Source organism: Cimex lectularius, unplaced genomic scaffold (assembly GCF_000648675.2).
Source record: "Cimex lectularius strain Harlan isolate CLEC.00 unplaced genomic scaffold, Clec_2.1 scaffold8, whole genome shotgun sequence".
NCBI lineage: Eukaryota > Metazoa > Arthropoda > Insecta > Hemiptera > Cimicidae > Cimex > Cimex lectularius.
The window spans coordinates 420,655-709,012 of NW_019392656.1; the positions used below are offsets into that span (position 1 = coordinate 420,655).

The following is a 288,358-nucleotide window of genomic DNA, read 5'->3' on the forward strand; positions in this document are numbered from 1 at the left end:
TGTATAAATTTTCTTTAAAGGGGAGAGGGTCAACCAATTGTCAGATTCTTTTTCCTAATCATTCCGTTCTTCCTTTAGATCCTTTAGAGAATAACTAATAGTCCAATGACACAATTGGTCTCATTTTATTTATGGCTTTCTTGTGAACATTTTCATTAAGTTTAAGGCATATAATTAGAATCTGTACAGAGCTAATAAACTGTATGAAAATTCACTCAAAAAATTGCTTGAATTGATGTTCCATTTTCTTAAGAAAGATGACAACTTATTCACTAGGTTTTTGTTTGTTTTAACGGTTCTCCAACCATATATATATTTTTTTTTTACATTATATTGAACATTTTGTAAAAATCTGCCCCTAATTATCATTATTCAGAATTTGTTTTGAATATGAAAGTGATATGAAAAGTGTAATTCAAAATACTGAGCTGAAGCCTAGAAAAAAGGAACATGAAGGTCAAAAATGTGTCTTTTCACCAGAGGATTTTTTTAAAACTTTGTTTGATTTTTGCCCACACTTTTTGTGACATATCACTTTGTTGAAGCCGCACCGTACTGCAGACATTGTGACATTTCCACTGTACGTTTCAGGGTTCCAGTTTTATTGGGATTTATCTATTCATAGAGCCATTCTGATCTGTGTAGAATTTTTAATTTTTAAACTGAGCAAAATTAGTTTAATAAAAACATTTGGTGGTAGAGGTCTGGGTACCTGGTCAGGTAGGGTCAAGCACAAATGTGAAGGCAAAGCAGTTAAAGCTGGGACGTCTCGTCCTCCAGACCGAGCTACCATGATCCAGCCTGGTGACACTGTGCGAGCACTTACTCATTTGAACGCTGTGAGAGTGTTGACAGTGTCAGTGGGCTGGTTGTCCAAAAAGCTCTTGTGAATTAAGAGCGCAACAAAAAGACCCCCCCCCCCCCCGAGAGTTTGAAGTGAAAGGAAAGGATTGTGTAAACCCGATTGAGGATTGGCCCCGCCTGATATGGACACCTGCTTATGGGTCAAAATCTATACAGATAGCCTGTACGTAGAGAAAGGTTGCTCAGTGTGTGACATCTGATAGAAAAGTGCCAAGCCTTGGCCCCTTACAGGAAGTGAGTAGGCATGTGCCCTGATTTGTTGGTTCTCAGGCGGGCGAGTCAAATGAAGGCTCCCCTATTCTCTTAAGAAATGGGGGTGTTCCTCACATATAAATATTGTGTGTATTTATTTGTAGATCATTTATTATATTAAGTGATGTATATATTTATTTTTATTAAATTTATAAATAATTAGTTTATTGCGAGTGTGCGATTTACATATGGCATAATAGCGTAAGACCAATGGCGGAATATCAAGAACCATTTGTCATAACAGTGAGTGGGGGCTGAAATGATTTCACTATTGGTAGCCCCATATATCTATAATGACTTTTTTAGTGCCAAAATTGGTTGCCCCCCCCTTAACAGATTTGAACATTACCTTGTTGTGGGGACATTTGAGGGTGAGAGGGAGTCCCGGGCGTCGGTCCCCGTGCTGGGAAAGCGCCTGAACTTTGCGATTCTTGAGATTCATCTGTTAAAACCCCTTTGAATATTTCCTCGACGTCTTTGGAGTCCATGTTCGGTAATCCTGGAAAATCTGGGTGTTCTTTATAAGTTCATTAAATTATAATAGAATGAATTGAGAAATGATACCAACCAGTTTCCCTGACCATCGACTCTATACTAAAGTGTGGGCCAAGTATTTCTGACAACTCGTCTTTTTGGTTTTGAGAGTCATGCTGATTTGAGGATCCTAGGATATTTTACAAGTGAATAATTATTTTAATTTGTCTAAGCTTCAACACTTATATATTCAACACCTACCTCCTATTAAATTCTCTGTTTTAATTCCATCCCTTTCATTCATTATAGTATTGACTAGATCATTAGGGAGTAAATTATCAGATAAATGGAGTATGTCTTTCAATCCTTCGCTATCACTCACGTCCTCCTCCTGAAATGAAAACTTTCTCCATTTAGCAATAAAATTAATGTTAAAACTGACACTTTTTGATATTTACTATTGTTATTACAAAGATCGCTCATGCAAAATAAACAACTGAAATTTTTATTTTGAAATAGAATTTTTCCAAACCATAACCTATCCAAACGTAGCCAAAAGTTAAACATTCCTTTAAAGAGGCTCAAGAAATCTAAATTGGTTCAAGCGGAACCTCGTCTATATTATTTCACAAGGAAGAAAGCTAACTTTTGAATTTAAATACATGGATGCAAAGTTTAAAAATATGACTGTACCTTTACTGATATTTTAGATGAGTTTGAAGGGTCAAAATCTTCGTTTTTATCAGAAATTTTCTCTTGCTTGGCTTTGACTTCGGCCATTACCTTTAATTCATCCTGTGTTAGAAAACATTAAAATGCACATCCAATGGAAAACTACTCAGTTAACCAATGGCAATCCCGAAGAAGGTATTTTGAACAAATTTTTCCAAACGGAACTAACTTTGCCTTTTTGATTTTCATTTCCTTATTTTATTACTTTTTTTTCATGGGCAAATTCAATGAATATGGAAATAAATAAAACTTGTAAAATCATAAAAATTATTCACCTGTGATAATGTGATAGTCTTGTCATGGCTAACTTTATTAGATTTTCCTTCGTCAGAATCGTCACTACTGCTTTCTAATTCTTGAGTTGACTCCTTGGTTATATCCAACAACTCGCGTCCAAAAAATGCCTCCTTCATGGACGAAAATAACAACATTAAATACAGGTGTACATAAAAAATAAATAAAAACAAAGTACCTGTAAATATGATGGATAGGTTTCAGCCAATTTACTTCGTTTTTTATTGCAGCGTGGTTTCCTTCTTGGCTTATCTTCTGCAAAAGGGTGTGTTGAGCCTTCTTCATCATCTTTAAACCTTGAGCTTCGCATTTTAACAGCTGAGAACCCTCCAATTCCTTAAAAAGAAATAATAAAAAAAAGTTAATAATGGATGAGAAATGTCTCTTTTTAATTTGATTATAAATTTCTTACCTAGCTTTTGCAAGTTTCTTTGTTTCTTGCGTTTTAAAACAACAACTCCACTCTCCTTTGTGTAGAGGGAAAATCCTTCAGGAGGACTCAAAACTGGCCCACTGTCTTTTGAGCCCCATATCATTCCATCTTTATAAACAGTATTTGAGTTATTTTCATTGTCAGGATCTATAATATAAAAATGAAAAAAAAAAAAAAAAAAAAAAAAAAACATTTTAATTTTACCATTTATAGAATCAAGGCCCCCCAGAATATCATTATCCTGGGGTCTTTTAAAGCCAGGCCTTTTCCGCCGCACCGGTTGATTGTTATTTTCCAGGGAAAGGTTTTTAATATGTTGCAGACCACATTCCGATAAACAAATACCATCAACATAATAATCATTTGATGATTTTCCATCTGAAAAAGTAAATTTTAAAAAAGTGTCAAAAGAAAAGTAAGAATAACATTACTGAGTTGTCTTACCAGGTGTGTATTCGGGTGAAGGCACTCGCACAGGTGTTGCAGGGAGAACGAGAGCGACATTGCTCGGCCTGCATAAAACGCAGGTATAACCCTGAGCGCAACACGCTTCCGCCTCTTGTTCAGTATTAATAGTATCACAGAAGCAATGCAACCACCTTCAAAACAATTATATTAGCACACAGAGCAAATACCTAGTTTGATTGAGTTCGCCGCTACCTTTCACAGGTGATGCATTTAATAATGAGATCTCCATCCGTATATAATTCCAGGCATGCAGGGCACGTTGTTCGTGATGCGCAAGCTCCACATTGTGAAAAATTTGACTGCCAGTCCGAATTCACACCAGGAGAACTAGCACCACACGTTTGACAATGTGCACACCTACATCAATTTAAATGAAATATCACTTTTTTTTTATTAATTGTATTAAATAAATTGCACATAATATACATACAATTAATAAAAACTACAATTCATTACTCAAATATCTCATTATTTCTCAGAAAGGGAACTTTATGCCAAATAATTTCTATCTAATCATAATTGAATTACGGATTTATCTTATATTATTTTATTTTTTTAAACTGATATCACTAATAACATACCATCTGCACTTCCATCCTCCTGTTGGCACAGACCCAAGAGGTGGGTCCATGCAATAAATATGATAGGAAATATCACAATCGTCACATAGGATCAATCTCGCCTCGTCGTTCCTTTGGCCACACCCTTCACAAATAGTGCAATCCAGACACCGCCAACCCCTTTGTAACATCACTTTGGTAACCTGCAAAGAAAAGAGGTTGATATTCCAAAACAAATCTGATTAATAACTGATAAGACAAACCTTAACAGAAACACAATATGGATGATAACACTGGCCACACTGTGAACACGCGATCAGACAGGCCTCCTGTTCTATGCCCAAAGAACCGCACATGACGCATATATCCTGCCCTAAAACAAACCTATCCTTGGACGAGCACAGGACAAGCTTGTTTTCGACACCAGGCTCTTCCTCGCTTTTAACGGAAGAATCAGGCAGTGGTCGCTGTAAATTTGTTTTTTATTTTAAAATGTCAATGCGATAAATAAATGTTTGATGTGACAGTAACCTGAAGACCAAGCCCGGGATAGCCAAAGAGTCCCCTCATTTTTGATTTTGCTCCTCTTTTCCTGCCGAAGTCTGCAAACCGAAGCCTTTTCTGGTAGTGGCTCAATGACGATGTGAGGGATGACATTTTCCCACTACCTTTTGGCCTACCTGGGCCCACTCCCAAGCCTAGCCGTTTTTTCGCCAGTTTTGACGCACAAAACGGCTTGCCTTTCCCCAGGCCTATTGTTACTCGCAGAGGACCATCATCAGACTAGAAGTAAAGTGCAAGTCTTAAACCTGAGCTTTTTAATTAAATTTGCTACACATGCTTTTTTAAGACTTAATAGTAAAGGCTTAATATTCATACTGGCTTTAAAAAAAATCTGTATGAATTTTATTTTTAAAATTCTAGTGTACAATATTTTTCTCTAAGATATTTTCTACAACACGCACACAAAAACAAAAGAACAAATTCTACATAATTGCTCATAAACTAAGCTGCTTCCCTTTTATAAAAATAAATAAATAAAAATAAAAAATAGCATTGGGTAAGCATATGACAATTCTTCTGTCATTTTCATGCAGTTTCTAAGCATTGGCCATTTTAAGTAAACTTCATGCAACAAGGTGACATGATTTAATTTTTTACATGAAGCTTTCTTTATCTTTATTTATATATGATGAAACTTGTGAAGTAGAAAAAAATTATTGCCAAATTTCAGCGATGGTTGTGATTCTTCATTTCTCTGACCTAGAAAGGCTTATTTCAATTTGGCTGAAATGTAACCAGTTGCTTGAGGTAAATTAAAAACAATTATTTAAATAAATAAATAATATTGAAAATCAAATTTAATAATTCATTAAACTAAATTCTTGATTTTTTTTAAATCCATAACACTGTTACAAAATATACATAAAAGTAAGGTAGGAATAGATGTTATTTAGTCTAAACGATAAGTTCAAAACTTTATCATTAAATTATTTTGAACTGTTGGCTAAATGAATTTCTAAATGTCAAAGACTCATCTGTATATTTATTAATATACACCAAATTATTATTTTTGGTTCTGAAATAATGTCGGGCGGGAAAACATGCATGACCCTGAAGTGCAATTTATTTCTTAAAACGTGTCAGAAATGTAAAGTAATACCATTTTGAGTAAAAGGTCCAGTCATTATTCTGTATGCGTTGTTTGTATGTTTATCTACTTTTAATTCCCAATGCGTTATTGTGCTTGGATGTGAAACCAAATCAATTTTAAAATACGTTTGTTTTTGTTTACAAGTCTACTACTCAAATGTAATCCATCTTTTCATCTTCTGTTTTCATAAAAGATAATCTTATCCCTTTTTTTGAATCGGTTCTGCAGGTTAAAATCAGAAAACGCTTCAAAACCAGTTTGTTTCAATATTTAGTTAGTGTGAATAATTTTAACTCAGTAAATAAATTAAATTCAAGATGGATACACAGAAAGGTAATTAATTAACTTTTTAAAATTTTCAATAATGTTTCAATGTTATTATTACTACCGACTACAATACTTTCAGAATAATTTTAAGCTCTATAGCATTCCTTAATAAAATGAAGATATTTTAAATTCAATTTTATTAATGTTATTCTTGAAGCGTACTTTTAACCACTTGAAATTAGGTAATTTTCTAAATCCTTACTATCACAAGTTCCATTGTAGATTAGTTGAATAGATGTCTTATTTAATTTTATTTGTCGAAAACTTTCTACAGTGCAGTATTATAATTATTAATTTTAGAATTAGTAATGATAATGATTATAAATACTTTTTAAAATTGAAAATAGCAAAAAAGTCACCTTTTCAGAATCTAAATCAATATCTTCATTTACCATAAGAGATTCTTGAGATGCACTGAGTGATGAGTCCATAACTGCTTCTTCAGTACCTAAGTTGAAAGAAAAAAAAATTACGTTTTTGAAATAATTTAATCCTGAATTAACTAATTGTTAACTGTCAATTTCACTTACTGTCTTTCCTTTTCATGTAATGTACAGTGCTATTGTTTTTACAGGACAGACAGATATATTCATAATCAGGATGCGCTTCTTTTTTCCTTTGGTAACTAACAAAATCTGCCTCTTTATCACACGTCCCATGTACAAACCTGTGAACAAAAAGCAGGTGAAAAAAAAAGTATAAAAAATAATTGGAGGGTTTCGAAGTCCTGCCTACTACAGCTTTTTCCTTCTATGAATTCGATAATTTTATTCCACATCTTGCACACTTTTACGGCATGTACCACTCAATTTGAACACCTTTACATCCACTGTCTTCACCACTACCAGCACCAAATGCATTTCTCAATGTTGCTTAATGCTTATTCTTTGCCAAATGAAGATCTTGTTAGAGCCAAATCATGTCATAGATGTGTCAAATGCTAAACCAAATTCAATGTCAAGGAAAACTTTATGAAAAATTTATCTACAGCAAAGTACGATCCCATGTCGTTGACAAGCCACAAACTTTTTAGTAACCCATATTGCCTCTCCTGTTTATATTAATATATAATATATTTATTTTTTTCTGACTCCTTTTGATCATGTACATTTATGAGATTTTGTAAGTGCTGATCAATTTGGTCAAGCTGGTTCAAGAGGGTTATATTTTCTTTTTCTTCTTTGATCAATTGAAGTGATCTCTGAAAATGCCTTTGGTCCAGTCGTAAATTGGATTTCCACTATTAGTTACTTAATACTCTAAGCTGCTAAATAAATTTTATTTCATCCAAATCCCTTGACTGGTTCAGACGGTATCTCACTCAAGAATAAATGGTGGCTAGGTGGCATGGTGATAATCGAACCTCGATGAAGTGAAAGGTGGAAGTACAAGTTATTTTTAGATTGTCGCCAAATAGATCTACATGACAGTATCACTTTTATATCCATAACTTTTAAACTTTAGCAAGCCTCTCAAAAGTACATATATGATCCCCCATACCAAAGTAGAACGTTTTCATCGAATTCACATCAAAACAACCATTTTTACAATGATTTTCCTATTGAATTTTGTTTAACAAACCTGTGGCATTGAGAACATCTGACCATCTCCCTCAAAGCAGCTGCTCTATATGCTTTATGACAAACGGGGCAAGAAAACCCTTTGTTCCTCTGCTGATAGCACGAATCGCAAACTGTGTAGTTTGAGTGCCACCTAGACGACAGACCGCCCCCTGGAGTACGGGCACCACAGTCACTACACAATCTGCACCTCTGAGAAACAAAAAGGACAATATGAAATATGTTCTGTATTTTTAATTTTATCAAGCGAATTACCTTGCACTTCCAACCAACTTTAGGTACGGAAGACATAGCTGGTCGCACACAGGATGGGTGGTACGCTTTGTCACAAGAATCGCATACCAACATCCTATTCGTGTCTTCAGACTGTCGACAGAGTTGACAAATTCGGCATTCTGCACATTGCCAGCCTGCTCTAAGTCCTGTAGTAAGATATTTAAAAAAATATATATATTGACAATATTATTATAGATAATTTGATATGTTAAACAACAGAATACAAAATTATTTTGCACCTGGCTGTAAAGCATTTCCTATACATATTCCATGATGATGACTTCCGCACATTGAACACATCACTAGATTATTTACATTTCCTAAAGAATGACATGACTGACACTCAACATCTGACAAAGAAGCTACAAAAAAGAAATCATGACAATACAGTAAAATTAGATTTCATATAAGAAATTAAATTTGGATAAAAAGTACGTACGTGTTTTTGAAATGTGATCAATATGTTGACTACAGATCAAAGTGAGGGTCTTGGGATGTTGGAATGTGGCAGCGGCTGCGGCACACGGAGTGTGGAAATGCTTATTGCAGGATGGGATGATGCAAGGACTACCTGCGCCATATCGACTACAATGGTAACACCTTCTGCTCACTGCTGCCATCACACCGGCTGGGAGGTTGTTAAAAGAAGAAATGCCCTTTCTTGTTACCCCAGTGCACCACATCGCACACCATTCATGGACGTATATGTAACCTAAAAATAATTATTTCAATATGAGTTTTCATTTTTTTTCTTCTGAAGTACAGTTTAAAAAAAGTTTTAAAATTACCCGAATCGACTATTGCTGTTGGCTCAGGTATATCTATATGTCCAACTAGGCTCAATTCATCAACCGGCTCTTGGCCTCCACCACCAGCATTTCTAAAAAAATAATATTTTAATTAAAACATTTTACTGAAAAAAAAGTAAAATTACAATTTGCGATTCTAACCTAAATTTGGATGCGCCTTTTTGCCTTCGGTTTTGAAAAGGTTGCCTTGGGCTTGTAGAGTCCAAAGGCGGTGTTTCTGGAGGGCTCATTAGCAGTTCTTTGGGCAATTCTTTAGGGAGTTCTTCTACTGTACATTCTACTCGGCACATCTTGCCTTGCCCCAACTGACTATGCTCTGTCAAATTGCACAACACACATACTTTTCCGGGCCTGGAAAAAAACATTAACATTTAATCTACCTGGACCTTTCAGAATAGAGAAACTTGGGAAGTTGTGACATTATTAAACTCTTTTTGAAATATTCCGCATTGAAATTTTTGCAGTCTTAAAACGGAAATCTGGCTAATGCTGACCTTTATGATATTCAAAACTTATTAAAAAGAGTTTTGGAACAATTGTTTAAGATATTGATTTGAAACTGTTAAACTTAGTTTTCTAAACGAGAAAAAAGTAATCTTTCCGTTATGCACATTATTTTATTACATTTGGTGTGATACATACCATGTTTCATCAAAAAGAGGCTCATCAACAAAGATGGGCGTCTTAACTGGATCAACAGGTGTTGATGGGTGTACAGGTGAAGAGCTTTCATCTTCACCTTCCCCAGGTTGCTTTCCATTATTAATGCCATATACACCGGAAACAAGCAATCTGCAAACATGACTACTTAACTTACTTCCATAATAACAATATCAGTATCACCTTAATTAGAATAAACCTCACCCTTTCCATCTTTTCAACTTAGGTCCGACCACCTTCTTCGTGCGGACAACAGGAGTAGCACCGCCTCCTCTGCTTCTCGGCCTGCCAGGCCCTCGTTTTATCCCTACAACCGGTTTCCCTCCTGTTAGTGCTGCCCCTGACACTACACGCAGTGGTGACGCTAAACCTTCATAAGCAGTGGGAGCTGTGTGAGCGAACACTAAATTATTATTTATTAAAATAAGTTCTTTTGTTATTTTAATTCTCACCAGGGGATGTCATGCTCATCATCACTGTGGACTGGTCAGTGATGGGCGACGATCCTAAGTCAATGTCTTCCTCCTCGTCCTCCTCTTCCTCTGAGCACTCACCCACCTCCATATCTTCTTCGATTCCCCCTCCCCCTCCTGCTTTTCCTTCAGCATCACCACATGTTTCATCCATCGTTACTCTGTAAAAACATTAATTTATTAAAAACTAAAAATCTACAGACTAAATAATAAACAAGAGAGAGACTCAATAACTATAGAAATTAACATAGTAAGAATATACATCCTTAAGTAAATTTTTAAACTGAAACAACAGTTGTTTTTTTTTCGTTTTTACTAAACATGCCTGGCTCTATACCTAAGCTACAACACAACTTTGTACAACTGTGTCAAAAACTTTTCTTCTTTATTATTCTTAAAATAACAAGCTTTAATTGACAAAAGTTTACAATCATAATAATGCCAGAATGTATATATATCCCCCTCCCCAATAATTCATGATCATTGATCCTTGTCAAGAGTGCCTAACAATAAGTCTTAGAATTGTTTCTTGTCATGCCCATTGCCATTAAAGCTGTTATATTAACCCTAATAAATAAATAAAATATATTTACTGAAAATAACAAGACTTAGTTGTGTAGGTTTGTCTAAACTTATTTTGTATACCACCAAATTTCAAAAATTTGCGAATTAATTGATTGCGTTTACTACAAAATATTTATTGTAAGTGACCATTGAAACCATTCAGGTTTAGTCACCATTACAATTTCTTTCTCTCCTTCCCAAACCCTCATAAGCCTAAGATTATGATAGCCTAGCTATAGCTATTATGATAGTTATAGCGATCAGTGATGATAGCCGATAAGTAATGATCAATATTTTTTGTCATCAGAAGCAATGATCAATATTTTTTGTTGATTATTTGGAGGTCATGAGATGCAGTCTGGTATATTTTTTATGTTATCAAAATCTGATGATATAATGTTACTTTTGCATATTAGCAAATGATAAGTACAAAAAATAAAATAATAATAAAATTAAATTAAAATAACAGAGGGGAAAATTTAATTGTGGCTGGTCTTGGTTTTAAATTGAAATGATTAAGCCTATTTACTGAAGGTAAAAATCAAACCTAATTTATTAACGTGAAGTTTTTTAAAATGATTTTTTTTTTCTTCAAATTAAAGCGCTACATATTTTGTCGTATGTAACATTTTCGTTTTCTAATTAACATATATAGAATTGCACTTTTTTCTAATGAAAGTTTTTATATTTCAGGCTTTGTAGCCAAAGTTAAAATATGAATAAATAAGAATGCAAAAGTCCACATTTCAGATAATTCCTCCATAAAAATTAGCAATGATAACAGTGAGATTTCTTGAGGTTTTCCAGACGATAAATCTGTAATTTGGTTGTTCCAATCATTTAAGTCTGTCGACAAGAAACGGCTGAAGATGGTGAAATGTCTCTGATTGTCAAGCAAATATAAGCCATGACCAAATTACATATTAATACAATTGTATAACTAATAATCTTAAATAAAATATTCAGGAAAGAAAATAAAAGCCTCCACTCGAATTTTATAGACATACAAGAAGGTACAAAGGGAAAACTTTTTTATTTTATTTTTTTAACTTAAGTTTAAATTTTGTTAGGATCTTTTATATAAAAAAACTACGGCTTATACAGCTTAAGTGACAAATTTAACAATAAAAAATAATAAAACAGTAAATTAACTATACATTTGCATTAAACATTGTGTTCTTATGTGATGGAATTGTTTTTAATTCTTGAACATCACAAGTATTGATAAATTATTTTTACTTGAAATAAATTAAGAACTTCAAAAAATATTTGTACTATTGTAAAATATTTTAGTTCTTTTACCAACAATTATAATTTAAACAATTTCAAGTAAAATGTATGTTTTACTTAATTCACACATTTAAACTTAATAATCCGATTATGTACAAGAAATCAAAGCTCTATTGTTACAATTAGTGAAGTAGACAATTATAAATAATAATTTTGCAGTGCAGGGCGGTTTGTGTGAAATCACAAATATTGCACAAGGTGGAATATTGGAAAAACAAGTTTTTTTTCTCTCCCACATGAAAACAAAATGTTAAAAAGGTTAACCAGAACATAAGAAAAAAAAAGAAGGTTATTTATGTCAAATAATTTTAAATCACAGGGTAATAAAATTTCATATGAGCTATTAATTATAGATTAATTGTTCTTATATACTAAAATATCCTGTAAATTAGCAATTTTTACAGTACAATCAGATTGCCTTTTGCAAATATGTTTCTAGATTTGTTGAAAATGGCTTGGAGAGAGAAAAAAAACTAATTAAAGGTTAAAAGAATTATCAAAAGAAATTTTTAAAGAATTGTCTGTAAATTTAATAAAATAAATCACGAGTCAGGACAGACAGCGCAATGATTATGACTGACCAGCCTACAACCATTTGGCTAACCAACTGCATAAACATCTTTGTAACAATAAGCAATCCAATACTTTAACATTTTAAAATATATTAAGATTTAATAATAATAAAATTGCAGCAAGGGCCAAAGATCTACGACCAATACTAAGTTAAGAAATATTTTCATAAAGGTCTTTAAAAAAAGTATATATCTAAATAAGAAATCATTTATGACCAACACAATTGTAAAATGTGTATAAACATTGTTTGTAACAAGCCAAGAGACATGAAATTTGCTAATGGATTTAGCAAATAATTAAAAATATATTTGAAATAGTATGATTTGTTTTTAACAGTGGTTATCAAAGAAATACAAAAGCTGGGAATGAGACAGCAGATGGCTTTTTTTAAATTGTTTTCTGGCTTAAATAACAATATAATATTTCAAATTAATAAGTTAAAAAGTTCAATATAATATAAAAATATTGGATTCGTCAATTATCAATATAAAAACATTAATTACCGATTCTTTTCAGACTTTTCTCATGTATTATTTGAAAATTATGACCCCTCAAGTAAATGGGTAAATTAAAATTGCGAATTTAAAGAATTTGTTAAACTATTAATAAATATTGATTTGAAAGATTTAATCATAAATACAAATTTGCATGATGCCTGGCATAAATAATGCATAATATTTTAATTTTGTATGTTTAATAAATAAAGAGAATAGCAATTGTTATAAATATATTATTTTTCAAATTCATTATAGCTTTAATGTATTAATTTTGTAGTTAACGGCAACTTAACTTATGCAACTGTGAAGTCAAAAGGGTTTTCAACCTAATTTTTATTGAAACAACTATCTATAAACAAAATATTTTAAATTACTATTGCAAAAAATGAAATACAATACCAAATTTGTCTATTATCAATTCAAAACAGAAATGACCGATGTTTTTCAGATTTTTCTCAATTAATATATGAAAATTATGATGTTGCACTGAAAATAATTATAAATGGGAGATTTCAAGTATTTAAGTAATAAACAACTATTTATTGGGAAAATTTAATCTAAAATTTTAGATTGTTAGTGTGATTGATTTGAATATTGCCTTGCTGACAGGTTGAACATATTTTTCATGACAAGCCATATCTTCCGTTGTAACAACAAACGATACTACATTTTTAATCAATAAGTAAAAAAGTTCATTATAATAAAAAAATAATTGGATTTGTTGATAATCAACAAAAAAAAAAAACATAAATTATTGACGCTTTTCTTATAGTTTTCATGCGCTATTTGACAATTCTCAAGTTGACGATTTTTAATATTTTTTCTAGTTAGATGTACTAATTATTTAGTTAACAACGAATTAACATATACAACGAATTGCACGATATGCAACTTCAAAGTCGAAAGCTATTATTATTATTATTATTATAATATTATTTTTCAAATTCATTATAGTTTTAATGTATTAATTATGTAGTTAACGGCAACTTAACTTATGCAACTGTAAAGTCAAAAGGGTTTTCAAACCAATTTTTATTGTAACAACAATCCAGAAACATAATATTTTAAATTATCGAAGGCAAAAAATGAAATATAATATTTTCAACAAGTAATCAACTTTTTATTTGGAAAATTTAATTGTAAATGCATCACTGATAGGGTTATAATATTGAATATCACACGGCAGAAAGGTGAATATCTTATTGACAACTAGCCAAGCATCGAAAATTTAGGTTTTTCAATGGACAGCATTGACAAATCAAATTATTTCATGAACATAATAATATAAACAAAAAATGAAATATAATGCAAAAATAAACTGGTTTGTCAGTACTGCCCATTGAAAAACTTAAATGGCGAAAGGTTTTTCAGACTTTTCTCATCCACTTTTTGGAATAATAATGTTGTATTGAAAATGATGATGGAAAAATATAAATGACATTTAAGATATTTATATAATAAACAACTATTTATTTAGACGATTTAATCGTAATTGCATGATTGATATGGTAATACTTTTGAAGTTAATTTTGAAGATCACATGGCTGTCAGGTTGAACATCTTTTTTATGACAAACCATATAAATTTCATAAACAACAAACCATAAATATATTATTTTAAATTAATAATATTACTAAGTTTTAATAATAGACAAATAAATAATATTCCAACTGATAAAAAACATTTTTATTTTGAAAATTCGTTCTGCCTCCCTTGAACAAAGTGTGTACATGACAGTAAAAATAAATAAATAACGCGATTGAAATTTTAACAGTTTTAAAGGCTGGTTTGAAAAAAAGAAGAAAAAATCAAGTGTTGTAAATGTATTAATTATGTAGTTAAGGCGACTTAACACATACAACAATACTGGATTGCGCGATTATGCAACTGGGAGGGCGAAAGAGGTTTTTCCCGTTAGTTTAAGGGAAATTAAATAAAAAATCCGAGCGGATCGAGTATTTAAAAATAAATCCAGAAGAAATCCGATACAGGGAAGGGGCTCGTAAAGTCGAAAATCCTCTGGCCATCCACAAGAACATTATGCTGGGAGACGAAAATGGCCGTTCTTGATTACGAGGAGGAATGACGACTCCCGACGACGGGCCTGCTTTCGACGTCGGTCCGGGCGGAAAAACCGGCTCAGGAGAAAAGCCGGAGGCGAGGAAATATCGAGAAAAGCCCCGGTGACTTTTCCCAGTTTCCGCCGAGCCGGGATTAACGTCAGAGTGGAAAATCGTTAAACGGCCGCTTCGGGACTGAGAACGTTTCCGGCGGATTTTCTCGAGGCCGAAAGTCAAAGCGGAGGCTGAAAAGGGGTCCGGCTGTCCGGAAAAGCTCAGAAAAAGCCGAGATGGCAGGGAAATCAAACGGCCCGGAGGCAAAGCCGTGCAAGGCGAATCAATTAGCGTTTTCAAATCTAATAGGTTATAATCCACAAGAGATCCGTCTCTTGTGGGACAACAGTCGAAAACCGTCCGAAATCAGTCGGAAAACGCCAGGAAAACAATACAAAGTTCTGCAGAGGAAAAAGTCCGCCCGCCAGGAGAACAGTGGCGATAACCGTTTTGACAGGACATATTTTGAAAAATGGTGGATTTTCAAAATTTTGAAAATAAAAGATAAGGGCTGATATTGGTCGGCGGAGTTTCCCGTGGGGCGGAGGACGAGACGAACCGTGAGAACGGAGGCCGGGGGCTGTCGAATATCCTGGGCCGAACGGTAAATCGCGACTGGGCCGATAGTCCCTGCCGAGAAAAATGTTTGGACTCGGCTTTTCCCCGGGAAGGGGCTTCGTATCGTTTAGAGCCCGGGGCAGGGAAAAAGTCGTCCTCCGGCCCTCTCGAGGTCGGCGTTTCCGTCTCCGGGTCTAAAAGGCTGGTCTGAGCGGTAAATAATCCGTCCTGAGAGAACGCCCTCGGCAGGCACGGGCCGAGGGATTTTTCGAAAAGGGGCCACTTACCTTTTCGACTAACTTTTTTTCCCCATCCGTGATTAGCTGATGGACCCTGAGAACGGCCGGGTCGGATAAACGGTTTCCACGCACACCATGAGTTCTTCCATTGATTATAGTAAACAAGATTAACGAGAAGCTAGAAACTTAAAAGCTTGGCATCGATGGCCATGAAAATTAAAACAATATGAGCCACGGCCTCCGAACTCGGGCTCGTTACAAACACACACTGTTCTTACTCGCAAACTACAAAATTCTTATCAATTTTCATACATACAATAATTATTTTACATTAAATTTTCTATATTACAATTATGATTGAATATAAAGTTGAAATTCACAGGCAAAAACTAGACCGTTCTATCCGGACCCCCCTAGAGTCTACGCTTCTTTCACTCTTATTAAATTTCAACTGGTTTATTATTTTAAATCGACTTTGTTAAACTAGCTTCAACGATTAGTTTACTTTTTCCAGAAAAACTTATTAAAATTACTTATAATCTTTTAATTTGATCTCGCCATTTTCGTCCTTCGAGCTTCATCTACTAGCCTAATTACAACGAGCGGAAATCCCGCCAATTTTCGAACGCCTCAACACAAAGCACTTTTATACAGGGTGATACCGTCACTTTTTGGAGAAAAGTAGTTCTACTCACAGAAGTTTTAGAGTACGTTTATGTTGGAGTTAACGACATAAACGATACGAACGGTGATGTAAACGAAGCAAAGAAAACGATCGTTATTTTATATGCAGGTGTTTGTTTTGGAGCGTCGCGTTAAGAAACCACGCTTGCCATCCGAACAACGATTAGAGCGGCGCTTATTGTTCTATTTTCTTTACTTTTATCAGGTCAGCATGGATATGGACAGCTTCATTAGTGAAGTAGTTGCTAGATCCCTCTTGTAGGGTCAAAAACTAAAAATCAATAGATTTGTTCATGACAAATTATGGGATGCAGTAGCTGTAAAATTGAACACAAAACGTAAGTAGAAATTTTAATTATTATTAAACATTAGTAATTTCTTTAAGTAGTGTAAATAACAATAAGGAATTTAAACAGAAAAATGTATAATAATAGTAACACTCTGGTTTCTGGATCCCCTGTTCCATTTTTTAGAGGAGGGGGTATTTTATTGTATATAGCTATTTTCTATGTGTTTTATCATTATTGTTTTGTTTGAATGCTTGTAGTTATTAGTGTGAGTGGTAAATAAGTAATGGGAAAACGCAACTTCACCATTGCACCTCCAGTAGTGTGAGTGTTTAAGGTCCAATGCAAGATGAACCCAAAGACCGAAATGACGGTAACTTAGGTAAATGTGATACAGTTTTCCAGTCTGAAATTATAGCAATTGAACACTCCAGTCAGGTAGAACTAAACCCTAGCCTCATGCGAGGTGAAGGCAAAGAGCGTTTGAAACTGCTGGAGGCCTTGACTGTCAGCGACACTAATGACCTGGCCCTAGCATGGATCCCAGGGCATTTGGGGTATAGAGGGAACGAAAGGTTGACAATTGCAAAGTGGGTGCCAACATGGACTCTCTAAGTCCTGAACCCTACTGTGGCTTAGCATCTTGCCACAAAAGAGGATACAAGCCCAAGGTCGTGGGTTCCAATCCCGCTACTGTACTAAGTTTTCATCTCGACCAAAAACCTTAGGTAAAAATAATAATAAATTGGAATATTAACATAGTTGAATATGAATGAAGGAAAGGAAATTTTATACACGATAGTATAAAATAGAGAAGAAAAAGAGAACGGTAACATCATATTAGTTTGATCGAATTAAGGATTGTTTGGAAAAAAGTTTAAAGCTTTACATCTGAAAGCTTGAAGGGGTGGGCCGACCTAATATGCCGCGGAAGGGAATTCCACAAGCCCCAGCAACCCTAAATGAATCATTCATAGATTTGGATCTATGATGCAAGCTTTTTATAGTATTTAAACTACGTGAAGAATAAACATAGAATATAATGAATAAGTATGATGGGCAGAGCTTATTTTAAATTTTAAATAAGTAAATAAGATATCAGAGTTTAAGGTAATCAAATGAATTAATACCCAGAATGAACTTCTCATGTGTTGAGATGTGCTCTCTTCTTCATAAATGTTCATTTAATACAAATCTTGTGCAATTATTAAAAAGCATTCTAAATTTTTTTAGGAGAAGTGTGCTTAAGTGAAAAAGAGTAGATAATATTGCAATTAAAAAAAAGTTTGACTTGTTTTAATTTCATTTAATTAAGGTTTTTAGTTGAGATAAAAAAGTCAGTGCCACGAGCGGGATTCGAACCCACGATCCTCGGCTAGATACGCCACTGCTCTACCACTTGAGCTATCGTGACCTCTGAGAGCAGCGGCGTATTGAGCCAAAGATTGTGGGTTTCAATCCCGCTCGTGACACTTTTTTATCTCAACTAAAAACCTTAATTAATTGAAATATTTCAATTGGTCAAGTGGACTACAAAAACTAGTGAATTTAACTAGTTTTAATTTTAAGTTTTAGTGTCATAGAGATAAATTTATGATATTTCCAAAGTGAAATTAGAGTTTCATTCATCTTTCTAGCAACAAAGCCTAAATGATCATCCCAAGATAATCTGGTATTAAAAATCACACCAAGGTTTTTTTACCTGGTTAGAGAATGGTATTAAATAGCTATTAAGATTAATGCAAGGAGAATCCAAAGTCAGTAGATGTGTTTTGTAAATAATTATTGATTGGGATTGGAGTGGGTTAAGAGAGAGGGTTGAGACCATTTTTTGAAGCTCAATTAACCAAGCTGGAAATTCTAACAAATAGTTTATTCCTGTTTATAAACAATTCATATTGAGAGACGTGTTTGTACCTTCTGCTTGATGATGAGTATTTAATACTTGATATCCAGATAGCTGCCTAAGCCATAAGAACTATCTTTTCCAAAAAGTGAATAGCCATACTCACTGCACCTCAAACCATTTCTAAGGGTGATACCGTTTTAGCGGTCCACCCAAGAATATTATATATAATGACAAATAGGATAGTTGTATATGCCAAATTTTGGAACTCAACTATTAATGGTATTCTGAAACTACGGGAGCAAAAAGTCTTGGACCATGAATATAACAAAAAAAAAAAAAATTGACAGTGTAACATCTTATAAATATTTGGGGATCATCTTTTATTTATTCATTTATTTTACGGACAAAGCCTATTAAATTATACAATAGTTACAAATAGTTTAGGAGAGCTAATATAGAGATTTATTACAAAACATAAATAATTAATTTAAAAAAGACTGAATTAGAAATACAATACATTTGAAATTATGAATTATTAAATAAAACATAGCAGTAAATATATGCAGTTAAGATAATTGCTAGAATACAAACAAAACAACTGAAAATTTCATATATTTGGTTCTGTTATGGGTTCCATCATGTGCTATGTGGCACAAGTATGGGGTTACATTAGGGTTGATAAATTGGAAATGTTGAATAATTTTTTCATTAAAAAGTTGTTTTTTGGGAATTTTGGGTTTGGTGGCTTAAAAAAATTAAATAATTATGAAATTATAGAATATCAGAATAAGGACTGTATAAGTTTATATAAATTCTATGTAGAAGCCTGGAGATATTGAAAATTACTTGTGCATGAGTTTAACTTCTAAACGTTATTTTGTACTTGTCGATGCAAGATGGTCATATCTTTTAAAATATAATATGGATAATAATAAATTATAAATTCATTACAATTTACATTGTTGATGTGTGTGTAAATTCCTGAATGGTCCAAATAAATGATAAATGTATTTAGTTGTTTATTATTATTTAAAAGAAAAAAATGTAAATGTTCACTTTTTGTAAATAATGGTCCTACTCATAGATTTGTTGTTTACAACAATCATGTTTCAAACATTGTACACTCTTCATTAGGTCGAAAGAGTTACAAACATGTCTCTCGATAGGAATTGTAAGAGTGGAACCGCCAAATCTATATTCCAATGAGAAGCTGGTTTTTGACGCCGCAATTTTCAATGATTGTGAAAAACATGAATTACAACACCACTAAATATTACCCTAATAAATACTGTAAGGAAATAATTTGTAAATTAGTGATTAATTTGTGTATCAAATATTATGGTACACGCTTAAAATAGGAGTTAGATCATGATCTATGATATTATTTATGCATGTATCTGCATGTATCTGCATGTATCTGCATGTTTAATTTTACATTTTGTTGTTTCAAATTTTTCAAATCAATCTACTTCCCTCCCTTTGTTGAAGCTGTGTAACAACGTTGTATTTAAATTGAAATTGAAATTGAGTTTTGCTTCATTTAGGTAGTCCTTACATTCAGAAAATTTGTTCAATTTAGGTTGTACAAATTTAACTTAAAAATTCTATATTAAATAAAACACCTTTATAAGAAAATTATTATTTATATTATTAAAGGGTGATACATTTTTGATACACTGTAGGAAGGTTTAATACATCTTTAGTATAATTTGCTTAATTTTATAATTAAAACAAATTCCTCAGTAAACTCTATACAAATTTTGCTATGTTAATAAATTACTTTATTCGTTGAAAATAGTCCTAACTAATACATTTTTACTGAGATTAAAATATTCTGCTCTTGTAATATGTATTATAATATTGTTTTAAATGTCAATTACATTAAAGAGTTAGGAGTCATGTTTCAGCCCAAATGTCCTTTTCAGTTCATGTTTCATCGATAGTAAATAATTTTTTAAGTTGCTAGGCTTCATATCTGCAGTTCTAATAATTTGAATAATGTCATTAAACAACTCTATTGCTCCTTTTTCATTTTAATTAAAATTCTCTTGGTCAGAAACATTTTTTAGAATAAGTACAAAATAAATTCTATAAATTCATCTCCTTCAAATTAAAGATTCCTTATAGTTCATATAATATTCCTTATCTCCAATCTACTATTCACTTGTTACACTACAAAAGTAAATAAAGGAAGTAAACAAAGAATTGTTTACTGTTTATTTTGACTAAAATAGCTCCTAATTACAAGTAACTAATGGATTTATGGATAATGTATTTAATTTTAAACTAAATAAATTAAGTGGTAGGTTAAATTTAACTGATTTAATAAAACTCCCGAATAGATACTAAAGAGTAGTACAAACGTTTTAGGCAATTTACACTGAAAAATTAAAAAATTCACAGGTATTGCATTTTTGAAAACCTGTTCTTTTAAACCCTTATTTACGATATAATTTATGTGATTTTTAACAGTAAGATCTTACCTAAAGAACAGTAAGACACCTAAATCTTTAACATATTGTAGCAAGCTTAATTATAGATATCTAGATAAGAATAATAGATAAAAAGTAGTTATAAACAATAGTTTTTTGGTTCTTCAAAAAACGAACAACATGACATTTATCAACATTTAGATCACACCATATGACTAGACTGTATAATTCAATCAGTAATAACGCACATTCTTTGATACTTTTAACAGTTATATATGGTATTAGGAAATTTTTTATTAATTAAATATAAATTATTTTGTAAAACATTGTGATACATTGATAAATGTTTTTCTAAACCTACTTCACACCAGACCGCATCTCACGATCTTCAACTAATCAGGGATAAATATCCATTATATTTCGTTGTCCGATTGACCAAATAACTTCTTTTAATTAATTAATATGTATGTAAGGTATTGGTTGAAATGAAAAAGTTAGTGTCACCAGCGGGATTTGAACCACGACCTTCAGCTCAATACGCACACTGCTCTAACCACTTGAGCTATCGCGACTTCAAAGTCCGGATAGCTCAAGTAGTTAGAACAGCAGTGTATTGCGCCGAAGATTGTGGGTTTGAATTAATTGATAAATATGTTGAACAAGAGTGGAGAAAGAAGTAATGTTAATTGGTTGGGAATATGTATTATTTATTACAACTATTTGGGTTCTTCCCTTTAAGTTGCTACTAAACCATTTTAATTAATTGCCCTCGAAACCAATAGCTTCCAGTTTGCAAATTAAAAGATTATGATTAACTCGGACAAAACTTTAATTAAATATCATTTAAACGATAGTAAATTTGTTGACTTATTTTTTACAAACCCATGTTGGTCATCAATAAGATATTTGGATTTGGATTTATACAGGCTCAAATCTGCACATGGACATACATACACACAAACATGTGCCAAGTTGAACCTATTGGCTTCTCGTAGTTTACTGGCAATTCCAGCTTTTGCTATACACAGTAGACTGCCAACAGACTCGAGAATTATCCGCCCCGGGTGTTGACCTCAGTCTTATCCATCCAGCCACTGAGATTGGGCTCTGGGGGGGGGCTGCCAACAGCTAGGTCAATTCAGCTCCTAACGCATGCAGTTTCAAACCATTTGTACTCACGACCATTCTTAAATACATTCACTCCTATTTACATTCAATTCATTCAATTAGGGTGATGGAGCACTCGATATTCCTCCATCACCCTTTACACATTATACAACAAACCTAACTGAGGGTTGATGGGTACTCAATATTCTGCCATCGACCCTCTCACATCACACATTCATGCTAATTAATACAATTACTATCAACAGAACCTTAAACATATTATACAACTAAACTAATTAATATTCCACCATCGACCTTCTCACATCACCATTCACGCCTATAAATTATTCACTCTGAACACAAATTATGTATACACAACTATTATTACTATATACAATAGAACAACCCCGTTTCCTCCAAGAATCTGAACAGGGAACTCAAATACTCACTGCCATGCTCAAGCACAATTCTCAAATCGGGTGGAAAGGAATTGCACTGTCATCAATAAGAATATGTTTAAAAAGGCAGACATTTTTTTAGTGACTAATTTGTCAAACATTTTTGGTATAAGGGAGATTTTATATATTGGACTGTAGTTAGATATATTTGATTTATCGCCACTTTTAAAAGTAGTACAATATAACTAGTTTCCCAAAGACTTGGAAATTCCCAGGAATCTAGGGATTTCATAAACTGTAATTGGAGTGATTTTGCTAAAACAAATCTACATTCTTTTAAAACTATTATTTTTTTAACTGATTACAGGAAATCATGATATAGAACAGATTAATTGCAATTGATGATATTTCTATTGTATCTTAACCTGATAAATTATTGTACTTTGGGAAGCATTTATATGTGAATAAACATTTCCAAAGTGAGTTGCAAATCACTACAAAATTAATTAATTGAATTTGAAGTATTCAGAGAAAAAAATTATATATAAAAAATAAAACAATAACAGGATCAATAATATTTAATAAACAATTTATAGATTTTATCCTACATGCTTTATACAAAATATTACATGTAATACAATAACCATGAATATAAAATATATTCCCCATGCAGGGATATCAGATTCATATTATGGCAAAAAGACAATTACTAAAAACTAATTAACTAAGCTAAGTATTAATAATAACATTAATAAATATAAATTAATTAAAAACTAAATGACCAAATAAGATAACATTGAACTAAATCACAATAAAATCTATTGTTTTGATGAATGAATCAAAATGTTCATAGTTGAAAGATGAATGCGCTTGTTTGGGCCGTGTTCAGTTAAGATGTGGGTTAGTGGTGTGGATAGTTTGATGTGCTGCTGAATCTATCAGCAACTTAGGGAAAGAACCTGTTTTGTCCGCCTTCCATTATTTGTATTTGACCAAATATTTTCCCATTCTTCTAGATTCTCTTCGAACAGGTTATTTATAATTAATGACTTTGGAAGTGTATGCCCAATTTAGTCAATAGATGCTAATTTGGACAGTCTGTCTGCTTCTTTCCCTCTATTCCACAATGAGACTTAACCCAGCCAAGTTGTACATTAACATTCTGTTACACTAGAGTTTGACTAATTTTCCTTATTAGCTCAGGCAAAAAAACATGATTATCATAATTAATAATTGATTCTAAAGACACTTGACTTTAAGTGACTTAAATTAATAAATTTGGCAATATTTCTTCTGCATTTTTATTCATAACCCATTCCAGCTTGATTATTAGAACATGCCTGATGTAGTCTGTACTCTGCTTCATAAATTTTCGAACCATCCTGACAACACAAAAGCACTACCTACACCACTCTCTGACTTGCTTCCATCTGTATACATAGACATATAATCACTGGATGTCAATAGAATCTGCCGGGAATTTCCACTCTTTGGTGATCTATCATATGTTGTGTCTTGAAGTTCATTATTACCATTATTCACTATATCGTGTAATTTTTTAGGTTGAGCTATCTTTATCCCTATAGGCATTATATTTGCAACAACACAAGCCGCTTCATATGAAATAGTATGATATTCTTTAATTATCGAACAACGACAATAATTGTACACGGTGTTCGGCTCCTCGTGTTAGAAACTTTGCTAGTTCATTCCACATTTAAAATGGAACCAAAAAGTCCTAATTAACATGGTCCGAATCTCAACTGTTTAGGAATTAATTCCTTTTTTCTGATTTTTTTAAGATTTCACGACCTTGCTTCAAATAAACAATGATAACAACAAAACTAAAAGGTTTTGAACAAATCCATTGATACCATTGAAAACTACGTTAATTTCCAATAAGATGTGAAAAATACTAAACTTCTAAACGTTTGGAAATAAGCGTTTTAATAGCCAGAACTTTGAAAAAAAAAATTTTCAGAGTTGAAAAACTTACTATGGTGATTCTAAACGTTAATGTCCTTTTTAGTGGTGTAATTGCTTTTTTTATTTCTGTTTTTAAAGTTGAAGAAATTGATAAAGGAAAGAAAAAACCGTGGGTGCCGGATTTGTGATGAGGTGGAAAGATTTAAAAAAAAAAAAAAAAAAAAAACAGTACCAGTGTTAACAAGATATCACTTAGATAACTAAAAACGTTTTGAATCTTAAAACTCTTTTATTCTCGGGAAAGTAATACAATAATCCTTTAATCAAAAATTATTCAGAAATGGTGAGATGCGGTCTGGTGTGACGTAGGTTTTAGAAAAACATTTTCTTTAGCGTGCCAACGTTTAGATCTTTATTGAGATCATCTTCAGGGCTCAAAGTGTTTGTCTTCTGTGTAATTGTGCCATTCTTGCGTGTCGTGTTGAGAGTGCCACACGACACGCAAGAATGGCACAATTACACAGAAGACAAACACTTTGAGCCCTGAAGTTGATCTCAATAAAGATCGAAACGTTGGCATGTTAATGAAAATGTTTTTCTGAAACCTACATCACACCAGACCGCATCTCACGATTTCTGAATAATTCTCGATTAACGATCACTATTCACCACACACCTTTAATCAAAGTTGGAGTCGTGTTGGTAAATAAGTAAACTTTTGCCCTATTTCGGTTTCGAACCCAAATTAAAAAGTTTAATAAATTCATTCGTTTATTATTTATTTTTTTAATCTTTCCACCTTACCAATCCGTCAATCAGGGTTTTTTCCTTCATCATTTTCTTCGCCTTTGAAAAAAGTAATTAAAAAAACAATTACACCACTAAAAAGGATATTAAATGTAGTACGTTTTCTGAAATTTGCTAGTCTCTAGGTTTGGAAATAGTAGTCTAGAATCACCATAGTAAGTTTTTCACTTTAAATCCCCCCCCCCCAAAGTTCTGGCCATTAAAACGCTTATTTTCCCAACTTTTACAAGTTTAGTATTTATTACATCTTTTTGGAAATTTAACGTAGTTTCAATTGTATCAACGGATTGTCCAAAACATTTTAGTTTTGGAGTAATCATAGTTTATTAGAAGCCAGGTCGTGAAATCTTAAAAAATCAGAAAAAAATAACTCCGAAACTGTAGAGATTCGGACCTTAGTTAATTAGGATGTTTTGGTTCCATTTTGAATATAGAATCTACTGAAAAATTTTGTAACACGAGTAGCCGAACGCCCTGTATATTATTGCTAGAGATTGTAGATCAATAGTATTTATATATCAAATATATATTACGTGTAAGTTATACATATAAGTGTTGGGGGTCCATCGTGGGCTATTTTAATATATAAAAGATTAACCTAGCGTGTAATTCATTTGAAATTTATAAGATTAAAGTCCAGGATGTACATAGAGTTAGTCGTGAAAGTGAGGGAGGGAGATGGAGTCGGAGCGAGAAAGAGGCGTAGGTCGATCAATGGGGTGGAGAGCGGAGCCGCTTGGAGCGCCGGCGATGGAACTGGGACGGGGAGCAGCAACTCGGGAGCCGACGAGCAGACCAGTCAGAGCGGTGCAGAGCTGCTCGTCGCACGTTTGGGAACGCGTTCGTTTGTGTTCAGATCAACAGCCAATGAGGCGTTTCCAGCTCCTTGACAGGCGATTCCTGCTGCAAGACGAGATGGAACCTGCCAGGAGACTGGCGATTTTCGCTTTTCTCGCAATTTTCCTTATTTTCACGCCAACAGAGGCGAACCATAGCCACATTACACTCGACCTCAAGATCAGAGACGTGCTGGACTTATCTGAGGTAAGAGTAATTTAATTTTCACGAAAGGTTCTATATATAAACCCCCCAAAAAAATCGTTCAAGAAAAACTTTCGATAAAGGACCAAGAGGACACGAACTTTTCAATATATTTTCATACTACTACCTATGCAAAATCATATACACGTACTCAATGTAAAACACATATAAATACATTTACACAAAAATGTAATTGAATATTTTCACTGCTGAAGACAGAAAGAATTTTGCATTAATACGTCATAGGAAAAAGTTTTTCCTATATTATATCGAATACACATTATAATAATTAATAAAAAAATATAAGAACTAGCTTAAAAAAAATCCATTTTTAATTTGAGAAAAATTCCATCTTGTAAACAAAGCCGGATTAATTGACGTTCTGAAGAAAGTAGGCGTGGCGGTCAACGGTTGTCATGGCCTCGAGAAACTTAATCCACTTGCCGTATTTGCCTTAATCATTCGTCGTGGTTGTTCATCCTCAGGTTTCACACTTAGATGGACGGTCAGGGTGGGTAAAAGAAAACGAAAACTTTAAACAAAAGAGGCCGAAAAACAAAGACTTTAACGCGCTCCGAATCCTTTGTTTGGTCGATTACCCCTGGTTACCGGGTTCCCTCTCCTGTTCGGCCGGCTTCTAATAATTAATTAATTTCCGCGCCGAGAGCTTAAACGGGTCCGGATGAAGACTTTGTTATATAATGGTTAACATTTAAGCCTGCTCAAGTACTTTTTCTAAGTTTTTCACAAAGACCAATGGAAATCGAACCGAACCTACCGAAGACTGACAGATTTTGTTTTAAAATGCGCAAGAGTCACCAATTTAATTTCTAGTATTTTGTCATAAAACAATAACATTTCATGACAGGATCATGCCTCTGACCTCATATATCTACCTTAATCTGCAGGTTTATCACTCAGTTTTGGCTTTGAAAGAAAAATATTAACAGTCGTACTTCGTGCATCCTTTGTTCAATGTTTTCATATATTCATTCTGGTTTAGCAATAGCAGGCAGTTCTTGTACAATAAAGCTGACGAATTTTTATTATTTTTTATTGTGGAAAAATAAACATTATATTTATCATACTGATAAACTATTTATCGTACAATAATTATATAATATAATAATGTATATCCTTACATGCCATTTTTTTCCACATAATTGTACTTCAAATAATGTGTCAGTAGGACAGAATGTTGCTGGCTCATTGAAAATTTATAACGTTGAAGTCTTGTAATTCTGGATTTTTTTATTTTTTTTATTTTCTTTCTTTTGCCACATATTTGCCATGAATAACCTTTATGGGGTTGTTTTTATGCCAAGGTCTAGACTGTTTTATAATAAGACATCATACTTTTATGATACATTTCGGCATCCTTTACCTATTCCCACAAAAAAGAGAGAAATAGAAGCATGGAAATATTTAATTAAATTATTGTTTGTTAGAGAAAAATAATTTAATCGGTTTTTTAAAAATATCAGCTCAGTAGACTAGTTAAACTTAAACACCATTGGTTTCATAAAACCTTTTATTTATTTCAATCTATACCTTATTTACATTATGTAATGAGATGGATTTACAAATGTCACAGATCATGTTTCGTGAGGGGTGTTAGAAATATTGTTGTTTTCAGAACTATACGCGAGGAATATCCTTTGTGTAGTAGGTCGCGAGGCCATCTCTTCAATTGTCTGGTGGAATTATAAGGGTGGTTTCTGTTGGATAACGATTGGGCAACTGGATTGGGATGCCCCACAGTTCTAGAGCAAGTCCCGATTGATGTTAGTATTGTCTTGTAGATTGTAGATAGTTTGTTTTTTGTTGAAACGTTAGTTTTGCATGCCACTAATCTGTAGAGTAGTCCGTTCAACGTTTGTTTAATTATTGTAATTTTAGTAGTGTCTGCTGGTCTTAGGTTTGTCTTGATCCTAGATGGAACCCAAGGTAGCGGGCGCAGTCTGTTTTTGGGATGGGAGTATTTTTGAGGAATATTGTGTGAGGGGTTTTCTTTCGAAGAGTGAATGATAATAAATGGGCCCTTTTGTTTCATTGAGCTTTATTGCCAGTATTTGTTCCAATCGGCTATTTGCAGGACATCCCTGAGTTCCTCCGAAGGAATTGTTGGATCGGCATCAAAATGTAGCAAGGTACTCGGCAAAGGATGCAAGGATGGTGAAATTAGTATATCTGCTATATAGACAAGGTGCAGGATCATTCCAAATACGCTGCCCTGAGGTACCCCCTGTTGGCGATCCTTGGCGGACGGCGGAATTCAAAAATTTATCGTTAGATTTATTTTAACAACCTCTTGTGTTTTGATTTTTCAAAAAAGTGGCAAATATGTTGTTTTTACTTTTTTTAAACTTTTATTTTTACTTTCTCTCGTTTTAACTGTATTTTCACCTGACGTTCACCCGAGATTGAAAACCGCTGCTTTCCAGGAGTTAATTAATTTAAACAACTTTTTGGCATCTTCGTTGAACCGAACACGGGTAACTTTTTGATTGATGCTTCGTTTGAGTTTATTAACTAGTGCAATTTGATTGTTTTTTGACGACCACATTAACTTTAATATTAACGCTTTGAGGCTTTTTGTTTTGTTCCTTAAATATTTGTAGGCGGAAAAAGTGAGCAATGGGCAGGAATTCAGTACTCCGAAGGAGGAAGGATCGAGGATTTTTAAACAAAGGAAAAAGTTCGATCCAATACTTTATTAATTTTTAAGCTTGTAGGATGGAAGTGCGGCGTTTCTTTGTCATGCTACAGGAAGGACTTAATATTGACCAAAGCCGGGCATTTTTCAAACAATATTTTTGAACAAAGTTTAAATGACTTTTTGCAAAATCTTTTCTGTAAACCTCCCTTGCAAGGTTGTTCACACAAAGTGAGAAGAAACCAATTACTTTACAAAGAGTTTTTTGAGAAAAAATCTACTTTTCATAGGCAATGACATGGACAATGATGTGATTCGTTCTGAAGCTTCTGCAGTTCTAAGCATCCCGATGATGACGTTAATTATTACGGGATACTCCTACTTACTAGTTTCCTGCTGCTTTTGAAACATCGTGGGCTTCCTGTTCTAAATTTAATTTCAAGGTTTATCTCTCTATTTAGGATTTTTAGACCATTTCGCAGCAGTTTGGGGTTGACTTCCCTCTGTACTTCACGTATGAGGATACGTGGTACGTCAGTTGTTTCATTAAGGTTTAAAGTGTCGTACAATTACAATTTTTTAAAAAAATCATATGCTTAGATTGGCTAAAAAGTAGAAATATAATTAAACTGTATATAATTGAGTTTGATCCATTTTTGGTATTGATTTCTGAAATATGATAAAAATGAATGATGACTTTTCCAGACAAATTTTATTCTTTTTCCCATAAAGATTTGACGTATTTACTTACAACTGGACAGGAAGTCCAATATTTTACGTGCCATGTATAATATTTATCAAAACACAGACAACATTTATTATTCGTGAATCTAAATTTGCAATTATCGTAAGATGCTGGGAGGTATAAAAACTAGAAGAAATATTTGTACATATTCTCTGTTAAGTCCTATTAACTGTAATAATCAATAAAGCCCCGTAATTAATTAGTCAGATGAGATGTTTTTCTCCGGTAATAAGCCTATAATTTACATGTCCGGGCCAGATCCGCCTGATAGTTAATTGCATTTTGAAATATCTTCTTCACTTGTTCCATTTTTCAGTGATAACTCAGTGACTAATATTGTTGTAAGATATTGGTTTGGTTTTGCTTTAAACTTTTAAAATGGACTTAAACCAGGATTCGTTCGGCTGCCGTTTGTCTTAAGGATCATTAACTTCTTTAAACATGGCTCGGATGATGCTGATAAATAGACCACGTTTCCTCCATTAACACCGCTAATCCACCGTTTCCATTGTCGTTCTTCCTCTTTTCTCCTGTGTTGGAAGACGAGTTAAAAAAATATTGCGCTATATATAAAAGGAATACTTATCAAAGGCCCCATTTGTTCAATATTAAAACCAGACGACATGGTGAAAAAATAATTATTTGTTAATAATAAAAATGATGTACGCTGTTTCAGTAAAAATGAGACTTTTTGCGTTTGTAAATAGCTTTTGAATTAATAACAAATGGACGGCAGAGGTCGGTATAGGGTCGATTTAAAATTTAAAACTCAAGGGACATGGAGTTTGCGACGTGTTCCTCGAAGTTTCCGACTTTACGAGGCACTTGCCCTCTCTTTTGTACTTACCATTTTTTTAAAATTAAATATTTATAATATACCACTCTCTTCTGATCGTTTAAACGAACCTTTCCTCTTTTTTTTTCATTTTGTTTTTATAACGTGAATAAAACGTGGCGTGGCGTAAAGGACTGGAAGTAATGGAAAAACATTTCTAAAAGGAGGAAATGTTTAATATTTTCTTGGTCATTAGAACGCCTTCGTTTTCGTGAAATCTTTCCTCGTAATTTCATTGATGATCACTTTACATATTCATAAATAAATGTGAATCTGTTGTTTGATAGTTACCTGTTATCCTGGTCCGCCTATCCTCGCTGATATCTGTTCGTTCAGAAGCGTTTCGGCATTCCGCCATCTTCAGTGGTTGGGCGATTTTTTGGAGTCTTGACAAACGCTGAAGATGGTGGAATGCCGAAACGCGTCTGAACCAACAGAAATCTGCGAGGATAGGCGGACCAGGACAGCAGGTCAACTGTTAAGGAATAGGTTCATCACTCAGCAGACCATAAAATGGAATTTCACAATTTCAATATGAATCGGTTTACATTTTTTTGTTTCATTTGTAGGTTACAAAACGACTGCAATTACCCATGCCTGCCACATCTAGCCTTTTATTAGTAAAATAGGTTATGATTTAATGTCTGTGTAAGATAAAAAAAAAAGGTTTACGACAAGAAAACTCAGGTTTTAATAGGTTGAATAGGTTTTGGCATGATTGTGAAAATAGACACAGCCGACTGGAGGACATAGCTGATTGATCCGAGAAAGTTTGCAATAGTATTCTCTTTTTTATTATTCAATGAGGTTTTGGTATAATTTTGAAAGTAGGCTCATGACCGAAGGGAGGACATATCCCTGATTAACCAATGATCTTCAGTTTTAACATTTCGTTTGATCTACTTTTCAATTTAAGGCTTCAGTGTTCGCATATTTTGGAAGGGTCCTACGTTGGTACCAAGTAATGAAAAAAAATATGGATCTCGTTCTAAATTCACCCATTAGCTCCATCGTCAGAATTTTATTACCATATTCATAATGTGCTCTGAAGTTGTTCTCTTAAAAAAAAAAAAATGCTGGTTAGAACCCTAAGGAAAAAACAAGCCCTTTGAGTTTTGCTCATCAACATTCGTTACGGAAACAAGTCCAGCGTGTTAATTACGCTAATGGGTTGGGCGAGGAGGTGAATTCTAACCCTGTTATAAAAACGGCCGAAGGGTTGTTCACAATGTTGTTTTCCAGGATGAATGGAAAGCCGCAGGGGGCGTGATTACAGTAGCAGCTGACAGTCGTGTTTGCATCGTACATAGTCATTACTGTGGTTTGCTAGCGCAATTGTAACACGAGTGAGCTACTGAGGGGGTCTTGGCTCCTTTATGCACGCGTAAAAAAAGTTTTATCAACGCACATTTATAAATGCTAATGGTATATGTTCCCTTTCAATTAAATGTACTCAACAGCAGGAGGTTTGGTTAGGGCGATGTTGTAAGATTTCTCCTTGAGGTCTGCGGCATTGACCGTTTCCGATATCTTGTTGTTGTTTTCGAAAGCTACACTTAAAACATATGAATTGGAAAGATTGGAATTTCTATTATTGTAAGAAAATACGCTGAGGTATGTCAGATAAACCTGAAGTTCAGTCATTTCAGTTCACCTCGGTCTGCCTATCCTCTCTTACTACATATGAATTGGAGAGATTGGAATTTCCATTATTGTGAGAAAATATGCTGAGGTAAGCGAGATGAATCTCCAGTTCAGCCGTCTCGGTCCGCCTATCTCCGCTTGTTTGGTCAGATACTCTAAGGTATTTAAGTCATTAATATATATTCTTCATCCTCTCATATTCACCGCTTAAATATAAGAAACAAATGGTTGTACATATGTGCAATACATATCATCAACCCTAATTTGATAATATTTCAAATATAATATGGAAGCTTGGACAATAATTTTATAAAGTGAGATTTATTTTTGAGGTCTGCCAGAGCTGGTGGTTGCAGAAGTTTATAAGCAGGGTGAGGCAAGACACATTTTCTTTTTTTTCCCCTAATAGGACACTTAGTCACACGGAAGATGGTGAAATGCCGAAACGCTCTAAAAAGCGATTAACTTACATTAGAATAGCCTGATCAGTCTTTATTTAAATCTGTACACAAATCCACCTTTGAAGATGTCGAGAAGCCGGTACACATCTGACAAACCGAAACGCTTTTGATAGGTAGATCAAAGTGATTTATAACGAGCAAAGTAGGGCTGTATGAATCTATTCTGGTCCTCTTGTTTTCGCTTTTAGCTGAATATAATGCCTATTTTCACCCTATATTTCAACAAATATTGTATAATAGTAAATATTGTATAATAGGTTTTTGAAACTCTCGACTAACTTAAAACTTTCAATTTGCAATATCTTGGATTGCTTTTCTCGCCGGTGGACAGGAAGGATATAAGTAGGGTGAGGTGACACGCTCACCTTCGTCCATATTAAATATTGCACAAACCCAGCGCGACCATGTCTAGAAGATGAAACGCGCCTGACAGATAAAACAGCTAAGATAAGACCAAAATGATTTGAAACGACCAAACTCGTCCGTCAACCCTTCAGCCCCCTTGAGGGAAATCTCACAATTTTGCTCATTTTTCAAAAAGACACATGTTATATTACCCCTCTGCAAAATCAAGTAAAATATACAGAAATAATTATCATCATCATCAACACATACCCGATATTTTTTTTTATCGTGGTGGCAACCCTTGAAAAGAAGGGCTTATCCGGGCGATCTGGTTACCCTGTCGTAAATTAAATTTTTTCTGGAGAGCTTCAGGCAAGATGAAATAACACACTGGGATGTTTTGACCTCGCAAAACATTCTCTCATGAAAGCCACTGCTTTGTTTGACACTTTCTGTTTATGATTTTCTGACATTTTGTACAATATTAAAAAAATGATTACGTGGAGATCGTGAGATTCGGTCTGGTGTGACGTAGGTTTTAGAAAAACAGTTTCTTTATCGTGCCAACGTTTCGAACTTTATTCTTCAGGGTTCAAAGTTTTCTGTGCACATTAAAAAATTTATGCGTCTCTAATGACAGTATGTCGACTGAAAACTAAATAATTACTAATTTTTATTCTATTTATTTAGATAAATGTTTATCAAAAATTGGAATTTTTTAAAATATTTTATTTTTAGTATCGTCAAGTATTGTAAGTTGTCTTATATAAAAATAGACGAGCTGTAGTTGTTAGTGTTCATTTTATGTTGCTGAGTCATCGCCATGTTGAAGGTCTTTTTCTCCCTCGGAGGGCTTCTCGAGGGCTTTAACTTGATTTCAAGATTGACTTCGTTTGCAAGGGCCAATGACATCGGCTCACGGATTCGGTTGCCATTTTGTTGGCACCATGGCAATTTTACGAGAAGTTTTGAATCACGGTTGAAATTTTAAAAGGCGTTTTCCGTTGATACATTGTTAACGAAACTGGTTTAAAAAAACAATTGTAGTAATGACCTCAAACTAGTATTAATGAGTGATGAAGATATCTTAGATTAATTTTAAACCACTCCTTTCTCTAATCCGAGTCTTTCTTCCGAAGTGGAAATCCGGTGTACATCACAATGATAAATATGGCTGGCTGACTCCATCAAAACTGACACGTGGCAAAGGCCAAACACTGAAAACGGGCCCTGATAATAATATTGTCTTTATCTATAAAATATCCGGATTTTTTTTTCTTAAGCATAAAGACATTCAAACCTGAAATCTTTCTGTGACGTGTATTTTTCCATAAAGCTTGAGAAGGGCCGAGTTATATACCTACGTTCAATCTACACCTAGACTTTTTACAGTTTTGGTTTTGAAAATATTCTCCCATAACGATCTGTGTTATGAGTAAAAAAAAACTTATACTTTATTGATTTAAAGCTTAGGTCGCAAATATTGGTGCCGCTAATAGTTTTACAGTTGACACAATGTTATTAATTTCACTTCTGATAAATGTTACACAAAGGAATTAATTATTTCGCCCGTGGCTATGTCCCCTGGCGTTCATTAACTTCGGCCACCCTTCCCGTTTTCAGCACACCCTTCCCTAATTAAGCGCAATTCTGTTGGGGCTGCGGACGCGGGTTTTGTTTTATTGTCCTGGATTCACCCCCCCCCCTCAAACGACGGTCTGATTTAACTGGACTGCGAAATCCACAGATGATTGATTCAAGTCGCCAAAATTGAAAGGGGGGTAGATATTTAAAGTACAGACGTTTCAGTGTTTACTGTGATAACAGTTTTTATTTTGATAAATTGACAATTGTTTAATTGTATTATGGTTTGAGGAAGATACAGGGTTTTCCAACCATACGAACCCAATTCAAATAACGTTAATTGGAAAAATCATCGAAGTTGTCATTTGTTGATTTTATCGTCAAATTGAAAACCATCTGAATAAAATGGGTAACACATTTTCAGTAAACTTCAATTCCGGCCATTCGTGAAACGGAACAAAACATAAAATCTCTTTCTTTATTAGGTGTTATTATTATTATTAATTTTTATGGGCGTTTTTTATTAGTTGTTATTAACATTATAATTTGTTGCAATCGTGAGGAGCAATCAAGAATGTGGTAGTTTAGAAAAGCACCTTTTTAATTTTTTTACCGTCCTTTCGACCTTTTTTCGGGTCATCTTCAGGGCATAAAGTGTGCTATTCTTGTGGTGTCATATTGGTTTTGTGTAAAAGTGTGGTGAAAAGTGCATTTGTAATCAGAATAAGTCGGCAAAAAAATGAAAACGGTGCTTTTTTAAAAACCTCATTCATGACCACTCCTCACGAATTAAACAAATTATAAAACAACAGGTCAATAAGAAACACACATTAATATTGTATAAGAATATGGGGCCACCGAGCACAAGTCGTTTTTTCAGTCAGACGCGTTTATACTGAAATTCTCCAACTATAAAATTGTCGACACTGTTTATTAAAAAAAATTCCTAAAATGGATTTCATATTAAGATTTAATAATGGTTATTAGCAGCAGGAAAATTGAACTATATCAAGCTTTCAGTATGTTTATGCTATTAGTTCCTAACATTTATAATATCTCTAACAAGAGAATTGTTCACAACGGTTTACTCAAACATAAAACGTTCAGGAATGAATGATGATTCAAGTAGTGTAATGTGACAGTATTAATTTTTCAGTATTTAACCTTATCAGTCCCAAAACTATTTAAAATTTACTGAGACAGACAATGACAGTGTTAGGACAAACTGACAGACAGATTGGTAGAGAAAGATAGATAGATATTGAGATAAATAGATACATAAACAAATAATAGACAGATAGGACGTAGATAGAAACATAGATAAAGAGGAGGGAGAGGGCGAGAGAGAGAGAGAGAGAGAGAGAGAGAGAGAGAGAGAGAGACATAATATAGAAGGATAGAATAAGAAAGATTGAGAGATGCAAAGAGAAAGAATGAGTAACAAAAAGAGATTAAAAGCCTTAAGATGACGGGTTGAGAAAAGAGATAAGTAGAGAGAGAGAGAGCGAGAGAGAGAGAGAGAGAGAGAGAGAGAGAGAGAGAGAGAGAGAGAGAGACATAGCAGATTACATAGTGAATATTAGTCAGATGAAAAATTTATTTAAAAAAAAACACTTAATATTGAGCGTATTTGATTCTCGTTGATATACTTTTGATAAAATTGAAACTTATGCCACAATGAGATTGATATTTTGAGGGTATAAAAACATGCCATCTCATCCCGAAACCACCACATTCATTTGCAGACGATACAGCAATTCTCTCTAGCAACTCCGACCTTGTCATTTCCACTCGAAACTTCCAACAACACCTCATACTACTAGAGTCTTGGTGGAAAAAGAAAAGGATGAAATTTAACACAGACAAATCCACCCACATTACCTTCACTCTTCGTAAAAGATCTCCCCCCTGTTTTCTTAAATAATATTCCCCTCCCAACTGCGGACCTCGGATTGTACATCGACAAACGTCTGACGTGGAATCCTCACACAAGACTGAAACGTCAGGAGGTTATGACACGATTTAGAGTTCTTGCACGACTTCTTGATAAACGCTCTAATTTACCTCTCAAAAATAAAAAGCTGCTTTACAACACCATAGTTAAGCCGATTTGGACTTACGGCCAAACATTCCAATATCCACCGCATTCAAACTGCATAATACTACGAAAAATACTAGATGCTCCATTTTATGTATCGAACCAAACTACACATACAGATTTACATATTCCTTTCGTACAAAATGNAAAGATTGAGAGATGCAAAGAGAAAGAATGAGTAACAAAAAGAGATTAAAAGCCTTAAGATGACGGGTTGAGAAAAGAGATAAGTAGAGAGAGAGAGAGCGAGAGAGAGAGAGAGAGAGAGAGAGAGAGAGAGAGAGAGAGAGAGAGAGACATAGCAGATTACATAGTGAATATTAGTCAGATGAAAAATTTATTTAAAAAAAAACACTTAATATTGAGCGTATTTGATTCTCGTTGATATACTTTTGATAAAATTGAAACTTATGCCACAATGAGATTGATATTTTGAGGGTATAAAAACATGCCATCTCATCCCGAAACCACCACATTCATTTGCAGACGATACAGCAATTCTCTCTAGCAACTCCGACCTTGTCATTTCCACTCGAAACTTCCAACAACACCTCATACTACTAGAGTCTTGGTGGAAAAAGAAAAGGATGAAATTTAACACAGACAAATCCACCCACATTACCTTCACTCTTCGTAAAAGATCTCCCCCCTGTTTTCTTAAATAATATTCCCCTCCCAACTGCGGACCTCGGATTGTACATCGACAAACGTCTGACGTGGAATCCTCACACAAGACTGAAACGTCAGGAGGTTATGACACGATTTAGAGTTCTTGCACGACTTCTTGACAAACGCTCTAATTTACCTCTCAAAAATAAAAGGCTGCTTTACAACACCATAGTTAAGCCGATTTGGACTTACGGCCAAACATTCCAATATCCACCGCATTCAAACTGCATAATACTACGAAAAATACTAGATGCTCCATTTTATGTATCGAACCAAACTACACATACAGATTTACATATTCCTTTCGTACAAAATGAAATACGTTTCCGTTACCGTATATTTCATAAAAACCTCCCAACTAACGTAAACCAACACATCAGAAACCTCGCATCCCGATGAATCCCCTCAAAACCTCCCCGCCGACTGAAGACACAATGACCGCGAGATCTCCTAGGATGTGATGGTGATTATAGTGAAAGTGATAATGACACACGTATCAATTGAACAAACAATATTATTGTTACATTGGAGTAATACCAATGGATGTTTTCTCCACTCTTGGTTTTAATTTTGTTTTGCTTCAATTACCTTGCTCACTGTTACTTATTACCCACTTTAAGGTAGTTGAAATGTACTACAAATTATATTTAAAAAAAAGAAGAAGGTATAAAGTTTTATTAAACCTTTTGCGTAATTTTCAATCATTCCAGTTCAGTGTTGTTTACCAATTGATATTGCAAGCTGAGTACACGTAAATTAAAATCCTATGTTGCATAACATGCAAAAACAAGAATGGAAGAACTTGCTTTAAATATCGATAACATTTGAATTGATCGCGTTTGGAATACCTTAAAGAAGGCCGAATCACTTTTTTTTTCTTCTGTGGTACTACACTTGTAAATCAATACTGTACGACTTTATTGTACAAAAGAGTGTTTTATAAATTAAATTTTGAAATATTAAACACATACTGGCTTTTTTCTTCAGGTTTTTCAGATTTTCTTTTTTAAATTTCTAAAACTAACTTTGTTCATTTGTAATGTCATTTTTAATCCGTATCTAGTTGGGGATATTCGTATTGTGAATTGGCAGATATAAAGCGATCCGTTAATTAACTACCAAATTATTCAACGAACAATGTCAGCCTGGAGTCTTTCCCCTTCGAACCATAGAATGCGATATCCCTTTATCGGTTCGGCTCGGTAGGAAATTGGATTTTACACCCCAATCAACTTGCCTTATTTATTTTTTTGTGTCCCTTGAAGACCAACCATTGTGCTTTTTCACGGTTGATTCACAATTATCGGGATTACTGTGTTTAAATGATTGCGCAAAGTGTAAAATGAATTCAATCGTGAAAAGATGACGGTATTTGGACAATTGTATGGTTGTGGTTTAGCACGTGAGTTCTTCCCGAATAACGGACCTAGGTTGCTGCCAAAAGATTTCAAAAGTTATGTAGGCAATTAAATGATTTATTACTTATCGGGTATGAAAATGTGGTAAAAATGACAATTATAGTTAAACTAATGTTTATGGAAATAAATCAATTTTATGGTATTATTGAAAACAGTAACACTGGGGGAGTGAATGTGACCAGACTTCTATGTTTCTATCGAGTGATGTGTTTGTGTTAATTCATTGGAATGAATGTAATTTATTAGCGTGAAAGGAAGGGGTTGTTTATAACCCAGCTCCGAGGAATATAGAGTACTCTGGGGTGAGTGTGTGACGTCTGGAGAATAAAAGTAAGTTATTAGCGTGAATGGAGTGGGTTCAACCCCGCNATGTATTGTATGTTTTGTTTCTATGCTGCATTTGACCATCCAGAGGCTAGCATTTTTAGTACATCAACGTGGTACACATTTAAAAGCAGAGAGTCAGAAACCAGTTCGAGACGCTCAAAAGGCTGCTGTTTAAAACAAATGCGAAAGAGGAGAAAAAGAAGGCTAAGAAGCAAACACGCAGAGGGACGGCGATGACCTCAGCTGTTTGTCAGCCCATACTTTATTATTATTATTATTATTATTGAAAGAATGTTCTGAATTAAATAGAAGATTTTAAATTGTCATCAAATTTTTGTCAATATTATATTGGATGTTAGAATTGTTTTACGTATATATACGGAGGGAAATATTGACAAAACTGATTACTCTTTTTGTTTTTAAATAATCTCTGGTTTGTTCTTTGTATTCGTATTGATGCAGAAAAGGACAAAACAATCCCCTCTGGCGTGTCATTTGGGCATAAAACGACCCTCCCTTAAAATAGTGCGTGCCCGTTGTCATTAAACAACTTCGTAGGGTTGGTTTCTGCATTCCGGAGAGAGTTTCCAAGTGCATTTATTGCATTTGATGGGGAGTCCGTCGCATTCTGAAACTAAATGTGAGACCCGGACCCGGGGAATGACACCCGTTTTATTATCCTCCCCCGCTGTGTTTTAAAAAGAGAAAAATCCTTATTGTCCTTGAGGAAAAGGGAAAATCGGAAGATGCGGAAGAAGCGGCGGAGAGTCAATAGACCCCTAAGCCTCTTGGCGCCCCCATACATTAAGTACAGTCAGAAACAAGAAACAGAATCAAGTCCCAGCGCTAATTTTTTTTTCCAACCCAGCTGGATTACATTTCAAGATTGACTATTCTTTACCAAACGTCGATCTGTCAGTCAAGATTAAACATGGCCGAATGAGACGAATCAAACGAAGCCATACGGACCCAAAAAATATCGTTCATCCTAGCTATACAAATTTCTCATTAACTTGGAGGTTTTTGAACACTTACCTTAGGTGAGATATCATCTGGTCTACGGGGTGTAAATGTGATAGGTCTGTCTGTCCTCGCTGAATTCGCCTGTCAGACGAGTTTCTGCATTTCGCCAAACACTGAAGATGATGAGTAATTTCTAGGGTTTTATTAACCACTGCGAGCGATAATCGGTCAGAAAAAGTATACATTTTAGACGATCTTGGGAACTGAATTAAATACTGAAAAATTAATCGATTCTATTAATTTTTCCTGGGTTGAATCATTAAATGACCCGGACGTTCTTTTGGTTTCTTAAATGTACTAAATATGCACTGTATTGAAAATAAAATATTCCGTCTCTCTCTCTCTCTCTCTCTCTCTCTCTCTCTCTCTCTTTCACTCTNACTCACTCACGCACTCGCCACACTCAGGCCGAGTCCCTTTCTCTTCTCCCTCTCGCCCTTTATTTTCTACTTCTTTTTACTTCTTCATCCCTACTTACCGGTTTCTTCTCTCTCTCTCTCTCTCTCTCTTTCCTCTCTCTGTCTCTTAACTTTCTTTCTTTTTTATTCTGTCTGTCTCTCTCCCCCTCTCTCGCTCTTTTCACTCGCTCACTTTCACACACTCTCTCGATCCCTCTGCTCTCTCTCTTTTTCTTTGTTCTCTCTCTCTCCCTCTCCCTCTTTTCCACCTTTCTGCTTTTGTTTTTTATCTTTCATTCTTTCGCCAATTCTGCCGTTATCTTTTTCTTTTGTTTTAAAACAACGACCTTGCAATATTTTTGCCATCAGCTAAGACCCAAGTACGGAACTGGCATCTACTATCAGGTTGGTTAAGTGTAACATGGGATTTGAGAACGAGGCCAAGTTTCCATCCTCTGTTTTAAACGTGAACTCTCACACTTTCTTTTGTTCAATCCTTAGGGTCAAACAACTTTAAATCACAATATGGAATTATACGATCGGTATAATATTTTTTGAAAGAATTCTTCTTGATGTCTGCGGTGTAATGAACGTCCCTGATGACAGGGTTATAAATGAGCAGGGTGAGACAAAATGATTGTAAACGATAACAAGCTAATATTTTTGTTATAAAGAATGCATACAATCTACAAAAGATGAAATAAGATGATATAAGTCAATTGATTCTTATAACTCTTTATTTACCTGAATGTTCTGGTTTCAAAGTCTGCTGAATATGCCCTAAAGGCGAGTAAAAAAGGGAAAAAATTGTAACATGTTCATTATTATTCATGGTGTTGCATTCAATACTTTACGGAAACGACATTTTCAAGTAAAACGGCTGTAGGAATTATAGCACATTGGCAGTTCTTAATTAACATTACAAGTGAACCCTTCCGACCCCTCCTGATCCCTTTTGGGGTGCACTCTCTCTGTTTGATTAGTCAGTAAATATTCGTTTAATTAATGAAACGAGGAAAACAAACGCTGAAAGGCAATTCTTCCATCTGGAGTTATAAGGGTTCAAGATTTATGTCTTGGTGCATTCACGGGGGGGTGCGTTGAAGGGGTTTCGAAATCCCGACCAATTTGACCCACCCCTTCGAAGCGAAGAGTGCTTTCCTTTTGTTGATTTTTCATCATAACATTGATGCCAACAAGGGGAAGGTCGAGGTTTTTAATTTAAACATTTTCCCTTTTTAAAGAAAACAGTAAAAATCATATCTTGTGGTTGTTGTTTGACTTTAAGCATAGTTGTTCTGCTCATTTTTGTTTCTTTTAGTTTGTCACGCGCGCAAAGAATCAAAACTTAATTGCAAAACTTTGTAGGGGAACTGAATTGAGATTTGTATTTGTCAAACTAACTTCATACGCAAACACAATCCCTCCCACAATTCCAAGCGCGTAAACGAACATAGTGTCTGTTCGTTTCATGGAGATACACGCACACGAAAACACCTCGCACTCTTTCTCACTCTATTTTTCTTTCTTTATAATTTCCTCCATCCAATCCTCTCCCTCTCTCTCTCTCATTTTTCTTTCTTCGATTTTCTGTCTAATTTCTCTCTCTCTTTCTTTATTTTGTCGTTATCTCTGTCTTTCTCTCTGACGTTTTTACTCTCTCTCTCTCTCTCTCTCTCTCTAACTTTTTCCTTGGTTTTATGTCTCTTTTAATGTATTTTCATATCATGCTTTCTTTACGTGTTTATGTTCTATTTTACTTTTTTTTTTTCTCTCTCTATCCCTTCCTCTCTCCTTCCGTCTGTTTCTTTTGCTCTTTATTTACGTCTCTTTATGACTACCTGTCTGCTTCCTCTTAATCACTCTTTCTTTTTCTTTTGTTATTCTGTCAGTCTGTCCTTTATTTTCTACTTCTTTGACTACTTATCGGTTTCTTTTCTCTTTCTCTCTCTCTCTTTCTCTCTCTCCCTCTTCCTCCCCTCCTCTCTCTCGGTTTGTCCCTCGCTTTTTCTTTTATAGGTTTTTGTTTTATTCTTTTCATTTATTTATTTTATTAATTCTTTTTTGACTTTCTGCTTAATTTCTCTCTCTCTCTCTCTCTCTCTCTCTTCTCTCTCTCTTCTCTCTCTCTCCTCTCTCTCTTCTCTCTCTCTTTTGATGGTCTTTCCGTCTCTCACTTTTTTCTCTGTCTTTCTTTAATTTTATCTCAATCTTACTTTTTGTTTTGACTTTATGTTTGTTTTTTAATGTCTCTTCTTATAATTGTTTCTTTATGTGTTTCTCTTCCATTTTCATTTGTGTGGTGATTAGTGACCGTTAATCGATATTTATTTAGAAATGTGTAAAGTATAAATATTAAATTACCATGATCAATTCTAACATGACAATTTTTTTTCAGGTAAGTTGCATTAACTAATACCTTAGAGATATGCATTTCCTAATTAGTAAGTAAAACCCTACATCTTTATTAAGAATACCTTATTACATTATATTTTCCAAATGTTGTCGTTTCTTGATGGCAGATTTGTGGTGATTTATTGCTACTTCTTCCATTTCCGTTTAATTGGGATAATCCTAACGATGTTTAAATTTAAACTATTCAAAAGATACACTCTTGATATTGCTTATATCTTTCAATTCAAGGCGGAAAAGTTGGACAGTCATCTATGATCCGACCATGGATCCTCTTTTTCAAAATTGTATTTTGTTCACCTTCCTTTCATTTGGTTCCGACACTTCTACCTCAATTTGCCGACCACTATTTCTCGCGGCTGCAATAATACATTCAGAAATAACGGTTCTTGAAGATTCCCCGTTGTCGAAAACTGTAGACGACCCCACGTCTTGGAATAGAATTAGCTCTGTTTCACGAAAAACAGTTTCGTTCCTTGGAATAAGATGGACTTTTCGACCCAAGGTTATTGGAATCATCAGAGCGTATTTTCTTCGACGATGAAGGAAAACAACCGTAAGCTCATTTTACATCAAAATGTAATCAGGCTCCTCGTTCAGATCTTCATCTCCCGTTTTAGTAAACCCTCTTTCCAGATTTACTGTTATTTTCAAACTTTGACGTTTAAGGGATATCTTATCTGCATGCTTCCATTATATGCCGGCTCTCAATTCATGATTGTAATTGATAAAAAATATTTTCCTTAGAAATATACTTGGTTAACGACCTTTTAAATTATATATTTTACCACGCTTTTGAGACAACATTTTAAACATTAATAAAAAAAATGTTTAAAAGTCAATAATTTTACATAAATATTTAGCAGAAGATAAACCTCACCACACCTACTGATGATATGATATTTTGTTATGTATATGATATTTTGTAATATCATCGCTCAACAATAATAAATTGTCATGTTATCACCACATATAATTTTATAGTGGGCATTATTTTAGGACAAAATTTCATCTAAACTATGTTAAAATAGTGCAAAATTTGACCTGGCGATCTAGTATCTATCAAACTCGATATTTGCGGGATGATTATCATGTCTTTCTTCCCTCGCGGTTTTGGCCTGTCAGATAGATAAGCTAATAAGCTGCTTATAACTCGTAAGATCCTGGTTATTTCAATCGACCTGGGAGAGGCCCGTAGGAAAGAAGAAATCTTACAATTTAGTATTACGACTTTAACCATTTGATAATGTTATAAACATTATTCTTTGTCAATTCTGTAAGACGATTTTATGGAAGTCGGGCCATATGCAAACGGGGCAAGTCTGGAATTTCGTTTTGTTTGGCAGATTGTTTCATTTCATCTTGATGTCTGGGAGGGAAGTGATGCACCTTGCTCTACTCGGTTGTTACATTTCATCTTGAAGTCTGGAAAGTCATGTACCTATTGCTCGAGTGTTACATTTCATCTTGAAAGTCTGTAAATTAATGTACTTATAGCTCGATTGTTACATTTCATCTTGAAGTCTGGAAAGTGATGCACGTGTACGCAAATGCAGCTCAGACGTTTCGTGTCTTTTTCGTATGTCATCTATATTTTAGCATTTTGCCGTTCTCACTGGTAGACAAAGCGAACTAAAATGACACCAAAACCATCGAACATTTTACAAATTTAAACATCTAAACATTTAAACAAATTTCATAATAGGGTTGATTCTTGGGGAAAATGTATATAAATAAAATAAAAAAATGAGCGTAAAATTTCTGCCCTTCCGAGTAAGATTGTTTTAAATTGTTTGATTTCTTTTTGAGATATGCGAGATGTTCTTTCAATCGGTGGTTTCCAATTATCCAGGTCCTCCTACTCTTGCTTGTTTCATCAGCTAGAAACGTTTCGGGATTTTCAAATTGCCTATTGCCACACCCTGCTTATAACCTTAACCAGCCATCAGATAGAACATACAGACCAGGTTTATCGGATGAAGTACAAAGTTTTAGTTTACCAATTCTTCAGTTCTCGTTTGGATTATTTTACTAAAGAATGTTTAGTAGACGTAGGATGTTCTAAGTTAGTAGTTCATTTATTTCTGATTATTGTTGTCTTCCTATATATCCTGATTTTAGACGGTTTCGACTTTCTAAGTTCACCAAAATAGATTGAATTAATAAGGTAACAATCATTACTGTTTTATCAATTTTTTAAATAAAATTTCCCTCCTTCAGAAGTGGATTGATTAGAATGATGACAGGCGCGCTTTTTGTGTGTGTTCAATATTGAACGAGGAGAAATCCAGTGAATTCTCATACCGTCTTTTTCCTGGCACGGCGCTTGATGAAAACAAATATTTTCGAGCAAACAGGGGGCAAGGTGGATCCATCCGGGGGTGGTGAAATGGTTGCCGGCAGATGGGCGAGCCTTCGAATGCCACGCTAGGCTAAGTCCACATGCCATGGCTCCAGGCCGGTAAACCAACCGTGAAATGCCCTTTCCTAATTGTACGGATCGAGTCATGTCACTTGCCCGTCAGGAAATATCAAGTGGAGAAATAATGGCCCTGTCGACAGCACACTCTTCCAGGGGGACCTGGAATAGCGTCGAGTTGTTATGGAGAAAACGCTTTGAAACAATTCTGGTTTGTTTTGAAACTGGAGCGTGACTGCTGATAACATCGCCTTGATGGAAACGAATCTAGTCTCCTCTGATTAGAACCTCTTAGAAGTAAAATTGCCTCATTTAAACCCCAATTTTTGGGACCCCTTGCAATTTCATTACTTCTTCAAACTTTTAGAGTTTTTTATTTTAATTATTATTTCAGGGCTTGTTTTATTAGTCTAATATTTATTCAATAACGTCAACATGCGCTGTGATTTAATAAGTACTACAAATTAAATTTGATTGTTTTGACGTTAATTTATTTCACGTATAGATTTATACAGTATAGCGACGTGAAAAGGATCATTACTCATAAAGTTTGGTCAGTCGTGATCAGGGTCTGCCCATTGTCTTCGTTTGTCCTTTGTCATTACTCATTAGCAATCTGCAATCTTGTCGCTATAAAGTTCATTTAGTTCAGGACTGTCTGTCCTAGTATAACGCAAAACTTTAAAACATATTGGCAATTTTGTACTGAAAGTTTGTAGGCTAAGTACAAGTAACGATTAAACATTGAAGTCCCGTTAGTAATTAAATATTTAAGGCCATTTCTACTTCTCTATGATTTACAAACATCACCATAATAATAACCAATAGAGCAATATTTAAATAAATAATGAAAAGGTGTTAGTGATAAAAAATAATGAAGGAGGTGTGGTTTTCTCGTTTCCGATCATCCTTGTCTGACTGCCAATGTTGTTGTTGACTAAGGTTAATTCTTATTTTATTCCTACAAACTATCATCAATACTTATAAAACGCAAATCAAAATGGTGCTATTTCAGGCCGTTTAGCATTATCTATGGTCTAAAAACTATTTTAATAATAAATAGAGCAATATTTAAGTAAATCGTCAAATTTGTTTGTTATACCATAAAAAAGATGTAGAAGGAAAGGACGTTCTTGCTGGGCTGGTCTGTGGAGAGGCAAGACCTTTATAATTACCATCGTCAGTGGCTGGTCAGGGTTGGAAAGTAGGATAAGACAAAACTCCCATCACGTTTATTTCATTCCTACAAAGTAAACAGCAATAATCACAAGACAAAATGGTCATTTATCTTTTTTGTATGGCTTACAAACGCTATTTTAATAGCCCATAAGGCAATATTTATATAATTATTAAAAATTTAATTAATTAATTTGATTATTTTGTACGTCTAGTATTATTTATGTACATATTTAAAATAGGAGGCAGATCAAAATACACCATATTATCATTATTAATGCGTTCATCTCCAAGTTCAATTTTTCATTTTTTCATTTCAAAATGCTCAAACCAATCTGGTTCCCTCCGTTTGTTGAAATTATATAACACTATTGTATTTAAATTGAAATTGAAATTGTGTTTTGTTTCTTTTAGATAGTCCTTAAATTCCGAAAATTTGGTCGTTTTAGGCAAGAGTTCTTGAACTCTCGTATTTATTTCTCTACCGCCTGTCTTATATTTTTAATGTCGCAATCATTATAATTAAGTTGGTAAACACCGCTTTTTACCAAGTTGTCTACTTATCTTTAGGTTTTGAGAGGATCTAAGTGAAACCGGACTTGTAAAAGCTATTTTAAAACCTTCTTGTTTAAGAATTTTACCTACTTTTTCTGATAGTTCACCAATATATGGCAAACAAGGGAAACCTAATGATTCATTTATGGTGGGGTGGTTGAGTCTTGTTGCTTCTTTTATTTGGTCTGCCTAGCTTAGCTGGTTTAGTTGCTCAGACTCTTCAGTGGTTTGATAGGGTTTCAGAGTTATAAGCAGGGTGAGACAAGAAATCAATACATCTCATTTCTTATTTGATCTGTTATTTTTAAAACCAATAGAGTAATGTTTCAAGAAATAATAAATTATGATATTTATAAAGAAGGGTGTGTACGTACGAACACGTGGTTCGGCTGTTTCAGGTCATATGCCTGCTATGTCGATATGTCAGACGTTTTTTTGTATTTCGCTTCTTCAGTTGGTCAGGGATATAGGCACTGCAACGAAAGCTTTTAATTAGAATTTCCTTGCTTACTAATTTTAATCCGGCAGTTATGAATTCTTACGGCTAAACGGGCCGGCCGGTTTGGACGCAATTGCAGGCGATGTGTCGACTTCCTCAATAGACACCGAGGATGCCAATAAATAACCGTCACCCACTTATCTGAATAGCTGAGAGAGGCTCATGTTAAAAGCTCGTCTTCTAATGTTCGTATAACCCACTCAAGAACTATACAAAGAATCATTTTTTTAAATTGGCCCTTCCGGACCTGCCGCTCCTGAGGCCCCTATGACCCTTTTTCCCCCCAATTTCACTCTTTCACACTTTTTAAGTTGGATTTACAAGGGTGGCGGAGGGAAGTTCTGAAAGTGAAACGACAAAGAAAGAAGATTCGTAAACCGTTAAACCGCTGACTTTCTTTTGAAGTGAAAAATATAAATTGGTAAATCGACTTGAAAACATAAAGCCTTATCATGAAAGATCTCCATTTTTCCACAAATATATACTCATTTTATTACGCCAAAGTTAAAACTTTAAAAAAAATTGAAAAATAATGAAAATACATTAAAAATTGATAGCAATCCTACTCTCTCTTGTTATCTTTTTAACATACAAAGTCTAAACATCCTTATACATTTTTTTATATATTTGCAATTCAAATCATTACGCAGGAACTCACTAAACAGGTTTATGACACCGGACCAAACAAAGCTGAACAATGTTTGCCTCCCATGTAAATATTTTGTTTAGTTAATTAATCTTTTTATGTAAGGTATTGGTTGAAATGAAAAAGTTAGTGTCACGAGCGGGATTCAAATCCACGACCTTCGGCTCAACCGGTTTTAGCCGAAGGTCGTGGGTTCGAATCCCGCTCGTGACACTAACTTTTTCATTTCAACCAATACCTTACATAAAAAGATTAATTAATTGAAAGAAGTTATTTGGTCAATCGGACTACGAAATATAGTGGATTTTGTTTAGAGTTGGGCCGAACGGATTTTCTGTAGTGGAAAATCAAGGTGTTCGGTTTTCGTTCAATTACCTTCTTCTCCCCCTGGGCAAGTCCAGTTTACAATAAGCTAATTTTAAACGCGTATTAACTCCAGGCCCGTTCAACCGCCGGCCGGGGATAATCTCCTGGAAGAACGGAGGACAAAGGGCGGTCCCAGCCATTGACATCGATCCTAGGGTCGTTCGGGACGCCGGTCTACCGGTACGACTTTCATTGTATTCACCTATTTGTGTATAAAAAATGGAAGGGGTTCGAAGATGGGGAGGATTGAACGGCGACGGGCAGGCCAGGATCAACGAGGTCGACATCCTTCTCGGGACGTGATTAATTGTCTTTTTCTCAAGATTCAGACAGGGCTGAAAGTGTAAACAAAAGCCGATGAAACCATTCTATTAAAAAAGGTAAATATTTGAAGGGGGTTCATAAATAAAATAAAAAAGAACTAGGGTGTACAAAGACACATAATTGCACTTCATCACAATAATTGAGACACTTGTTATATATCAAATTTGAGAATATTTTTTCTTTTATAAGGCAGTACTATCCGTACGTAAAAAAGTCTACAAATTTAGAAGGATCAAGTCCGACTACCTTCGGCTATTTTCTTCTATCTATTATCGATGGTTTGGTCTGATATATTTGACCGGGATAGTCTGCTTGTCCTTGCTGTTCAGTTTTTGCAAACGCTGTCCTCTTTATTTTAAGCAAGGTTTGGTGTTAACAAAAGATGCTTTGTGAGAATCTTGTTGAGATCTGCGTTGCGATCAACCTGTAGTTTCCGATCATCAGTCTTCCTGTCCTTGCTATGTCAAGGTTATAAGCACGGTTAGGCAACACACCAACTAACCCCTCTTTACTGTAATCGTACTCAGTATAGAAGGACAGTGAGTAGAGGTGTACCACTAATGATATTAAAGATCTGTAATTAGACCGTTTCTAGTCATCATGGACATCATGTACTCGCTGTTTTGTTCTGACCGACGCATTTAAACATTTCCTCTTATTTTAATCACGAAGATTCAGGTTCTATGAAAGTTAAATTATTAAATTTGAACTAATTTCTTTTTCCAACACGGTAGGCTTTGTGAAAAATCTTGTTGAGGCCTGCGTTGTGTAGAAGTTTATTCGTTTCCGATTAATGTTTAAAGCTCAAAACAAGAATATAAGAAGGGCGAAGCAAGACACCTGTCCTTTCCTGGTGTAGGACAACGCCGTTAGAATAGGCCATTTTTGGATTAGAGATATAAAATATTAGCAATTTGATCCTTTGAGTTGATGCTGGGTGTTGACCTGCGAGTCGTGAACTCATGTTTTACCTGGGTCATTTTTGCGTTCCTCACTGAGATTGCGCAATGCCGAAGCTTTTGAGTAGTTCAACAAACCAATAAGTGGCCCAGTGCCGGTTTAGCATGAATTTGGCCTTTACTAATTTTTCTCGTTCTTTTGGTCCTGAAGTAGCTTTCCTCAGCTTGACCAACCACTGATTGAAAACGACAAAGCTGCAGGTTATCACCTCCCAGAAATCCCCAAAATTTTCTTGTCTTACAATTAGTGTATCTTTCCGAAATGAAGAAAATTGTTGTGAAAATACTAAACAAAAATAAAATTGCAGAGGGATAGAAAAATCGAATCATTGGAACTTAACCATTTTGTAAAGCATATAGTGTGATTGAGCGTCTACATCTTCGGTTTTCTTGTTGTACATAAAAAGGCCGCTCAAACAGTTTTAATTTATATTAAATTGTCGCCAGATGTACATTTAGTGCCCTCTGAGTCAACATTAAGCAATTACATCCATTTGACCCGCTGCATAAGCACCAGCCCCCATCCGCGTTAGATGCCCGGCGACATCCACCACTAGTCTAATTACCCTAAGTGTCCATTTGAGAATTAAAGATGCTAAGATTAAAAAAAAATCGCCCTTTTTCTCCTCTCTGATAGATGAAATTGATCGTTTAGCTTTAAAATTACCGATGGCATGCCCCGCTAGATCCTATTACTACTAATAAGGGTAACGTTTTTTATAAAATTAACCGCCGATGAATTGGACAGTCAAACAACACGCGTAATTCGATCATAAGCTAAATAAAAATTTTCCAATCCCATTAAACTTTTATATTCTCCGATTGTTTATGTCTTTAGTGTTTGGCTTTTGGGTAATAGCGCCGTCAAAACAGTATTTACTCTGGCAAATTGATGTCATTTGTGAAATTAAGCTGGTGGAGGCGACGAAATGTTGACGGTAACACGATCATAATTGATCATATCTGGCCCGCTCATTCTCTCTGTAGACGCGGAATTCAACTGCTGAATTGAAACACAAAATAACAATCATTATCGCGTAACAATTTCATTTTTGCACACATTAATTTTATTTATCCGTTAATTTAAACTTTTAGGAATGTATCACGACGACTTGAGTTGCGATACCAATTTCTTTGCTTCATTTAATTAATCCATATTTCTTTACAACCCAATTAATAATCGAGGTCTTATATTTTGTAGACGATGCAGTAAAAATTATGTAACCTTTGGGGAATAAAAACAAATCAAACTGCACCGTAGGCTTATTTTTATCATTAATTTGATGGCGTACGGAAATTGTTTCAAAGATAAATTAATGGATTATTATGATGATAAATCTACATAATCTTAATTTTTAAACATGCGATCATTTTTACCTTGAACCTAAATGTCATTGGATATTAGGCGTAATTCTTCCTGTGTACCGATGCGATCGGTACCTTGGACTACTATAATCCGGGTAGAATTCTTCCTCCCTCGTGTGCACTGATTTCCTGAGTGCGTTGTAGGCCCTAAGGGACAGATTTTCGGTGGATCCTCTCGTCGAGTTTTCGTACGAAAGATACTTTGAATTGTAGCCTCTCGGAAAAGCGGTTATAGTTGACTAAGACAATCGCGATCTTACCTGCTGACGAAAAAACCAGCAGTAAAGAATATGCTAAAAAAAAAGGTGGCAGCGTCACTGAGAAGCTTTTGAGCGTCAAAAACCTCGGAAAATCTAAACCACATAGGGGAGATCACCCTAAGCCCACTCTGAATCGGCCATACGCGGTTGACACTCGGACACTTACTTTTACGCTACAGCTCGCGTGCCCGGCAAGCAGAGAAAGGTTGCTCAATGTATCCCACATAATTGAAGAATGTCATTTCTTGGCTCCATATAGGGAGCGTGTAGGAATGCCACCCGATATAAAAATTGTGCTCGACCACGAGAGCGAATCTTTGTGTACCCTGTTCTGATTTCTGGGGAAAGCTGGGTAATGCTGTATTATTTTAGAGCTTTTATTTATAGCAGGTTAACCTATTGTTGAATGTATACTAAATTTGTTGATAGATTTTTTAACTGAATTGTGTAAATGTATTTATATGCGTGTAGATGTGTATAGTACAAATGTCGATGGAGGAATATGAAGTAGTACAATATTGAAAAAAAAGTGAGTGTGTTCGGGTAAAACTGTATTCATCGGGGGCTGAAATGATAGTCGATAACCCCTTGGGCCTAACTTCGACGATGGTCTGACTCGAGGCACCCAAAATACCTTAGGAACACACACAAGTGCATATTTGAGCAGAATTGAGCTATAAATGTAATAGCTATCTACGATATAAATTAAAAAATTAATGGTACAATAATTTAATTAATAAAAACTATATTATCTTATCGTGATAATATTGTAGTTGTTATTCTATTCTATAGGTTGTGATTAAAATTTATTCTTTATCTTGAACCACTCTATTTTACAGACGGAGACAACCAAAAACCCAATTTTCTATAAATGGGGGGGCGTCTGTTTTTCGTGTTTTTCACATAGCGATCCTGAGTTTGATTCCCTGCTTGATTGTGGTATTTTCTTTGATGATTCGAATATATAATAATTTGAAAAAATGTATGTCAATGTGACCAGTGATAGTTGACTGGCAATTTAATGCAATACTCTTCAATACGACAGAAATTATGTTGTAGGCTAGAGTACAATCCTCAGTTCATTGGAGTGTGTCCTTCTTGTCTCTCCATTAGTCATATCCTCGAAAGGAACCTGTTTTCATTCCTGAGTGAACAGTCATCACCTACGCGACGGGTGATAATGACGGTAATACGTTTTAAAATGTACATTTTCATCTTTTTAACATTTCCTTCTCTTAACTCCTTTTGGTTCAATCCTACCTATTTGCTAATTGAAGAAAAGAATCCTTTTTCACTTCTTCTAGTGTTAATTATTATGATTTTCCTGAGTAATAACGTTCAATTGGAGTGACTAGAGTTTGGAAAGTTATAAAAACAGATTTTTGCACTTTTGTCTGTCAGCTTATACAGGGAACATAGCGCGCAATGGAGGACCTATTATAATTTCATCTTATAATGGGTTTTTTTGCAATGTCAAGAGGTAAATGGAAAAATTCCATGTCGTATTTTATTTTAATATCTAGAGAAAATATTGTTTTCCTGTTTTGTTTACATTCACGCCGGCTATTTTCATCTTGATGTGCCCAGCATGTAAAAGTAGACGAGATTTGATCGATCGCTGACCTCTCGGTTTTTATTTTGTTTGTGCCGACGTAAAACAGCGTTAAATACTTTACTCAGCGTTCCAAATACCCGGCCCCTTGATTAAGGAGAACGCGCGATTGCAATTTCTCCGACGGCAAACAGCTTTCCGAGCTACCATACCCCGATGGAAGGTGGAAGTTCAAAATGTACTTAGTTGGCGTGAAGTTGCCCGTTTTCAGCATGTAAATATACGGGGAACTTTTCCCTGCCTCTGTCATCGCTCCTGAACTTAGACCTGAAAGTTGGCTCTTTAAGCCGGACTTTTTCTTCTTATAAACATCCAATGAACAAATAACATTAGGACATTTTTTGCCAGCGAGTCACTCAAACTGTCCGAATTGCATTTTCGGTAACTACTGTTTTTTAAATTATAATATTGCTTAACATAATTTCTATTGTCTAACAATAAGTCTCTGCTTCGTTGTATTTTAAGTAAGTTGAAGAGAAAAACCCTCCACTTTTCCTATACCCTCTCTCAAGTCACAAGGCTTTCTCGCGGCTTAGGTTTTATTTAAGAGCGAGGAAATCTTGTTAAAAGCGTTTTTCTGCAGGACTATTTAAATTTCCGGCCAACAGCTACCTAACAGTTTTAAGAAAAGCCCTCAAACTTAAGAGATCATGAATAAGGAAATTATTTTCAAAGAGTTGAGCCGGATGAGCCGCAATGAAGTCTTTCCTCCCCAAAAAACAGCAACCCTCTTTCATCTCAATTTTGATCTCGTAGGGTCGAAATAATTCACACCTCCTTGGGGACACAAGTTGGTTTTTATTTTCCTCCAAAGGGAAAGAATAAAAATTCCTCAAACTTTTATTTGTCTAAGAAGAAATTGTCAGTACGACAATAACAATAAATAATATTAAAAAAAGATCTGTAGGTTGATGGTTAAGCTGTATTTAGGGAGGTTTCGATCATCATAATCTGCCTAGTCTCGGTTGTTTTGATCTGTCAGACTAGTTTCAACAATTTGGTACCAAAACCAATTGGTCAGGGATGTAAGCAGGGTGAGTCAATACATCACAACTGGAAAATGATCAGGACGATACGAAAAGGCCATGCTACAAGTATCAGATTTCTCTAGTAAACACAACTGGCTATTCCCACTCCTATCTTCCGCAGCTAAGGACTACTTCGCAAAGTCAAAAGTTAGTCTTTAAGTTAACATGTGAATGATAAGATTTGACATTTGTCTTGTAATTCAAGTCCAATTTTAAAACTTTGTAGTACATGAATATATAGTTTGGTCGTTTCAGATTATTTTTCTTTATAAAATTGTTGGTCAGGGATAAAAGCAGGGTGAGATAAAACACAAACTACCATTGAACCTGGCGAAATAACGATTAATGCTTAAAAAACGCGTTTGGCAGACCAAAACTAGATGAAAGTCAGGTCAAAATAATTGCAAACGACCAAACTACAAATGTACACACACACCCTTGGTCAACTGATCCACCTATTCTAGAGGACTATTTTCTTCAGCAGTTCTGTTAATAAATATGCAACGCACTGCACCGAAACTATAGTTTGATAATTACCTATCATACTAGTCAGCCTTTACTCTCTGATTTTTGTCAAAGGCAGACCAAGATGATAGGTCACTCTCAAACTAAAGTTTTATCACCCCACAGAACACAGGATGAAATCTCACTCTAAAACATTCGTTGTTATAAATCTTTGAAGGTTGAGAATTTTCCAATGGGATGTCCATTCTAAGCCAATTGAGCCTTTTTAATAAGGCATGAAAAGGCGTTTTCTACCCACCGAGCAGGAGGAAACCCCTCCCTGCTTTTACAATTGGTACAAGCTTTCGGACGAAAGCTATTTATTAGCCAATTAAGTCTTAGAAGGCCCGGGGTAAGCAGTGAAACTCCAGGGAGATACAAAAGACAACCGTAAATTGGAGAACGTTCACACAGTTTATGAAATTTTTTTAGCCAACCCCTTTGAGGGAACAAATGATAAAAATATTTTGTTTTATAATAATTATCTTTAATATTTGATTATTCAATGTAGCCTGTTATTTTTACTCTTTTCAGTTTGTTAAGTAATTAAGCAATACAGTTTGAAATGTTAGAAAAGAAGATTTTGACAGACCTGATAGCATCTTTTAGATATTTGTATCATCTTAGTATTTTGTCTTAGGAAAAGGACTCATATTCTTATCTTTTCAGTATCATTGATAAAATGTTTAAATGGTAGTTCAGACGGTTTTCTCTCTTTATTGCGAACCTTCCCGCCCCCATTTTTTTTTTTTTTTATTGTGGGAAAAAGTGCTATTTGTCCTCTTTGAACCCGTCGCTTTTCCCCCGTCCCTTTCACCCGTATCGAAAGGAAATCAACACCGTAAAAACGTTCAGAGCAAAGGCCGTTTGAATGGAGGCAGTCAACGGAGGAACGACAATTGTAATTTATGTCGTGAGTATAATTCGGGATAGACGATTGACGCCTGCCATTACCGGCTAATGACTCTGTTCCTTCCTGCATTTTTCGGCTGATGCTCGCTCCCTCGGACGTCTCAATCCACAACATCCAGTCTGACCTTAATATATCTTAAACACGACGGAAGAAAACTGCATGTCTCTGACCTCTTATTAGGAAAAATCATTGATAAATGTATTTGAAACTCATTGTTTTAGTAGAAAGACTGATGGTGGTTGTGTAACGTTTCGAGTGTCATTCCTCTTCGGCTGATGCTTCGTGTAAGTCCATATCACCAATCTCTAAGGCTAATTTATAACGCAAATCAAACCCAACTTTAACTTAATAAAAAAAGCCCAAAAAAAGAAGAAAAATTCATCGTAACTTTTCTGCTTTACTCGTTCACTATGTTTATTGTCTATTTTTATGTGTTTTTCGTGATTTTTACATGGAATTTTTCTTTTATTTTTGCGCATTTTTATGAGGTTAAAGTTGGGATTTACAACTTATGTATTGTCTCTTTTGGTTTTGTCAATGTTTAGTGTAGATTTTCGTCCAATTTTTCTGTGGTTGTTCGCCATGTTTATTTACCCTTTTTTTAAGTTTAGTTTCATTTTTCTTTCTTTTTGTGCGTTTTTTATTAAGTTAAAGTTGTAAAATAAATTTTGCCTAGGACAAAAAGTTTAATGACTAGTTTAACCCCTGCCTTCCTTTTTCACCATATTTTGCCCATTTAGCATAAAATTTCTGCATTTTGAAGATGAGATAATGTATCGACCTGCTGTTGAACAACTTGGAAAAAGGTGAGGCCACAACAGAACTACAATTTTTTAAGTTTTTGCCGAGCTTTCCACTATTATATCGCCATCATAAGGGCCTATTTATTTTAGGAAAATATCACAGTTAGAACATTGTTATATCATTTAAAAACAAAATTAAAAAACAATTATTTTTCTTACTTTAACTCGATGAGTGTTGAAATTATTTTTTCCTAAAATAAATAGGCCCTGATGATATAATAGTAGAAAGCTCGGTAATAATTTAAAGAATCGTTGTTCTGTTGTGACTTCACCGAAGATCCTTTTTTTCTATGTTTCTGCATTTTGATTCGATGTAATTACAGAAAAGGGTTTAACTCTGAAAGCTTATTAAACGAAGAAGTTGTTAGCAATTCTCCAACTTCTACCTTAAAATTTTTCTCGAGGCTGGAAATTTAGTTTTCTGTACAAATTTTAAATAGGCATAGAAGTTTTTGAAAGATTTTGTGTGTTTTTTTAATCAAAAATCAATATCAAGTATGATGTATCAGAAGGATGCATTCTGAAGGAAAATTTACCGCTATTTTCAAGGGTTTTTTTGGATTTCCCACAAATGTACAGTTCAATAGCTGCTAGAAGGTTTAAGGCGAAAACCGTAGATAGTTGAAAAAACAAATAAAATGTTAAATATCTGCGAAAGGGTTGAGAATCGGACCATGGTTCATACAAACTTTTTTGTTGCATTTGAAGTTTAGAAGGACCTGACAAACTTTGTCGTACGAGTAGTGAATCACCCTGCATAACAATCTGCTTATGCGCTTATCTTAGGACGGATGAGGTCGTTTCAATCGCACCCAGTCTGACGTTTATATTATATTAACAGAACTGAAGAAAATCTCTGACTTTTGATTAGTATAAAGTCGTGATAAATATATTTAAAATCATATATTTCACGATATAAAGTTAATGGTGCTTGAAGTTAAGGTTACAGTTTCAAGTGTTTCCCCCGCATTATCTGATGCTTCGTTTAATCCCACCTCTTGTCCTTTCAACACCCGACCCGTGTCTGCATTTCTAAAAAAGTTAATTTTGCAATATATGCAAGTGGAACTACAATGTGAATTACAAAAAAACAACCTTGAGTTTTTATGTGTGACGTTTCATGCCTCGTTCATTTATGTAGAAGTCAGTGTATGAGAGAAGTAAAAAGACTGGAATTTAATTGCACCATTATTTCGAATGGGGCACTTTCAAGGTTCTGAGCTGGTGATAAAGTCGCCGCCTGTAAAATATTATCGTTTTTTTCGTAATTCATTTTTTAAAGCTGACAGCACAAAATATACTGATATTTTACATTACGTTTGTCGTGGCATTGTTCCAGTATCGTTTGGGTATTATCGTGAGATTTATGAAAAAATTGCTTGTCCGTGAAATACTTTCAGAATCTATTTGTGAAAATATATATTATTCTTAACACGAGGTTCAATGTGAAAAGAGGATTATGTATTGATTATCGATGTAATCCGAAACTCTATTTTCCCTTAAACCCCAATACCCACGGCTGTCGTTTCTTCTTCTTTAGATTTTCATGACCTGTATCGCTAAAGGAAATTGGAAGACAATACCGCAGGTTACTGGGGGGTGGCGAGATCGGGTCGTCATTACCGCAACGCCTTTGTCCTTTCTCCTCCCAGGAAGTTATTGTTTTTCAGTTTCCTTCCTCTGGTCGTAGGGGAACGGAAACATTTTAACTAGGGCGACGACATTCGAACTTTGTCGGTTTTTGAATTAAACCTGCCGACATTTTTCCCCACCGAGTTAATGATCCGTGACAGAACTACGATGGCTATTTTATATGGGCTTAAACTAGTAAAAGTCTTTCATGAGCCGTTAACCGTTGTAATTTATTTACCGACGCTTGTTTAATACGGTTAAAATTCAGTCAACCGTGTAAACTATTGTACCATGACGTGAATGAGTCAGGCAATTTACATATAACTTCCTTCAGAGTTTCTGTTGTCACGGCAATAAAACAATGTAAGTCGGGGCAAGATGAAAATTTCAGGGCCGAACCATCTCCGGCAGATTGTCACGAATAGACTTTGACTAGTGGACCGGAGTGCTCTCTATTTAAAAGGGGTTATTTACATAGGGATTAAACCCACAGGAAAAAAATTGAGAGGGCTTAGGATGGTAATGCGTTATTTTGGGTTCCCCACTTTGGTACGACCAAAAATAACTGCTCTTTTGGGATAAAAACATAATTACTGCCTTAAAAGCGATTTTCATAAATACAGTAAACGTTTAAAAAAAAACATGGTAAATTGTCTTTCAGCAGACTTACAAAACTCCTTCATCAAAATAGATGTGTTTTGGGCTAAACAAATGATATCAAAATAATTTACTTTGCGCTAAAAAATGAACGCCTTATAGGCATTTTTATCGCCCAGTATAGAACGAAAATATTCGCAAATGTTCTTTCAGCACACTTCGTCAAAATAATTCCTTATGGTCTAAACATCCAACACACTTTGAGCCCTGAAGATGATCTCAATAAAGATCGAAACGTTGGCACGATAAACAAAATGTTTTTCTAAAACCTATGTCACACCAGACCGCATCTCTCTATCACCATATCCTAAACATATAATTGCACTTTATTTTGTTGACTGTTTTTTCTATCATCAGCCCAGCAATCTCATTCATAAATGATCCTTAAGCATTAAAACAAAATAAACAATAAGAAGAATCTGTTTTTTATTGAAAATAATCGGTCCCGTAGACTTAACTAGTGCTGAGTATAATGGGCCTTGTATAGTCCAATAAACTGAAAACATTTTCTAATTAAATAGTTGTTTCTTTCCCACATAGGATGAAAACCCATTCCTTGATAAAACAGTAGATAAATGTAATTTTATCAGATGATTTGAACTCTATAATCCGTATTCTGGTTAAGATAACCCTATCCAACTCAAAGTCACATGCCATTTGTTATTCTGGTTTTCCTCCTTATAGATGTACAGAATTCGAATAGAGTTTTATATAAAACGACCGTCTGACTCAACTACAAATCGAATAATTCTACTGTTTCCTTGAAATCTATCGAGCTCCTATTGTTGATTCCATATCCAAGCAGTTTAGTTGTATCGTTATAAATTTTTATTATTGTTTTATTCGTTTTTATAATGTTTTACTGTATCGGTTTTTAAAGTTTTAAAAAAAATAATTTTTGAATTAAAAGATATCAAATATTTTTTATCAACACAGGAAAACTTGTGATTTAATAAAAAGTAAATTTTAATACCAACCAGTTCAAATTAAATATAAAAAAATCCTTTCTGAATTTTAATCCTTTCAAACGTGAACAAAAACAAGTAATTTTCCCAGGTTATTAAATGATCAATAACTTGTAAGAATTTTTATTATTTTAAACTTCATACAACAATAATTGCTTTTGAATTAATTAAAAATTGAATCTTTCGAGCTGAAAAAGTATAGCTTAACAAAGTCACAAGACGAACTTTTCAGACAGAACTGGATTGAGCTAAAATTTTAACATCACCTAGCGTTCTTAATAAATCGTTTCGTTGAGTTATGCTAAGGTTTCTATTATATTTTTTTTTGAATAATGGTAATTAGCACCTTATTTATTATAAAATACATTACTAGTTTCGACGCTCGATTGGTGACATCCTTTTCCTAGGGTTCTTATATTTTTATTATTTTAAACTTAATACAAATACAAATGCTTTTTAATTTAAAAAATATAGCTTTCGAGTGGATGAAGTACGACTTAATAAGAACCAGGTGAACTTCAAGACTCCACAATTGTTACATTTTTAATATTGTACAATTAGCACAGCAAAATATAAATACACTAAAACAAAATATAAAAAAACAAATATATAAATGTATATACAAATACATAATTGACAGTTTAAAACAAAACTTTAGAGCGAATGAAGTACAAATTAACTAAGCCGCAATTCCAAACATCTGGCCACAGATAAATTTTGCAACTTCGTTATATTTTTATTAGTTTAAAGTTGAACTGAGCACTGGCATAACTATTTTAGCGTTATTGTCGATGAAGTATTACTTAACAAAGCTCAGATGGATTTCAGATTCCGAAACTGGTCAAAGCTAAATTTCAACCATCCCATTGAAATTCACATGGATATTTTTGAATTTTGAACTACCTTTAAAATATATAAATTTAAAAGTACTTACAAAGGTGTGAAAATAACCGTAAACTTGTACATAATTGACAAATATCCATGTAAATCGATAAATTTGTATGGCCTTAAAAGACTTGATCCAAGTTAAGTTGAAATTCTATTACGGTAAAAAATAGGATCTACGAATGGTTTGTTTAGTTACTTTTCAATGCCGTTTTAAAGAATTAAACATTAATTAAAAGTAAGCAATGAAAAGAAACATTTATTTTGGCAAATTAGCACGTAAAAATAAAAGGTTAAAACTTGCAGACCATGGGATATTGTTAAAATTACATGTTTATATAAGATATTTTTGCATGATTGGATATGATGAAATTACGTAGCAATTTGACTGATTTTCACGCCCCCAAGTTTTCTCAAACATTAGAAAGGTATTTGTTGAAAATCACCCTAATCCTGAATAAAATTAGATAGCCTAATTAGCAAGCCGGCCTTCGTCAGCTATTCCAGCAGGAAGTGTCCCCAGCATTTCCCCGTTGTATGAAGCATAGTGATGGAAGCCGAAGAATTCGTTGGGGGTGAGGCGGCAAAACGGCTTCCGTCGGATATCTCGGCAGTTTCGGCAGGCACCCGACAGTGTAATGGTATGCCGAAGGACGTGGACCCGGGGGCGGACCTCTCCAGCTATTCAAGGCATCTTTGAAGGCAAAACGCGATTTAGACTAAAATTCCATCAGTTTAACTGTCCCTGGACTTTTTTCCTTTACTCCGATCCTCTATTCTGCGTGCCTGAAGTGTTTTTTTTATGCAAGAAACAAATTACAACCTGGGGAATTTTTATAATTAATTTAGTCGGTAAAACTTCCCTAATATCGTTGTATAGAATAGGTAAAGGGTAGTGTTGTATAATCGTATTGTTGAACATTTTTCTGGATTGTAACAGCGTACTTGTGAGATTTTCTCTTGAAGTCTGCATGCAATTAGGTACACTTATTACTTTTGTATTCACTTTGATCTGCCAAAAATAATAACCGTCTTGTAAATGCCAATGTTTGAACTTATAATGCGTTTATTCAGCTTTCAATATTTTTGATTTAAACTTTTTTTTATAATAAAGTTAAGACCCTGTGCATTGTAATTTTACGGCAGAAGGGTCTTATTGTTAGTTCTTCTTGTTTATGGGGGTCCATTTCCAATAAAACCGTGGGAATTGAACCCGCGGCAGTGACGAGAGGATAATGTCAGTGAGAATTTAAAAGCATACCGTAATATTATAAATTACCTTCTCTTTACGGATGTTAACTCCTCGGTTGTTGTTGAGAGACCTTGTTGGATGTCTTGTCCGTTTATTTTCGATGTTTATTCTTTCGGGTTTATTATGTTGCAACATATTGTCAAACTATCTGTATAATCAAAGTTTAGGATATATCCTTTCTGTGAGAGAAGCTAACGTTGTTTGAATTATTTGTACAAGTTTTTTTAAACCACAGCCTACTGTGTCTTGTAGCAGATGCGCTTGCCCCGGAGGGTCGTATAAGTTAATGTTTAGCAAATACTGGAGGGATCCACTGGGCCGATCACACGGACAGATGGGCCGATTGTTGGTAATGGAGCTGTCAGTGGATCCAGGAAAAATAATGGACTCTCTGTCCCATTGGAAACCGCCGTGTGGAAAATATTCGCCGATGAATACAATAAATCCGTACGGGCCGGAGGTACTGCATACTGGGATAATTGTTACTTTCAGCATGGAAGCATTGAAAAACATTCTCAACAACCATAAAAACTTTATATGTAACAACTCTATTTCTATTATGCTTTGAATATAGGGGCATAATCCCTTCTTACATTCCCTTCTGTAAGGAAGCAATGTAATCCTGCCACCTTTTGACATAGAAATTCACAGGATGGCGTGAAGAAAGTGCTATGTTAAGAGATAACGAAGTTAACAGAAGCATTACAAAATTCCTAAATTAATAAAGGATCTTTCGTTGAACAAGGAATAGGAAAAGGGCAAAAGAGTTAAATTTCTCTTTAGAAAAAACGAAAAGCATTTGGCAACTATAAGAAGAAAATATTATAATTAACACCTATACTTAATATAAAATCCATAAAAATAAAGCTCAAGTTAGTCTAAGAGTATCAAGAAACACTCCAATAAACAATGTCACCCTAATTTTGAGTACCATTTCCATGACGGATTGGAATCAATCAGGAGAAAAGAAATGGCTTATGAACCTGGCAGAAATGGAAGTAGACAAATAAACTGATATTAGTCTGGAATGACTAAATACACTATTTCTGAGAAAAGGCCAGAAAACCCAGATTTTTGACTCTTTTTATTGTGTGGAAAAAGAAAGGATGTCTCTGATTTTCTCACCAAGGCATAAGAGTTTTTTGGGATATGAAATAAATTAGTAATAAATGACTATAGAGCAGATAGCCATCTAGCAATAGTAGTAATAAATTATTTATTTTTTATATAAATTATTTCTAAGTGAGCTCCAGTTTAGTCTGGGATTGTCTGAAAACCCTCCAGTGTCTATAAAAGTCAAGTCGACCATGGTTTTCGATACTTGTCATGAATAGTTTAAAAGAAATGACGATAGCTAAAAACTGATAGTGAAGTTTTGGAGGTTTAGGAGTGAGAATAGTGAGGTTTTGTTGTTCTGTTCGCAATAATAACATAAATATCTTATAAAACAAGCTTTAAGTAGAGTGTGCTTAAAAACGTCTAAACAGTCTCTGATTTTGTGAGAATGGCTTGTGATATTTTACTGGATTATACTAGATGGTAAAGTACAATCGTACAATCGAGACAATCAGCAGTAATAGCATTAAAACTCTATAAAAAATAAGCCTATGTTAGACTCTAGTAGGTATCTAAAAACCCTCCAATGTTTCGGAAAAGACTAGGCGACCCTGATTTTGGTTACAATGGCATGAAGGGTTTAAGAAAAGATTTGATAAAATCGCAAGGAGCATGTACTATAGGCGCAGCATGATTTGAGAATTAAGCGCATTTAAGCCTCAAAGAATGCCGAACTTCGGAACGAATAAAACAACTTTGTAGAATAGTAGCAAGGGGCGTCTATAATTATTTAGATACGTTTGCAAAGAAGCAAAATGTTTTTTGACTTTGGTTTTGGCGACGCAGCAGTAGATTGTGTTGAACCCATTCAGCATATTATTAATTAATCAACTGCATAGATCAAAGGAAAAACATTCTTTTTAAAGTTTAGGGTATTTTGAAACGCCATCATAAGTTTATTCATCACATCGATAAAGTCAGACCAGTTCATCAAAATCCCTCCTGTTCCAATTAGTAACTGTATGGTTCATTTTTTAAAAGCATATAGGATCTAAAAAAAGTCAGATTGTGGAGATGCGCCTGTTAGGATATCAGTGGCTAATGCAATTGTGAATACAGTTAGTAGAACGGGAGGAGCCCGTGCAAAATAACCGTTAATAATGGCAGGGCAAGAGTATCGTGCCCCCCTTCGTTTATAATCGCCGGGGAATTCAGATATAAATATAATGAAGCTATACAGAGTAGCAGATGCCTGACTGTTTTGTGGGCCTGAAGGGCGTGTACACGGGTGTTAACTTCACCACTGGGTATAAATCAAACACGAAACGACTGTCAGTAGGGACGAAGCCTTTGTCAAAGAAATTCGTGCAGTGCGGCTGCCCTCAATGGCAGTACCCTTGTCTCAAAGCCGTTTCATCACGGTCTTTCATCTCGACCGCAACAGGACTCCCTAATCCATCCTTTCTGGCGAAAAAATTGGCCTTAAAACTTTCTAAATTAGGTACGATTTAGATTGGGTAGAAGTTACACGACCCAATTGACAACAACGTTTTTCATTGGTAAATTCATACAAGAGACTTACCTAGAATACATAAAATCTTAGTTTTTATAAAAATAGGTCACCGTGCACCATGGGCACTTATTACACTAATCATGGGTTACTTTATTTTTTATGTTGTTGCTTTGTGAAATTTATAATCTTGGTACAAAGTAAAGTGAAAATTTGTATGATGTAAACAATAACATAAGTGTTTTATTAAAGGTGATAGAAATCCTTGCCTAGTAGGATTTTGAGCTAATTCTGTTAAACAACAGAAAGAAAATAAAATTTTGTAGCAGCTTTTTAGCTTTTTTGGTACAGCTTAGTGAAAGATTTTTGTTACATCAATTTAATAGTTTGATCTAATCTTGTTAGAAAACAGAACGAAAATAAGTTTTATTGCAGCTTTAAAACCTTTTTTTTTTGGTAGAGTGTCTAAGCTTAGTGAACGTTTTGTTATATTACATTGATTGTCAGCTTTGCCGCATTTTTAAACGTTGGTAGTGTTTAAGGGAAATAAAAGTTTTTTAAGACATTGATCAATAACTTAGCATTTTTTTAAATCTTGCTAGAGTATATAAGTTTTCTGAAATTTTTTTAATGATAATTTTGCAGAATTTATCTTGCTAGTGTTTAAACGTTGTGAATTTTTTATGACTTTTCTTTTACAGCTTTTTATGTTGGGAGTGTCTAAGTGAAAGTTTTTTTATTACATTGATTGACACCTTTGTGGCATATCTTATCTTGATAAAGATAAGTGACAATTTTATATGGCATTTTTCGACGATTTTGCATACATTGATCTGCGCATCATAAAGCAACACATAGTTAAACACTACCAGGATTGTAGTGTTTAAGTGTTGTGAATTTTTTCTTATGATCTTCTTTTACTACTTTGTGGAATTGTGATTTTTGCTAGTGTCCAAGATTAGAGAACGTCAGTTTTTGACACAATGATTGACAGCTTTGTGGCGTTTGCTATGTTGGCCTAGTGTGTAAGTTAATGTGAGCTCTTTTTATTTCATTTTTTACAACTTTTTCAAATTTCTAATTTTGTTAAACGGTCTAAGTTAAGAGAACATTTTTTTATTACATTGATTGACATTTCGTGGCATTGCTAGTAAGTGAATATTTCTTGATTATATTCATCGATAGCTTTATGGCATTTTTCTTGGCCTGAATGTCTCAGCTAAAGGAAAAAGTTGAAATGACTTGTGTAAATCATTTTGTGGCATTGTTGGTAGAACGTCTAAATTACGTGACAATTTTTTATGACATTTTTTAAACAGCTTTGTCGAATTTATTTCTTGGTAGAGTGACTACTTAAGTGAACGTTCCTTTATCATATAGATTGAGGGCTTTATGGCACTTTTTGTCTTGGCAGAGTGTCTGAGCTTAGTGAACGTTTTTATTATATTATATGGCATTATTGGTTGAATGTCTAAGTTACGTAACAAATGTTTTCATGACATTTTTTAAACAGCTTTGTGGAATTTATTTCTTGGTAGAGTGTCTACTTAAGTGTACGTTTCTTTATCATATAGATTGAGGGCTTTATGGCACTTTTTGTCTTGGCAGAGTGTCTGAGCTTAGTGAACGTTTTTATTATATTTTGTGGCATTATTATGGAATTTATAATCTTGATAGAGAGTCTAAGCTAAGTGAACATTTTTTTTATTACATTGATTGACATTTCTTCTTTTATCTTGGTAGATCTTGGTAGTTACGTGACAATTTTTAAATGATATTTCTAAAACAGCTTTGTGGAATTTATATCGTGGTACAGTGTTTACGTTAAGTGAAAATTTCTTTATTATATTCACTGATAGTTTTATGGCATTTTTATCTTGGTAGAATGTCTTAAGCTAAGGGCAATGTTTTCATGGCTTGTTTTAAACAGATTAGTGAAATTTGTTTTTTGGTAGTCTACTTAAGTAAACGTTTGTTGAATACATTGAATGACAATTTCATGGAATTAAATGTAATTTGAAGTTTCTAGGCTTTTTTAATGTCTTCAGCATGAAGAATTTTTAATTCTTTCTATTTATGTAAATATCACTTAAACATGTAAATGCAATTACATAATATGCAGCAGTTTTAGGCTGATCAATACTGAAATCCTTTTCCATATTGTACGCTGGATAATCAAATTTCAGTAATTGAGAATTAAAGATATTGTTTCATTACGTTTAGAGTAATGAAATTGCAATTACCAATCAATTTCCCAAAGCGTTGTGTGCATTTTATCCCAGGGCAAAGCCGTTTTTCAATTAGCAAAATATTTATCATTGAATAAATTCAGAATGCATTCTCGATGGGGGCTTAATGGATTTTCCTTCTTTATCAACTTTGTTTTCAGTTTAATTTTTAAATCCGTGATACAAACTCATCAGTAAAGTTCCGATCTTATGTCTTCATAAGATAAGCCCATTTGATGCATAATAAGTAGATTAAAATCATTTTTTCCGTTTAAAATATCCACACCTGGTGGGTTGAATTAATCTTCTCACATGCCACACCTTGGTGAATATTGATATCGGACGTCGTTACGACGGTAATTGAAGTCAGCTGCCCCTCGCGTCTGCATGTAGGATGGTAAACATGGCCTAGTAGTGTAATTTACTAAACTGTTTAAGTGACTAGTACAAATGATCGAATCTGACTAATTTGTCTTTTTTTGCCTTTGTGCCATGTATCTGTTTTATCACTCCTGGAGTAAATGGAGCGTGCGAACTGGGGAAATCCGTGGTAACAGATGAAACCTGATTGTCTGAACTGGATGAATGTGTTTGCGACTAGAAATAAATGATAATAGAAACAAGAACGCAATAAACTACTGAGAAAATTTCGAACATTACAAAGACAATAGTAGCTTTAAAAAAATCATTTCGGCTCCTAGTCTTCAGTACGAAATAACACAGCAGAACACAAACTGGGACATGAAATTCTAAGTTTGACAAAATTTGGTTTTGAAGGTGAAATCTCTATCGTGGAGATATATGTCGAAATAGAGGAATTAATTATTCCAGAGTATAAATTAATGCGATTTGATTTCGTGGTCCGATTGACCAAATCAATTCTTTTCAATTAATTAATCTTCATGTAAGGTATTGGTTAAGATAAAAAAGTCAGTGTCACGAGCGGGATACTGACCTTTGTACTTCAACCAATATCTTACTTAAAGATTAATTAATTGAAATTTATAATTATCAATTTTTTATCAATATTGATCATAAACTATGATTTGTTAACGCTGGGTTTTCATGTGTATATAATGACTTATAAACATTACCAGACGGAGGGAATGATTGATTCAATTAGGCAGATTATAAGGGTTGATATTTCTCCAAATTAGGATAAAGTGTTTTATTTTTTAGTGAGCAACAATAAAAGCAAGACGTGCCGAATTTTATAAGGTCAGCATCTCCGAAATATACGGGAAGTGATATTGAATTGAAACGTGTACATGACATCATGTGAATTTATTGCCTCCTCCGTTATAGCCGCTCAGTAGGTAGGGGCAAGGGAGTGGAAAGGCCTAGTGAAGATAAGATTGTTTTTCCGCAATGTAATTTCTTAGAAACGGGACAGCGTTGCGATTAAATGGGCCCTAAAATGTAGGGAGTTGGGTTTTCTAAGAGGGTTGATTCTAATGCCACTATTTTTTATATGTTTAATAGCCGCGTTTTCTTTTTTTGTCTATAGATAACGCTCGTGATTAACTAATTTCTCCTTGTCAATAAAAATTGTAACATTCCTAGATAACCGAACCTTCATAATATCGAAAAATATGCATGATCTACTATCATAATTGGAACGATTCCTTTAACAAGTTTTTTGCCCTATTTTTTAAATAAAATTAATATTTAAAAAGTCTCGTATCATATCTATTTATTACTAAAGTAGGGAACTATTTAAACAAATACAACACTATAGTGAATAGTCTAGAGTAGTTAATCTCGCTATTCCCTCTTGACAGACGATTTTCAACGTTCATGTGCAAAACTATATCACAATTAGTAGACAACCTTTGTAGAAATTCTATGTAAAGCTAATTAATATTACTGGTTATATTCTACAGAGAATATGGTGTGAAAGATGAACAATAATCTGCCTTCTACAATTAATTATACCTCATGAAAGTTTATTTTAGCACAAAACATACGTAATTTGAAAGTGGGCTTAACGTTTAATTATTTAAAAAATAACTATACAGAAAATTGAAATAGCTTTTTAATCAAAAATACATTTTTATATTATCGCATTCCATCCTTTTAATGCGTTAGTATCGATTAGAAAAATAAATTGTATAATATATATACGTTTTTACCGGAGGTAGCAGTAAGAAAAGAAAGTGAATCTTTGTGATTCTGTGACTGAAAATCCAAGACTGACATATAAATAAAAAGGAGAAGACATGAATTTTTGAAGTCACGTTAGATCAAGTGGTACTTGATGTCTTATAACAAGTTTGAACTGCAGCTGGGACAATGCAATAGAAGATCGTGCTTCCTCAGCATGCCGAGCAGAGAGGATCAAAGGCAAAAACAATGTGTATTGTCTTGTTTTGTTTTTCATCTCGGCAGAACTGGTAAAAAAACCCTGATGAGTAAGCGCTAAATCAGTAATGGATGCCTTAGAATGTAAGTTTTGACTGCTGCTGTGCGCGCTTATGATTGTTAGCAAGTACAGTTTACCAGAACGGTTGATGTTTAAACATATGAACCAGCACAGGTTGCTAGGAACTGCAGAAGCACTTAGCCCAACCAAGCCCATGGATCACATATAAAATCACTGGAGTTGTATCTTGATAATACACCATAAGATGAAGTAAAACCTGGTTAATTTCGTTTTCTCAGAATTGATAAACAAATTGTGGTTATAAGCACTAAAAGAAAAATTAAATCAAGTCAACCTAGGTCTTGATAGCAGATGTTTGACTACAGCTGGTTTTGTTGTACCGGAGGTAGGAGTAAGAAAAGAAAGCGAATCTTTATGATTCTGTGACTGTAAACCAGGACAGATCAGAATCTCCAGAAATATCTTCCTAAGAGGCCTTGAGAAGTTAAAGAACAAATATAACGAATTGCAGTTCAAGAAAAAATCTTGATAAGGAGGTGCTGCGTGTAAAGTTATATCAAGAGTAATGGACGTAACCAGTGAAATATTGATTTTAGCTGATACTTTGATTCTAGAACAAGCAGAAGAATAAACAGCTGGATCATTGATAGTAAATCATGACAGGTTGTCAGGAAGAAGCATCCCTTGTCATACTTTTATGATTTAAGAAAAAGTAATACTGGTTGCTTTTTTCCCAAGTTTGTGCTGTTAAAAAAATCGGAATATAGAAGGGATGAGAGTAAAGTTGAGCCAATTGGTAATTATTGACTTAATAGCAAACTTTAAGCTGTAGTTGTACCTGTTGGTACAATCCTGGAACAAGCAATAGAAAGCTAGCCGGTTAGCCATACAATATCGTACACCATCCGTCACTAACAGACCGCCAACAATTTTATCAACGTTTATCACAAAACAAAATGTGTTATGGGAAGTTTTTTGGTTCTGAAAGTGCAGTTATATCAAGCAATACACGATGCCATGATTTGCAAATTATTCCTAGATTTTTAATTTATCAACGAAAAGACTTAATGTTTTTGTGTGGTGAACAAAATTACAGATGTAGCAGTGCAGAAAGTTAATAGCAGAAACTTTTAGAAGACTAGATTTTTTTGCGGCCGTAACTTGATCTGTAGAAGGATCCCTCACAATTAGCAAGTTAAAGTGTCTCTTACTTACAATGAAAAGTGGATCTAATTCAACACCGAGGGGCTGCAACTCTTGCAAGATTGCCTTCCATTTCCCTAAAGTACCTCGTCACTTTGATTTGAGGGGTGATAAATTGGTAACCTGAGAAGGTGCCATTCTGGTCGAAATGTATTCTGTATGTATATAAAACGGAATATATTCTTATACAACCTGAACATTAAGTCTTCAAAAAGTTAAACTCAGTATTGCTTCGCAAGATGAGAACTTCTTTTGGCAAACGCTTACCTGAGAAATAACAAATTCTGCTAAGATTCAGGTGATCGATAATGATTGATTTATTACCAAATAGAAATGAGAGAGTTCTAACTAAAGTAAGTCCGTTTGAAATGTATACAGAGATTGACGAAAGAAACTTAATGGAAAACACGGATTAAAGGGGGGAATTTACCAGCGAGAAGAGGCGGACCAAGACGATCAATGACTGTCGAAATTTAGTCCGTGAATGTCCCACTAGTACTTCGAAGTCCAAATCGAGAAATCTCATTATAATAATCGGACTATAAATAGAGCCGAGAACGTTTCGTGAGCGCTGAAGTATTCTCGGTCTAAAAATAAATCTATTTCAATTATAATAAACCCTGATTCCTGTTTCAATATCCATCCTATTCATGTGTTAATCGTTAACAGACTTCCATGCATGGCACGTTGGACTTAGAACACTTGTTGTTGTTAAAACGTCAGAACTAAATTAGAAATTGTACAGTATAGAACTTTAGGCTTTGAGCAATATATATAAAACAAAATTAAATGCTGTAAGTTTTGTAAATTTCCATATATTGTTGATGAATTTACTCCATTTTATTGGCTATTGTAATTTAAATTCCAGGTACATTGCCTAATAACGATATTGGAATTAAGCTAGTATAAAAAACAATGCATTAAACATTACATTAATGTTCGGCTTAATGTATTCGCATAAAACGGAGATTCTTTGTTATATTTACAATAATGTTTTATATACAGGTTGATAATGCCAAAAACATTCTAGTAAAAATGACCCGATATCTCATAAGGGAAGCACTGGTGGGGACGAGCCCTCCAATATTCCAAGCAATTGACCTACGAAATAGTTGAGAAAGTGACGAGGGATCAACATTCACACAATGGACCGGGGCCACAACTACCTCAGAGTATGCTTGTGGAGCTGAACAAACTGAATTCCATGCGATTGACCTTTGCGTACAAAAGATTAGATGATATAAAGATTGAAAACAACAAATTAAAATCTTATGGAATAACCGCAGAAATAGATATAGGAAAAACCATGGTGATCCTGGTGTTGGGGTTGGAAATAAATGGATTAGCTGATTAACTACCTTATTTGTAAAGGCATTGGTTGAAATGAAAAAGAGAAGGATTCGAACCCACGACCTTCGGTCAAATACGCCGCTGCTCTACCACTTGAGCTATCGTGACTTCGATCCACCCGGACACCAACTTCCCACTACAACCTACTTTTCGAATTTTCCCTCCTTTTTGTCATTTTTCAAATGTGTAATCACGATTTGATTCTCGGCGACAAATGAAATGGCCACGGAGAGCTTTAGTGAAGATATACTTCGTTTTACTTATTAAATCCATTATATTTCTTGGTCCGATTGACCAGATAACTTCTTTCAATTAATTAATCTTTATATAAGGCATTGGTTGAAATGAAAAAGTTAGTGACACGAGCAGGATTCGAACCCACGACCTTCGGCCGCTGCTCTACCTCTTGAGCTATCGTGACTTCGATCCACTCGAACACCAACTTCCCACTTCAACCTACCTTTCCAATTTTCCCTCCTCATCATTTCAACCAATGCCTTACATTATTATTAGAAGTTATTTGGTCAATGGCACCACGAGATAGAATGGACTTATAAAATAAACTCAACACTTGTCTGGGAGCCTGTAAAAGCTGTGAGGTTTTATGATTTAATATATATTGTAGCAAGGATGAATGATTCGCATCTCAGGTAGCATTGGGATCTTTTACAATCAACTAAAGTTCTTTTATTGCCTTGTAACGTTTAGGATTGTGATTGGACATTATGCATATAAAAAAAAGAAAAAATAACTGAAATATATTATGCCTAGAATTATTAAATCTTTCATGCATATTCAAACATACGTATGCCTTAACTAAAATACCCATAAAAGGGAGACCCTTTGCATATGTATTTATAAAACTTTTCCAATATTTCTTAGGAAGAGATGTGGTTGGATAATAATTCTTTTCGACAATCTTTATCAACAGTCCAGCAGAGGCGGGGGAAGGATTTCGAATCAACAGAAACAAGATCAATACTAGGAAAGTTAAGGCGTACAAACAGAATAATACAGCATTCCTCCGAGTATCATTAAATCGGAGGAGCCTGTCGTCCGATTCGTCCTATTTCAACGCAGTTGCTCGTCGAACTTTTTCAACGGGACGTCCCCCCAGCACGCTTTTCTTCAGAGGCGACACACCGGCGGCTTTCGTGACTGGCCGTCATTGAAATTATCACGGTTGTTGGTGCATCAGAGAGCAAACAACCCATTAATTATTTCTTTTCACCTTGTAAGAAAAAGATCCTGCAACAAGGAGATTTCACCCTGCCGTGAAACAGGCTAGAAAAACTATTTAATATTGCTAAAAAAGAAATGCTTAGAATAGCCCGTAATAGATTTTTTTTCTATGGAGGAGGGTAACGTTATAAAAGACTACCTGACAGGATTACAGAAAAAAAATTTACAAGCTAAAATTAACGATTTACTTCATATAATCGTGGATTTCTTAGTGTTTTCTTAGTTGGGTAGATTGTTTTTGATTAAAAACCTTATTTTATAATAATTTGTCTGAGGATGTCTAAGAATCCACCGGAACTCTTACTTTCTGGAAGCAACTTGGCCTCTTATGGGGGTTTGAGAGTAACGAAATAACTGATAAATTAGCCAAGGAAGGACTCACTCACTGGACCAGAAACATAACTAAGAACAATTCAAAGTATGCTCAAAGTGGATCCGTACAAATAGAATTACAAGCAATTGATATAAGATATCTGTGATAATTTAAAGGAAATAGCACAGATGATGTACATGTTCTTTCTGACGGGCAGAAAGCACTAATAGAATCATATTTCAATAAAATGAGTTCGTTAGTCTGGGAGTGTCTAAAAACCTTCAAGTGTATTCTACCCTGATTTTACTTATCAAGGAAGGCAATAGTTTGACAAAAATGAAACGAGTTTTTTTGTTAGCTATAATTTAGGGCTATGGCTTTGGAGGCTATGGCTATGAACGCTATGGCGTCATATTTGCGTGCGTGAGGAAGTGTTTTGGGAAGTTCAACGTAACCGTAGAAGGCAGTCAACCATTGAAACCAGGCCCGCTAATCAAGTGCTTTGATAAACTGGAACTCACCGGTGTGCTATAAGCACAGATCAGAGGATACTAGAGCTCTTAAAGGGTACAGTATATACACAACCAGAGTGGATACATCTACATCTCAAGGTGACTCTGATTAACCAGTAAGATAAGACAGGTTTGATCGTAATGAAATATCTGATTAACCAGTAAATAGCAGTCTGTCCGGCAGTAATGCAGACTGGTAGCAGACAAATCAAACAAAATGACCTAGAACGTAATCTGAAAATGCTTAAAAACACTCTAGTTGCTGGGAGAAAACAAGGTGGTCCTCTCTTTCTAGAATGCTTGAACCCTTTCAGAAAAGACTATGCGACCTCGTTTTACAGTGGTGCCATGGGGGTAGTAAATATCTGGTTAATTAGCATGGAGCAGTCATCTATAAATCCTATAAACTAAGCTTGGTCTTTGTGTGAGAAAGCGTAAAATCCTCCGGTTGGAAAAGATAACTAGGTGACCTTTCTGTCTGCATAAGGGCATTTTGGGTTTTTAGGGAAAACCAATAGCCGATAAAATAGCTGATCAGGCAGTCTGAAAGTAGTAAATAGCATACATTTCCTATAAAGTATGATCTACTTTGGAAGAAAAGGCAAGTGGCCCTTTTTTAGTACCAAGGAATGAGGAGGTTAAAGGAAACAAATTAACCAATGACCTACTTAGTTACATGCAGAACTGCACTGATCGGACTGCCACAACTAAGCAAACATGCTGCAAGTTAATATCGGGTCTAAGATGATCAAAATAGTGTATAACTGTAAATTAAGCCAAAAGCCTGCCTCACCATCTTCAGTTATGAGGTTGAGGTCTGTTCAATTGCAATACAATAATTCAGTTACAATCCAAAGAAAATTAGTATTGCCGTGACAAAAAACTTGAAAAATTCTGTGAAGCTTGTGTTTCATTGAGGTTTCAAGCTGATTTCGGTGCTGAAGTGTTTTTGGCCCAAAATGCTAAGGTAGTTTCATTTCTAAAGGACAGTTGGTGTTTTTCCTGGCTTGGTTTGGACATGGAGTGGGGTGTTTTCACAATAGCTCTCGGTCGTGGTGTACTGAGAGAGAAATCTCTAAGGAGGTCCCCTCTGTAATTTAACAAAAAAAAATTAGATTCATTGGTTCATTAAATTCACGAGTGGAGATAATTGATACCATTGCGAACGAAATCCTGTGTAAAAACTTTGAATAGAACTGTTGGAAAGTTCATTTTTGTATAATTGCGATTTCAAAAGTTGATCGCTTTTGTTCAACATGAAAAATCTATTAACCGCAAAAGAACCAAAGTTTCTTTTTGTGAAATTCATTGCGCCAACTAACAAAAAACAATCTCCGAAGTGAAAGCAAGCCGGGACAATGGACTTATGCGTCTGTAAAGTACAAAAAAGGTCGTGATTTAGTTTCTAAGCGATTCGTCTTTTTGTTTGGAAGAACGTGCTGTCACATGAGGAAACACATCGATCTACATCACTAGAGACGCAGAACGACACCGGGGCAAGAGTGCGAAGGCTAATGAAAAAGGAAAACGTCTTATTTTCCCGGGACGTTGTAATTTTACTTCTTGTCTTCTGATTCTTGTTTTCTTTGTTTTCCTTTTCTGCTATATGCGATGATAACGAAAAGAGGCAAGAGGCTAGTTTTAATTTAGTTTCTTCACTTAGAATCAACTGCACGACCAAGCGATTGATACAGTTTACATTGATTTTTAAAATTTAATTGGTGCTCTAAAATGATTGTGATGTTTATCTTGATTCTCCTTCATAAGTAACTCAATTTTATTTAAGCACGATCCTTACGATTAATACAGTTGATTCAAATTCCTTTTCTCTTATATTCCAATAAAATCCGGTGCCTCAAAGAAGTAGCCTTGGCCCGATCCTTTTTGCAATATACATTGGTGACATTACTACTTCCGCAAACTCAGCCATCTTCATGTTTGTCGATGCCACGGCTATTCTCTCTGCTCTACTCCGACCTATCCAATGGAAATGAATTTAAAATTTAATTGGTACTTTAAATGTGATTGTGATTTCCTTTAAAGTTGAAGGAAAGACTCAAAGTCCAAACGTGCTCAAATCACTTTCGCACTAAGAACTTTGCCCTCCATTAGACTGAATGAAGTACTGTTTCTGAAATTTACAAACCCCAAGTTATTTTGGCTAAGAATCACTTGGTCAGATTTAACATCTAGCTGGGAAAATGAGAATTCAATTTTTTTATTGTACAATTCGATTCTAGAGCTTATTTTATGTCACTTTTACTGAAAGGAAAATTTTTATAGGATCGACGACCAATTTTGAGTTATGCCCGAATGAAGACGCGTGAAGGGGTATGCTTTTTTTAACAAGAGTTATTTCGAAAACGATTAGCATGAGCAAGTTAATTTCGGATACGAATTGTCTCAAAATAGAGTAGGGATCGTGGGGTTGCTTTTACGCTTAACTTATATTATTTTTTGGAAAAAAAGGAAATCTTTTTACAAAAGTGGATTTTTTAATCATCATCGAGTCCTTTTTATTTTTTAAAATGACTCAGCTGTTATTATGTATTGTTGCAGATTTGACCATTTTTTCAAATTTGTGTTCATAATAAATGCTCAAACCTGTGCTCGTTTCAGAAATTCATCATTTGTGGCTTTTTCTATTATTTCTGTATTCTGCTCTAGAATCGAATTGTACAATAAAAATATGGGATTCTCATTTAAAATAACAAAGTTAGTGTCATTTCCCAATTAGATGAGAAATTTATGTTAAATCTGTTACCACCACGCGATTCCTAACCAAAATTAATTTGGGGTTTGTATAAGAACATTTTTCGTTAAAGTTTTATCGTTTCCGAATTATATGGGTGGAAAATAGAAGTTGATACACCCAGTATTCCATTCTTTCACTACTTTGTAAGACCGCGTTATCAGAAATCCACAATACCCTTTCTGTACACCCAAATCCCCTCGCCCACACTAACTCTACCTGGAAATCCGCAGCTAAAAGCTATGGCTTAGGGATTTGCGTCTGGTGTGTGCGTGCGTGCGTGCGCGCGCACTATGAGGATATGTTACCAGCAAGTGACTTCTCCCAGCATGCTTAATTTTATCATGTTGTTCTATGAATTACCAAACTTAGTTATTGTAACTGAAGTTGCAGGTGTAAATAATAATAAAAACTAACTTTTCTAGTCACTTCCTCTTCCCAGTTTTTGCCCCAAAAGTGCTAAAGTTCTTAAATCTTTTACTTTTTCTTATCTTTGTATTATACAGATCCTATTATTGGACCAGATTTGTTTTTTAGTGTGATAAAAGCCTGGATTTAATTAGTTTCGTATTGATAGGGGCACGGGGTGCATAGACGCACGAGGAAATTAAAGCAGTAAACTGACATAATTACTTCCTCTAATTGAACAGGGGAGATGGGTTAATATATTATTTAGAAGAAGAAAAAAAAACCTGCCAACTTATTTATGGAAGCAATATCTCTTAGTCTTCAAGGATCGAATGGCAACATTAACTTTCCCTTTGTGGTTATGAAAACTTGTTCAATAAGTTGATAAACCCTTGGCTCAAGGCATTATAAACCGAACTTGTCTGGATAAATTAACGATTTTTTTAAAATTTTTGATTGACTTACTCTAACCTGAACTGTTTAATAAACGATGTTTAGTATTAACAAATCCTATATCTAATATAACAGGTCTACTGAAGCCATTAGATAGAAACCAATAAATATTGATAAAATAATCAACATATTTTATAATTAGCCTTTATTATTTTACCTTTTTATCCACTTAATAATAATCATGGATACGTACGTAGTATAGTTTCCACACTGTAGAGCTTAGGAGCTTAGGTAGCCTTCTACTTGTTTATTGATTGATGATTTCTAGTTCATTTTTTCGCAGTGATGATTTGGTTTTGTCAGTCTGGTTGTAGGGCTATCGATAGAACCTCGTGAATGTCGCTGGCATAAAAGATAAAGACATGAGAAGAGAGAGAGGAATGACCCTTGTAATGTACATGGTGTTTCCTCTAAACCTGCTGTTGTTTAATCGCGCATAGAAAGTCCTATCAGTCATATACGATCTAAGAATATCTAGGGATTTTGGACTTTACTGTGAATTTTAATCTGGAAGACTTAAAAGGACTTTATCCCAACCTACATCAAGGTGAGAAAGTTAAGTGTGAAAGGAGCAACGAGAACAACGGTGTTTTGTGTGGATAATGGCTCTGTTTCAATTTGTAAGGCACATTTCAATGGCTTTAATTAAAATTCGGTGAAGTGGATTTTCAACCTTTGAGTCAATATTTCAATAGTCATTCTCTTATTTGGCGTTCACCCATGTCTTTAAGACCGAACTGTTAACAATTTATTAGGCCGTCGGTCTTTATTATTATTTTTTAATCCGAATTCTTGGGTGGAAGGTTCACGGATGGGAGATTTTTTTTTCAATGGTAATAGTTGTACATTTTGATTTTTATCAGTTATATTAACGACGTCTCATATGTGCAGAACGTAAACTCACGTAGTGTAAATATAGCCAGTGCCATTTCAGGTATTGAACGCTGTGTCTACACAATTCCGACTAAGAAGTTTTCTATTGCCTTTTAACCTTTTTCACACTCTCTCACCAAAGCTTATCGTACTTTATCCTTAAGGAAAATAACCGGACGAAAAATAAATTCCACCGGGGTTATGCAATATTCCCTAGGCGAGTGGATTGCAAATTCATCACTCTCGCTCGATTCAGAAGGGAGACGGCCTACTCCCCTGTGTAATTACACTACCCTTTAAAAATGCATTAAGAATATAGGAGGGAAAAAGGTCCGGGCGTGTGAAATGCAAACTAATCCATTATCCGGCCTCTACTCCCCCATTTGATAGATTATTACAAAAAAGTCTCTTTCTGGTACATTTTATGAGGCACCTAATTGATTTATTAAGCAACAATTTTTTATGGCTACAACGGCTTTTACTTAATTCACTAAAAATGTCTCAAAAGAGATTCTTCATGCTACAAGGTAGCGGAAAGTCTGCTGAAATTATTCAACCACGCGTTTTCAACATAGACAAATTCATCCATTTATTAAATATACAATCTTTACAAATTATTAATAATCCATTATGATCCTAGTTGCTAACTACGTACTCCATGAAGGACCGTTACATGTTTATTTACTTGGCTGCTGCATTTCGGGCTTCTGTTAAGCTCAGGGATTCATTTCCTCAGATGCGACGACTATTTTTGTACACAGCCGTACAGGGTGTTCCATCTTCACTTGATTCAAGGATACCAATTGAGATTCCAAACAATATTCTTGCTCCTATTATATTTCGATCGATTTTATAAAACTTCTTATATATAGGTTTGAGTGAAACGAACTACCAGAACAAATAGTAAGGTGCAGACAGTCAGGCAGCAATAAAACTAAGCTCCAAATTAGTCTGATAGTACGGGAAGACCTTGTAGTATCTTGAAAAACGCAAGGTTTTCAATAGTTGAAAAACAGGCCACAGTGGTAATACTAAAATTGTAGAAAAGAAACAGAAGAACGCGGTCTAAAGTATACATTATCTACCAACATATTCACTGAATTGTGTGTGAAGAAGATAATTATACAAAAACCGAAAGATCGAAAACTGGGCATCCTGATAAAAGGCAGAAATGACCACAGTTGTAAATCCACGTTAGACCTATCAAGGAAAGGCTTTAAGGAATGGTTACATTGTACATAACTTAAATACAAGAAAGAAAGAATAATAAAGAGAGAGGTAGATTGAAAGACAGACATAAAACCAAAGAAAAAATTAAGAGGGTATAAAGTTAAGTAAAGACAGACCAGGTAGACAGAATTTGAATATGGTTTATTTAAAAAATCTCGCAAATTAAATAGAGCTTTAGATAGATAGATAGATAGATAGATAGATAGAGAGAGAGATAGATAGAGAGAGAGAGAGAGACGTAAATAAAGAGCTAGAGAAACAGACGGAAGGAGGGAGGGAGGGATGGATAGAGATAGATAGATAGGTAGATAGAGAGATAGAGAATAAAAGTAAAATAGAAAATAAACAAGTACAGAAAGCATGATAAGAAAATACATTAAAAGAGACATAAAACCAACGAAAATGTTACACAGACAGAGAGAGAGAGAGAGAGAGAGAGAGAGAGAGAGAGAGAGAGAGAGAGAGAGAGAGAGAGAGAGAGAGAGAGAGAGAGAGAGAGAGAGAGAGAGAGAGAGAGAGAGAGAGAGNAGAGAGAGAGAGAGAGAGAGAGAGAGAGAGAGAGAGAGAGAACGAGGGTGAGATATTACGGACATAATCTTGAATATGTAAGGTATGGGTTGAGATAAAAAAGTCAGTGTCACGAGCGGGATTCGAACCCACGACCTTCGGCTAAATACGGCGCTGCTCTACTACTTGAGCTATCGTGAATTCGATCCATTCGGACACTAACTTACAATCTCAACTCAACCTTTCGCATTTTCCCTCCTTTTTGCCATTTTGTCTCAACCAATACCTTACATTACATAAAGATTAATTAATTGAAAGATGTTATTTGGTCAATCGGACCACGAAATCTAATGAATAATCTTGAATATGTATATATGTATCTTACAAGAAAATGATGTAAACATTTTTAAGCGACAAGAAATTACTAGTACTAAAAGGTAAAGGTAATTTCGATCATACTTGCTGACCGAGATTTATGAAAAAAATTTCCCATTTCCCAAAATCATAACAAAAAACGAATCATATGTCAGAACGAGAAAATAATTTTCAAATGGGTTTTCCGCAATCCGCAGGGAATTCATAACTTCGTTATACGTTAATACTCGTGGCTTAAATTTCGAATGATTTATCCTAATTTCCGAATGATATGAATCAGCCGGTTCGAGCTACATTTACTGGTTAGAGCGGAACCCGATGTCCATAAATTTGTAATTGGAAATAAATATAGGATCGTTATCGCACTCAGGTAAAGTACAAGTTGTCATATTCGCGTTTAAATACGACACCATAAGTTTAACTTTGTTCTATCTAGAATTATTTTATTAAGTTTGTGGGAAATTCGGGAAAAACTGAGCAAGTTGGCGGCATTCCAATTATGTGGCCTCTAATGCTTCAACTTACAAACTTTTATGTAAGTGGGAAGATTTTTCAAGAAAATTATTACTGTTGTTATGATGGTCAAATCCAAAATCGACAATTTCAACGTTGAGATATATCGGCGGAAGAAAAAGTTCTGAGTAGGCCGTTATAGCACAGACCTCGTTCGAAAAGTATGCTGTTCCCCTTGCCGACATAATTCTTGCCTTTGACAACTTCTTATTGATCCCTTGTTTGGGGCACTTTTATGTTTGCTCGCAGCATAATTGGTCCTAGGAGAAAATTGTATTACAGTGATATTTGCGAAAAAATGTAGATTTGGAGGCGTTCCAGTTTTTACAACCTTTTTAATGTCAACCTGTATCCTTAAAGTACAACTATGAAGAACATAAGGGTAGATGATAGCTAATAGAACAAATGTGCAATTTATTTAGTGGATTTTCGAAAGCCAATAATCCCCTGTTCGCTGATTTAATCTGATACAAGTTCAGTCGTGTAGGATTTAGCCCTTTATTGATTTTCTCAAGAGAAAACCTTGTATCTCGGCAGTTTTGGAAGAAGGGCATCCGGACGGAACCTGCCATTGCAGATAACGTCCCTGCTGGGACTTCGGGCTTTGGGCTGACTTCGATACGACACACTACCTACTTCCTCTTTTCGAAAACGTCCGTTTACATATTAAAGAGGTCCGGCAGAATGACTCGGGTTATCGTTTACCAGATACGATACTCACAAGCTATAATTACCTTCTTGTACTATTTAAGTACATTGAATGAGGTACTTAGCGGTGGTACATTTGGGGTTGGGGTCATTAAGAAGAGTAATAGAAAGGCGAAGCCCAGGGTTAAGGAGCCAACACGCCCTAGAAACAAGGGGGTTTATCCATCGATTCCCTTCATGGCAGCTGAAATTGCTTTCTTTTTAGACTGAAGTCAGCGATTTCAAAGCCATCGTCCTCACGTTAAATAAAATCTCAGAAGAAAACGAAGAAAGATACAGTTTGTCCATATAATCACGTACAATAATCTTTTTATTTATAGCTTTAATAACTTATTTACTTATATAACTTATCAAATGAAGTCATCGAAACAAAGAAAGTTTTTTCTAAACTAATATCCATCCCTAACAGTAACACAACGCGATTGTGATTTATTACAATTTAATGTTTAGTATCATATTTAAGTCTAACCTGCCGTGGCAGATGTATTTGATCCGAAGATGGTCAGAATTTTGGCCAGAAAAGACAGAATGATCAAACACCAGACAAAATTAATTCGAAAAGAGAGAGACAACCCATTTAATTATCAATTAGATCATTTGAATTTACTTGACAATTAACCCTTCTCTGTTTAAAAATTCGTTTCGTCATTTCCCGCCCTTTTTCGCTGTTTTTGTCTTTCCAGTCTTCAGTGTCTGGTTTGTTTAAGTATTAAAATAGGTCGAAGGTTAGATTGTTGACCTTGTTATATCCCTAGTCATTAATGACTTGGTAGGGAAACATGTTTTGATCTAAGAAATTATAATTTTCGTTTCCGATCATTTTCGGTTGCCTATCGCCGATGTTTTGGTTTGTTAGGACCACCAACTTTAGTTGTTCTTGTATAATTATAATTAAGAAGTATTTGTTACACTCTGCTTATATCCCTGACGAGCGACTGATTCTTTGTTATTAAACAAATAATTTGGATCCAGCTAATAATCATCTTTTGTCATCAAGTTTTGTCGTTTTCGATCACTGTGGTTTCTCAATCCTTGCTGTTTCGGTTTTGTCTGAAGTGTTTCGTTTTTTCGGTGGTCTGGCAGGACATGAACAGGTTGAGGCTAGGCAAAACTGTAATTACGAAGACGGTCTGACAAAAACAACCTAAAACTGAAAGTACACCATCCGAACACCTCAAGAAGACTTAGCATAGGTTTTGATTGCCCTGTAAACAGAAAATAAATTAAATTTTCATTCATGGATTTTGAACTACAAACTTTTTCTTTCATCAAATGCTCAAACATCTGTTAAAAACTTTGCCGACTAAAAGTCTGTATGCCGATGGTCGACTTAATGGGATAGAGGTCCCCCTAAGATAGGCGGATATCGCGTGTCTCGGCCCGATCCGTAAGTTATAAAACCGCAAAATTTCATATAATTACTGTTCTCAAAACACAAATACCTTTTCGTTTTCCATCATTGGTTTTTGTAACGTCAGATTGAATGACTTGTTTTCTTTAATTTTTCGGACGAAAGCCGTTTTAATGTCTTCTCTTAAGAATATTGTATACAATAAAGTTTTAGATTGTAAATTGCAAAACACTTGTTTTAATTTTATTAAACAACCGTTTTAATATATCAAATTAAACAAATTTGACACTAGGAATGACGAACTTCATTCTTTGCTTTGGCACCCGATCTATCCATCTATAGGTCAGAGTGTTCCTCGTAAACCAAATCGTTGACATAAAGAAAAAAGGTCATGGCCTCTGTTCGCAAAACGCCGGTGCTCAAGTGAATCAAACCGGCTCTCGTGACTCTTAACGGATCCCCTTCGGGAACTAGGCCATGGGTAGTGGAGTAATTAAGTTTAAACAATGCTCCCCATATTCCACCAACGATCATAGCCCCCGCGGGTTAATATTAGAGGAGGTAGTTTATTTCTTCTTCTCCCGACTGCTTTTGAATTTATCTATTACAACTGCACGGAAGAATTGCTGCGTCTTGGCGTATAAAAAGACTATTTTTGAGGATACGGACCGAAACAGAAAATTGCAATTTATATTCGGTGAGCCATTTGCTAGATAACTCAAGTCAGTTTATTTAATGACACCGTAACAATATAAATGATTACGTTTATCAAATTTAAATGATACCATCTTTCTTCGGCTTTTATGAAGGAAGCTTCTTCTTGAAAATAGGAAACATAATATTATATATTTTTTATCATTATTAAAAGTTAACTTAAGTATTTTTCAAAAAATACATATTATTTTGTAAATTTAAGAACCTCTTTCTAAAAAATTGTACTGAAGCTTTGATAAGTTTTATGTATCGTACATTTAATGGGAGGTAGGTTAAACTTATTGAACTTCATGAAACAGATGAAGATGTTGATGGAGACAGATTTGATACGGTCTGGCCTAAAGATATTGCATACAGTCTTATAAAATACGTTGTCCAAGCTATGTCAAAGCTATTTACAAAATAGAACATTTATGGTTATGTACGAAATTGACGTAGGGGTCTCACAAGGTTCAGTTCTAGGGTCAACCTTGTTCTACATTATCAAGTGATTTTTCATTATAAATGCGCTCCCTAGACTTGCCTGTCAAATTGCAATGAGTGTTGATAGCACTACGGCTCCGAGGAGGATGAATGCTATCACTTGCAATCTGAAACGTAACCTCTACAGGAGTACAAAATGTTGTTTATTGCAAAAACAAAGGCGATACTATTTACAGAAATGTCCTGAGAGATAATATAAGAATGTTACTTGGCTGATAGTGTTTCTTGGTGTACACCTAAACTTTGGTGTTAACACCCACTGATAGGGTAAAAGAGGAAAGTGTGTTATAAATACAATATTTCTTTTTTCTGTACGAAGTCAAGGATGATCTTGGATCCAATAAGTTGGTAATTAAAAAAAAAAAAAAAAAAAAAAAAAAAAAANAATTATTTTGATTAAAGAACATTGCTTTAAAGTAACTAGTTTCTTTTTTTTTGTTTAATACCAAAATCCTGCATTATTTTCCGGACAACCCAATAGTTAGGACCCATGCTCTTACATACCTGATCGCCCGCCAGTTTGTAGCTATGCTACTAAATCAATCGTACAGTGCATTCAAATCATAAAACACATGTTTTTTTGAGACTAATAATGCCAACTTCAAAATTTCAATTTTTAATCTGTTATAATGAAGGAGTTCAGTGACAAGCTCCATTTTCCACGAGAATTAAAAAGTAGTCACTTATTTTAAAAAATCTGAAAAATTGCATATATTTTTTGAAAAAATAAAAGGCCTTTAGCTTTTAAAGGAATTGATTTTTACAGTGATCGAGTGAATGAGTACCATAAATCGTGAGATTTCTTCCTGTGGTTTTTCGTGATGAACCTTTAAATCAATCCATGCCATCAGTCGTTGGTCGATGATATAAGCAGGATGAGGAAAGTCACTAATCCACCAGTAAAGGACCATGATCAAATTACAAACTAAGCATTTCGCCGTAAATAAAATGCTCAAATCACAACCGTGGCTTTGAAGGGCAGCAGAGATACAGATGGATCTTTGGAAAAGTCGGGTCATATGTCAGGATTGGCTTTTCTTCCGAATCCGACATTGGGTCGTTAAAAAAGTAATCCAGGTCTTCAAATTTACGACGTGTATTAACTTCTTAAATCTACAAAGGGGCCAGACACTCCCACTCCAGAGCTCGCCCATTCCATAAAAATGTAATAAAAGTCTAGCTCACACGTCTCCATTTTGCACCCAAAAACTGTCGCATTCAAAATCCAACTTCTCATTTTTCTAATGTCTTTTAGCTCTAAACTGTATTTGACTCGTGTCCAGTATCGACTAAACTACCAAGTACTTCGTTCTCGTGTCAATCTCGCACTGCCCAGTACTTATTATTCTTTTTGTGTGCCGGCTATTAGGAAACCTCCCCAGATGGTTCCCGTGGCTTCAGCATGTAGCATTCCTTGAGCTTTTTTATTGAGGAAATGCTCCAGCGTCCAAAGAAAAGAGTTGCTTCGACTTTTACATATCCTCATCTGAAAATGTACAAAAAAAATATATCAAATATATCAATGGGAAGCCTTACAATAAAAAATTATCAGTAATTTTGGCCATGGAATTTTTCTAAATCGACTAAACTTTTTGCAAGTAGCTTGATAGCAAATAATAAACCAATCCTATTAAAATACAAAACAAAATTCGGTGAAACACTGTGTTTTCATATTCAAAAACGTTTCCGAGTCAAAAAGTGAAACGAAAGGTAAACTTTGAGCTACGCTGAATACGGAAGGTGTACATAAATAAAACGCTGTGGAAAAATAGATCTATCAGACAGGTGGTAAAAAAAGGTGGTGGAATTTTAATGTTTAATTGCTCTCAAAATATACTAAGCATTCATAATATCCTAGGTCTGTAAAACAGTTAAAAATCTCCGTTTTATTATGAGTATAACAGAGAATATAATATTAATGAACGTCTTTATTACCCATGATTAACTTAGCTTTTAAAGGTAGAATTAAGCTTTGAAGGTATAACTCAGAATGTAAAATATTTAATTTGGTGTAAAAATGTTAAATTGAAACTTTACTTTAAATGTTTGGATTTGGAGAAATTATCCCTGAAATTTTCAACTTAAGATATCATAGCTTTAAGGTCGAAATACACAGTTGTATACTACTTAACTTTATAGTCTGGTAATAGAGTTACATATATCTTTTTTATATGTAACATTCCAATAATGCACAAAATGATAAAATTACAAATTTAAAATTTTGTCATTATTATTGTGATTATTTTTAAATAATTTTCAGATTTTTCTTGTTAATAAGTTAAGACAAAATACATTTTTTACATGTTGCCATTGTGCTTTGAGCAGGCCTAATAGGGCATGGAAATTATTTTTACGTGCTTTATCTTTGTTTCTATTCTGAAAAATGCTCTCGTAACATGGATGCTCGATGAAAGGGGAAATGAGATGAACAGTGGATAAGAAAAATTAGCCACGCACGTTTTTGGCATTTTTGATACAATATAACGAATTTTTTTGTAATACATTAAGAGTAAAAAAAAAAGTGTCTACCCCTAATATTTTTTATTATCTCTTAGACTGAGAATACAATTTGTTTTAGAACTCCATTGATTATCTTACGACAATAGTTGGTCCGTTTTAAAGGATTAGAGGAAAATAAAATATCTCGCTTGTGTTTACAATTGGAGATTTTGTAAATAAATCTTTAAATAGACAATCTTTTTTCCGTTGGATTTTCTGTAAATCTTCATTCTAATGTTCCGGTGGTTTGATTTTTTTTTAAGTTGTACCATTTTTGTTTAAAATTTGTTTGAGTGATGGTTTTAAGTGATACATATTCGGAGATGATTGGAAGAAGTCAAACGTATGTGGCCAGAGTTATTAACATACCCAGCATAACTGTCTTCCATCGCTACCAAGATGTTACATGGAGGTGGTGGTGTTATAATTGGGCAGGCATTTCTATGGAAAGTCGCACAACCTTGATCTTCGCCTGGAGTTTCCTAACAGCTGCGCGATACATTGAAGATGTGTTATCAGAAGAAAATTTTCCTTACAGGCCACTAAATGGCGAGGGGTTTATTTTTATGCATGACAATGCAAGGCCCCACACGGATAGGATCGTTGATGACTACTTGAAACGGGCTACAATTCAATTTTTGGAGTGGCCAGCCTATAGAGCCGACTATAGAACAATTTTGGGACGAGTTGTCAAAGAGGGTAGTAAAAGTCGCCCAGTGATGCCAGAGGATTTACATGAATTAAGAATGGCGATGTTGGAGGAGCATGAAAATTTTCCACACACGAAACCTCATAAACTTGATGCCACATCGAATGCAAGCGGTGGTCAACGCAAGAGGAGGAAATACTCAGTACTTAATGTAATATTTTCTTCATTGTATCCATAGCAACATTTTTGGTAAAATTGTTTTACCCGGTCTAATTTTGTACTTAGCTATATCTTATATTTAAAAACAATATCCGATAAACAACTAAAAATATAAATAACAACGATTGCAACTATTTACTAAAAAAACGCGAGGGTGGCCACTTTTTTGCATCTCGGTGTAGTTAAGTACACAAACAAAAGCACCGGTGCAAATATAAATCCTGAAACTTACCTAAGCGAAATATACATTCGACTTAAAACAAGTACATATTCTCCAGCCTGGAATTTAATGTTTCCAAAGCTTCTTATATTCGCGTGGGTGAATGCGACACATTTACATTTAAGCCTACCAGTTTTCCCTTGTTTTCCAATATTTTTCCCGCACCGGGAAATACTGGTCCGTCCGGCGTAGCGATTTTTTTTCCCGGCTAGGATTATTAGGATTAAAAATAAAATAAAGCTTTCTCCCTCTGATTTTAAAATCCCTCTAGTTATCCCATACATTTACAAATTCTATCCAATCCGCAAATTTTCTTCCACTCTTTTTGATCGGCGTTTATCCTCCGGCTCCTACAACGGAACTGGGAAGAAAATTAGCGTAAACAGGAAATTGTGCAAACTTGGATATGCTTGCCTTTTCAAGAAAGGAAAAGGAAGGCCAAGGATAATCTCGCATATTTCAATATCCATCCAATACCAATAACCTGCAAAACCTGATTGTTCTTAAATCAATATTATTAATATGAAAATCATGCTTAAAATATTAACTCAAGAAAACAACAAATAATATACGAAACGACTACTCACACAAATATAAAACAACAGATATATAAATACAATTAGTGTGTATAAAGCTTTAAACAATAGCACTGGACATTGTACAAATAGTGTTCTTAGTAGTAATTAATTAATTACTAATTCATTACTGAACCTGAAAATTAAGCTCAACATATTCAATGAGCTACAAATATTACAAGAAAATCTAATCGAAGGGTGTTGTGTTAAGCGCTATTTAAGTATGGGTCTGACTATAAGTTAGGGAGTTTTTTGTGGTTAAGACCCAAACCACCTGGCGTACAAGACGGCAGGTGGTTTCCTGCTTTAGAATCTACGGTACAAACAGTTTTCCTGTTCCTTCAAGAAGATATTCACTACTCTGATTGGCAAAATTTGACTGAAACGCTAGACAATCTTTTTGAAAAATAAAAAAAATTAAAATGTAATTTTTAAGCTTAACATCGAAAAAAGATCATAATCTCTTCGATACGATTATCAAAGAAAGAATGTTTATATTAAAACCGCCATATTATGCCTATAGTATTAAATAGTCTTAATTTATTTTTAAAGAAATTACAATTTCTCTAGAGATTTTATTTTTAATTATTTTTTTTAAATGTGCTCGCACTCACAGTCCTTCTACTTTAGATTTTCTCTAATATGGGATGATGAATATGTTATCAGAAAGGAACTTAGACCAGACTTAACAAACGCGCAAGCCCATGCGTGAGAGACACTGAGTGAAATCGTGTACATCGATTTGGACAGTCGAACCCTAGCAAAAACATATAAACTTGTGTGCATATTCATGTTGTAGGATTGTAGGAAAACACGGTTCGCTTAGCTCGAAAATTTTGTCCACAAAAACCGCACGATTGACTAATTGGAAATAGGAATTCGTTCTTATCAGGTGCGGTAGATGTTAATAAGTATAAAATTGATGGTTCTGGGCTTAAGTTTGTTTTAATAGCTCGAGAAATGTGTTGGAAGTTTTTATTTTTCCCTTGTGTAGAGTAGATAAGGAAAAAACTTCTTAGAGTAATATAAAGATTTCAATTGAGTAGGCACTCTATACCTGAGTTATATTTTTTCCAAAGAGAAACTTAGGGAAGGAAAAAATCGGGAGAAATGCTTAGTTAAAAATGTTTAATTTATATCTAAACATAAGCTGCTTTTTCCGCTGTGTCATATGTCAAACACCTAAGTTGATTCTATTCAAGATCGTTTTTCTGCCTTCGGCCTCGGAGGACGGGACGAAAAAAAAGTTTTGACGTATTGGGGTAAAATTTCTCGTCGGAGGGTTGTCGACGACGGCTAGGATGTATATGAGAGGGTTGAATGGGAGTTTATGAAGGGTAGGTTTTTGTCGGCAGAGCCCACCCCGGATCGATAAGTAGGCGCCACGAGGTCCAGAGTACCCCTTTGGTTATCTCCCATCACCCTTTTCCTACCTGTATTTATTATTAGACTGCTTGGCCGGGATACTAAAAGACTTTTGACGGATGGCCGCCTGCCGATTGGCGCAATGCGACAGAGATTCACTTCTGAGGACGATGTCGACCTCGATCGGTTTTCAATTGCCGCACCGGTCCTTCTCAGGATATAGCGTGGAATGGCCGTGTCCAACGTTGTAATGGTCTAGTTTTGGCCAATTTTCTCCCATTGAATTCTATTAGAACCATTCAGTTCTGTTGAAACGGAACGGGTGTACATCTCAATTTTAAACAGCCATTTAAAAACAATTATGGACAGGGATGATCAACTCCACGCAGGTCAGGAAGATCGGAGATGACCAACCTACAGGTTCATGACCTCAAAGACCTCCGAAAAAAGCACAGATTTAAAAATAATTACTTTACTTCAATGTGAAATACAATTACATACTAAAATATGTTTAAAAACGAAAAACCTAATCTTGGGTACAAGTATATATTTTTTCATATAGATCGTTAAAACCATATAAATAAAGTCTTTATTAAAGCAAAGCAAAACTCTTAATTTTTTAAGCAAATTTTACTAGTGGCCTTTTAGGGCCTTAAGAATATTAAGGCTAAGTTCATTTTGAAAGCTGACAACTATTATGTAGTAGTTAGATGATATGATTTGTATGCTCGTCAGTTCGTCTTCTAAATTTTTTTGAGATTGAAATGTCAATATTGCACCTTAATTTGTAAATGATACAATTTGTGCAGTTTTTAAATGTTAATGTTAAATAGTTGAAATTGTAAAACACAGTTTATTTAATAATGTTTTGTTTGATTCAATTTATTTAGTTTGGATCTGATAAAATGGTGTTATAAATATCCATTTTGTACTTTAATAACACTGAAACGAGATAGAGGAGAGCTAGGAGGACGGAATAGGTGACAATTGCTCCATCCTGCTTCCAGAATAGGACTCAGAAACTATTTTTAAAGAACCCGACCCGTTTTATATATCGATCTTGAATGGTTTATTCGGCCGGACTGATTTATGTTGCTAGAAATCCCATGAATTAAAACGAATCTGGTCGGTTGGAGCCCTATATGGTACACCTTGCATCTTTGTCGACCTTCGAGAAAATAGGTTGCCCTTTTGAGTTGTTTGATTAATTCTGGAATGAGAGGATCGAGGTAATTCTCGGGATGAGGGTGGACGCTCAAGTGCCGAGGACGCCGTCGGACTACAAATCGGCGTAAATTGTCCTCCGTCTGTACGTGATGACCACAATAAGGCTAATCAAGTGTCCTCCAGATCTGGACTTGCGTTTATATCGTCAATCCGGAGAAAGCGAATTCGTTTCGGGCGAGTTTTTTTAAAAATATTTCATTTAGACGTGTCAAAATATCATTTGTAAATTGGAAAACTCCCCCTCCTTTGTTACTACGATATTTGTAGGCCTAAAACATGAGCAATCAAACTCATTAGAGAAGTACATCTCGGTCTTTCAATCAGAAATACATGCCATCAATGGTTGTGACGTAGAAAATCTTAAAAGAGGTTACCTGGCAAAGAATTCCTCATAAAATCGGATAGTCGAGCAGCTATTGAAGCATTAGCATTAAAAACAAATGACAGAAAAATTAGCTAGTGCATGCAACCGAAATCTCCAAAACCTGGGTAAAAGCCTGATGGTATCTTGGGCGCCAGAACACAAAAGAAATTAGGTTAGTAAATTGGTTTAGGAAAAAGCAGAAACACAGGCCAATGTAGGGTCAGCAGAACCATAATATACCCTGAACCTATTCTTAGGTAACAAAAACAAACGCAGAATCCTCCATCACAGAGTAACCGCCCGTTTATAGATAATGCAATGAGGAGGAAGAAACATCCATGTCACCTTCGAATGCGAAGCAACTGCTCAATTGACACAACCTAGGGACTAGAATTGCAGCAACGACAGACAATGACCTGATTCTTAGGATTCAAGATTCTTGATGATTCTTTGGTCAGTCTCAGGTCGATTGCACTGAACTAAGGAACTGGAAAGTACAATAAACTTGAAGAGTGCAGTGCTTGGGGACAAAAACTTCCACTTCGTAGTATCCATCATTATCACCATCATCCTACGATGTTTCATCACAGTCAAATGGATTAACTACCAACTGGCTCAATGTCCTGATTCTTAGGATTCAAGATTCCTGACGATTCTTAGGAGAAAGATCGAGTCGATTGCACTGAACTAAGGAACTGGAAAGTACAATAAACTTGAAGGGTGCAGAGCTTGGGGACAAAAACTTCCACTTCCTAGTGTCCATCATCATCACCATCATCCTACGATGTTTCATCACAGTCAAATGGATTAATTACCAACTGGCTGTTTATTTGCCAAATATTGACAATAATACATTAAGATCTACCAAATACCACTCTTTTCCCCTCTATTATCCTTCTGTTTGACATTAGAAGGGGATGTATAATGTCTATTTCAGAAAGGCCCGAGATACCGGGGGGACGGTTAAATCCAGACACGGGAAAAAGTGTTTACTTTTGTTTAATAAATAAATAACGTTTTTGTCCCTAAACAGAAACCTTTTAACGACGAACAGTTGAGGTTTTCTTCAACTTTCCAGTCCAATATTACAACATATCAACGTAAATTATTCATTCGTATACTTGTTTTTACTTGATGTTTTTGCATTGCCGGTTTGTTTTTGTTCCGACGAAAACAGATAGGAGTACGAATGATGAAGGAGCCATGATTGATGGCCAGATGATGAATACACTCCCTGGAAGCTTTTGTTTTACAAGATAAGAACTAAACGAGTGATGGCCTCGAGGAAGCTAATAGTTTAAAGAATGGTTATAAAAATTGAAACGACAAAGGAGTTGTGAGAAAATTGTGAATAAACATGTCATTGGGCGATGTAGGTCTCAAATTAGAACTTTTCTCGAGTAAACGTTTTGAAAATTCAAAAATAAAAAATGTAAGTAAATTAATTTTCTTTATAATTAAGAAGTGTTGGCTCTTACATAAAATACTCGACCAATAAAAACTTATGGCTTGTCATAAAGAGTTGGTTTTAAGGGTGACAAAATTAATAATCCACGTGCTTATTGAATAAGGAGTCAAAGCAAGTTATAGGCAGTCCGGGCATTTATATTATCTGTACTTAAAAGAGGGTATACCGAAAAAAGGTGCACGTTAAAGAAATAATAAATAGATTTTATAGTGTTTTTTTAACGACTTTTCGGGGTTCGAATCCCGCTCGTGCCATTGACTTTTTTATCTCAACTAAAAACCTTAATTAATTGTAATATAATGTTTATTTTATGTTAGGATTTCTGATGAACTCTTGATTTTTACACCTTTTTGAAGTTAATAAAAGCGGGATCGTTATAAAGAAAACTAGGAAATCGTATTGGAAAAAAAACTGTTTTGAAGAAAATATTATTCGATATTGTTTTTTTAATGATTTATTTTTAAATCATCGCTTTATTTATTAAAACTGATCTAAAAAAATTTGTCCAACTATTAACTTTACCCATATTACTCCATATATGTTTAGCGGTCATAATTGACCACATTAATTATTTCAATTAATTATTCTTTTTATCTAAGATCTTGATTGGGATGAAAACGTTAGTGTCACGAGCTAAGTAACGATAGCTCCACTGGTTAGAGAGGCGGCTTATTGAATCGAAGGTCGTGGGTTCGTATCCCGCTCATGACACTAGCTTTTCATCTCAACCAACACATTAGGTAAAAAGAATAATTAATTGAATTTATTAACTTTACATTGATTTTTTATTTAAAACTAGTTAAATTTAGTTTTTTGTTTGTAAATGTTCAAACTGTCGTCTACTAACCAAACAAGGTCGTAGTGCTTGTCCTGTTCAGTCACCTCGTAGATTGTAGGTTTTCTTCGATATTATGATAACCTTTCGTTTCTGATTTTTTTGGTCTGCGCATCCTCGTTGTTTTGGTTTTTGGCTATTCAACATTTCGCTAACTACAGTTAGTGGTGAGGGTTACGACCAACAAACCTTGAAGATGACTAAAACGTGAAATTCATAAAAATCAGAAATACAATGGAAATCTCAATACACCAATAATCACCTTTATTTATAAATAAAATAAAACATTGCGCAGTGTTTCAGTAGTTAATTTTGAGTAGTTAAAATTGTAAAATTGGCACTTTTGCTAGTTAGTTGATAGTTAGTTAGTTTGATAGTTCCGGCTTCATTTGTATTCTTGAGGGGTTGGTCAAGGTTATAACCTACTTGAGGCTTATTCCTGAAGATGGCTAAAGCACCTGATTTTAACTGCTGGAAAGCTTCATCAAACCTTAATGGTTGGTTTCTTATATGTTACAACCTTGTTCTTAGGATTTAAGATATGACACAAATTTTTGATCACTACCTTAATTTGTGATTTTTCTGGTGTAAATGAAGTCCTGGCGCTCGAAACAGGTCTGGCAGCTTGAAAAGGCAGAAAAAAATTATCGGAAACGGCCAGACTACGAATTTATGCAAGGCGCATTCAAAGAACAACTTTTTTTAAATTAAAAATTTTAGTTATTAGCTAGCCAATTAAATTTCAATTTTCGATAAACTTCGACTTCATTCAACGGCTTAAAAGTCCAGTTATACTATATTGAAGTCAAAGTTCAGAATTCATGTGACACGAGTACAAATTAAATATTTCTCATCGTGTACAGGACTGTTCATCGCAGACTTTCATATTCTGGCTTTTATTATGCAATGTTAACATTTTGACCGACTGCTCGAGCGTTTAAAGTCAACAAAAATAGAAACCCTAGAGTTGACTGTTGAATAAGTGACCGTTACAGGTGAAACTGGGTGGCAGCGAGAACAGGCGAACCCAGAGGTAATCAGTAACTCGGGGTAATTCAACACAACTAGATTTAAGATTTTATCAAACATACTTGCTTGACTTAAGATAAAATATTAATTAAGTTAATTAATGTATTTGGTTTTGTTTTCAGGTAATGTATGCAGATTCTGTTATGGAAAATAAGACGATAATATCCAGGAAAATATGGTAAATAAACAATGCAGTAGAAGTAAAACCTAATGGGTTTTTGAATATTTAGGCAGAAATTGTCACCTTTATGGTAAAAAATAATGCGAGGTTTTAAAAAAAATCCTATTATAATTGAAAATGCGCATGTATAATACTAAAAAGCGGGTTCGTTATTGTTGTACGCGTTGCATCCGCGCCTGATATATTATACATTTCAGTCACAAGGGCTGAACAGGCTGAAAACGATCCCGGGGGGTTTTGTAGAAGGCCGAATCGATGGGATAACGCAATCACAGTCACATTTGAAAGAGAATTTCATTCACAAAGACCCAGACTCTCAGCCGCTCAATGGCTTTTCGCGGTTGAAATAACAATTCTGACTTCGTGATTCGTAAAAGGATCCCATTTTTCCAACGATATTCCCTATGGTCGACAAATCCATGGGTTTTTACAGAAACATATTTAAAAATTGAAAGGATAGGTTTCCAAATTTGGTAGGATAAGGTAAGCATAAATAGTACAAGATAATAAAAAACCTAAAAATTTATTTCTGATTAGCTAATTTTTATTTTCTCAAGAGATACTTTTGTTTTTTAACTTAGTACTAACGATTTTCAAAAAGTTTAATTAATTTGTATTTTCCGCTATGATCACTTTTATTGTGTAATTTTTCTAGAATAGTCTTTTACCCCGAAGAGTTGTCAATCCCTGACGTGCTGATCCAAGGGTCGATACCTCGCGGGAGTTCACCTATCTCGTTATGCGGCTGGGCCACTAGGAATAGGGAGTTGAACTCCCAGGGGCTTTCTACAGGTCATTCCAGCCCCAGACGCATGCAAAATATAAACTAGTTTAAACAAACACATAAGTAAATACGTTCACTATGTACATTGCACTCATTCTGGTCGTGGAGTACTAGAAATTCCTCCACCGACCTATACACTGTAACGTGTAATAAGTTAGTGTGACTATTTTAATAAATATTCCAACATCGACCCTAAGGTAACTCTATATTTCACCATCAGCCACTCAATAAATACACGCAACAAACTAAACACAGAACCACAAAACAAAAACGAACTATGTATATACAAAAAATAAAACCACTTCCTCTAAAAACCGGAACAGGGGACCCAGAAACCCGTCACTTTGCCCGAGAGTACTCTCTGTAGGTATGCGCTTCTATTATGAGGGACACATGGAGCAACCTTTCTCTGCAGGATACACTGTAAAAGGGCGCTTACATAGGCTTTAGACCAAAGCTGGTGTTCGTGTGAGCGCGTATGACATATTCTTATTCGCGTGAAGACGATACTTCTCCTCCGGCTCAGGTTCTTGAAGGACCATCAACAATCGTGCTCTTGACCCGCGTAAGCCACTCGGACGACCCTACTGACGCCATATTTCTTTCATATTATTTATCGCTAGTTTAGCGGTAGAGGGCCTGATAGCTATGGTCCGGTCGGGATGGTGGGACGCCATGGTTTTCTCCAAACGTTCGTCGGAAACCAAAAAAATAACGTCGTAATAAATAATACGTCGGAAAAATAACCAACCATCGTTTTTCCAAGGCCCTCAAGTTCGGAGAAAACTAAACAAGAGCACAAGAGGGTCTACTTCTGGACTGTTTAACTGTTTTGGCTGTGTAGGTTGTTTTTAGAAATACAATCCATAAATTTTGCATATGTATTTTAAATTAACCTAAACCTTCCAAGCAGGTATGACTCGTAAAAAATCACCAAATAAAAATAATCCATAATGGAAAATACGAAGGAAAAAATCATTTGTTATTTCAAATTCTTGAAATTTAAGTTTCAATAATAACACTTGATCCTTTTACAAATGTTTTATAATGTCACTTTACCAACCTTCCATCATTCTCAGGAAATATATTCTGAAAAGTCATTTCCTATAAAAAGACGAAACGATAAATAATGAAGGGGAAAGGGTTGGGTAATGGAATCGTTAGGCATTCTTCTTGTCCGGAGGAAAATTTCCGCCCGACCTGTTAATTAAATAATTAAATTAAATCGGATGACGGAAGTTCACCTTTATGGGAGAATCGTCTTGTTAATATAAAATTGAAACTGTTCAGAAGATTTTATATTGGAACTTGTAACAAAACCGCTGGGTGTTATAAAAGTTTCATTTAAATGAGGTCCTCCAATTTTATTTTCTCTAAAAATGTACGGAGTATTTCTCCGAATTAATGAAATATTAAAGTTAAAATGATAGTATTCAATAATGAAGCGTGCCAAGAAGAAAATTTTTATTTTTCAAGAGTTGTTAGTTTGCATGATAGAATGTGACAGTAAAATGTTTTTAATTACTTATACAGTCCTCTGTTAAAGAAGGATATATCTTAAATTGGGAACATGATCTTGAAAAAGAGGACAGAATTTAAAAAACAATATGACTTATTTTGCTACGTTTTAACAGTCTTTTCTTCTTATTATATTAATTATTATAGTTAATTGCTACAATATTAATAAAATAGAATTGGAAATTATGGTCCATGGTCCAATCCCCAATAATAATTTCAAGGGTCTGTGGTCGCATCTGGTCCCGGCTATATTTTTCGTTGAAAACTCCCATAAATGTGACATTAAACTGTATATTCGCGGATCAAGACGGCACGGGTGACCATTTTAAGTAAAGAGCGTAAAAAGCCCTTCGGTGAAAAAGTAAAAAGAGACTCGGCCAATAAAACGCCGTATAAACTTGGCGATCTGAAATTTTATCGGTCTGTATGTTATGTGAAGATTATAAAAATTAAAAAAAAAAAAGGAAAGCCATTTTAATATACCCTGAAGGGGCAGCAGTCCCAAAGAATGGACGGTCGTATTGAAGGAGATGATGACTATAAAATCATGATTTTCCCCGGCACTTGATTTACAACAATGAGTACGTGAAAAAGCAGATTTTGCTTCAAAAAGTACATTCACATTTGTTTGAAATATATAGAAAACTGAAAGTAAATTAAATAAAGTGAAAATATTTGTTGCAGAAGTGAATAAATTATTATACTTTGAAATAATTAAAATTAATAATATTATTTTATATATTTAGATTTTTATATATATCACATATTAAATATATTTATATATTTAACTTGATTGTGTATAAATGTGCTGTAATTTGTATTGCTTTTGTGAGAAATTTAGACTTTTCTATTTCCGTTTGTAACCCTTCCATCACAGCATAAAGATACATACATATTCATGTACAAATTACCCTACATTCAGTAATTTATGCAATAGATATGTGCATAAAATATTAATAAGTGCTTATTATGTTAGCAAAGTGTGTTACACGCACACAAATGTTCATTAACAATGTCTATTCAAATTTTTAAACCAAATTTTGAATCAAACTTTGTTACACCTACATGAATTTTACCTGTATAAACTTAATCAGCATTATTCAGTTTCTATGAAAAATCTCAAATAATAACTTTGCGAAAGTTTTCAAGTGCCGTGATTACCGACTAAAAAATGGAAGGGCGTCAGGGTAGTAAGCAGGTCGAGGCTTGTCATATCTGTCAGTTTTGCGGATACATATTTTGTCTAAATAGAATTAATTACTTTTTCCTCCATTAATTCATTTTTAAATACATACTTTCGATGTTTTATTCAGTTTAATAAAGCTTCCGGGTTATAAGCAGTTCCAGGCAAGACGGAGACTTCTGCCATATTTGTTGGTTTTGTATACAAACGGGTGCAGGAACGTTTTGTCTAAACATAATCCATCATTTTTCACTGCTTTGAACCATTTTGATATCAGTGTTTAAATTCTACAATTTATTCAGTTTCGAAAATACTTCAGGGTTATAAGTAGGTCGAGGCACGACGTTGGCTCTTCCATATCTTTTTAGTTTTTATAGTTTTTATATAAACGTTACAGGAGCGTATTATCTAAATACAATCCATTATTTTTCGTTGATTTGACCCCTTTTTATGTAAGTATTTTCTCCAATAATTTATTCAGTTTGGAAAGACGTCAGGGTTATAAGCAGGTATAGGCGAAACCTTGACTCCTGGAATATCTATGAATTTTGAGTATAAAGGTCGAAGGCAAGTCGGTGACTTGTTATCTATGACCCTGTGTATAAACATGTGTGGGGAACTTTTGTCTAAACATAATCCATCAGTTTTTATTACTTACTTTAATTCACGGATCTATTCAGTTTCGACATAAGGGCAGGGTTATAAACAGGGTTGAGGCAAGCGTTGACTCCTACCGTAAATGTGAATTTTTCTTATTCAGGAGCGTTTATTCTGGAGATGATTTGAGCCATCATTCAATCAGCACTTCAATTCGACGATTTATAAACTTTCGAAAATTCTGAGGATCATAAGCAGGTCGAGGCAAGAAGTAGGTAGAGTCATGCCATATTTGTGAATTTTGCATATACTCGTATGTGCTCGTAGGACGTTTTACTGTTTCATGAAGGTATTTTTCTCTTGAAACTCTTTATTCGAACATTATATTTGAAAACTACTTTATAAAGGCTGTTGTGCTTATTGTCCTAATCATGCACAAAGTACATGAAGCTGGACCATCCGAGTAGCACGATCCGGTTGTGATACGCCTTTGATCTCTACTTATTATTCATGATTTTTAAAAACATACACTATATATACACCTGCAAATATAATCGTTGCCCAAAATTGGTCCTCGGTCCTTGACCCCCCTCTCCATCACTTCTTTGATAATAATCTGACCCGTTTGACTTGTCTTTATGATTGCGATGATTTAATAATGGTATGGTATTGCCAAAACTACTAAGATCGTTGAATATAGTGGCATTTTAAGTCCTAATCTTGGCGTTTAATCTGATAAATCTTGCAACTTAAGTTTGACTTAAGAAACTTGCAACCTGCAGGATTCTATCTTTCAGGCTAATTTAAACAAATTTAAACCACTTAACCTTCTTTTCTTTAATTTCTCCTTTGTAATGTATTTCATTCATGCCTAACAGAGGTGTCTAAAAGAAGAGAAGGGATGTTATTATTAAAAAAAAGGATTATTATTATTATATTAAAAAGGGATGTTTTATGCTCAGCCGTGAGCAATCTCTTCGGTTTTCACACTATTGAAATTCTTTTTAGTGTGTAATAAACTATATTACCTACCTGGAAGGTTCAAACCATTTGAGCTTTTTACTTTCGTGAAGAGTTGAAAGCATATCTTATATGGTATATTTTTAATTGCGCTTTCTGCAATTTATCTACTTGTCTAGTGAGAAAAAATATTTTTGATTTACTATTCCACGAACATCCTGTTTGTCTGGTAAGTTTTTTTTAAGATAAACACGCAAATGCGTTCGTGCTTGCGCTTTTGACTAAGTTACGTGTGCCGCTTCCTGTATGACGCATACTGTATACTAAGTAGACCCGTCGCCGTTCTAATCCTGCTGAGCTTGAACAGCCCCTGTCCGTTGAGATGAAGGGCGTTAAATCGTCTTTTTATTATGCCTCGCGGCCCTTGAAATGGGTCATCTGGTCCTTGTAGGAGGGAGCCATTTCGCCGTTGTTTCCGACAGGACCCGCTTTTTTCCCACAAACGCCGCCGGCTCTACAAAGCATTATGTGATTTTCTTTTTCTTTTTTTAAATTAGTTTCAATTTAATTCGTGTTTCAACTGAGCCCTTCGAATTCTGGACAAGTTTTTCCATTTTTTGTCCACAGTCCGGGATGACGTTCTTCAAAAGGCCGAGGGTGCCGTTTGTTTGCTGACCTTTATCTACGAGGGATGTTTTCATCCCTCGCAACTACCTGACCTTCATCGGATCAGCCTTGCGCTTTCGACCCACTTATCCGCAAAACTTTCGACCCCTTTGGCTCACGTACCAGGGGTTTGTGTTCAAGTGGGCTGAGCGTAAACTGGCCAATCATTTTTTTACGATATTTTCATATTTCGTTGAGGGAAAACGCTCTAGGCTCAAACCAGTTTCAGCAAAACGATCGTAATACTTATTTTTCCTGGGTTTTTTCTCAGTAAGTCTTTAGTTAATGGTTCAGCCAACCAAATAAACCAGTTAATTGGCCAAGTGTGTCTATCTCACCTATCAGAATGTATTACGACCTAAGATGCATATTCAAAATAATTAAATTAAAGTAAAAAGTAAAGTAGTTCCTGTTGCACGGAAATAAAGAAGTGTTAACGTCCAGAATAAGTTCGATGTCGTGGGCAAGGGCCTTTTTCAAATTACTGAAGAGTCCCGATAGTCCGAACTATTTAGATCAAGCCCTGGTCAAATCAGAGAAAATTCGTATCAGCAGAATAACTACAATAATGCAGAAACAAGCAGTAAAATTTACATACACACATGTATTTTGAAAAATAAGTTGAACATTTTGAAAAACTGGACAGATGTGAGAGGGTAGTTAAATCGTTTCAATTTATTTTGATCTGACTATCCTCTCTGCTTCGTTCTGTTAGATACTTTTCGACTGTCGGCGTCTTTAATTTTTAATAATAACTTTGATGAAAATTGAATTAACTAACGATTTAAAAGTTGAAATGCACGACCCACAATAAATGACCACTAATAACTTTTAAATTTAACTGGAAAATACCCAAAATATATTTAATTATTTTTAAAAAGATAGGTCCTACTCACAGTAAGTTTTTCTTACTGTGAGTAGGAACTACCTTTTGAAAAAGGATTGACCACCGCACTCACTCCACCATTCATCATTTCTAAAAATATATTTTGCAAACTGAAAGTTTCCTATTTTTTCGGATTAATTGGCCATGGTATCCTCAAATAATTTACAAGGGCTGTGTCCTTATTTGAACTCAGAACTGCTAGCTTGGCAAATATTTAAATTATTACCAAAGCTAACATTAATCAAATTAAAATTTTAGTAAAAAAAAAGTTCCGCAATCTACATTTATATCGCTTACATTTCCAGGAAAATTGATTAAATTTAATCCACGCGTCAGTTTATTACATGTGTGTGCAGATTTGAGCTTATCAAAATCAGTAATCGGTTATCCCCCTTAGAACAGGGGGAATACGGGATTAATGAAGGGGTTTTATATGAGATATATAAAAAAAGAACGGTTGTCTTTTTATGGAATGATTTCAACAAGCTTTTATATATATATATATATATATATATATCAGCATCGTAATTAATCAAATTACTTTATTTCCTCGAAAAATTATTCAATTATTCGATTTCGTTTACTGTCGTGACCCCCTGACTCAGATTGTTTTAGCATCGCTCCAATAATTTTTCCACGGATCTCTCCATAAATTATTTATGCATTTACCTTAAAAAAAATTTCAACTTTATTTGAATTTGAGTGAATATTTCAGTATAATATTAAAGCAGAATTAAAGTGACAAAGTCTTTAAGATGTAAGGATAGTTTGAACATTAATATTAATTATTTGGAGATCGTAAGATGCGGCCTGGTGTGACAAAAACATGTAGGATGTGAAAAAAATTAATTTTTTCATTTTGTATTTGTAAAATTTAAAACATGTTTATAAATCCCAGGCCCTGAAGATGATCTCAATAAAGCTCGAAACCCCATTACAGTTCGTGGTCCGATTGACCAATTAACATTTTTCAATTAATTAATATTTATGAAAGGTATTGGTTGAGGTAAAAAATGAAAAATGGCAAAGAAGAGGGAAAATTCGAGAGGTGAGGTTGAGATGGGAAGTTAGTGACCGAGTGGATCGAAGTCACAATAGCTCAAGTGGTATAGTAGCGACGTATTTAGCCGAAGGTCGTGGGTTCGAATCCCGCTCGTGAAACTGACTTTTTTTATCTTAACCAATACCTTTCATAAATATTAATTAATTGAAAGCTCGAAACGTTGGCACGATAAAGAAAATGTTTTTCTAAAACCTACATCACACCAGACCGCATCTCACGATCTCCAAATAATCATTAACTAACGTTCACTAAACACCACACGTAAATATTAGTTAAAGTAATGTATCAGTTCTCTATAAAAAGAAGAAGGATTTGGGTATTGAGATACAATTGCAGAAGATTCAGCTCAATAATTGCCTTCACGATGTTATGAAAGTTGTTTTTTTGTTATCAACTTAATACAATTTATGAGGCCCATCTCCATGCTGTATTCAGAAAGACCTTTTTATTTATGCTTCATTTCTTGGGTAAAATAGATATATCAAGGAAATTTCTAAACGCAATTATGCGTTCCCTAACTTGTCGTCTATACCCTTCCTTGTTTTTGTCCAATAAATCAGTACAGGGTTCGGCCTGTGAAGGCATATTGCGTAATTTATTGTATTCAAAAAGGGAGGAATGGTTCGCGATAAACACTGAATGGCTAATGGAGGAAGGGGTGTCAGTCGGGTGGGACCAATTCCAAACATGTTTAAACTAGGGGTTGTCGCCTGGTTTCGAACACGCTTCAACACTAAATTGTATTGTTAAGTCAAGGTGTTTCTCAGGTACGTACGGTGGTGCTTTTTCGACGGGGATAAACGTTAAAGTCTTATATAAATGGAAATTGAATGATCGAAGGAAAAAAAGGGAGGATCGGATTTTCTTAATAGTCCGACAAGCTACATTTTGATCATACGATTATTTATTGCAGATTTATTGCGGTCTGAACGGCTAAATCGACATCGCCCTGATAAATCTTGTTATTGCAAGTTTCCAACCGCCTAAGTCCGTTTGAGTTTTTAGGCGGAGCGTGAAACGTGCCTTTTTGTAAGTCTTCGCTGTGCATTTTAATTGAGGAGGCTTTATTTCCTGTGCTGACGTTTCCTTTCTGGCACCAGGGTCGAAAATCGATCAGCGTAGATTTAAAAAAAAAAAGGAAAGGGTAGAAAGAAAAAACTTCCACCACCATGTCTTTTTATGTAAAGTGTAATATCGATTTTTCAAGTAATTACATTTATACAAAAAAGTTGTATCGATCCCGGGGTGGATGTTGACGAGGGTGTTTTAATAAAAAAGAAAAGAATCGTTATTTTACAAGAGAACCCAGATTTTACACACAAGTCATATTCTAAAGAGATGTAGTAGGGTGTAAAACTTAAAAAAATATATTTTTTTATTTATATATGTTTAATTTTTATATAAATATTTTTTTCTTTCTTGAACTTTTCCTCTAGTTTTTGTTTTCTATGAAAGCTTTTGGACCACTAATCGACCCCTTCTCAGTCTTTTTATTAATCGTGTGATTCATCTTAATTAATTTTTAAGTTAAAAATTAATTATTCTTTTTGTTAAAGGTCTTGGTTGAGATAAAAAAGTCAGTGTCATGTGCGGGATACGAACCTTCGGCTAGATACGCCGGTGCTCTACCACTTGGGCTATCGTGACTTCGATCCTACGGACACTACCTCTCTCTATCTCAACCACAACCGTTCGAATTTTCCCTCTTTTTGCCATTTTCAAATGTCGTATAATCCCGCTGGTGACACTGACGTTTTTATCTCAACCAAGACCTTTCACAAATAGAATAATTAATTGAAAGAAGTAACTTGTTCAATTGAAAAGAAAAAAGAAGCATATTGCTTACAAAATAACATATATATAACAAATATATATTTGTATATTAGAGTTCATTGTTTTTTCATTGGGTACCAAAATATATCCTAATTTATCGACTTGAGCTTCGCTAGAGAACAATTTGTCCATTTCGGTCTATCAATTTTCCCTTGTTGTGTGTCAATAGTTCTAACGTTTTGCTATTTCAGAAGGCGTTGCTTTTGTTTCTTCTACCGCCTTTTTGACAAATGAAAGTGAGAGAATGTTCTGTTTTTCATCTTCCCTCTGTGCGCTTTTATAAAAGTCATTCGTCACTGCTGATCGTTTGATAACCGGCAGACAACCCAAACAAAAATTCAGTAAATTTCCAATACCGTTATCGTCGAATTTTAATAAAGTTTTAATCAATTAATTGATTGATTACGATGGAGTATCAAATTTGTGCAACGTAACAGTGAACTTTCACTGAACAAAATTTATTTGTGTATTCAATTAATATTATAAAATCTGGAGGTTTTGAAGCATTTATCGAATAATACATGACATATATGTATAAACGTAAGAAGGTTTGAGGCCAACCATCAGTATTGATTTGTCCTCTGGTCTGACCTAAGATCACGACATGAAAATGTAATATTAAAGTGATTTCGAGGGCCGGCGATGACCTCAGCTGCTTGTCGGCCCATAAACCTTCCGCTTTATATATATATATATATATATATATAAAAGTGATTTCCCTTTTAATGAATTCCTAAGCTAAATAATACATTATTTATTAAAAATGTACAATTATAAGAAAATTTCACCAAAAAGCATAAATGAAATTGAAAAAGTTGTCAGTAATGTACAATTTATTCCTTACGCCAAAAAAGGCGAAATATGTTTGTCATGTCCAATTAAATTTGCTCTTCAGACTTTCCAGACTAACCCCCATCTTGAGGGGAACGAAAGCGTACAAAAGCACATTTCATAGGCTTCGTGTAGGCAATTTGCCATTGTAGAACAGTTTTTTATATAAACATTTTTCATTGCCAGAACTTTTTTAAAACAATAATTGAACGATAATAATTTTCTTAATGAAAAATAATTATAACTAATATTTTACTCTTATTTGTAGAAGATACTGAATTCAAAACCTGTAATCTCATGCCATTGTCAGCGTTTCTCCATGTTCAGGGGTGATACGTATAACCTTGACGAGCCAATGAAGGGTGATTACATAGGGATTAAGCAGGTTATATTATAATAAGGGTTGAGTTTATGACTATCGTCCTTTTTAAAAATTAATTATAGATTAAGCAGATTTATAAAATATAGTAATATTTGAGTTTTGAAGAGTTGCTGATGGAAGAATAAAATAAGGAGTAAGTGTATTGGTGCCTTGACTCGCCTTGCTTATAACCCTGTCGAGATGTATGTTTATTCAATTATTCTTTATAAATTAAGCAGCTGGTGAATGGCGCGTTTTGTGTATGTAACAAGTCGTTTGTGTACGGGTGAGGTAGTCATGTCGGTGCCTTGCCTCGCCCTGCTTATGTTCGTGGAACTTATAGCGAGGCCAAGATGATCGGAAAAGGCCGAAAACCAGGCCCATCAGCCATCTCAAAATCTCTACTTCAATATATCGGCTGACCTTTGCCGAATCTATTTGCTTTACATAAGAGAAAAAGGTTGATAACTGGTCGTTTCAACGTTACGGTTGATAGTTACAAAAATTACATGTTATTTAAAAAATCGACCTAATCCGGAACACCCTTCAATGAATATTTCTGTGAAAATTTTTGTTAAAATGGACGGAAAAGCGAATACTCATGGAGTCTCCGCAATTAAAAGTTTATCAGCAATGGAAAAGTTTTGTAAATAACAGAAAATTATTGTTGGATGTTTTGCGTGCGGTTGAATCGTCCGCAGTTAGATCGAAATTAAAATAGCGAAAATAGGCGGATCGGAAATGAACAGTCAACCAAACCTTGGCCAATTCGGAATAATAGAAGGAAACTACTCCATTTATATCGTGAGATTTTTATCGATAACCCATTAAAAAAAAATTACTCCGAAGTATGGATAACAGAGCTGTAAAATATTTAATTTGGTCAGATTGTTGTTTAAAAAGTCAATTTGTTGGGTTCAAACGGTTTTTAAACTTAGTATAGTAAATAAACGTAGGGTTGACATTGATGATGATGATGGATACTAGGAAGTGGGGTTTTTGTTCCCCGAGCCTTCAGAGTCAGACCTATTGTACTTACCTAGTTCCTGTCGCTACTGCAGTTTTTGTCCCTGGGTTTCTTTGTATCCCAGGTTGTGCTCATTGAGCAGTTGCTTCGCATTCGAAGATGACATGGATGTTTCTTCCTCCCAAACGCATAATCTACAGACAGGCTGGTTATTCTTTGATGGAGGATTCTGCGTTTGTATTTGTTACTCAAGAATAAGTTCAGGGCCTATGTATAGTTTTGCTGATCCTCCTCTGGCCAATGTGACTGCTTTTTCATAACCCAAATTCTTTTTGTGTCCTGGTACCAAAGATATCATCAGTTTTTACTTAGGTTTTGGACATTTTGGATCCATTCACTGTCTAGTTTTTAAGTGATTGTTTTACATTCTAATGCTTTAATAACTGCTTGACCATCCCATCTTATGAGGGTTTCTTTGCCATTGTAACCTCTTTTAAGATTTTCTACGGCACAAGCATCGATAGCATTTCAGCTTGAAAGACCGAAATGTGCATCCCTAATGAGTATGATTACTCATGTTTTGTGCTTGTACACAAAAACGCGGTTGACGTTAAAATAAACTCATTAGAAATGTAAAAAATATTGAAATCTTCTAATATTTCTTTTAAAATATTTCACTTATTATCACGGCTAAATTACTGGACCAATTTGTTTTTGGATTGAGAAGGGCGCTTTCTGTTTGAAATGCCGTCGGCCCGTGAAATTTTCGTCAGGGCCCGAGTTATCGATTGGACGGGCTGGCCTAGAAATAGGATTCGTGTTTTATTGCGGGTACGATTTTCCATAATGCATCATCTCCGAAAGCATATTTAAAATTAAAGAAACTCAAAAATAGAACAAGGAGCCGATCATTACATAAGACAGGAAAAACCCTTCATCGTTCAAAGGCGACTTAAACGGAACTAGTTTTATACATACAAAAGAACAACCTAATCATAAATAAAATATCTCGACTTAAGCTCATCCTTTTCTCAAATGAAGTACATTGCAGTAATAGTTTGTGTGCATTAGAGCGTGACTTCACAATTTAGTGAACTTAATCTCATAAAGCCTCGTATTAGAAGAGACGAGACCAAATATCCGCTTATTGAGAGTTAACTTTTGCGAATTAACTCTCTTGTGTTTCACGCGACAATATAAAGCACATTGTTATGCTTCCTTGCTCTTTAATGGTTTAATAACAGGTGAATCATAACGTCTAGTTTCAATACATTCCACGTGCTTGTTATCGTACTTGTTAATTATATTGTTTGCCTATTCAGCCAGATTTTGACCATTCCCAGAAGTTCTGATTTATACTCTTTTACCTACTATTGCTCTACTCTTTTTTTATTGTTTCACTTAACAAAGCGAGCCTAAGCGGACCAATATTGAACAGACCTCTAAGAATTCTAAATATATCCTTATAAGATGCATTTGTCTTTTTATTATTTACCTATTGTTTTGATATTGTGCTAGGTTTCGAAAATTGTGTGTAATTTGATCGTTTTTGATTATACTCTGCTTATTTTCACAGAGAAAACTCCAAAGTATGAATAAGCAGAACTCTGACATGACAGTATAAATAGAAATGATGAATGATGGAGTGTGTGATGTTCAATCCTTTTTAAAAAGGATTGACAGTATAAATGTAACTTGGTTAATTAGCAGTAATTAAAAATGTACAATTACATTTTAACAGCAATTTGTGCTAGATATCCGTTCTTATTTTCGTAGTTTTTGTACAGAAAATCAAAAATAACTTAAAAAGTAAGAAGGGTGGCAGAACTATGTCATGACAGTGTTAATGTAATTTAGTCGTAATCAATCCACGATTACTTTGGACTGTCTATGCTGGAATTTTTAGAAAAATGACCACACGACAGGTTAATATTAAACGGAAGATCAGGGTTATATGAAGAGCGAGGCAGGACGCCAGGACACAAAACCATGGATGCTGTTACTATGTGTATGCAGTTTGGTCGTTTCTAATCATTACGTTATGCCTATCCCCGCTGTTTTGGACAGTCTAGGCGTTTTAAATTTTCCCTGCCTTCAACAGTGGGGAGAGGCAAAGATCCAAAACCGTGCATGCCATGGTTATATGCTTGTTGTATGGTTGTTAGCGATCATTTCGTTCTGCCTATCTTCGCCGTTCGTAATTAACACTAATTAAAAAAACTACAATTACATTTTAACAGTAATTTGATATTTTGTTCATACTGTTTTTATAGATAATAATTTAAAACATAAAGGAAAATAGAACTGTCAGGACATTGTAAGCGTAATTTGGTCGTTATAATTTTGGTCAGCATTTCCTCGCTGGGTATTTTCTGTCAGATGCGTTTTTTTAACTTCAGCAGTCAATTTGTCATTGCTGGTCGTTTGAGAACTGACAGACCAACCCAACAAATTTTGTCAGATCAAAATGATCGATAACGATCAAATTGTAGTTCATCAACCCTCTTACAACAACGCATGGAATCTCAGTGGAAATACACCTTAAAGTTTGTTTTCGATGTTATGGCTGTTGTATTTTAATTACTCTGCGCAACAAAATATTAATTATTTGAATAATATTAATTATACTTGTTATCAAAAGTCTTTGCTGAGATGAAAAAGTTAGTGTCACGAGTTGGGTTCGAACCCACGATCTTAGGCTGAAGTGGTGAGAGGCGAATTTAGCCGAAGGTCGTGGGTTCGAATCCCGCTCGTGCACTAACTTTTTCATCTCAACCAAGATTTTAGATAAGAAGTATAGAAATAATTTATAACAGCTAAACATGCATGGATTAATTTTTTACAATAAATTTGTATTGTTATTTTGGGCCTTCAAACATTGATGATTTATCAGGAGAGTGGATCTTAGTTGTTTAGTGGAAACCAATTTGTTACTTTTAAGCAAGACAGCTTTTGTTTTATATATTATTTGAAAGTATTTATTTGAAAGATGAATTTCACTTTGGAAACAAGATAGCTTTTGTTTTCGGCAGGCCCGCTTATCGCCTGTTGCTAACAATTTACTTAGTTTTGGCTCCTTTGATCACATCCTTGGCTTTATCACAAGGGAGGGAGATAAAACGATACAAATCCAGTTCTGCCTTGATGAGACCCCCCGCGGGAAAAGCCGGAGCCCTCATCTTGTTCACAAGACCGTAACAACTCGATTATGCCGAATTTTTCGCGATCCAAACGGAAATCGACGCTATTAATTTTTGCTCAAGATTCCCCTCGAATCGGAGATTTCATTTCAAGGGAGGTGATGCCGTTGCGAATTCCCAATTGGCAAGCCGGCGGAAAGAACAGGATTTAATGTTCGGGGGGAAAATTACGCCTGGGGCGTTGGTTATAAACAGAAAAGTCCGCCTCGACGTCCTTGCGCTTCGACAGGCCGAAACGTAATAAAATCTGCCGTAGATAATGAAAATTTATGGGCCCATAAGCGGTCCATTCCTCCAAATACCATCCATCACAAAAAAAGTTATAACCTTGTATTTACTACTAAGGAATTCTTGAAATTTATGATACTAATAGCCACCCCCTTGATGTCTCCTATAAAAACACACGTACTCTCGAATATCGATTACTGAATTTTGTTCAACTTTTGGCACGAATAAAGGCAATAAGCTACTGTAATTTTTATTTATTTGGTTCGATTGGTTACAAAAGCTTATTTTTTACACAAATCAACAGATAATTACACATTTTTAATATCATAAATCGGTAAAAATTATATTACTACTACTTTTATGTTTGTTTTTTTAGGTTTAGAACCTTTAATCATAGGGGACCCTTCAGCAGTTCAATTATTTTTGAATTTATGATATTTAGCTTATTTCTTTATGGTTTTCTACGAAAAACTTGTGTTATAAAGCGAGAATATGCGGGCCATTTCAAACCCCTGACAATGTAATTGAATTGACTTTCTTTTAGGGTTTAAAGGTGATTTGTCCGATCATTTTGATCATCAGCGCTGGGTCAGGGGTATATACACACGGTAAGGCAAGAGATCAGAACACACAGTTTAAAAAATAGTTTAAAAAATAAGATTATTGCCCTAACTAGGCAAAAACGCAAATCTATATTTTCATATTGAACTTTTGTGTGTATTATGCTCGTTTTTAGTAAATGTCAGTAGTTTGGTCTTTCCTAATCATACTTGTTAAATATTACGTTAAGATGTCTATTGGTGGATTATTTCAAACCTCATAATCACAAGAGTACATACATATTGGGTTTTAGAGTATTTTATTAATCGGGTTCGAATCCCGCACTAACTTTTTCATTTCAACCAATACCTTACATAAAGATTAATTAATTGAAAGAAGTTATTTGGTCAATCGAACCACGAAATCTAATGGATTTAGTAATTTTTAATATACGTTTTATGAATTAAAAAATGCTTATGACAGAAATGATGAAGTAGATAAAGTAGTTCCTTAAGACATTTTATTATTTAAAAAAAAATTTAGAGTAAAAAATTATTTTTATTATAATAAAAATAATAATAACTGTCTCGGTTAATTTAGTAACAATTCTTGTACATACTCCTATTAATGAACTTTCTCCGGAATGCTTAATGCCACTTTGTGCCACATTTCAACTTGGGGGTTTGTGAAATACTCCAGTTACACAAACTATGTGACCTAGAAAATAGAAAAACATCCCCCCCCATCCCCGTGCTTAGTTATTTTTTATCACATTGGCCTTGCGGTTACACAGACAGATTGTGCTGGATTTTTCATCAATTATCCCGGAGATAATGCTGGGGTTTGATTCACCCCCTCAGAGGGAAAATAATGATGGAGATAGTTAAGGGTACCCCCTGGGGATAGGCATCCGTTGCGCGCCCTTACTCCAATGTCTATTGTGTGCTTTCCAATTGAGAAAAAATGAGAAAAGAGAGAGAGAGAGAGAGAGAGAGAGAGAGAGAGAGAGAGAGAGAGAGAGAGTGTGTGTGTGTGAGAGAGAGAGTAGAAGGGATGCTACATACTTGCTTTTTTTAACTTCCAACTCTATTCAGTTGTATTATTTTACAACTTCCATTCCAGGAGAGTTTCAAATTCGTGGAACTTACTTAATATTTTAACTAGCGGTCAACCTAGGTGTTAACAATCCTTAGCAAAGGCGGTAATTCCGTTAAGCCGCTCATGTGGTCTTTGGATCGTGTTCCTTCTTCCTACCTGTGAAAACTTTAAACGGACTTGTCTGGAGGATTAAGGACGACCCGTTGTTCCAAATGACATGAAGGCTTTTTTATTGCAGGTTGGAATAAGACCTCTGCGGTTTATGACGGCCATAAACGGATTTACTCAGAAACCTCTTGTAAAAGAGTTTCAAACAATATATTTATTTCAATCAAATCGTGTTTACTTGCTGACCATATTATATATGTATATATATTTGTGTGTGTGTGTGTGTGTGTGTGTGTGTGTGTGTGTTTAGTTGGTCCTGTTAACCAAAGGAATTATTTTAATTGGTTTATTATTTTTTATTAGTAGTAATTTGTATGGTTGAATTAAAAAAAAAAAAAAAAAAAAAAAAAAATAGCGACACTAATTTTTCAGCTCAACCATACTAGGCATAAAACATAACGGCAAAATTGATTTCATTCTTCAGCTTTTGAGTGAAATTATATTACCGGGGAAAATTCAGGTTTCACCTTTTGAAAATTATCTACAGTTTTCAGCAATGTTATGTAAATGGACTTTTGCACGATAAAAAGCCGTTTAAAGTGCTTTTAAGACATAGAAACGTAGTTCGTCTTACTCGATACCCTTTGAATTTTTTTACATTATGCTTTTTTATTGGTTAGTCATTGATCATTATTATTTCAGCATATCTTTCTAGGTTAACAGTTGTCTTTTTTTTAATATCTACTCTTATTAGTGTGATTTATACAGGCAATATCGCTCGATAGATTGAGCTAATCCAGTAAGTGAGTAAATGTTCAATTTAATTTATGAATTCCTCACGTCATAATTGGAAGTGCATTAAACCAAATTACGCCACCAATTTGGAAAAAAAAGAAAACAACGATTATGATTGTGAGTGAGGTAAATGGTTCTGATTCATCTCCCGTGAATCAATAGATGATTGTAATGAGGTCACCTATGACTCGACAGCCGGAAGGAATCATAAAAAGACAAACCAGAACATCCTTTCGCGACTAATTAATTAGCGAGGACAGGACGAGCGTCGACAGCCAGCCTTTGGCCGTTGACGAATTTGTCAAAGGGGTAACAACAACTGACAGGGGCAACACGTGAAAAGGGGAGATTTGAATAGGTTGTCGGTACAAAACAAGGAGGGCATCCTGCCCTGTAAACAAAACCCTCCCCTGAATCTCTCTGGGGATGGCGATTTAAAATTCATCACAAAACAACCTTAGGCCTCCTATTAAATTCAGATAGAAACTGTTCCGCCCAGACAAAACTTGTTTCGTAATTTATCGTTTGTTGTAAAGTTTGTCAAACTCACATCATACACACATACACGAAATGAATCACTAGGCAATGAAAAATACAAACACTAAAAAAAATTTAACAATCAACTGCTACAATAACAGGACAAGCAACAAAAGATCAACAAATGACACCTTAGAAACATTCAATGACCTCATTCAAAAACATTTTGAAATAGTCGTACAAACAATAATTAGATATTAAATTTATTTAGGGGCAAAAATTGCTTTATGAGATACAAAAATGGATGAATATAGACATATTTGAAAACATAAATTGTAGGTTGGTCGTTTCCGGCCATTTTCTTCTGCCTACCCTTGTTGGTTTGGTCCGCCGACGTGTTTGTGCATTTACTCATCGTTAGTAGTCTGTCAGGGATATAAGCATGGTGAGACCTAGCAATGAAATGCGTCTAACAGACCAAACTAATCGGAAAAGACCACACTACACTGCCTTTAGCCCTAGAAAAACACTAAACAATGAAAAATACAAACAATAGAAAAAGGTAGCAATCAACAGCTGCAATAACAGCACAATAAACAAAAGGTCAGTAAATGTCACCTTAGAAAAAGCATTCAATGAACTCATTAAGAAACATTTTGAAATATTAGTACGAACAATAATCAGGTGTTAAAATTATTAGGGACATAATTTGCTTTATGAGATTCAAAAATGAGGGACTATGGACATATTTGAAAACATAAATTATAGGTGGGTCGTTGGTTTGGACCGTCAGACGTGTTTGTGCATTAACACTTCTTCATCTTCAGTAGTCCGTCAGGGATATAAGCAGGGTGGTGGGACCTAGCAATGAAATGCGTGTAACAGACTAAACTAATCGGAAAAAACAGCAGTGTTGGGGCATCACCCCTAGAGTCATAAAAAACGAATATGGATGGAATATAGACATACTTGAAAACATAATTTTTTTTACGAGGGTTCAGAACGGCAGAGGTCATAACAACCCCTGTGTTTTTGAAAAAGTCCATTTGTAACTAATGCGGGGCCCCTGGATTCGAACCCAGGACCTTTTCCTTACAGTGATAAGCGCCTTATCAACGCGTAAACCATTGCGGCCACCGACTCCCCGTCTTTTACTATTTATTTATTCTTATTTCGTTTACTTATTTTTTATTTTTATTTATTATTTATTTATTATTTATTTTATTTTTTTATTGTTTTATTATTTATTTATTATTTATTCATGTTCAGTGATGGGTCTCGAATATAAGCAGAGCGAGACCTAGCAATGAAACGCCCATGGAAAAAACTCATAATATAAAACATATAAAATTACTAACATAAAAAAAAATTATGAATGCACAAATTAACAGCTCATATTCATCAAATACTAAATTGAAAATAATCACTACTGGCGAGATAATCCCAATAAACCAAAAAAACAACAAAAATTAGCACACATAATAAGTTTCCAAATATTACAAATAATATAAGAACCAACCACTGAGAAGGCAAACTGCTGAAACATGTCTGCTAGTACAAACCAGCGAATAAACAGATGAGCATAACATGACCAAGGTACAAAAAATTTGTAGCATAGATGTAAGTCAAATTGAGGGTGGGGGACCTGTTTTCATATTGATTTTCGGCATTTCTTCATTTTCCGTGAAGTGTTGGTAAAATAAGGGCTTAGGTGGGTTGGTGTCTCGTCTGACGTCTCAAGCTTCTTATTATATACTTCTGAAACAACTGAAGAATTATAAATGCCGACAACCAAGTTGTTAGGAGACAACCAAAAAGGTTCTGCAAGGTGATAGACCTCTACATAAATCTAATTATAATATGTTTTAAAATATAAACAATACAATTGCAATTTTTAGTTAATTCAATCACACAGACCTCACCATTGAGAGAGATTCTCCAGGGCTCACACCGTTAAAGTGAAATTTATTTCTACTTATCTTTCCCCTGACCCTTTTATATTATTATTTAAAACTAGTAGTTTTTCATAAACATTAAAAAATATTGTCTACAACTGATTATTGTTACCATAGTTGAACATAGATTATTATGCCTAGGCTTTTTCAAATCCACTTAACACCCAGGGGAAGAAAATAATTACACAGTGAATGGGTTTTTCTGTTAGCTTCCGTGTCGGACAATCAAAAAATTAAAATGTTAAACAGCGTCGAGAGGAAACAGGAGTGGCAGGTTGGGATAATAGACGATGACGACGGGCACGAGTGGCAGCGAGTGGCATCGCTTCTGACCTATCGGGGCCTCTTCCGAATCTGAATGTCACCACAGCAGGCTCTCTTCCAAGCAGGTTCGACGCCCTCTCATAAACAAATGCCACATCCCCGAAATTGATTTCCGAGGGGGTGAACTGTGCAGGAGGGCCTCGTCCAGGAGTGAATAACACAAAACCACTTGAATGTGAACGAGGAATTCAGATGTCGTCCCCTTCGGATGGGTTTTGGGGAATTGTTTTTTTACCTATTCAACATCGGACCCCCCTCGATGAAGTCCCTGGAAAGATCGTAACATTTTGCCATAGGAATAAACCCCCCCCTTTAAAAAAAAAAAAATAAATAAATCTATAGTTTGAGTTTGTACCCAGGATCTGTAAATTAAAAGTCGTAATAGCAAAGTAATTCCGGTCAACACATATAAGTCAGATTACCGGGGATCATAGGCCAACTAACAGTACTTTCATACTTAATTAATCATAATATCATTAAATGAAAGATATTATATACTAACAATGTTTTTGAATAAAAACGACGGTGTTTTTGTTATTCTTTTCCTAATGCTGTCTCATCATATTTCCACGTAGAATAGATGACATTAATTTTGTCAGAGCAAATCAATTTCATTTCAATCTCTGTGTTGTCTAAATCATCAGATGCGAGGTTCAAAGTGGATCAGGGATGTGGACAGAGGGATGTCAAGGCACAATACCATGGATGCCAAAATTATATGAATGTAGTTTTGTCGTTTTCTCATTTCAGTTTGCCTGCCATTCCTGTTTTGGTCGGTCTAGCCGTTTCAAATTTTTCCTGCCCTCAACAATGGGTCAGAGATATGAGAAGGATGAGGAGAAAAGCATTGATGCGATGGTTATACACATGTAGTATGGCCCTTTCGGTACTGCGATAATGTTGGACATGAATTTAAACAGGATGAGGCATAACCCTAACCTATCTTCGTACTTATTTCAGTCTCTACAAACCGCTAAGATTGGGAAATATTTCGAAATTTTTGAGCAATGATAAGATTCAAAGTTGGCCAAATGATACGTTCGATAGTCATTTACCATCTCTTTTGTTTTGAAAGAGAGGGAGAGAGAGATCTGGCTACAAAAACGTACATAATGATTATTTAAACAATTAACATGATAATTTTATTTTGTCTTGGGAACCTTTCATGAAAAAAAAATGTTCAAATTAAAGACCCTGCTCCCGAATACATATATTCATGTAAGCAATTTCACTAATTTTTTAGGAAAGTTGGGTTTAAAGTTTATTATTATTATGTTTATCTACCGCCCTCATGGGAAAACAAGAAAATTTTATAAACATTTGCATGAAATTTCCTTAATTTCTTACTATTTTCGAAAAAAATCCTTGAGAGGCGTTCCAAAGTTTTGATACACATTCTTCTCAGAATAAAATCTAGCTTAACAAATTAAAATTTGGCGTTACTATTTGAAATAAAAAAATTGACGTTGACGTCGAAAAAAATTAACGTCCGTTTTGGAATGTACGTTAAAATGTAAGGAGAGTTACCACTGGTCACTTTTTGGTATCTGCTCAAAAATAGGGAAAACCTGCTGGCGCACGTTAAAAAAGCACCCTGTATACATAAGGTACAATAGGTAGTATAGGTAGACGAACATGCTACACAATTATTTGTCTGCTGTTTGGTCTAAAGGAGAAAATAAGCAATTCGGTTAGTGTTTTGCCTCAACCTGCTTATACCCCGAACTGCCAGTGAGGGCAAGTCTAGGATGACGAAGTACGCACTCATATGGTTCATCTTCTGCCAGTTTCTAACTTTTACAAAATTATTATTCAAGTTCTATATTAATTTTTATCTAAATTTTTTTAGCGGTCATTATTGACCAATTATTTAAATTAATTATTCTTTTTATCTAAGGTCTTAGTTGAGATGAAAAAGTGAGTGTCACTTGCGGGATACAAACTTACGACCTTTGGCTTTTCACCTAACCCAAGACCTTAGATAAAAATAATAATTGAAATAATTAATAAGGTCAATTAGGTACTTGGATGGATTAATATAATAGTTAAAGAAGTAATCACTTCGCGAACAGCTCCCCGTGACCATTTGATAAGTCACAGAAATTTGAATCCTGATTACACGACATTTGAAAATGGCAAAAAGAGGGAAAATTCGAAGGTTGTAGGTTGAGATAAGGAGTTGGTGTCCCAGTGGATCGAAGTCACGGTAGCTTAAGTGGTCAGCAGCGGCGTATTCAGCCGAAAGCCAAGGGTTCCAATCCTGCTCGTGGCACTAACTTTTCATCTCAACCAAGAGGTTAGAAATAAGATTAATTAATTGAACTAATCTTTATTTTTCTTAATCAATGTTCGAATCATGGTGAAGTCTATGATGGGTACCAATTATCATTCTTTTGTTTCGATCTATTATAAATGATTGGATCTGTGGATTGTTTGCACACCGGTCTCTTAAGCGTACATTGAAACCTCGAATTGAATTTCGTCGAATGGAGACATTCGAAAGTCACCTTTGCTGAATTGATTAGCATCCTTTTGGCCCCTCGAATTGCCAGCAGATGCCACCAAGCCATTAGTCTTCTCGTTTTCGGAAGGAGCCCCATGCCAGATTCAGCTGCAGAAGGCTTGTTTCCCACGTCTGCTTACGCCGTGTAATTTATGGCTCTGGGAGCGAGGCGCAAAGCGGATTCGGCCGGTGATACAAAGGCGGATCAGCCCGTCTCGCTTTGTTCGTAAGCGAGGGGCGGCAATTGAGTTTTAGCGATAGCGGGTAAGCCAGGAATAAAACACCCCCCCCCACAGGGGTTAATAGACTTTGACGAATCATTCGGCTTAAAGAACAATATTGTGATCAGTGCTGATGGTGGGGGACATCAAAAATGATGATAACGGCGTGGCCTTAACAGGGGACAACACCATTGGGACTTGGAAAGTTTTTTCCCACGGAAATAAGCTTTGATTGAGCAGTATACAAAACTGAGAATCAACCAGTTATACTGCAAACGGAGAAAATTGGACCATTACAATTAATTGATGATTACAATTTGCGAGTCCAAATGGACATTGATAATAATTATATTAATAATTATTAATAACTATTTCCGATCATTTTGGTCTACCTGTTAGATTAGATTAGAATTTTTCTGCTGTGGCTGGGCCTCAAGTATTGGTATTGCTAAATAACTTGAAACTTTTTAGCTTCATATCCTTGACATTGGCTTCTTAGTCATAGAAAACCCATAGAAACTTTCTCTTTATTAAGCCATCACAGTAGCAAGATGGGAAGAATCAGCATAGATTATTTTCTGCCACTCCCAATATTTTCAAATGCCTTGAGTCGGCAATGCCCACTGCCCAGTTAACAGACCTTCAATGATGTCATTGAATCTGATCAATGAAATCATTATTATTTGTTAGCTTTGCTGCAGCTGAAAGTTTAGGGCTTTTCTTGATTCTGTGTTTTGCCTGTCTCTCTTCAGTGGCGTTGTTTCAATAGGTCTGAGTTTGTAACACTAAGCTGTAGCTGATCAGTCCTGAGTAATTTATTAGTACTGTTCTGCCTTGTATGTCTGATACTCAGACAAAACACGGCCTTTTTTCTAATTTCTTTGGGACATATATGATGCCAGTGGGTTAGCACAGCTTTCGACATCTATTCACAACCTTTTAATCTGTTTTACGCAGCTATCAATTGCCACGGTTTTTTCCTAAATGCCATGGACGACATTCCAAGGGAAAATTGCATTTTAAACCTTAATTACCTCTCATAAAGATAGACTACGGTTCCCTGTTTGATGTTTCAGCCGTAAGTATACCTATTCCATCAATACTCAGCGCTAACTGAAGGACTTGTTTGTAGCCTTCTTCCATCATTCCAATCATTGACTAACGGTCACTACACACCACACAAATGTCATTTAAGTTATGGATATGTTACTGAGCGTTATTGGACAGAGTGAGATCTTTCACGGAAAATAACTTAAAATTGGACAAGCCTGACCTTTGTCCTAACGAACATCGACAGTGCAGAGATGATAGTCATTAAATCAGTCTGCCCTGTATGTAGAAAATGGACTGCATCGATTTTTGGTCATTTTTTTAAATTTGCTTAAGAACGGCAGAGTGTGTTTTATAAGCAACTTTTCTAAACCGGCATGTAGTTTTTAAAAAGCCAGACGAGATGAGAATAGAGAAGTCCTTGTATTTTCAAGTCCCTTTATAACAGGTAACGCTTTTCAAACTGTCATGAATAGTTAAGTTTTACAAGAAAAGTCCTCTTCTCGTCTTACGCCAGATTGTAATGCAAAGTCATGTAACGAATTGCAAAGGAGACTCATTTTTTCTGGGTTGAAATTTCTTTTCGTTTTGAATTGAACATCTCATTGTGTTAAAAAAAATCCAAACTGTTAAACTCAAAAAGCCATATATGAACTCTTGTTTTTTAAATGTAGTTTTCACACGTTTCACCATGTTTGTATTCCCGAGATGGCAGTAAAGGGCTCGGTTTAACTAAGGCAATGTCGTAATTACGAGATCCTAATTATGTCAGAATAGGAACAGCGTTCGCTACAACTTCATGGGGAAATGTTCCGAAACCCTTTACCGACGACTGATTAACTAGTACCTTTGCCCCACCTCTGTGCCTAAATCAATTTACGGCTTGTCTTTGATTGATTTTCCCTTATTTGAAACGGGGAGGCCGTTCTAAAACGGTTTACCGTGCTTGAAACCAATCTTAAAACTCGCTATGACAAAACCTCGCGCACGAAGTACAGTCAAGAAATAAAGAAATTTGAAGAAACCTCTTGCTCTTTAAAGACATGATAAAAGCCAGTTGTTCTCATTGCGTCCAAACTCGCCTTAAAGAGGATTTATATTACACAAATGGGAGTTTAAATTACACAGAGCTAGAAGGTGTTGGAAAACGACACCCTAACATGCTTCACGTCTTGAACAAAACAAATATAACTGAAAACTTTGGGTTGTTGTCTTTGATAATTAAACTCAAGATGTGTCAAGCATAGTTTGCTTTAGTATTTCATTACTAGCTCCCCGTGACGACCGACACCCTGCCTAAAATGTAATGCATCTGTAAAAACAGTGTGGAGTACCTTGCGTTTTTGTGCTGTATAAGAGAAAATATAGGCTGCGGAATTTAACATAGATAACCCAGGACCGTATATTAAAAAATGTTGTAATGTAAAAATAAAGATCGTTGTAAGGTTATTTACAGGGAAGAAAGATTACTTGCTGAAACATGTCTGTCTAAAAAGAAGTCAAATGAAGGAGTGAACAATCTATATATAGTACAATATACAGTGAAAATGTATATATACTGTATTTACGAGTATGTTATGCTTGGAAATTTGGAAATTACCTAACAGTTACTGAAAAGACCCAAATTATTTCTTCCGCACTAAGACCCGCGAGATAATAAAAATTATTCAATTGAAATATCTTTATTCAGGGACAATCCATATATACATATAACAGATAACTGTGAATTAGTAGAGGCTCAAACTACATATTCAGCATACATAGAAAATATTTACTTAATACTATATTTGTAGTTATAAATATCAAATAAATATAATAAAGAGACGAAATATATCAAGTATAATTAATAATTAATAAATTGAATTTAAATAAAGCTTTGAATTTACAAAAAAAACTGGATTCACCAGTGTAGGTGTCAATTGTAAGAGATAAACGGATTTTGGGAAAAAAATTCTCGTTTATCTCCAAAGTACGATTTGTTTTTTTAAAGAGTTCTAGGATTAACATAATTGAACGTTATTTTATTATTCAACCACTAATAGTGCATATTTTGGATAGTAATATTTATAAATTCAAGCTGGAACATTGTGTAAACCAAACTCAAAACACGATTTTAAAAAAGGATGACAAATTTGAAATAATACAACTCTTTAATTTTTTCCATAAATTAGGCCATTTAAAATCGTGGTAAAACATTGGCAAACAAGTCCAGAAAGTGTTATCACATTTGGTCAAGGGGTTCCGTAAATCAATGAACCAAAAGGAAACCAATTTTTGCCCAATCAGCTTACTGTTAGGCTTAATTACTCGGCTGAAACATAGTAAATAAATTAAAATCTTGAAAAAAAATAAACAAGATTTTTATTTATCCATACATGTTTAGCGTTCATAATTTACCCTATTAGTTATTTTAATTAATTATTCTTTTTATGTAAGTTCTTGGTTTAGATGAAAAAGTTAGCGGGATTCGAACCCACGACCTTCGGCTCAGTACGCCGCTTCTCTAACCACGTGAGCGTTATCCTGACTTCATTTTGATTTATGTTATGTATAACATAATGTGAAATTTCTAAAAGAAACGATGTAGGATAGACAATATGTTAGAAAAAAACAACACTGGTTTGATTGAGCTAGTTAATTACGTATATTAAGAGTGTTTTCTGAATCATTTTCTTATCAAATTTTAGTGAAAAAGAGAATTAACAATTTAAAAACACAACATGATTTCATTATATTTCTTAATTTGTTTAAATTTTCTTTGCTAACGAACTAAGAAGGTTTTTCAATGTAAATTTATGTTCTATCCTGTTCCAATATGTTAATTGTGACAGAGTTCATCCAAATCACAACAGCTATAGGTGAGATTTGGAGGTTGTATGTGTCGCGTTGGACGGGCCGTGCTTCAGGGATGATAAATGGGCAATAGGCCACCCTTGGAATGAGCGTGTAGACGAAAACCCACCCCCGCCATTCGATCAGCCGCCCCTCGACATTAATTCTTGATAAGGTCTTACTCTTGACCTTTATTACACCGGGAGGGCGAGTCCTCTTTCATAATAAACCCGGCTCACAGCTTCCTGGGGAATTGCTTTCTAATTTAATAGAACACCTCGACAGGTAAAATCCTGAAGCAGGGAGAGCTTCTCTTGTTTTAACAAGTTTTCGTCAAAGTGTATCGAAAATTATAAAGTACAATCTCATTGAATAAATTTTGACTATTGAAATTGTATAGGATATTTCTTTTCACGGTTGGGAAAACACAGGAGATTAATAATTATCAACGGTTTAAAGCAATTTCCTTCCTAGACCAGATGTGTTCAACTGTCAATTCAATAAATATTGACAACAGAGGAAATTGGACAGGGAGCAACCCGAACAAGGCATAGCGAGTTTAGACTATATTGCTTACAGGGCACACCTGTCTGCCTAGAATGGTCTGGCATGTTTTATAACATTTCTTAATTTAAATTTTATAGATTGAACTGTCAAAACTAAATGGTCAAAGTCTACGTCAATCGCCAAACTTGTGACCAAACCGCTGATGGGTCACAAACCATTAATGTAAAGTTTCGGTCTTGTTAATTATTATTATTCGCATTAATTATTTTTATGTTTTTACGAACTGATTATCTACTTAGATTTTTGTTTTCCGACACACTATTTAAATTCGTGCTCATATACACATCTCTCTCCTCTCTCTCTCTCTCTCTCTCTCTCTCTCTCTCTCTCTTCTCTCTCTTCTCTCTCTCTCTCTCTATCTATCTATCTATCTATCTATCTATCTATCTATTTATCTATCTACCTGTCTATCTATATATCTTTATATTTTCTACCTATTTGTTTACCATACTGGCACTGCTACCTATCTGTATTCTCTCGATTATCACCTTTCTTTTACTACATTTTTTATCTTTCTCTCATTCTCTCCTCTACTCCCCCCCCACACACACACACACTTTCTCGTTCTCTCCCTCTTCCTCTCTTTCTCTTTATATTATCTACCTTCTTATTTCCCATACTGGTACTACTACCTATCTATTCTCTCGATTATCACCTTTCCACCACATTTTTATCTTTCTCTAATTCTCTCCGCTACTCTCTTCACACACACACTTTCTCTCTTATTCTCTCTTCTTCTCTCTCTCTCTTTCTTTCTTTCTTTCTCTCTCTCTCTCTCTCTCTCTCTCTCTCTCTCTCTCTCTCTCTCTCTCTCTTTCTTTCTCCCTCATCTCTCTTACTCTCTCTTTCTGTTTTTTCTCTCCCCTTTACTTGCTAGCATTCGACATAAAATCACATTAACAAAACATTTGAAGTTTGAAATATGAGGGTTGAATAAGGCTAAACTAGGAACAGGGCAAACTTAGTAATCAAACCACCAAGTTTAATCGAAATCTGTTAATTAGTTGGCAAACTTCAAAAGGAAATACGCCATTTGGGGCCGCTTGTCGGTCTTACCAAAGCTGCAATAAAAATTCCAAATAAATTATATCGATTAATTGAATATTCATAGAAGTTAAATTTATATTTTAGGGACCCTTAGAAACTTTTGGGATTTTATTTTCGGGAAAATTCCGATAGTAACTCAGAGCCCCGCTGTTCAATTATTCTTCTTTACATCCGATTCTTTTGATCCTTCGTCGATACATTAACGAAATCTGTCTTGAAGGAGAATTATTTGGATTATCCGCATCCACAAAGGCACATCGGGAGAACAACGCATCAACTTTTGCTATATTATTTATAAAAGAAAGCAAAGACATAAGAGAACGGTAGGTTTTTATCAGTAAATGACTTTAATATTCAAGAGACAACGAAATAGTTTTTTTGTGTTTATATTAAAATCTATTGCCTTACTATTATGTCCTTTCCCGTTGGAGTTTTGAATTTGAAAAGTTAGAAAAGAGGTGAGTACTGAATAAATCAAAAGAATATTTAAAAAACAACAAAAAAAAAAACAACAGAAACAATTCTTATATTGAAATATTAAACAAACTTTGGAATTAATGTCGTCAATTTGAAATTAACAATTTAACAATTTCGTAAGGAAACGGACTATTTTTTGTTTGTTATTAAAAAACAGAAACAATTTTTATATTGACTAATTATTACTATTATTTTTTGTAGTGAAAAACATAAACACTTCTCATATTGAAAAATTAGACAAACTTTGAAATTAATGTCGTCAATTTGAATTTAACAATTTTGTAAATGAAACTGACAATTTTTTTTCTTATTAAAACAAAAAACAGAAACAATTCTTATATTGGCTAATTATTATATTTTTTATTAAACAAACAGAAACACTTCTTATATTGACTAATTGTTACTTTTTTATTTTATTTTTTTTTTATTAAAACAGAAACACTTCTCATATTGAAATATTAAACCAACTTTGAAATTTATGTCGTCAATTTGAAATTAACAATTTAACAATTTTGTAAATGAAACTGACAATTTTTTTTCTTATTAAAACAAAAAACAGAAACAATTCTTATATTGGCTAATTAATATATTTTTTATTAAACAAACAGAAACACTTCTTATATTGACTAATTGTTACTTTTTTATTTTATTTTATTTTTTATTAAAACAGAAACACTTCTCATATTGAAATATTAAACCAACTTTGAAATTTATGGCGTCCATTTGAAATTAACAATTTAACTTCGTAAAGGAAAATAATTTTTTTCGTATTAAAAAAACAGAAACAATTCTTATATTGATTAATTGTTACTATTTTTATTTTTTTTTTTTTTTTTTTATTAAAACAGAAACACTTCTCATATTGAAATATTAGACCAACTTTGAAATTTATGTCGTCAATTGAAATTAACAATTTTGTAACGGAAACTGATTTTTTTCTTATTAAAAAAACAGAAACAATTCTTATATTGACTAATTATTATTATAATTATTTTTATTAAAAAACAGAAATAATTCTTACATTAAAATATTAAACAAACTTTAAAATTAATGTTGTCAATTTGAAATGAACAATTTATCGATTTTGTAAAAGAAACTGACTAATTTTTGTTTAAATTAAACAAACAAATTACAAAACAAATTTTTAATTAAAACAAATGAAATATTCGACTCTAATGTTGTTACTGAAAATAATAAGGAAAACCTTTTCAACGAAAAACAAATTAAAATGGAAAAACCTTGTGTGATGATTCCCGCTAGAAGAAAGTGTGCTGATGGCTTTGCTGATCAACACCCTTTTTTTTCTTTTAGCCAAGGAAAACGTGCCAGTCCACCAAATAATATAAAAACGTGTGTCTTCCAGTCCAGCGCAAACCCAACAGGCCTCTTCCAGTTAAAGTCTACTTCCACCTCCCTTTAGTGGCTTGTGGAAGGGCTTTGGGCAGCCCTTGTAAATTTCACTGTGATAAATACTCCCAGATTTCAAAAAGAAACATTTTAGGCTCAAGTGTTCAAAAGTGATGAAAATACTGGAATAATAAATAATGTCTGTGAGGTGTTTGGCCTAAGTGCCTGTTTGCTTGATTTTCCTCTTTAGTGCAAATTGTACAGTAAGGTGGATGAAATGGTCCGTTTGGTTTGCGTTGTTGAGTTGATGAGATGCGTGGAGAGGGAGAAAACATGGAGAATGAGAAAACTGTAGATTGGAAGTAGTACTACGCTGGAATAAGTTGTATTTCTTGATGACATGGTTGTGGTGCTTTCTCATTCTCCATGTTTACCATAGTTTTCAGCTCATGAGTATAAGCTGATTGCAATTAGTTTCTACAGTTTTAAATTAAAAAAGACCAATTTTCCAATAATCGGTTTACTTTTCAACCTTTAATGGAATTTTTCCGTTTAGGAATTCATGCTAAAAAAAAAACACTCCCCGTCTGTGAAAAGTTTTACCGAAGTTCATCTGGCAAAAACAGGGGGCGATAAACTAATTTCATTTGGAAATAAATCCCCCATCGCTGGACAGAAGTTCGTCTGGATTCCAACTGTGCCAGGTTCGTCCCGGCCCCTTCTTAGCGGGGCAATTCCTAATGGAACTGCGGACCAACTTCTCGGAGTTAAAAAAAATCCCCTGACCAACAACAGTTTCAGGTCTGGTTATACGTTATAGTTTACGCTTACACGTCGGGTGAGCATTAACGGAAGTTTACGGAGCAAATTCCATACTTCCATATTAACTCCTTGTCGCGGGCGAAAGCGATCTCCCCAGGACCTCCGGCATGAAAAATTATATAGGAACTTTTGATTAACAAAATGGCCTTTAGTTACAAGACCTCTCCTTTGTCGTTCACCATGGTTTAAAAACTTTCACAGGAGGTAATTAATCATTTAAAAACATTTTTTTAAATAAAATTAATATTAAACTTCTTCAATATGTATTTAGAGTGTAGAAACTCTACGCTACTAGGCTAACTAGGTTTTTTTCACTGCATCTCCATTTGTTAATAAGCTTAAATTATAAGATGGCTGTTCATAATCCGTCAAAAGTGACTCGACCGAATTTTTATTTTATTCTTGACTTTTAAAATAAAAGAAATAAGCAAAGGAACGAGGTCTGGAAGAAGTTCTAACTATTTAATGTTTTACGTATAATCTAATTTAAAATTTTGCAGAAGGTTGTTTATTAAAACTGGTTTGACTAAATCCAATCAAAAACTAACTTGGTTTAACGCAAACAATTAAGAAATCAAATCAGGTATTTAACACATATTTGTTTCTGTAAATATGTATGTTGAGCTAAATTGTCACAAAGGCCAAGTTTTTTACAAAAGCCCAAAGAACTTTCATTAACTCTAAGCATTCACTCTAGGTGTATGCTTCTCCCCTAGAAAACCTTAAAACAAGAGGTTATTCTGACAAAAAAATCCTCATAAAATCGCAGTTAAGCAGCTATTAATTAATTTGCAGGTAAAAAAATGCATATCAAATCTTGTCAGTGAATGCATGCAAAATTTGAAAAACCTGTGGAAAAGCAATAACCTGATGATATCTTGGGTACCAGGAAGCAAAGGAATTTTGTATAATGAAAAAGCAGACTAAGTGGCCAGAGGAGGATCTTCAAAACCACATGTAGATCTGAACCTATGGGATAACATAAACAAACACAGAATCCGGCATCACTGAATGGATTCAAAAAAACGCAAAAGAAGAAGTGTATCCACTATACGCACCACTAGACGCAGTAAACTTATTCTAAAACAACCCTCACCACTGCTAAACTTCTAGTACTAAACTCAGTAGGGTGATAGGACTATTTACTGGTCACTTGCATCTGACAAACACCTACCACAATGGACAAATTCAGTGATGATCCTATTTGTAGATCATGCAGCAGGAAGAAAGAAACAGCCACCCATATCTTCTTCGAATACGAAGTAACCGCTCATTTGAGGGATGACGTGAAATAAAACCCTGAAAATGGAATTGCAGAAGCGACAGTCAATGACCTAGTACTTTTTAGAAGAAGGATCGAGGAACTTGGCAAGTACAATTAGACAGTAGGATTGCTTGGGGAACAAAACTCCCCACTTCGTAGTATTCATCACCAGCATCATCTAGATGCTCGATTTATAAGCAAAGAAACTTCTCTTGTTTTCCCTTTTAAATATATCAAAATCAGTTTTAGCCAATAACTGCATATTTGGTTTAAAGTTCTCAATTAACAAGTCTTGTTTCCTAGAAAAAAGGCAAATCTTTTGCTTATTTTATATTGTAAAAACACTAAGTAAATAATGTACAAGAATTTTTTTTACAAGCTTGGTTATTATTTTTTCTAATGTTAATTAATAACTTTCACGCTTTAAGTTGTATTTTACCGCATAAAATATTTCTATTCCTAATAGACTTTCCGCGTTGGGAAGTTCACTGTGGGAAATTTAGCCTTTGTAGACCGACTTTTCGGATTATTCCCCCGTCGCCTTTCTGCCAACAACCAGATCTCAATTTCAGAACTTTTCCTTTTCGAGAAAACCTGGTCTGCCTTGAAAGTTTCCAAGTTTACATATTATCCTGTATGATTTGACAGCACATTATACGTACCAAATTTAGACGGCTTATTTCTCGACGTTTTAGCCATTCAAATTTCCATACGAAACAATCGTTAAAATGTATGGTATTTAGTTAAGTAATGATTATTTGGAGATCGTGAGATACGGTCTGGTGTGTTTTCAAATCTTACATGTATTTGTATAGTTTAAACAATGTTTATAAATCCCAGGCCCTGAAGATGATCTCAATAAAGATCGAAACGTTGGCACGATAAAGAAAATGTTTTTCTAAAACCTACGTCACACCAGACCGCATCTCATGATCTCCAAATAATCATTAAGCGTTAAACATAACAATTAATTAAGGTTTTTAGTTGAGATAAAAAAGTCAATGGCACGAGCGGGATTCGAACCCACGATCTTCGGCTTAATACGCCGCTGCTCTACAACTTGAGCTATCGTGACCTCGATCCACTCGGACACCAACTTCCCATCTTAACCGCACCTTTTGAATTTTCCCTCCTTTTTGCCATTTTTCAGTTTCAGTTAAACATAACTTTCAAATAATAAGCGTAAACAATCCTTTCAATATATAACTTTTTTAATATTAAAACATTGTCCTTGTGTGAATTAAAATCTCGACAGATTATTGAAACGTGTACGTTCATCGCAAGGGTTATCACTTCGATTTGATGATGTGAGACCTCTTCACCTACCCACCCTAAGTTATGCAGCCTAGTCGATGGTATCTCCATTAAGCCAGTTGCCCAGGAGATTGGAACTTCCTAACCAATGGGTTTTAACTAGGTCTTTCGAAAGCTAGGTCATTTCAGCCCCAACGCTGGCAAAGTATAATCTAGCCTAAAAATAACTAACTTCTATAGTATAGTCTCACAAATAAATGCATTCTTACTTATGTACATTGCACTCATTCTGATTAGTAGGTATATAGGTATATAGTAGGTATATATACTCGATATTCCTCCATCGACCTACACACAACCTTGATAATCTAATCTAAATTAGGGACGATGGGTTACTTTTATAAACATTCCGCGATCGACCCTAAACCGCTGGAGAGGTAACGCAGTATTTCACCATCACCCCTCACCACTCACAATGATAATTACACGCGCTCACATGAAACGTATGAAACAGATCAGTATTGTACAAAAAAACCTATGTTCTCAAAAAGCGGAACAGGGGGCCTAAAATTCGTTACTGGCATGCCTACAAGCTCTCTCTGAGGAGCCAAGGCATTGAAACTTCTATTATGTAAGACACATCAAGCAACCTTTCTCTACATAAGGGACTCCTGCGCGGATTTTGGCACAGCAGGAGGTGCCCTGTGTCAACCGCGTACGACCTGTTCTTAATCGGGTAAGGACGATTTCTTCTTTCCGGCTCAGGTTCTCAGAGGGCCATTCTACAGGCCGTGACACGCAAGAGCCTCCCGGACGACCCCGCCCAAACAGATTATTCTCCCATAAAGTATTGCTTGTCCTGTCCGGTTTCTTTTAATCTTTTAATACATTACGTTGATCCATTATATTGGAAAAAATCGGATTAAAGAGCAAGTTATCTGGGTAAAGATCTGTTATATCTAAAAATAGACAAAATGCCCTAAATTAGCCAAAAAATCATTTGGCTGAAAGGCTAATTTAATTTATACCATCGAAATAACTGTCGAGAAGGAATATGTTTTATATCAGATTATTTGATCGCCATTCGCGGCCCGGAATAGAATCTGATTAACCAGCGAGACTACACGTACACAAATATCACAATTATAAACAAACATTGGATTGACTTTTTGATTTCCTATGGTTCTATGGCTAAATATTACATTTATTGAGTCTTTCTAGGAATTTTATGTTTTTTCTCTTATTGAACTAGCCTGATAAAGTTTCACTTTCAGAATTTTGTGCTGAACTATTTGTTGTTAGTTAGTAACAATTTGTGACCATTATGAGGGAAAAATCTAAAGAATTGGGTTTTTATGTGTTGTTTAAAAGGGCAAAAGTGGTAGTCGTTATCCACTGATGTCTCAATTTACATAGTCCCCTCAGAAACCATTTTCCATGCAGATATCAAGAAAAAAAATTACATCGTTGGAAAATGTTCCTACAGAATCTTCTTCTCATCACTGCAGACCAATTCCTCCCATTGTGATTCCCCTTCGTTTTCGAATGTAAAAACGAATGTTCATAGTCTTCAGAAACGTTTACAAGTGTTTCGTGAAATTAACACAGCCCGACGAAGAAAACGTTCAACTCATGTCGGGGTCGAGCAGCTTCCCTTATTATAATACATCATAAAATACCGACTGACGTCTGAGGGCTTTATTATTATAACGGTGGGTACAAACACCTTTTCAAGCCCCTATTTTCAGTCGGGCCCCTTTCGGGCAAACACAAGGAGGGTTAAAACACAAATACGAATCCACTGGGCGGTCTGATTGAATTATCGATTAACCCCCCTTGTTTGCTAAGTATCAAGGACTCAGCCACCTTACTGGCACCTACAATTGCAATTATTGTGTCTTTCTTGCCGAAATTTAAACGAATCGATAAATAATTCGCGTTGTCCTGCTGAAGAAAAAATTAACTCTTTTCCAATATCTCACTATAAAAAAGTTACATAATTTTATCTTCAGAATAGTTATCAGTAATAAGTAAAATTTATGTCTTCTAGTTCTATTAAAATCGATAAAAATAGGGCTTGAACATATACTGACAGGCAAAAAATTCCACCCACTTGGTACATAAATTGATTTGTATATATTTTTATATATTAATCAAAGTTTCACGTTTTTAACGTTTAATAATTGAGTATTGGTCTAAAAAAAGTTTCAAAAAATGTTAATTGCTAAGGAAAATGAAAAATGAAAGAAAAAGACGGACAGGTAAAATTTGTTTTAATCAAGTTTGAGATTTTTAATTAACATTTCAATATCGCGTATTTCCTCCTTTTTTCTTAATTACATCTCGAAGATGCCTCAGCATACTTAATACCAGTCTGGAAATGTCACTGTTTTGGAGGTTAGCCCATTCTTCACGAAGAGACCTTTTAAGATAGTCGAGTGTATCAGGAAGTGATGGACGTCCTCTTATTCGTCTTTTGAGGTTATCCCATAAATGCTCGATGGTGTTTCAATCTGGAGAACGGGTTGGCCAGGCTAAGACCCTGATGTTATGATGTTAAAGGAACGTTTGTACTATGCGAGCGACGTGTGGACGGGTATTATCGTGCATTAGAATATAATTGTCGCTGATTTCACCGAGGATTGGCAACGCATAATGTTCCAAAATTTCATCCACATAGCGAAAAGGCCGTTAAAGACCCTCCACGAGCAACAACCAACTCTGTACGACTCACCATTGAAATTCCCGCCCACACATCACTGAGCTACGTCGACAAGGTTGGCTCTGGGAAAAATTACAGGTTTCGTACCTTTCACTTCGCCTTCTCCGCACTCTTTCACGCCCATCTGAAGATCGTAGAGCAAATCTACACACCAATGGCTTTGTTCTCGAGCAAATGCGAGCCGTGCAACTCTGTTTGTTCTGGTCAATTCTGGTCCTCAGTCCGCCAAAAAGCCATCAGTCCATACTGATTTAATCTTTTTCGAACAGTGCGTTCTGAAATTTGAACACCTCGAACTTCCTGGAGCTGATGTATCGCTTGAACAACAGTAAGGTGCCGGTTTCGCAAAATCTTAAAGTCAAAAAACAGTCATCTTTTGGATGTGTTACCCTGGGAGTCCAGTACCGGGCCTTCAATGGTAGGACCCAGTTTCTCGAAAACGTCTAACGGCGTCTCGCAGAGTTTCGTAGGGAACTCCGATGGCTATAGCCGCATACCAGATGGAACATCCGTCATCAATAAGTGCCACACCACGCGCAACTCCCTCAGCACTAAGTGGCATAAGTTTAAAAATTGAAATTAAGAAAACAATGAAGAAAACTAAACAGTTTATTGCTTCAATATTAAAATGAGACTGAATAAACATTTTAAATTCTGTAAAAAATAAACATTGAAACATTCTTTATCCTTGTTTTGATTAAGGGTTAAGTGTGTTTACCTTTAATTTAAAACTTAAAAATTTAGCATAAACAAATATTTATTGGTCAAAACAATGAGACAGATTAAGAACATAATTTTCTTTTATCGAGAAAATAAAATAAAAAATCTATTAGGAAGTTTTTGCTTGTCAGTGTATTTTCTAATTATCAACTACGCAATTTTCTTGATTATGGTAAGTAAAATGAATATATTATATAATATATTTATATTAATTCGCCTTTTTTAAGATGACATCCCTGCTTTCGACCAATCATCTAAAAGCGATCTTCGCTCCTCTGAGAAAACCGCTAACTTTTAGGATTATATCAGATAGAAACTCTTTTCTGACTTCCTTAGGTTCCAAAGTTTCGTAACTTGTAAATTGTACGTGTTACTTTTACTTATTGTTAGTTGAAAAATGCCGAACGAGTTATTTCAGGTATTTTCAATCGATGCTCATTTATTTTTTTAAGGATTGTTTGACTGCATTAATTTATTTGATTTGATATTTTTTTAAGGCAAAGTGCGGTTTCCAGTTGTAGGTTGAGTTAGTTGGTGTCTCGAAAACGGAAATCGCGATAGTTCAAGTGGTAAAGCACAGGGGTGTAGTGGGTTGGATTCTCACTTTGCATAAAAAAATCAATCAATTAAAATAATTAACATTGATTTAATAGGACTAACTAAAACACATATATATTAATATAATTACTGTATTACGTAAAAACAATGAGACAAATTAAGGGCAGAATTTGTTTTATCGAGAAAAAAAATCCGTTGGGTGGAATTTTTTGCCTCACAGTGTATAACAGGAGTCCTGCTGTACGTGAAAACTCTATCTTCTTTCTATTAATAATTATATGATTATTTTTTTAAATATTACCTTTTTAAGGTTAATTATGAAACAGTTAAACCAGTTTCATATCAGAGCCCTTAATTTTTTAACAATCCTTATGGGAAGCAGTTTTAGCAGCTAGAAGACACTATGATAGTTTTTATTTTAATGGTTATAATAGTTAATTATCTACTTTCCTATGTTACAAAAAATTCATAGTTGTTTTTGTTATATTAAGATTAATGCATTTGTTAAACACTGTACGTTTGAACTTTTCAACTATTGACATTGTATTATGTCGCGTCTCGACGACGTCGGTTCGCGGCGACCCCAATTAGTTCGAATCAGGCCCCCAGGTCACATTCAGACACAACATTAAATCGTTCTATTCGCCACTTCCTGCGTTTTCGACATCTTCATGAAACCGCTGGCGAGAGGCTATCATTGTATTTTTCCAAGAATGGTTCTGCGGAACGTCAAAGCTGTTTCGTGGCCCGACGCCATTATTCCGAATCGCGTCCTAGATTCTTAAAAGGATGATCTACGCTCCTTAATCTTCGCCCGTTATTACCGTCCTACAATCCTTCAACCCATAAATTTTCCCTTGTTTAACGATCTTCAGGAGTGAGAAATGCGTTTTTACCCCTTTTTACTTAACAATCTACAAAATGGCATCCGTGTAGACTCGCTAAATTTGTTTATTGTTATTTTAATTTGTATCTGACATTTTGTGTACTGTATATATTTTTCTTGTTCTAATCTAAATTTTGAAAAAATCCTTGTAGTATAGTCGTGATAACTGTGAAAGGTTTTCCTGTTCTTTGTCACTGCTTTTTTCATGAGAATCATTACTAATAAATCATTTAAAAAATTGCCTAATACGTAACACCTCCGGTAGTTCAAATTTGATTTAAACTTAACTCGAATGATATTGTCTACGATTACTTAAAAGGAAATAATTAAAAAGTTGACGTTTGATCCGTGAGAACGGAAAACACCACAACGCCGGAAAAACGAAAACACAAACCCCTGACAATTAGCAATTAAAACAAGAAAAAAGGTCGGAGAGAAAGGCTTAACGAGAGAAATGAATGAAAGGATTTTTTCCTCGGGCGGTTTTCCTTTTTCCCTTTACATTGAAATTTTCTTAATTGCTAAACATTCATATTTGTACAAAATATAAACTGCAAAGCTCAACTTTATCTTTTAACGTATAAAAGTATATTTTCCATGTTAAACAACTAGCTAAAGAGCTCCTACTAGAAATAAATTCTAGCGTGTTACGTGTGTGTGGCCTATGCTTATTCATATTTTTTCAATATCCTTTGTCCGGTTGGAGTTTTATAAACCCTAGGATATTTAGACATTGAATCATGTCAGTAAATGAAAAAATATATCAACAGCGCGTTACACGAATCCTTAGCTTTGTCTGTGATTTTTTTCTATAATCAAATTAAGTTAGTACTAAGAAAGTCATAACATAAAAACAAAAGTTTCTGTTTTTATAAGAGTTCTATCGTAGATAAATAGTTTCAAGAATAATTTCAATTGCTGAAGAAGGTCGCCAGCGTGTTAGACGTGTGCGACCTGTCGTTAGCTTTGTTAGTGCATCCTTCTATAAAAAACCTTAGAATATTTTGGGTGGGAGAGGGAGTACCACAGGGTAGTGTGCTCGGACCACTCTTGTACCTCCTCTACACATCAGACATCCCATCCACACCTTCTACTCTCCTTGCATCCTTCGCCGACTACACAGCCGTCCTTTCGTGCAATCCCGATCCTGAAAAAGCGTCGGAGGAGCTCCAGTCACACGTATAACGGATTGCAGAATGGAGAAAAATATGGAGAATAAAAATGAATGAAAACAAGTGCACCCATATTACATTTACCCTCCGAAGCAAAACTCCTCACACAATACACCTCAACAACATCCCTATTCCCAAAGCTGATGCGTACGATACCTTGGGCTCTATCTTGACTCACGAACTGTATTGACGATTCGGACCACTGTATAAACTACTCGAACGCAAATCTAATTTGTCTACAAAAAACAAACTAACACTGTACAGAACACTACTAAAACCGATTTGGACATACGGACTAGAACTGAGGAGCACCGCTAAACCTACTAACATCCAACGAATTCAATCTTTCCAATCCAAAGTCCTTAGAATAATAGTTAATGCTTCTTACTATGTCTCCAATGCCACCCTCCAGAATGACCTCAAAATACCTTTTGTAAATAAATTAATTCCGTCCAAATTCACCCAGTTCCATGACAAACTCTCTACTCACCCCAACCCACTAGCCCAAACTGGGAGACTAACAATGGTTGGCGACTATACGGTGTATAATGTAAATATGTAAATAACGTCAAATTACAAGATGTATTAATACAGATAGTAATAAGAAAAATAATTGGAAATCATATCAGTGGTAGGTAGTGTAATGCCCAAAAGCGTCTTTGGACAAAAGTGACTTAACCGACTTTGTCAATGTTATTTCCTAAATTCATCTGTATGTTAGATGAGTATGACCTATACTTAGACTTGTTTGAACAATTTTCTGTGATAGATTTCTGCAATTCTAGGTTAATCAAGCTTCATATAACATAGCTTCTGTTAGATGGGACCTATCTTTAGCCATTTAGTGATAACAGTATGGTTGACATGCAGTTCACAATGGATGATAGACGGATATGGCCTGTATTTAGCCTTACCAATGTTATTTCCTAAATCAAACTGTGTGTTAGATGTGTATGACATATCTTTAGGCTTGTTTGTACAATTTCCTATGATAGATTTCTGCAGTACTAGGTGAATCAAACTTGATACAACATTTCTCGTGTTCGATGCAACCTATCTTCTTATATCAGTTTGATTGATACGAGGTTCAAAACTGATGTTAGACAACTGCCTGTTAGAAGTTCATAACCGATCTTTAACCTAAATAACGCAACTTTCTATGATAAGATTCCACTACAATTCTAGGTGGGTCCAATCTTTATAAAATATTCATCCATGTTAAATGAATATGACCTATCCTTATCGTCGTTGTATCAATCTCCTGTGCAGAACTTCTAGGATATTCTAGAGTGCAATGTGACTACTGTGAACAGATTCTAGATATAATAAATATGCATTCCTGTCGAATAGATCAGACCTATCCTTAGCCTTGTCAAACCATTTCTTAAGTTCAACGTTCAATTGTTATATGTTCATGGACGATTTTTAATTTTGCGCTATAATAGCAAATATTGATTTAAATTCTATTGTTCTAAGTGGGCCAGGTTTGTTACAATATTCCTCCGTATTATATGGACATGACATATCCATAGCTTAGTTAGATCCATTTTTATTAACAAATTAAATTCTAGTATATTTTGTAGTACAATGAGGTTCCTGTCAACTCTTGTTTTCTACTTCTTTGTTTAACTTGTGATTTTTAAACTTATAACAATTTTTATAATTTAAAAATTTTTGTGAAAATCGGCTTTTTTGTTAGTAATTTGAACAATTTTGGTTCGCTGTATGGATGTATATACATTTTTGAACAAATTTAGTTAAATTTTATATAAAAGTGTATAGATAGATAGATCTAATATTTCAGGGTATGGTATACTGCGCCCTTTAAGAGCTATTGTATCCCCTGTGCTCTGCCTAAAGCACATCGGTGAGTCCTATTTCATCAAGAAACTTGGTTAATAGGCCCGGTTTCAGTGGTTGTAGTTCTTCTATGGTCACATTGTGCATCCCAAAACACTTCCTCCTGCGGGCTAGTGTAGCTCCGCAGTTTGTTAGTAAGTGTGTTGGTGTCTCTTCTGCTTCTTTGCAGAATCTGCATGTGCCATCTTGGATTATTCCAATTTTCTTTAGATATCCATTTAATCTACAGTGTCCTGTCAGGAATCCTGTTAGGATTCGCAGTCTATTCCTGCTTCCTTTGACACATTCTGTGATTTCTTTCTTGCCAAAATAGGTTAGAAGATTCTTGGATTGTCTATGTCCAATAAGTGAATTCCAAAGTTCGCTCATTTTCTTTTTGTCCTTCTGTCTGAGGTATTCGTTAATAGTGTGTATTCCTATTCCACAGAAGGGTTCGGGTCCTATTAGCGGTGTGGCAGCCCCTATTCTTGCAAGGGTGTCCGCTTTCTCGTTGCCTTCTACTCCCATGTGTCCTGGGATCCAGCAGAGGCTGACTTTATTCTGCGAGCCTAATATATTTAATTTGGTTTTGCAGTTCAGCACCATCCTTGAACTAATGGTATTTGAGCTTAGTGCTTTGATGGCTGCTTGGTTATCTGACATGATAGCTATATTCTTGTTTTTGTATCCTCTATTTAGATTGAATTGGATACATCTTTCAATTGCATGAATTTCAGCTTGGAAGATACTGGTGTGCTTTCCCATGGGTTCTGAGTATTTGGTTCCGGGTCCGAACACTCCTGCCCCCGTACCTTCCTGTGTTCTAGATCCATCTGTGTACCAAAGGATGGTGCCATTTTTGAGGGAGTTATTTCCCTCTCTTTCCCATTCCTTTTTCCAGATGTATTCGGAATTTGTGGTGAAATTCAAACCTCCTGTTCATGTCATCTCTTGGAGCCATGAGTGAAAGATGGTTTTTCCACAGTTTGTTTCTGTCTCTCCATTTCAGTTTTATTCCTGTTGGAGGTTTCTCTCTAATGAAGTTAATTATAGTTTTTTGTAATTGTAGGACATGTTCTCATTGCTCCCGTTATGCAGATGCATGCAAGTCTCTGTTTTTTGAGAGTTCTTTCCTTTTGGTTGTTTGTTCCGCTTTATCAGCCTATAAAAGTGTAAATTATCATATGACTTTAATTGTGAATTATGTTTCATTACGACTAGAATTAGATTGTGCGTTTTTAATTGATCTACGACAGGATCTGTCCAATAATAAATTGTAAATGATAAAGCGCGAGGATTAATCTTCTAGGTCGCGATTAAACTTTATTGAAAGTTTCGATACCGCTCGCGACACTGATTTTTTATCTCAAACAAGACCTTACATGAAAAAGAACTAACTTGGTCAGTTGACCACTAAAACGTAAATGGATTAATATTTGATAAGTAAAAGAAGTATCACTTCGCTAAACAGCTCCCCGTGGCAACTTCATAAGTCGCTGAGAATCGAATCCTGATTACATGACATTTGAAAATGGCAAAAAGAGGGAAAATTCAAACGGTTGTAGGTTGAAATGGAGAGTTTGTGTCCGATAGGATCATCACGATAGCTCAAGTGGAAGAGCAGCCGCGTATTTAGCCGAAGGGTCGTGGGTTCGAATCCCGCTCGTGACACTAACTTTTTCATCTCAACCAAGACCTTACATAAAAAGTTTGCCTTTAAATAAACGCTTTCTTGTTATATATTGTATCTGAAATGTGTCAACTACAAGCCATCGTTGACAGCTGCGAAAGGATTCCTCGTCGATAAATCAATCATTCCGCGGTAGGACGTATAAAATAACACCGACTGAGACCACTGGGACCGGGACGAACGACAGATACATATCTATCCGGTTCCATTTTCCTCCATTGACCGGAACTGTGAATAATCGGTAAATGGGGGACGGCCAATTTGCCCCGAGCTGGTCTTCTCAAGTGACTGCCTATAATAAACGAAGCCTTTAATTTTACGAGGGCGTAATGTAAATGACAAGGGAGATGGGTTCGACCGAGGGAGAGAACAAGTTAACGTACGACTCCCTACCTTTTATAACAGGCTTCACTGGGGGAGGCCGCAGGACAAATCACTATCCACGGTCCATCTGCCGCATTAAACCCTCTTGACAGCAGAACACTCGAATGTTATATCTTTCTTGCAAGTGCTTCGAATTGTTCTCTATTGTTAACTGTCGGCATATGGTCTCGATTGACCGTTAAACCAGGAATTACATTGTAATCCGCTAGCGTCATTGGTTTTAATGTGATGCTCCCGAAGATCGAAACGGTCACAGGGTAAATCAACAACCTTAGGAACTGTGCTTCTATTCGGTAGCAATTTGTTCAAACATGTTTAAACAACAAAGAACAGCACCGTAAAAACAGAAGATAGTATATTCCCAGAGGTCTGCTAGGGGATCAACCTGGTCTGCTTATTTCCACAGTAATTGGAACCGAATGCTTATTAACCATTTTCAGGAACTAAGCACATTAAAGCAAGGCAACAACCCTCCTACATCCTTATTTTAATCTACTGATAAGTTAATAATGTTAATCTAATAATGATGACAAGATAAGTAAACGCTGTTGATACAACTATTGCTAGATTATTTTATGTTTTTAGGTCTGTTAAGTGAATTTGTATTGTAGACGACTCTGATCATCCTGGTCTTGTTGCTTTGGTTTCTCTAACTCATTACGGCACTGTCCACCTCTGATGATGGATTTCTGTCCACTTAAAGGTTAGGCAGCCATATATGTCAAAGGTTTGATGCAGATGATCCATTTATGTTTTTATTTGAATCCTTCCTATGCGAATGTGCCGAATTGAAAGTTGATCGATCTAACTGACACAGGACTTTAGGTAGACCAGAATGTCAATCAAACTACATTACTTATAATCCATATTTGCTCACTGGTCATAATTGACCATATTAATTATTCCAATTAATTATTATTTTTTATATAAGGTTTTTGACTGAGATTAAAAATTAGTGTTACGATCGGGATTCGAACCCACGACCTTCGGCGCAATATGCCGCTGCCCTTACCACTTGAGCTATCGTTACTTCGAACCTCTCGGACTCCAAATGAAAATATGGTAAATAGAGGGAAAATTCGAACTGTTGTAGGTTGAGATGGTTATTATCATAGGTGACCTTCTATTCTGTGTAAGGATAATAAGGACGTTGGTTGCCTGGTGTCACCTCACCCTTCTTATAACCCAGACTTAGCATAGAAATGATGGTACCCAGGCAAGGTAGAATGATCGAAAATGACCAAACTACAAACATTTGATATCCATGGTTCCTATTATCATGGTGTCCTATTCTGTGTAAAGGTCAAATAAGGACGTATGTTACCTGGTGGCTTGCCTCACCCTGCTTATAAACCTAGCCAACTGCCACCGAAGACGTATTCGTCTTTTGGACATTTTCGGTCATCCTGGTTTGCCTGTCCTTGCAAGCTAGTTTTATCATTAGTTTTGCCATAATACTGACTTCTTGCCATAATTAGTTTTTCTTATTGTGTTTCTGCATATTACTCTCATGTAATCATGTCCCTGGTTTTTTCAATTTTTTTATGCTTTTCAAATTCATTTATTTTTTTAAAGGTCAATGCAAAGTCTCAGGTCTTGTTTTTATCTACATGTTTTTATTACAAAAAACTAGCATTTTTTCCAAGATAATATACCAATACGTTCTTTAAGGTATTGATCGTTTCTTTAAATTTTCACCTGGTTATTACATATAAATTTTCAGTTGTTGCACGAAGGGTTTTTGTGGGCCACCTGCCAACCCTTTTGAATAGAGTTTATTCAACCTTTTTTGAATCCCAATGCGGCTTTTTTGGAAGCGTTGTAACCAGATCGATGTACCCTCTCGTACAAGGGCCGGGTGCTTCGCGTGCTTCGGCCCTCGCCGATGTTAAGCAAGACGCTTTTTATAGAAAGTACGGTGGGGTCACTTCATATTCTCGGCCTTGTTCCATGGGTCTGATCAAGAAATCGATTTATAAACAATAGAAATTATGGAAAATTCTTTTATTCTACAAATATCTACTTTTTTAAATTTATTTATATTTTTGTGTATTAGTTTAAAAAATGTTAAGTTTTAAACGTAATATTCTGCAGTTAAATTGCTTTCACGCTATTTATTGCATTGTAAGTTTATACTTTAACTGTAAAAACTCTAAAACTTAAAACTATATTAATTAATTTATGATTTTAATAATTGCGCTTTGATTGTTGAATACGATTATGTTTAACAGCCTTTTCAATTAAGAAATTTAATTTATGTAAAATTAATTACAAGGGCAAACAAAATCAAGTCGAATAATTAAGAAAGAGCTTATTTTAAGCTGCCTAACGACAAATATCTTTGTACTTAATTGTCTCTTTCATTCATTTTATTTACTCTTGTGAGAGGTGGATCTGACAAAAATGAGACGGAGACTAAATTGTTTTATGTTCTAAACTGAAAAATACTTTCAGTCGAGATTACAGGGTTTTTAATGTACGTTATTTAGCGGCGTTTTTGGTTGTAGGTGTTTTTAATCTTGAGAGGATTACATTAAACTTTTTAAATACCCCTTTTAGAGTTTAACGACTTTTATAGTAGGAGGTTGGTAATCCATGTAAAATGACATACTGAGTTAGAGGCTAATTTATTGAAGAAATTAATTATGGAAGAAATGGTGCAGTTTCTTTATGGAAAATCGATAATCAACAAATCATAAAAATATTTCGATAATAACACAATGACATTTCATTACATTTCTTCTTGTTATTAAACATTACGTTTAATTTGCATTTGATTGCTAACCACGTATTGTGTAAGCATCGTAGATATTAATATAAAAATTTGTAAGCTAGGACGTAGCAAAGTGTTAAATATATATATATTTTTTTTTAGCAAGAAACAAAGTTGATGTTTGTTTTCTGCAACCTCAAAAATCCCTGAATACAAATTTTTTGTAAAAGAATATCTCAATACGCAAATAGGGGCGTCGGTGGCCGCAAGGTTTAGTCTTTGACATGGCGCTCATCACTGTAAGGTAAAGGTCCCGGGTTCGAATCCAGCGGCCCTGCATTCGAATCCGACATACTTACAAACAGGCTTTTTTTTCAAAAACACCGGCACCCTCAGGGTTTATATGACCTCTGCTGTTGCGAACCCTCTTTAAAAAAAAAAGAAAAAAAAAATTCACAAATACCAGCGATTTTTTTTTTCGAAAATCACAAACACGTAAACTTCCCCATGGATCTATCTTTATCGAGGTTTAGAACCGTATAAACTATACGTAATGGCACAAACATCGACTCCGGAAATAAATTAAAACCAGAGATGTAAAATAAACAGTTTGAGGTGTTTTGGTTGATTTCAACCTTATTTGCAGAAATAATAAAAGGTGGAGTGAGTGTGTTGTTCAATCTTTTTAAAAAGATAGTGCCTACTCACTGTTAGTTGTTTTCAACGATCCGGATTTCAAGCTTATAGCTCTTCATCAGCTTGAAGGAGTTCTACAACCACGTCTCTCGACATGACAACGAGACGAATCGTTGAAAACAACTAACTGTGAGTAGGAAGCATCTTTTTTAAAAAGATTCACTCTTATTATTCTCATTTATAGTGACTAATACCTAAACGTTGTTAACACAGCCTGAAAGAAGAAACATTATGCTTTAAAACGTTGTATAAACGTGTGTGTGGTGATTAGTGTCCATTAATCGATAATTATTCAGAAATCGTGAGATGCGGTCTGGTGACCAGACCGCATCTCACGATTTCTGAATAATTGTTGTATAAACGTTCAATGTGCATAAAATGCAGAGAAAATATGAATTGTTATGTCAAAGAACACAGGAAGAAAAAAATCCTCGGATTAATCTAGCTCAAAAATTATATTTATTTGCCATAAAAATTTGTATTTATGAGCTTTAAACAGTATTTAAAAAGAATCCAATGGGTTGAATTTTTTTTTACCTACATTATTGTAACTTTCATTTACCTATATATAATCTCAATTGAATACAATCTTGTATATTATTTTCTTTTTCTACATATATAAATAAATCGAATTATATAAATTAATTTAAATCATTACTTTAGCGAAATAGGACCGACTAAAGTACATATGGATATATATTAATCTTGAGATACATACACAACAAAGGCAGAAAAACATTCTTGTAAATTACGTAAAATATATATTTTACAGAAGTTAAAAAAAATTGTCTCAGTTACTAAGGCCAATTGGCAAGAACGCTCTGATATATGTCCAATATTTTCCTTGATATACTATCACCAAAACTTTTTTAAATTAAAATCTGTGATCCCAGGTCCGTAGCTACCCTTTTAGTGAAAAACTGGCGTTATTATTATACACCATGATAACCTTTTTAATTATTATACTAAACGGCGTTGTGGTTAGACCGGCCAGCAGCGCTTACGTGTCTTGACAAAAGGATTTCTTTATTTTATTATTTTATTTTTTTATTTTTTATTTTTATTTTACGAGGGTTCGCAACAGCAGAGGTTATATCAACCCTCGGGGTGCCGGTGTTTTTGAAAAAAAGCCCATTTGTTAGTATGTCGGGTTCGAATGCAGGGCCGCTGGATTCGAACCCAGGACCTTTACCTTTACCTCTTTCTTCACTCGTAGAAATACTAAATTTATCATATATTTGATATTTATCAAGTAAAAAAAAAGTGTTTTCCTTTGGACTGAAACATAGAGTTTATAATAAGGTCCTTGAAAGTTTCAATTAGGGCAGATCATCAGAATTCAAAAGCACAATGTAAAGTCGAAAGTACAAGAAAAATTGTTTCAACTACAAGGAATTCCGTTTCAGAACCAGTCACTAATAATACAAATATTTGTAAAATACCTGTCTTTATAATGTCTTAGGTCAATATTAGTGCAAACTTCCAAAAGTTAGATTACTTTGCTCCTGCATTTCTTTAGAGTGTTAGAGGATTTACTTTTCACTCGTGATGATGAACAAATTACTGAATGTACGGCTCAACACAATGTTACTGAACGTAGAAAAATGTGCATGACATTGATCGATTCGATTTTGTAAGTAACGGGTCAGATGTCATAGTACAGACTAGAGCCGCTATTGATGGATACAGGACCACTAATATAAAACCCAACGAGAAAAAGTGGCAACATTCCGGCAAAAAACTAGTACCATTGCACTGGCTGGTAAGTGTACCATTTGTACGTGTGTAATGCGCTTAATATTCCTTTATTTCACACAATTGTTCCATGGCCAGAAAACGTCACAATTGAAAATAATTTTTTCAATATGGCCCACTTTCCTCACGTTTCACGAGTAATAAAAGATGGATTGCTGATTCCGAATAATGAACCAGTTGAAAATAAAGCGGTACCCATTCAATAAATTATTTGCTTGTTGGTTTTCCTCTCTAACTGAACAGCTGATTTGTTCTTGTTTAAATTTGTGCCTGTAGAATATCACTTCTTGAATTAGTAAAGCCTTCTTCATTGAACCTGAAAAAAATTGGTGTCGGTACTTTGTACATCGTTTACTTGTATATATATTAAGTAATTCTATTACAAGCATTAAGAAACAGGCTATTGTTTTCGTAAATTCACCAGAAAACATTTAGGTGAATCTTGCATTCTTTTAATCTCATTTTGTTTATTTATTTAAACGAGCTGACGCCCAACAAACAATGTACAATACATTTTGCAATAAAAAATATAAATTTGTCCATCTAAAAAAACTAAAACTTAAGTTATACATTTGCAATAAACTGTATATTAAAGAAGAAAAATTAATTGAGAAGATAAATTGCATAATTGTAAAATATTAAAAAAATAGTTAAAAACCTATTTATCGAATATAAAAATAAGCAAAAACATTCATTTATTGTATTTACATAATAAGCAATAAGATGTATTTTATATTCCGTAAAGCAGTGATATAATTAAAACTTCAAATTATGATGAAAAGACGATAGTAAAATTCCAATTATTTTGACTAACTAGGAGATCTAATGGTTTGAAAAGAACTACCGAATATATTTGTGCAAACTTCTGAACAAATATTAACTGATGTCTGCAATCGGTACAAGATGAGGAATATGAGGATGAAAGTCTTCGATGAATTCCCGATCTGATGTTTTGGCGGAACCCGAAACACAAGTTCGAATCAATAATGAAACTAGAGAAATTTGTCATGAAAAACGTCTCATTCATTTATTTCAGATCCGATCTCGCATCATCAGATTACCTTATAGTCTCATCCATGTTTCACTCAGCAGCCTGACCATCAGTGAAATTCAATAAAATCAGAGTTTTTCTCCTCTAAAGACAATTCACAATCAATGGCTTGTGATTAAAACTTACAATTGTTTATAATATTCATCCGTGATCAAAAACGTTCAAAAGTGTTTTGTAGGTGATTTCCTCTCTTCGGGAAAAAAACCCACATATGTGCTGACGTTGCTGAAACAGACGTTTGCCCGGGTGTGCTATGTTAAAAAAGCAACCGGCTCTTATTTTATGCGTCTTAAAACATTTTACTGCTTAGTCACATTTTGTATTTAAAATAACTCTAAACAGCCTTGTCGATTTTTTTTACGTCATTAGCATTTCCTTATGAAGCTGAATCAGACTGTTGACTTCTTTTGGGTTTAGGATATCCTGTTATGCTGTTACATGCTCGCTTCCTCTGGGAAATTCAAAAATACCTTGTGTCATTAAATTTGGGAATTTTTTTCCTTAAGCTATTATCCGATTGTTACTGTATTCAAAACAGCTGGAAGGGCTTAGGATAAGCAGTCTTGGTAATTTCTTTATATCATGTACGTTTAGGATACCGTGTGATCCTGATTCATCCTCACTTCCTCCGGAAAATGCAAATATATCTTATATCTGGGAAATTTTCCCTTCCGCCATTATACAATTGTTACAATTTACAAAACAACTAAAAGAGATTAGGATAAGCACTCTTGTCGATTTTTACGCACATTTACTGTGATGCTGCTGACGCTTCTGCTGACGTTGTTCGGAGAGAGGATATCCTGCAAGTTCCTCACTTCCACTCAAATTGGCCAAAAGTTTCTTTTTGAAGTTTTTCTTCTGGGTTTTAGAAGATATTTTAGCTTATCTTCTGCTTGGAATTCTTTACATTTTTTAATTAATACTTTTGTCAGGTGGGGTTGAAATCCTCATATTTTATTGATGTTTACATCAGTTTCGTAAAGGTTAAACATACTGTACAGGTCTACTTGTACAATAGTACAAAAACGGATCAACCTTGTTGTATTTTGTATTTTTTTAAACTTCGGCGTGTAGTGTATGTGTAGTATTAAAGATACAAATTTGAGCTTGCAGGGCAATGAATATCATTAAATTTTCAAGGGATGAAGGGTATTATCAGGGGAAGATTTGAAGGAAATAAGTTCGATTGTTCCACATTGTTGTCACCTACAGCCGATAATTAAACTTAAAAGGCCAATTGTGAGCCGGTAAACAGACCGTGTGGCAAACGCCAAGAATAATGAAAACGGCCCTTATTTGTTCAGAGGGAAATGATGTATAAAATGAGGTTTGGCCACCCTCGGTTCTAATTAGAGAGCGGCCCTATGCTAATATCCGATCACGTGGCAGGAGAGCCGGAGGGAGCTCAATTTCCCATGAAGACGTCGCCGGGGGCACGTGCCTCTAATTCTAGTCCTGCTTCTCCAAAAATGGATCCCCGATTAATCCCTGATCCTTTAAAATTAACGTTTGCACTCGTATATGGACAGGTGATAGAGATTTCATCCATGATCGGGTCTTGCAGATCCCCATGATCATAAGCTATCAGGTTTCTCTGATTGTGAAGTCGAGTGCCATTTTTACAGTCGTTAAGAAAGAAAAAACATATTCAAAACAACAAAACATATTCATAATTTCATTAATTGCTTAATATTATTACCTGTACTGGAAGCTGGAAAAGATACTGGGATTAATCCTCCTTCACGAAATGATAATGAGGACAGAACAGAAAACTATTATCTATTAGTATTATTAAAGAGAAGCCTCCAACAGGAATAAAGCTAAAATGGAGAGATAGCAACAATATAATGAATGGCTCTAAGGGACAACATGAGCAGGATGTTTGAATTTAATCAAAACTTCCAAATAAACTTATGTATTGAAAAAGAATGGGAACGAGAGGAAAACACCTCCTTTAAGAACTGCTTTTGGTACATAGATAGATCTAGAATGCAAGAAGGTACAAGGGCAGGAGTATTCAGCCCTGAAACCAACTACTCAGAACCCATGGGAAAATACACCAGTATCTTCCAAGCTGAGGTCTACGCAATCGATAGATGTACACAATTCAACTTGAATAAAGAGTACAAATGCAGAAAAATACAAACATGTCAGATAGCCAAGCAGCCATCAAAGCACTAAGCTCAAATGTCATTAGTTCAAAGATGGTGCTGAACTGCAAAACCAAATTAAACATATTACGTTTTAAAAGAAAGAACAAGGTCAGCCTGCTGGGTCCCAGGACACATGGGAGTAGAAGGCAACGAGAAAGCGGACACCCTTGCAAGGAAAGGACCTGCTACATAGCTGACAGGACCTGAACCCTTCTGCGGCATAGGAACCCACACTATTAATGAGTATCTCAGACCGAAGGTCAAAAAGAAAATGAAGGTACAATGGAATTCAATCATTGGACACAGGCAATCCAAGAATCTCTTAAGAAACTTTGGAAGAAAAGAAATAACAGAATGTGTCAAAGGAAGCAGGAATAAACTGTGAATCCTAATAGGATTCTTAACAGGACGCTGCAAACTAAACGGACATTTAAAGAAGATTGGTATAACCCGACACGGCACATGCAGATTCTGCAAAGAAGCAGAGGAAACACCAACATACGTATTGTAGGGTGTCACACTTGCCTTCAGGATGAAGTGCTTTGGGACATGCAATGTGACTGTAGAAAAGATTCAATCAATGAAATCAGGCCTACTAATCAAATAGGACTCACCGGTATGCTATAGGCACAGAACGGGTGATACCATAGCTCTTAAAGAGCGCAATATATTACACACCCCGACTAATACATCAGCATACTTGTTCGTTTGAAATATTTTATTTTTGGCCTGCCCAGCCCTACTTCATAAACCCTTCATCCTCACTGAAACACATAATCAGTTTTTGTTTACTTGCCTGTAAGAAGAAACAATTAATTTAATTTACTTCCTTCAAATTTAAATCCTTATTACGTCCTAAACTGACAACAGTTCATATGAATAAAGTTGCCCCCTTTGCTTGTCGTGTAAATTATAAATTCAACAAGTCCAGAACTTCATTTTAATTATTTGATTTATTATTTGACATGGCACATTCATGCTAATAAATACATTCACTTTAACACACTACGGGACACACAACTGTTAGTACTATATATAATAAATACAAGTGCATCTATTACCATCTTTGTAGTCTGTAGTACTTTTTTCAAAATATTCTTATTATTCAACATTAGCAATTGGATGATTTGATGTTCTGGCTTCAGTGTTATTTTACACTAATGTTTAAAAATAAGCTCAACAAATTAACATTATCATTATGTTGAAGATGAATGATCAAAATCACTTTTTCCAAATTAATTTCCAATTAAATTCCTGTGCTGGAAAACCCAGAATTTTGGTTGGTAAATACAGGTCAGATGCCGTGATGGCCTCAATAAAGTAACTATTATTATATAATAATTGAACATGTGAGATTTATATATATATTATAGTTATTAATTTTTACATTATTCTGATTTCTTTTTGCAGTTCTATTCGATGCTGGAGCATAACCCATTTGCTATGAATACACTCAAGTATTCAGACATCACCGTGTTTGCTCCACTGAACTCTGCATTTCAGGATGTGTCAAAAAGGACCGAGGATCAAGACCTTGTACTGTATCACATGGGTATGTTTTTAAGTTTTACCTTTTACTTATCGTCTATCATATCATAAAAATTGTCATTTCCAGCAAACTCGCCTTTGACGCTAAGTAATTTAGGCCCGTCTGTAAACACCATGGGTCAAGGGAATCCACCGATCTGGGTGACAAAAGTCAATCCAGATCTGATATACTTAAACAATGCCAGAGTTATCACAGAAAAGTCTAACACTTACTTAAACTATCCTAAAAAACAAGTGAGCCAATCAGTTTGATATATTCTGACCTGTAAAGGCAATGGACCTGTATATGAATTTTATACATATTTAAATTTTTTTTAAATTCAGGTACTGCATGTGATTGAGAAATTGTTAGAGCCTGTACGCTTCATCAGCCCGGAAACCACAAAATACAACCCAACGGCATATGATTTCCTGGAAGGTTCTGAAGATGTACGTCTTGGAAATATCCGGTTGAGGTAAATAAAGGCAAATAGTATCTTCAATGTTGAAAATATATGATAAATTTTATTTCCTTAGGTCATTCCGACAAAGAGTCAAACATACAGGCAAAGAAGACCTCTATAAGAGAGCTGGAAAGCACACTTTTTTCATCCCCATTGATGAAGGTTTTCAGGTAAAGTTATAATTAATTAATATAGAATATATTAAAAAATTGTCTCGAACAGAGCAAAATTGTGATTGAAATTAAGCAAAGGGCTTTTAACCACCGCTGATTATGTCACAAAACTTTCGCAGCCGTCTAATGGCACTTCCAAATATTTTCACAGGGGTTCAGGCATTATCGACATGGTTATTCACCGAAGGTATTTTACCAAATTTTTATTTAACTTTTCAAAATCTGCTTTAAACCATCTTAGCTACATTACAAAATATGTGTAATATGTCAAAGGGAACAAATCGATTTAGAGTTCTATATACCTTCCTTTTTCACTTTTCAGATTGGCCATTCCTCTAGACATGAAATTAATTAAATTACATATGATTATAAACAATAATAGTTTATTAAGCATTTACTGAATAAATACAAAAAATAATATTTACATTTACTTATGTTTTTTAATTTACTTAATTAATTATTTTTTAGTATTATTTGGTTTAATTAATTAATTATTTTTATTATTATTTGATCCTTAAAAATACAGAAATTGAATCAAAAAACAAAACTTCTATCAACCCTTATTTATAGACTACATTTATGTTATGAAAATATATTATTTTAAATAAATATGATATTTCTCACCAAAAAGACTCATCATGTTATGTTTTTAAATTTCTTATTTTGTGTATTATGAGTGGCTTTCCTGAAAAGTTTTTTTCTCTCGCTTAAGAAAGCTTTGTAGTCTCTTTAAAGGAACCTTTAGGTTTTTTAGTTTTTTGTATTTTTAATTCATCACACACACATACACATACATACAAACAAACAGAGAGAGAGAGAGAGAGAGAGAGAGAGAGAGAGAGAGAGAGAGAGAGAGAGAGAGAGAGAGAGAGGAGACGCACATATATATATATATATATATTACACAAAAATTAAAAATCTTAGAATTCTTTGATTTTATTGAAGTATATTGCTACTCAGTCTTATATTTAAAACTTCTCATTAAAAAAAAATCAAAAAGAGATTTGTTTCTTAAATTATCTCACTAGATAAACACATATTATTCACTATCATTAAATATCATTCACTGCATATTTTATAAATAAAATATCACTATTTTTAAGAGATTACATTTTCAATGAGAAAAAATTCTTTAAACTTTGTCTTAAAAACTTCATAAATATTTTTAAATTGATTAAAAAACTCCTCAAGAAAGGAAGAAAAAGTCATTTTTGTGTAATTCTTTTTTTTTTTTTTTTTTTCAAATAAAATTGTATAACTTCAGCTCAGAACATTTACATCTTTAGAAATAATTCAGCATTATTCCAATGTATATATTTAATATTTTTGATAAAGCTGTCTTGCTATTTTTGATTATCATATCAATTTTAATATATGTTTGCAAAACTTTCCTGTAATTTTTTACTTAGTTAATCTTTAATTTGTTGGGTCTAAAAACCTAAATTAAAATAATTGATTGATGTACAAGTTTAAGTGTAAAATTTAGAGGTTTTTTAAAATAATTATTTAACTATGCTTTGTGCTGCCTTTCTTTTCTTTCTTCTCACTTTTTTCTTTTTGTGAACGTAAAATAATAAAAGTAATACATAGATAGTTTTATCTTGAAATTAATCATTTAATTGAAGCATTTGCTTATCCATTTTTCATATTCTTATAAATGAAGTTTTTTGTTATGATGTTTTTTAAAAGAGGTCCATGTGTTTTCAGAGGCATCATAGTAGATTTTCTTTTCAGGTAAGAAAAACGCTTCTGGTCACTAAGTCTGTCATATAACAAAATTGTAACCACAGACACGTTTTTGTTTTGTGTAACGCTTTTTGTAGTAAATATTCAAACTGGTTATTTTGAACAAGCGGCACTGGGATTTTCTTGCTTTGTCTTATGGCTTAAAATCACAGACCAGTCATTGATTTTCTTCTGCTGGTCAATGCTGTCGATTTCATGTGTTGTTTAAGTGTTGCGTATTTGGGATCGGTGGGTGATAAAAAATAGGTCGGTCATTTTTTTAAATAAAAATTGGTTTTTATTTCAGCCTCCTCCAAGGCCAGAAAAGATAGACGAAATTACCATCGACGGCCATGTTATCGAAGACCAAGTACTATTCACAGACCCAACCCCGGACAACAAGCAATACAAGACAGTAGCCTGGGGAAGGATAAAAGTTAATGTTTCTTTCAGTACAGAAACGGACAACCTTCGCACACAAAGTACGCTTATAATTTTTTTAAAAGTAATAATTCTTTAATTAACAAAACCTCCTTTTTGTAGAATATGTTAAGAGCCACACTATTGTTGGTGATTCGGATCATCCAGATGGGGTTGTTCTTGCTGAGATCGTCAAAGGAAATATCCCCGTCAGTAACGGTGTCATTCATCTCATCCATCGTCCTCTCATGGTTGTGGATGTAACAATTTCTCAGTTTTTGGAGGTGAATATAAATTTATAATGTTATTTTATGGCTAAATATGACTATGAAACCTCGTTTGATTTGATTAATATCTATTTTAAATAAATGTGACTTTAGTTTAAATATTTTGTTAAATAACAGTTTAGATATGCACTACGGGATAATTTATAAAACAGACATACAAACACAAATTGCACATGCTTTATTATTAATTAAAACTTTCTATTATAATATACATAGATAGATAAGTAGACATAAAAATAATTGGTTAATTCTGTGCAATATTTTCCATGTGTCTAAGTTTTCAGGTAATCTTCTTGGTCTATTTGGCTCATTTTTCATGAATTCCAGTAATATTTGATATTTAATGGTTGGCTTTAATCACATCCACAATCATACTATATTCTGAAAAATAAAATTGAAATTATTATACTCTTGTAATGTACATTATTATATTTGGGTTTGCTGAATTATCCAGGGATATAAATGGTTTTCCAAATTTTCAGAACTTCATTTTTCTTACTATTTTCAAATTTAGATTTAATTTCAAATAATTTGGATTCATGGTTCAAAACAAAATTCCATTTTATAAGCTCATAAGGGGACATATACCAAAAACTTAGCGTCCAGTATTAACATATTTTTCTTAGTTGGCTAAATATTAAAATTAGTTCAAATATAATTTTCTTCTTAATATTTGAAAAGGAAAATTTTAATTATTAAGAAGTTATCGCAGTTTTAAATTTTACCTATCAAATTTTTTGTTGACTGACCCTAAGGAAATTTTGTTAATGCATAAAAATTCGGTCCTTTACTGTCTGCGACTTTATTTTTAATTGTATTTTTTGTTTCCGCTCTCACTTCATTTGGGAACCAGTCTTTTAAGGTGAGTAAAAATTGTAAATTAAGTCTGGTGTGGCTCTCATCTTATTTGTTTTGCTCATTTGGTCTTTCCTTCTTTACTCTTCATCTAAATCTCTTTCTTTTCTTTGTGCTGTCTGTCACTTTTCCATTAACTCTCAGCTGTGACGATTCTCTTCTTTCCCTATCTTCAGTTCTTCAGTTTCTTCATGAACTTCTTCAGCACATGCATGCTTTCTGTATACATTTTCTTCTGTTGAGTTTAGTATTTCACATGTTTTTAATATAATGCTTCTGTGGTGTGTTTTGTTTGGGTATTGGGTATTCAGTTCTCCAGGCGCTTGGGCAAGGGGGCAATTTTCAACAATTCAAAACTGTAAACTAAGTCTAAAAATTTATTAAATTCAAAATGAATCTTAAGTTTTGAATTATTAAGCGAGTTTGACAATATTTTTATGTATTTATTTTGTTGCATATGTCTGTCGTTGATGTTCGCATGTCTGCATGTGCAGGGAATTGTAAGTACTGACAGATAAAATGGACTATAAATAGATTTTTTAAAATAACGGTGCAGGTAGAAATCTGTTGGTATTATTTTGAGTTCCAAAAATTGTTTGTAAAAAAGTTAAATGTCAATAAAATAAAACACTAGCACAAAGTAGTTTCATTTCTCGACACATGAAGACAATGAGAACTCATGGGGAAATTCGTTGTAGGATCGAGAAGATGGACCGTTGTACAAGTTTTATGAAGTGATTCGTGATGTTGGGGGAGACCTTATGGAGAGGATGACGCAGATGAGAGAGCTCACACTGTTTGCGCCGTCAAATGCAGCTTGGAAAGACCCTTCGTTGAACAACATTCTACGCGACACAAGAAAGATTAGGGAAATCCTTCACATGCATCTTGTCGAAGAGAAACTTCCCTTGGACAGAATTATTGAGGGCAATCAACTCGAGGTACTTCTAACATGATCCATTACAATCCATCCATTGCCTGAAATAATTCCGCTTTCTCTCATTTCCAAATTACTTGGCATTTTTACCATTATATAAAAAACAAACCATTGAACATTTTTTTTTACTAATATCTCTATGAGTAAATATGTTTGATCATCCTTTCATATTACACACTTGCAATAATTTTTAAATGCATGAAATATTAATTCATGCTAGTTTTAAACTATACGTTTAACACTTGATGCAATCATACTCATACATATCATTGGAAATTGTTATCATTTTCATCACCATAACATGCTGTAAAAAAATGCATGTGAACAAAATAGTACTGTTTAGCTGAACATATTATAAAGCCAAGTTCTGACTCCTTTTTTTTCAACCTTTTTCTTTCTCCTTTACCTAATCTGCATCCTTTTTATTATTTTGTCCCCGTTTGGTTTTGTCACCTTACAGTTGTTTCAGGTGAACACATTAGCTCTTAGGAAAAATCTCTACTTCAACGTTGTGACAAGCGGCTCGAACAGAACCCTGACAGTAGAAGGCGGCGGAGTCAATGCCACTGTTGTCCAGCCTGACATCGCAGCCACCAACGGTATCATCCACATCATTGATAAAGTCCTCGGTGTCCCTTTTACAACAGTTGGTCGCAAAATGGCCACAGATCCTATGCTCAAGTAACAAAATTAATCAATAAAGAAAACAAATGCAAATATTTTTATGCTATTTATTTATTTATTTTTACAGCAAAACCTTCTTGCTGGGAAAAATCCAAGGCTTCAATGATCAGCTCGATGATATGTCAAAGCGATTCACATATTTCGTACCAAGGGACTACGCATGGAAAAAAATGGAGACTAAATATCCTTCTGCTCATAAGAAAATTTTCATGAATGACTTTGCTTATCATGTAATTAATCCTCCATCCAATTATATCTATGCTTATATTATTATTACTACCTACATATACAGGGTGAGTCAATTTTTGACGCACCATTGGAAAATCAACGTAGGTGCATTTAAATCTGACTCGAGGCTTATTTCCTTTGATTAATACGTTAATAAAAGAAAGTGAGTCAATTTTCAGTGCACCATAGGTTGGTGCGTGTAATTATGACTCAGCATATTTTATTTTGTTAGTCTAGTACAAAAAAATAGGCAAGTCACTTTTCAACGCACCATTCGTTACAAATTAGTTTTAGTAGATTGGAAGGAAAATAAAGAAAACCAATATTATTTAAACATTATTCAAACACAATGTAATCAAATTAATTTGAAAAGAATATTTTTTAAATTTTTACATTGTGTTTAAATAATGTTTTAATAATATTGGTTTTCTTTATTTTCCTTCCAACCTACTAAAACTGATTGGTAACAAATGGTGCGTCGAAAAGTGACTCGCCTATTTTTTGATACGAGACACAAAATAAAATGTGCCGAGTCATAATTAGATGCACCAATGTTGATTTTCTTATGGTGCGCTGAAAATTGACTCACTTTCTTTTATTAACGTATTAATCAAAGGAAATAAGCCTCGAGTCAGATTTAAACGCACCCACGTTGATTTTCCAATGGTGTATCAAAAAATGATTCACCCTGTATATTTAAAAAGTAGATGTAAATTGAAAAATAAACTTTGTCCAAAATTCTTTATTTTTGAGTTTTCCAGTTGGCTAAATTTTGACTATTAGTGTTTTTGAAATGTTAAATTATTATCGGGTTGTCCGGAAAATAATGCAGGATTTTAAGTTTTCATTTAAAAAAATCTATATAAAATATTCTGTTTACGTTTACAGGATTACTCATTTGTATGAATGTCAACACTTATTAATCCTCTTCCAAATGATATTGTTTGTTTACCTCTGTAGCATTCCGCTACTTGGAAATAATTCAGTCATCCTTATAATGTCAAAGCGAGAATTTCGTACGATTTTCTTTTACGAGTTTAAACTCGGCCGAAGCGGAGCCCAAACGGCTAGAAACATTAACCAAGTCTGGGGCGAGGGTTGTGTTAATGAGTGCACTGTGCAAAGGTGGTTTAAAAAATTTCGGGAGGGAGATTTCAGCCTTGAAGATGAAGAAGGTCGTGGAAGGCCTTCCTCTCTTAATGATGATGTTCTGCGATCAGTGGTGGAAGAAAACCCCAAAACAACTGTTCGAGAACTTGCAGAGCAACTCAAAGTCAGTAAAACGACCGTCGCTGACCACCTCAAGGCGATTGGAAAAGTGAAAAAACTCGAAAATTGGGTTCCACACTCATTAAACGATCGCCAAAAAAATCAGCGCTTTGATGTTTGTGCATCACTTCTTTGTCGAAACAAAAATGACCCATTTCTGGCCAGAATTGTTACATGTGACGAAAAGTGGATTCTCTACGATAACACTAGACGTTCTGGACAGTGGCTCGACAAAGGAGAAGCTCCAATACATTTTCCAAAGCCCCCAACTCATCAAAAAAAGGTAATGGTTACGGTATGGTGGGCTTCATTTGGTTTAATACACTACAGCTTCTTAAATCCTGGCGAAACCATCAATGCTGAATCATACTGTAACCAAATTAATACCATGCATCAGAAATTGGCAGTAATGAAGCCCTCTTTGGTCAATCGGAAAGGGCCCATTTTGTTGCATGACAACGCTCGACCACATGTGTCACGTGTAACGTCACAAAAATTATTGGAGCTTGGCTATGAAACTTTGCCTCACCCACCCTACTCTCCGGACCTCTCGCCTACTGACTACCATTTTTTTAGACACCTGGACCACTACTTACAACACATAATATTCAAAAATCAAACGGAACTGGAAAATGCATTTATTGACTTTATCAATTCTAAAAATTCTGAATTCTACTCAGACGGAATTAATAAGTTACCAACACGTTGGGAGAAATGTATTGAGAGTATGGGAAATTATTTTGATTAAAGAACATTGCTTTAAAGTAACTAGTTTCTTTTTTTTTTGTTTAATACCAAAATCCTGCATTATTTTCCGGACAACCCAATAATTTTGAATAGTAGAAAGTTCTTCCTCACAATTACTTCCTATAATTTATAATTATTATTTTTATAATCGGTTTTGACAATAATTTATCTGTTTAAATTTATAATTTTATATTTTTTAGTGTTTCTTTAGATTTAAAATTTTGAACAGTAAATAATAATAATAAATTAATAAAATTTCATCCTTTTAGCTAAAGTCAGCATTTTAACTTTTTTAAATTTATTTTCCAGGCCAAACAAATTCTAGAAAGACATTTAGTTGTTGCTGATAAACGTTTCACAATGGCGGATCTCAGAAATTTGACAACACACGAGGCAAGACAGCTGCCGACAGTGAGAGATGTTGTCAAGTTGCGAGTCAAGGAGAGTGACAAAAGTTAGTAAAATATACTGCTCATTTTTATTCTTTATTTTTATTTATTCTTTTTTTCATATATTTGCATATTAAAACTTTTGCTCAGACCGTCAAAGGCAAAATAATTGAATAAACCCACTTGATTTTTTTACCGAGTCAAGAGAACACTAAATGCTTTTATAAATTTAAAATGTTTCAACCTGAACTATATTATTATTTGTTTGCCAGAGAGAGACAATGGAACTGTCCAATATGGTGAGTGGTCAAATAGAACCACGTACAGTAGGCTTTTTCAGTGTCTAGCTTATTTACGAGCACGCATACTGTCCGACGTTGAATACCAAAGCTTTCACTGTGGCTTCAGTTGTAACTCTTTGCATGCTCAGCAATTTTTCAACCAGGTACTCAAATAACAAATGATAAAATAAATGCTGGTGACAATTCAATGATAAATATTAAGTTCACTGAAAGGTTTTGCTTACCAGCAGATAGTGTTTTGCTGAAAATTGACAATTTGACCTGAAGTGACAAAGAATTAGGTTAATATTTCAATAAATTTGGTTGTTACAAATCATTGTGCTGGTATGCGGGTTGGTCTGTTGGATGTTTATGCATCATCTTTTTCTCACATTTCACCATCTTCAGTGTGCTGTTCAATCACACAAGAACACTGATGGCAAAATGCCAAAATGCATTTTCACAGATCAACCCACTGAGGATATGCAGGCCAAAATGATCGGTAATGACCAAATTTCAGGTTCCTCACAAACTACATTGAGAATTATTGCATATTACAGGGGGAAAAAATGTTTTATAAAAGAAATATGTTAAATAGTAATTTATGACTTTTTGGTAAGGATATACAAAATATTATTTAAGTTTGTTTGGAGGACGATGTACGAAAGACTAACAATACCTAATTTATAGGGCATATTTGTCCAACTGAAGTTTTCTGTCAAACTTATTGTGTGAAATTCTGAGTCTTAGACATTTCAAGAGCACTATGAAAATGTAAAAATTTACGTATAATCTCTTTTTAGAAGTTCGTTGAGAAATTATTATGTTCAGAATGTCTTGACTACTATGAACTACATGGAAGGACAATTTTGACATGAAAAAATGTTAATCCAGTTCTGGTTATCTGTTATTGGCATTCTGTTTTGCCCAGCTCTTGAAGACATGCCTTTCACAAGTTTTTTTTTTTTCTGATGAAATGACCGCCATCAGGGTTAAAGTTACAGTTAAAAGGAATCAGACTATTTATGACTTAAATACCACAATCAATATTGATTTATTGTGCATTCTCCATTCTTATCTAGAGCTGTTCATTAAGCCTAAGGCTAGTTCCAGGTTCCATAGTTTTCTTAAGGGCTCTCATGTATCCTTCAGACTTGGCTTTTCCTCTCCCAAGAATAAGAATCTCAGCCTGTATGCCTTTGCACCAATAGAGATTTTTCCACTGTGTCGTCTTCTTTCTGGCAATAATCTTCACAAGCTTGTTTCTGCTACTTCGAATTTATATATATGTCTCCAAAGTCAGCAGAGTTAGCAGTCCTACTATTATTCTAATCCTAACATATCTTAGGTAGTTCTGAGATGATTTTTTAATTAATTTCTTGCATGCCTCTATTCTGAAATGGTAAACTTTGAACTGAGAATTTATTCTTTACCATTTGTCTGATTTACGTTTTTGACAATGTAGTATGCTGAAAAATGGTTCAGAGTCGATAGGTGTCATTGTTGAACTTTCCATGACCAAATTATCGACATCTCGTTGCTACTCTTCTGCCCTTTGTGACCTGGTACCCAAACAATGGTAATTTTGTCTGATAGGGCCTTCATCCAATCACAAACAGCCCACCATCATCAAAGAGCTCAACCTTCTTGGTAATTGTACATTGCAATGTCACAATAACAAATCTGTGTCCCACAAAACATAATAGATATTGAATAAACATTACACGAATCTTCTTATAAATCTTTTCTATACTTGAAAACTGAATCAGTAAAATAAACAAAAGTCCAAATAACTAATATTATTCAGAAAAAATCAAATAAGGAGAATTTTTTAATAAATTGTCAACTAGTGATACAAAAAGGGGCTATGATTTTAATTTCAAATGGTAAAACATAAATTACAAAAAAAAATTTTGCATAATGTAACAAAGAATTATTTTTAGCAATAATAATTTATTATAATATCATAAATTTATAATAGTTCCAAACTTCGTCAATCAGGTTCAATTGTGGAGCATAATTTTATTGTTTTATTTGGTACTTCTCATAGTAAGCTTTTGCTGACAGGGTTGTTTGTTGGAAATGGCCAAGTATTTTTTATGCAAGAGCTCAGGCAGTATTTATTGCTAAAATTTTGCTCAATTTATGTTTCAGTTAGTTTATTACTAAAACAATAATTGTTATTAATTATACTCTTTTTTTAAACAATTAAGGAAATATTGATATTAATTGTACTAATAAATCATGGCAAACGAATTGAGACTAAATTAATGATATACAATTGGACACAATTTTTGTTGTTTTAACTGTCTGCACTGTGGGTTTTAAAACGCACTGTGCACACTTGAGTATTTAAACCATTTTCCCTATGTCGTCATTGAATTTTAAACGTTCGTTTCTGTTTTCAGGCTACTACGTTGAGTGGAACAACGAATGGATTCATGTGTTCCGTCCTGACGTTGAATGTACAAACGGTGTAATTCATGTCATTGACACTGTGTTCTTGCAAGAAAGTGATATCTATGTGACAGGCAGCGGTGAAATCATGCATCCAGTCAAAGCATTCCTCGGGTTCATCGTCTGTCTCCTGATCAGCCAACACCTTTAAGGAAAGAAATATGTCATTTATGGATTTTTATCTATGTTCAATTGGGTTATTTTAAACAGAACTTACTTCCATTTTTTTGTATAGTTTTGATTATTTACTTTTTGTATATATAATTTTTCTAAGTTATGTAAAACCCACACTATCTACAAAAACATCTAGTCCTTTAATCACTAGATTATTATTTTTTTTTTATCGTGTAATTATTAATTAAAAACAAAAAACTCACTTCTAAATTTCTTTATTGTCTTTTGTACAGAGAACTTTATGTTGTATTATATTTTTTCAACATTACTTTTCCTTTTTTGCTTTTGATTTGAATATGTTTATGATATATTTAAGGGATAAAATAAAAAAATAAAAAAAATGGAAAGTATATACTATTCTTAGCACAGTTTCCAGAAAACGTTATTTTAGCGAGAAATATTTGTACATCACACATTTAAATATCAGTTTTCATCTTACAATTCATTAATTTTAGCTATATTTTCTTCTTTTTTTATAAGCCTCAAATAATACAATTTGTCATATGTAAAATTCAGAACTGATGTAGTTAATTTTATCTTGTGTTAATTATAATTAATGATTATATGCATACGTCTATAGTTTCTGAGACTGTAAATAAATTATTGTGGGGGTTTCTACAATAAATGAGGCTAGCGTCATTTGACATGTTTGTCCTAATTTTTTTGTTTGGCTTATTTAGTTTTTTTTGAAGACGACTCATAAATATGTCTGCTTTGTTCTAAAAATTACAAAGTTTAATAAGTATTTTTGAATTAATGTTTATTATACATGTAAAAATTGTCTTAAGGAAATAAAACATATATTTAAAAAACTAATAAAGAAACCAATATATTTAATGGCATTGTAATTTTAAGTATTTTTTTTATACTAGGTAAATAACTATTATACTGCCAATAATTATATATTTAAAGAGAGAAAAAAAAAAATATTTATGGAAGCCCATTGTGATTATATCAAACTCTGTCTTTATTTAAAGTAAGTCAATTCATCCATCCTCCATTTTTTTATGATTGGAGCAAATGAATATTTATTGGGAATAAAGAATTGGAATAGTTTTATAAACAAAGAGCAATTCAATGCATATAATTTCATTTTATAAAGATGCATTTAGGTAGCCAAAATCTCAACTTGAAAACGCCCACTTCTACACACCCGAGATAGTGTAATTTTTATCTGTGGATCCTTATTATCGATGTAAAAAAAGTATATCTATGTCAAGATCAGAAGTCAGGTATCATTGACTATTCTAGGTTGTTAAGAGTCTTACCATATTATCACAATAAATTTGCTTGAAATTATAAACAAAATAGCAATATAATGACTATAGGAGCTTTAATTAAGTTTACAACAATAAATAGATCATTAGAAATGTCAAAAACTACTGGTTACTATGTGTACATATGAATGTAAATATAATAAACCAGACAATATGGAATCATGACAGTTCCAGGAAAGTCGGTTTGAATTTTAATCACAGTATAAATATGGTAAGATGTTTAATTTAACATAAAAATAATGTAAATTAATCTAGAATGCCTGTAAGAAGTTAAAAGACGTATATTATAGTGGACGTTGTAAATACCAGTTGCATAGCTATCAAAGAATGCTGCATATGCAGGGAATTGCTGTTTTAGGATGTTAGACGCCCTTAAAATAGGTTGACATGATATTTGTTATGATGCTTAGTGTAAGAAAGAGCTTAACAATTGAAGCTATTGATGTTGTACATAAAAAAATGTATATTATCTGATTGGTCTCAGTTGCATGATTATTTCTAGACATCCCAAATTATACTATAAATGGTAAACTTAAGGACGAAATTTATATTTAAAAACCAAAAACTTTTCTTGTGCTTTTTAATTAAACAAATTTTTTAATGTATTACTGAAATTTAATTACAGTACGATTACTGATACAGATTGAAATTTGGTAATTGGTATGCACATTACACATCTGTAAATTTAAAGCAAAACTGTTAAAAATCGTAATAAAAGAATTACATAAAACTGTTGTTGGCTGAATATAAAATGTACCACTTTCCTCATAAAAACATGCATCATCAATGTTAGGATTAATTTCTAAAGTTGTTATTACTGATAAAAGAGTTGAATAGTTGCAATAAAAAATATAATAAATCATTAATTAAAAAAAAAAAAGATATATATTACAAACTACTTTTACCCAAGTAGTAAAAAAATTGAACAGAAACATTTATTGAAAAGTAATTTAATAAAATTCCCATTAAATTTTCCTTGTCAAACAGTAGTGATCAGATGTTATTTCTCTGTTTGGCTAAATAATAAAAAATCGGGCTCCCATGGGTGCCATGTGGAGTTGTGGAAAATATTCCATCATACAAATAGCAGTGTGCTCGTGCATTTTCGTTCCATTCGTAATATTCCTCGTGCTGGGCGTTCTGTTTGGCTACATCGGACCTGGAGGAGATCCCACTGTAGTTAAAAGGATTAAATTATAACGATGGATAAATTATATTGAACAGGTAATTTGCAGTATGCTGGTTTTTTTAGTTCAAAAACGTGTGACATATTTCATCAAATAAAATCAAAGGTGGTATTACCGATTAATTTCAAATGTATTCTTTGTTTTTGGTTTTTTCCAGTGCCAGTGGATAACATGCTTGAAAAGAATTGCACAATGACTATTAAAAATAGATTTCTTTTTAAAATTGTGAGAAGTTTTATAACAACTGTTTCTACTATTAACATTTATAATTAAATCTTATTTTTTTTTTGAAATTTTAGTTACAGTTCTGGCAATAACATTACTATTAATTTGTAATAGATTTATAATTAAGGCATATGAAAGTAGCGCAAAATAGATAATTTGTTATTTGTGGTTTTATCATTTCCCATCACTTTGGTCTTCCTATCCTTGATGTTTTCGTTTGTTAGATCATTTTGCCATCACCTGTGGAGGTTTTGTAGTGTTGCTTCACACTACTTTATATCCCTAACTAATAAAATAAAAGACTAAACAGAAATCACAAGATGGCAAAAAGTAGAAATGTATCTGACAGACCAAACCAGCATGGATAGGCAGTCCAAGATTATTGGAAATAACCAAACTTATAGGTTCACCACACCCCAAAAGGAAATATTAAGATTTGTTATTTACTGATTCACTTAAAGAAAAATTTTTGACATTGGGAAATATTGAATACATATTTATTAAAATGTGAGAACTCATTCAGTAAATAAAAATCCAATAAAATATTTTATTTTTGCAATTAAATAAAATAAATATAGATTTGTGCTAACAATTCTCCATAGTTTTTCTTCTATTTTATATAAATTTATTATTTATTTTATAACAATATAATTATATTTTATTATTTATTTTATAACTGTGGCTTTAATTTGTAATAAGACATGTTAATGTGACAAATTAAATTGACCAGATTTTAATATAGAACAAAACAGATTCTTTAGTTAATTCACAAAGCTCCATTTCAAACTGCATCACTCTATCATAGAGCATTATTGTCATCACCTTATACCGACATCGGAGAGCCAAGTTAAGTGGCAATTTTCTCAACCCCTAACCATCCCTAACCAACCTGTAGTACCAGACTATTGGCAAATATTTCAAAATTATCTTTAGCAGCAATGGCTTGCGATTTGAGGGTCTGGTGTGAGGTATCAAGGGCACTGTCAATACTTGAAGGCTGCAATTTGAAGTGGTGTTGAAATTTTGTGACTGCTTGGCTACAGAAACATCGCTCAGGGTGTATTTCTCTTTTGTGGAATCTTGTGGAGATCATTGATACCGATTTCCAAAACAACTTCCTCACTTAGATTGATGTCATTCTAAAATATTACAAAAGTATGTATTGTTGAAACAACAAACAACTTAGTATCTTTTTTGATATTTATTAGTATTTTTAATAATTTCTGTCTTAATAAAAACTCGTTATATCGTATGAATGTTTTAATCATTTCAGTTCATATTTGTTCTATAAATGGTGGTTTATAGATTTTTAATATTTAATCAAACTATCAATGACAAATTTTTCTTTTGAAATTTAAAGTGAAAACAGCTAATTAAATTAAAATTTATTACAAGTGTTCAAATGAACTCTTACCCAAGTGGCATGAGAAAACAGAAGATAGTGAAATGTTTACCTACAGATCATCAAGAGATAAAAACAATCTAATTTTCAATGAATTTTTTAAATTTTTTTATTCCAAATTTTTAAATGGACAAGAGAAAAAATATTTAAACTTTTAGAGAAAAAATATTTATACTTGTAAAATAATATATTTAAGTTTCTTTGTGAATATAGCCAGCTGAATATATTTACTGTCGAACGTTAGCAAATCAAAAGCAAATATAAAAAAAAGTGTAATGGCTGAAAACACAAAATTTCAAGTAGTCCAACAGGCGTTGTTAAAACGTGTAATATATCCGACAAGTCAAGGAATTTTGCGGAAAACTTAGCCTATCTTTTTTAAAGGCCCAAATCGGATTATTAACCCTTTCAGGAAGGCAAGCGTGATAGCGATTGATACTTCGGGATGTAAACTATACTTGCTATAAATAGCATGAGAATGAATACTAGTGCAAGTTGATACCAAAAGGCAAAAATGTATCTCATCTGTACAAAGTTACCATGTTCCTGTTACTAACAACCAAAAAATAAAAAAAGTGTGAATTAATTAAACTTGATGCACGCTTCAACACTCGATTTTATTATTCTAACTTCATTCGATAATTTTTTTTCTTAAACATTCCTTTATGGTAAGTGCCTAATAATTTTGATGATGAGACTACCCCCTCCTTAAAGTGACACTAATTTTGAGAAAATTGCAATTTTCAGATTTTTACCATTATTTATAACATAAGAACTACATTTGTACCAAATATCTCGTGTCTACTTATAAGGGAAGTACCTTATAATTTTGATGATGAGACTACCCCCCACCCCTAAAGTGGCACTAATTTTGAGAAAATTGCAATTTTCAGATTTTTACCATTATTTATAACATAAGAGCTACGTCTCTAACAAATTTCACATGTTTACTTATAAGGGAAGTACCTTATAATTTTGATGATGAGACTACTCCCCCCTTAAAGTGGCATTAATTTTGAGAAAATTACAATTTTCAGATTTTTACCTTTACTCACTATATAAAATCTACCTTTTTACCGAATTTGACGTTTCTAGCTATTCGGGAAGTATCTTGTAATTTGTAATGATCAGAGAGTAAGTCAGTAAAAAAAGGCAAATTTTGAAATTCTCCCCATTTGAAAAGGCTTAATATTAAGTTCTTAAATTGTTGACAATGTCTAAAGCGACCTATGCTTAATTTGATGTTTCAATTTCAAAAATCCATCGTAAGACGAATCAGAGATATGAGGGTGAGAAAAACCGAGTAAAGATAGCTTGCTGGAACTTGGCCAGCGAATTGCCGTGCGTTCAGATCTTTTTTAAAAAAAGACCTTTGGTGTTCTGAACTTATAACTAGTGCCAGGTCTTCCGACGACCCTTTCGTTATGATCGTATTGAAGAGGCACCACAGGTCACACCTGGTGGGTAATGAATAAGCGGACGAGGCGCCTAAGTTCCAAACCTCCCGACTTAACCACCGCAATCCTGACGGTAAAAATGCAGTAAAAAATATGATCAAAAGAAAGCAACAGCGTGGGTAGGCTGGACCGATGGAGAAGATTTCACAAAACAAGAGTATTGCCGATAGGTGGCCCACGGGAGGACCTGATGATTCAAAGAAGAAGGGTCATCTTCTTCCCATTAATAATAGGCCATGCGAGGTTGGCACACGGTCACTTATTACGCGTATATGTCCGGCATGCACGGAAAGGTTGGTCAGTGTGTCAAGAAGGGTCATCTTCTTCCCATTAATAATAGGCCATGCGAGGTTGGCACACGGTCACTTATTACGCGTATGTGTCCGGCATGCACGGAAAGGTTGGTCAATGTGTCAAGAAGGGTCATCTTCTTCCCATTAATAATAGGCCATGCGAGGTTGGAACACGGTCACTTACTACGCGTATGTGTCCGGCATGCACGGAAAGGTTGGTCAATGTGTCAAGATGGGTCATCTTCTTCCCATTAATAATAGGCCATGCGAGGTTGGAACACGGTCACTTACTACGCGTATGTGTCCGGCATGCACGGAAAGGTTGATCAATCTGTCAAGAAGGGTCATCCTCATCCCATAAATAATAGGCCATGCGAGGTTGGCCCACGGTCACTTATTACGCGTTGTGTCCGGCATGCATGGAAAGGTTGATCAACTTTTGATTGAATGCCTCTTTATGTGAGATATTCTTGAGCACGGCAGTGAGTATTTGGGTCCCCTGTTCCGATTCTTGTCCGAAACAGGGTTGTCTTATTGTATATACTACAGACATTTTGGTCTCCCGTAGTGAGCGAGTGAACGCATTTATTGGCGTGAATGTGTGGTCTGAGAGGGTCAATGGCGTAATGTTCAGTACTCCATCACCCTGAGTTAATGGTATGTAAATACAAAAGCCCACAAACCGTTAATAGGTCATAGAGCCCAACCTCGGCGGCTGAACGGAAAAAAGCGAGGTCTGACCCCGGGGACTGCCAACACCCGAGGTGGGTGATTCTCGAGACAGGAAATTTATTGTAATTATACAAAAGCCTGAATTGAGTGGAAAAGCCGTCGGTGGCCACAACGGTTTAGGCATTGACACGGCGCTCTTCACTGTAAGGTCCCGGGTTCGAATCCAGCGGGCCTGCTTTCAAACCCGACATACTTACAAAAGGGCTTTTTTTTCAATAACACCGGCACCCTAGGGTTTATACGACCTCCGCTGTTGCGAATCCTCGTAAAAAAAGGAAAAGAAAATTTTAAAAAAGCCTGAATTGCCGGTGGTCTACGAGAAATTGGGTGCGAGAGGCTTAACTATGTATACGCGTGCATAGTATGCAAATGTGCAGATTGGGGCTTAAATAATTATTATTGAAGTGAGTTTTCATAATATTCTATGAGTTATTAATTCTTAAGCTTTTAAGATTCTTAAGCTATTAACACTATTATACCTTATTTACTTGTTATATTACGGTTAAAATGATTTATTTTACATATAAAAAACATACAAAGATGGTTCTATAATTCACTATTTGTTTACCACTACATATTTTCGTGTTCTTGGCATAATATAAAACAAGTTGTTTTCACAATGTGAAGAAAGAAAGGAGGGTTTTGATGGTAAAATGAAGGTAAAATTTTCCAATTGTTGACCACACGTGTGGCGACTTTGTTGTTACGTGTGGCGAAAATAGCAGTAGCTCGCTACAAATAGCACCAGCTAATTTTATTTCTAAGGCTATTCAATTTCTTTTACATTAATTAACCATGTAAATAATCGGGGCTATTCAAATGGACAAATCATAGATAAAAATTCTGTATTTCCCAAGGTCAACGACTCTTGAAAGTTCCCCTACCATTCACTTCAGTTTATCTAAACCTAAGTTATTCTGTTGTCTGCAATTTTGGTCAGTCAGCACATGTGAAAAATGTGGAGAGCATCGCTACTCTGCATACTCCTGATCCAATTCGTCCGAGTCAGTCTGCAGGTGAGCCCATGGCCACGGTAGCCTTGCACGCCATTGACCTCGTTTCAAGGCAAACGATAATATTTGTTTGTTAAATTTTACAGGAATGCATTAGTATAATCTTTACTTCAACGAAAAAATCACTTAAAAAGGATATAGCAATTTTTAAAAAACCCGAATTTTGATTGCCAATTTTGTACTGAAACAGTTGAGTTCAAATCAATTGAGTTGTTAATTTATCTTTCAAAACACGCTTGATCGGTTAAAATTAAATGTCTAAAATTATCTAAAAGTAAACCTACCTGTTACCATATGTTTCTTCCGTAAAAGATAAGTAAAAAAATAAAAAATAAAAATAAAATATATATATATTCAAAACACATTGACAAAGGGGTCAGGGTCAGTTCTGCGTCCAAGAAAGATTTCTTGTTTACCTTTCAATGAAAAATATTTATTTTAAAGAATTAAATTGTACAAAAGAACAAAATTCGTATCTTTTTATAAAACTTTAATTAATTTATATAATTTTTTTAAATTATATTTTGTTCAAAGAAATTTATCAATGCGTCAATATTAATTATCTCTATTAGCCAGTGGTTTTTTTTTTTTTCTCTCGACCTATTTAGATGTTAACAAGTTTAAAATCATTTATTATGCTGTGTTACCTATCAATTTTAAATCTTTAAAAGCACGAAAATATAAGAATAGTCGATATCATGTTTGCTTGATTTTAATTTTAACAGAAATGAAACTTTATATCAAAGAAGACAACATAAATATCGTATTTCAACAAGTTGACAACCATAAAATTTTATCAGCAAGTCATTTAACCAAGAAAGAAACAGTTCACATTATATAAATTATTTATATTTTTCGACTTTGGATTTTTTATGAGAAAGAAGAAAACACGAGCGAAACGAAAATTCATTTTAAAAATACGATTATTCGGAGATCGTGAGATGCGATCTGGTGTTACGTACGTTTTAGAAAAACATTTTCTTTATCGTGCCAACGTTTCGATCTTTACTGAGATCATCTTCAGGGCTCAAAGTTTTTGTTTTCTGGGTAGATGTGTCATTATTTGTGTCGTGTTCAGGGTGCCCCCTGTGAGCTACTCTCAACACGACAAACAAGAATGACACATCAACTCGAAAAACAAACAATTTGAGCCCTGAAGATGATCTCAATAAAGATCGAAACGTTGGCGCGATAAAGAAAATGTTTTTCTAAAACCTACGTCAAACCAGACCGCATCTCACAATCTCCGAATAATCATTGACTAACGGTCACTAAACACCACACATTTAAAAATACTCTCAAAAATAAAAACCAGACAGGCGTATTTTGTTGTTTATTTCAAAATATACGTATTTTTACCGTTATATTAATTACAATTACTTATTTTAATGTAAACCAAATAGAATAAGTTCAGAGATTCATGAGTTTGAAAAAAAATGTTTAATTATGATGGTTTGGAAGAAAATTTACCAAATCACCGGAAAATCATTTAGTTGAAGATTAAACCTAAACTAACAATTTATTACATGGTTTTGCTTTTAATAACGCTTATTATTTCATTGGATCTCACGGAGAGCCAAAAGTACCCTAGCGACCGGATTTCAGTTTGTAAAACAGAATTCATTCTCCAAAAAGAACCGTTTGAAGCTGTTCAACCATCGTTGGAGGCGCCGGACGATGCCTAACTCGTTTCTTTATCCCCCATAAGTGTTCTATTGAAGTTATGCATGCCAGGAGATGCTGGCCAATTCATTGTGATAATCCCGACATCCTCCGAATGATGGTTACAACTTGAGATACGTGCGGTCGAACATTATCATTAACAAGTATCCCCAATAAATGGAGCGAATGGGACCACAGCTTCCACAAGAACTCTCGATGTACCTTAGAGAATTCAATTCTGTATGGAAACAGTTAGGTAAGAGCATGGACATTCCATCCCATAGCATAACTGACTGTCTTTGAAATGGCTGTGACTCACCCATGGCACATGAAGCAAAGCGTTCTCCACACACGGTCCCGATCATCCTATTGCCACAAACCAAACCGGCACTCATCTGTTAAAAGAACAAACCCCCCCCCCCATTGTTCAAGTATGTAAGCGAGATGCTGATTGATACTTGCTTCCTCTCCAGAAGAGAATCTGATGCAGGACGTCTTGAGATAAGGCTATTCCGCGATGCCTTCTAATAAGTGGTTTAAAGCTCACCGTTTTAATACGGACCGTTTGAACTTGATCTCGTTAAATGGTAGTTCCGTAGTGAGGTAAATAGCAATAAAAAGATCATCTACAACCGTCGTACATCGCGATTACGCTTCGGTAAAGGTGGCCCTAAACTGCTGTAGATCATCGTGGATGGTAGAGCGCGGCATAACTAGAACTTGGGTTATGTAACGGACACTACGTCCTTCGTTTATCGAAGCATCTGCCCGGGCGAGACTTCTCGGCTTAAAACTTTTTTTTGTCTTTGAGTGTATAACAACTCCTTTGTTTTAACAAGCCTACAACCATAAAAGTAGCCCCACAAAAAAAGTGTGTTCAAAGTAGTGCTCTTTGAAATTTTGGCACCCCACATATTTCCATGGCTAATTGTAACACAAGGTAAAAAAAATAAAAAAATAGGCATGAAAAAATGAAATATTATAAGAAAAAAAAACACAGAACGACATTCCATTAAAATTCACTAATTTCGTGATCCGCTTGACCAATTAATATATTACAATTAATTAAGGTTTTTAGTTGAGATAAAAAGTCAATGGCACGAGCGGGATTCGAACGCACGATCTTCGGCTAGATACGCCGCTGCTCTACCACTTGAGCTATCATGACCTCGATCCACTCGGACACCAACTTCCCATCTCAATCCCACCTTTTGAATTTTCCCTTCTTTTTGCCATTTTTCAAATGTCGTGTAATCGGATTGGCTTCTCGACGACAAATGAAAAATGGCAAAAAGGAGGGAAAATTCAAAAGGTGGGATTGAGATGGGAAGTTGGTGTCCGAGTGGATAGAGGTCATGATAGCTCAAGTGGTAGAGCAGCGGCGTATCTAGCCGAAGATCGTGGGTTCGAATCCCGCTCGTGCCATTGACTTTTTTATCTCAACTAAAAACCTTAATTAACTGTAATTCCTTTAAAAACTAAACGAATCCCCCCCCAAAAAAAAATATATATCATCGTTTATTTCCATGTATCACCTACCAACTAGAATAATTGTCTTAAAACTTGATTATAGGAATTTCGGTATAAGAGAAAGCAGTTAATTGCGTAATAAAATTAGTTAGGAATATTTCCCTGGTAATCCTCATCCTTTCTTTCACCAAATTATGACGTTGACCTTTTTGTTATCTTTGTGTCCAAGAAGAACCATACAAGTATCCCATACCACTATTATTATTTCTAGTACTAAAATAATTGTCTTAAAACTTGATTATAGGAATTTTTTATGCGGTAAAGCAGTTAATTATGTAATTACGTTAATTAATTAATAAGTCAGGAAAAATTTTCTGGTAAACTACATTCTTTCTCTCACTAAAATCTGACGTTTTGACCTTTTTATAATTCTTGTGTCCAAGAAGAACTTAATTTGATGACAGGAAACTAATAAAACCAACCAGCATAGAAGATTTTGTCTTAACTTTACAAGAAAGAAGAATGCCTTTCTGAAAAACTAGAAAAATCATTTAATAAATCTGTATCTTCTATTTTGTTAATCAAATATACAACCGACAATAATACTTTTTAACAACTTGAACAAATCTCAGGGTTTTTTTTTCATAAAATAAGTTTACAGATATAGACTGTTATAGACTAATCAGCCTAGGAAAATTTCCATGGTGAACTTTCCTGATGGAAGATAGAGATGGATAAAAGTGCAATAAGCCAGAAAAATAAAATTCGCATTATAATAATTTTAATGTTTAGATGTTTTGAAAATTTTACAAGAAAACTATTTTAGTGAAAATATAGAAAAACCCTTTCAAATATCATCTATTTTTATAAAAATGTGTTAATGGCAATAATTTCAAATATTGCCAATTGACTGGTGAACTGGATTCTTTTTTTCTCACAAAAATTACAATGTTTTATAGAGCCTTTGTGTCTAATAAGAAATTATGATTAGTCTGATGGCAGGAACATAGTGACAAAAGTCCTTTAAAGCTAAACATGTCTTATGTCTAATGCAATGTTTTATAAACATCAAGCATACAATCATCAACATAGAAAAAGAAAAATGTCTAACGACCAAGGAAAATTGGCGTTATTCTTTCTCTTTAAAGAATTTTAGCATTTTAGCAATTTTAGAATCTTTATATTTAGGAATAATATATCTAGAATTTTTAAATATAATCTTTATATATAATAGCAATAGGAAAGCAATAAAGCCAACTGAGGCAGGCAATTTTTCATTCTAATTTGTTTAAACATTTAAAGAACTAGCATTCACACTAGTTAATTCCAGTTCTCAACCTATTTCAACTTAAATGTTTTACTTCTTATCTGGGATTTCTAGAGTACAGCAGCAGACGACCATTATGTGGCAGCCGTTGTTGAATACCACAGTATCTGGGATATAAAAAGTTCCCCTAGGGAAAATGTGATCGCCAATGCGAACAAGTATGCCGAGGTGATGAAAATGGCAGCACTGAATAAGGTAAAAATTGGTTCGATATGCTCAGGATTGTTTCTGACAGTTTACTTGTTCCAGGTCGACATAATCGTGTTTCCAGAAATCGGACTCATGAACTATGATCGAAGTGTTTTTGTCGAGGTACCTGACCCAGAAAAGAAGGTGACACCGGCCGAAGACAGTACTCAAGATCTTGTATGTATTTCTTTCCAAACTTTTATATTATTTTAATTTAATTATAATTTATATATATTTAATTTTTAATTCATTTTAAATTTTTCATATTGATTTTGTTGGTTTAATTTTTTTTAAATTTCTTTCTTGAATATAGTTAGTAGTTAAATCATAAAATTCAATAAGGTCTTATTAATAACTAATACACTATTTCTTGGTCTATAGATTATTAGATCTTATTGTTAACTGAAGAACAGAATTTAAATTTTGGAGAAGAATCATTACAAGTATTAGTCAATTGTTTGTCAGAAAGCAAATTACATTTCAATTAGAGAAAAACTAAAACAAGACTACACAGCATTTTGTCATTCAAGGATGAAGGACCCTGCCTCTCCCTGTTTATATCCCTGATGTTAACCCTAAGTAACATATGTTGAAATGGTGAAAAAGAAATTAGGTGCGAATATGGCCAAAAGATAGGCAAAAATGGTAGAAATGTTGTTCATATTATGTATGTTTGTTTGCAAAAGCAATTTGAATAAAAGTGTTTTTGCAGTTTGGGATCTGGTAATTTTGGTCTGACTTTCATATCGGGTTTGGTCTGTCAGTTGGGCCAGTTTGAGCTATCGTTTGGGCATTTTGCCACCTTTAGTGGAGGGTTTGTCATCTTGCTTCAACCTCCTTAAACTCCTGACTGACCACTTAAAATAGAAAAATGGCAAAATGTTTGTGACAAACTAAACCACCAAGGAGTTCCACCAAAAAAGTAAATGGAGTCTTGGAAAAAATCATGAAGACCCGCAGTCCCTATGCAGAAATTTCACTCTTATTTAACGTTTTTTCATCAAACTAACTCTTTTTAATTCCAAATTTACTTACTTATTACTTATTTATTTACTTTTTACCTTCAAATTAAACCTTTTTCTATTTTTAATTTAAAATTATATGCTTTTAATACTCAAGTTAGCTTTTTTTACCCTCAAATTATCTCTTTTTATTTTAAAATTTACCATTTTAACTTTAAATTAACTTATTAGTTTTAAATGAGCTAATTTTAATTTCAAATTAAACCATTTTTTAGTTAAAGCATCAAAGAAACCTAGGAGATAGTATGAATGTAAACACACAAAGTAAAATTCCTGATCATTTCCTGTCATTTTGACCTACTCAGCTGGTTTGGGCTATTAGATGCATTTCAGCATTTCACCATGTTCAGAAGCCAAGGGCCAATGTGAGGCTTGCTAACAAATTCTCTCCTAAAGTAACAACAAAATTACAGTTTCATGACCCATAATAAATGACCCGTGGGGCGTCGGTGGCCACAACGGTTTAAGTGTTGAACATGGAGCTAATCACTGTATGGTGAAGGTCCCAGGTTCAAATCCAGCAGCCCTGCATTTGAACCCGACATATTTACAAATGCCCTTTTTTTCAAAAACAACGGCACCCAGAGGGTTGATATGACCTCTGCTGTTGCGAACTCTTGTAAAAAATAGTTTTAAAAAAAATTAAATAAATAAATGACCCATAAAAGTGTTCACAAAGTATTTTGTCATGACCAAGCCTGAAAACTACATTATTTTGTAATGAAAAAGGCTGAATGTCAAATAGCATTGAGCAATGACTTTAATCTCTTTACTTGCCCCTCCTTATTACAACTTGATCATTATTTTTTGTGAAGGAAGATAATGCTCCAAGGGTGTAAAACAATAAACTTTTTTGTCCGTTTTTAATATAAAGTTTGTCTTATAAAGGTTTTTTTCTTTTTGGGACTACATACATCTCTATACAATTTTTTTTTAACAAAAACCAAAAAAATACAGTTTACCTTGTTGATAAACTATTATGCTTGGATATAAATTCAGATTTTTGCATTATTTTAGGTGCTGCAAATAATTTCAAAAGCCGCCAAAGATAATTCTATGTATGTAGTAGTTAATCTTCATGAAATTCATAATGCAAGTGAAATAACAAAATACAACACAAATGTCGTGTTAGATCGCAGTGGCACCATTATAGCAAGGTTGGCATTTTTTAAATATATGCTTAGGACTTATGCTTTAGATTGTATGAGTTTTTAATACTTTACTTTTGTTAAACTTTAGATATCGGAAGTTTAACTTATTTGGCGAGGCCTATCTGAACATAACGAAGGAGCCGGAGATCGAAACGTTCACCACAGATTTTGGAGTGAAATTTGGCATGTTCATTTGTTTTGACATTCTTTTTGCTTCACCTGCTTTCGACCTGGCACGAATGAAGGACGTCCACGATATCGTCTTCCCATCAGCTTGGTTCTCAGAGTTGCCTTTTCTGACCGGTTGGTTTTCCTTCTTGTCTTCCTTCTCGGTATTGTTGCAATTAATTCCTGTTTTCTTCCAGCAATACAGGCCCAGTCAAGTTGGTCTTTCGCCACTGACATCAATCTTTTGGCAGCAAACCACAATGACGTGATATTGAAAGGCTCAGGTTCGGGGCTGTACAGAGGTCTGAGAATGTCACCAACTACTAGTCAGACAAACTTGGAGGGAACGTTTGTCATTATCGGAAAAATGCCTAAAAAGGGTTAGCGTTTCATCCTCTTATAAATTTTTATTTTGCAAGCATACTTAACGTTAAACCAACTTTGGGTCTGTATACCCCCGCAGGTGCCATCTTAAGGGAGGAACTGTCAATTTTTTAGGCTTCTGGTTTCCAAATTATGTATTTATACTTTCAAATTTAACAGTTTGCATTTTGCTTTGTGTCCATGTGTAATTGAAATCTATTCATTGAATCCCAGGTTGCTCTTCATTCTTCTTGTGTAGAAATGTGTAGTATTTAGTGACTTTATTTGGAAATCATGTGATGCGGTCTTGTGTGATGTAGGTTTAGAAAAAATGGATTTTTCTTTTGAAGGAAATATCTTTGTCATTAGCATCAAAAGTTGTGATACTCTTCTCTTGAAAAGAAAGACTCATTAATTTTAATGAAAATATCTACATTGCCTTTTTTACCATTAAAAACATTGGAGAATTTGACAAGATAAGATTTCAGAATGTAATTCCAGTAATTGGGAGACAGCCATGTCATTTGTGTATGGAGAATCAGAGAATGATAACGCTTCCCATATTGTCACGTAGTATTGTAAAAAGTCTTGACTTCAATGACTGTACTTGATATAATTAATAAGTTGAACAGACACATCCAAATCTTTCTTAGAAGAGGCTGGCATTTATTTAATATCTAGAGCATGTCTGTGAAAAACACAATAACTACTGCTGCAAAATAAAAATAAAAACTTGTTTTCGGTAATCATTGTTATTAGTTTTTTTAATTTTATTCGTTTTCTACGTTTTTTTTTTGTAAATATTATTTTTTTCAAAATTCCCACAGCCCCTCCCCCCCAAGGGTTCCATAGACCACAGTTTAGGAAGCCCCGGTCTACTCCATTGCCCTTGGAGTAGGAGTCTCACAGGGAAGCATACTTGGACTACTCCTTTTCCCCTTTACCCAAAGAAATACTGACTTCGCTCTGCCCATCTTATGTTCTATCTTGATTGATACTTATTTTTGTTATGATTGACATTATCGTTTCACTACGACTAAATGAGAAAGTGATTTCTCTCTGTTTGATGTTATATTGCTTGCTACTAATTTCTGAATTATTTTGTTGTATTATATATCTCACCACCATCATCAATTTAAGAAATTTTTTTCACCTTATTGTAGCTTCTGCCAACAACTTTTAATACTGATGATTCTGTTATTTTTCCCTCACTTTCTTTATGCCTATATCTTTATATTGTATCCCACCATTTCCATTTTTTATATTAATATGTAAATTTTAAAATATCAGAATGTAAATATTTCAAGATATGTGAGGTAGTATGTAGGGTAAATCTAAAAATTAAATAATAATAATACCTGTCTTTAAACTTATTTTAGAATGCATAATCTTTGTATTTTGTTTTAGGCTTTTCCTACTCTGAGGACTTTGGTACTTCTGACCAAATTAAAGTCCTGGGTGAACCGACTGAGATAAGCATGACATGGTTACTTAAAGAAAATGCCAATTTATACAAAAGTGAACTAATCAGTTCTGACGACATCCTTGAAAGAGAAGAGATAATATCGGATGGACTAAAAGTTGGTGCCAAGCTAAAAAAAAAATTTGTCGAGACAGTTTGCCAAGAAAATTTATGTTGTGAGTTCAACATTACTTTCACTTCAAGTTATTACTCAAAGTCACACAAGCCCAAAGATATTTTCAATGCGTTAGACTCTTTTCACAAATTTAGATACAGGGTAGTGGTTTTGGATGGAAGTAGAAAATACGTCGGTGTTAAAAGGACTTCTGGTTTGGATGTTTGTGGCATAGTATCTTGTGTGAATTCTAAACAGTCTAGTTGTTTTGACATTCCCAAAGAGAACGATGACAATCAGGGTGAGTCGCCTGATGGTGATCTTTATTCTACCTCCTTTGATAGCATTAGCATATCTACGGTGTACAGTAATACTGAAATGCTGATCATGCCCAACATCCTTCATTCTACAAGCAAGAAAAATACTTTCGGCACTGTCCCTAAACCGAAAGAGTTCCTGTTTATGAAGACGGCCGAAAGCTCACTCGTTCGAGCCAACTTGTACTTCCATTCACCGAAGCTCATCACTGGAGGGCTTTATACAAGGGTTTTCAGCCGTGACAGTCCATACCCACTGAATCAAAGTTCTGTTAATAATTTAAATTTGATTTTGTTTATTTTAGTTGTCACAGTTTTCTTTATGGTCAAGTAATTGTTTTAATCAAGAGAAACTAAATATAATGTTGCTATTAATTTTTAAATTGAGTGCTATAAATACTAGTACTCTGGCTAATATGCAAGCTCATAAGGCCTTTAAAAAAATTTGAAAAATGTGATATTTTATGTAAATGTAATACCTAATAAAGTGTAACTGAAATGAAAATGTGAATGCTTCCTGTAACAATTTTCATTCATTCATTCAAGCAGTTAAGTCTTTTAAGTCAGCCACTGTACATTTGAAAAAAATAATTGAAATATTCTACTAAACAATGGCATAAAAAATAAATAGAATGAGTATAACAAGAAGAATGATTGAAATATGTTGTTCAAATATAATATTTTAATGCTGTTTATTTTATTACTAAATTTATAACTACTATTGTAGTAAAATCATAATTATTACTAATGGAGAATAATGAAAATCTTATTACTACACTTAACTATTTAGAATTCTTATATGAGTGTTCATTTTGGTGTTTGGGTAATAATGGGTTTATCAACTCGCCTCACCCTGCTTATATATTTGATAGATCGCTTAAGATGTAAAAATGTGTCTGACAAACTAAATCCAGGCAGACCACCATCACATCAAATCCATGTTCATATAACTGGCTAATTAATTTTTTGCAAACAATTTGCAACTAAAATATAAAACTGAAAATAAGAGTATTGTTGAAAATAGTTAATATTCTTTATTTTGCAATTTGGTTGTTAGTAACATTTTTGTCTGCCCTTTCTTTTCATTTGGTCATTATTAATTCTCAAAATATGGCTAAATGCCAAAACATATTTGACAGACCAACGTAGTCATAATAAGCAGATCAAAATGATCAGTAATGAACAAATTACACGTTCGTCACCCTGCAGACGACACAGTAAAACCTTGCAATTGAGCATTTTTGCTTAGCAATTTGGTGAATATGACAAATTCATTTCCAAATTTTCATCATTTCCAATTTTTCATTAGACTCACTATCAATCCTGATTATATTGATTTCAAACTACTAGAGATGTATTCATGCGGGAAGTTGGAACATTTTTTCCTAGAAAATTGAAATTTCCCCTCCCATTTTACATTTCAGAACTTTTTGAACAATTTTATTATATTCCTCCATTGTATTTCTTCAATGTGTACTCCTCTAAAATCACAATTTCCACTTGTATTTTGAGTTTCAGACCTTTTCGAACAATTTTATTATATTCCTCCTTTGTCTTTCTCCAATGTGAACTCCTCTAAATAAAAATTTCCACTTACATTTTGAGTTTCAGGCCTTTTTGAACAATTTTATTATGTTCCTCCGTTGTCTTTCTTCAATGTGTACTCCTCCATAATCCAAATTTTCACTTGCTTTTTGAGTTTCAGATGGTTCTGAACAATTTTTTTTTCTATGGTTTTTTTTCTGAGGTCAATTTCTTGTAACTGGCAAAATTCCAAAACCATGACACCAATTTTTATGAAATTTTCACATATTGTGCTGGTTGGTTTCTAGATATAGTAATAGATAAATTAATTGTAACATGCTTATTTTATTGTAAACCAAATTAAAGGAGATCAGGAATTCATGAGTTTTAATAAAAATTATGTAATTATTACGGTTTTGAAACAAAATTTATCAAAATAGAAAAAAATCATTCAGGGATTAAAATTTAAAGAAAAATTTATTCTCATGAATCACACAAGCCATAGGTAATATACAACATAAAGAAGTGCATATATATGTAGAATTGAGTTTATATAATAAAAAAATATTAATAAAGAATTGGTAACATAACAGTAGCAAACTAAGAGATATTGTAAACCAATTAGCACTTATAATAATGCTTGAAAATAATATTATGGTGTCCCTAATTGCCTCAAGGAATAAAAAGTCCTCTGGTGTGTGTATGAACGAAGTCTGGTGTGGGAATGTATTTATTAACGTGAATGTGGGGCTTACCCCCCGAAGAATAATGAGTAATCTGGGTAGTGTGAATGCTAACCAGACTATTATGTTTTATCTTGTTTTGTGTATGTGTTATTTTATCTACAATTGACAAGGCCTTGAAGTACAAAGAGAAGAGGATAAAGAAACGAGAAAGTTGATTACATGAAAAGAAATTAGAAGGATAAAATACGAGAAAGAGTGGATTGAATTGAGGGATGGCAACGTTCAATTTAGATGGCCAGCCCTTAAAAAAAAAAATAATAATTTTAAAAAATAGTTTCCTCTATCACAGAATAGGTCCACAAAGAATAGAAAGAAACGAAATCCAGAAATGCCTCGTGATTAAAGAACTCTCAACAAAACTGACAAGCACATTGCTCCAGTTAGACAGAAGAGTGATAGTTGTTACTAGGCAGCAAGTAACATGCCTGTTAATGCCATCTGAGAAAACATCAACACAACGTGGGTATATTCAATGATGACCCATTTGTAGGTTATGCAACGAGGAGAAGGAAACAGCCAACCATGTCATCTTTCAATGTGAAGATCCACTCAATTGAAACATAAACTTGGGTATCAAGAAGACGCAGGGAAAATATTGCCACAATAAAAGTCAATATGTTTTATTTCTTAAAAGGAATCAAGTGAACTAAGGAACTGAAAAGTACAACAAGCCAAAAGTGCTTGGAAATAACAAGCCCTCAACTTCCTAGTTTCACCTTATCAGCATTCTCATCTCTAAGTAGAGCAATTCTAAAGAATAATCCTTTGTTTAACGTCCTATGGACAGAATTTAATTTATTTCAGGTTGCATAAAAAAAAGCTAAAAATGTTCCACTTGCTTTGTTCAAGGCGCAAATTATACTAAACCTGCATGACGACACGGTTGTGCGGTTAGTGAAGGCCATCGCCGTTATTTTTTCGTGATAATTATGCTATGTATTAACCTTGACCATAGAATATCTTCATTATTGTATTATAATTTTATTATTATTACGAATTAATGAAGGTGATGTATGACACATAGACTGACCGTCCTACTCCGATTATCAACCTTTTCTCAGGTGTTCAACATTTATGTTTTTTCAACTATCTACGGTTTTCGTCATAAATCTTATGATGATTTATTTCTTTTTTTTGTGTATTTTTTTGTTACGTTAAATTTGGGTTACTAATTTTAAAACAACTGCATTGTTGTTATATTGTAGTATGTGTTTAGTGTACATATTTTGTCCACTTTTTCTGCTTTGGTTGTTTTCTATGTTTATTGTCTCTTTGTTGTGAGTTTTGTTTCTTTTTTTCTTTTTTTTGGCTTTTTTATTAAGTTAAAATTGGTAAATAAATTTGCCTAGGACAAAAAGTTGAATTACCAGATTAACCCCACTCACCCCTTTTCACATCTCCACAATTTTTTACGCATATAAGTTATAATGTAAATAAAGAAAATGTATACCGCTAGAAAGCTTATTAAACTATAAAGTAGTTATGAAATTTGCCAAGTTCTGTCGTTTATTTTTCGAACAAGGCTGCAAATTCAGTTTTTTTTACCAATTTTAAATTTAGCAATTTTCGAAAAATTTAGTGTTTTTTAACATGAATCAAATGGAAAGTTCTAGAATGGTGCCTTCTTAAAGGAAATTTAACGCTCTTTTCAATCCTTTTTTTTGGGGGGGGGGGATTTCACCAAAAATGAATAATTCAAAAGCTAAGAGTAGATTTATTATGAAAACCGTATATATTTGGGGGGAAATGTTGAATACGTGCAAAAGGGTTGAGAATCGGACCATGGTACATACGAACTTTTTTGTTGCATTTGACGTATAGAAGCACCTGACGAACTTTGTTGTACGAGTAGTGAATCATCCCATATTAATAACAAGGAGCACATGTACAAAATCACACATAAACACATTTTATCTTTAAAGATTATACACATTATTGTATACAGACCAGTATAAAGTGCTGCACAATGGAAAGTCGAATGTTTAGTCTGAACGTCAGTAAAAGATAAGGTTTACCAAAAGTACTTAAGCTACCAGGAACAAGCTAATCCGTAACAAACATCTCAACTTACCGGATAGCACTTTTCCTTTCTTTTTTTTTAAATAATGCTTTAGTCAAAAATTCAATTTTTAAATTTTAGAAATTATTTATAATAATGAAGTGTGATCTAATTGTCGTGAGAATGAGGTTATTATTTAATTCCATCCATGATGGCGTATTTATTCTTATTGAGCAACGTACTTTTCATTCGACCTGACGTAACATTAATGTCCTTTTGCTTTTTCCCTCATTCTTTATATACTTGTGGTCTGATATCTCTCTTTCTCTTTCCGAGTACCCCGTCTTTCCATTGTGAATAATTTATCGACGGTCGCGTTACAGATCGCGAGACCATCTGTTTCAAGAGGTTTAAGCGTCGTAAGCCGTCTCTTTCACGGCTCTGACAGTATGCTAAACCATCAAGACAGGCAGTTCTTGCAAAACTAACGAACTCTGCGCCGTGCTGCTTACAACTAATTTAAGAAATTAAATAAAAAGTTTGAATCCAGATTAAAATTATTTCTATTAATTATAAATATTGCTTTGGTAACTAAGAATAAATACAAAAATATAACTGGATTGGAAACACAATATAATTGTTTTGTTTAAATTTGCATATAAAGTAGTACTTAAATATTTTAAACCCTTTGACTCGGGGTCTGCCCTTCCGCTTGCGGGTATCATTATATTTATATCTTACATGCATAAAATAACTACTACTCAGGGTGTTGCATTCGTACCACAGAAAAAGCAACATAACTGCTTAAATAGACTAAAGTCACTTTTATCTAGCTATGTCCTTAGTTGTAGTTTATGTTAAATCGTCAGGTGTACTATTCACAAGGGGATGACCAGGTTGGTGGGTCACGGATTTGGCCCAAACTTTTTTTGGTGATTCTAAATTCCAAAATATTGGACACGTATATGCCACTTCTTGTGAATAGGCCTGAATTCGAAAAAAAATTGAAAATTTAAATTTTCCGTATTTAAGTTATTTTTTGTTTATTAATCTGTGGCAAGAAAAATACAATGCATCAAATGTTGACAATTATTACAAGTCACTGTTCCCTGAGCTCAAGAAAAAACCATGGTTTTCAGAAGGCCCAGAAGGAATGTCAAAGGAGTTCTATTCTACTATTTTTAGACTGAAGACAAATCATGGCCTATGGGGAAGAAGAGAATCGGTTTGGCATCGTCTCCGAAATGTCCCACTTGCGATTGCCCTTCAAATCCTTCCCACATAATTTTTGAATGTCCAGAATACGAAAATGAAAGAGACAAACTTCTAAAAAATCTGAGCAAAGTCCCAAACATTTCACAACCAATAAACTTAGAATCTGTCCTAATAAGCAACAATCCATCAGGTTTCAACATAATCTATGGATTTCTAAAGTCGATAAATGATTCTTTTTGATTATCTTCAACCATGAAAATTTAGAAGATGAGAAGATGATGGAGCTGAATGAGTGGGTGCGGGGGGAGCGCGGTGGGGACCTGGTCCTGGTCGGCTGATCCCGCACGACAGTAAAATGAAAATAGAAAACTTCATGGGTAATATGCCAGCGTAAACCCCCCACAAAAAAAAAGTTATTTTTTATTTCGCATATCTACTTGCTCAAATAAACTATGTGAATATATCATTTTAAAGATTTTTTTATGGAGATCCTAGTAAAAAATATAGTATATTATAGCAAATGTACTAAATATACTATATATAGCAATAAAAATATAGTAAAAACTATCAAAGTTTATCAATAACCAAATAATTTCTAATAACCAAATATTTTTCAAGTAAACTATGTCACATTTTTTTCGTAAAACTAATATGAAATTTTGTTTTAGAACCTCTAGAGACCTCTAAATAAAAATTTTCCATTTTTTGAACCCTAATATTGTTATGATTTTTGCGAAGTCGTTAACGGAATATCTGATTGAAACGGCTATTATTCAAAAACGGCTAAAAGTATTTGAAGGTCAAACAGGCCATTTGTAAGAAAAGGAACGTAGCTTTTTAACGACGTAAGTACCATTAAAATATATAAAATATTTTTATAAGAAAATGCACAAAATAGCACCATTATTTATCAGAAATTAACCTCGTTTTTTAATTGAAATAATAGTCAGATTTTAATGTTTGATGCAGTTATAAAATGTATTCGACAATTTCTTTAAAACCAATTATCAACTATGAAAATCGGCCCACTAGCTTTTGAGAAAAATGATGTTAGAGCTTACACTATAAATATATTTATGGAATTACTTATTCGCATTTGTCAAAAAAAGACTCACATTTCCAGTTAATTTTCTCGCCGGCGAGAGAGAATGAAAAAAACTAACATATTAACGTAATAACGTAGTAGTAATAACGACTAAAAATTGCATTTCCAATTCGTTCTACAGTCGGTCTCTTTCACGGCTCTGACAGTATGCTAAACCATCAAGACAGGCAGTCCTTGCAAAACTAACGAACTCTGCGCCGTGCTGCTTACAACTAATTTAAAAAAATAAAATAAAATATTTGAATCCAGATTGGAATTATTTCTATTAGTTATAAATATTGCTTTGATAACTAAGAAACCTAACAATAAATGCAAAAATATAACTGGATTTTATTTGCATTTATTTATATTTGCATATAAAGTAGTACATACTTAAATATTAAACTATTTATAATTTCCCATTAGTACTGTTGCCGTTCGAACTAAATATAATGGATTTCATAAGTAAAACGAAGTATAAAAGTATGTCACCGAGAATCGAATCCTGATTACACGACATTTGAAAAATGGCAAATAGGAGGGAAAATTTCGAAATGTTGTAGGTTGAGATGGAGAGTTGGTGTCCGAGAGGATAGAAATCACGATATCTCAAGTGGAAGAGCATATTGAGCCGAAGGTCATGGGTTTGAATCCCGCTCATGACGCTGACTTTTTTATCTCAACAAATACCTTTCATAAATATAAATTAAATGAAAAAGTTGGAAAATGGCAAAAGGAGGGAAAACTCATAAGGTGGGGTTGAGATGGGGAGTTGATGTCCGAGTGGATCGAGGTCACGATAGCTCAGGTGGTAGAGCAGCGGCGTATCTAGCCGAAGGTCGTGGGTTCGAATCCCTCTAGTGCCATTAACTTTTTTTCATCTCGACTAAAAACCTTAATTAATTGTAATTGAAAAAGTTTTAATTAATACTGGAAAAGCTTATTTTCTGATTGGATGATACCTCTCACTGCCACAAAAATTACTAATTACTTCTGACAATCATGTTGTAATTATGCATACTGTAAACTTCATTCTTTGCTTTATGGCATTAATAATTAAACAATCGAGAAATACACTGAGGAGATGCCCTTAATTTAATTGTTATATGCACACACACACACACACACACACACACACACACACACACACACACACACAAACAAACAAACAAACAAACAAACAAAAACAGTATTATTCCTCGACTCCACACCATCATAAATCGGAAAAAATAAAACTTGTTTGTCAAATTTTTTATTTCCACTCATAGATGATGTTGCACTTGTGCCCTCAGATGGCCTAGGTATATATATGAATATTTTGTTATTTACTACAAAAATTTTTAGCTAAATTTTACTTTTTTAAATTTTTTGACAAAGTATTTTAACTTTTTCATGGTTTTTTTTAAATAAATTTCCTACTTTATTTTTTACACATAATGTAAATTCCTATGATGTATGAATTTTATATCAATCAGTTTCATATATGCGCATCCACAAATACACGGCTATATCTCTGACACTTTGTTGGTTTCTTATGGGATTTTCAGGGATTTTGCAGGTTGCTTTCTAGATAATCCCCTATTAATTAACACTAGCTCATGTGCATGCACAAAAAAATTGTTGGTTCTTATGCAATTTTCTGGGATTATGTGAATTGCTTTCTAGATGATCCCCTATAAATTTTAATCCAAACATATGCTCATGCGTATGTACAAAATGTGAGGAAGCTATCCACCCCACCCAATTGGCAGATTTTTTTGTCACATGAGTTCTGTAATAGTGGAATGTTTTGTTAATGTTAAAAGGTTTTGTTTCCCAATCTATCACAAAATCAAATTTATAATGACATTTTTAACTACAAATTGGTTTAATTTTTGGCAGCCTTCGTTTGGCATAATGAGGCACCCCAAACTCCATTTCAAAAGACCTGAGATCTTGGGTTGAAGGGAAGGACTTATTTCTAATAGCAAATTCCATAGAAGGGCAGGCGTACAGCTCCTCGATCTTGTAAAAAGCCTGAAATTAAATTGTTCAGAGATTTTAATTAGTTCATCTTGATACAAACTCACCCTTAAAGCTCGTACAGGGCAGTTGCCCTTTTTCCGCAGCAACTTCTTGTGCAACAGTTCAATAAACGGCCTCTTTAAGGTAATAATATAGATACCACCGGTTTTAATGAAATCTTTGTAGCTTCTCTAAAATTGCAATCATGCATGATTCAACATAAAATCATTTTTTTATCAAATAGAATTTAATACCTGATTAAAGAGCAAGTTGCTGTTATATATCACCTGGCCTTCAGATGTCGGAAGAACCATGACATCAAGCAGGCTGTTGTTAAAAGTGAGCTTATCGACCCCTTCGAGCACCAACAGGCTCGAATTGAAGTTGTCAATTAGAAACCCTTTTGAGGGAAAAAATTAAAAAGTCTATTTTTCACACTAAGTAAAATTTAAAAAATTGTATATACCTGTTATCAAACAAGGGTATTCTTCAGTAAGATCTTGTTCAGCCAGATTAATTCCATAATGAGGCACAGCTGGAATGAACGAGGATGCTTCTGGAAGAGCACATTTGTTCATACTAATTATTCTCTGTAAAAAAAAAGCAAAAATCCACTTTGAATGGTGTATTTTTATTTGTTTTAAAACTTCTTGAATGTTTATTGACATTTTTGTTGTTAATGTAGAGGAATAAAAAAATGGAATTATTATAAAAATATTTCAGTGGTGATTTCATCAGCAGAAACTTAGATCAATGCATCAAACTGGAATTGATTAGTTCAGATTGGAAAATAGTTACTATGAAGATTAATTTCTGCCTAAACCTCTGGATATGCTTGATAACCTGAAGTTAAACTGACCTAAAGAAAAGAGAAAACTTTACAAACTTTTCTGCATTTCTAAATGATGATGATGACGATAATAATGAGGGATATAAGAAGTGGGAGTTTTTTGTTCCCCAAGCTCTGCAGTCTTCTTGCTTATTATACTTTCCTAGTCCATTAATTCAGTGCAATTGACTCGTTTTCTCCTAAGGGTAGTAGGTCATTGTTACAAGTCCTTTCCCTGGGTTTTCTTTGTATCCCAGATTGTCTCCATTGAGCAGCTGTTTCGCATTCAAAGGTGATATGGGTGGATTTTTTCTTTCTCCTTATGTATAACCACATAACCTACAAATAGGGCCATCATTGAATTGCCAGTGACCATATATAATCTAAACACTCATCTGAGTTTAGCCCTCTCTAACTCTATTATTGAGTTTGCCAATCTTCATGAGTGTAGTTTTATCATAAGCTTACTGTGCCTAGCTCTCTGCCTCTAGAATTTATCCATTTCTCCTTTTGTCTTTTAAGGATCCACTGTGTATTTTTATCCGAAGAATAGGTTCAGGATCTGTATATGATCCTCGTCTGGTCAATCTGCCTTTTCTCAAAATTCCTTTGTGTCCTGGTACTCAAGATAACAATCGGTCATTGGGTTTCTTTACATTTTGGATTCATTGACTAAGTTTGATGTGATTTTTTACATGCTAATTCTTTAATATCTGCTTGGCTAGTCGATCTTATGAGATTTTTTGTCAGCCAACCTCTTTTAATTTTCCAATGAACGCACGTTGATGGTCAGATTGTATGACCAAGATATACTTCACTATTGAGTGTACTCATGTTTTGGACTTATACAGAAAATGTCCGATACTTTCTTTCTCTTTGATGCATTTGTATACCAAATCTGATTTCCTCCTGAATTCTTCTTCTCCTTTGTAGGCTTTATAGGATGTTGTAAAGAGTGTTTTCAGGATCATGTATCAGGCCCCATTTCTAAGAATGAGTGTCTGATTTTATTATTTTAGAAGAAAAAAATTATAGTGAAATAATCATTTAAGTTCAAGAATCAAGCAGTTAGCTTCTGAAGCTTGATCATCTCTGATCATTCTAGTTTTGGTAAAATACCATGCAAACTAACTCATCCCTTCCATATTTTGCCTAGATTCAGGATGTTATAGCGATATTACCATTATCTCAGTATCATTTATCAAATAAGTTATTTTTTGTGTTTAAATTTCATCACCTGAATGATGTTCGCAACAAATTGTCGACCTGTATTGAACTTTATGATAATCTTCTTGTAATGTTCATTCTTCTGGCGAAGGATGTCAAGCTTGTCTCTTAAAGAAGGACCGGCATATCTAACGGAAACCTAAAATCAAATGCCATCAATAAAAAAATCAATAAATCTGAAGAAACATTAACTGACTTTAATCATTGTCCCTGCACTTATCCATTTACTCTCATTGACCGTTTCAACAATCGTTGGTATAGACATGTCATAGTCATGGAATAAAAAGGGATTTTTGATTTCCTCGCACTCGAGGATTTTTGTTTCCTCCCAAGCAGTGATAGGCACATTGCAGTCCATTCTAAATGCGCATCCTAAAATAGAGGATAGGTCGAGGTAGGCGCAACCAATCACAACTTTTGAAGGAACCACCTTTTTGTTCTTCGGACTTGGTTCATTCATCGGCCTAAAAACAGACCTTTTGGATATCCTGTCATCTTGCATTTGCAAATGAAAAAGTTGATTATCGGTTATATTTCCTGTCAGAGGGCAAATAGTATATCTAGCAGTAGATTTCTTCAAAGGGGCCAGCAACTAAAATTAAACATTTATTACAATTTCTTTAAACATAAAAACTAAATATGAGGTTGAAACTTAAAGAAATCCTACTGGTATTTTTTTTTTTTTTTTAAGTTTGATTTATCTATCAAATGTTTCAAACTATAGTCTGTAGTAAAATTAATAATTAAAAGTTTTATTTTTGCTTTTGGTAGAGATATTTTATTATCTTTGATGGTTAAATAGAACATAGAATATTATTTTTGTAGGTGAAACATCATAGAAATTTACAGAAACTTTGTAAAAAGATCAACAAAATTCTCAGTGGTTGAGAATTGTGTTTCCTATTATAAGCAAAGTTATAAATAATGGTTTCTTAATAAAAGAAATTAGCTTCCAAGTAATTACAAGTAGGGTTACTTCAACTGCATTCATAATCTATTAAAAACCTTAATCTTTAATTTGTTAAATTGTAAGGCTCTGATCAAATTTATTTGAGGGATATTCTTGAAGATGTGCATCTTGTAATAATTAAAGTAAATAATGCCTTGTTCCCAGTCAATATTATCAACTAGCACTTCTTGTCTAATGACATCCTTTAAGCTGTACTCCAAAGAGAGCTTACTGAAGCTGAAAATAAAAGCGTAGCAAAGTGAACTTCAACAATTGGGGGGGGGGGGAAAACCTACTCGATGTTCGGTAAATTCAAAGGGACATTGATCATTCGCTTCAGGGAGATCCCTAGAGGAATGTATTCTTCCCTGAATTCACGGGATAACATGTTACTTGGGCTGATCCAGATGGCAAATTGCTTAACTTTTGTTGCTAAGGGTCCAGAGTCCAAATCCCACGTTTGTTTATCTGAAAATAATTATTACAAAGTTCTTTTGTTTACATTTTCATTATGATTATTTCTAAAATTTGACTAAAAAATAATTTTTAGTGCAGATTGCAGGCATGACTCAAGCATAACAAATGTGAATGTAATCAAAACTTAAAGCAAATTTACCATAGAGCAACTGGTCACCAGTTAGAATTAAATTGTTATTTTTTTTCAATAAGGGCTTTCTTGCATGTTCACAGGTCATAAAGCTGATAGTAACATTGGGCGGTTCCATTTTTTCTATTACTCGATGAACATGAAGTGGTGAAGGTGCAGGGATGATTCGAGTAGCGAACATCTCACTTTCAGGAAACCAATATTTGTCCTCGTCCTCATCCTCATATTTTTCCGGAACCACCCCTGGACTTGTTGGATAAACTTTCTCAAACTTATGGATTCCAGTTTCTGGTTTTTCATTGAAACAGTAATACAATTTTCCTTGGTCTATGTAAGCACTAGAAACATCTTGTGTCAAAAATGGCACACAGAATAATTGATACTCATCTAGCTGACAAGTGTGCATACCGGTCATCAACAGTTTTTTCTTCATTTAAGTTGAATTCTATTTTATGATTTAAGAACTCAGCCACTTGTTCTAGTGCCAGTGGTTTAAATTTGTGAATCACTGAAAAGCAGATCCAATTTTTACAGTGACTTCTGATTACTTTGATATTGCAAGTTTCATTCATTGAACTTATCTAAAAGCCGTAATTTGTCTTATTTAAGTAAATCCACTACAGAGCTGTTTAATAAAATTGATAATTAATAGATTTTATCTCTAGCCAAGGCAATATTTAATAACCTCTAGGATTCAATTTAACAAAAATCATCTAATGATTTTTGGAAAAATAAGTTTTATTGCAACAATAGAAACTAATTTTGGTATTTCACATTGGAAACAATTTCCAAACAAATGAAGACATATACATTGTACAAAAAATTAAGGTATAATAGACAAATAACGGTGAATTTACAGTCATATGTAAAGTCAATAATTGATAAATGTTTTCTTGAGCATTCTACCTTGGCCATTCCTTTATACAAAAATATCAAAAGGGAACATGTTTTTTGTGGCATTAAATCATATGATAAGTTGTAACAGCCACGATTTGCTCCTTGGCAGTTGATAAAATATCCACCACCAGTTTTCATGCTGAAACGGTAACCAGCTAAAATTAAAGTCAAAGCTTAGTAATCTCAGTGTGTCTAGCATTTCTTTATTTTCTTTTTTTAAACCTCACAGCTTCTAGAGATGGTGGTCAAAACTGAGGTATTTGAGTTTGTGGGTGATACTCTCCTTGTTTTTTTAGAGCTACCTTTAACAACAAAATACAATGAAAAATAAACTAGTTTTACATTCTTTGGGATCCTCACAGATACCTGAATTTGATAACTGTTTAGAAATTTTTGACCATTTCGAGGCAAAAGAGCTTCTTCCAGATGAGCTCACTTTTGAAGTCCTTTTACGCTTTTCATGGACATAAGCAAGAAGAAATGTGATTGTCATTTTTACCATTGTTCAAGATCCAAAACGAAATTTCTAAATGAAAAATGTTAAAAAAAAAAAAAAAAGAAAGAAAATAACTAGTTTGGCTCACAAAAGAAACAAAAATCATATGTTTTTGTTGTTTTGTTTTTTCTGGCACTACATGGAAAAATTTGATTTGATAATTTTTTTCTTCATTTACTCATTTTCAGAAATGCTGAAAAGATAAAACTAAGCAAATTTTGCCAATTCTTGCTAGGAAGTGTTGTAGGCATTTGGTTTTGCCCTAGAGTAATAACGAGCTTAAGGGAAATCCATTTCATTATAGACCAAAACACGTCAAATTAAAATGTATTTAATCTTCCCAACCGTCAACTTTCATTTCAAAATTTCATGTCATCATTACACCCTTGGATCTGTGTGAAAACATCTTGGCAAATAGAAAGTATGTTGTTGCTTTTGGAGAAATGACCTCAAAGCAGGGTTTATTAGAGTGAGGATTGCACAAGGGTCTATCCTAGGATATATATATTTTTTTAATTTACTTCAACGACCTTTCAATACGTGTAATATCAATAAAGACATTTCCGTGATAAAATATCTCAGGGTCATAACTATTTTCAACTGATATAAATCTTAGTACCTTTATATATGAGATGTTGTTTATTGTAATGAATGTATTTATTAGCCTGAATGGAAGGGCTTATATAAAATATTGTACTATTCTTATGTATGACACCGTCTGTAATAATATTCCATAGTCTGGACCGCTATCTAATAAAACTTAAGACTGCCAATAGAAGGCCCTTGGAGGACCTGATTCGTAGAAGAGGGATCATTCTCACCTGTTAGAACTATTAAATGGAAGTTTGTTATTTATGTATATACATAATTTTTAAGACATATTTTTCTTTGTGTCTGTTTATTGATTAATTATCTATTGTTAGTTTTTGTTATTATTTATAGTTGTTATATGTTTATATATACAATAAATTATTATATTTATTGTTAAAATATTTTTCTTGTAATATTATGATGTGTAAGTTATCTGTTTTCTGATAATTATTGTGTTCGTATTATTAACAGTAAACATTGTAATTGTAGAGCCCTGATGAATTCCTCAATAAAGCTTGGCGAAAGTTACAAAATCTGCTTCTTTTTATGATTGCATCCCTGAACTTATTTATTGTAAATATTAGTTTATTTAGGAAACTGTTACATTTTACATCTTGTACATTAAAAAAACAAATGGGCTGTTAAATAAATAATTGTTTTCCTTGTTTTCTTAGTTTTATTTTATATGTCATTACATTTTGTAAATTGTTACATTTCTATATTTAAATGTGTGGTGTTTAATGATCGTTAATTAATGATTATTTGGAGATGGTGATATGAGGTCTGGTGTGACTTAGGTTTATAAAAAAAACCTTTTCTTTATCGTGCTACGTTTCGATCTTTATTGACATCATCTTCAGGGCCTGGGATTTAGAAATATTGTTTAAATTATACAAATACATATACAATGTAAATAATGAAGTTATACATTGATAGAAATTTTAGACTCAATCAAAGTATTACTTACTCTATATTTAAAAATTTTTTAAATTGGATTTATTCCGTAATCTAGATATTTTTTGGTTTTTGTTAGAAAATACTTCCATTTTTTTAATAAAAAAAAGTAAATACATCAATTACTCACATTTATTTGTATTATTTTTGTTATATTATATTAATTTATAATGCTTATAAAATGTGTATATATTATATATGTTTATTATTATTGTTATTATTATTAATTGTGTGTCCAATAGAATGAAAGATGTCTCTCTGTGCGGTTTGATGATTGTACTGCATTGACGTAATCGAGGTGCCGTTCGGTTCCCGTGGTCATGCACATTCACAACCCTGCCCGGTGCCGCTGTCGCTGCCGTGTTGTGTCGCCTTTTTCTGTTTGTGTTTCGGCCTCCGGGACGAGACCAAGTTTTTGACTTTGATTTGACCAAGTTTTTGATGCGTGGCCCCGTTCTCGTCCGCGTTTAGCGTCTCGCTCGTCCGCCCGGGCCGAAGCCGTCGGTCTTGAATGCGATCTCGTATTTCGCACGTTTTTATGAGCCGGAAAACGCCGCATTTAATCGTCCCGTGCGATTCCTCTTCTGAGTAAGTTTGCCACTCGAACTTTTCAAAGCTTCCAACCTCTACCTCAAAAAAAAAAAAAAAAGTCTGTTGAAAACCCTCGACAGAAGAGATTATGTTAAACGGCTTTTATTTAAGGATTTAGAAATCAAAATCCCCTAATGGATTTACCTAACAAGCTGTTCAATTATTTAGTGGAACGGGATCCTAACAAACGCAAAGTCAAGCCGGCCCAGGCTCTGTTCGATTTCGAAGACCTGGGCGAAAGTTCGGACGATAGCGATTTTCGTATTGAAGATCATTGCGATGAATCTGATGATTCCATCGACTCAAACGCCATCGACTCATCCTCCGGTAAGTGCACTTTTTATGCTCTAAAAAAATAAACAAAATTATTAAAAAGATTTGTATTTTATTTAAAACTTACCAGTGCTATCTTAATGGAAAAAAGTTTTCTGATTCGAAATATATTTTTACTATTTTTTCCTAACTTTCAAATTTTCCGATTTGACAGGATTTCTTAGGCTTAGCACTTATCAGACTTACAAATGTTTGTTCAGCTTCCCTAAGGCCTTTACAGTTTAAACAAAGTTTAAAACAAAATTAGAAAAAAAATTAATTAGCTTAGGCTTAAATTTTGCAGGATTATCTGTTTACATAAAAAGTGTTTCCTTTATATTTAAGGATTTGTCAAAATTTTGGGTTTTGTTGTGATCCTGGTTAATGCTATCAAAGAATTTTATGATTTATGATTGTAACAAAATTTTGAGGAAAGAAAGTGATTGGTAAGCTACAAACTACTTGAGTTGGAAGAATCCTCCAGCTTTGGCAGATTTCTAGTTTTTTTTCTTCTCAAAGGGACTTTATAATTTAAATGAAGCTATATAACAATGGAAAGGAAATGAAATTGCTAACATTTGCAATTATGACAGTTTATGTTTCTTAGATTTCAAGCTTTGCAGAATTATCTGTTTATATAAAAAGTGTTTACCTTTTTATTTCAGGATATCAAAATTTTGGGTTTAGTATTGATTTCCTTACAGCTAAGGTAAACGATTGGTCATTATGCATTTAAGTCCTGTTTGATGTCATCAAATTTTTTTATAATTTTAAAAAAATTAGTCTTGAGGAAAGAAAGAGATTTGTAGGGAAGCCTCAAGTTTCTTGATATGCAAGAATATTCTTGCTTGGACATAACAGATTTCTAAAGTCCCTCCCCCCCATTGGAATTTATAATTTAAATTATGCCATATAGCATAGTTAAGGAAATGGAATTTGTTTATATTTTGCATTTATTCTGACTTAGCAATTATGGCAATTTATTTCTTTAGAAGTTAATCAGACTTGTTTAGTTAATATCTCAGACAATGCCCACTTAACACGCTTTTTTTTCTAGATGTTTCTTAGGTTGCTTAGGTTTCAAGCTTTGCGGAATTATCTGTTTATGTAAAAAGTGATTCCTTTATATTTCAGGATATGTCAAAATTTTGGGTTTTGATAGGTAAATGATAGCCATCTTGCAGTTAAGACCTGGTTAAAGCTCTGAAAGAAAATATTGTAACAAAATAAGACTTTTAGAAATTAAGAGATTAAGAGCTGCAAGCTTATTGAGATGGAAGAATCCTTGGTTTGGGCAGATTTCTAAAGTTTTTTTTCTTCTCAAAGGGACTTTATAATTAAATGATTATTCAGAAATTGTGAGATGCGGTCTGGTGTGACGTAGGTTTCAGAAAAAACAAAAACACTAATCACCACACATTTATAATTTAAATCAAGGAAGGAAATTATAAATTAAAAATTTTATGTTTTTAACAAAATGATTCTAATGCTCTAAGTTTCTTAGAATTTTCTCTAGTTTGTTATTCTGCGGTCAGTGTTTTTGCCAATGTGTTCTCAGCTCTGCTCACTTTGAAAATTATTTAAACAAAACCAAGCCGTATTGAACAAAAACCACTTCACGATTTATTTTAATAATGCTTAACAATGTTCAATTTTACAGTTGATATATTTCCTCTTTTGCATTATGTTTTATTATGTACAATTAAACTAATAACTTGAAAAAAATGCCTATCAAATGTTAACAATTTTGTTTCTTTCCTCTTGATAATTCGAATATTTTGATGTTGAATTATTTTTGTGGTCGCTAGGATTTCAATTATCAAGTGTCGACTGTATTTTCTATCAGAGCTTTAACCAGGATGTAATTGCATGTGACTATTCATGTACCTTTGCTTTAAGTAAATCAATACAAAACACAAAATTTTGACATATCAATAGGGGACGGAAAGGATATTAAATGGTGGTCATTAGACTAATTTTGTTAAAATCAGTTTAAAAAGGAAGTAAACAATACATGGGAATTTAGAGGAATATAACAAAGAAAAAGTGGAAATTGTAATGATGAAAAGTGGCTCAATTTCGATTATTAGCATGCTTTTTCTTCCCCTGTTACAAATATATTTCGTTTTACTGAGTGTATCAAAATGCACAGAATTTTTTTTCATTTACCGAAGTAACCTGCTGAGGAGTTTATATTATCAAGAAATTCAAATTATCAAGTTTCAAATTAACAAGAGTTGACTGTATTGTAACAAAATAAGAGTTTAGTTAAGTAAGAGTTTAATAAGCTACAAGCTTCTTGAGATGTAAGAATCCTCTGGCTTGGGCAGATTAGACCTCTTTTTTTCTAGAATGTATCAAAAAAACAATTTTTTTATTGCATTGTGTAAATCAATCATTATGTGAAGCATTGATTTTGTTAAAGCAAAAGTACTTAATTGGCCATCATGTAATTAAGCCCTGGTTAATGCTATCAAAGAATTGAATGATTTTTACAGAATTAGTCTTGAGGAAAGAAAGAGCTTGGTAGGGAAGCCTCAACTTTACGATGTGACCACTGCAATTCATTCTTCACTAAGAAACTTACAAAAGACTAATTTTGATACATTCTAGACGAAAATGGATGCAAAGTTAGCATTATCTGGTGAAATATCAACTAAACAAGTATGGCTCTAATGATTAATATTCTAGTTCTAAACTGTCATAATTGGAAAGAAAGACACTAACAAGATCCATTTACATTCCCTTGTTGTAATGGCATATCTTCACATGTGAAGTTCCTTTCGGAAGAAGACTGAAACTTTAAAATCTGCTAGCCTAAGCTAGAAGATTTTTGCATCTAGAGAAGATTAAGGCTTACCAATTTTCGTCACATGTATGTTACTTTAAAGAAATCAAGACAAAACCCAACATTTCACTTATGCAATATGCAAAAAGCCAAATTTTGGCACGTCTAGAAAATAAAAAAGAAAAAAAATTCAAATGCTCAGGATCATTGTAGATAACCCTGCAAAGTTTGAAACCTAAGCATATGTTTGTTATTCCAAGTATTCAATTTTTTACTTAATTGAAAGATATTAATTTGTCTAGCAGACCACGAACACTAGTGAATTTGTTACTTTTGCAAAGTCCCAATGGAAAACTGAACAAACCTTTTTATGTCTACCAAAGTCTTCTAAAATTTAGGGAAGTTGAATTTTACCAATCTCTTTATTATTTTTTCAAGCTTTATTATTTTGTAAAGTGTTTTTAGGAGATTTTTTAAACAAAGATAAATGCAAGAAAATTTAATTTTATTTGCATGATTTGATCAATCATCACAGTTAATGCATCAATGCAACCACCACAATTCATTCTCCACTAAAAAAAATCTTACAGAAATCTAATTTGCTAGACAAAAATGGATGGAAAGTTAGCATTATCTGGGCTCCAGATAATGCCTACTTAACACATCCTTTTTTTGCAAAACGTGTCAAAAAATTTGTACTTAAGTTTCTTAGGTCTTTCTAGACATCAGATTGGCTAGTTTTTGCTTTGATGTGTGTCCCAGTGTTGATTTCTTTAAAGTAAAGATAAAGATTGGCTACTTGCCTTTGCACTCGTTTTTCAGTTAATAATCATAATTCATTAAATCACTTTAAGATTGTAATAGTATTAATCTCACAATAATGTAAGAATGTACAAATTTTGTAATTTGACGTATTTTTGTTTTCAGATGATGAAAAAAGTGAACATTCCGACTCCTCCGAAGGCAGTGAGCTGGTCAGTGCTGTTGAAAGTGAGAAAAAAGACTTTCATGATGTCCTTTCCATGTCGGAGAATGCACAACAGGTATCACATTAAAGGACAAATAATGGCATTTAAAAATCACAGTAGCTCAAATAATGTACCAATTGTTAATTTATAATTTTTCAGTTTAATTCTAAAACAGCACTTAAAATCATGATCTGTACTGTATGCCTTGGTGATAAAAGTGATGCGACAAATGAGATCATCGAATGCGACAACTGCAGTGTTACAGTGCATGAAGGTAATGTGATGAATCAATAATTGAGATGAAACTTTTTTAAAATTCCATATTTAAAAGAGCCAGGTTCTGAAAATTAGACTTCTATAGTTTTATACCCATAAATTTAACAATAATATGAGATTTTTAGGATGTTATGGGGTTCAGGATAATGATAGTGTTTGTAGTACTGATTCTCCTTGCCCTACAACGCCATGGTTCTGTGATGCTTGTAAGGCCGGTCTAGATGACCCTGAGTGTGAGCTATGTCCGAATGGAGGTAAAATGCCCATTGAAATCTTTCAAAGATTGTGGTCTGACTTAATTTCTTCTACTCTCAGGTGGGATATTCAAAGAAACTGATGTGGGTAAATGGGTCCACTTAGTTTGTGCCCTGTATGTGCCAGGGGTGGCATTCGCAGAGGTCGATAAATTGCAGAATGTCACTCTGTTCGAAATGGCTTATTCTAAATGGGGGGCCAAACCGTGCAGTCTTTGTCCAGACCAGCGGTTCGCTAGAACAGGAGTTGTCGTCGGTTGTGATGCTGGAATGTGCAAAACTCACTTTCATGTCACTTGGTAAACCTTGTTTACTTTTGTAGAAAGAAAGCCAGTAAAAACATTTAAATTAATTATTGTAATTTTTCAGTGGTCAGAGAGAAGGCTTGTTAGCTGAAGCCCATTCGGAAGAAGTAGAACAAGCCGATCCATTTTACGCACATTGTAAACTCCACACTGATAAAAATCTCTTAAGGTATGCATAATTGATTATTTACCTGTTTTCTGCTACTATTGCTTAAAATTATTTTTGTCCTTTAGGAAAAGGAGGAGGAACTGGCTGGCATTGCAGATGAGGACAGATGAGATTAAAAAGACGAGCAAAGAGGACGAGGAGCTTCAGAGGATAAAACGTAGGCTTAGCAAGTATAGGACAAAATACATAAACTCTAGAATTGGAAAATTACAACCATGGGGTAAGTTTTTATCATACTCTCATTAGACAGGTTTTTGAAAATTTATTATTTTTCAGTCCCAACTCAGAAAATGGCAAGACTTCTCACAACAAGTGCCAGTGCTTGCAAGGCTCTCTGGAGGAAAGCGGAGCTTAGTGGAGCAGACACTGAAGGTTGGGCTTTGCGGCAGTCTCAAGTTGATGCTTTATCTGACGTACACAGGAGATGGTACATTCAACCTGCTTTCACGTGAGTCACATTCTTTAAAAAAATACATATACCATGAAGAGTAAAATGTTTCAATTTATTTGTTTTATTTTTGTAGAGTGGAGTTTATCGGCTATTATCTTGACCGAAATGTAAGAATCCTAACAATGCGCAAACAGTTGGCAGAATTATTGGAAGAGAATGCGAAATTGCTTGAGGAACAATCAGTCGTCGAAGAAAAAAAAGATAAGGTGATTTTTTTTCTTAAAATAAGGTTTTACCTTTTAAGCTTTTAAATAAATAAATAAAATAAAAAAAATAAAAAGGCCAGGGGTACTGTGATAATTGTACCCACAACTGCAGGGTCTGCAAGCCAGGAGTCTTAACATGCTGGCCACTCAGCTACTTCGGTTTTAAGAATTAAATTTAAATTATATGACATTATGCTTGATCATTGCCATCTGCGAACCAGTTGGTCACTTCTATGCCACTCCTTCAATTTTAATTGAAAAATTGTCTACTCCATTTCTTTTTCAAAGTGAAGTATAACCTTTAGAATGAATGCTTGGAATAGAAGGTAGTGAAGGACCAAGATCAGTTCGCTATTTAGTATGGCTCTATTAGTATTTTGAGCTAATCCAGGATTTTTTTTTCAGATTTTTTTTAAATTAATATATATTTTAATGCACAATTTATGAGTCATTTATGAAATAAATGTATATTACACAGATTTTAAAGGACAACACAGATGAAATGAACAAAAATCAGCAGCTCAAAGAAGAACTGAAAAAGTACCACGATCTGATTTCTTTGTTGTGCCCCAACCACAAACCGCCTGACTTGAATTTACTCGGAAGGCCCCTTCTACAGCCCACGCCTTTTACACAAGGTTTGTATATGCCAATCCTAAAGAGACAGACGTAAACAAAAATATTGTCAATATGAATTTTTATAGTCTGTTCACCCAAAAAGCCCGGGTCGTTGCCGTCTCAAGGAATGTCTGCAAACAATTTGACAGGTATTGCTTTGTTTTTCATTATTATTATTATTATTTTTTTTTTTTTTTTTAACGTTTTGCCATCCATCACGTGTTTGATTCAGTTCGAACCTATATGAAGCCTGGTTTCAAAAAAATATTGTTTGTCACATATTATGTTGAGATTGCACCTTTGGAATGTTGCTCTGGTGAAAATGCTTTTTTTTCTTGTTTTTTTTTTTTTTAACTGGCAAAGTGTGGTGAGCTTTGTGTTGCAATTGCAGTAACTGATGTCTACTTAAATTAAAACTATACATTTAGAAATGGCTTTGAATAATTTTAAGTTATTGATCCTCAACCTTATTTTCCTGCACCCCTATTTTATTTATTTATCCATTTTTCTTCTTCTAGGAATGACCAAAAATTAAAAATTCGAGTCAGTCATTTGAATAGCACATTAAAAATTTATTGTTTCTAGACTAAGGGTTTTATTTTTGAATTCTTCCTCCAGGCAGATAACTTATTGCCATGGCTTACTTTGCATTTTTACATGTATGACCTATTCTCAAAAAATAATTATTATTATTTTTTCAAAGAAGAATATTAATATGAGAAAAGTATTGATTCAAAATTCTCAAATAATTAACTACGTGTTGTTTATAAAAATTCCAAAGGATGAAGTAATTAATGATATATGAACCAATTAATACTCTCTTTTCATTGTTCAGATTGTTTTCTGAACTAAAAAACAAGTTGTAAATTTTCAACTCAATGTAAATGGACATTATTATTGGTTAATTTATTTGCATTTTCAGTTCCCTCTTTAAATAACAGTTGCGGGCTTTGCAATGGTAGGCAGGACCAGCATCTGCTGGCCAAGTGCGACACATGCTATAAGCATTACCACTTGGGCTGCCTCAACCCTCCCCTCATGAGAATGCCCAAGAAAACCAAGCTGATGGGCTGGTAGGCATTTTTTTTTTTCTTCAAATTTACTTACTCTGCCTCTCATCGAGTGTAAAACCCGGCTCTCCTCATTCTAGGCAGTGTTCAGAATGTGACAAAGATTCAGATAGTTCTGGACTCGAAATCGTAGATCCTGAAGCGCCAAGGCAGCTGAGAAAAAGTGGAAACGGCGACTCTTCTTTCTTTTCTGATCGGGTATATGTAAAGAAAAACATTGAGATTTGTCCTCATATATATTTTTATTTAATCCTTTCATTATTTTTTAAATTTTATTTTTGTTTTTATTTATTTTCTGTTTTGTAGTATGATGTTAAAGAAGTTTCATCATTTGAAGATGTTTCAAAGGTCATGCAGTTGTCAGGTAAAATAATTTTTTAATTTAATTGTTTTTTTCTGAAATTTTTGAAATTTCAACATATTTTTTACTCCTCACCACATCAAAATGTGATAAACGAAACCAGCCTTCAACGGTTCTCCATTCATTGGTGTGTTTTTGAACAGCTTTGCTGTGCATGAAGTTAGTTGCTTTTTTGCTTGCACGTGGATTGTACCCAAACTTTGCTTTTATATTTTAATAGCTATGATTTAAACAAATCTTTATTAATGTATGTAGAACAATATCAATTAAGTAATATTTCAGAAAAGGAGTCAGAACATCTTGTCCTTTTTGTGCAATTACAGGTTGAGAAGTGGCAGCTCAAGGGTATAGGATTGTACCCTGTAAACATTTTACAATATTATTATTCTGCATGAATTAAAAAAAAAGGGCAGCCCAAATTTCATTACTGTTCTTATAGACTTCTTAAATTAGAGTGAAGAAGTTAAAATTCATCATCCATTCTGAAAAAGTTAGTTTTATCTTTAATTTACCAATTTCCAGGATCTCTTTCAACTCACGTCCAGCAGTCTTGGCCAGAACACATTTTTATGCTCTTATTTTACTTATTTTTTACTTTTTATTTTTTTGTGGTACAACAATTATGATTATTGGTGGATCAATTAGGAATGACTGCAGCTACACCATCAATTTTGTGGTCATAATTGTGTACAGAAATTGCTTATCTTTCTTTTTCAGAACAGTTTGAAGAAAATGCTAGATTAGGTCTTCAAATTTGTTGTTTGTTTTACTTTTACTCAATTGGTCTACATGAATAATTTGGAATTTCATAAATTTTGGCCAATATAGAATTAAAAACCTAAAGTTTAATGCAATCAGTCTGTGAGTTGTTTCAAAATCATAAAAAACAGGATAGAAAACAAACGATCATTTCTAAGCATAATGGATCATTTGGAATCTATCAGGTCTTTGTAAAAATTCAATTACGAGCATGAACAGACCTGCCATTTGGAATTTATCAGGCCATCACAAACAATCTATTTATTGGATCTCAAGGTTCATTTGTTTAGATCTATCAGCAGATGATCAATGATGACTGACTCCAAGCTTTGAATTTAAAAAAAAATCTTCATGGGGGTCAAGGTGTGACGAACCTGTAGCTTAGTTGTTGCCTAATCAATTTTATCTTCCTATCCTTGCTGTTGTGGTCTCTTTGACAGAGCTGGGAAAAGACATACACACCCACCATTGAAGATGGCAGAAGCCGAACTTATCTGCTAGACCAAAACAGTTACGATAAGCAGACCAAAATGACCGGAAAAAACAAAACTACAAATAAATACTAAACTAGTGAAAGCATTCTCCAACAAATTTGGCTCTGATCTAAACAAATTGATAATAATAAGAATTCAAATAAGGGTTACCAACAAAATTGCAGACCTAGAACCTAATGACTGTTTTGTCATTATTATCAGTCAATTCTTTTAAATAAATAAATATAATTTCATCATGATTTAAAGAAGTTCAATTCTTTCGTTAATTATTGTTTCTGTACTGTGTCTTATAAGCTTAAATTAGTTTTCTACAGTTATTTATTTTCATTTCAGAAGTAAATGAAGGCTTCAGAAGTGGTAAGAAACGAAAGCGGGAGAAACATCATCGGTACTCTCCCGAACCAGGGAATCCAAGGCCACATAAGCACAAGCACAAACACACCAAACAGCAGGACGAACAACGACAAAGCTTGAAAATTTGTGTAAGTATAATTTAAGTTCTATTTTCTCCCAGTAGAAATTAACATTTGTTTGTTTAGTTCAAGTCTGTCCCACATCCGACTGGAGGAAGTTCGTACGTTGCTACGCCCAGTATTAATCTATCTCCAACAAAACCTGTCGCTGCTGTGAGTCCCACGACAGTGGTGATCCCTGGTCAAGTTTTCCGTCAAGTGGCCAAGAAAAAAGAAGAAGATCCAATTATGTGCGTCACTTGCAACATGGTCGGCAATGCTTCCAATCTCGTCAGGTAATCATATTGATTTTCACATCTGTTGAGAAATGTTTAACAAATGAAAAAAAACAATGTATTAAATTTTATTGTTTTAACTCGATTGTTTATTTATACGTTTTTAGATGTGATGAGTGCCTCCAAGGATTCCATTTTGCTTGTCTCGATCCGCCAGTAAAAAAATCACCTAAGGTCAGGGGCTACTCCTGGCATTGTGCAAACTGTGATCCAACAGTAAGTCATTTATTTTATTTTTTAATTAATATTATCAACCAAAACCTGTCAATCAATTTTTTGTTTGTTTCAGGAAAGTGATTAATCATCATTATGTATTTAAAACTGGCTGCAGTGTCCAGCCGAGAATATTTGCGTCATGAAGATAAAATATTTTCTAACAATCCGTAAATAAATTTTACTTTATATTAATATATGAAGTGATTAAACTTGTAAGATAGCACGTGTTATCATTTATCATACACCCTGACTCGTGAAATATTCACAAATAATTAATGAAGGGGTTAAGGAAATCAAGGAGGCCGCACACTTGTGCCCTCGGTACGTATGTGAAGTCCGACTTGTCCGAGTTGACCACGATCTGCAACAAAGACAGCGAGACGAGAAGTTCTTTAATAAAGATGAAAACTATTAAAAAGGGAGAAATTGCCAAGACTAGATACGGAAAGAACATGAAAACTAGTGATATCATTCGAATAAGGTTGATCGACAGCAATAGAAAAAAAACAGAGTCGTCAGGGATTAGCATAGAGTCGGGCAAATCCATCGTCCACTATCGCCTTTTTAAGCAGGACTGCACCGAAAGGCACACAGGTCCGACAAAGCCAAAATGGTGCGATCTGGAAATCTGTGATGACGATAACGACCCGACTTTTTTCAAACAGAGCCAGAGGAAGATATCGGTGATTTATAAATGCCCTGAGTTAAAAATGCACCTTAAACGATACTTAGAAGTCATCTCTAAAAAAATCAAATGGAACAAAAGACTCATCTACAGTTACATCATTTCCCGCATTTCACCGGAGCGAATCGAAGTAAAAAGCGAAGTCCCGATTACTTCTATGGGTCCTTATCTGGAAATATTGGAAAATCCAAATTTGCCTTTGTGGGAACAGTTGTGTAGAACAATACAGCTGGACACAGGGCATTCTGTCGGAGATATCATGGTCAACATTCATTTAATAAAAGGTTGATTCAAAGTTGTAAATTTTTATTAGACAACCGAGACAAACCTCATATTTTCGTAGTCAATGAAGCGATTTGTTTCAATAGTTTTATTTTTATAATTGATAAACAATATTTATATTTTGTTTGCTCATAGAATAATTTTTTCGCCATTACTACTTCATTAATATTATTAGCCTTAATTGTTGTGAGGAGTTTTGGACTAGGTTGAAAATCTCTTGAATAGAAAATGCTATACTCCCAAAAAATATCTATTTAATATTTTTGAAAATTTCTGCTTTAAAAAAATACGTAAAGTACCTAAGCATCATTTCAAAGGATTTTTTACACTGAAATCAATGCTGCAATTTGTTTTTAAAACAGTCAAAAAATAAAGTTATAGCAAAAAGTTTGGGAAAAATTCCTAATTTTGTTTGTTTTGTAATAAATTCTAATAATTAGCTTCCTGTTTGTAGTAAAAACATTGAATTGTTTTTAAAAAATTCAATTATTATTACTAACAATAATAACTGAATATATTATCATTGTTTACACAGCTGGCCTTATGGGAACCAAGGAAGCCAGAGTGAATTTTATTTCCTGGAAGTAAATAACTTTCACAATAAATACTTTGTTATATTCAGTAAAATTTTATCAGTTAGTCAAAATAAATCAAAGGGTGTATTTTTCTCTACAACTGTGCTGCATGGGTATTTTCGGTTTTGCTCTTTCATCGGTAGACCATCAAGGACATCAAGAATGTTTTATTTTCTTCAATCTGTCTCCTGTAATACACTGGTGGGGTGAACTTTATTTTATTTATTTTTTTAAAGAAAGCCCTGACCATCCATTCCTGAATACTGTTGTCATATGTACAATAGTTTTATTGAAACTGACAGTAATCTCATTGTGTAGTCAAATTGTACTACCAGAAATTTCTCAATCATGCCTGAGTAATCAACAAAACCGATTGTGTAGCTTGTTATAGTATGAATAGGTTGAAATAATATCCTTAATTTGGGTGAATGTATTTATTGGTGTGAGCATTATGCTATTTTTGGGATGAAATATCAAGTATGTCTAGGTTATTTAGTTCAATATCCATTTGCAATGGGATAGGAGGATAGTCACTGGCATATAAAAAAAAACCTGGTGACTACTCAACTGTATGAATGTATTTATTTGCACGAGTGGTAGTGTTTATAAACACAGTCTGTGTGGTATATCGAGTACCCACAGGTTTGTCGAACCAATTAGGTTAACTTAGGATAGTGAATACTTGATTTTCACTGTCTGATTGTATTTATTGGCATGAATGCAAGGAGGGTGTCAAAGTGAAAATCCCAATTATAGATTTAGGCTGTATTTTCAACAATTTAGACTAATTGCCTTTGGTGTTCACTTGAGTGACTGTGGGGAGGAGATGGAAGTCAAACACTGACAGAAAAAAATATTCTAGAGGCATATTATTAGTTATTTCTTTAATACATAAATATTTAATAAATAATGAGTTCAGTAAACAAAAACAGAGGAAATGATAACTTATGAAAATTTTGGACTTGCACCTTGTAAGTTTCATTTGCGGTTGTTTTTTTGTTTTTTTATTGAACATGTTAAATGTGAGAAATAATTGTGACTGTCTTTAAAAAATCGTGTCATATTATTTCTACAAAATTTTTTACAAAATTATTCACTAAAGAGAGAAATAACAGGAAGACAATTGGATTGCTATCAAATGCATTTCTACAAAATGTTTAATGACCTAACACAACATTTAAGCAGCAGATGCAGTCACAACGTTCTGCACGAGTAAGGCACTATCAAACTGCAAGAAGAAAAGTGAAAGAGTTTGAAAAAGTAAAAAAAAATATATATATATAAAGTAATAAAAACAAAACAAAATTTATCTAAGAATATTTTACAAAGATTAGTATATACATAGAACGTAGTTACAGTTTAATTAATGAAAATATCAATGAAACTTATTTGGTTACTGCTTTTTTTAATTGCTTTAAAAACTTAAAAAAATAAATTGGTCCACAAAAATATTCAGATCGATTTCCACCAGTTTGAAATAAACACAAAGGTTTCCACACAGAAAAAAAAAACCGAATAATGACTAGGAGGGGTTTCACAGTTGGTTCCAGGCTCTATAAATATCCATGGTTCAAAAGCTCTTCCCATCTGATGGTGTTCTGGAAAACTTCCTGCTGGAGCCAGAGGTCGTAGTGCTGTTTGAAATCTTCCGTCAACTCGACTCTCTGCCCGAGTACAGATGTGATGCAGGTATCGACTGGCTCGAAGTCCGGATCGGTGTTGTGTTGGGTGTATCTACGAGTGTTGAATCTGTCGACGGACGTTTTCAAGATGCATTCTTCTCCTTGATAATCCCATGGTTTCGCATCTAAGTCGTTGCCGTATGCCCAATCGTCATTAAGCCTATGACGTACCTTCTGATATATGGCGCTCATTGTTTTCATGTTTGATTTCCTCCATTGACGGCCTAAGTACTTTGTCTGCATCTTCAGAAGTTTCAAAACATAAAGTTGCATCATGGCATGCCTGACTTTAAGTGTTTTCTTTAGAATGGGAGCTGATTTGAAAACGACGAGCATCATTATCCTCGAGTGCTTCCACTTAGTGAGCTTATTCAAGATCCTGAGGAGGTTTATGCACGCAAAGAGATTCCTCCAAGAGTACTGTTGGTTATCTCCTATGTCAAGACTCTCTGATGTCAATTCAGGCTGATCACCTATTACGCAAGCTGGAAAATCAAGAATCGGAATTACATTTTTTTCTGCTACGTATGTCATTATATTCTGATTGAAGAATTTGATAATGAGAGGGATACAATTTGCAAAAGCAAGATGCTGAGACATAAATTCAAACTGATATATATGGTTCAGTTTAAAATGTTTCAACAGGAGGAGTAAAATTCCTGAAATCGCTTTAACGATAATTTCTTTATGACGGTTTACATCTGTGCTCAATTTCATAGATTGCAACATTGTCATGGGCATTTCACCAGGGAGAACATCAGTCATGATATTTATGGTGTCAGATTTTGCTTTAGAAGTTGGAGAAGCGGCAAGGAGTATCTTTAAAAGGGAAATCATGTACTGAGGAAGATTGGGAAACATTGCTTGGTAAACAATTTCTGCCGGTGTCAACTTTATCGGGCCCTCAGACTTGGATACGGGGCTTTTAACGAGTTCTTCCTCTTGTTCGACTTGGATTTCAGAAAGAGATTTGTACAAATGTTGCTTGAAGACACGTACACCTTCGTGGATCGGCTCGGGAAGGCCGAAAAGCGATTCACGGTCGCCTTCAAGAGGAAAGCCAACAAATTTTACCCTTGTGCTTTCCAAAAATTGGTCGAGGTCTTTCTGCCTCACTTTTGGAACCCATGGGAGGCCTTTGCTCTTTATCGGGACGGGTGTGAGAGGTCTTGGACTCGGTGCCTGGGAAGGCTCTTCTTGCTCAAATATCCTATCTTTATCTGGTTCCAACTCGCTCTCCCTCATTTCTTCGTACGTGTCTGAGTTCTCAAATTCTACACCCATTTGCTCATCGAGGGAACTCTGTTTCATAAGGCTACGCCGAAGAGGCCTGTTGTTCCTTTTCTGGTTGTTCTGCGTTTCGAGGAGCTCTGCAGCATTGAAAGGAGGGGACGATGCTCGCATATTTCTAACGACCTCTATCGTATCTTCTTCTATCGTTTCTAAGCCCGCTTCTTTCCTATATTCATATTTCAATTGGCGAAGTGTGTCTATCCCACCTAGCCCGACAAGTATGCACTTCCAAAGTAGTAAAAGGACTTTTTTCATTGGGAAATGCGGCGCAGACCCGCTGCAGTACCTTGTCACCATGTTGAACAGTTTAATTATTAACATATCGTCACCGAAAGAATGAAGGATGTCATTCTGGACTGCATGTATATAATGGGAGAAGTCCTCATTTGGCTCATCGATGAGTGATCGGATCACTTCGACGGTCGTGTAAAGAACAGTGAGAATTACCCTCAGATCTATCGAATCAGCGAGGCTCACTGCAAACTTTCTACAAACTGTTGTCGCATTTTCAATTTCAATGTTCAAAAGCTCTATAAAAGCGTGAAAAACCCCCTCATCATAAAGTAGTAGAACGTTTTCTCTCGTGTTCAAAATCTGCTCACGATCACTTTGCACCTAAAACATAAAAACAATTATATTAATTAAATAACTTTTATGCGCAGTAAGTTGAACAAATAATATGAACTGTGACAAAAGTGGGCTGTAATAAAATAATAAAAAGAAGAAATTGAATTGGCTAAAGTCAAAGGTCAAACTGATTTTTTTCCCCAATGTAAAAATACAATGAGTACAATTTTGCACAGTCTGGTAAGCGTTTTTGGATGGTGAAAGTTGCTTGAATAGGATTTGGGTTAGAAGATTAAATTGCGATATCATCCAAAAGTCAGCAGTATAAATGGTATAAAGAATAGGACTAAGAATGTTCCCTTGTAGGATGCCAGCTTGTACTGGTCATATCTTAGTTGCTGCACCTCATTCTGAAGAACTGGTCAGTTAATAGGCATCCAGGATTGTTTGATTTGAATGATTGGATGTGCTAGATGTAGGATGGCTTGGCAAAACCCCACAGTCCACTCAATAAAATCTTGAATAAGGTTAGTGTAGTGTTAACGGTCAAAACAAATTTCTGTCCTAGAAGTCTTCCTCGTCATCGAAGTATTCTGTAAGTTGCCTATTACATCTTTTGTGGGGATTCCACATCCGTCTGCTATCTAGGTATAGACCTAAGCATTTGATTTGAACAGAAATCGATATCTCTTTGTTGTTGATGTAAAGTGGAGATCAAGGCTGTTTTACCAATGTGAACATCCACAAAAACCATTTGGGCAGCATTAGACTCAACTTCTTATATCAGATTTAATGAGTAAATTTTTTTTATTCAGTGTAAAAAGTTTGTGGCACTCCACATCAAATTGTGCAAAAAATATTGTATATAAACCACATGGCACACTGAAAGGAGTGATTCACTTTTGTACATAACGATACACCTAGAAGCAACAACTATCTTTTAACCTTTGAAGATCACTTCAAGTAGTAGAGGCTATACCAATACCAGAGACTATCACTAGCACATTTTTTTTCAGATGGATATCACGTTTTGATCTACCTCTTCATATTGTGATAGACCAAGATAGAAATTTCATGTCTTCACTCTTTCACCAGGTTGCCAACCTCAGGAGGTATCAAAGTAAATCACATTACAAGCTATCATCTGTAATTCATTGAGAGACAAAATCAGACACTGAAAGCTGCTCTCACGAGCAGAATAAACACTGACTGAGGCTTCTGACCATTAGACATAGTACTGTTAGGATTACGATGTGCCTACAAGGAAGAGATCAAAGGGACTGCCGCTAATCTGGCCTATGGAACAAATCTAAAATTCCCAAGTGAATTCTTCGGCAAACCGACAAATCAAGTCAACAACACATAACTACGTTCACAAGACCAACCACCACAGCTTGGCTCTCATCACAAAAACCATTTGGGCAGCATTAGACTCAACTTCCTATATCAGATTTTATAATTTTTGCACATCCCTTCAGATAGCTTATACAGGGTTCTATAATGCACACCGAAAACATTCGATGTGCTGATTGGAGACTCATCAACCACTGTATGATTTGAAACCAGCATTAATTACAAACTGTTGACTCTGGAGAAACACAATGGTACTAATATTCATCACCTCATCTACAAAAGTGATGCCTTCTCCACCTCAGGACTCTGGCATACCAAACCAGCCACGCACACGAGTGGACGTCGATTACAATTTTCTCTTAAGAACTACATTACTTACTCAGAGGTGACCAAATTGTCCAAAAAATTTATTGCATATAAACCATGTTTAAAGGGAAGTCTGCAGATTTCTTTCAGTATATGATTGTGACATTTATGAGATGTTATTGTTACCTCAGCCCAGCATCCTTGCACCAGGTACAGGAAGCATCTGGCAGCCTGCATACGAAGGTTCTTGTCTGATACTTCCAGCTGATCAAGCAATTTGGCGATGATGGTCTTCCGCCTTTGGAGGTCCAACTTCCCCCAATTGGGGGACAGGTCGTACATGTACATCTGCTCCTCGAATGCCTTGACGTTCAACTGGAACTCCGGCTGCTCCGAGTAGGTGTAGAGCTCGCCGATCTCGTTGATGTGCGAGTCCGCGTCGTCGTAGACGAAGTCCAAGTCCGGGCAGTCGGGCACTGAGTCCGAATCCCGTCGCAACCTCCGATAAAAGTCCCTCTGCATCGGAACGCCCCGTTTTCCGTTGCCGTTCGCGTCCATGTTGGCGTTGTCGTTGTTCGCGTTACCCGTCTCGGGGTCCATTTCCCGTTTGTACGACTTGTAACTGGCGCCCGTGCTGAACAGCATCGCTTACGTGCTGAGACGGCCCATCGCCGCGGGGAGTTTCATCCCGGGTCCTTTCCAAGGAGAAAAACTGATGGGAAAACGTCAACTCCCGTCGACCTCGAACTGGGCAATTTCGATACCAAATCACAAAGAATTTAGCATCGATACTCCCAACCTGCACTTAGCGCTCGTATCGATCGTATCTCCTTCTAAATACCAATTACCACGTACTATCACACTTGCACAATCTTTTAGATAAAATTTGATATAAAACTTAAACTTGAACCAAATTTTATTATTAATAGTATAAAATAGATTGAACTAGAGCTGAAAGGGTTTTGCGTCGCTTTGCCAACTTAGTACCAGTAGTACCAGTACGGTTAACCGGCAACCTGCAGAAGGTTTGACGGTTTGTTTTGACCGTGTCTGCAGTCCGCCTTCTATGCTGAAGTTCAGGATGAGCAGGAAGAAAATTTCCCAAACCGAGCTGAGGAAGTTTATGACTGCCCAGAAGAGGAAGGCCCTCGACTCTATCAAGAAAATCGAATCGCCTCTGGCAAAATATCCTTTTTTTCTTAAATTTTCTCTGGCAAAATATCCTTTTTTTCTTAAATTTTCACCATTAAATTGCTCGTCACTATTAACAAAAAAATATTAATTAGTCACAGTTTTTGTAGCTCTATTCACTGATGGCGTTTATTATAACCAAAGCTGTATTTAAAATTCCATGAAATTCCACTGTACATATTAAACAATGCATAGGCTTAAAATAGTCCTGTTGGCGCTATATTAATTATTTCAATTAATTATTTTTTTATCTAAGGTCTTGGTTGCAGTGAAAAAGTTAGTGTCACGCGCAGGATTTGAACCCTTGACTTTTGGCTGAATACGCCGCTGCTCTAATCACTTAAGCTATCATGACTTTGATCCATTGGACACCAACTCCTCATCTCAACCAACTAACTTTTGAATATTCCCTCTTTTTTCCACATTTTCAAATATTGTATATTCAGGATTCGTTTTGCTGCAACTTATGAACAGGGAGCTGATTATTGTATTAATCCATATATCTTTAGTCGGTAATAATTGACCATATTAATTATTTCAATTAGTTATTTTTTACCTAAGGTTGAGATGAAAAATTTAGTGTCATGAGTGGGATTCGAATCCTCAATTTTCAGCTGAATATGCTGCTGCTCTAACCACTTAAACTATAGAAATTATAAATGATGGAGGGGTGTGGAGTTCAATCCTTTTTTTAAAAAGATGGTTCCTACTCACATTAAGTTGTTTTGCAACAATCCGGATTTTGAGCCCTTTAGCTCATCGTCAGGTTGAAGGGTTTCTACAAACACGTCTCTCGACATGAATTGCAAAAGTATTGCACTTAAACTAACGTGACTTCGATCCACTGGTACACCGACTCCTCATCTCAACCTACGAACTTTTGAATTTTCTTCTTTTTGCCTTATTTTCTAATATTGTGTATTCAGGATTTGTTTTGCTGCGACTTAGGAAATGACACAGGGAGCTGTTAGCGAAGTGATTACTTCTTTAATTATTTTATTAATCCAAATATATTTAGCAGTCATAATTGGCCATATTAATTGTTTCAATTAATTATTCTTTTTATCTAGGATTTTAGGTGAGATGAAAAGCCATGGGTTCAAATCCTGCTCGTGACACTAACTTTTTCATCTCATCCAGGATCTTAGATAAAAAGAATAATTAATTGAAATGATATGGTCAATGATGACCACTAAAATATAAAGATTAATAAAATAATTAAAGGAGTAATCAGTTCGGTAACAGCTCCTAGGCCTCTTCATAAGTCGCTGAGAATCAAATCCTGATTATATGACATTTAAAAAATGGCAAAAAGAGGAAAATTTGAATGGTTTTAGTTTGAGACAACTCTCACTCCTCAGAATTGGTGTCCGAGTGGATTGAAGTAGTGATAACTCAGGTGGTTAAAGCATCAGCGTATTCGCTTTTATACAATATAAGTGCGTCTACAGATTTTGTTTTCTTCTGAGGGGTTGGTTCAATAAAAATAGCCTCTACCCACAGAATTTCTTAATTTTGACATTCAAGGCAGAACCTTTGCAATAATTTGCTTTCATGACTTTTTATCCAACAGAATGAGCTTTTGAAAAAATGGTACATACTCTTTTTTCATCAAGACATTACCCACAGAGGGCTTTGAATTTAGGAATTCATTAATCATGTTCACCTCATATCACAATAGTTCCTTAAAATTCAAGTGATGTTCCTTAAATTTTTTTGTATGTAAAGATTCCTTTTATCCACTGACTGACTCTTCTGTCAGCTTCAATTTTTATTTCCAAGGCTTAGAAAATTGTAAGAGGCAAAAGCTTAATGAGTTTATGGTTCTTAGTTTGTGGATGCAGATGTACCACAGTCTAAACTATCATGAAACTCAGAAGCAGCCAGTAATACATTATATATATATTAGGTATATTATATATATAGTTATTATATATATTTAGGTATATTTTTTTTACACTATTCAGAGCATTAAATGGATAAAATTTTATCCATCGAGCTAAAACTTAGGTACTTTTTAAGTTTTATTTATGACATTTCATTTGGTTTCATTTATGAATAAATTCTCCTTAATTCCACCATCACATATTCAGATACTGGTGTCCTCTCGTGTATCGTATGCGATTCTGTTATTAAGTCAGAAGCTATTTGGAATGTGCACATAAACTCTAAACAACACAAGGAAAACATAGCAAGAAAGAAACAGAATGCGGCGGCACCACCCCCACAAAACATCATTCCCACACTACTTATGCCATCGCCACAGGCAGGTCCTGTCCGACACATTTTTAAAAAACCGGGCACTGTCGTGAAAGAGGAAGTCGAAGATGATCCTCCTCCACCTAAAAAGCTTAAAGGCATTTTGAAGAATGCGACCCCCCTTCCTGATAACTTTTTTGATGATATTGCTGAAACTAAAAAGGAGGTTGAAGAGGAACTGGATACAAACGGTGTTAAAGAAGAGACTGAAGATGAACCAATGGAGACGGAGACGACGGAAGAACCTGTTGTTGAACTCCCTGAAGGATTTTTTGATAATCCAATTTTAGATGCCAAGGTGAGGAGGCATTTTGCAATTTTGTCATAGTTCCTGTGAAACACTTTCAAAGGTTTTTGTTTTTTATTTTTATTTAGGCGAGAAAAGTTGAATACAAGGATCCAATCCAGGAAGAGTGGGAGAGGTTTCAGAGGGAGATAAAAGAGGAGACGACTCTGTCTGCCCAGATCATCCACGATGAAACTGAAGATGCAACTGCTCTGAGACAGATTGAAGAAATCGACGAACAGCTCAGGAAGCTCTCAAAAGTTGTAGAACTAGAAAAGCGTAAAGACAGGTTCAAAGCTGATGCTCTTCTCAAACCGAAGGAAGTGAAAGAGGAAAACGTCTCAAGCGGCGAAGATGATGATTATGAACTTGAATTTGACTGGCGAGCAAAACGATACCTGTGCTAAATCTTTCTAAAGTGTACAGTGAACTTTAAATAACAAATGTTATAAATAATTCCTGTGTAAATATGTAAAATATGTTGTGTATAGTTTTTGAAATTATTTTTTAAATATATTAATGCAATGTTCATTTTTTACATTCTTTTTTTTTTTTTTTAGTTTTAGCTCTGTCTAACATCTTTGGACTTTTCTCCATCTTTAATCATAGTTTTGGTTAGATATGTGTGTTTCTTAGGTTTTTCATAATTTGTTGACTTCTTGACCGCTCTTCACAAATTCAACAATTCATTTTGGTTATTTTATTTTGTTGAGTTTTTTATATGAAAAGGAAGAACAAGATGGTCAGAGATGATGCTGCTGGTTTAGTCATATTTGAGACACTGAGAAGAAATCCCACAATTTAATTAGACATTGTAGCTTTGTCATTTAAATTATTCAACAGATTATTTACGATAGACCTCAAGAACAATCTTACAACATAATTATTTTATTAGATATATTTAAAATACCAACGGTATTTATCTCATAAACATTTAACAAGAATGAACTAGTTTGGTCTTTTTGGTCTGCCAATCCTCGTTTGTCTGACCAGATGAATTTCGGCATTCGCCATCATCAGTGTTAAGTTACCAAAAATTTATGTTTGTAATGAGATATTGCTATCTTAAAAAATGTATTTTAATGAATTATATTTTTAATCTAAGGTATTGGTTGAGATGAAAAAGCAAGTGTCAGCAGCGTGATTCAAACCCATGACCTTCAACTCAATATGCAACTTCTCTAGCCCCTTAGCTTCGATCTACCCGGACACCCATTCATCTCAACCTACAACCTTTTGAATTTTTTTTGTTGTTATATTTTCAAATGTGTAATCAGGATAAGATTCTCGGTGACTTATGACGTGGCCATAGGGAGCTGTTAGTGAAGTAAGTACTTTTTTAATTATGATTTTAGTACCATAATAAAATACCAATTTCAAATAATGATATGTAAATTTGTGTTATGCAAATTGTATTGTTTCTTCTTTAAATAATTTTCTAATTAGCTCATGTTAACAATTTTCTAGTGTGAGAAATTAGTATCATCGTTATTGTGATATAATGTTCTGGTGGCTTGCATTTATCTTGACCAACTTAACCCCCAACCCTCTGCTTGCATGCAGCCCAACAGGATGTAGTTTTTGTTGAATTTCAGTTTTCCTAATATTTCCAATCATTGCAATTTGTTCCACATTGCAGTATTTTGATTGTGACAATTTTAATATGAAGATGAAAAATAAATCTTCTAAACGCATTCCCAAAAAAATAATGATTTATAAATTTGTGTTAATATGTATTGTTTCTCCTTTAAATCATTTTCTAATTAGCTCATGCTAACAATTTCATTTTTCTTGGCACAACTTAAACACCCAACAATACTCTCTGCTTGTTCACAGCCCGACAGGATGTAGTTATTGTCGAATTTCAGTTTTCCCAGTATTTGCAATCATAGCAATTTAGAATAAATTGCTACATTTTGGTTGTGATGATTTTAATATGAAGATAAAAAATAAAACTTCTGACTGCATTCCCCAAAAATACCAATTTCAAATAGTGATTTGTAAATTTGTTTTTATGCAATATGTACTGTTTCTAACTTAAATAATTTTCTAATTAGCTGATGTTAACAATTTTCTAGTATGAGAAGTTGTATTAGCATGATTATTGTGATCTTTATGTTCTTTTGGCTTGCATTTTTACCTTGACCAACTTGAACACTCAACAATGCTCTCTGTTTGAAAGCAGCCTGACTGGACGAAGTTATTGTTGAATTTCACGTTTCCAAGTATTTGCAATCATAGCAATTGAGTATAAATTGCTGTATTTTGGTTGTGACGATTTTACAATGAACATAAAAAATAATATTTCTGACTGCATTCTCCAAAAATACCAATTTCAAATAGTGATTTGTAAATGTGTTTTTATGCAATATGTATTGTTTCTCATTTAAATAATTTTCTAATTAGCTGACGTTAACAATTTTGTAGTGTGAGAAGTTGTATTTGCATGATTATTGTGATCTTATGTTCTTTTGGCTTTCATTTTTCTTGACCCAACTTAAACACCCTCTGCTTGAAAGCAGAGCAACTTTATTATTGTTTAATGTCTGTTTTCTTATTATATTTAATTGTTTGTATTTGTGACCGTTTAGGGTGAAATGTGTTGTTTTAGTTGTGCTGTACGCCGGCGAAGTGCATGAGGGAGCTGGTTTGACGGTGGTTCGGCTCTTTTCGACCTTGTCCGTCGTTCCAGAGCTCTACCTCGGCTGTGGACTCCATTTCTGAGACTGATCGATGTTAAGTTCTCCTGGCATTTAAATTGAGTTTTCTACCATTTCAATACAGTGTCTCTGCGAATTGTGATATTTTAAGTATTTAATTAGGCCCCTTATCTATATTGAGCCATGTCAGAGAAAAAAGGTACGTTATAATTGAACATTATACGAGCTGTTTCATTTTAGCCTTTTATCGCTAGGACAAAGGATTATTAACGCCTTTTTTCCCCCCTGGGCGGATAATAATCGCTTTGTCGTTTTATTTCTCTCATGTTTTTCGCGAGGGGCTCGGCTTTTCCGACGGTTTTCGCCCAATTTCACGATCAAATTCAACTTTTTTTTTGTATATTCGCACCATGGATTTGACGTTTGCCCCGTCCCGTGAAAACGAAGAAGAGCAAAATCAATACTGAACCGAAGGTGGTGAACAAAATGGAGCCACTTGCATCACACGTTTTTCCATTCCATCAGCTATTTTTCATTTTTATTGTTTGTATTTTTATTATATGTTCGATTTGTTTTTTCGCCTATTTACAGACTTTGTTATTACCGTTATTGTTGTAATGTATACATTTTCCTATCCTTCCGTCTCCCCCTGGTGATACTTATCAACGTCCTTGGATTTGGTTCCTGTTCACTCCCATTCCCTTGATTTCTTTTACTCTTTAATTATCTTACATAAATTAATCTCATTATGAAAAAAAGATATTTTTAGAAACGAAACACAAAATCCTTAGCACTGAAATCTTGACGATTTCATTTAATTCTGCCCTATTTTAAAAAAAAAAATCTTTAAAAATGGTCACTATTAAAAATGAAATAATAAAAAGAGATTTTGACTGTAGCAGTATCACTAATTAGCAGAAATGTGTACACAAAGAAAACTCATCAACATCTCCATCTGATTAAATTGAATGATATTGTGACATTTTATCTCCATCGCCATTTTCAGCGAGGAAATGTAAGTCTCATGTAGGTCGTGTAAATCATCGGCCGCCAACCTTTTTTGATTTCCGGCACCCTTAATATATTTCAATTATTTCATGGTACCCCATGTCAAAACATCTATCTCAGGGTAAACTTTACTTTTATACAGTAAAACCTCCATTATCATCAGTGGTAATGACATGGGAGGTCCACGGAAAATCTAAAACCCTAGATAATGAAATAAATTTTTTAATGCATTAATTAAAAGGTGAATTAAAAAGGCACAAGTATATACATTATGTTTATTAATATGTAACCCCCGAAAAATCATAAAATATTTCCAAAAGGTTAAATCGAAAAAGGGTGTTCACAGTAATGTTGACAAAGCGATACTAAAGGCCTGTGATGCCGATTCGATTCCAAAAATACACCCAATGCCAAGCAACAAGATTTGAAAGTGAGGGTTTTCTAGTAGAGGTGGTGTATTAGTGCGTTGTTCCAGAACGATGTAGTTGTAAACAGTCTGGTGGGAAAAGACGGGTGTTTTTTGAATCAGAAGTGACTTGTTGTTATGCGGTGCTCATGTGCTGTAAGGTAAAGGTCCAGGGTTCCATCCAGCGGCACTGCCTTGCCACAAATGGCATTTTTTCCCTCAAAAATACCAGCACTCGGTGCATATTAGCTCACGGTTGAAATACCTTCATCAAAAAATCAAAATTGTTACATGTGAAGTCACTTAATTTAAATTTAAAAATGGCACATGTGAATCCTTGCACTATTAAGTAAATTTTCAATATTCGAGTGTGCCATGTATTTTGAAAGGTAAAATACAAAACATATATAATAAAACCAAAGATTGAGTTTAGTTTTATATTTTAGTCGAAAAATAGTCTGGGGAAGTTCATGAATTATAGATTGATAATCTCTGACAGAACAACTGCCAAAGATTTGTCAGTCAGTCATGTGTCATTTTGTAATCTTATTTGGTTGGTATGTGCAACACAGATACAACACACCAGATTTACGTTGTCTTGGAGTGGATTCACCAAGACTGTCTTTTTTTCCATACAGAGACATGGGTTTTCATGTCTCTGCCACATTTGTTGGATTGTCTTTCGCTTTCTGATATCTTGGACATGCTTCTGTTTATGTCCCTACAGGAACAAAATCATCAATTGACTCTTGCATTGATGGATTGCAAAAAAAAAATTGCACGTTTAATTCTTAAACACACCAAGTTTCTAAGAAAAAAGATGTTGAAGACTAGATAAAATAAAAGATTTATAAGAATAAATAATTGTTGAAAGACTGCAATTACAGGCGTGAACACCATTTGAAAAAAGGCTACTGGAAAAGCAACCCACTTAAATTGAACATTATGCAATGAGTACTCTGCAGTCAACGTGTTAAATATACATGATGTAATTTAGTTCTCATGGTCACACCATTTCATTGGCAGGTAAGTATGACGGCCTTTTCATTTATCGACCACTCACTCATGTCAGCAAGACAAATATTACCATTGGGGGCATCGGTGGCCGCAGCGGTTAAGGTGTTTAAGCGGCACTTATCACTGTAAGGTAAAGGTCTGGGGTTTGGAACTAGTGTTCCTACATTCAAACCCGACATAACTTACAAATAAGCTTTTTTTTTCCAAAAACTGGCACCCAGAGGGTTATATAATTGAAATACCCTCGTAAAAAATTAATAACCTAAATTTTACCCAATTGATAAATTGTTTTATTTATTTTTAACTGCAAAAACATGAAATGAATTCTGGGTATGGATCAATGGTGGTAAATTTTGTGTATCATTTCTGCAGACGTGTACAATTGAGGGCTTTAACTGAACTTGTGGTTAAAAGGTTTATTTTATATTATTATGGAACATTTAGCAATTTAAAACTAAGCAGTTTTTTTTTGGGTGGGGGTAGGGTTGTTGTGAGCATGTTGTATTTTTAATAAAATACGATGAAAGATGACAAATAAATATATGAAGATATATAGAAGGATAATATCTTAAAACCCAAATGTTGAGAATTAAATACCCAATAAAGACTAAATCTATAATTAGAAAAACACTGAACTGGTCTGATTGATGTAAATCAATTTAGATGCAAAGCTTTTTATTTTTATTTTTTTATTGATCTTGAAGTTTAATTAGGCATGATACTCCTACAGTCAAACCTCATAATAAAAAATAACATTAATTCAAGCAAAGGGATAGATTGTGTGTAATGGGCAGTGCTTTCACTTTTTTATAACGAATGAAAAAGTGACCATGAGTCATTCCACTCTCGTTTTACCAAGAAAAAAAAATCAAATGAGATGGAAGGGCACAAATGTTTATGTTATGCATTTGCTATGTGTATGTTCTATTTTCAGAGTTACATTGGCGCCGCGGGATTGGCTAGTGACCTTAACTGAAGCAACAACCTATGGTGTTTTAGTGTTGGTAATCTCACTAACCTTATATCCGTTACAGCTTTTTGATACCCACGGATATCATCGCAATGGGGCCTGATTCTCGTATTTACTAATTATAATTGTATTTTCACACCTCTCTATACTCTCTGTGTGTTTACTTTTGCTATAATACTCTCTTGTGCTTGTGTGTTTCCTTTTCATTGTACCCTGTTTAGGACACTAGAAGTAGTTCAAACTGCATATGTATTGATGTTACTTGCTAGACGGTCTGAGGAATAGACAAATAGAATTGTAAAAATCATTAAATCAACTGAAATATTAAATTTTTCAACTCATCCAAAACCTTACATAAAAAGAATAATTGAAAGAAGTAATTTGGTCAATCAGACTTCTAAAACAATGGATGAAATATTAACGTTGAGCTTTTTCAGCCACCTTCTAGCAAGGGATTTGCATGATAACAAGCAGCTCTTCTCTTCTAATTTCATATTTATGGTGATTATATATGGTTTTTCTATAATAGAAGCAAATGGCATTATTCAACTCTATTAACACATTTTATAGTTAACTCTAGAAAATGTATTTTTTTCATATACATTTTTGCCTTACTGTATTTAATATCTAGAAGAGAAGAGTTGTTATACTTTTAAGTTGTAGTTTTGAGTCATTTCCTATGATGGTTTGCACTTAACATTTAAAAAAAAATAAAAAGCAAACCAGAAAATTTATTTATCCTCACCCATTCCACATTGTTCAAATCTAATAATCCTAAAAATTGAACCAAACCTCTCTATTTCTATATTAGTTTTTATTTATTTATTTGATTTAATTTTTTGTTCTATTTACTTTTATTATTTATTTTACGAAAATGGTTCGAACTTAACACAGTGATTTTTATTTTTTATTTCTTTGCAAATTCAGTGATCTCGATATCATACAAAGAATATGTTTTAATTCTTATATTTTATTTTATTTGAATTTTGAAAAAAAAATCGTATAAAGTAAAATACAAAAAAAGTAACCATATTATATTCAAATATTTATAGTGATGAAAATGTACGTTATTCATAGAGAGGACAATTTAAAGCCTTACAACATGAAAATAAATATTTAATTACTTAAACCTGTTGATAAAACATTAATTATAACAACACTTAAAAATAAGAAAAGAAATACACAAACAGTACAGTTAAGTTTGTTTTAAGCATGATTCTCGGTGGGTTGCATTTAATTTTTTACATTACCTCTCCTACCAAATTTGATTTGACTGTAAAATATAAAATGAATATGTCCAATTTGAAAGTAGCAATAATCAAATTTGGTGTGTAAACTCTAAAGCGAAATTATTAATTTAGATAGCCTGTGAATGAATTCACACTGCATGCTTTTATGCTCGTATCTTTAAAAAATATTATGCTATTATTTAAATTTAAAAAATAAATTAAAATAAATATTCAACCTCTTTATAATAAGCTAAATAGCATAATATTAATAGAAAGATTTCTCTATTCTTGCTGTGTATTAACTTTTGCTTGGAAAAATCTCATGAGGATGGGCAAATCTACACCATGACTCCCAGACGTAAAATCAATACCAAAAGTAGGTCATGCTGGCAGTAACATAGATTCATTGAAATGAATGGCTGTAGAAAAGGAAGAGCCTTTTGACCCAATGTACAACAAAATATTTTCACAACAGTACTTTTCAATTGTTTTGTTTTGTAATGTTTAAAAAATTAGAAGAAAAAAAATTGTTTACTACTAAATATTTACTGTTTAATTGATAATAAGTGTACAATTTTTGATGTAGATTTGCCTTGGATGTTGCTCTTGCTTTTGACTTTATTATTTTTTTTTTATTGGGTAGTTATGACAATTTTGTAGATATGGTGCAATATTGAGCAAGTAGCACTTACATATTTGTCCAATGGAAGTGATATTCACTTATATTTGTGATGAGTGTGTTTGTTATTTCAACTCATTTTCTTATTCAAAAAATATAATGAAATCATGGGAAAATTATGCATTTCCTTTAGTTAAAAAAACAAAAACAAAAAACTTCCATTTGATCAATATGATTAGTCCTGCTTTTATTTAAAACTAATATTTTTTATTTATTATTTTGTTTTATATTTCTTGCATTAGCTTTATCAGAAATTACTTTTTAGTTTGAATATCAAATGATATATTGGCGTCACTGTTGAGGTTGGTCTTGTTTTTGTTTTTATTTTTCATTTGGTATTCATCCTTGGTTTTTCTATTAGCGCATGATTTTCTTTTATTTCAATGTTCGAATAGCTTTTAAGATATGTGCATGTGGGGATTGCATGGCATGCGTTGATTTCAATTGGACTGAATAAAAAGGAGGAAAATATAGGCACACAAATGTCAGAAAATCGGATCTAAAGATTAAAAAATAAGAAAATGTTTGTTTATTTTATTCATAACTTAAAAGTTTTTAATTATCTGTATTCAGTTGTCCTTAAGTTCTTTTTTTTAACATCCGGAAAAATTGAGATTATATTTGCGAAGAAAGTTATTTTTTATTTGGTATATTTGGAAATATTTAATTTAAAAAAAATTAACATGAATCTATAAAATATAAAATAAATAAAATTGTGAAAGATTCGAGCCATTGTCGTGATTTTTATTTTAATTTCTTCCTCACAGGTGTTAAACATATACACAATATTCTTCAATTCGTCATACGAGATGATGACAAGTGGCTCGTTTAAAAAAGATAAAATGAAAAAAAATGTGGCAGTTGGTTTTATTTTTTCGATATCAGTTGGTATTCCATTGTTGGTTTCTCGTTGATTGAATCAGGTCGTAACTGAATTATATATGACAAATCAATCGTTAAGGTGGAACTTCTTAACAACTAATTTTTTTGGACCCATTATTTTGACTTATTGCGTGTTCATTTTTATTACTACTATACATTAAGTGTGACTGTATGGGTTTGGATAGCGATTTGTATTAATGTATATTTGATATTTTGTTTACAACTGAGTGTATATACATAATAATGCAGTATGCCAAAATAACTATTTTATTGACCTGCAATGAAATTTGTTTCTAATTTCACTGCAGTTGGGTGGTGGTTTGCAGTAGTTGATTTCATGGTGATTGTCTTATTTTATTCAGTTTTATGATTGTATTTCGAGGCAACCAGAGCAATTATTATTTGTTAAAAAGAAATACATTGTCTTTGTACAATGTTTATTTCTAATTAACAAAAGGGTCAGATGGGCTTTTTACCATATTTATCAACTTTTGTTTTGTTTTACTAATCGTATTATGTAATTAACATAATCTTATAACCAAAATACACTTAAATATATTGCATGAAGCATTTTTATTTTTTTGACACTTTTTAACAGTGCAGAGCATTTTTATTCAGCCAAATAAGTTCACTAAAATTGTTGCCATACTGTGGTAGAAAACCCATCTAATTTATATTTAATAAAGCATGGTCAGAAGCTTGAATGGAGACTGGTTGTTTCGTAGATTTAATTATTGTAAAAAGTGTACCAAATAATTTTCATCTGTTTGTAGGTTACCCCGCTGCTCCTCAAGCCCCAGCAGGCTATGTTCCTGCTCCTCCTCACCCAGCAGCAGCTGCTTATGCAGGTAAATTTAATTTCACTAATTGCGTGGTCCGCTTGGCCAATTAATATACTACAGTTAATTAAGGTTTTTAGTTGAGATAAAAAAGTCAATGGACGAGCGGGATTCGAACCCCCGTTCTTCAGCTTGATACGCCGCTGCTCTACCACTTGAGGTTTGAGGTCATGATAGCTCAGGTGGTAGAGCAGCGGCGTATCAAGCTGAAGATCGTGGGTTCGAATCCCGCTCATGCCATTGACTTTTTATCTCAACTAAAAACCTTAATTAACTGTGGTAAATTTAATTTTAACACTGACAGCTGGAGAATTTAAAAAAAATTAACGATATATGCCATCCAGCTAGCTCGCCTGTTGCTGCAGCTACAGGCTCTCCTTATGCTGTTTACCAGCAGCTCTATCCAGGTCAAGCACCACCTCCATACGATCAGCAAATCCCAGCAATAATGGCAGCTCAACAGGTAGATATTTTTTATCACTCTACTTTGTCATTATTAAAATTATTGAGAAGCTATTTATAGTTAAATCCTTTTTAAAAAGATGGTTCCTACTCACAGTAAGTTGTTTTGCAACAATCTGGATTTCGAGCCCTTTAGCTGAGCTGTGTATTCCCCAAGAGAAGTACTGAGAGTTCAACTCTCTTCACTTTTAGATTCAAGTTCATAGAAGCAGAGGGTTGTTTATGTTAATTTTCACTAATAAGAGTGTAAAAAGGTTTTTAAAAAAAGTAAAGTAATTCCTGTACTCAAGATCGCAGAACACATTTTATCTTTTTGTAAAGATCTACGCAGGTATTTGGATTCTTGCAACTAGAAGAGGAAAAGCCATAAGCAATTTCCTACTGTAAGGAGCCGCTGGCAAGGCTATGGCAGTTGATTAACAACCTGAAGCTGGCCAGTAAGTTATATACCTATGTAGCCAGAAGAACCTGCCACTAATCACCAGGAATCTACACCAAATAATAGACACGATGCACTAATATATAACAAACAACAAAAAGTCTGTTTTCAATTTCATCAATGTTTCCCACCTAAATTGTTTTTTGCCTGAGATTGGAAAAAAAGCATTTCATCAAAGTTAAGAATCCGTGATTGTGAACGTTTGGGGCATGCAAAAATCACAGATTAGTTTGCAACTGGTTTGTGATTGTGTGATGGAACAAACTTCATGCTCACCATCCTGAATGGGTAAGGGAATGATTGTGTTAATTTTTAATTCATGCAGGAATCCAGTTCATTTCACCTATGAGTCCTTTATGATCACTCAAGGCTCAGCTCATGTCTGTATTATCTCTCAAATTAATTATTTTATTTTATTTATTATTTCTTTCCTTAACTTTAGGGTTTTTGACTACTAACCTTAGTAAGTTCTGGTATATCATGCAGATCATTTTATTTTAGATTTTACACAAATGTTAAACCTCGTTCTATAATATGTACGTACTTACAAATAAGTAAACAAAATTTTATTAAATTATTATATTTTTAACAATTAGTACGAATAATAATCATAAATTATTTATTACCCAAATCAACAGTTCTATGAGATTAATTGATTTCCGAGATCCTTTTATTGAAATGTTTCTCTGTTATTTCATAACATATAAATTTGCAAAATAAATTAAAATAATAATTTCTTATCAAATAGAGTTTGTTTTTCTTAACATACTAAAAGATTTCGGACTGTTGTCAATGTTTCAGATGTATCCACAAGTTGGTGTAGGAACGACTATGTACAGCCAAGCAGCCAGCCCAGCCGGTTATTACGCTTCTGCATTCACTCCGATGCACGCTTACTACCACCCATTGGCCTACACTTACCCTCAGCCTCAGCTCAGGCCAACAATAATGATTCCAAACAGTTACGATGGAGGTGCTAGATTCGATGGTATCGCTGCTCCGGTTGTCCCCGGTCCGCCTCCAGGCGTACCTCCGACACCCGCCCAGCTCGCTGCAATGGCCGGTCACAACATAACTCTAACTCAGAAAAAAGGCGCCTTTCTAACTGGTAGCAGTGATGGAGGATATACATTTTGGTAGTACTGCTATTAGGTTTGTACAATATTAAGGTTTATCGATTTTTTTTTCTTTTTCTTTTCTTTGTTTTAATTACATTATTAATGTTTACATTCATTTTTTTGTTGTAATTGTAGGTAATTAAAGAATGAGTCAGAAATTTGGTCATATTCTAGATTTCCTGCTCAGTTTCTGCTATTTCCATACTCAAAGAGGGCTCAACATTCTTTAAAATTTTGAAGTTCACAAGAAAAAATAATTTAAAAAAACAACGCACGAGGCAATATTTATAAATACTCCTTTTCTAGGTCCAAAGTTGTTGAATTATATCGAAAAAAATCTTATGACTTGGCAAGCTAGAAAACTATTCTGAATTTAAAAAGTAAAAATACACTGGAGATAAAAATTAATAAAATATAAATAATTAACTTAATTAAAGAAAAAAAAAAAAAAGCTTGGAAGACAAAACCATTTTTTACTCAAATAGCTGTCAAGTTGTCATGGTTTATTTCCTTGTTGTTATTTCTGGGACGACAAGAGCAATCTCAAATTAACTGTGATATGACAGAAGTTGAGAAGTAGATAATAAATGTTGCCTATGATTGAAAATTAAAAATAAAAAAACTCATGGGCATTTTATGACAGTTGTTTTGTTGGCTAGTTCTCTATTTATCTTTATTGCTTTGTTTTTGTTTATTTCTATTCGAGATATTATTTTCTATGAACGTTATATTAAAAAGAAAATTCAAATTTTGAAACCTTTGATGGTCATTCATAATTTTGCCTATTAATGTTATATCCTGCAAATATATTTTTTCTAATTCATTTTCCTTAAACAATCATCAAGCAATTTAACAGGAAAATAATTGTATTGCGGTGTATTTTTTAGGTATAGAAAATAAATTACATTCTATATCGCTTTAACAAATGAAGGATAAAGTACAAACTATAGCTGGAAATTAGCTAAGTATTAAGTTTAATTATTATGGGTGATAATTATGTAAAGGAGAGTAGTACAACTTGCATAAGTTATTCCCAAATTTCAAATTTAAATTTAGAATGGGACATATTACAAATTTTGATAGTTCACGGTACAAATTTTAGTTAAATACTATTTCAGTCATAAACGTGTTATATTAGATTTCAATCTAGTCTTTTCTTTTTTTTAATTAATGATGGTTGATATTTAACATTGAATATCTAGTTTGAAAGTAACAATTTATCTTGAATTTTTTATTTGTCACATTTATATAAAGCGACTAGCCAAATTAATTTATGTTGTAATTGTAGCCAAAAATTGCCTTAAATCTGGTATATGTATAGAGAATAATTTGCTTCTTGTAATAGAAAATTGAAAAATGCCATTCAGTTAATTTTGACAGAATTTTAATAACAATTTAAAAAATAATAATAGATCATTTTTCTTACAACTAACTTCCTCTTGGTGGTTGAATTTCTGCTTAAATTTTCCTATAACTTAGTTGGCAGTATTACTACAAAATTTCTTTGCACTATTGTTATCCACAATTGTGGCTTTTATACATTTTAAAGAATAATGATAACTTACATATTAAAAAATTATATTTAAAAAAATGTATTTCTTAAATTTCTTTCTCTTATTTATGAGACAGGTGAAAATTATGTAGGGTGAAAAACAACTTTGGCAAATTATTAAGACGTTTAACTTTAATTTTAATGTAAAAGAACATGCTTATAAAGGTCTGTGAAATTTCAAGATAAAACAGTTTTAAAAAAAAATCTTAATGATGACCATGTATACTGATCAATAGGCACAAAAAAATTAATAAAATGTTTAAAAATCCAATTGTTTTATTCATTGTTTACTACCTTTTGATGTCTAAATAACAATTACAACAAAAATACTGTTAAGTGAGAAAAGTTTATTGAACTCGGCCACATGGCTCAAATGGAAAACAAAAAAAAATTTTCTTACGAACAAATTGCATTTTGCAACAAAGAAGTTTATGCAGCAGGTTCACAGGGGACGAGCACACCTTTCTTGCAGCAAACTGGTTTGTCAAATGTTACTCCTGCATAGCTGTATTTCTCATTGCAGACAGACGTAAACAGAGAAGGCTGAGGGAGAAAAAAATTAAAATTGAAAATTATGTTCCAATTTGAATTAAAAAACACTTACTGTAAGGGTTATATCTTTTTTAACAGCTTCACAGAACTTGTTACCCTTGTTCTTATCCACTTTTGCAGCTTCAGCCTTAAAATATAAATGAAATATATATTTTTAATGTCTAGTACATGTAGTTTGGTGTGCCTTATTACAACGTTTAAACAGGCCGAGGACCAGAAATGATCCAACTGCAATATTTTCAACTCACCAATACTTTGCACATCCTTTCACATTTCGCTTTTCCCTCGTTGTCGCAAGTAATGCTAAGCTCTTTTAGTTTGACTTCGTGCTCCAAAACAGGTACAGAATCCGGTTTTGAGGAAGTCATGACACCGCATTTGCATGGGTTGACTACAGCTGGGCTGAAAAAATTGAATAAAAATTTATATATTTCATTTTAAATTAAAAAGAAAAAAATTAAACACTTACGTTGAAGTTTCAACACTCCTTTCAACAACGCTGAAATATTTTTTTAATTTTTTAGCTGAAATTTTAACTTTTAACTTAAAATACAAATTACAAGGAAAAATACACTTACGCTGCAAATGCTACACTTAGTAGCATTGAAGATAGAATCACGGTTTTTACCATTTTCTGTGGAAAACAAGAAATTTGTTTTTAATGGCCAGGATTAAAAAGTTAAGCCTAACAGAAAACATGCCCAGGTTGAAATTTAAGTTAGACCTAACAAGAGCTTTATTTTTATTGATTTAATTTTAAAGGATAAGATTATCTTGTTTTATATTTCTATTAATGAAATAATATTAAAATAAATTTTGTTTTGGAGAACTTACGAATTCAATATTCAATCAATTCCAGGTACAACTGTATGACTCGAACGTCAGGCTTGTTATGAGAACAAAATCAAATCATATGATCTCTTGTGTTTTATTTAAGACAAGTGAAAGTTGAACAGTGCCTTTTTTTTATTAAAAAGTATTATTAAATTAATTTGTGTTCATAATTTTAATTATTTTCATAGCTTTCTTTTGGTGATGCCATACTTTAAACGATGGCTAATAATTGTATGCAAATATAGATAGCTTGTACTTATATTTATGCACGTATTTACTTGATGGTACTATTTTTTTATGTGATCTGTAATATTCTCTATAAGGCTGAGCATAATATTAAAACAATCAATGTTAATGGTACTTTCACTTTGGTAAAACATTCTTATTTTAGTGTTTGCTTTTATTTGTTCTTTTTTTTTTTAACTTTTCATAGCCTTGTGAGCTTGCGTATTAGTCTGTGTACGATTCCGTTGATTATTTCATCATATATAGTTGGGGAGAAGGGTTGTGAGAAAAAAAGGCTGGGGCAACAGTGGGAATTGAACCCAATAGGGTCTACGAGCCAAGAGTCTTATCACACGGACCACTCGGCTACAATCCCCTGAATTTTTTAATATTTTATTTTATTATTATTTATTATAATAGAGGTTCTAATTAAAAATAAGAAACGAATTTGGGTCTATGGTATTTTTTATATCTTGGGCTTAAAAAAACTTTGTCATTGTTTGTATTTGACAATTTTAGACTAGTTTTGACTAAGATCTCATAACTTGGTGTGCCTATAGAGCTGCATTACAATCTGATTGTTGTACCCTTGAGACGTTTGTTTTTTCTTTCATGTTCATGAGTTTCTATGGCTATCTAGTCAGCTTGAAACATAATTATGGTGAAGCACAAGGCCATGTAGTGCCTTACATTAGCCACTGTAATGGCTGAATTTAAGCTTGGTGCGCATTTGATGATAAAACAATAAATGAGCACACTGCCTAAAAGTGGTTTAAAAAGTTTGCTTCTTGTATGAGGGGATTGAAGGTCTGGTACACCCCTGTCTTGAATAATGACAAATTGAGGGACGCTATGTAACATGATTTGAGTTAAATATGTAAAGAGCTCTCCAGAGTGGTCAACGTAAGTGATGAAATCATTCACATTAGCTTACATCTAATTTGGGATGGTGTAGAAGCTGAGCAAATGGTTCCTCATAAATTGATTGCTTCCTTTTCCTCTTCCTGGGTGGGAAGGGGGCATCCAGAGCAAATTCAGTCTGGGGTTCTTGTGAACTTTTCCAAATTATCTCGATGTTAGTGGTTTTTGTTCACATCGACGTGAGACCGTCTCACAAATGTTTAATTATTAAGTGGCAGGCCCCCTTCTCCTGCCAACTTTTGTTGCCTGCTCTATTTCATCCTCTCACTTGTTAAGAATTTCTCTTTAAGTTAGATGTTATATATTTATATCTTGTGTGCCAGTGTGTGACAAGACCAAAAAAATGTGTTAGTGAACAAAGTTGGACACACATTTGACAAAATTTGCTTAAAAAGGTATCAAGCTACAGTCGCATTTCCTCACAATTATCAATGTTACATAACAAACATACACTTTTATATGGAACTTATAAGCTATTAGTCACTTGTACTACACTGATTCGGCATGAGTTCACCAACTCAGACCAAACAACACCCATCATCAACTCGTACACAACAGCACTTATAGTATATCACTTTCAAACTACATTTTTTCTATTTTTGATCAATTATTTTCATGCATTAATTTTTATTATATCTCATTTTCGATTTGGACAATTTGTATTCTGGAGAAGACAAACTGATGTTTCAACATTCCATTTTTAAAGTAGAGGAAGTTGTTAATTCCTCTACTTATATGACAAGTATGGCTAGACAAATAATGTACATATTATTTTATATGTTTTTATATATACATAAACCCTTAGAGTGCCGGTGTTTACAAAAGAAAAACCCATCAAAAAACGCTTTAAATGTTGCAGAACAGCCCCTGATTCAAATTTTAGTGTATGTACCACCTAAGTGAGTACAAAAACTTGCACATTTTTAAATGTGTGTTTGTAAAACAGTAATTGCTAACTTAAGGTTTTATCAATATAATTAATTATTTATAAAAATAAAAGTCACTTACATGCTTTGATGATGTTTACCAACGAGCCATCATGTTCTATGTTGTTTTATTTGGGTATGAAATAATCCTTGTACAAATTATAACATTTTAATTTCACATTTTATTACTTAATTATTGTACATAAATATTCAATATGTTAAAGTAAAAAAAAAAAAAAAAAATTATAAGCACCGAGTTTAGACTTGAATACCATTTTTTTTAGTTTGTAAAATAAATTCTTCACTCGTGGTTATTGAAATTTTGAACTTATAATTAATATTTAAGCGTTTAAATTTGAACAATCCATATAACAGGGAGTTAACAATATTAATTATAAGACATACTGAATTATAATCTTTTCACAAATTTAACAACATGAAAAACATTTAAAATATGTTTGCCTATGCTTTCAATATTTTTTTTCCGTAATAAGTTTTATTAGAATATTATATATAAAAATATGTACTACATGTTGGAAGAAATTAAATGGTAAATATCAAAACAATTAATGAAAATACAACTAGTAATTTACATATGTTTTCAAATTACAAATTTACACGATGATGAAAACAATAAATGAATTAATTTTACGTTGATTGAACTTTGTAAGGTATACCATGAAGATCATTTCTATCGTAGGACATTTCCTTCTCACTACTTGAAAAAACATTTTTTGTGTAAAACATTTAGAAAATATTTGCAAGCATTTATTAATTTATCTCGCTCAGCATAAGTAATTGTGTGCAATTTTCAACAAATTTTTGGTTATTAATTATTATTGTTACAATTAATTAAAAATGAAACTTTATGCCTGTCGTAAAATATATTTCTACTTCACAACATCATCAAAATTTGTTTTTTAATCAATTATGTTCTGATGTAGAAATATATTAACAAATAAACAGTCAATATTAATAAAATATATTCTTAATAACTAATAATTACTGATAATTTAAAGGATAATGCAATTACTTAAACTTAGGGAGATTGAATATTGTCTGATTAAACGTGTACGCAGTCCACAGAAATTGTTTCCTTTTGACCAATATTAATTTAAATTAATCAGTTAATAGTTAAGTAACATAATTGTAATAATTAACTAATGTAAGTTTGTGTTATTTAAAAATAGGCACTTGAAAGATTCCTTTTATTAAAATTGATCATTTAATAAGAAGAAATCATGTATAATCACAATTATTATTTTTTTTACATTGATTGTAAGCTCAATTTTTCAAAGTGCCATACATGCACATAATTCATTAATCTGTGTTGAGTTACAAAATTTTTTTTTCTTAATAGGTAATTTCATGTTTTTACCTTATACAATTTGTAGTTATGTGTCCATGTTTGATAAAATTAACATACATTGTATGGTGTGTATTTTTAAACAGAGTATTATGTTCTTGATGTTCATATTACTTGATATAGTTATTATTACTTGTGATAAAGTCATTATAAGAAAGATGCAAAATGTGTAACTAGCGATGTTAGCACAGAAATTTCAATCCCATATCCGATTAATATTACTGATTGTTATTTTATAAACTAAGTTTTGTATAATTGTTTAATTGTTAAGTGACTACCCATTGTCGGTCTTTGATTTTATCTGTTCGTGTAGCTTTGACAAAATCAACTTTCTGTGACTCGATACGACCTGGATGATGTGATAGTAGATTGTAAAGTTCTCATCGTTTTGTGTTGGATAGAGCTTCCGTTCATGTACTCCATGTCAGGGTATGAATTTGAATAATTGTTAGTGGCAAATGCATTTGAAAATGATGTTATTTCAAGAGGAGGCGGTGGAGGAGGCGGAAAGTCCTGACCTCGAGAGGAGCTGTACAAACTCGGTTGGTACACCTTAGACTTGGTCTCCGTTGAACTGACATACATCCTCTCAGGGGTCTGCGGTGTGTTTGGTGCAGAATCAAGCCCGTTTCCACCGTAATAAGAGCCGTGGGTTGTGTTCATTGAAGAATTTGCCACAGAATCTAGCCCACTGCCGCCATAAGAGCCATGGGTAGCGTTCATTGAAGAATTGATAGACTGCGAAGAATAATCTTCAACCCTGTATACATAAAATTGACTTTGAATGACTAGACATGTTAAACAGTTTGAAACAATCTTTTATCCCCAAACCCACAAACCGAAAACAGCACTGAATTTTTTAATTAGACAAATAAACCGACAATTGTTTTGATCTCTTTTCCACCTAATACGACCATGAAAAATGTGCCCCGTCACACTTTGGAACAAATAGAGCTTCAATCCCGGCAGTTGATGACTGGTTTGTGAGGCCAAAACTAGAAGATCTCTCTATGTCCTTTATTTAAAAAGAAAGAAAAAACATGGTCACTCATACATGTTTTACAAATCAGTATAAAAAGAAAAAATATGTACAATTCTGAGGACAAGTGTTATTTACATTTTTAACTGCCTATTCTTCTCTCGACTATTATTTGACATTTAATGTTAATCTGTTAAATTATTATTCTTAATTAATCTGAAAATGTATAAATTTCAATGTGAATGTACAAACCTCGTGTCGTAAACTTCAGAATCACTATCACCACCTTTTTTCTTGTATTTCGCCTGTCGTATTGCTGTGAGGCGTCCTCTCGCTTCTTCGAGTTCCCTTTCTATCCGGAGCACTTCAGATCTAAGTTAAACACCGAAGAAATAAATAAATGAAACCACCCAAAAGCAAAAGTAACAATATGAAAAATAATAAAATAAAAAAGCCTTTGTTTCAAACTCGACGCTCCTTACATAGAGAAACAAGAAATAAAAACATCCAAAAGGCCTGAGCTGTTAGAAACCAGCACCTTGTTATCAAATAATAAACAACCATTTAAAAGTGTTAACTGGAAAATTAAAGAAAATGAGTAATAACATTTACAACTAATCATTCTTTTAAAAAAGAAAGAACAAAAGCAAAAGGAAAAAAAGGAACAGCAACTAAAACTTGAGGATTTGCCAAGATCTTACCTCGCATTAATTTCTTGTGCTATTCCACCGACCATTTTTTTATTTAGTACCAAACTCCTTTCTTCTTCTTGCTGAATTGCTTGTTGAGCAGCTTTAACCAGATTATCCGTCGCTCTCTTAACCGCATTACCAGCATTCTACAATGACAAGAAAATGAACAGAAATCTAAACTAGACTAGTAATTAAAATAATACGATTTAAGAATAACATTTATTGGGATTTGTTCACAAGTTTTTTTCGTTTTTCAGAAAAAAAGTCAAATTTTAAAACATAATTTTCTTTATTTTCTGTATCATACTGCCAATGGTCTGATAGCAGAAATTCACCATTTTTGTAAAAGTCTGATGACTTAGACGAGAAGAAATGTTTAAGTTTGAATTTTCAGTGTTTTCATTTAAAAATTTCCTAGCTTTTAAGTGGTTATTTAAAGAGCGGAACAAGTAAAAATATAACATTATAAATCTAAATCCCACATAAATTTCAATAGGCATCCCCCACTCTATTCCAAAGATCTAATTCGTATGAATTTTATCTTCTTCCATATTGTACGCGTTGCAGTACACTTTTGGGATCAACTACCCCTTCTTAAAAATCCCTTTCAATTTTAAAATATCTTCAAAAAAACTCTCTTCCCACCCTAGAGCTTACAGGGCTAGCAGTCAATAGATCACCTTTATACGGCTCAAAGTCGAAATTTGAAAAAATGAAAAACTTATACAAACACCCAATACATTAACTTATGTAAGATGATAACCCAGAACATATTATCTGACTATCATATAAAAAAAATGTTTCATACATTTGGAAACATAAATAATTTCCAATAAAAATAATTAATAATAAACTTGAGAACAGTCTTAAATACCTGTAAGCGTTTTGTTGTGTCACTGTTTGGATCGGCTTTGACTTTACAGGCGACAAGAAGGTGTGCTGTCCATGAGGCTACTTGTTTAGCTGAAGATACAAGCTTTTCTTCGGAACTGATTCCTTGCACCAAACAGTTCGCTGAATCGACCAGAGAGTGAGTAGCTGCTGCGACAAATCTGGCAGCCGATACCAAACCTTCAGACCATTGACCATCATCAGAACTTGTCAAAGGTCTTCGACTGACCTGTAAAATCGACCAGCAACTCAGTTTATCCTTATTCGTAATTGAAATTTAAAAAAAATCCTACCTTTCCAGCATCGATTAATTCCCGTTGTGCTGAGGATGCGGCTTTTACCAGAGCTGATGTAGCAGCGGCTATTGATTTCGCCGCTTCTAGTATCATCTCATCAAAATTCAACGAATCATCAGTTTCCTGGAAAAAAAATCTAGATTAATGAACTGGAATCTTTTGTTTTGTTATGATTAAACTTTATTATAGAAGAATGTGATGATGTGAACAGCCGCTGCATAATATGTTTGATCCTCGGTTGATTCTGAACAACCAAGAATATCAAACATATCTTGCAGCAAGCTACCAAAGTTAATGATGACATTTTCTGATTTTCCAATTCCTGAAAAGTAGAAAAACAAATTTTTCTGGGTATATTTCAATATTTTGTACACTGAAACATGCTCGACATGTTGATCATTTCTCTAATCCCAAATTTGCTTATTATAATATAAGTTCATTCTTACAAACCAAACATTTTTTAAACAGAATCTTAGAAAAAGAATAAATGGTCCTTATACTAAGATTGTATTCACACTATTATGCCTAATTCAAATAAAAATGAAAAATTTCACAAACATTCTCATGACCAAGTGCATGATATCATTTATGTAACGTTAAAATTTGTAATAATTTGTATATGAAAATGAATGCCATATTGAACTACTAATAACTAATTTTTATTTTATTTTCTAACATCAAGGACAAAACTTACTATACATATGAGTTTAAATTTTCCTTCTCTTTTGTTTGGTATGAAAATTTTATGTTTAATAATGCTTACATGGCTGATTGATTTTCTTGGCCTTAGACTTGCTAATTTTTTAGCAGCAGCGTCGATTGAAGCAGCAGCACCTAATAGCTCATTTTCTGCTATGACTGTGGGATCGTCTGGGTCTGCCCAGTCAGAACCTAAACATTTTTTTTTTAAGTATTGCTTTTTAATCAATAACTGTAAATTTATTATACCTTTCAATTGTTCAGCAATGGATACTAATTCTGTAACGTACTGTGCGATCCTTCTTGAAATGATTGTCAGCTGAGTTTTATCCGAGCCTGATTTCATAACTACAGACTGGACAGACTCTAATAATGTTCTATATTCTTCGGCGAGTTGCTGGCCACTCTGCAGACATTTTTCCTTCAAGTCATTCGTTTCAGCACTTTGAGCAGCTCGCTTTGAAAAAAAACAAAGACATAAACAACGTTCTAAATAATAAAGGAAAATTAATTCTTACCTTACAGACCGTCAACATGTCTGAAATCGCTTTACGACCCATATTTGCTGCGACGATAATATCCTCCTGTTTACAACTATTTCCTGCTGCCACTGCACGTGCTGTTGCAAGTGTTATGGGCTTGGTGCATCTTACCAACATTTCTGGGCTGCCAGGAATATTGCTATGCTCAGTTGAGTAGAGGGCCTAAAATAAAAAAGTCGGATAGGACATTTTGTGAAAATTTATTTTGTTTTAAAAAAACAAAAAAGACACTTTTGCCCTATATTTTTATTATTATTTTTGTGTTTTAAGTTTTAGGCCCGGCAAACTCGATATCCCTTGAGGTAATAGGGGAAAGCCTCTTCATTCAAGCTAATAAATCACATTCACACAACCACATATTATTATTTCTTCTAATACTTTATTTTTTACTTTTTATCTGTAATTTACAACTGCAGTAAATTTGTTCAAAGTAGTTAAGTAGTTCATTAATAAAGATCAATTTTCGCAAGAGTCACATTTCGGTGAAGTCTTAAGTCTACTTACCCTAATCTCTTGAGAAATAACTTCAATTGTTGATTCCAAAGCTCTTGTTCCTCTTGTATGCTCATCTTCAACGGCCTTCACGGTTTTGAGCAATGAAGTAACATTTGTCACCATTACCTAGAAGAAAATAAAAAGAAAGAAAGACAATTAGTCAAAAGCCTATTTTACTGAATATTCTCGGTTAAAAATCTATCTATATAATTTTAAATAATAATTAAACAATTTTTTATTTTGATTTAATTTATGAATTCTACCTTACATTCTTCTTTTAAGTTTTAAATCTACAATATTTTAGTTTTTATAATTGGTAAACAAAAGAAAAACAATTAGACAAAAGCCTCTATAAATAATTATTTTACTGAAAGTTCTGGGTTAAAAATCTACCGATTAAAATAATAAACAATTTTTTTTTTTTAATTTAATTTATCAATTCTACCTTACATTCTTATTTACTTTTGTATTTAATCTATTTAACAATATTTTAATTGTTATAATTGGTGAAAGAAAGAAAGACAATTAGTCAAAGCCCCTATAAATAATTATTTTATTGTAAGTTCTGGGTTAAAACTCTTTCAATACAATTTTAAATAATAATTAAACAATGGTTTATTTTGATGTAATTCTACCTTTAAGTTTTTAAACTACAATATTTTAATCTTTGTAATTAGTTTTACTTTAGATTAGTTTCTTAGTTAAACAATTAGATACTGTAAAATCAAAACAAGCCACAATTATCAAGCAAAATACTTTGGCACTCGTTTATTCTAGTCCAAATTATTTTTAAAAAAATTCTGTTTTGTTTTTCTTTAGAATGAATTTTGAAAATGGTGTTGGTTGTTAGGTTTGCCAAAACTGTATGGATTTCCTTGTGTGAAATTTGTAAAACAAAATGTGCAATGAATTACAAAATATTGAAAACTTTACAAAAACAAGCCCTTAAGCAATGAAAACCACAAGAAATAAAGTAAAATAGTTTCAATTGAAGTTAAAATAAGACAATAGTTGTTCGAACGAAATGCAACTTTGTCTCATTAATTTAAATGCTACAATTATAATATTCCTGCCATCTGATTTAAAATGTTAAACTCTGTATCATGTTTAATGCAGCTAATGTATAACATATAATAAAAACAAATAAAGATAAATAATGTAATAAAATTTAAAAAAATGTAGTAAATGTAATGTGTGCAAATGGTCTTCAAATATGTTCATTAATTGAAAACAGGACAAAAATGATAACAGAAGTTTTTAAATCTTATAGTGCATACATGATCAAGTCGTTTATGAAGATCTGGTACGTTAGATAAGAACGAGAAATCATAGGGTAACTTGTTCCACAAGAGCTGGTAAGGTAAAAATAGATACCTTTCATTGCTCATCGACGTTCAGTAACGCTGAACTCTTCTCTCCATCGTTGTGTAAAACTGATCGATCAAATTTGAAATGTTGCTTTTAATCTATATTTAGACCATTTCCTGATCGGAGCCCGATATAATCTGCTGAACAATCTCAAAAAAAAAAACTTTATCGAACAGTATGTACAAGTTTCGACAGATTTTAAGGATGTTTTTAAATTTTGAAACACATCCCAAAACGATACAGTACATTAAAAAATGTACAAAATTTTAAATGTCAGGATTGAAACTGTTAAGGATTGGAAAGTAAATTAAAATAAATCTTTTGTGGTCCAAAACTGTTCTAGTTCTGCTCCTGTTTTACATAAACTAATTCAAAATATTAATATAAAAAGAGATTAATCATAAACCAACAATTCACCTGCACCTATGCAAAAATTACATTTTAACAGAGTCAATTAATTATGTAAAAATAATATTTACAATAACGCTTTTTATTCCATCAATTTTGACATAACTTTCCATTTTCTTTATTAAATAAAAGCTGTATTTCTATTTTAACAACCTACAACATTATAAAGGCAAAACGGAAAATATTTTAAATACATTTACTGTTATTGATCAATTTTGGCTTATAAATCCAAGAAGATAAAATTCAACACCTTATTCAAAAATAAAGCAATTTTAAAAATTGTCTATGTAATGAGCAATTGTACATCATACAAAAATAAAAACTATTGTTAATTTAGGCTTTTTAATTATTTATTTATCATATTCACCTCTTTTATAAACAATTTGAATGTTTAAGATTATTAATTACATCCCCAATCATTCTGGTTTACCTACCTCTACCAGGACACACATTTCAATCACTGAGGATGGGCAAATAATAGAAAAAAGGCAAAAACCACGGAGACTATGGGAACCAGGATGATCAGAGATGATCAGGCTACAGTTTCAACATTTCACAGACCTCAGAACAATATTTCACAACACAAATATATTATGTGCCAGGGATTTGTTAATGTCAAAGGAATTATTTATTATTCATCTTCCAAACATATTGTTTCAATATAAAATATCTCAATTAAGCGATTAAATTGCCAATATATTTATAAAATCCTTAAATGAAATAAATTTAGGTAAAAAAAATTCACAATGAAAATTCATTGAGTTCTATATTTTATTAATTAGTACATTGATACATATTAGTAATATATAAAATCCACCTTATGAAATTTTGAACTCTCAATAAAAATAAGATTAATTTGACATTTTATGATTTTAAAATAGTTAATTATGTTAAATATGATAAGCTCAATTAAAATATTGATGTATCAATTATTTATATTTTGTGATCAGGCTTGCTACATTGTTGTTGAATAAAAATCTTATTAGATCTTCTTCGTTTAGGTGCCCTGTAGACCACTGAAAGTCCTGTATCGGGACAGACCAAAAACAAAATTGCTAAAACTTCAAAAATGCAATGAAACATACATTGAGTAGCAGTGAATTTATGAAAGGTGGAAGAAATTAAAGCTAAAATTTATGTTTTCATCATTAAACCAACGAGCGCAAATTAACCTTTGACAATGCAGAAAAAAATTACAGATTTACAGCCTGGCCTTTTTTGGTTTATTTTCCAAAGAGAAAGATGATAAAATAAAAGCACTTAATTGATTATTACTTGAGTGGGAGAAGATTATCCATAAAATATATTAGAGCATTTACGTGTTAGTAGTGTCAGTAAAAACACCAAAAAATTTAAAAACAGTATACAATCTAGACAATTTATTTATTTATTTTAAATTATGTACAATTCCTCATTACAATACTGAAATAGAATAAAATCATGCACTTTTAACTCATATACAATTTTGTTTTCACTCCTGCGTTTTAAAATTGTGTTGTTTGATTTTGCATTGAGAATTTATTAAATCTTAAAAAAAGGTATTTCTCCAGGTGTTGAAGAAAAAAACAATAGGAGTCTTTAATTATCTTGATCTGCCTATTATGACTGGGATCATTTTGGCATTTCAACATCTTCCACGATTCGTCTCAAGTGTTATTTTGTCAAACCTGTACTTTTATATACTTTTCGATTGTGAAGAAGGGGTGAACTGGAATTTTCATTGTTTATTAATTTTGTAATTGCATTTATGTTGTAGCCTTTACTGTATCCTATGCTTTTGATTGTATGTAGTTCTTGATAGTTCCTAATGTTTATTTTCCTTGAAATCCTTGGTCAAGGCTGAGTGAAATAGACAATTTTAAAATAATATACCACGCAATTATTTTAAGTTCTGTAAGGTACTTCATTTAAAGGGAGCTTAATAAAGCATCGTATGCAGATAGGCTAAACAAAACTCTTGAGGAAAAATAGGCAACAGTTTACTTTTCTCATTTTCTGATATGGCAGTAAAATGTGGTTTTAGGCTTGTGGATTCAAATGGCATGCATATTATACATTGTATATGGAAAAAACAGGTATATTAGTAAGAGACAATTTAAAAGTACGGGGTTGAGAAGGGCAGACTCGAGTTGCCGGCTGAATGTAGTAGTTAGGGGCTGGCACAGAGGACAGAGGAGACACTCAACATGCCCAAAGAATCACTCAAAGATAGTGACGAGGCACTATTGATTGCCAGAGGCCCTGGTCGCCGGACTTTGATAAAGGCTTACAAGACGCCGTCGAAGCTTTTCACCAGGTGCGTTGAGTATCTGGCCAGATATCATCACCACCAACAAGGATGGAGTAGTAGAGACCTATAGAGACGCCTAGACCTTGTGGTGGCATTTGAGACTGAGGGTGTGTTGAATGCCTCGGTACACTACAAGGCACAAAAGTACATGGTGCACAGGAATGCCCTCATGGAGCTACACCAGAAAAATTACTTTGTGGTGGCCGGTGCAGTAGTGGGGGCAAGAGGATGCATACCTGAACTTCTGAAAAAAGACACTCAGGGACCTTGACATTAACAACTTGCTGAGGTTGCCCCTCACCATCTCTCTTCCACCCTTGAGGTTGTCGTTGTCCATTGCACTGTCAATGGACTTGAGGGACCCTGGCAAACCAACGGTCTATAAGAATGGACCTGAGGTACGGGCAAAGTAGGATCAAGTAGACGAGCCCGCACCACAGGATATGACATCAACGTAAAGGCCAAAAAGAGGTTATGCTTTTGTTAATATAATCAGGAAAAAAGATGAAAGGATGTTCTACCATAATCGAAATATCCATGTATTTTATAAGCATCACCTGACCAAACTATAATTAATGGATTTAGTTTAATATTTAATACTATTTAGAAAATAATAAGTAAGAAATTCTCTTCCTAAATGGAGTTGTTTGAAAAACAAACTTATAAAAACAATCCTTTCATCCACATTAACATTAAACAAATATGCATAGTTTTCAAAGCACAACTAAAATATAAAATTTACAGTCAAATCGTTTAAAAATAGGCAAGTAAATGTAGAAATGTGCAAATAGGCATATTACTCTTTTAGAGAAGAGAAAGCGCACACATACTAATAATTTTTTTAAATTACTACCAAAAAAAGAAATTGTCTCTCTATCTTTAACAGCCACATAGAAGAATAGAAGAAATTATAGAATAAACTATATTCAATATAACACCACATTGTTCAAAAAGCATTTTTTTTCTCACGAAAATTAATTTCGATTGTTAAAAATATTTAATTATGTAAAGTATTTTGCACTGCTCCACAAAAAAAGTGGTTCACTTTGAAATTTTGATTTCTTTTTAAACCTATGTTTTGGCTATATTTTTTGTTTTACTACTTTAAAAATGATTTAATAATTATAATTAGATGTAAGACATTTATTGCTGAGGTGATTGTGAGATAAAACCGCTTAATTCCTAATTGATTTAAGATCCCCACAATGTAAACATAAACAAGGGCATTTATTCCTTTAAAAAATGCCTTTTGTTGGTGGCATGGAACAAAACCATTAAAAAATGCCTATAATCTGTGAGAAAGCTGCCTGCACTAGTTGAGGATGGGAGAAATCACCGTTATCCGAAGCGAGTTTAGGTTTGCAACAATGGTTTGTTGGACATTCAGTGGTACCAGGAGACGTCTGAAGGACTTTGAACCGTGTGGGATGTGGCCATTAGTGTTGAAATAGTAAGAAAGATGCTTGCCTACAAGTTCTACATCCCAGAAGATTAACAACGGGTCCAACCATTGACGGGACCTCTTAGAGTTTGCAAAGGAGACCGACAATAGACAAAAACTGTAATGAAGAAATGTTATGATTTCAGACGAGTCCCTGTTTTCTCTCCATTCACCAGACAAACATTTTCGAGTTTATGGAACAGCTGTAGAGCTTTCAACCAATGGCAACATGGCCTGAAGAGGATTGTTCAGAAGTGGTTTAGTTATGGTGTAGAGTGGAATTTTTGGAGGTAAAAACAGTTACAGAGTTACATATGTTTAATAGGCTGTCACTTAATGCAGAAATCTATGTGACAGACATTCTTGAGCAATATGTGGTGCCATTACAATAACACGTGTTATTCAGTACCTTGTCAATATTCACACTCAAAGATAGTCAGCCCGTATCCCTGATTTGAATCCCACTGAGTACTTTTGGGACGAGCTTGAACCTTGGGTAAAACGAATAAATAATCCTCCCACATCCTTATCTGAAAGTTAGGTTATTTGAGATATGGGATCAAATTCCTCAAGACTTAAAGGCTTAGTTATGAGTATGCCGAGAAGATTAGAGTGTGTAATGAGAGCAAGACGAAGTAACACACCCTATTAAATTTTTTTAAGTTTGCTTTATAATGTTTTATGTTCACATACAAGTTTTTTTTTTAAATTAATTATTTTGTTTTCAAGAGGTATTTTTATTTTTCCACTAACTAAATCTTTTAATAAATACCTGAATTTGAGAAATGTAGGTGTTAATATTATTGAAAAGGCATTTTCATCTCAACTAAAAACCTAATTAATTGTAAATTATTGAAAAGGCAAGTGCATAAAAAAATCTCAAAATTTCAAAGTGCACCACTTTTTTTGTGGAACAACGTATATAGAATATAAATATTTTTTATGGTCGCCGAATAGCAAGTTATCTATTCATTCTATTTATATGCGATTGTATACACAAACTTGAAAATTATTTTGATTGATTAATTATGTGATTAAAGGTACAAATCATTGGAGAAAAAATCAAGTACATCTGAATAGTTAATAATTAAATCCAATTATAACTATTGGCATTATACTGATAGAATTCTAATTAAAGAAAATACAGAAGGTTTTAATAATTGATTCACTTGATTCCCACGTTTTAGAAATGTCATGTCTATGTCTACAAGCGTTTTACGTACATTACTGTTGCATGCACAAATCTTATAACTGTGTTCTTTCTTTTTGCATGCTTTTCTGATATATTTTTTTTCAAATTTCTAATTATAACGATCTCAAAATCAATTAAGTCTGTTTTAAAATTACTTACTTTGGCCGAATCCTTTAGGTGAGTCATTGACGGATCATTAATCGATTTTCCCGATGCTGCTTTCGTAGCATGAATTAAATCGCCGAGAGCAGAAGCTACATCTTTAACCGCGTTTATCAGCATTACCTTATAATAAATCAATATAGATATTAAAATAAATAAAATTAAAAAAACAAAATCAATAGATATATTACCTGTGCTTCTGGATTGTTACTGCCAAGAGAAGCGGCACCAAATTTAACCACCTCGGCCAATTGAATAATAGTGGAGACGGCATTTTGTGCAGCGACCGCCAACTGTTCTTGAGATGATGCAGCACCTTAAAATATGAGAATTTATTATGAAGCGTTCAATTAGGAAAGATATCTGGAAAATTTGAGCACCTCATTTGTGTCTGCCTTGCATAATTCACACATTTTCAGTTTAAAAAAAAAAAAGTCACGCAAATATAATATATACATGGAAAATATGATTTTAAATTACTCAATTAATTATATACAATTTTTTCAAAATGAAAAATTTGAGGTAGAGGCAGGATTTGAACCCACGACCTATGGCTATAAATATTATTTATTGTTATTATCCTTTTTTCATAGTGCCATCATCTTTAATGGCTCTTTAATATTAAGGATGAATTTTGCTCTATTTTCACTGATGGTAAAACATTTGTCCCAAATTTCTAGAGATATTCTATAATTGAAAGTTAATTTAAGTTATCTCCTCCTTAGTATTGATAAAAACAAGCAAAATTAATATGTATTTCTTAAGGAGAAGGTGCCAAGTTGCACTTATATTCTGTTATTACTTATGATGATTTTTTTTTTTTTTAATGAAAAAGGACAAAAACATCAACTGTATTAGCACTTTAAAGTAAATGTGTACCATTCAAACACATTGAAAAAATAGTTTACCTTTATATCAAAATATTTTGTAAAAGGTTTTCTAATATATGCTTGCGAGTAGCTTCTGTTATCTACACAATCTGCTTTTATTGGCATTTTACCTATGATTTTGGAGTTAGTAGGGTTGGTTATTAAAATTAAAATGTAATTATTCCATAATTTTTAACCTGCGACAAGAGTTTTCGTGTCTTCAACCAAAGCCTTGGCCGTTTTAAGAATGTTCTCTCGGTGGTCCGCAAATGTGTCTTCTTCGCTTTCCGCATTCAGCGTGCCTGCTGTGGCAAACATAATCGTAGTGTCGAGATCTCCGATAATACCGCTGACAGTGCTTGCGGCATTGATACAGGCTTGTGTTCCTCTTGAACCAGCTTGCAATGCTGACAATACCTGAGCCACCTGAAGATCAAAATTCAACTTGTTACATTTCGTTCTTCAGAGAAACAACAATCAAAAATTGCTACCTTCTCAGACACATCTCTTCCAGATTCTGTAAGATTCCTCACAGATATGTCATCTCGACTGTGACAGTTTGCAGCAGCCGTTACAAAACTGCTAATTGCGGTTCCTAATTGAAGGACTCCTGTTGTGATCCTTGAAGCTACTTCTATATTATTTGAAGTGATTCTTGCACCTGCAGTATCGGAAGCGAGTTTATTGTAGTGTTGAGATATATCGGAAGACAATTTTCCACCCTGACGCTTAATAACCTAGGGCACAAAATTTTAAACATTCATAAACCTTTAAATTGACATATTAATGACATGCTAAATACCATTTCTTGAGCGATACGAGCAATTTCTTTTGCTTCGTTCACCATTCTTGTTTGATAATCAACATAGCTGTCACCGCTTTCAAAGACTAGCGAGGATCTATGGTGTGATGCAGTGGTGTCATTAAGACGAGACATTGCTCTCGTTATTGAGTCGATAACACTCGAGGTTAAATCTTCCTGTGTTGCAAATTTTTCCAATGTATCTGACAATTCCATCATTGTTTCTTTGCAGCCTTCGGAAATTTCATCAAGTTCTGGATGTTTTTTCTAAATTGGGAGATACATTTAATGTCTTAATATAAACATGAACCTTAGTGGTTTACCTTTGGGTCTCCTCCGCTTTCTTTGGTGACAATGACTAATTGCAATGTGGCCTCTGCTACAGATTTGACTTGATCTAGCAAATGCATCTGCTGTTTGCTGTGGGCCATGTTTGACGCTATAGCTATCGATTTTGACACCAACGGTTCAACATAGGCTACCAGGTTGTTCACATTATGTCCAATGTTTTCTGCTTCTTCCTTAGCAGCCATTCTTAAAGGATCCACACATTCTAGCATTTCAGCAAGTGAATTTTGTACAACGCTAATATAACTACGGCTATAAGCACCCTTGCTGGGTTCTAAGCCAGATGAAACTGCCATTAAGGAAACTTGGTCTAACTCTCTAATCTGCTCCGTCAGTTTCTGTATAGCGATATCACACTGTTCTTGACCTGGAGCTTTATCCCTGGATAATATTTACGATATTATTAAGTAATCAATAGAACAATTGATATTTATTTAACTATACTGAAGTTAAAACTTTTTGCATGCATTAATTAAAAAATTGTTAAAATTCACCTTATCGAGCTTGCAAGTTTTTTAATAGAGTCAGAAACACTTTTACTGTGGGTTGCAAGTAATTTCCAAGTCGGAGGATCTTTAGGCGTGATAACAAGTGATCGTGCCGCCCTGACCATGTCACAAGATGCCTGAATAATATCTTTTCCTGCGTTAACAACAGGCAATTGGGCAGCACGTGCCGACGGAGTTATAACTGCTGGTTCGCCAGCAAATTCAGGCGAAGAGGCATAAGCCACAAGTGATTCAACGGCTTCGAGAACTGGTTTTGTAGCAGCAGCACAAGCTTTCCTGTTGTCAACTTTATTATCTGATGCCATATTTATATCTAAAGCTGAAAAATGAACAAAATAGAATTTAATTCAGCAACAAGAAATGTGCAATTTTAATTCAACGTTACCTTTAATTTCTTTAACAAGGTTTCCAGTTGAGTTGGCGACATCTTTGGCACTTTGGACAAACAATTTTTTAGCAAGAGCATTTGTTGCATTGCAAGATGCAACGCGACAAGCATGGCATAAAGCACTTGTGTGTTTGGCTATCTCAGTTGTTGCAGCCATTATCTAAAAAAATTAGAATCTGGTTTATTATAGCAAAAAAAAGTTTTTGGTCAATAAAACTTTCTGAAATTGTCAGAACTGGCAATATTTTAAAATTGGGATAGAATTTTTTCAGTTATGTAGAAGAACTCTCTGAGATTATTTTTATTTTTTAATATTATACTTTTTCTTTATAGGACAACCATTAATTTTACAATGATATTATCCATCCTCCAAATACACAAGTTCAAACAGCATTCTCCACTCAAATATTATAATACAATTTTTTTTAAACTTGATAATCAAACTGATTTTATTCATAAAATTACATGAAATGCTAAATTTTTGTTTAAAAATATGTTAATGTAAAATAAATCTAATTATAATTTAACACAAACCTCATTTCTTCCTGATTTGTTATTGCAAAGTGTGGCACAAGCAGCGCTGATATCCGTCAAAGCTCTAGAAAACAAGGCCTGATCTACAAGTCCAATAGTTCCAGCCTTGCTTCCTGGCTGAGAGACGGCGATTAAATACGCTGCTTGAGCAGCGGCTTCGACAAGATTGCAGACAGAGTTTCCGACATCTTTCACCGACTCTCCGAAATGAGTGTATTGCGAGTCCCTCGCATGGTTTGCAGTTCCAGTCATCGCATTTCCTGAATTACAAACGAACAAGTCAACAACAAGAATATATTTCTGACTGATGTTGAAAACTTACCAAGAGCTTTGCTGCTTTCCGTAACCATATCTAACGATTCAAAATAGCTTTGATTGTTAACAGGGTGGACGATCTGATCGAGCAGAGGACGCATACTTTCTATACTTCTTATCGTATTGTCGCAATCCTTTTGTCCTGGAGTGGCTGAAGTGCAAACATCCACCAATCTGTTAATGCACTCCGTAACACCTCTAAAATATAATTAACACATTATTTTTCATAAAAGATTATAGCAAAGAAATTAAGTTCAAATGATCATGCATAGAAAAAATTAAAAACAAAATATAAACAATAAGCTTAGCAAAATTGGAAAAAAAAATTAAAACAGTTTTGTAATGAAATAAAACCTTATTAAATCATTATAAAGGACTTGAAAATTAACAAGTAAATTGTTTTATTTATTTTTAAATAGAAGTGATTATTTCTTATTTCATGCTTTATTTATTAAAATATTCTAAAAAAATAAAAAAATCAAACCACCTAGCAGCAGAAGTGAGGCGGTTGTGTGCATTTGGTGAATTTGGATCTGCTGAGACTGTTTTGGCAGTCATTAAAAGCTTGGAAGACACTATAGTGATATTTTTCAGTGAAACGACAAGGTTGTGTTTTACATCTACTTCCTAATAATTAAACAAATAAACAGATAAATAAACATTTTTAGGAACTGAATAAGTATAACAGAAGAGTTATTTATTTTACTTTTGTTTGACCAGCCATTTCCAATCCTACATGTGTTAACTCTGATACTGCCGAATCCAACTCATGAGCAGATGTTGCTAATTTTACAGGAGAACAAACTGCTGAAACTACGTTGCTACTAGCGACATTGACTTTCTCAGCTTTGACATCAATTTGTTGTTGAAGTTCAGAAAATGATTTGTTTGTCCTTGGGAATTCTCCTCTTTCGATTTGCATTTGCCTTGATTCGATGTTAGATATGGCTTGGTCCACATCTTTGTGACCAGGAAGACAGTTGATGCACTCTCCCAAAGCCTGGCGTTTAAAAAATAGTAAGCGATTAAATAAAAATTGAGCGATTCAAGTTTTAATTAAAAATTGCCTACGTTTGTAACTCTTTTGGCCGCAAGTTGTAAATTATCTGCATTTTTAGGCTCTTGCAATGTTTTTTGAGCTTCTTGAACTACAAGATATGAGCACAAAACAACTTCTTCAGTATGCTCGAAGAGTTGTTGTTGGACGTTTGAAGATGGCATTGTAGCGCTGACCGCTCGAACGGAATTCACAAGGTCGGAAAGTGCGTGGACTGTTTCTGTAGTTGTATTTGCTGTGTAATTTTCTTCGCCTTGGGTTGCTGCTTTCACCAGGTTTGATACACTTCGTGCAACCGCTTTACTTGTGTTGTTCAAATCTCGACAAGCCGATTCAGGCTGCATGAAAAAAATTCATATTTATACATAATAATTAAATAATAGTGTGGAGTAAAGAATGAATATTACCGTTTCACCGGGAAGAAGACGTTGTTTGTTTGGCGACGACATCAATTCCTGAACAACATACTGGATTTTCTTAATTGAATCTTGCGCCGCTTGAATTTCAAGTGCAGAACCGCAAGCATCATTGGCTCTCAATGCACACGCTCTTAACTCAGCCACAGCAGCACCAAGATTTTTACTCGTATTACTGAGTTGTAATGAAGTTGAAGGGTCAGTGACGGTCGGAAGGATGGATCTTGCTGATGTTACCAGTTTATTTGCGGGCTACACATACAAAAATAAAAATAACACTGAATTTTGAATGATTTAATGATGAAAGAATAAAAAAATACCTGTAAAAATTGCTGGCTGACTGTTATAAGATTAAGCTGTGCTGATGGATTGTCAGGATTTTTCGCTGAAATTTTAACTCCTTGAATTAACCCAGGAATGTGGTTAGATACATTGACACAATCATGTTCCAGTTGATTCTGTGACTGTCTGTTAGTGTTGTATTTTTCTGCTCCTCGGCTTGAAGAGATGCATTGATTTGCAGCACTTGCTGCTTGTTTTGCTGCGACCTTCACATCAAACATGGTAAATAAAATTGAAAATTACATTGTATTGTTCGAAAATACCTCTAGACTGGAAATAAGTCGTTTTCTAATAGTTGGGGTCGCAACGGTCGTTGTAGCTGCTCTGAGGTCTTCTACAGTTCGTTTCAGATGCATCTGATTATTAATATCGTGGGGATTGGATGCACATGCTCTTGCAGCTTCAACCATGCGAGCAGTAGCTTCTGCTAAAAGTTTTGCTGCAGCAAGAAGCCTACGATGTAAACTTCCACTTTCTTGATTCTCAGCTTCTTCCTTTAATAAAAAAAAAACATATACATGATAATAATTTTGTTTTAATGAGGCGTAGATGAAACATACTTTAATGCTTTGAACCAACTGTGCTGTGGCTTGTCCCAAGAGTCTAGCTTGTTTCACCATCTCGCCTGGATCTCCACTCGCTTCGAGAACTCTTTCAGAAGTAATTAAAATTCTCTCAACGGATGTACTTTCTACAGTTTCCCTTTCTTTATTACCGCTTACTTGTCTGATGAAATAAACATTGTACAATTACTTTATTATAATAATATGGTAAAGTGAAATCAAATACTTTATGTGGTTCAAAAGATGGTTGAGTGTGGTTGTAACATCTGAAGCAGCTTCACCAAGTTGGCTGAGTAAAATCTGATCAGTGCACGATTCATTGCATACAGTTACCAAAGATTCGACGGCGTTTGCAACCTCTTTCACGGCAGCCTCCAACTGCTGCTGACACGGTGGACTCTGGATGGTCGGTGCTACCACCTTAGAACAAATATAAAAAATAAGCCATAAAGAAAAAATTAACAAACATTAAGGATTTGCTAACCTTAGCACAAGCAACAAGTTGCGACGTTGTTAGAGCACACTGAGTAGCAACTCCGATCGCTCTGTTTTGATCTGGTTGGTCTAAAGTCGAAGCGACACTTTTACCGCGGAGTACCAAAGCAGCTGCTTTGTTTGCAACAGCTTTTCCAAGTCCTAATAAAGTATCCTGAGCATCTCGAATGGTCTCATCTTCTTCATGAATCTCATTGAGAACCTTGTGAGACGCTTCACCGACTTTAGACGCAGCGTTAAGCAAACTCTGACGGGGCTGAAAAATTAAGATACATTTTTAATTGTTCAAGGGTTTCAGTAGTTTTATTGTTGTGAAATAAACCTCTTTAGTTGAAGGCTCGGCTGCCTTGAGCAAATCTGTAAATGCAAAGCAGAGTTTTCGGGTTGCATCAAGAAGTTTATCACCACTGGCGTCGTCAACAAGCGCAGCTATCATTCTCACTCCCCTAGATACTTCTGGCAATCCAGTTGTAATTGTTGTGATTGCAGCACCTACTGCAGTATGGTCAACTTCATCTGCTGAACCTAACACAGCATTTATGTTTAAAACAACCATCTTAAAAATATAAATATAAAAATGAAACTATTGGGAAACCTGAAGTTAGTGTGACAACTTGGGCTGTAGCTGCATTCATAGCAGCAATTTGAGAGCTGACATTCTGTTTGTTTGTATCCACAGTAGTTTCTTTCCATTTCAAGGAAGCCTAAATGTAATTATTATGTATTTTTATAAACTTTATAAAAGTTTGTATGTTATGTCAACAATAAATCACACAGATACTAACTGCATCATTTCCAAGTTCAGGAAGTTCTGTTCGTGTGAGCAGTTCCCGTTCCACAGTGGTAATGACTTGTTGTCCCAAAGTAATTGTACTGAGTAAAGCACGTTGTGGTTCAGACAAAACATTTGTGATTTGTTGTTGTTGCACCTGCCAAAATGTAGGTGGTTAACTTCAAGATAAGAAAAGGGTAACACAGCTAACAGAAATTGTTCAAAATGTGTCAGTACTACAGTCTTAAATAAATCAAAATTGCAAGTTGTGTAAAATATCAAAATGAGTTGATATGAGGCAAAAACCAATTAATAAACGTGTACACAAAAGACTAAGTCAAAGTATCCATGAGTTAGAATTTAATGTCTGGGTTTGTAAAACTTGATCGCTGTTTCAAAAAGCTTAAAATTCACTGAAAAAGTACAGAATTGTAATTCAAATGAAACCGTCCGTGTTCTATGTGTTCTGCTTCATATCTTCAACATGCATCCAATTTTATAATTGAATAAACTCATACTTTCTTAATTCTGTAATGCTGTGGAGTTAAAAAATTAATAAATTTAAAAATCAGATATAATAAAGAAAACTGCCATAGCAAATTGTATAAAAGGCAGACTTTTTTTTTGTACATTTGCTTATATCATTAAAACGCAACACTGCAATGATAAACGGTTTTTAATGCGCAAGGAAAATTTGCCTCCTTGGATCATGCTTATAGGTTTAAGGAAAATGAAATAACATCATTATCTTAAGATCAGAGAAACATGAAAAATAAAAATTGAATTGTGATTATGGATTAAGAATGAAATTTGGTGCTATAATAAGATTTTTTGTTAAATTAAACATTAGGCTTTCAGTGTCAGTCAGTCTGTAAAAATTTGTAGGGTGTAAAATTTAGCTGTCTCATATTTAACAATTAAACAGCACATTTAACACAATACAGTGTAAAAACAAAGAAAAAAATGCGAGGCTAAGAAAAAGCAGGCATAATACATTTTTTTACTATCCAAGAGAGCACACTTTTCTATAGTAAAAAAAAAAATTAAAGAGCAAACATTTCTTTAAAGTCTAACAGACAAGTTGCTTTTCGTGTTGCTGGCCACAGCAATCGGCTTTTAATTTTATCACAATCTTATTCGATTTCCGACAAATTGAACAATATAACATAAACACCCATCATGCAATTACAAGGCACAAGATTAAACATGTGTACATACTCTTATCCAATAATAATTGTCTTCATCTTGTGAGAAGCATGTAAGAATACAAAGTAATTAGTAATGCAAATGTCCATACCTAAAACAAGTCTAGAATACAAAGTAACTTGTGTTCATTATCTAAGAATTGTATTTAATTTTAAAATGAACAAATTCTAATATAATAAAATCTTTGGTGGCTCAAATATATTTATCAGTCTGGTAATATTTGCTATATTTTTCAGTCGGATGGATATTTTTAAATTAAACCCGGATTATTTCTTCACTCATTCATACAATTCTGAACACTGATCCAAAAAATAAATACTAATTTTGCTTGTAATAGTGAAATGAAACATACAGTCTAGGAAGATCAGGGCTATCAGGAATGATCAAAGTGAGGAAAATTTTGTAACTGTCGTTTTTATAAGTAATGAAAAAGGATATTGAAAGTTCATGTTCTATGATCATTCAATTTGGTAAATTGAAATTCCAATTCAAATTAAAACACATAAAAACTCATCTATAGTATAATCCAAGGAAGCAGAGCAGTAAAAATTCAAAAAATTGAAAAGTGCAATGCTAATGCAAGGTAGGTAAAATGTGGTGATTGATGAAGAATAAAATTGTGGTTATATTGGATCTATTTAAAATTATATGAAATGAACTTTAGTTTAAAAAAAAAAAAAATAATAATAACAAATTTATTGCTGCTAGAATAACATTTACATTCACTTTGAAATGAAATTTCGCAAAAGAAAAATTGTTTTTAGAGTTTAAAAGACAGTTTACCTTTATAGAAAAATAAAAACCCAGAAGTTAAAACAAGATTATCATTGGTACTTACACAGTTACTTTAAAGATGAAGGAAAAAATAATACTTTCATAGGTGAAAAAAGTTGCAATGACACAATTTAATAAAAACATTTGCGAATACTCCCTCTACACAACTACAGAAATGTTTTTATTAGAATTTGTTCTTGTAGTATTACGGCTATCTTAGTAAAATAAGATAGAAACCGTATACAAAATTAAATACAATCTCTCAAATGATTCAGTAATATATTACAAAATGGTATGAACAAACCTTTTAGCTCTTTTTTTTTTACTTATCCTAAAGTTTGTGCAATTATTTCCTATGGAAAAATTAATATTGCCTTTAAAATACTGTCACTGATTTCTAATCTTGTAGAATAGAAAATGTACAAAATAACAATTCCTGTTATACTGGAGGGCTTAAAGGCAAAATACTTTACAATACTTTTTTCTTAACTTAAATAAAAACTTTAATGGGCAATGCCAGAATTTGAACCTACAACTGCAAGCGTGGCATTATGAGTATCAGACAATCTAACGCCTAGGTCATGTTCTTGTAGAATAATTTTATTTTTTAGAACACTGCTAAGACCTATGAAAAAAATTTGGTTAAGATTTTTTCCTCTGTACATTTGCGTCTTCTGTACAAAGTTGAAAGCTATGTACATAGCATATTTCTACATGTAATTATGTTGTCCAATAAATAGCAGGTGCAAAATATATAATTATTATCCTGTATCACAACTATTTTACACAAAACATATATGGACATACACTAAATCCAATAATTTTTTCTAAATTTCTATTATCTATGAACTGAGAGGGCAAGGCTTTAAAGGAATAATAGCACAAACTTCTCAGGACGAGAGGAAAAATGAATCCACTGTTGGCGACATGTTATTTTGTATTATGCATGATGTTTGTTACAAGATGTGATAGTTTAGTTATTTGGCGTGACCTTCGTCGTCATATGGCATTATGGACTTCTTCTTGTTAAAATTGCATAACTTATTAAAGATGAAATTTTCTTACCGGAGGAGCCCTGTGGCCGTAGTTGACCTGACCGCCCACAGTTGTATATTGAGCCCCACCAACATGACCTATCCCATAAGGTTTAGCACCTGTGTGGTTGAGAGGAAATAAAAAAATAAAAAAGTGTGTACATGCATTGTCAAAAAAGTGATGAAAATAAATGTGGTCTAAAGTAATGCATAATATAATAAAACAAGATTTAAAAAAAAGAAGAAAGTTCTAATGAATATGCCATAATGCTTTCTTATCTCTTACTGCACTAAAACCCCAGGTCAAACAACAAAAATTATATTAACATTGAAAAATAAAATCTTCCAATTTATATTTATATGCAAGTAGATCTTTTGTATTCACTTTAGTAAATACACAAAATTAGAGCCAGTAAAAGTCCTAAATTAATCAGACTTTAATATATGTACTAATATGCCATATCATAACATTTTTATTTAATTAATGTTCTTATTCATTTAATAAACTTAAACCTAAATCGAAAGCTTAATTTTTCTTGAAAGGAGTGGTTCATTATGGGTCAGTGTTGATAACTGTTGCATAATTTCTAATCTGTCCGCAGTCCAAAACAGAACAACAAATTTACTATCAATGTATTGGTACCATCAACTATCTTCAAGGTAGTACTGAAAGTTTGTAAGTTGATCTATTTAATTTTCCATTCTTAACCCTTCCTTATATAAAAGGAAAATTGGGAGAATCACATGTGATGTGTCGATTTTCCTTAGGAAATCTTTTTATTTAAAAAGTTGTTCAACCTTTTCGTTTAGCGATTTTTTAATGAGGCAAAGATCTACAGCTAAAAACAGAAATTCAAGACAATATGGTCAATGATCAAATCAAAACAATCTACTAAAGCACACACATATCAATTTAACATTGAAAATTATTTTTTATCGTATCATTAGTTCAGTTCATTTGGTTTATTGCAATTTTAAGGACACCAGCAAGGTCCTAGGTTTCAGGACGGGTCCCTAATATTGTATACATATAGATCAAAGATAGAACAGGGAGTAGGTACAGGGATAAAAGGGCCAAACCTAGGGAAGCCCCATGGACTAACTAAAAAAAATTTCAAGCTGAAGTTCATGCAATACAACTCTGGGTTCAGGAGTTAGTAAAGAAAAATGTGTAAGGTGCAGATATTCTAAGACAGCCAGGCAGCCATAAAGGCACTAAATGCATAAACTTCGTAATGATTCTGGGAAAGCAAAACAAGATTACCTTAAAGTGGGTTCCCGGACATGAAGGCATAGAAGGAAATAAACAAGCTGGCCAACTAGCCAAAAAAGGCCACAAAGGAAAGTGCTTAATCTTAAAGGAAAAAGTGCACTTTCCAAGGCTATAATTTATAGGGGTTCCACAATAGATCTTTTTAGGATGCAGTGAAGGAAAGGATTTTATAATTTAAAAAAAACCCTCATACATGAGTTGCAGTTGAACCAGAGCTCAAAAATGACACAATGTCCATCAGCAGCAAACTCATAATGGATAACCCCATCAAAATTCTTACAAAAAAAGTGATACTATAATCTGCTTTCATTAAGTCAATCCTGATTGATATATGTTAGGATTCCAATAATACACTTTTCATCGCTGCTGATTTTAAATATATTTTTTTAACCATAAAATTAAAATATTCATAAGTCAAACAAAATGCAAACAATAAAACAAAAGAAAATAACAAATATCATAAAAATTTAAAGAAGAGATAAGAAAGCAATTTAAAAAAGTAAAAAAAAAGTACTGTGATAAATTCTCAAGTCACTAAATTTTTACAAAAGAAACATTCTAATCCAAGAACATCTCATAAATTAAAAGAAAAAAAAATGATAATAGTGCATAGAAGTTGATTTTCAAATATCAAACCCCCAATTCACTTGCATAAAGACTATTTACAAATAAAGAAACCATTCTTCCATATAAAAAAATGTTCTGCTATAATGCAAACATAAGTTATATCCATCCTCCTCTACTTTAGCACGCAATATGAAATTGACAGTTACTCACCATCTGCCGCTCGCATTATTGCCGGTTTTGCGACGGATTCCGTGTTGACTTTTGAAACACGGCTCGTCTCGTGCTGTTGAAGGATTGTAGCCCTGTGAGGCGTTAAAATTTATTAGCATAAATATATAAACTTTATTCAAAACTATAAAGTGATTATTTTAATAACAAAACTTACTTTAATGGAGAAACACTGTCTTCGACCATAGTAGATCCCTCATCGCCTTCTATTCCAAAATGATCTTTAGCTTGTTTCTATAAAATAATAACAATTAATAGTTCTGTTGCAAACTCTCAGTAAAAAAACAATAATAATAAAAAATAATTAATACTTCTTAAAAATAATTGATGAGAAATTCTGAGAATAAGTAACTTCAATTATTATTCTTAAAAAAGAGATCCTTTTTTAAGGGTATTTCAACTATCTGATTATATGAACACTTGGAGTACCGGTATTTTTTGGAGGGGAAAAAAATCATTTGTAAGTATGTCGGGTTTAAATGCAGGGCCACTGGATTTGATCCCGGGACCTTCACCTTACAGTGATACGCCTAAATCGTTGCAGCCACCGATGCCCCCAAACAATTAATCTTTTTATGTCATTATGGTTTTAAATAGTTTTTTCAAATTGTCAGCAGTTACAAATAGGCTGACTTACCTTTTTCAAAATGATATCTATATATCCTGAGATCAACTGGACGATTTGCTCCCCCTCAGTTGTCTGTACTGAGTAATAGTTATCAGAATAATCCCCAAAGTCGAGTGTGAACGTGTTCGGAGAGGCACACCACCTACGAACCGTAGTCAACGGATATGTTTTCATAATTTCTTTTGTGTATTCATCCAATCGGAGGACAGAATCCTTTGTAACACCAAGGAGACGTGGGACCAATTTGTTTTTTCCTTTCATCTTTTCCTAAAAAGAAAATAAAAATTAAAAAAAGTCATTTACGAAAAAATCAAAATATGTTGATCTTAATTTTTATTAAATTGTTTTATTATACCTTAATTCCTGTAATATTTTGTTTTAATGCACATTTACAATAGATTTTGCTCTGCAGACTTACCTTTACAAGAAAAAATGTAACCCCATAGGTTGGTAATGACCTAGCATTCTTTGTATAAAGAACTTTAGCATCTAGTTCTGATGATCCGATATGTTTGGCATGTTCTTGGAAGATTTTCTTTTCAATGCCTTTCACTTTAATGTATGACTGTGGCAAAAATTCTTTCAGACTGGGGGAAAAAAATAAAATTGATCATGTACAAATGATTTTATACAAATTTTAAATATGCTTACTCAAGGAATGGAGGCTTATGTTTTGATTCATTATAGCTTCCGAACTGAATGTGACACTGTATCCCTGCAAATTCACAAGCTAACTGTTGAGTGACCGGATGAGTAGAATTGATGATAGCATCTCTTGCTTGAACGTAAAGAAGGTTCAGCTGCACGGGATCGCGAGAATCGATGTTTTGATCAGAGAAAAAGAATTTCCTCCTTAACAAAACCGTTTGACCTTCGCCTATACCTTGCTGTCTTAATGTCAGGCTATTGTCGACCCAGTTCACTACAAAGCGAGAGTTTTTGATTTCTTAATTGAAATTGAAATTAATTAAATATTAAACAACCTTCATCATCAGTTTTAATTTTCTTCCTCAGTTGGTCCATTTTTGCATCTCTTTCTTTTTCTTCCTTTTTCCTTTTCAATGTCAACGTCCCATAATTTGGTTTATTCTCAAGTTCATCTTCTGGTGTTTCAAATACTAAGCTGTATTCATCATAATTTGTTATACCTAAAAACCACCATTAATTATTAGCAATCTAAAGTTAATTAATCAAAGAAAATTCAAAACTTGCCTAGTTTGGTGCATATTACAACCATGAGTTTTGATACAGGTTGGCTGTCATCCACAAGCATGGTTTTTACTGTCCCATCCAACATCCTTACCTTCAGTGTTCTAAACTTTCTCTTATATTCCAAGAGTTCCTGTTAAAACGTTATTAATAATGTATACACCAAATATTAAATTACTTCAGTAATATTTCTTTATTTACATCTTTTTTTAACATGTAGTACCCGAAATCCCTTCCAGGCTCAAGCCAAAACCCTTTTTTTATATCCTCATCTGCTAGGAAGAGACCATAATCTTTCGCTGAAATTGAAAAGGTCTTATAATTAAATAGTTGCTTTTTGAACAAAACATTCATTCAAATGCCAAGAATACATTACTTTAAAAATTGTCACGTCCTTAATATATATAAACTTACGTTCGCCCATATTGGCCTCATCGACTTTCTCACGGATCATTCGACAGGCATCATACACGGTCGTCGAAATGTCAAATCCCATCGTTTTCGTAACATTTTTATCCACAATGGATATTCGTAATTGTAGAAGCGCCATTTCTGATACAGTCCTTCGCTGGAAGAACAAAAATCAAAATTAATCAAAGAATTTTCAAGGGAAATTAAAGACAAAGAAAACTAAATAAACAGATTCATAACAAATGCCATTTTAATTAAATTTAAAAAAAAAAGTAGCGAGTGAGGTGAAACAATTAAGTACTATTTAGCTCGGTTCTCTTATAATTATACTGTAGGTAAGATAAGTATATTCAGAAGTATTTACTAAGGGAGAAAAGTGCTAAAAAGAAACATTAACTGAAGAATCATTATTAAAAATAGTTTATAACAACAATGAAACAGGGCAATACAGGGTGTAGAAGAATTGAAAGTCAGAAGTAGAAAACTTTAAATTCAAATCAAAAGTTTGGAACTCTTACGATTAAAAACAACAGCTTAACATTAGGGAAAAATGTTCCTCCAACCAAATTTATGCTGTATGATTATAATTTGACTAGTACAATGAGATTTCTAAAAGAAACAACCGAGAGGAAAATAAAACTGAAAATGTTTCAACATGTTAGCAACAATGAGGAAGTAAACAGATAAAACAAGTCTCTTTGCATACAGGACATGACGCCATCACCTCACTCTGTTGAATTCAGTGAAACAACTGCTTCATTGACAAATGTAATCTAATAAAGATGGATTAGGACAGAAACACAATGTACAAATCTAACTTGCTTGATAAATGTACAATATGTTGTTTTTTTTTCCTCCAAGGATAATTTACAATCAGGACCATGGTTGACTTTGTTCCAAATATGTCAGTCCATGTCAAATAAATCTTTGTAAATATTAGTCATATGCAACACTGAAGACCGATTTTGAGGTTTGCTCTATGTTAAAGAATGTTACATTGGAACTATTTCTAAGCACTAAAAATGTAAGTGTATGTGTTTGGTGTGGGGGTGTTTGCGATAAATTGGTAGTGGCAAGATAGGAAGTTAAAGGGAGAGTAAAAAAGAGAGGGAGTAAGAGGAAGAAAGACAGAGAGTGAAAATATGAGAGAGAGAATAAAAGAGAGTAGGGTGAAAAAAAAAGAATGAGTGAGAAGAATTAGATTAACTAGATATATAGAGATAGATAGATAAAGATAGAGAGGAGATGGAAGGAAGGAAGGAAGGAAAGAGAGAGAGAGAGAGAGAGAGAGAGAGAGAGAGAGAGAGAAAGAGAGAGAGAGTGAGTGAGTGAGTGAGTGAGTGAGTGAGTGAGTGAGAGAGAGTGAGTGAGAGAGAGAGAGAGAAAGAGAGAGAGAGAGAGAGAGGAGAGGAGAGGAAGGAGGGAGAGAGAGAGAGAAAGAAAGAGAGTGAGAGAGAAAGTGCGAGAGATAAAGAGAGTGCGAACGGGATAAAGAAAGAGTGAGAGAGAGATAAAGAATGAGAGTGAGAGAGATAAAGAAAGAGAGAGTGAGAGAGAGAGAGGAGAGAGAGTGAGAGTGAGAGAGAGAGAGAGAGAGAGAGAGAGTGAGTGAGAGTGAGTGAGTGACTGACAATTTGTCATTAACGACTTCTGGATGAATTTATGAATATTAAGTAGCTTCATTTCGTCATAATCCAAACATATTTTGTATAAATGTGAAAGATATTTAGTCTTTTAAACAAATTTTAAAAATTGTCTTCATAATGTTGACCAACGCTGGAGATTCAGGAATTACAAAGAAAACGTCACTGTTCATCACCATTTATAAGGGAGTAGTTATTTATATTGGCACTTACCCCGACACCCGATATACATTGCTATAAATTAAATAACGGCCCCGTCTAATTACTTATTATCGGATTACAAGAGCTTGATAGGATAACAAATCCGCCAGCCGATATATCATATTACGAAGAAAAAAATTCAAAAAATTCAGTTTGTCCGATTATTATGTACCTTCAAAGGATGAAGAACCTGAAGACCTAAAGTCGTTTGAGAAAAATTTAAGTTGCAAGTTCGACCTTATTGGAACGTACTAACGAGATTTGTTCAATTTTTTAAAAATAAATTTTTCTATGTGGACTTCGTAAGGGAAAAAGGTCCTGAGTCGTCTTAGTAATTACTTACACGTCTTAAGGACCGTTGAGCCATCAAAGGTCCGACGTTGAAATGCCTACAGCATTCGGATGAATTGCACCTAAGACAAAGTATTGTCGACATTGTCTTATCGAGAGACGGTTCGAAGTAAGTTTGAATGCCGGCGGGGGGAGGGTGGTTAAGCGCATCGGATCTCGCAGGGCCCGACTTCACAGGACACCCGGCGAAGGCATGAGTTGCAATGAAGAAAGAGGTGGACGGATTTCGTTTCCAGGAGTACATGCGCAGAATTGTGCAGATTGTCGAAGTCCGTCCAAAAAAGCACGGCTTGCCTGCGCACGATGCCAAAACATGCTCTTTAGCTCATGCACCTCGCAGCACAAGGAAGTAGAAATCACCGAAAGTTCTGATTCCATTTTGAAAATTCTTTCATAATGGAATAAGCCTGGATGGTAGAACACAAACATATTCCCTACTGTCGGGCTGTTTCGGTTTACCAGTTACATACAAGAAGCATAATTATGTATCATTATCTAATAAAGTAAGAAAAATACCAACACCCCTAGAACATAAATGAAACTTCATGAACTGTACAAACCTCATGGAATGTCAGATCTTATTATAACAATTTTAAACTTTATAATATTATGAATTAATAGAGCAAGTGCTCCTTGGTATATTACCATCCCGAAAGATGAGGCCTACATACATTCAATACAGTATACATAACAAGGTACAGACAACGGACAAAAGCAAGTTTGGAACTTGGCCAATTTGACATGATCATATTGATTTGTTTCCACCTTTTGTTAACTACGAGCCGAGAAAACTCTTGTTGTATTTTTAAACTTGTTAAATATGCATGTTATTTTGGCCCAAAAGACATATCGGGCTTGCCATGATTATGGCTCATTTTTAAACACTGATTGTATTCATTTAAAAAAAAAATTAAGTAAGATTGAAATACGGTTTTGCCATATTTATGAAGGAAATTGAAAATTTTATTTATAATTTAAAATTTTATATATGAAATTTGGATAGTATGAAATAAAAAATATTGGGGTACCTGTAAACCGTAACAAAGGAAGAAAAAGAAAATGAAACAAATCTACTTTTCCGGGCAAACGCTTGTACCCTGGAACGATGGGGAAAAATATAAAATAAATAAAGTTAAAATGCCCAAGTACAATTCTATACGGGCATGGGCGGACAGCTATAAAACCAAATCTATGTTGTACAGAATAAGTTCAACGGCTTACTAGGTCATGATGCATTTTCTCTGATGATGAAAACCTTGGGTTTTGTAAGAGGCTGACATGGTTGAACTAAGGACCACAGATATGCCGCCCCCAGCGAACACTGGTGGGGTGGCATAGGGGTTGGTTTGACACAAGGGTGGGGGCGAAGAAGGGCGAATGCTTCACCCTCCGGCCACCCTCAGTTCTTCAACCCCTCATCCCTTTTAGCCTGTTAAAGCCGACTCATTGAAACCTCGTGACCACTTATTTTCCAAAGCGTTTATATCGTTCCAACATAAAATAATATGTAAAGTCTCATGAAGAGTCACGATCGATCAAACGATCAACGCCGACTGTAGACGTGCATCTATTCTCTCAGTGGACGTTAATTTTCAATCAAATACATCTAATAAATAACTTTATATTTCCTTAAGGATATTTATCCAAATACAGTCAACTTATTGAAAATAAGCCCGAAAAGAAAATATATAAAAGAAGCTGAGAGAAAATAAAATTGAATGCACTTAGCAAGGGTAAAGGGCATGCGCCACCATCAGTGCCGCCTATCGCCCAGTACTTTAAACCGACTCCAATCAATCCAACAGCTAGTAAATAATTACATATTGAAATATCATTGTTAATCCGAAACAGACAAAACGAAAAAAATTAAGTTAAAGCCATGCCAAGCACTGCGGTAGTAAAGTCGTCATATGACACAGGACATGTCCGAATAGTGAGTGGGTACAAGCAATTAGTAATACCTAAGTCGCTTCCCCAAGCTGCTGAACTCTAATCGTCAATAAATGTGTTTTTTATGTACTATATTATTCGCAATACATTTTTTTAAAATTTTTATACCAGGCACAATTGAAAGAATATTGATCGTCTAAGACGAGATCGGTGAGACTGAGATGGAAGATTTTTCTCTGGAGAGCTAAGAACTCTCAGTGAGCTCGACTAATTAATAATTGTGTGAAACTCTTTTGGTGCCAGCACGGTCATGTACCTGTAGTATGGTCGTTTCTGATCACTTTGGTCAGCCTATCCTAGCTTTTTTTGGTCTGTAAGAGGTGCTTCGGTTTCTCGCCATCTTCCATGGCCTGTCTGTATGTTATTTGATAAGTCGTGTCTTTTTAAAAATTTCAAAAAAAGGCATCAGCATTGATTGGTATTTGTTCATGCTAGATACGTCTCACCAGTGCTCATTTTTTTAAATTATTATTAGCATAGTTTTATGGTAGGTGATATTGTTAAGGCCTGCCCTCGTACCTCATGAATCTGCTTTCTCATAACCAGCTTAGTCATAACCGATCATTCTGGTATGGCGAGATTGTTTTGTCTATTTCGGCTTCTCGCCATTTCCACTGGTTTGTGGCTAGAACCCGAACGTGTTTAACAGATCAAAATATTGGCAGGAAAGTGTGAAAGGTACGAGTTTTTAGAATGAACTTCGGTTAGGTATCAATTTCAATAATAAATAATAAACAATAAATGGAAAGATAATGATAATGTGAAAATATATCTTCGTTGATGATATGGTAAAAATGCTGAGCTCGAAATGAGACAAATACTATTTTTATTATTCACTGTCAGTGAAAGACATATTTTTGATGTAGATAAAGTAGGCTACGACGTAAACTTCAACACTGGACCGGCATTGAGTCACTTATTGGGTACGTCTTCATTAATGGGTTTTTTACATTGCTCAAACGGAAGGAACTGTTCGTCACTGAAGATGGCACAGTGCCGAATCGTTTGAGAGTTGAAAGACGGACCTAATAAGTGACCCAATGCCGGTTCAGCATGAGTTCACCGACTCGCATACCAACACCCGCATAAACTTCAATAATAATAATTATTATTATTATGCAGAACAATTGGAAAGATAGTGATGACTATACAGAAAATATCAACTACACAAAAAAACTGTATTAGATTATGAGTTTCTTTATGGCAAATTAGCCTTAGGGTATCAATTTCAATAATAATGCATAGCATATTACGAAAGATAGCAAAAATGCACAAGTTCGTTATCGACGGGGCAAAATTGTTGCACATGAATTAGGATGTGGTACTCAAGGTATCATTATAAACTCGCTGCTACAGTTACTGGCCACTAGCACTTGAAAAAGCATCTACACAACATGGGCTTATTCAATGGTGATCCCATTTGTAGGTTATACAATGACGAATAAGAAATAGCCACCCATATCATCTTCGAAGTAACCGCTCAATGGAGACATAACCTGGATACAAAGAAAACCAAAAGAAAGGAATTTTAGCAAGGACAGTCAATGGCCTAGTACTTGTTAATTGAAGGATCTAGTCGACGACTGCACTGAACTAAGGAACTAGGCAAGTACCAAAAGGCTGCAGCAATTTGGAAACAACCCCTCCACTTCCTACTATCCATCATCACCATCATCGTGGACTTACCCTTTAATGAGCCATTATTACCACCTCCAAATACGCCAACAAATCCAAAAGTCATTTAAGGCTCTTCTGACCTTGCTTAGAACACTCCAGATTACTTTGTTCACTTGGAAATCCACCTAACCCACCTAAAATACTCCACAGCCAAGTCAGTGTTCAATTGCAAAGACTACTTTCGATGGAATCTGATAGAAGGCCAAACATTTGCTACGACAGACTGCTACAACTGTCCAATTTAAGGGATATGCCACAACTTCGTCGAAGCTAACTTTGAAAATGTTCTTCCTAATTTAGCTTGGGCCTAGCATATGCGTAGAAAGCACAATAAGTCAGAAGGCTGTAGTGCTTGGAGACCATAAATTCCCACTTCTTAGTCTTCTGCCATCATCAAAGTACTATTACCAAACTTTGTTTTATAAAAAGCAGAGTGCTTAGGAATGAACGATTTAAAAAAACTAACTTCGTTCGTGACTAGGCAAACACAGATGCACTTGAACTAGGATTTGCTATTCGGAGTGCTAGGTCGGAAATCGTTCTCTGTCAGGCAATGAACTCAGTAAAACTGACTTATTAAAAAGCTGTAATAATAATCAAAATATTAGAAATTATCTGACAGGAAAGATAACGAAAGATCCTGCAGGCATCGACAAAAGGTTGGTCACTCGGCAAAAATCGTTGAGCTCGAATAGATATTTCTACGAATATTGACCAAAAATTACATCTGTCCAATTCAATGTAAAATTGCTTAAACAAAATAAATAATATGACAAATAAACTTTCGGTACGATAAAAACGATGACCTGAAAGATTTTCTTTATCTTGTTTCTTTAAAGAGTTTCAATTATGTATTCTAAACAACTTTGGCAAAACGTAACAGAATAAAGTCTATTTTCGCTGCTTAATGATGTTTTTGATAAAAGGGAAAATGCTAACGATGATGCAAACGGTGGCCCGCCAGAGACAGTTTTTAACGTTTATAGATTTTTCCAAAATACAACAAAAATGTGATAGAAAACTTAAGTCGTAACACATGAAAATTATCTTAGACCTTATCATCATAGACTGTACTGTCATTTCGAAGAGTCATCATACAAGATTAAATACGTCAACTGTAAAGAAACTGTGGAGATCATAAGTTTCAGTTTATTTTGCATAAATTCGTTTTTAAATTGTAAAATTCCATCAGATACCATAATCGAGGAAATGCATGATAATCATTTATGACAAAGACAGTTTCGATTTCGTTGGTGACACAGCAAAAATTGGGACACTTGGGATGGATCATCATATTCACCCCTTAGGCATCTGCTCTCGTCACTGCAAAATTAATTAAATGCAACATTTGGGGGGGGGTTGTAATATTCATAAATAAAAGTAAAATGAGAATCAAGTTTTAATGTTAATTATTGACAATTATATGTATGGATCAAGCAAGTTAGTGCGACTGTATGATTCGCCATGTACGCGGTCATGGGTTGGCTTCCCAGTATTTTATTCGGACTTTTTTCACTGGGTCCTGGGAAAATGTACTTTCGTGGAAATCATAAAAATTATATAAAAAAAGTATGGAGAGTGATCAACGATCATCATCACAGATTGATTCTTCTTGTGAGTTAAGGGTATAGTTATCGACCAGCAATTGTCAAACACCACAACCCTGATCCCCATCTAGAATCTTCTGGTGAGAAGAAAGAAAATTAAAGGTGACGATAGTGTTGGTCTGCGACTGCCACTTAGTTGGTCCGTCTTCACTCGCGGGGTATGTAAATTAATAAAATACAAATTTTACCACATTCAATAAACAAATCAAATTATATTTTTTTTAGAAAGACTTTATTCTTCGAAAAGGTGATTTGCTAGATGTTGATTAGGCAACATTAAATCTACATCATTAGTTTTACGCTTAAGTTGGAACCGGCACATACAAATAATAAACAGGAACTGAACAGATTTTTCTTTACACTACTTGGACGCATATCTAACATATTGACAAAAAACAAAAACAAATCTGACACTACAAAACATAACTCAAAGAGATTTGGACATATGAACTATGTATGGGCACAGCTAATCCTACCAATATCCAACGAATTCTAATCAAAAATTCTTCCACTACAAACTCATCAGACGGTCCCCCGAGGATCTGAGCCGTAAAGAAGAAATTTTATGCCAGATTAAGAGTAGGTCTTACGCGGTTGACACAAGGGCACTAGCTAGTGAGCCAATCCTCCCGCAAGTGTTCCTTATGCAGAGAAAGGCTGCTCGATGTGTGTAATCGAAGCGTGTCGTGCCTTGGATCCGTATAGAGCGGCCAGATTTAAAAGTGGTTCTCGGACACAGCAGCGAGTTTCATGATCCCCTGTTCCGCTTTTTAAGGGAAGAATATAGAAGTTAAATTAAGTGTTTTGTATTTTTGGGGATTGTATGAGTGAATGTATTTATTGGTGTGAATGGGGAGGGGCAATTTTATACAAGTACCCCATCGACCCCAATTTAGATTAGTTTATTATAGTGAACAGGTAGATGGAGGAATATCCCGTACTCCATCTACCAAACAGAATGAGTGCGATCAGTGTATATAGGTGTGAATTAAATTGGTGTGACGGTGTATTTAGTGTGTGTTGCAGTATTTTACTTCTGCTCGGGGCTGAAATGACAAAAAAAACTTTAGAAAAATTTAAAAAATTTTAAAAAACCACCCTCCAAAACGACCTCAAAATACCATTTGTAAATAAATTAATCCTCACCAAATTTTTTAAGTTCCACGATATACTTCTCCATTCATTCCAATTGCAAAGTCTTGGTCCACCACCTATCCATGTATTAAAAATAATCTTTTCTTCAGCTATTTACATACAATTCGCGCTTGTGTGTATTCAATGTCTCTTACCAAACCAAGGGATTTTAAAACAAAAAGAATAAAAAATAATTGAAAAACAATTAAATTAACCCATTACTTGAAATTGCAAACATTATATCTTTTGTCTTGCCAATTTTTATGAACAGTGAACAAAAGAAAGTAACAAACATTATAATAAGCCCGTAAATAGTACAGATAGATTTCATTCCACCCCACGAGAAAAAGCTAACTTGTTTGTTTCCCAACGAACCGAGACTTCCTATAATAGAACAACTAAGTTTTATTGTTCTGCCTTAAGAAAAAGCCGTTGTTTGCCTCCGAACAATGTGAGCTTCAGACGGCGACAAAACTTATCAGGGATGTAAAACTTCAACATAGTAACATATAATCCGGATCATAAATACTGTTGTTGTTCTATTTTGGAAATGTTCACTCTAGTAAAAATCTAACTAGTAAAATAGAACCTAGAAATACATACTAGGCGTGACAAAATAATTGTTTCACACAGAACAAATGCTATATTTTCTCAGGAATCTGAACAATTATCTTATGATTTGGATTTGAATTTTACAAGCTCAAATCCTCAAATATACATGATCTTATGTACATAAAGGCATGTGCAAAGTCGAGCCTATCACTTCTCGCACCGACAATTCCAGCTTTTGTAATTTACCATAAATTATCGGCTGGCCTCGAAAATTATCCACCCTGGGTGTTGGCTGTCTGGGGTCAGACCTCAGTCTCCCAGCCATGGAGGTTGGGCTCCGGGGGTGCCGAACGCATACAGTTCCTAGAACCAAACCCATTCACACTCTCTCATTCTTAAATATATTTTTTCCACATACCATTCACTCAATTGGTGATAGAGTCAATATTCCTCCTTTACACCTATTGTATAACTAAACTAATTGAAGGTCACACCATATCTTCACGCTAATAAATACATTCGCTTTCAACACATACTAGAGACACAAAACTATCAGTACTATATACAAAACAACCCTGTTTCCTCCAACAATCGGAACAGTGGACCCAGATACTCGTTGCCGTGCTCCTAAGCACGATTCTCTTATCGGCTGGCAATCCTACACGCTCTCTATACGAAGATTAGGAAGTGCACCCCTCAATCAGATGGGACACATCGAACAACTTTTCTCTGCATGCCGGATGGCTTTAGCCCAGAAGTAAATGTCCGTGTGTCAACCTCGCCTGGCCTAACCTTAATCGGGTGGGGATGATCCTTCTTCTACGAGAAAGATCCTCGGGGAGCCTCCATCTCTGCCGATCCAGCTCACCGGATACGTAAGTTATATGCTTTTCAAACATGTCTCAGATATTGTTTAAAATTTATTAGCACCATAATTTCTATTGTTAATATTAAGACCCCGTGAGTATATTGCTATTGGGTTGTCCGGAAAATAATGCAGGATTTTAAGTTTTCATTAAAAAAAATCTATATAAAATATTCTGTTTACGTTTACAGGATTACTCATTTGTATNATTATTTTGATTAAAGAACATTGCTTTAAAGTAACTAGTTTCTTTTTTTTTGTTTAATACCAAAATCCTGCATTATTTTCCGGACAACCCAATAGTTTGTAAACAGTTTATATTTTTTATTACAAATTTACGAATTACCAAGACTTTAAAACTTATCAATTATCATGCTTTTAAATCATTTCATCAAAACACTACGGATACTGTTGAGTACATTTGCTATTAGATTGTTTTCAACTCTTTTTAAAACTTATTTGAACCATGTTTTTCTCACTACATTTCTTTGTTTAACCATCAAGACAATGACATTAAATAATATTTGTTGTTTTTAAAAGGTTTGAAATATTTTTAAAAGTTGATTGAACTTCAAAACATAGGATATGTGCTTACAAGTTATTCGAGCCATCAAGATGTCTTGCTTCTTTAATTATTTCAATTTTAAACACGAGATTTGAGATTAAAAGAAGTCAATGTCTTGCATGGGATTCGAACCCACGGTCTTCAGAACTTGGAAACAGTTCCGAAGAACGTGGGTTGGAATCTCATCTCATACTCCTTATCCAAAATCTCGCGTTTAATATTAATATATATTAGAATATTACTGAAATCGGTAAAAGGCATCAATTTAAATATTTTTATCAAGTTTTTTTATTATCATTAATTTTTATCACCCGTTTTTCTTATAGTTTCGTGCCCATTATAATAAATTCGTATCATCTAGAATATATTCCAGTGGGGAAGGAATGAAAAATTACCTGAACTATCAAACATTTAAAAAACATAGAATGTTTTATTTTTCTCAACTTTAAATTGAACAGACGTATAAAAATACCGATCCTTTTATCAGACCCAGAGCAAACGCAATTTTATATTCATTTATTTTAATTCAACTTGTTCTCCGATAGTGTGAAATGATAAATTCCCGAGACTTTCGATGTCCCTTTTGGGCTGACCATTTGATTCTCCTACAATAACATTGAAACGATTGTTTAATACATCCAAGTTCCTCGGGTCAAACTTTCTCCCGCATCTCTATTTGGTCTGGTTGCAAATAGCCCGTCCACCCGACTCCATACGTTGAAATATCTCACAAATAATTTCCTCTTTTAAACTAGACGATTTTATGTGCGAAACAAGTTCGTTTCGGCTATCGTTTTAAGTCTTGTATGTAAAAATATTCCGAATTCTACGGTAATCTTATCACGAATGTCTCTGGAGATAAGAAGTTTTCATCAATACAGTACCGACTGTTTTTTTTCTTCTACGTGCATCTCAATAGACACGATTTATAATGAATTGTGTTTTTTTGTAGAAGTCTGCAAGTTGATGAAAATTTCCGATCATCCTGGTTTATCTTCGCAGTTTTAATGTCAGAAATCATAGCAATCTTCAGCGGTCGGTCCATGCGTTTCAACATGTGCATATCTGACAAACCCAACCAGGATGGTTAGAAAAGACAAAAATAAACCAAGTATGACACTATTTTGAAGTATTGTACGTATAGCTTCATTTCTGAAAAAAAAATCTTTGCCCTAACTCTAGCGAGACCAATAATTAAACAATAAATATTTTTATTAAGAATTTGTAATATAATTTATTAAGAATTTGTAATGTAATTTATTATGAAATCGGACCCGTTCTTTCTAAACCTCTTTCAAAACGATTTTCTATGGGGGAAAGGAAACATTTTTTTTATAAAGATGAGAAAGGCAATGAAAATTTTAGGATCGACAGGAGGACAAAAAGATTTCTTGGCTATCGTGACGTGATATTACCACTCGAGGAATTCAATTTCGTTCGTATGAATTTTCCAGCGCCCTGGTTGCGTACCATTTTCTAATATACAGGATGAAAACCAACGAACTAACTATAACAACGTTATATATTAGCCACAGGTCAGGGGTGGAAAAGTGAAGCAACCCCCTCACTCAAACTCCAGCTTGATCGTGCTTCAATCTCTATAAAAAAAAGTATGTTTTATGCCTAACACTGAAACCGATTTAATAAAATAACATCTTTACGATGAAAGTTGTGAATTTGGTACCAACTTGAAATTCTCTGACATCGTGCCAGGTTGAAAGTACAGATTTCACAGAAGGAATTCGTTACAGGGAGCTAAGGAATAATTTGATTTTTTTCCCAAATTATGTAATTATCAGTATACGGTGTGATTTTTTTTTTATAAAAGTCATGGCCTTATTTTTAGATTGCCTATTTTATTGTAAAACTAAGTACGGTTCAAAAGTCATTTTTCATCTATTCGTTCTAGAAATATTGAAGTTTTCCTTAAGAACTCAACAATTTTTAATTTATCGTGTAATTGAATGTTGTTCGAAGCTAGGTTTAAAAAATTTACAGGTGGGTCGGCGGTGTGGTGGACCAAGCTGCAGGCAAAGGCGATCAGGCTATTAAGTGACACAAAGGCAGGTTTGTCACAGTGTCACTGGAGTAATTAGTACAACGCCAACTGTGGCCTTCGGGGTGTCGTTAAACCTTCCACCGCTCCATATGCTAATTCAAGGAGAAGCCAGAGCAGCGAGTAAAAGTCACATAAATGGACAATCATCTGCAAAAGTAGGCCACTTCAACAAACAATGTAAACTGAAGGAGGAGACACAGGCAGATGCCACTACTCCAAAATATAACTTCACCAACAAGTAAGGTACTCATACCAGAAGGGAAGAGTGGGCTAAATCAACACCTCTGAATGCCGATTCCTATGGTATACGGACAGCTCAAAAACGGAGCTGTAGCCCTCGGAATCCTAACACTGAGCTGAATTTAAACTCAGATTTTGGATCCATTCTGTATTGGAGGATTCTGTTTTTGTTTTTGTTATCCCAAGAATAGGTTCAGGGCCTATGTATAGTATTGCAGATCCTCCTCTGGCCAGTGAGTATGCATTTTCGTTACCCAAAATTCCTTTTCTACATACGCTAATGCTTCAATACCTGCTTGGCTATCCGATCTTATGAGTACAGTACAACCCTCTTAATATTTTCCAAAGAACAAGTATTAATGGCATGTATTTCAGCTTGAAAGGCCGAGGATTACTTAATGAGCTTGATTACTCATGTATTGGGTTTGTGATTCAGTTCCTCCGTGTGTTTTGGAGCCATCTGTATATGCCATATCATTGTATCTGATGTTCTCCTGAATTCGTCTCCTCCTTTATAATCTGTTGAGACTTTATAGGATGTTGTAAAAAGGTTCCTTGATCGTGTAGTCAGTCCCCATTTCTAAGAAAGGGTGTCTGATTTTATTGATTATTGTTATGTGCCAAGTGTTGAGTTCCCATCCAGTTTGATTATTTCTGGAGCCTAAATGAGCTTTCCTTGCTTCTCCTCGTACAAATATTTTTAATTGAGGTAGGCATTAGCAGTTTCTGTACAATTGAGAGGGATGTTTTCATAAGTTTGCCAGTCTTTGTATGCTGCCTAATGTTTGGGGTAGCTTATTTTTGCTGACTTTTGGTCCACCAGATTAGTGAGCCTTATTAGAAAAGAAAAGAATGCAAATAGTTTTGGTGGAGTGGTATATGTATCTTCGGATCATTTTGGTCTATCCTCTCTAAAGATAGTCTTTCGCCATCAGTGTTGGTGGATTAGTCGGAAAGTACAACGCTACATGTTCATCACCCGATAAAACTCAAAAAGAAATTTCACATTTGAGTTTTTTGTTTGTTACTTTCCACTTTTTTTCCAACCCAAAGAAATTGTTATAGTTGGACTTTCAAAACACTGTGGAATTTCAAGCTAAGTCCACTCCAGTCGTAACTTCTGCATCAACCCTCTACAACTAAAAGAACGAACAGAAATCCCGAGTTTATTATTATTTGGAGAACAAAGACCGTGTGTACGAGTAGCTGGGGAAGAACAGTTGTAAACTAATTAATCAAAGGGGAGCAGAAAGAGGGTGGTAGGCGTTGTTAGTAATGAGATGGTTTATCGTCGGGGGTGAAGAGGGGTGGTTGCAGGGATGCTGCGACAGTCGGGACGCCGGAGAGTCGGGCGCCAACCCAGCGACGACGGACCCCCTGGCGCCTGACGCGTTCGATATTCACCCCTCGACCAACATTTTTATTGTGCTGGCCCGCGTTTGTCTGCTATGTTTTCGCGAGTTCTTCGGGATTTATGTCTCTTCCTCCCTGTGTTTACCAACTCGGGACTCCGCCCAACCCCCAAACGTTGATATACAGCTTCCGCTATCTCCCCTCTCAGTTTCCAATCAAATCACATTTGCTGTTTCTTACTTCTGAGTGCTTCTGTATAAATTGCTATGTGCTGGAAGCATTCATTCTCAAATACCGTAGGGATAGAACACCAACGGTCAACTGTTTGCGTCCCGCCTATTCTCGCTATATTCACAATTTCGCTGTCTTATCCCATCCACGCACTCAACTCGATTAATTATCCACTTATTCTTATGCGTCATAATGCAAACCGTTGTCAATAAATTAAAATATTGATATACTCTGAAACACAGTTTACAGGATTGATTCAAAGCATGTAACCCCACAACAAGGATGTAATAGAAAGAATACTCCTAATTTGGTGTTTTCTCTCCATACCCACCGCGCCAACCAAAAATTCGCAGCTTTTTCCATGTAGCAGTACCGTAAACGGGCTAAACTTTACAGCCACACATTATCCTTGTCAACTATTTCATTTCCTTTCCTGGTACATAAGGGTCAATTTGCTACATTTTCCAGTCTATTGTGGATATTAGTTTGCCTTTACAGATGACTGACTGTCTACAACTTTATATATAAGCTTTATATATTACTACTTTATATATTAGCAACTTTATATATTAACCCAACTGATTTTCTTTTCTCCATTTAATTTTTACTGTTTACTCCATACGATATGTCTAATTTCCTTTCGGGATTTTAGTACCTTTCTCATTTTTATATTTTTGGCGTTCTTGCCTTTTTAAAGTAGCAGTACCGCAACCGTGCTAAAACGTACAGGGTTTGTTCTCTCTGCTTTTTCTTAACACAGTCGGCGTTTCCGTCGGTTTTCCCCTTGCAGTAATTTAAAGGGCAGTAAAGAAGTCACTGGCATTCACCCTGCTGAGATAGAAGTTGAATTATGCCTTCTTATTTGAGATACCTTTACATTATTTTTACTACTTCAGACCGTTTTAGTTCAGGGTGAGATTTTTCTTTCCTCTAATTGATCCACTTTCAGCGTACTATGAAGTTTAGGTAAAAATAAGTTTTTCCTATTTGTCTTCTATTTCATTTCCCATTAGGTATATCAGGTTCAGGTTGATCTATTTTCCCGGATTGAGTTCTTTTTATCTACTCACAAATTTTTTGGGGGGATTTTAATGCCTTTATTGATGCCGATAGTATGTAAGTAGTATGGATGTGTTTTTTCTAATTATTTCAGGGAGAGGAGCCCAATCGCGTGGATCTCTTGAAATATTGAGGGTGGTTTTCTTTAGGAGAGATTTGCTGCCTTTACCCTAGCTCCCATTCCTTGTTCTTAGATTCATCTGTACTTGGGGTTCTCTTTTAAAATTTTTCCAGAAAAAAAATATATAATTGTATGTTTGTTCGTAAAGGTATGTCAAAATTTAGCTTTTCATTGCAACCTCATTTAATATAATTTGTTCACTCAAGACGTTGCAACTTTTGGAAAACTATTTGGAGGAAATAAAACATGGTTCAATTGATTTCATCCGGTCGTCTGACTAATCTCGCCGTCCGGCACTGATTTGAAAAATTCAGAAGCATCGTGGGAGAACAAAGCAGCGGATTCCGGTGAGGAGAGGCCGGCATGTGAGTTAGGACCTGCATTCCTTCGCCCACGACACTCGGAAACAAATGTCGAAAATGTTAAAGACAAAATAAAACAAGAAATTGACAACGTTTATAAAAACAGTTCCACCGTTTATCGTTCATATAATTCGCCTAGAGTTCTAATGTCCTATGTAGGCGCATAAACGTTATAGTATGCTTTTTCTAATAATTGTGTTGGCAACGCCAATCTGTTAGTTTTGGAATGTGAATTTTATAATTTACGTTTTAATTGTTTGTCTATGACAATAAAACGGCCTTGTGGCAATAAAACATTCACGTAATATGTTATACGATGTACAACCGAAGAATATTTTTAAATGTTCGGAATGCAATAAATTCGATCTGGCCAGACCACGAGCCAACGTGGTATTGTAAATTTTAAAAAATACAAAAATCTTTCAAAGTCGCACGTAGAACACTAATTAATTAATATACTCTCAACACGACACGCAAGGATGGCACAATTACACAGAAGACAAACACTTTGAGCCCTGAAGATGATCTCAATAAAAGATCGAAATGTTGGCACGATAAAGAAAATGTTTTTCTGAAACCTACATCACACCCGACCGCATCTCACGATATCTGAATAACTAATTCATTATTTGTAATTTTGAATTAGACATTTATAAAAATAGGATTTTTGGATTTGGATTTATGTAAGCCTAAATCTACACATGTATGTACATATATGCACACATGTACAAAATTGAGTTTATCACTTCTCAAAGTCCACCGACAATTCCAGTGTTTGTAATTTGCATAATGCCTCAAGATTCAACACCCGATGCATGCAGTTCCTACAACCAAATTCACAATCATTCATTCTTAAATATATTTTTTCCTATTTACATACCATTCACTCAACTAGGGTGGTGAAGTACTCGAAATTCCTTCATCACCCTCTACACTTATTATATAACCTAACTGAGGTACTCAATATTCCGCCATCGACCCTCTCACACTACACATTCACACGAATAAATACATTCACTCTCAACACAGCTTTGGCTTGAAAGTAAGAGTCCGTGTGTCAACCTCGCATGGCCTATTCTTAATCGGTGTTGTAATTTGTAATTTTTAATTACACATTTATAAAAATAGGGTATGGTTCTTTTCGATGTAATAAAATACAGTATCCTTCTTTCCTTTTCATATTCAAATTTTAACCTAGTTGAATTTTAGCCTGCAGTGAAAAGAAAAACTATTTTTATAAACTTTTTTTTTTAAATCAGGAATCTATCGAATGATTTGGGCTCGGCTGACACATTCGCTCATATATAGGCTGCCCAGAGATAAATTAAATCTAATTGTCTCGAATTGGTTGCCACAGATACTGGCAAAGAGGCTAATAACCAATTATAAAGAATTTAAATAAATTCGTAAGAAATATAATTTGGGAAAACTGTAGGAAATAGTATAGATGAAATAACTCATACAGAAATATCAAAGATTGCATGAATATATAAACGAAAAGTTTAATTTATTTGTGTTTGGTCAAATGCTTCACTAAGAAAGAGTCTACATATAGTCTATAGAAAGAGTCTATAAGTCTAAAATCTATTAAGAAGAAGGAAGAGGCAAAAATTAGAAAATAAAATTTGATTAACAAAGTCCTCAAAGTGAAGAAAAAAATTGGATTTGATACAACAGTTTCTTTAGCAATGCGAAAAGCCCATTTTGAAACTTCATAAAGATATCAATTCAGTCCATCTGAGACATTTTGCCCTGGGTTGAATATTTTTTAAAGCAGCGTTTGCTTTAAGACTCGGGACATTTGAAAGAAATGAACATTCAGCAATTGTTTACAGATGCCAAATTGCAGATTCTGTATGCTGGGAATGTGTTTTGCTTTGCAAGCCGGCTTTTGTCCGTTAATTAAAATTGTATCAAGGCCTTAGCCGCTGATGGAATGCGTTAAGCGACGCACTCAAGCCGATAAACGATAAAAACCCGTTTGAATACAAAACCTACAAAGATATATAATTATATTCATAGTCCTAAAGCTAAAGTTATTCTAACTTAACTTTAAACTATATTCCTTTAAAAAATTATAATTTTTTTTTTACAATAAAGTAATTTTCATACTTGCAGATAATCAAACAAACTGTATCAAACAAAAACAATAAGTTCAAACTAAACTTCTGGAAACTTTATCCTGGAAAGCTCATTTGCTTAGTTGCCTTTTAAATGCTAACTTTTAAAACAGCAGCCCTATTTTATTTTTTTTTCCTTTATATCCAATTGTAAGCTAAACGTATGCTCTATATTTTTTCTATATTTTATTACTATACGCTTATGATACATGTACTGTGATGATACGTAGATATGTTTGCAACTATTTACATATTTACATTGAGGGGATCAAATAATCAATATTAATCTCCCACTTCACATCCTCAGAAAGGAGGACGCGAGGCCGTTTCCTCTTAAGACGCCTTATGGGATTGTGGGATGGGTTCTGTTGGACAAGGCTTGGGCCAGACTATTCGGGTGATGAGAGAGATTATTGTCTAACTTGGTAAATTTTTTGGGAATTAATTTTTGGATAACTAGGATTTTAAGGTCAATGCGGAGAGTAATACTGGAGAATATGGAAAATTTGTAATTGATCTGAAGACTTTAGATCAAAAGCATTGAAGTGGTTTAGCGCTCTCAGTTTTATACGATATATCCAAAACAGTTGTAGTAGCGTTTTGCAAATTTTCGTCGATAGTTTGGATTATCGTACTAGAAGTTCGTATAATAGTCTGTTTAAGTCTTGTTTCAACTGTGTATGCTGATTTCATGTTAGGTGTAGATGGAACCCAAGGTAACAAACGCAGTCGGATTTGGGGATGGCACATAGTATAGTAAATAGAGGAGATTTTTTATATTTGCAAATTTAGAAAAAATCTTAAAAAAATAATACCTGGATTTAATGGAAATTTAGCTTAGTACAAAAATACACTGTCAAGCTGTGTTGTGTTCTAAAAAACAGTAGTTCGAATAGTGAGCATGTTCAATTTTTATTCGTAAATTACCATTCCAATGCAAATATTATATAGATAAAACTTAATTTTCTAATATTCATGAGATTTTCCTCTTGATCGGGTGCTAAATGCTATAATTTGTAAATAATGTTAAGAAAATAAACATAAGCTGAGACCGATAACTGAATATTTTTCCTGTTTCCGCCCCACGCAAACAATTAATTAACCGACAATTTTGTGCGGGCCGACAAGAGAGGGGAAGAAGAGAAACATCAACTAATTTCTGCTATCGTTCAGTGAATTAAGACAAACACAAAGTTTAGATTTGATAGTAGCGTTTATTAAAGAGACAGTGCATTTTCTTTTAATATTTCAAGTCTTTGAGTTTTAACAACAGTTTCCAGAATTAACCGGCTAATGAATAAATAATTCCTTATGAGCGTTCCAGAAATGGAAACCCCGTTTCGTCACATCCGTGATATTTAAAGACTCCAAACCCTTTTCCTGTGAGCTGACGGTACCCTCAAGTTCAAACATTTAAGTATTTAAATTTTTTCTCGATCAGATAGGCTTTGTCTATCCTATTCAAGGGCTCATCCCATGCAGCCTACTCATTCCAACAAATCCAAGGATTTAGTCGGCCAAAAAGGAAGAAATCAAAGTGGGGGCGAAGTCTTGATGAAACATCCTCTTTAAAGTTGGACTTGGATTTTGTGCCAAAATACATTTCTTGCGCTACCTATATCGTTTTTATAAATAGAACCGAATGAATAATTTAGGCCCAACCTTATTTTTTAACATTGTAATTTAAAGTTTTATTGCTTGAATAAAATAAAAACAAATTTATAAATATCATGTGTTTAATACTATTTCCTTGAAATTCACTTATATATTTTCTTCCCATTTCGTTTTTTTCATCGTATAGAATTCAACCTATTCTGTAAACGATGGTATTTAATTTTTATTTACTTTTTTCTCTACAAGGCCAGAAAACCGATGCATACGTAAATATGAAACAGTACTATTTGAAACAGTATATGACCAAATGTAACAAACAATTTAAAGGCAGACTTTTAATATGCAAAATACTAATAAACCTGCTAACATTTCTGGCAAATTAATAATGAAACTAGAAATCACAGATCATCACTATTATGCACAAACATAACATTGTAACTAACTTAAATATCATAACAAGTTATTACAATTATTTGAGTTAACTACTCAATAAAACTAAATTTTTAAATATTTTATCAGCTTCTATTTAAATATATAAATACTCAATTAATTATACACAATTTTTTCAAAATGAAAAATTTGTGTATAATTAATTGAGTATCCTCAATAAAAACTCACAGATGCTGTCTTCTTCGGTTAAGATGTTGAGCACATGTAACTTCCCAACTATTCTAGGTTTGTTTTTATGATTACTTTTGTAAACTGTCTAAACTGTTTTGAATTTAATACCATAAAATTATTCGTTTTTCATAATGATATAAGACAAATTTTCGAAGGATTACATGATGTAGTCGGCGGTTAACAAGCTGTGGTCACCCCTGTAATTACCATCTCCTTGAAGCCTGTTAACGGCTGTAGTGGTAATTGTGAACAATGCCTACATGCAAATTGAAGATGATTGTTCCATATAAAAAGTATGATTTTAGCCCAAAAAACAAAACAGATTTAATGGAACTGCAATGAGCACAAGGATGCAATTTTGGGAAGATTGATTTTGACTGTTGTGTGATTTTTAACCATTCGACAGAACGATCTGCTTAAAATCAGACCAACTGATAATAAAAATAAAACTCTATAAATAACAAGTTATTACTTATTTCTTTGGAGACTATCTATGACCCTGATGTCATTATAATTAGATGTCTTTCTCAGATGATTACAAAAGCCACTTTTAATCGTCTGAAGATCTGTCAATTATTGATTTGCCAAGACTATCAGGCTGAAATTGTTTCTTTCTTTAACATATTATAGAAAAATTGAATGAATAACATATTTCCTACCCAGGAGGTAAATATTTAGATAAAATCAATGGACGAGAATTCATTTGGTCCAAATATCCTTCAGTGTACAGTTGTTATTATTGAACTAGAAACAAATTATTCTTGTTGAAGCGTTTTCAAAGTTCTGACCGGCATCCTTTTCAGCGACTTGTGAGAGATCGGTTTCTGAATTGAATCTCCCAAAAGTTGAAGAGGTACTTCAACAAGAATAAATTGTTGTCAATAATAACAACCCTACTCTGTGTTCGACTTATCAATTATTTATTATTAAAACAAATTCTTGTTTATCTTGAGATCTTTTTATCAGTATGACGATATAACCTGACCGATATCTGTCCATGTAATAAAACCATTATACAGAATTTTATTATTTGTATTGTAGGTTATTGGAGATATACTGCAGCATGGTATTTTATTTTTTAACAAAATGTTTTCGATCTGATGACATGAGTCCTTTTCAGCATGAATTTACAACTGTCTATCCTATAACAAAATCTTTTTTGATTACATTGATTTCTAATCTTAAAATATATTGTATTAATAAAATTACCTGTACATATCAGTGGTATTCCCAACAATGTATAAAACTTGTATTACTTTTCTATCTAAGGTATCAATCATCAATTATTACCTCACTACTTTTTGCTTATATTTTTATATTTTCTTTTAATAAACATTTATAATATTACTATAAGTGCACAAATTTTTGGCTTGTATTTTTGCAAATTTATATTATTATTACAGATATTTATATATAATTTTTCTAATCAATTCAATCTTGTGTTATTTTTTGTTTATAAATACATTTTACAATTTTAAAATTTATATTATATTTGTTACTATTTATGCCTTGGGAAAAACCTGTCATTATTATTCAATTTTATGCAATTTTGATGTTGGTATAATATATTTTTGTAACAATTGAACTGTTTTTTTTTCCTATAAATGTCTTTCTACAGTTATATGTGAGCAAATATACAGCATTAGAATTATACATTTTATCTTTAATTTTATATGAACATGGTAGGCAATTCCATATTTTATTTGTCATATATTATATACTAATATATCATTAATTTATTATCTACTGTTTTTTTTAAGGATTGTTCATATTTTTTCTGTAATACCTTATATATATTGTGCATAAATCGTACCAGCATAAATTTTTTGTTCATAGTATCTTTATCATTGTTATTATTTTTCTTTGGTACTATAATAATTTAATTTTTTATTTGGAATTATTTATTCTAGTTGTTAATTATCTGCTGTAAAGTTTTTATTAAAATGTTTATACTATTGTTATGAAACCTCAGATCACTAAATTTTTACATTTTGTTTAAAAAATAATACACTACATTAATTAATGAATTTTATTAATATTATATTACATTAATTTTTTGTTTTATTATTGGATGTGATGAATAAACATTTAATATTCTATTGGTTGTATTTGATCTTTTATACCAACTATCGGGTTGTCCGGAAAATAATGCAGGATTTTAAGTTTTCATTAAAAAAAATCTATATAAAATATTCTGTTTACGTTTACAGGATTACTCATTTGTATGAATGTCAACANTTATTTTGATTAAAGAACATTGCTTTAAAGTAACTAGTTTCTTTTTTTTTGTTTAATACCAAAATCCTGCATTATTTTCCGGACAACCCAATATATGAACTTTTTGTTATTTCTTACATTTTTTTTTTATACCTAGAAATGGGACATAATTTCCTTTTTCCATTATTTTTTAAAAATAACCAGCACCAATATATTATTAAAAAATATATTGTACAGAATTGTATAAATAATCATTGATGTGAAAGTAATCGTTTTCAATTACATCCATTAAAAAAGTTATTCCTTATCTGCATTCATACTTTTTCTTTTTGATCTTTTGGGGTCAATGAATTAGTACATATCAGAGCAGACATATATCACTGGAAGAATTGACACTTTATATCTTCACGAAAACAACTTTATTGATGATCATATTTAGTTCATGATTTTTCTATTACTTTAACAACTTGGATTTGATAAAATCATAAAATAAACTTGAAAAAAATTACAACTTATGAAGATGCTATTAACTTTTTATTCAACAATTTGGCATCTACCTGAATATTTTTATTGCTTTATTTTAGTTAATTGTCTATTTTATGTGAGGAGGCTCAAAACAACAAACAACAAATATATTAGAGCTGACTCAAATTATGTAATACTATTCGACATCTTATGTGATTAATAATAATAATATGATGATGATGATGATTGTGAGGATCAAGGTGAGATCATCAACAGGAAAAAAATAATTTTATGCCAAACTTTCATTGATAATATGATCATATGGTCAAGCAAATAGTTCGTACATAATTTTTAAGAGTTTGAATTCCTATTGGTTTAAATTTTAAAAAAAATTGCTTATTTTAAAATTTAGAAAAGGAAAAAATAGATTTCTGCCTAAAACCAATTCATTTGGTGATCAATTATAGCATTATTAAAAAATAAATCGAACAACCGCTTGCAAGGAAGAAAAAAATCATTATGTTCAATAATTCATTGATGAACAATATAATAGCAAATCCAGTAAATCAGGTGCAAGTTGTAATATATATTTTGGAATAGAATGTCTGCCTGAAATTAATCATTTGGTAATATCAACACAAAACGTGTACAAAATAACAGCAACGAAATTTTTTATTAAATTATAATCATTGAAAATCCTTTTCTTTCTATCTAAGTATAGACACTTTGTATACTTTCTTCTTTTTCTACTTAATTAATTAATAAGAACATGGCAATCTGCCTAAACCAATTCATTAAGTTATAGCGCCACAAAAAATTATACAAATAATTGCTTTTTTTGGAGATTCATATCTAAAAATATAAATGTAAATTTATAAGTTATTTTTAACCAGAGGATTGATTACAGGAAATAAATTCATGTAAATTTCCAACATTGTTACTAATCAAAAAATTATTTTATGTACTATCCCAGTCTGTAAACCATGAATGTAATCGGGGAAATCTAGCTGATTATTACATCGGACCAAGACCATTATTAATTTGAATGTACAATCCACCTGAAATCAAGACCATCTGGTCATAGATTTGTATATAATTTGTCAAAATAAAGTATTTTCTGGATTTGTTTGCATGCCAAAAAATATTTATACAAAGAAACTTCCAGTTAGTATCTCAAAGAACACATGTGCAAGCGGAAAAACAAAGAGAAATGCAAAACAGAAAGAAAATTTGTTTTTACTGATTTATATACGCTCAAATCAGCATATGCATGTACATATGTACACACACACATAAGTCTATCATTTCTAACAAACCACCAGCAATTCCAGCTTTGTAATTTGCAATAGATTAGTGGCAGGTCTCGAGAGTCACTCAACCTGGGTGTTGGCAGTCTGGGATCAGACCTTAGTCTTATCCGTCCAGCCACCGAGGTTGGGGTTCAGGTGTTTATCAATGCTAGGTCATTTCAGCACCCAACAAAATCAGTCAGATTGAAAGTGATTCACACTCACTTTTTAACTATATTCTTTCCTATTAACATGTCATTCACTCAGGGGTGGCGGAGTGATATTACTCCATCACCCTCCAGACATATAACATAACTGAGGGTTGATGGGATACTTGATATTCTGCCAACAACATTATCACACTAATAAATACATTCAGTCTCAACACACACCAGGGAATCAAAACTATCATTACTATATACAAAACAATACTGTTTCTTCTAAGATTTAAAACGAGGGATTTTTTATTGTTATTCAAGCAATATTATGTCTTTTTAACCACATTTATTTAAAACAATTTAATATAAAAGTTGAAATTTTTTAAAAATAAATGTTTTACCAATAAATTGTGGTATAAAGTAACACATGCTATGTCGGTGAAACCATGATGTCCCCTGTCATTGTTAACAACTGTTTAAACACAGCTTAATTATTTTAACAAGCTTTTTTTTTACACAGGATGTATTGTTTTTTTGGTTGATGTGTTTGATGAAAAACTCAACGAGGGAAATTTAAATGTTTCCGCTTTGTTTATTATTGTTGTATTTATACTAAATATATGGAGCAAACAAATTTTCAAGGTATTTTCCTCTTATATATAAAATACGTTTAAAAAATGGTTTTATATCAGAGAAACGGGCTCCTTTGTAAAAATAATTTATTGATTCGCCAGTAATGACAATAGAAAATCAATATATCATTATGAGGTCGAAAATGGATGTCCATTTTTTCCAAACGATTAGGTAGTACAAAATGGATAGTTTATCCATTTATTTTACTGTACACGAAACGGTAAAAAAAAATATATATAATCATGAGAAATTTTCAGTTAGTTGTAGAGATCCACTTATCTGGGCGAAACCTTCGACCCATCAGAAGACAAATCTGGACTTTTCCCGTTAAAACTCTTGTTTAATTGAATTTCATTTATATCCCGATTTTGAAATATATCTTATGAAATGTCTTACCTTGTTATTTATCAAAAGGCATAACCGAAATTCAATAAATCGTAATTTGAACCAAAGAACCAACTAAAATAACAAAACTTCACACTAACACACCCAGAACGAACCCCCACCGTCGATTCGTCACCGTTGTTTTGGTGACGTCATTCATCCTCAATCTTATTTTAGATTTGAAGTTAGGGACGGAGCTTAAAGTACGGCTTGGGTTTTTTGTGGCGATTTTCATTTTTCCACAAAATTCCACCGGTTTGGATTTTGAGGCTTTTCGAGTCGGCTGGGAAATCGGATAAAATCGAAGAATCCGAGACGGCCTGTTTGGTGTAATAACCCAGTTTCAAGAGGTCTCCATATAAGGAAATGTACTCGCCCACTTCCCCAGTCACAAGCCCATGCACTTTGTCCTACAACAAACGTCTTTAAAATCCCCAAAAACAACCCCAAAATGAACGTGCTTTAATAAAGCCCCGTAAATAAAAAAAATTTGTTTCAAGTTCATATTAAATGGAGAAAATATTGAAAACTCAAAGTTATAAAACAAAACTGCAGCGATAAGCCTCTAAGGTGTCTATGGTTTTATGAAATCATTAAGATTAATTACAGTAACTTTGCTGCACACTCCTAATTACATGATTAAGAGAGATATTATTGAAAATATCTAGCAAAAATACACTTTAAAAAATAAAATAAATCACTTAACAGTATGATTTGGTATTGTATCTTATCTAAGAGACAATGATTCAGTGTGGGTGTCGGAACATCTAAACCTAGAACACAGGAAATCTAGAGACAAGATAAACCTCTATGATTATTTAGAGAAAGTGAGATGCGGTCTGGTGTGTTGTAGGTTTAGAAAAATATTTTCTTTATCGTGCCAACGTTCAATCTCTATAGAGATCTTCTTCAGGGCCTGGGATTAATAAACATCGTTTACATTTAACAAATACATTTAGGATGTGGAAAAGTGAATTTATACAATGCAAAATATATTTTTTATATTCAATCAAAGTATTTCTACTCACTCAAAATGTTTGTCTTCTGTGTAATTGTGCCATTCTTGCGTGTCGTGTTGAGAGAACGCACACAAGAATGGCACAATTACACAGAAGACAAACACTGAGAGTAGAAATACTTTGATTGAATATAAAAAATATAATTTGCATTGTATAAATTCACTTTTCCACATCCTAAATGTATTTGTTAGATATAAACAATGTTTGTAAATCCCAGGCCCTGAAGATGATCTCAATAAAGATTGAAACGTTGGCACGATAAAGAAAATGTTTTTCTGAAACCTACCACACACCAGACCTCATCTCACGATTTCTGAATAATTATTGATTAACGGTCACTAATAGATGTACAAATAGATATAAGTAACGCAATATAGAAATTTTAGGTTTAATCAAAGTATTTGGACTCAAAGTGTGTGTTTTCTGTGTTTGATTAAACATAAAATTTCTATATTGTGTACATCATTGTTCTATATTGTGTTGTACATCTCACGATTTTTAAATAATCATTAATTAACAGTCAAACACTACACATAAACCTCTATGATGTCGACTATCAACCAACTATAATAAACCATTAGGGTTAATTAATATGCATTTATTGTACTATTTATTCTGATTTATCACTTATCTTTTAAACATATTTCAATCCATAGCAGCTCCTCTTATAAATATAGTTGTGACTCATCTAAGAGACAATGGCTCGATGTGGCTCTCCAATCACAGGTAATCTAAGGAAAAGTAAGCTTTTAGGGTGCCTATGGTTTTCTTAAATTTATTAATATTAATTATAGTGACTTTGCTGCACTCTTCTTCTGGTAATTAAACAGTAACAAAACTGGCAAAAATCCACTTTAAAAAAAATTTCTTAACAATATAACTTTGGGTAATATCATATCCAAAACACAATGAATGTGTAATACTTGGATAATTCAGGACTGAAACTAATGCAAGATAAGCCTATGGGGTGTCTGGATTTTCAGCCGATTTTAATAAATAAAAATAATTAATATGCATTTATTTTGATCTCTGCATGACATTCTGATTCATTACTTTTAAATGTATATGCAATTATAGCAGCACCCGTTATAAATACAAATTTGTGTGTTGCCATTCTTACCTAAAAGACGATTGCATCCAATTACAGATAATCTAAAGGAAAGATAAGCTTTTATGGTGCAGATGGTTTTTTAAAATGATTAATATCAATTGCAGTGTCTTTGATGCACTCTACTTCTTACTTGATTAAGTAGGAAGTTGTTGAAACTAACTGGCAAAGATGGAATTAAAAACATTACAAAAAAATGGATACTCATAGTAGAATTCCTTAAAAACATGGTGTATTATAACATCTAAAAGACAATGCTCAGTGTGTCTCTACATATAATCTACAGGTAATCTAAGGGCAATATAAACTTTAAAGTACATAAAGTGTTTCCTTAATTCATTAAGATTAATTACAATGACTACTTACTCTCCTTACGACATATTATGTCTTTATTAAGTAATTGTTAACTTCTTAACAATATAAAATTTGTGTCCTATCTTATCAAAAAGACAATGACTAGGTGTGGCTCATAGGACACAAGGAATTTAGAGGTGAGATAAAAATCTCTTCGGTGCAGGGACTTTCAACCAACCTTATGCATTAAACTATTAAGATTAATTTCTATGCATTGTATGTATTTACCTTACAGATTATTTTGATTTACGACTAAATTTTTAAGCATAACTGCAATCTATAAAATTGAATGGTATAAATTGGCGTCATATCTTATCTAAAAGACAATGCATGGCTTCTGTAACACAGGGAACCTAGAGGCAAGATATGCCTCAAAGATTAATAGTTTCTGGGTGTCAGTGGCAACAATGGTTTACACGTTGACACAGCAATCATCATTGTAAGGTAAAGGCCCCATGTTCAAATCCAGCAGCCCTGAATTCAAACTCAGCTTAATTACAAATGGGATATTTCTTAAAACCCTTGCACACAGGTTAATACAACGGCAATTTCACTTAACTTCACTCATTTTTTTTTATAATGACCTATTGTACCAATTATTGGAAAATCATTTACTACATTTTACTTTCTTAAAAAAGTTAAAAATAAAAGTTGTAGGAAATTACAATGGGGTGTCGAACAAGGCTTATATGTAATTCTTTTGTTCGCATTTTCTGCAATTGCATTTATGCAGTTTCTTTTGAAACCATATTTTCTTCAATTAAGTTTAACATAAATACATGGAGTTTTACTGAGTAAAATCAATATATATAATTTATTTTACAGGCAAAGCCTATTCAAATTATCCATTAGTTACAAATATACTTAGGAGAGCTAATATAGAGATTCATTACAAAAGATAAATAGTTAATTAAAGAAATAACTGAACTAGAATTATAATACAATAACAAATAATTGGGAGTATGAATTAAATAAAACATATATGTAGTATTACATAAATATATGTAGTTAACATAATTGATAGAATATAAACAAAACATTATATATTATTGTGGATATTATTAGTAATATCTAAGCTAATTAGCTTAACATAGTAATATAGCAATATATACCTAATTGTAAATATTAAACAAACAGAGCTATGTGTGTACAGAAAGATGATGAGACATACATAAAACGAATATGAAAATAGTACATAAACTGATTTAAACATTTATATCATGAGGGCAGAAATAAATTGATTTTTAAAAAAGCTAATATTATCTAGCATGAGAGGTGTGGATAAACCTTAGCTGTGTGTATTAACCTATTGTTGGGAGAATTTCTTTTATGTTATTAGTCCTATGGGCGGAAATGAAGAATATTTTATGTTTCAGGGATGAGAGCTTGGGGATATTAAAGTTTATTTTGGAAAGTAAATAAAGAGACTCAATCTGATTATTACCAAGTTTATTAAGGAAGATGAGGTCAATCTCTTTTTCAATGATAAATTATCAAAGGAATCTTGAAATATTAAGGTAGTCATGTATAGCCCAGGCAATTTTAAGGTTGTAAGCTGTATAACTTAGAAATTTATTCTGAACCCTTTCTATTTTTTGTCTTTGTTTATCATAATTTGGGGACAAGAAAACAGAGGAATAATCAAATTAAAATCTAACAAATGAACAGTAAACAATTTTGAGGGTTTCCAAGTTAGTGAATTCACTGATTAGTCTAATGGTGTTCCTGAGAGCTTGATAGGATGTATTTAATATAGGATGTAATTAATTATTACAATCATCATCTAAGGTTTTTGGTTGAGATGAAAAATTAGTGTCACGAGTGGGATTCGAACTCACGACCTTTGACTCAATACGCCGCTGCTCTACTTGAGCTATCGTAAATTCGATCCCCTCGGACACCAACCAAAAACCTTAGATGAAAAGAATAAATAATTTGAATAATTAATATGGTTTATTATATATGACCATACCTATAATTAATAAGGCCATGGGTTTGAATCCTGCTTGTGATACTAATTTTTCATCTCAACCAAAAACCTTAGATGAAAAGAATAATTAATTGGAACATTGTATAAATATATTTCATATTGAGTCAATGAGTTCATTTACTTGCTCTAGAATTAATTTGGGGAATTATAAATTACAAAACAATGCAAGTAATTCTGGTAAGTAAAGAACAGCACAATAAATAAACAATATCAATTTTTTGTAGTGTAGGGTATTATAGTATAAATACATAATACAGAATATTATTAATTAGAATTTAATTAAGTCTTCTTGGCCCTATTTTAACTTTCATAAGGCACACAACAGTGACACTTGTACACAAAAAACACACACTTTGAGTGAGTAAAAATACTTTGATTAAACCTAAAATTTCTATATTGTGTATATCATTGTATAAATTCATAGTCATATCTTATATGTATTTGTTCAATTTAATCCCCCAGGTGCTGAAGATGATCTCAAAAAAGATTGAAATGTTAGCACGATAAAGAAAATGGTTTTCTCAACCTTCATCATACCAGACCGCATCTCACGAGCTAAATAATCATTACTTAACGATCACTAAATAATACATATTTCATACAAAAGTTGTTTTTTCAAACAAAATATTGTTTTTAAACTAATTTTATAATTGATCAAGCATGTAAATTTATATAATTTTTAATTAATGTTTATCACTTCATTGTATAATTAATTGTAAAGGAAGTATCTCAATTGGGAAATATCAGTGTCATGGACCAAAATGACCTGTTGTAAAATTAATTTTTGCATTTATAACTACAAATGACAACCAAATTAATCTAATTTTTTTAATACAGAAGCTTCCCATGAGAGGTCAATTAATCCATGGTGCTATTTTTTACATAAACATCAATTTTCCTCTTAAAAAAATCTAAACTAATTTTTCAATTTTTACAACTTTCTTTTCATTTTTGTTGTCCTTCTTCCCAATCTATTATGAATGAGTTGCATTATTTATTGTTGTTAGGGCATTAAGTTTAATTTTAGTTTTATATAAATTATCAATAACTGCAACTAGACAAATAACTGCAAATAAAAACAATTGCACAGGGTGCTTAAACGCCGCAGGCAATTAAATATAATTGATTAAATTACCAGCCTTCAAAGGAAAGGTTCTAAGTACAAATCGACTTTCTGGTTCTAAGGGTTTTAAGTTGCCTTTATTTATTTATTTAACAGGAATTATCCCAACATTAATATAATATATGTAAATACATAACTCTTAATATAAAGCAGTTGAAAAAAAATATTGTCATAATTATACTATTATATTATAAGAAAACATATTAAACATAAACAATATCAATAATACTATATTTCTATATAAAGAAAAAAGACATTAAAATTAGTTAATCACAACAACTAAAGAAAACAAAATATATCCACAAGTGCAAACATTTGATCTTTTAAAATTGATGAAGGGACAAAAGATAAATATCAATTTTCCTCGGTAAAGCATTGGCACTGTCCATAAGTTTAGGTAGGCTGGAGTACTGTATATAATTGGTGTTATATGATCAGATCAAATAAGATCAGGAGTCAGTAAGGTTATGCAACAGTTTGTAGACAAAGCTAAGATTATTGTTGAGCCTGCGAGTGTACGGAGTTTCATGTCCAGTCAGTTCAAGAAGAAGACCATGGAGAGTATCACCAAACACTAGTGTCTCCCTATACCAAAGGAGAAGTAAAAAAGTTTCTGGACAGCCTCCAAGCCCTTGTTCACTGCATTTATCATCTTTTTTATATGTTTTGTTGATAAGGCACTTTTTTAGAACATGTAAATTTTTGAGACTAATTTGTCTTTGTTAAGTTTTGTTTTGGTTGTTTTGTATGTTTTCGTTTTGTGCTTTTTTACTAAATTAAAGTCGACAAATAAATTTTGCCCAGGACAAAAAGTTGAATTACTAG

General features: G+C 33.8%; 10 protein-coding genes and 1 long non-coding RNA gene across 47 annotated transcripts in view; 5 read left to right on the forward strand and 6 right to left on the reverse strand.

Moving 5' to 3' along the window:
- Positions 1–15,919, reverse strand: part of LOC106669646 (histone-lysine N-methyltransferase 2C-like) — a 43,244-nt gene extending 27,325 nt beyond the window's left edge. For 7 of the 16 annotated variants that reach the window (XM_024224631.1, XM_024224632.1, XM_024224644.1 and 4 more), the window contains exons 1-25: positions 15,740–15,919; positions 9,836–10,017; positions 9,588–9,786; positions 9,366–9,527; positions 8,865–9,074; positions 8,703–8,794; positions 8,354–8,626; positions 8,154–8,276; positions 7,894–8,060; positions 7,640–7,830; positions 6,589–6,725; positions 6,418–6,506; positions 4,609–4,860; positions 4,341–4,544; positions 4,099–4,280; positions 3,710–3,874; positions 3,494–3,648; positions 3,254–3,427; positions 3,029–3,196; positions 2,795–2,952; positions 2,598–2,729; positions 2,284–2,385; positions 1,852–1,981; positions 1,685–1,780; positions 1,466–1,615 (exon numbers count right to left, since the gene is read on the reverse strand). In XM_024224631.1, the coding sequence (XP_024080399.1) occupies positions 1,466–1,615; positions 1,685–1,780; positions 1,852–1,981; positions 2,284–2,385; positions 2,598–2,729; positions 2,795–2,952; positions 3,029–3,196; positions 3,254–3,427; positions 3,494–3,648; positions 3,710–3,874; positions 4,099–4,280; positions 4,341–4,544; positions 4,609–4,860; positions 6,418–6,506; positions 6,589–6,725; positions 7,640–7,830; positions 7,894–8,060; positions 8,154–8,276; positions 8,354–8,626; positions 8,703–8,794; positions 8,865–9,074; positions 9,366–9,527; positions 9,588–9,786; positions 9,836–10,010 (3,886 nt within the window). In that variant the 5' untranslated portion in view covers positions 10,011–10,017; positions 15,740–15,919. Of the gene's footprint in view, positions 1–1,465; positions 1,616–1,684; positions 1,781–1,851; positions 1,982–2,283; positions 2,386–2,597; positions 2,730–2,794; positions 2,953–3,028; positions 3,197–3,253; positions 3,428–3,493; positions 3,649–3,709; positions 3,875–4,098; positions 4,281–4,340; positions 4,545–4,608; positions 4,861–5,740; positions 5,822–6,417; positions 6,507–6,588; positions 6,726–7,639; positions 7,831–7,893; positions 8,061–8,153; positions 8,277–8,353; positions 8,627–8,702; positions 8,795–8,864; positions 9,075–9,365; positions 9,528–9,587; positions 9,787–9,835; positions 10,018–15,739 lie in introns of those variants that run through there. The other 9 variants (XM_024224646.1, XM_024224637.1, XM_024224638.1 and 6 more) reach the window with 8 other exon arrangements.
- A 9,937-nt stretch (positions 15,920–25,856) lies between these two features.
- Positions 25,857–161,176, forward strand: LOC106669702 (fasciclin-1). 13 transcript variants are annotated; one of them, XM_014399352.2, is made up of 17 exons: positions 25,857–26,225; positions 147,963–148,104; positions 148,168–148,334; positions 148,425–148,555; positions 148,617–148,713; positions 148,868–148,903; positions 150,424–150,450; positions 150,749–150,923; positions 150,985–151,145; positions 152,002–152,010; positions 152,498–152,503; positions 152,702–152,944; positions 153,401–153,621; positions 153,692–153,854; positions 156,178–156,322; positions 156,530–156,556; positions 158,947–161,176. In XM_014399352.2, exons 1-17 carry the CDS (start codon positions 25,860–25,862, stop codon positions 159,144–159,146), a joined length of 2,316 nt encoding a protein of 771 aa, XP_014254838.2. In that variant the 5' UTR covers positions 25,857–25,859; the 3' UTR covers positions 159,147–161,176. The 13 variants fall into 13 exon arrangements, with proteins under 13 accessions (XP_014254838.2, XP_014254833.2, XP_014254836.2 ...); XM_014399347.2 differs by having other exon boundaries at positions 156,530–156,702; positions 158,947–159,283; XM_014399350.2 differs by having other exon boundaries at positions 153,410–153,621; positions 156,530–156,702; positions 158,947–159,283.
- A 204-nt stretch (positions 161,177–161,380) lies between these two features.
- On the reverse strand, positions 161,381–161,841 carry LOC106669621. The gene is made up of 2 exons (XR_001340950.2): positions 161,749–161,841; positions 161,381–161,620 (listed from the first exon to the last, which is right to left on the reverse strand). It is a non-coding gene; the product is annotated as an uncharacterized LOC106669621 (long non-coding RNA).
- Positions 161,842–166,649: 4,808 nt separating this feature from the next.
- On the forward strand, positions 166,650–176,696 carry LOC106669732 (vanin-like protein 2). Its single transcript, XM_014399413.2, has 7 exons — positions 166,650–166,758; positions 171,269–171,409; positions 171,464–171,580; positions 173,443–173,582; positions 173,665–173,879; positions 173,942–174,124; positions 175,515–176,696. The coding sequence occupies exons 1-7, from the start codon at positions 166,699–166,701 to the stop codon at positions 176,333–176,335; spliced, it is 1,677 nt and encodes a 558-aa protein (XP_014254899.1). The 5' UTR covers positions 166,650–166,698; the 3' UTR covers positions 176,336–176,696.
- Positions 176,697–184,417: 7,721 nt separating this feature from the next.
- On the reverse strand, positions 184,418–189,664 carry LOC106669749. 3 transcript variants are annotated; one of them, XM_014399440.1, is made up of 13 exons: positions 189,449–189,664; positions 189,310–189,384; positions 189,092–189,237; positions 188,594–188,766; positions 188,195–188,523; positions 187,875–188,046; positions 187,635–187,815; positions 186,826–187,221; positions 186,640–186,768; positions 185,040–185,163; positions 184,828–184,973; positions 184,639–184,764; positions 184,418–184,585 (listed from the first exon to the last, which is right to left on the reverse strand). In XM_014399440.1, the coding sequence occupies exons 1-13, from the start codon at positions 189,582–189,584 to the stop codon at positions 184,421–184,423; spliced, it is 2,298 nt and encodes a 765-aa protein (XP_014254926.1). In that variant the 5' UTR covers positions 189,585–189,664; the 3' UTR covers positions 184,418–184,420. The 3 variants fall into 3 exon arrangements, with proteins under 3 accessions (XP_014254926.1, XP_014254927.1, XP_014254928.1); XM_014399441.1 differs by having other exon boundaries at positions 189,305–189,384; XM_014399442.1 differs by lacking the exon at positions 184,418–184,585 and having other exon boundaries at positions 184,653–184,759.
- A 1,712-nt stretch (positions 189,665–191,376) lies between these two features.
- LOC106669708 (PHD finger protein 14) lies at positions 191,377–201,932 on the forward strand. Of its 4 annotated transcripts, XM_014399368.2 has the most exons (19): positions 191,377–191,711; positions 191,883–192,041; positions 195,742–195,857; positions 195,942–196,056; positions 196,184–196,312; positions 196,374–196,611; positions 196,682–196,786; positions 196,852–197,006; positions 197,063–197,234; positions 197,311–197,443; positions 197,922–198,081; positions 198,148–198,210; positions 198,984–199,134; positions 199,212–199,335; positions 199,438–199,495; positions 201,079–201,227; positions 201,285–201,493; positions 201,601–201,709; positions 201,783–201,932. In XM_014399368.2, coding segments are annotated over exons 1-19 (2,358 nt in total). In that variant the 5' UTR covers positions 191,377–191,710; the 3' UTR covers positions 201,795–201,932. The 4 variants fall into 4 exon arrangements, with proteins under 4 accessions (XP_014254854.1, XP_014254852.1, XP_014254853.1 ...); XM_014399366.2 differs by having other exon boundaries at positions 191,377–192,041; XM_014399367.2 differs by having other exon boundaries at positions 191,377–192,041; positions 199,212–199,329.
- Positions 201,933–204,105: 2,173 nt separating this feature from the next.
- On the reverse strand, positions 204,106–209,236 carry LOC106669700 (striatin-interacting protein 1 homolog). Its single transcript, XM_014399345.2, has 2 exons — positions 208,639–209,236; positions 204,106–206,841 (listed from the first exon to the last, which is right to left on the reverse strand). The coding sequence occupies exons 1-2, from the start codon at positions 209,095–209,097 to the stop codon at positions 204,805–204,807; spliced, it is 2,496 nt and encodes an 831-aa protein (XP_014254831.1). The 5' UTR covers positions 209,098–209,236; the 3' UTR covers positions 204,106–204,804.
- Positions 209,237–209,323: 87 nt separating this feature from the next.
- Positions 209,324–212,681, forward strand: LOC106669701 (zinc finger protein 830). The gene is made up of 3 exons (XM_014399346.2): positions 209,324–209,637; positions 211,729–212,200; positions 212,278–212,681. Exons 1-3 carry the CDS (start codon positions 209,519–209,521, stop codon positions 212,593–212,595), a joined length of 909 nt encoding a protein of 302 aa, XP_014254832.1. The 5' UTR covers positions 209,324–209,518; the 3' UTR covers positions 212,596–212,681.
- A 2,186-nt stretch (positions 212,682–214,867) lies between these two features.
- LOC106669678 (DAZ-associated protein 2-like) lies at positions 214,868–225,720 on the forward strand. Its single transcript, XM_014399318.2, has 5 exons — positions 214,868–215,047; positions 221,813–221,887; positions 222,223–222,341; positions 223,581–223,931; positions 224,033–225,720. Exons 1-4 carry the CDS (start codon positions 215,032–215,034, stop codon positions 223,917–223,919), a joined length of 549 nt encoding a protein of 182 aa, XP_014254804.1. The 5' UTR covers positions 214,868–215,031; the 3' UTR covers positions 223,920–223,931; positions 224,033–225,720.
- A 56-nt stretch (positions 225,721–225,776) lies between these two features.
- On the reverse strand, positions 225,777–226,944 carry LOC106669679. Its single transcript, XM_014399321.2, has 6 exons — positions 226,836–226,944; positions 226,580–226,635; positions 226,471–226,500; positions 226,250–226,403; positions 226,054–226,128; positions 225,777–225,992 (listed from the first exon to the last, which is right to left on the reverse strand). Exons 2-6 carry the CDS (start codon positions 226,630–226,632, stop codon positions 225,879–225,881), a joined length of 426 nt encoding a protein of 141 aa, XP_014254807.1. The 5' UTR covers positions 226,633–226,635; positions 226,836–226,944; the 3' UTR covers positions 225,777–225,878.
- Positions 226,945–230,585: 3,641 nt separating this feature from the next.
- On the reverse strand, positions 230,586–282,069 carry LOC106669663 (talin-1). Of its 5 annotated transcripts, none has more exons than XM_014399293.2 (42): positions 281,952–282,069; positions 256,472–256,625; positions 256,259–256,356; positions 256,061–256,190; positions 255,832–255,996; positions 255,500–255,770; positions 255,267–255,435; positions 254,858–255,115; positions 254,378–254,454; positions 254,203–254,294; positions 252,184–252,272; positions 249,152–249,295; positions 248,962–249,070; positions 248,689–248,891; positions 248,356–248,622; positions 248,098–248,291; positions 247,869–248,034; positions 247,572–247,802; positions 247,287–247,514; positions 246,958–247,218; positions 246,565–246,888; positions 246,200–246,493; positions 245,981–246,120; positions 245,501–245,691; positions 245,179–245,438; positions 244,642–244,804; positions 244,242–244,575; positions 243,723–244,128; positions 243,400–243,666; positions 243,089–243,334; positions 242,795–243,023; positions 241,920–242,044; positions 241,726–241,851; positions 234,877–234,993; positions 234,349–234,534; positions 234,080–234,287; positions 233,895–234,022; positions 233,129–233,254; positions 232,819–233,064; positions 231,954–232,090; positions 231,505–231,624; positions 230,598–231,033 (listed from the first exon to the last, which is right to left on the reverse strand). In XM_014399293.2, exons 2-42 carry the CDS (start codon positions 256,605–256,607, stop codon positions 230,598–230,600), a joined length of 8,097 nt encoding a protein of 2,698 aa, XP_014254779.1. In that variant the 5' UTR covers positions 256,608–256,625; positions 281,952–282,069. The 5 variants fall into 5 exon arrangements, with proteins under 5 accessions (XP_024080418.1, XP_014254779.1, XP_014254778.1 ...); XM_014399292.2 differs by lacking the exon at positions 281,952–282,069 and adding an exon at positions 259,885–259,979; XM_024224648.1 differs by lacking the exon at positions 281,952–282,069 and adding an exon at positions 256,987–257,007.
- Between the last annotated feature and the right edge of the window lie 6,289 nt (positions 282,070–288,358).

Bases quoted from the DNA above. Each gene is read 5' to 3' on its own strand.
- LOC106669732 (XM_014399413.2), top strand. From the start codon at position 166,699: ATGTGGAGAGCATCGCTACTCTGCATACTCCTGATCCAATTCGTCCGA. The intron at 171,410-171,463 runs GTAAAAATTGGT...TACTTGTTCCAG, and splicing joins AAATGGCAGCACTGAATAAG to GTCGACATAATCGTGTTTCC. The intron at 171,581-173,442 runs GTATGTATTTCT...GCATTATTTTAG, and splicing joins AAGACAGTACTCAAGATCTT to GTGCTGCAAATAATTTCAAA.
- LOC106669663 (XM_014399292.2), bottom strand. The intron at 244,129-244,241 runs GTGAATTTTAAC...AATATTATCCAG, and splicing joins AAACTTGCAAGCTCGATAAG to GGATAAAGCTCCAGGTCAAG. The intron at 243,667-243,722 runs GTAAACCACTAA...CTCCCAATTTAG, and splicing joins AAAGCGGAGGAGACCCAAAG to AAAAAACATCCAGAACTTGA.
- LOC106669700 (XM_014399345.2), bottom strand. From the start codon at position 209,097: ATGCTGTTCAGCACGGGCGCCAGTTACAAGTCGTACAAACGGGAAATG. The intron at 206,842-208,638 runs GTAACAATAACA...TTTATGTTTTAG, and splicing joins TGCAAGGATGCTGGGCTGAG to GTGCAAAGTGATCGTGAGCA.
- LOC106669679 (XM_014399321.2), bottom strand. From the start codon at position 226,632: ATGGTAAAAACCGTGATTCTATCTTCAATGCTACTAAGTGTAGCATTT. The intron at 226,404-226,470 runs GTAAGTGTTTAA...CAATTTTTTCAG, and splicing joins AGGAGTGTTGAAACTTCAAC to CCCAGCTGTAGTCAACCCAT. The intron at 225,993-226,053 runs GTAAGTGTTTTT...TTTCTCCCTCAG, and splicing joins AAAAAGATATAACCCTTACA to CCTTCTCTGTTTACGTCTGT.
- LOC106669678 (XM_014399318.2), top strand. The intron at 221,888-222,222 runs GTAAATTTAATT...TATGCCATCCAG, and splicing joins AGCAGCAGCTGCTTATGCAG to CTAGCTCGCCTGTTGCTGCA. The intron at 222,342-223,580 runs GTAGATATTTTT...TCAATGTTTCAG, and splicing joins CAATAATGGCAGCTCAACAG to ATGTATCCACAAGTTGGTGT.
- LOC106669701 (XM_014399346.2), top strand. From the start codon at position 209,519: ATGCTGAAGTTCAGGATGAGCAGGAAGAAAATTTCCCAAACCGAGCTG. The intron at 209,638-211,728 runs ATATCCTTTTTT...TTCCACCATCAC, and splicing joins ATCGAATCGCCTCTGGCAAA to ATATTCAGATACTGGTGTCC. The intron at 212,201-212,277 runs GTGAGGAGGCAT...ATTTTTATTTAG, and splicing joins ATCCAATTTTAGATGCCAAG to GCGAGAAAAGTTGAATACAA.
- LOC106669702 (XM_014399347.2), top strand. From the start codon at position 25,860: ATGGAGTCGGAGCGAGAAAGAGGCGTAGGTCGATCAATGGGGTGGAGA. The intron at 150,924-150,984 runs GTACGCTTATAA...TCCTTTTTGTAG, and splicing joins GGACAACCTTCGCACACAAA to AATATGTTAAGAGCCACACT. The intron at 156,323-156,529 runs GTTAGTAAAATA...TTTGTTTGCCAG, and splicing joins AGTCAAGGAGAGTGACAAAA to AGAGAGACAATGGAACTGTC.
- LOC106669749 (XM_014399440.1), bottom strand. From the start codon at position 189,584: ATGGTAAAAATGACAATCACATTTCTTCTTGCTTATGTCCATGAAAAG. The intron at 188,767-189,091 runs GTAGAATGCTCA...TACGGCTTTTAG, and splicing joins TGTATAAAGGAATGGCCAAG to ATAAGTTCAATGAATGAAAC. The intron at 186,769-186,825 runs GTCAGTTAATGT...ATTTGATTTTAG, and splicing joins GTGCAGGGACAATGATTAAA to GTTTCCGTTAGATATGCCGG.
- LOC106669708 (XM_014399366.2), top strand. From the start codon at position 191,849: ATGGATTTACCTAACAAGCTGTTCAATTATTTAGTGGAACGGGATCCT. The intron at 195,858-195,941 runs GTATCACATTAA...ATAATTTTTCAG, and splicing joins TGTCGGAGAATGCACAACAG to TTTAATTCTAAAACAGCACT. The intron at 197,444-197,921 runs GTGATTTTTTTT...TATATTACACAG, and splicing joins TCGAAGAAAAAAAAGATAAG to ATTTTAAAGGACAACACAGA.